At 40.4% G+C, this 260,891-nt stretch overlaps 3 protein-coding genes across 10 annotated transcripts; 1 reads left to right on the plus strand and 2 right to left on the minus strand.

Moving 5' to 3' along the window:
* Positions 1 to 28,348: 28,348 nt before the first annotated feature.
* Positions 28,349 to 88,987, minus strand: SPIC (Spi-C transcription factor). Of its 8 annotated transcripts, none has more exons than XM_031937902.1 (11): positions 87,977 to 88,987; positions 87,283 to 87,432; positions 86,211 to 86,294; positions 81,265 to 82,300; positions 61,869 to 61,962; positions 60,797 to 61,047; positions 35,629 to 35,655; positions 34,646 to 34,739; positions 32,171 to 32,283; positions 31,306 to 31,414; positions 28,349 to 29,171 (listed from the first exon to the last, which is right to left on the minus strand). In XM_031937902.1, exons 6-11 carry the CDS (start codon positions 60,827 to 60,829, stop codon positions 28,744 to 28,746), a joined length of 804 nt encoding a protein of 267 aa, XP_031793762.1. In that variant the 5' UTR covers positions 60,830 to 61,047; positions 61,869 to 61,962; positions 81,265 to 82,300; positions 86,211 to 86,294; positions 87,283 to 87,432; positions 87,977 to 88,987; the 3' UTR covers positions 28,349 to 28,743. The 8 variants fall into 8 exon arrangements, with proteins under 8 accessions (XP_031793762.1, XP_031793764.1, XP_031793765.1 ...); XM_031937904.1 differs by having other exon boundaries at positions 87,973 to 88,987; XM_031937905.1 differs by lacking the exon at positions 61,869 to 61,962.
* A 305-nt stretch (positions 88,988 to 89,292) lies between these two features.
* Positions 89,293 to 102,449, plus strand: ARL1 (ADP ribosylation factor like GTPase 1). Its single transcript, XM_031938973.1, has 6 exons — positions 89,293 to 89,485; positions 98,265 to 98,402; positions 99,991 to 100,072; positions 100,194 to 100,305; positions 101,448 to 101,626; positions 102,060 to 102,449. The coding sequence occupies exons 1-6, from the start codon at positions 89,482 to 89,484 to the stop codon at positions 102,088 to 102,090; spliced, it is 546 nt and encodes a 181-aa protein (XP_031794833.1). The 5' UTR covers positions 89,293 to 89,481; the 3' UTR covers positions 102,091 to 102,449.
* A 2,998-nt stretch (positions 102,450 to 105,447) lies between these two features.
* On the minus strand, positions 105,448 to 197,532 carry UTP20 (UTP20 small subunit processome component). Its single transcript, XM_031938972.1, has 62 exons — positions 197,488 to 197,532; positions 194,069 to 194,149; positions 189,204 to 189,270; positions 188,962 to 189,094; positions 187,376 to 187,564; positions 186,202 to 186,283; positions 184,413 to 184,550; positions 182,934 to 183,089; positions 182,237 to 182,383; positions 182,022 to 182,156; positions 180,920 to 180,997; positions 179,986 to 180,164; positions 177,192 to 177,347; positions 176,747 to 176,838; positions 175,760 to 175,865; positions 171,628 to 171,778; positions 171,019 to 171,081; positions 170,484 to 170,642; positions 168,046 to 168,122; positions 167,201 to 167,280; positions 164,486 to 164,723; positions 161,070 to 161,267; positions 159,573 to 159,663; positions 156,980 to 157,065; positions 155,687 to 155,812; positions 154,343 to 154,509; positions 153,291 to 153,499; positions 146,072 to 146,215; positions 145,660 to 145,739; positions 142,448 to 142,674; positions 140,641 to 140,785; positions 139,657 to 139,744; positions 136,854 to 136,997; positions 136,451 to 136,501; positions 135,845 to 135,997; positions 134,610 to 134,765; positions 133,706 to 133,846; positions 132,643 to 132,780; positions 131,019 to 131,158; positions 130,698 to 130,780; positions 127,816 to 128,105; positions 126,379 to 126,518; positions 125,460 to 125,616; positions 123,970 to 124,068; positions 123,279 to 123,446; positions 121,216 to 121,382; positions 120,013 to 120,154; positions 119,680 to 119,796; positions 117,610 to 117,780; positions 116,985 to 117,116; positions 116,241 to 116,351; positions 115,243 to 115,322; positions 113,233 to 113,302; positions 112,956 to 113,138; positions 112,311 to 112,442; positions 111,364 to 111,496; positions 110,469 to 110,656; positions 109,667 to 109,738; positions 107,639 to 107,947; positions 107,336 to 107,462; positions 106,882 to 107,027; positions 105,448 to 106,718 (listed from the first exon to the last, which is right to left on the minus strand). Exons 1-62 carry the CDS (start codon positions 197,530 to 197,532, stop codon positions 106,563 to 106,565), a joined length of 8,409 nt encoding a protein of 2,802 aa, XP_031794832.1. The 3' UTR covers positions 105,448 to 106,562.
* Positions 197,533 to 260,891: the final 63,359 nt, after the last annotated feature.

The raw sequence follows: 260,891 nt of genomic DNA on the forward strand, positions 1-260,891 counted from the left end.
TAGTTTCATATTACAACAATAATTGAAGCTTTTATTTTAAGCTCTGAAATCACTCCTAGGATTTGGTCTGTCCAAACTTCTCTATCATCAAACACTTTCAAGTGGAACCAATTTATGTTTCCCCCTCCAGAGGAATACAGATCACACTGCCAGAAAAAGGAAGGGCATAGTTAACCAAGTCAAAGGCATCTAGCAATAGTCTAAAGAACAATAAACAGAAATGGAATACAAACAACTAAAAAAGCGCCAGCACTCAACGAAGGACACGAACTTGCCTTGGCTGGAATGTGATTGCAAGTCATTTTGATAATCAGCATTATTTTGCTGGGCCCATGAAGGTAACGATCAAAGGAATGCCAAAGGAACAGGAGCAGCTGCTCTTCCTGCTGATCTCACTGCAATTACATGTAACCTCCCATACCAGTCCTAGAGCTGGAAGCAAAGAATATTGTTTGTCATTGGGGCAGCTCCCAGGATACCTTCCATTATGATATAAGCTAGGAGGAGCGTTGAGTGAACCAATGTGGATGAAAATGGAATTTAGGGTAACTTTCCAGGAAGAAATATGAGTGTGAAAGGTAACTGATTGGAGGTAACTGTTGGTAATACCATCACTCATCATCTTAAGTTACTCCTTTATTCTTTCTTTATTACGTCAGCATTTTTTCTCCCTATTTTCTTCTTCTATCCCTACACAACCATCCTGCCATAAATAGTTTTGCTTTGCTCCATTGGTAATGCTTACAGCTTAACCCATAGCAAAAAGTTAATCTAATTTTTAAGTGTATGAGAATAGAGAGAGAGAACGCTACGGTTGTGGTAGGCAGTCCCTACATTTCTATATACTACCATTGCTATAAATAGGCAGGGCAACTGTGACTTTGATCTAGCTTGCCAAATTAAGAGTTCAATAAATTTAGAGGGCACTGACAACCCTTGCAGTCTTCTAGTAGCTTAGAAAATAGAGATCTCAGGACCTAGTTAGCAAGTTAATTGGTTAAAATGGGTTATTACTAGATGCAGGTTAGAGTGATCTCCTCTCTCATGTTACCCTGATTCCTATTTCCATATGGAAATGCCCCCAGCAGTGGTCTCTGACCAGTATTTCCACTATATATCTGTCTCCTACTCTAGCCAGGTAAGAGTATGATTCCTAATGTTCTCCTTAGGTAGAATTTGTGGTCCATGTCTTAGATACAAAAAGTATTGTTGCATACTACTATAAGAAGCAGGTAAAAACAATGAAAAAAAAAGAGAAAGGAAGAGTATCACAAGGACATATATAGAATACACCTGATATATATCAAATAAATCTCCTGAAAGAAACCCAAAATAAAAATTCCCTGGAATATTATAGCCAAAATCCAGAGCTGCCTAGCCAAAGAAGAAAATTTCAAGAGCCAGAAAAGAAAGAATTCAAGTGCTGAAGAGTCACAGTTAGGATTATGAGAAATTTGGTAACCAAAAGGCAAAAGATATAGGCTTACAACCAAGAATAAGTAACTCAGAAAAACTGAGCATAAGCCTATAGGGAGAAAAAGGAGATCTTTAATGAAATTGAAAATGTCCAGGGGACCACTGACCAAAATAAATAAATAAGAGAAAAGAAAAATGAATTTTTAAAAAGTAAAGCTCAGTAGAAATTTTGAAATACAAATATAGAATTTAAGAAAAGTATAGATAGTTAAACGTGAATGATCATTCATGAGGGACTAAATAAGGATAGCATACTTGTATTAAAATAGGAAAGAATGATTAAATAGTATCATCTATTAGCCTAGAACCCTAATTTCACTCAGGAATAGAGGAAATTCAATTAAAATAGTAGTCATGGGAGTAGTTTTGATATGTTTTTGATTATTTTAAAAATTAGAAAGGAAAGAGAAGAGAAAAGCAATACATTTAGGGAGAATAAAGTCAAAAGTATACAGCAGAGAATAAAAGAAAACCAAGGAAGCAAAGAAAATATGGACAGATATGAATATTATGTCTTCTATTAATATATATGCTTTCATGAAATGGAAACTTATTGTTATATATTTTGTTATTGTTACATATTTTGAATCCTTCCTGATGATCTGCTGATACAAGACATTGTTGTTGCTTTTTTTCTTTTTCTTTCTTTCTTTTTTGTATTTTATTGTGCATTTTAGTTTTAAATAAATATATCTTAAAAATAAGCAAAAATAAGCTAGAAAAATAAATAAATGATAAAACTAAAAGCCTTTTTTTGGCAAAGAAGAATAAAATTGATGAGCCTTACCCAATTTGATTTTTTTAAAAAGGACAGAAAATCAAGTCAAATATGCAAATAGCAAAATAGCAAATAAGCAAAGTGAAATCATAACTAAATAATAAGAAATAAGATTAGAATCTGTTATACACAACTTTATGCTAACAAAATAAAGAACAGAAAAGAAATTTAGGGTTAGTCTTGCTGCTTGCTGAATGTGTGGTGGTGAGGTAATCGTAGGCAAGGATTGGAGGGCTGAGGGAGAGAAATCAGAATCACTCTGCCACAGGACAAGGAGGAGAGAGATTTTATGCTCTGGATTACAGAGTCCAGAATTCATCTTTGGCAAGCTGCAAGGCAAACTGCCTCCTTCACTTCTCCTCCTGAAGACCAAGCACTTTGATTGATCCTGACTCTGACTGATCCTGAGGTCCTCCAAAGAGCTAGCCTGGACATTACAAAGAAACACTCTCAAAAATCAGTTATTTTTCTATATAACAAAATCCAAGAGGCAATAATAGGTGAGGACAGCCCATTTCAAATACATTACAAAACATCTAAATTATTTGGGAATCAGTGTATCAAAGCACTTATATAGACTCAATTACAAAGTCTTCCTTAGAAAAACAAAGAACAGCTTAAACAACATGAGAATACTCAGTATTCATGCCTGGACTGTGACAATGTAATTAAAAAAAAACCTTACACCATATATCACAATATATTCTAAATGGGATATCTTTCCATTAAAGCTCATACTACTAAAAAAAAAAAATTAGTACAGAACTAATCTGGATGGAGCTAACTAAGATGGTTGATTAGAGGGAGCAACTCAACTAAACTTCCTCTAATAGCCTCCCTCCAAACAACTTCAAATAATCCTTCAAGTCAAATTTTGAAGAGTCAGAGCCAACAAGAGACTTCCAGAACTAGCTCTGAAGATAACAGAAGGAGAAAACCAGAAGCTTGGAAAAGTACCTCCCCACCCCCAAGAACAGTAGGACCCAGATTTATTTTCTTTTTCGTTTGTGAGGCAACTAGGGTTAAGAGACTTGTTCAGGGTCACACAGCTAGGAAATATTAAGCATATGAGGCCAGATTTGAACTCGGGTGCTCCTGACACCAAGGCGGTACTCTGTACTCTAGTCACTTTGTCATCTAGCTGCCCAATTTTTAACATAAAGTTCAAAGTCAAGAAAAATGCTGGAAAAATGAATAAACAACAAAAAAAGAACTTGACCACAAAAAGCTACTATGGTGGTAGGGAAGACCAAGATGCAAACTCAGAAAACAACAATGTGAAAACAACTACAACCAAAGCCTCAAAGAAAAATATGCTAATTGGACACAAGATGGATAGGAGTTCCTGACTTAAAGAAAGATTTATAAAGGAATGATTTATAAAGAAAGACTCACAAAGGAAAAATTTGGAAAAGAAGAGTGATGCAAAAAATTATGAAACAAAATTAACAGCTTGGTAAATAAAGAAAGCGCAAAAAATACTGAAGAAAATAACACTTTAAAAAAACAGAATTGTCCTATTAGTAAAAGAGGAACACAAATTCATTCCTTAAAAAGCACATCTGGTCAAATGGAAAAAGAAATACAAAAGTTTCCTGAAGAAAATAATTCCTCAAATAGGCAATCAAAATTTAGAATTTAGAATTAGAAAATTAGAATTAGCAGTAAAGCTAATGATTCTATAAGATATAAAGAAACAATAAAACAAAGCCATAAAAAAAAGAACAAAATAGAACAAAATGTGAAATATCTCATCAGAAAAACAACTAATCTGGAAAACAGATCAAGGAAAGATGATTTAACGATTATTAGGTTATTTGAAAGTCCTGATCAAAAAAGAGGCTAGACATCATATTTCAAGTAATTATAAAGGAAAATTACCCCAATATCTCAGGGGAAGATATAACAAAAAATTAAAGAATCCACTGATGACCTCCTGAAAGAGATTCCAAAATGAAAACTCCCTGAAATCAAATTCTAGAGTCCCAGGTTGGGAAAATATTATAAAGAACCAGGAAGAAACAATTCTAATATTGTGGACCCATAGTCATCCTGAGGAGACTAAAAGCAGATTATCTCCAGATAAACCCCCAAAGGGTGATATAAATTGGTCCCCTTCACACAAGGGGCTTCTAGAAGAAATTATGAAAGATTTTAAAAGAGAGAGCTGGAAGAAAAAATGGGGAAAGGAAATGAGAACTTTACAAGAGGGTTTGGAAAAGAAAACATAGAAATTATTTGAAGAAAATTCACTCAAAATAGACTTAGTGAAATGAAAGCATATAACTTCTTAAAAAAATAGAGTTGACAAAACAGAAAAAAGAAAACAACTCTCTGAAAAACAGAATTTGTGAAATGGAAAAGGAAAATAGCTCCTTAAAAAAACAGAATTTGTGAAATGGAAAAAAAAAATCCATGGAACAAAACAACTCATTTAAAAATTCAATTGGAGAAATACAAAAAGAAGTAAAAAAAAAAAGTAAATGAAAAAATAATTCACTAAAAATCAGAACTGAACAAATGGAAATGAATGACTCAATGAGACATAAAGAATCAGTCAAACAAAACAAAAAAAGAAAAAATGTAAAATACTTACTTGGTAAAACAACTGACCTGGAAAATAGATCTAGGAGAGACAATTTAAGGATTATTGGACTTCCTGAAAACCATGAAAAAAAAAAGAGCCTAGACACTATTTTTCAGGAAATCATCAAAGAGAACTGCCTGGATGTCATAGAATCATAAGGTAAAAATAGCCATTGAAAGAATTCACCAAACACCTCCTGAAAGAGACCCCAAAATTAAAACTCCAAGGAATATCATTACTAAATTTCAGAACTATCAGACCAAGATAAAAACATTACAAGCAGCCAGAAAAAAATTCAAATAACAAGGAGCCACAATAAGGATTACCCAAGACTAGCAGCGTCCACCTTAAAGGATTGAAGGGCCTGGAATCTGATATTCCAAAAGGCAAAGGAACTTGGAATGCAAGTTCCCCCATTAAACTAAGCGTTTTCTTCCAGGGAAGAAGATGGACATTCAATGAAGCAGATGAATTCCATTTATTTCTGATGAAAAGACCAGAACTAAACAAAAAAATTGACCTCCAAATATAGAACTCAAGAGAAGCATAAAAAAGTAATAAGTAAAAATAAGTAAAAAAGTAATAAGAATAAACTCTTGAAAGAATTGTATTTCTGTTATGAGTATACATAGACAGTGCATATATAATTTGATTTTACTGTTATAATATAAAAAAGAAACTAGAAGTGGAAATGGGATTGTACCAGAAAAAGGGGAAAATGGAGGTAAAATGAGGGAAACTATATCTCATGAATAGGCAAAGGAAACCTATTATATTTGAGGGAAAGAAGGGAAGGGGATGAACATTGTGTGAATCTTACTCTCATATTTGGCTCAAAGAGAAAATATTAGACATATTTGGTTTTACAGAGAAACTTCTCTTACCTTAGAGAAAAGTGGGAGGGAAAAGGGGAAAAGGGAAGAGTAGGGTAAATAGAAGGAAAAACAGAAATAGTAGGGGAAAGATATAAAAAAGGGGGAGGGACTCTAAAGGGAGAAGGCTGCTTGAGACAAGTGGTGCTAAAATACTGGGGAGGAGGGAAAGGGGAAAAGGAAAAAGAAAAGTATAATTTTGGATTAATAAGATGGCAGGAAATACAGAATTAGTAGTTTTAACCGTAAATGTGAATGGGGTAAACTTTCCAATAAAGCTGAAGAGGATAGCAGAATGAATTAAAAGCTAGACTTCTACAATATGTTGTTTACAAGAAATACATTTAAAACAGAGTGATAGAGAGTAAAGATAAGGTGAAGTTAAAAAAAAAAAAAAAAAGCAGGGGTAGCCATCCTGATCTCAGGTCAAGCAAAAGCAAAAATTCATCTAATTAAAAGAAATAAGGAAGGAAACTATATCTTGCTAAAGGGTACCATAGATAATGAAGCAATATCAACACTAACCATATATATATATATATATATATATATATATATATATATGCACCAAGTAGTATAGCATAGAAATTCCTAAAGAAGAAGTTAAAGAAAAGAAGAAATAGATAGCAAAACTATAATAGTGGGGGATCTCAACCTTGCTCTCTCAGAACTAGATAAATCAAACCACAAAATAAATAAAAAGTTAAAGAGGTAAATAAAATATTTAAAAAGTTAGATATGATAAATCTTTGGAGAAAATTGAACGGAGACAGGAGTACACTTTCTTCTCAACAGTTCATGGAACCTATACAAAAATTGACCATATATTAGGACATAAAGATCTCAAAATGAAATGCAGAAAGGCATAGTAAATGCATTTTTTTTTCAGATCATGATGCAATAAAAATTACATCCAATAAAAAGCCAGGGGAAAACAGACCAAAAAGTAATTGGAAACTAAACAATCTCATCCTAAAGAACGAATGGGCGAAACAGCAAATCATAGACACAATTAATAATTTCACCCAAGAGAATGACAATAATGAGACAACATACCAAAATCTGTGGTATGCAGCCAAAGCGGTAATAAGGAGAAATTTTATATCTCTAGATGCTTACTTGCATAAAATAGAGAAAGAGAAGATCAATGAATTGGGCTTGCAACTAAAAAAAGCTAGAAAAAGAACAAATTAAAACCCCCCCAATCAAATACCAAACTTGAAATTCTAAAAATAAAAGGAGACATTAATAAAATTGAAGGAAAGTAAATGAATTACAGGGAAAGTAGCTATAATAATAGTAGGAGAACTTAATGTATGCCTTTCAAACATAGAATAATTTAGCCAAATAATAAACACAAAAAGTTAAGGACTTGAACTGAATTTTAGAAAAGTTATAGATGATAAATCTTTGGAAATTATTAATTTCCAAATTAGGAAGATGTATGTGTTTTTCTTAGCAGGCAAACACCTTTATGTTTTAAAATGATCATAAGGGAATAAAAATCTCACAATCTATTGCCAAAAAACCAAGAAATTCAACATACTTTTTGTGGACCACGATGTAATAATAAATAAGTAAATATTTGAGGAGAAGGACTATGTTTCTTGACACTCCATATTTGTATTCCCAGTACTTGGCTTAGTGCATGGCACATAGTAAGCACTTAAATACTTGTTGATTGACTTGAAACATGCTAACTACCTCCTAACAGAGATGATGCACTCAAGTTACAGATAGAGACATATTTTTATTTTGGATATAGCTTATTTTGGAATTTGTTTTAATTGACTATGAATATTTATGTAGACATTTTATTTTTCTTTCTTTTTAATAAGGTAGAAGAGGTAAGAGTATAAGTAGATTTTTATTCACTGGGGAAAATTAATTTAAGTAAAAAATAAAAGTATCAACCTCTGATCAGTTTTTGTAGATAGATATTTTACTATTTGAATAATATTATTTATTATTTTTATTGTTATCAATTCCATTTAATAAATATTAAGGGTCTACTATGCATAAAGGATATGATAGATGAGAATTGTATATCAAGAAAACTTACTTCAGCATTCTTGTTAAATTGCTGACACTTGACCCCAAGAAAGAACCTTCATTGTATGTGATAGGTTAGTCAGACTTTGAAAGGAAAAAAGGCATTTCATATTGGGACATCTCTTACCTGCATACAAAAGTGAAAATGATTCAACCAGAAGATGAGTAATATCAGAATTTCATTAATATGAATTATGAGCATGAGTGTACCTCTAGGTCCTCAGAGTCCTGGTCTTAGAGGCCGGCATCTCTAGTATTTCATTTATGTTTAACCACATTATTATAATCAACTAAATAATGAGTTTACTGAGTAGAGACCATATTAGATTCCTTTCTCTAATTAAAATGAAATGTAATTAAAATGGCATAACTTTATCTGATTAAGATTGGGCATAGGCTAGCTAGGGATTATGTGTATCATTTTCTCAGACAGAGTCTGGTGGAGAAATAAGGAATTCTTTATGCTCTATATGCTAAAGAGAAGTACAATAGCATGGCCTTTGTCAACAAAGAAAAATGATAAATAGAATTAAAGAACAGGTAGTTTCCAAAAACACTACAATGTTTTTTCATTCACTCACAGGTATCCCAGGAAATATTTTATATGACTCATGACATTAAGGGTCCCAAATATATCCTGTGATATTGATATGGATTTTTGACATTCATCTATGGTTCCAAGAAGACTGTTAAGCACAAGCAATGTCAACTGCCTTGAAATAGGTCTTCAGTCTCTTGAGAGATCTAAAAACACAAGCTGAGCAAATTCTGTGTCCTCAGGCCAATTTTACAACCATATAAAAATATGATCCTGCATACTGGAAATGGTGGTGAGGATCTATTTACAAACATAATAATATAGAGAAGTTTGTCAAATTACGGCTAATATGACTTTGCAAATATATAGATCAGGTCCAGATTGCCCTGATGACTTTTGTTATAGGCAAGAATTTTTAAAAGCTTGTAAAGGAAGCAAGAGAATGGGATGAGAGATAAAACAGAGATAGAGCATCAATGGTATTGAACCTCTATCCACCAGTGCAGATTTTAGCCTATCTCTTACCCTGAGCAATTCATGTGCTTTCATAAATTCTCCATAAAACATTGACCCAATATACCAAAGACTCTCCTCTAGTTTTAAAAATATTTCATGGTTACCAAAACAACCTTTTATCTAATTATTATCTCTATATCTCACTACATGACTGGCTTTTTCTCATCATACATTTCCTCATGGATAATTCTTATATTTCACATGAAATATGGAATCTTACGACTTAAAAGCTGGAAATAACCCTAGAGGTCATTTTGTTACTACTACATTTTACTGTTGAGAAAACTGAGGCTAATAAGGAAAGTTAAGTGACTCTTAGTCAATGTAATAATAGTCAGTGTAATAATGAGCAATAAGCAGCAGAGCTGAGATTTAGATCCAAAACTTCTTCCAAATCCAGTAATTTCTCCACTATACCAAGGGGCCTCCTGAAAGAGGAAGTCATATATTTTAACTATAGAAAAACATTTAATATAGTTCCTACTTAGTAAACTCAGAAAAAAACCTATAGAATTATCTAATTGGTTATAAACATTTGATTAATGTTTAATTGCATAATTGATTTAGACAGTCTTCACTATCCAATAGTTATATTTTATTAGGGATAGTAGTTAGTGGAAAAAAACTGAAAACAAAACAAAGCCCAAACTGGACTTTGATTCAGTGGCAGAATAAACAATAGACTAAAATTAGTTGTCATTTCCTGATATAAAGTGGTAAAAGATAGGAAACAGAAAAAAAATTAATTTCCCTTTTTATTATTATGAATTTGATAAACAACAACAAATGTAAACATTTCTATATATAAAGAAGATCTGGAAAAAGTATTCTGAAATCATGAGTCTTCACAATTGCTATATGTAGCTTTTTTACATTCCAAATTTAACATGCATTCCTATACTGCCCTGTCTGTCTGTGTCCCCTCCTGACTTTTCTTGTGCTCTCAATTATTCTTAATGACTCAACTTTTCTTCCTTTTTAGGATCATCTTCACAAACTCAAACTCCACCCTCCCCTCCCAAAAGTCCACCTTTATAACAAATGTACTTATGGAAAATAAATTCATAGATTATCTATTTGAAAAGGTATGTTTAATTCAGTACCTCTAGTCTATAATCTCTGTTGTGAGAAGTAGGAATCTGTATGATTTTTAATCACTCTTTGGAAGTTGTGATTGATCAATTAATTGGTTAATTGACCTATTGCACTAATCATAGTTCTTATGACAGTCACAGATTTTTGTTTCTGTTTTTCTTTTATAATGTTGTGGTCATCATATAAATTATTCTCCTGCCTCTGCTTACTCCAGTCTGCATCAGTTCATTCTAGTCTTCCAAAGTTTCTCTAAAACTGTTCCTTGCATTATTTCTTATGATATAAGAAATTCCATTACACATTTGTTTAGCTACTGATAGACATCCACTTTGCTTCTGGTTTTTTACAAACAGACAAGTTGAAAAAAAAAGAGCTGTTATGAGTATCATTTTACATTTGTTTCTTTTTAATCAGATAGGAAAAAATAAATCTCTCAGAGTTACCCTAATAAATGAATTTATTTAAAAATGTCCTTAATGTCTCTGTTACTAAGTCATGACATCTACAGCATAACTTTGGCAAGTTTTATTTCTGTATGAAGACTGACATTCTTATTTTTTCAAATCTAAATTGTGCCTCTAGTATTAATTAGGCAACAATGAGCGAGAATATATTCCGTTAGATGATTGATTTCTGTCCCTACTAATTGGACACTGCTATTTACTAAGTGTTTTAAATATTGTTACTTCTAAAGTTCAAAAATAATCATGATAAATAGGGAAGCTCTGAAAATTGCATGTTGAATATATTATATATTTAAAAGAAAAGCAATCAGGCAGAGTAAGATACCCATCTGAGTTCTCCTCCAAACTCCTCCAAATAGCTTTAAATAACGACTCTAAACAAATTCTAGAGAAGCAGAACCCACAAAAAGGATGAAAGAAACAATGTTGAAGTCCAAGACAACTTAAAAGGACAGTAGGAAAAGTCTGTTGCACCAGGTAAGAGAGGAGCAAAGTCCAACACAGGTCTAGCCAAAGCAGACCAGACCCCCACAAACTAGGAGCAGGCTTGGGGTGACTAAATCAGTAGCAGCCCTGGCAGTTTCCGGACCTCTCAGCCCAGAGATGAAAAAGGGATCAGGTCAGAGGGAGATTTACAAGGGTCCCTTTGTTGACACCAGGGGCAAGACTATATTGCATTGCCCATCTTTGGATCGAGCTTATAGTCCTGGATCTTAGTCCCAGTGCAAAAAAAGAGCACTAGCAAAGCAGAATTTATGACCACAAGGGAGCAGGGACCCAGGTCATAGTTTCAGGGTTGAACAGAGTACTTGTGAACACTCACAAATGAATGCATAGTAAAAGAGATTAGCAAACACCTCTCCTTAGATAATACTGTCTTGGAAGAACCAAAAATTTACCCGTTCCCAGCATTACCTATGAAAACAGTTGCATAAAAAGCCTGAAATTTGGGAAAGTGCCCCTCCACTTGGGAAGGGGAGCCCCACATTAGCATAGAATTTAAAATTAAAAAATAAGCACACCATAAAACAAAATTCTGACCATAGAAAGTTACTGTGGTGACAAGGAAAATCAAAACATATACAGAAGACAGCAAAGTCATCTTTAGGAGGGGCTAAAAAAGAATTTTAAAAAGTAACTAAAAGAGGTAGAGCAAAAATTGAGAAGCGAAATGAGCATGCTGCAAGAAAATTATTTAAAAACAGTCAAAAGCTTGGTAAAGGAAGCAGAAAAAAATATTGAAGAAAATAACACCTTAAAAAACAGAATAGGTCAAATGGTGAAAAAAGAAGGCACAAAAATCCACTGAAGAGAACTCCTTAAAAAGTAGAATTGACCAAATGGAAAAGGAGGTACAAAAGCTCACTGAAGAAAATAATTCCTTAAAAGTTACAGTTGAACAAGTGGAAGCAAATGATTTTATGAGCCATTAAGAAACAATCAAATAAAATCAAAAGAATGAAAAAATAGAAGAAAATGAGAAATATTTCATTGGATAAACACCTGATTGGAAAATAGATTTAGGAGAATTTAAGAATTGTTGGACCACCTGAAAGTCATGATCAATAAAAGAACTTAGATATCATCTTTCAAGAAATTATCAAGGAAAACTGCTCTGATATTCCAGAAGCAGAAGGTGAAATAGAAATTGAAAGAATATATCAATCACCTCCTGAAAGAGATCCCAAGATGAAAACTCCCAGGAATATTATAACCAAATTCCAGATCTCCCAGATCAAGGAGAAAATACTGCCAGGAGCCAAAAAAATTCAAATATCATAGAACCACAGTCAGGATAAGATAAAATTTAGTAATTTCTATATAAAGAATCAGAAGGCTTGGACTATGATATTCCAGAAAACAAAAAACTAGGATTTTAACCAAGAATCACCTACCTCCTGAACTGAATATAATCCATCAGAGGGGAAAAATGGATATTCAATGAAATAGAGAACTTTCAAGCATTACTGAAAAAAAGATCAGAGCTGAATAGAAAATTTGACTTTCAAATACAAGATGCAAAAGAAGTATTAAAAGGTAAACAAGAAAGAGAAATCAGAAGAAATTCAATAAGACTGAACTGTTTATATTTCTACATGGGAAAATGTTATTTATAACTTCTAAAACATTCTCATTTTTAGGGGAGTTAAAAGGAGTATAAATAGGAAGCAGAGTATGAGTTGAATGTAATGATATGATTATCTAAAAAAATTAAATTAAGGTATGAATGTACTGGGAGAAGGGGAAAGGGAGCAGTAGAATGGGACAAATTATCTGATATAAAAGAGGCCTGAAAGGAAAATGAGGGGAAGCAGGCAGGAGCACATAAACCTTTCTCTCACTGAAATTGGCTCAAAGATTTAATAATACACATTCTATTCGGTGTAGAAATCTATCTCACCAAACAGGAAAGTAGAAAAAGAAGGGGATAAGAAAAGGGGGAGGAGAGCTGACAGATGGAAAGGTAAGTCAGAAACAAAATGCTTTTGAGAATGTAAAGTTTAAAAGGAGAGAGAGTAGGATAAACGTGGGGGAAGATAGGTTGGAGGCAAATACATGACTGGTAATCATTACAATGAAAAAAATATTACAGTGAATTTTTTTAGTAAAAAATCCATTTCTCAAACATAGAAAACTGAGTCAATTTTATACAAATAGGTAGATTTTAGATAAAGTAATCAAAGCTATCTATGGTTATATGAAAAAAATGCTCCAAAATGCTTTTGATGGGAAAAAATGTAAATTAAAATAACTCTGAATTACTTCACACCTGACAGATTGGCTAATATGATCGAAAAGGAAAATGACAAATGTAGGCAGGGATGTGGGAAAATTAAAACACTAATGTACTGTTGGTGAAGTTGTATACTGATTCAGCCATGTTGGAGATCAATTTGGAACAATACCCAAGGACTATAAAACCATATATGCCCTTTGATCAAGCAATACCACTACTAGGTGTGTATCCCAAAGAGATAAAAAGAAAAAGGGGAAGGACTTATGTGAACAAAAATATTTATAATAGCTCTTTTACTGATGGCAAAGAATTAGAAATTGAAGAGCTGTCCATCAATTGGGAAATGCCAAAATAACTTGTAGTATACGATTGTGATGAATACTATTATATTTTAAGAAATGATTTGTAGGATGTTATCAGAAAAACATGGAAAGACTTACATGAACTGATGCAGAGTGAAATGAGCAGAACCAGGAGAACATTTTACACATTCACAGAATTATTGTATGATGATCTACTATGAATAACTTAGCTATCCTCAGCAATACAATGATCCAAGATAGTTCTGTTGTGATGGAGTTATGACGAAAGGTGCTGTCCATCATTAGAAAATGAACTGGCAGAGCCTGAATGCATGAAAGATACCTTTTCTTTATTTCCTTGGGTTTTTTTGTGTGTGCTTCCATAGAATAACTTATATGGAAATCCATTTTGCCTGACTACACATGTATAATTCACATCAAATTGTTTGCTTTTTCAATGAGGGGGAAAAGGAAGAGAGAGAGAGAATTTGAAACTCAAAATTTGAAGAAAAAAAAAGAATGTTAAAATTGTTTTACATGAAATTGGGAAAAATAAGATTAAAAAAAATTTTAAAAAGAAAAACAAGTTGTACATAATAGAAATCCACAGTTTTAGCTTTAGTTATATTCTATTATTCTATTTATATGAAAATTCCCATTTTATTTGGTATTTAAGTTCAAAATCTAAATAAAAATTAAATTAAGTAAAGTATGCAATAGAAATGTCAGAAAGGACCTAAGACTTCAATGGGTTGGAATGAATTAATAAACCTGAATATCCTCTTCCCTACCCTTCCAAATAATTATTCCTTCTAAACAATCTGTTAGAATAAATATCAAATCCTTTTATTTCTGTGCCCAAACTTTAATATTAATAAGCAGCTATACTCACAGCACTTTTTCTGTCACAAAAGAATAGGCAAAGTTTCCTATTTTCCTAAGCAACAGTGATCTCAGAGTCCATTTTCAGGATGTATCTATTATATAGCTTTTAACTTCTTTAATATTTCAAGAAAATATTATCTCATTAGCTAGAGAGTTGCCTCTGCTAAAGCAGACTATGATGCTGCTCTGATTTGGAAGATGGGATTCAGGAGTTGTTAAGGCCCCCAGATTTTATCCTTCTGAAGCCTGGTGATGAGCCGCTCTGATCTTAGCTAGGCTGGTTGTCAGATGACAGATATATGGTGTGTTCCCTTCCCAAGTGTATATTCCTCTGGCGTAGCATTTAAGAACCAAGGTTATCTTCCATATCATGATAAGGATTGAAAAGAAGTTTTAGTGAAGGCTTTACTTTTGTAGACTATCATATTTTAATAGTTTTTTAAAATTACATTTATATGGCATTTCAAATAATACAAAGAATTTCCACTATGACAACCTTTTGAGACAGGTGATATAAATATTATCCTTATTTCCTGGATTGGAAAATTATGCTTATGTAAGTTGTCCACAGTTACATAATTAGTAAGAGGAGGAACTCAAACCTATGTGTTCTGAGTCAGAGACCATTGCTCTATATTTTGTTGCCATTCAGTAGTATCCAAGACTCTCAAAATGGGATCATCAATTATCTAAGACCCCCCTACACAAAAAAATGGTCTATTATTAACACCAAACCTAAGTGAAAAAAATGTTTAGAGTCAGAAAAAATGTTAAGGAGGCACTTACAAGTGATGCTCTGATGAAACCTGAAGATTCAATAAAACCTGAGAAGGTTGTAACCAGAACACCAAGATTTGGTCCTGGAAACCCAATGCCCTAGAGGCTGCATTCTCTGGCTCTGTTCCTGTGATGCTAGAATTTCTGACATATTGCTACTGTCTCATAAATATTTTAACTGGTAACCGATATATAAGCAGAAATCAGCTAACGGAGTCCTGATGATATTATGACTTTGGCTTGGGTAACTGAAGCTGTGCTTTAATTTTTCCTTCTTCTTTCACTTAAGAAAGTCCTACACAATTGGCTCAGGAGATAATTGCAATACTATAGCTCTAGTCCTACTTTACTAAAAATCACACAATTACTGTTTGTGTAGCATTATTATTCCATATAATGGAAAGAAGGATTTCTCTTCTTCTTCCTGTTCCCCCACAAACTAAAGAAGCAAACATGCAGACTAAGAAAAATGTCCTCCAGTATCTTCCAACCCTTTCCCACTTCAGTGTTTTTGTTTGTATAGGGAGGCAGAGAAATTTTTAATTGACCAAAGCACACCACCAAAGCCAAAGCCAATTTATTGCTAACAAATATATTTTTAAAAGCAGGAGTGTATTCCAAGTAAATGAAATATAATGCCCTTGTTTCTTTTTGTTACTTTTTTGTTCTGGGTCAAATTCATTTGTACAACAAATTAGAAAGGATCTTGAGTTTTTAATCTGGGGCAGCTACAAGGTGCAATGGATAGAGTTTTTAATCCTAAATCTGAACATTGTCTGGGACAAAGAATTATAATTTTAGTTCCAAATAAATAAATAAGCTCTAAATAAAACAAAAGAAACTTAGAATTAATTATTAAGAAGCACAGTTGCTGGATTTTGGTAACAGTGATTCAAAAACTCTTTCTATGACTTTAAAAATTCAGCCTGTCCTTAATCAGGGAGAAGCTTTTTTGTCACTACATACAACCTGAAAAACTGGAAGTGGTTCTAAAGTGATTAAGGCAAGAAGCTGATAGTCAGGAGCAATGTCCAAGGATGACCATGAGATTATTAAAGAAGGATGTGCCTGATAAAGACTAAAGATTAGTCCAGGAAAGCAAGGCAGGTAGGAAGAAACAGAAATTCAAAATCCAGGAGTGGGTAGTAGAAACAAAGTCTAATATCTGAGTGCAGGCCCAGGAGGGGACAAGTAATCCCAGAAAAAATAGGGATAACATCACCAGAAGACAGATGGCAGCATCTTTGTACATGTTTACTTTTCCCACTCAAAGTATATGTAACCTTAGTCTGCAAGGAAAATTTTCTATTCCTACTTTCCTTTCTATGTTATTTTATTAAGTGATTTTGCTCTGAACTAGTTCTACCTTCTGGCTGACTAATCAAAGCAAATATCTATCAGAAGACTCTGATGAGCTATGGTTTTGAGTAGATGCAGACCACAAAATATGTTCAACATGAATGAGATAACTTTTCATATGAGCCCCAGTTGGTACATGTACCACTTACGTGATTCCCTGCATTGAGAATACACTCCTCCTTTCCATCTCTCCAACCCCAAATCTCTAATTGTTGAAATTTCTGAGAAAAACCTCTAAGGAACAACCTCCTCTTCAACCTCAAATCTCTAATTTTTGAAATCTCTGAGAAACATCTCTAAGGAACAATTCTCTCTCCCACCCCAAATCTCTAACTGTTGAAATCTCTGAGAAACATCTCTAAGGAACAATTCTCTCTCCAACCCCAAATCTCTAACTGTTGAAATCTCTGAGAAACACTTCTAAGGAACAACTTTCTCTCCAACCCCAAATCTCTAACTGTTGAAATCTCTGAGAAATACTTCTAAGGAACAACTTTCTCTCCAACCTCAAGTCTCTAACTGTTGAAATCTCTGAGAAACACTTCTAAGGAACAACTTTCTCTCCAACCCCAAATCTCTAACTGTTGAAATTTCTGAGAAACACCTCTAAGGAACAACCTTCTCTCCAACCTCAAATCTTTAACTATTGAAATCTCTGAGAAACACCTCGAAGAAACAACCTTCTCCATGAAATCTTCCCAGATTATCCCAGGCTGAAGCAATCTCTCTCTGCTTAGATCTTTTATGAGCCTTTGTTTTTCTTCTTCTACACATTTATCATATTCTACTTTATATTAGAGCCATTTCTGTATCTAACTTCCCAACTAGATGGCTAAGCAATTTGATTTTAAGGAGACTCTGCAGGGGCTATTTCTTATTCATCCTTGTATCCCTCCTCCAAGCACCCAGCACAGTGCCAGGTACACAGGATCAGAAAGGTAAGGATAGGAGGGATTTTAGAGGATTTCTAGTCAAACTTTTAATTTACAGATAAGACAACTGATATATAGGAAGGTTAAGATAATAATCCCAAGTAAGTCTCAGAAGTAGGATTTGAACCCAGGTCCTTTATAGTGTGCTTCCTACTGCAACATGCAGCTCCATCTTTATTGAATTAACCTACTTTTTAAAATTGGGGATATTGAGAATCAAGAGTTTGGCAGCTGAGCATAAGAGAAGGGTAGCAACAGTGTGACATCCCTCGAAATACTATCTGGTTTATTGATTGTATGAGATTTTTCCCAATTAAGTTTATGGAAGTTGTCAAACTAAGAATGCAATATGAATTTGTCATGGTGTGGTTGGAGTTGGGGAGATGTGGTTGGGAATTCTGGCTGGGACTTAAGGCAAGACTCCTCAGAGCTTCATTTCATTTATCTGTAAAATGGGGAAATGATAATACACTATGAATTTCTCAGGGCTGTTTGTGAAGACAGCAGAAAGCACTTCACAAACCTCAAAATCTTATAGAAATGGGAGTTATTATTTTATCTGTCAATTATAAAAGCAGTGTGGGAAAGTGGGAAAAGAATGAGTCTCAGAGGGAGGAAGGGCTCAAGTCCTTTCCCATATTGGTTGTGTGGTCACAGGTAAATCATTTAATCTATCAGTGACCAACGCAGCTTTCTGAGACTGTAAGATGCTAAACGGTTGTGGATCTTCTTTGGGAGATGGGGCCTTCTCATGAGAGCTTCTGACACTAATGAAATCAATCTATCACTCTATTTCTAGGACCATGCTAACCAGAAAAGAAATAGTATAACTCAGGAAGTCCTTTTAATGGAGAATTTTCTAAATAAGAATACTAGTCATTTCTTTAGCAGGGCTAAGAGAGGAGATGTGGTAAAGTAACTTGCCTTATGTCTCTGTGTAAATGTTTAGAAAGCTCTCCTAGCATGGGTGAGGGGCCCTCTTCTTGTGGGTCTTTCCCAAGACAGACCCCACCCATCCTTTCAGCTTAGCAAGAACACTCACACAGTTAACCAGATCTGTCTAATACCACACACACCGCCTCTCCTTGGAGGTTCCGGCTTCTGACCATCTGTCCGTGTTGCTGTACAAGAAATTTAAGCAAGGAGGAGACTGGACTGAGGTTCTCAGGTTCCTGCTATTGATACAATTCTCTAATTGCATGATGAACCCCCCCCCCCCCCCCCCAGCCTAGAGTTTCTAAGTTAGGGCAGAATGTGAGCTGCCTCTACCAGCTTTATGGAACCTCAGTCCTAGAACCCTGTGCACTGACTGCCCTTGCCTCGGGTTGCAGAATACTACTATTGATAGGAATCTGCAGCCAGGGGTGAAGATAGGCTGCTAGCCAGCGCCTGCTTTACAGTCTAGGTTTTAGCCCCAAGCATACAACTGGCTCCATCCTTCCTCTCTCTGTGGTCCTGGTGGCTAAGTCTGGGTCTGGCACAGAGTCAGGGGAGTGCATTCCCCGGCCGACGATTCATCCCTGAAAATTTATACTGAACATTTGAGGGGTATACATATCACAAATGAGACCTCGGCATGCTAAAAAAAAAAAAAAAAAAAAAAAAAAAAAAGTAGGGAGAGTGTTATTTGAAGAATCCATTCATGTAATGTTGCTGTATGGAAAAACTAGGTAATCTCTATTGGGATGTGATTTGATACTAGCTACTTTTCAGGTGCCAAGGCCCCATGTTTCTATTTTTACTGCCATAACTTGCTCTTTGAATTGTAAAAATGCTGTCTGTTGCAAAAGAGGTAAACATTTAGTGTCTAAATGGGAAAGAGTACCTGGAAAATGGGAGCCATAGGAGCCAGTTGACTGAAGTGATAGCCAATTGGAATTATTTCAACAAACAAGGGAGTTTCCGATGGTTATTTGAAATATTTATTCCCAAATCAGGCTCTTGGAATATTTACTCCCAAATCTTTGTTCTATGGGCCATTTCTTTTAGAGGAAAAGTAGAAAGACAGAAAGTCTTTTAATTTTTTGTTTGTTCAGACCTATAATTTCACAAGTGAAGAGAATTCCTTCCACTAGTAGGGATCTGTCATTTGTTAAAAACTTTTAGTTGTAGATAGTTGCCTGGGGCACTGAGAGCTTAAGGATCACATGGTTAGTATGCATCAGAGATAGGCTTTGGGCCCAAATCCTTGTGATTCCAAGGCCAGACATCTAGATAGCACTCTCTGCTGCCTCGGTAGAACAGTGGGGAACCCCAATAACAATAAAATGTAAGTGCCAAATGGCTCACAAGTAAATAGATTAATGTTTAACTTAGGAAACTAGCTAAAAATACAAGATTTCCCACAGTTTGGGCCAGAATAAGTATTACACAGAGGTGACAGGACCATGACTAGGTGAAGGAATGTATTGGGAGGAATAAAGACAAGACAGAAAGAAAGATCGAAACAGAGTTCTAGGCAGCTTGACTGGGAAACTTGGTTGTGACAGTGAATCACAGAAATTGAAAGTTTACCTCATCATATGCCAAGACAAAATTAATAAACATATTCCACTTATTCTCTTTGTATACAGTTTAAAAGAGGATTTTTTTCCCCTTTTATGGTTCTCTCTCATATCGGACATTTCAACTAAAAGTTCAATTATTTAAGATATTACAATTATACTGGGTCATTGAAAAATTTTAAATTGTGCACTCTTTCCTGGTGACTTTAATATTAGAAATATGATAGATATGATTTTTAAAATTATATAACACTGAAATATTAGTCTATTTGGTCCTCCTAAGAGGCATCTGAGGTAAATGAGGGAATTTTCATAATTTATAGGGGAAGCCAGAAAAGCAATAGAGAATAAAGTGGCTTGTGCAAGGTCACTCAAAAGTCAGGGCCAGGACCTTTCCATTATTACAAACAAATCTGAATTTCCCAACCAGTCTGTTGACATATTATTGGCTAAATTCATTATCTTTATCATTATCTATTATAATTATTATTTATCATTATTGTAATTCCATAGTGTTATTCCACAAAAGTCTTCCTCTAATACTTCATTGTAGTATGGAGGTATGGATTCTCCAAACAAATGCTAGTAGACTGACCTCTCTCAGCTGAAAGGCTTCAAGAACAAGTCTGGGTGTGATGTGTATGTTTTTTGCCCAAGGACCAGTTTTGTTAAGTTCAGAGAGATATGGGTTGGCCACAAGGTGATGAATCCTTTAGTCTTGAGAATTCATGAGAACTAATACCCAAATCCTCAGTCTAGCATCAAAGGTCTTCCATCACTTCATAATACTCCAATTTGGTCTTTCAATACAGCTGCTCTGTTCCATCCAGGACAATTTTTTCAGTCCCTCATCAATAATTTATTAGATCCTACCATAATGGACTTTGTCTCCTTTATGAAACGCTTTTTTTCCTTTCTCTACAAAAATCTTCTCTTATGTCATCCAAGACACCATCACATCTTGACTCTAACAGGAAGTCTTTCTCCAATGGACCTTCCCAACCATACTGCCTCTGTCTACCCTTTTTAGTGTCTCTGACACTTTTCAGACAATTAAAATAGGTTCAGTCTTGACTTTCCGGTAGCCCATGGGCAAATTCACATCATTTCTCTGAGCCTTAACATCTTTATTCATAAAACGATGACTTCTTAGATCCCTTCTCAGCTTTGACATGCCACGATTCCATGAACTCTTTCAGCTTGACGCCTGCTCCTCATTCATAAAATAGAAATGAAAGTGATCGCAGCCTCCAATGCAATGTTTTGTATTAATTTCAGACATCTAGTGTGGGTTTTTTTTGCCTTCTAACCTTGACTTCCTCTTAAAATAAACATGAGAAAAATAACTTTACCATCTTGCCAAAATATTTCACAATCCTACTTAGATGATCTTCTTTTCAATTACTTCCCTTTTTACATTTTGCCCTAGAAACAAACTACTCCTAAAGTACTCCCAGTACAAGGAGTTCAAATTCTGATATTAACTGTTTGGGATATCATGGGTTTCCTCCTTTATAAAATGGGTTGGGGTGAGGGTCTTGGACTAAATGACCTTTAAAGTCTCTTTTAGCTCTAGTTCTATGATCCTATTTGCTTCTCTTATTAAATTTGATGACAGTTTTGCCCTAAAATTTGAAAAGTAATTTGCTCCAATTTTATAGATTAAAAAAATGGCCTATCTTTACTCAACCAAAGTCAAGAGTGTGATTAAAAAAAATCTAATGAGACATATGATAAGAGAGCACTGAGTCTGCAGGCATTTCATCTTGGCTTTCCTCTGGTAGCTACACAATTCCAATAGCCAGCTTTAAGTAACAAGATAGCAAAAACATTTTTATGGCTAGGACTGACCTATTCCTTTGAGTACCCTGGGGAAATTCTGTGCTCACAAAAATGGTTTTAACATAACACTATCTACTATGATGGGCTCATACTGCATAAAGAGCTTCTTGAATGACTCACACAAATTTCTACTTGGAAAAAGGACCTTGCAGAGTCACCAGAAAGAGAGCCACTGTCTGAATTCAGATTTCAGATGATTGTATGTATTTTAAAATATGTAGGTATTTTTGATTTCAAAAGAAACAAATAATCACAAATAGATAACTTGTTTTCATTATTCTTTAAAGTTATTTTCTCATTGATATTAAGCTAGGGATAGGGACTCAATCTGTGAATTCATTGACATAGGAAACTCCCTCTCGTGATGTAGATTGGCATCTTCCCTCATTTTATCATGTTAAAGAATAACTTAGAGCATTTGTTCAGGGCACTGATCCAGGGTTCCATAGTCAGTGTGTGTGAGACATGGGCCTTGAACCTAGTTCTTCCTGGCTCTGAGGCTTGCTCTCTATTAATAATGAAAACTCATGTTTATATAGTGAATTGAGGTTTACAAAACCCTTCTTCACAAAAATCCCGATGTTATGATAACTAATATATGCTATAAATGATTAATTATTACTATTACCTAATCTATATTACCAGTAAGTATTGTTAACATCTTGCAGATGAGGAAGCTGAAAGTCAGAGGAGGTGACTTGCCTAAAGTTCCCCAAGAACTAAGTATCAGAGGTAGGATTCACACTTAGGTTCTCTGACTCCAAATCCAGAACAATTTTTAATGCATTTGACACTAACCCTATCTGTGATTGTGTTTATAAAATAATTACACACATCTTCATGTAGACACATAAAATTTGCTGGTACTCAATCAGAGAATGACACACATGCAGTACAACAGAAACATTAATGAAAAAATGTTTTGGATGTGGCCAAGGCAGGAATTTGTTTCGCTTGACTATACTTGTTTTTGTTTTTATTTTTTCATTGGTGGAAGAAGGAGGAAGGAGAGAAAATATTTGTTTATTAATTGAAAAAAATAAAATTTAAACATGCAATTGAAGCATTTTAGTCTTTTTTAAAAGCTGAATACTTTTTGCTTTTTATACAAATTATTTCTCAGTGTATACCGATTATTGACCTTTTCCTAATAACAAAGGAAAAATAGTTATGCAAAACCTATTGATGTAGCAAGTGTTTGACAGTGAAGACAACATTCTGTATCTGGAATGCCCCAACTATCTATATCAAGAGCATGGAGATGGGTTTCATCATCCATTCTCCGTGATTAAAATCTAAACCAGTCACTGAAACCATCTCCGGGAAATAAGCAGATTCATTCTTCTCCAGGCCCCATGTTGCCAACAGGAAGGACTAACCCATAAACATCATGTGTATTTTGTAGCAACACACTAGTTGACTCTTCTCTCTATGGCTACTACCAATATAACATCCCTCCCACAACTACTACCAAGAGCAACTCTTTAATATAGAGTAGACACGTATTTGATGTTTGTTTAATTGAACTGAATTTGCTCCTGGAATCCAGGTTTAAAAGTATCTACCCAAACAGGTCAGGATAACAGTCTCCATTAGGTTCCTGGAAGATGGCTGCTAATGGCTTTGAGTATCATGAATCAGATTATTTTCATACAACATTACTGGAGAAATGACCGCTCATCTTCTGTCCATCTTGCATAGCTGATTATTGTCTACTTATAATTCTAGTCTAGTTCTGTTCTCATCTTTTTTATCTTTAAGTGTCCAACCTGTGAGAGATGTCAGTCAGAACTCTTCCTCAAAGGCTTCTCTTTAGCTCAAAGTTGTTCACTGCATTTAACATGAGGATTCACTGTTCTTTTTTGATAATAATGATGATGATGGCAATATAAAGTGCTTTAAGATTTGTGAAGGACTTTGTGCATGCTATCTCTTGCTTTCATTTCTTTTGCATCATTTCTTTTAGAATAATAATATTCCATTGCATTCATATGCAATTATTCAGCTGTTCCCCAACTGATGGGCATCCACTCAGTGTACATTTCCTTGCTACTACAAAAAGGGCTGCTACAAACATTTTTGCACATGTGGGTCCCTTTCCCTCCTCTAAGATCTCTTTGGGATACAGGCCAAATAGAGACATTGCTAGATCGAAGGCTCTGTACAGTTTGGTAGCCCTTTGGGCATGGTTTCAATTTCTTTTCCATCATGGTTGGATCAGTTCACAACTCTATCAACAATGCATTCGTGTCTCAATTTTCCTACATTGCCTCAACATTTATCATTATCTTTTCCTGTCATCTTGGTCGATCTGAGAGGTGTAAAGTGGTACCTCAGAGTTGGCTTAATTTGCATTTCTCTCATCAATAGTGATTTAGAGCATTTTTCATATGACTAGAAATGGCTTTAATTTCTTCATCAGAAAATTTGACCAATTGGAGAATGGCTTATTGTGTTTGGGATCCCATTCTATCCTCACAACAACCCCATGTGGCAAATTATTTTCTCCATTTTCCAAGCAAATAAACTAAGGCCAAGAGAGGGTTAAATGATTTACACAGATATGGGAATTTAGGTTTTCCTGACTACCATCACTATCCATTACGCATCCAGTTACCCCAGCCCCATTCTATTTTCAGTTCTTTCATCCTTGACTAAACCCAAAAGAAGCTTCAGTGAGCACTGTCCCATCGAGTCTAGTTAAATATAGGATAGTTTTCTTAAAGGGAGTGCAGTACAATGGAAAGAGTGCTGGCTTTGAGTAAGAAGACCGGAATCTCTATGTCATTTTGGGCAGGTCACTTAATCACCCTTAGTTTCAGTTTTCTCATCTAGAAAATGAGAGCATTGGTCTCTTTGGTTCCATCCAGCTGTAGGGCTATGATTCTAGATTCTGAAATTAGTTTAAAATTTTAGAATGCTTGACCCTACAATAAGAATAAAGCTTCAAAGATTTTTAAAATATTGATATACTGTGTTAAAAACTGGTGATCTTGATTACACTGTGTTAAGATCATAGGAATTGCAGCTGGAAGGGTCTTAGAGAACATCATCTCTCTTTACAATTTGGGAAACAGATGGGGGATAGATATGAATAAGTGTTCAAGATTCAACTGTAGGGCTTCTGACTCCAGATTTAATATTCTTTCTATTCTGCCTTATTTATATACAGTATCAGTGAGAAATAACCCTTTATTGTAGAAGCTAAAACATCCTTACTGTATCTGATGTATCTTCATTCTTCATCTATGTGGGTTTTTGCCTCCAGAGGGATGGTGGGGCCAGCATAGCCCAACACATTGAGGGCCTCTTCCATGGAGAATTTGTGAGAGCACGCAGATAAAAGCTGAGCAGGATCAGATGGCACGGTTGGATTGCATTCTGTACCTTCAAAGGAGGTACCCACTTGGCTGAGATTGTGGATCCATCAAAGTTTAAGTATGGAAGTATCTTACACATCATCAATCTGAGGAAAATGAGAATTTTTAAGAGTATATAAAGAATTTCTTCAACATTGCCATCTACCTTATTATTAGTCAATATTGACTGAACTTGAAATAAAAGGACTCATATTCAGATATCAGGTCTATACTCACACATGGGATGAGGGGTTCTGATGAAGACATAGGGGGATCATAGAGTTTGTCACCTCTTAAGGTGACTCTCTTAGGGCCTCCTGACTGCAGGGCTGGTGCTTTATCTACTCCACCATTTTAAAGATCAATACTTATTTAACAATACTTGTTTTTTTTTTTTTTTCCTGAGGCAATTGAGGTGAAGTGACTTGCCCAGGGAAGTGTTAAGTGTCTGAGACCAGATTTGAACTCAAGTTATCCTGCCTTCAGGGCTGGTGCTCTCTCCACTACACCAATTAGCTGCCCCAATAATACCTCTTTAACAAGAGTAAATCATAAATCTTATAGTCATACAAGTGCCTGAGAAGTGTAGTAAGTACAAAATTCGGATGCAGTTGTTATTTATTAATTAGACATAGAGTAAAACCCCAACATTAAAGCCTTAGTCAGACTTCTCTGATATGTTAAAGGCATACAAGATAACTTGAGAGAAGAAACCACAAAGATAACTTTATTCAATGATTCTCAGATTTCCAATGGCAACTCCAATGCTCCATCAGTTCCAAATGAAGTAAGGAACAAAAAGAAGTTTGCATGATAAAGGTGTTAGCCGCCATCTTGCAGGAGATGCTAAGGGAAAAGGATTCCCTATGGACAGTGAGACTTTCCTGGATTATTATTTGCTGATTACAAATCACTACAGACAGTATCCTTCAGAAGGGAATTAAATATCATTACTTGAAGAAGGGCTGGAGAATGGCAATGGAGTATTATTATCCAGAAAATCCTGGGGAAAAGGGGGCTAACTATAGAGAAGCAATCCCAGGGAGTCCGTGGAAGATGTTATTTAATTCTTTAAACATGTACAAATCTGTGTCCATTCATAGATCCCCTCAGGTTGTTTGCCTGAGTGTGCCCTTGGTTTTCAGAGATGACCAACGCCAGCCCAAAGTGGATCTGCAGGCAGAGCTTCAGAGTCATTAGCCCCATTCTCTCTCCCAGACCCATCCAAGTCCCTCAGCCAGACGGCCTTTGGGCCCTGCCCCATACACCTTGGTGCCTTCAGTGTCGGACCGAGCTGTGAGGGCTCTTGCGCTGGTTCTGGCCACTGGCACATCTGCCCATCGTTACCCTTGGGGCAAGGTCCCCCTCGCACTCACCGATGGGCCCGTCCTTTACCCTTAACCTGGTCCTGTCCGTCTGTCGGGGTTCCCCCGGCTGTGGTCACTACCCACGCGACAGCTTCTTGGAGCCCCGGCAGCACGGAGTGCTGGGACTGGGGGGTCCAGCCTTTGGAAGAGATAGTTCTTGTGGCTTTGGCGAAATGTGAATCCCCATGAGCTTGGGAGCCAAATACCATTTTGTTACAACACATTTGTCAAATTCTTCACCAAGAACTGATTTTACTGGAAAAATTATGAACCCTCTGTAAACTTGGTTGGAATGGAGGGAGAGGGAAATAAAGTTACAGTATAAACTCTAAGCCCTGACAATTCATAGCTGGGTGACTGAGAGCAAGTCCTTCAACCTTTCTGGACCTCCGTTTTCTCATCTGCTGAGTGGGGATGATTACTTCACACCCTTGTTTTAAGAGAAGCATCGTGTTCTTTTTATTATTGTTGTTGTGGGATGCTGGAAAAGTTTAGTTAGACCTTGACCCTATTACTTGCTATGTGGACCTGCTAAATTCTCTGTGCCTCAGTTTCCTTATCTGTAAAATGAAGATCATACTAACTGTATTACCTATCTCACACAGTTATTGTGAAGAAAGTACTTTGTAAAACTAAGTCATTACATAATGTCAGCTCCTTGGCAACTAGGGCATACAAAGAAGAGAATATTGGGCCCGGGAAAACTAAGACTCATTTTTTTTAGTTCATATCCCACTGCAGACTCTTATTAGTCATGTGACTCTGAACAAGTCCTTGTTTCACCCTGTATGCCCCAGTTTTCTCATCTATAAAATGAGCTGGAAAAGGAAATGGCAATGGTAAACCCCTCTAGTACTTCTGCCAAGAAAACCCCACGTGGGGTCATGAAGAGTCAGATGGGACTGAAAAATGACTGGACAGCAGTTCTGAATTCTCTATTTACTACCTGTATGAGCTGGTCCCTTACCTTCACCACCAAAAAATGCAGCAGTTGGACTAGATAATCTCCAAATCCCTTCTAGTTCTAATTGCTGTAATTTGACTCAGAGGAGAGCCTGGAGGAAAACTTTGGAGGACTTTACAAAACAGAGAAAGAACATGGAGAAACTTCAGTTTAGGAGTAGTGAAGTGACTTAGTCATTTGTGTTTCCTCCCTATTTGGAGCATTAACATTGAACTTTAAATCTGCATTCACTCTCCTCATGCACTTGGCCCTTATTTGTGAGAAAGTGAACATACCATGACTACTGTTCTTGCTAAAACATTTGAATAAATAAATGCCTTTGCTGAGAGCTGATTAAATCTACTGGAATGGCATTCATGGAAAGTACACTGCTGGGGGTTCGTGAACTGTAGCTCTAGAAGGGAGATAACATAGGGCACATCTTAGAACTGTAAGAGTAGTTGCCCTTCTGGGAACTCATCCCAGAAATATAAATGCAAATTGGGAAAGTATCTCAGATGTGATGTTATAGTAGTTACTAGTTTGTAGGATAGATATTCTTAATTTGGGATCTGTAAGTTTTCCTTTTTAATATATTTTTGATAATTATATTCAAAATAATTGATTTCCTTTGTAATCCAATATACTTTATTTTATACATTCAAAAAATGTTTTTCTAAGGAGTATGTAGATTTCACCAGAATGCCCAGAGAGATCTATGATATAAAAAAAAAAAGTTAATAACCCCTATCCTAAGAGAATTATTTCAGTAGAAAGTATAATTGGAAATGAAATCAGGGGAAATTTGGGTTTCATTTCTCCTTCTGATTCATTAACTGTGGCAAGTGACTTTTCTGCAAGTGACAAGTCCTGATTTCTTGTTTTGAAAATATATAAAATAATGCCTCTCTCATAAGGTTTTTGTGAGAATCACCTGAGATTAGTGTACATAAACATAACATGTTTGTGTTGTTATTAAATATATGATGTTTATTAAACCATAAAACACCCCATATATTACATTATTATTACTAAGGTAAGATTATGACACTTATGTCAAAAATAAAATAAACTTTTGTACTTTTGAATGTATATATTGAAGAGAAAATGGCATTTTAAAGCAGTAATCTTGAAGAAATTTAATTCTGATACATTCAGTTCAGTTTATCATAGAAAATGTGTTCATTTACAGAATTCCATTCAACTTATGAGTTGCATACACCATTTAATTGCAACCTATAACAATAGTGAAACTATATAAATTTTGCCTTGATTTGAGAGGAAAACCCTTATCTTATAGGAATTTCCGATGCCTACAAAACCCAGTAACAAGGAGAGAAGGAAAGTAGACATGTCTCCTAGCAGTCCAAGTAGCCTAGATCATGGTCATTGCTACACATATAATTATAATTGGTATTCCAATTATTTAAATTTAGTTGATCTTGGTCAGATTGAATATATTGTGAATAGATTATTTCTTTTCCCATGAACAAAGGTGGAGAGAGTCTCTGAAGGATGACCTCACTGAATTGATAGGTTAGCTTTCTGCGGATTTTCACAATTTCCCCAGTCCTTCCATAGTTCCTCAAGGCTCTGGCCATTTTCTGGTAAGTCATGGTTTTGCGATTGCCTTTCCTTCTTCCCCAAAGTTCTGCGAGTTTCTCTTTGTTTTTGGAAACAAACTGAAAGACCCCCTTTGATTTATCTACCCATTGGATGCAGGATGCCATCTCAGGATCGCACAAAGACTCATGAAGGTATTCAAACAGTCGAAGCTTCTTTCTCCCTAAATGTAGAATAAAACATGTCATGGATTGAAATTTCATTCAGATATATCAGGTGTGCAGCAATAGCTCTATAAACATTTCCTTCCTGGATTCTGAGTGAGTATATATTGCTGAGAACAATTCCTTGTCATGTCACCTTCTAGGACTCCCCTAAAATTGGGGAGTGACCTGGCACTAAAAGGCCATTGTATTATCCTTCTAAAGCCACTAAGGGATCCAAGAGGTCCATCACCAAGAGAATTATCTCAGATATTAGCTGACTATACCACAATCTAGCATACCAAATTTTAGCTGGATTCTTTGTTAGTAAAGGCATTCAAAGTTTTCCATATCCTATAGTTGTAATCTAGGGACCTCTTATTGCTATATGGAGTTCTTTATCACCCTAATTAAAAAAAAACAAAGCAAAACAAGTCTTCTCCATTGAGCTTAGGGTTCACAGTTAGATACTCAAGTTCCTTTGAGCATAGTAAAATGGACAAAGAAGATGATGTCCTAAATAGAAGGTAATAATAAAATCATTTTCAAGATGAAGACTTATGTAAAAATAAAAGGCTTAGTGTAGGGAGTTGGAAAAAAAAACAACTCTGGGTTCATCATATGTCCTGAAGAAGCTATTATGTAATAATGTATAATGCAATGTAAAATGAGATGTTATAGAATACATCATAAAATCTAACTTGACCATTTACTTATGAATCCAAACTTTCTCAGGAACCTTGGCCACACACAGTTTTTGACCATTTTGACACAAAAGGTCATTTTAGAAATAATGACAATTTTCATTGCTATGAATTATATGAGACTCTTTTCTAATAACTCCTTTGCAATGCAGGAGAAATTAAGATGCTAGCCAAGAAATCTTGCTAGATTTTTATGGCCACTGGAACAGAAAAGGATACAAACCTTCCTGGTGAGTAGGAAAGTAACTACACAATTGTGAATCAGTCTCCACTTTTTATAACCTATGACATATTTAGAGTAAAATGGAATGGTGGATTCCCAGGAAATTGCTTTACTTGTCTGTGCAGAAAAACTCCATGGGGAATAGTACTTCAGCACCATTCATCATTCATTCAAGAACTTCAAAGGTTTTGTAATTAACCTTATCTTTGGAATACTATAATCTACATTTTATGAATTGAAAAACATAAGGGACTTACCAAAGGATACAGAATAAAAGTCAGACACAAAGAAAACAGAACCTTTCTGACCCCTTAGCCACTGCATGACATTTTCTACATGTTAAATCATTTCCTACAGAAACATTTACTCGTACCTAATTTCATATGGCTCCTTGCTAAAAAAAAAAAAAATTACTAAAAATGCACTTTGAGCCTTAGGAGCTCACACTGGATGAGATTATGAAAAGAAATCTTGAGCAGAAGACAGCCATTTCTTCTTCCTTTTGCTTTGAGTTCAAATACAAGAATGACATATAGAGGACCTAAGATGCATTTTGCAAAATGAAAATTCTGTGTAGGGATTATGGAAGAAGAATAAATTTAAAAAACATGTATCAGGGCAGCTAGATGGTGCAATGGATAGAGCATCAGCCCTGAAGTCAGGAGGACCTGAGTTCAAATCTGTCTCAGATACTTAAGACTTCCTAGCTGTGTGACCCTGGGCAAGTTGCTTAAACCTAAATGTCTCAAGAAAAAAACAAAATAAAAAAAACCAAACAAAACTCTTTACCGAGGATTTCTTATGTACCAAGCACTATCCTAAGTACTGGGGATCCAGACAGCAAAGAGAGACAGTCTTTATCCTTAAGGATCTTAGTTTTGACATGGGGAGACAACATGCAGAGAGGAGGGGTGTGGCTAGGGAGGTGAACTTTGGTCCTGAAATTTATAGCAATAGTGAGTGGGACCACTGAAGCAGCCCTTCCATGAATAATGACAGAGTTAACATTTTGAAGCATCATATAGAGTTTACTATGGAGACTAGGACCATGTGGATCCAACTACAACAGATTTTGTTATGGTATAGCTGTTGGATAGAGCTGATTTATTCACTAGCAGTTGATGAAAAGAATATTTAAAAATACCCTTAGAGAAACTATGATATGAAACCTTGAAACAATTTTGAACAAGTATATTAGTACACCGAATTAAAGATTGATTAACACACCTTTTCCTCCTCTTTGTTGGACAGGAGTAGTCTGCATCCCCTGGTTTTCAGTCATATTCTGCAGAGCATGATGGATGCTTCCTTCAAAATAGAAGTCAGTAGTACTATTCTAATGATGAAGTAAAATAAAAATTTAATCAGCAAGGAACTCTTCTGAGGAATGAATGGATGAATTAAGAGACCCTAGACACATTTTCCTTCTCCAGTGGTTGCTAAAATGTGGTTGGAGTGGCCCAGTTTAATCAAAACTTAATTCTTTCCTTTGAATACGGAAAGGATGTCTGAGCTGATTATTAACATATGGTATGGCAGAGTACTCTGGTGAGTCACTGGACAAGTCCCCACTGGCTTGATGGTAGTTTGCAGATTTCTGAGGAAAAGAAGGAGCAACAATAATCTATAGCCCATAAAAATTATAACTTGTGGTTAACAGGATGAGTGTTTGTAGGCCTATTTTGTAGAAGCAGCCTGGCCCCAGCTTATAGGAATAGAATAGAATAATAATGACCAATATTATTATTATTATTGTAAAAGCTAACATTTAAATAATGCATTAAGGCAATATATATATCATCCTATTTGATCTATTGAATAACAGATTCACAACTGATAATATTTTTGACGATTCTCTTACATTTAATCCATGTTAGTTGTTTTCATAGGTTCATGAACAAGTAGTCATTGAGAAGCATAATTGCAGTCAGTAGGTTTCAAATTAAAATTGTGTTATTATCAAATGGAAAGGAACTAGCCAGCTTTCAACACGGGATCAAACTTTCTTAGCATCTGTACTAATCTCAGCACCACAGGGAAATGGGCCCATTCTAATGACTAAGGAATGAAGTCATGCCACAACTTTACTTACAATCACAGTCCTCCAGTTATACACAGTTTCTTCTGTGGGGAGTACTCCATAACAGCTGGAATTTCCTCTGAGATGAGGATAATGATTGACGAAAGTCAAGTAATTTTTGTATTCTAATTGGAAAAAAAGAAAGGAGAACCTTGAAAAGTCATAGTTAATTTTTTTTAAAAATTTGTGTAAAATAAATTTCCTAAAGAAAATGGTATTCCATTCTCATCCAGAGTTGCCTTTTATAAGCTTGGAGTTCACTGAATAGAATAATCATGAGACAAAAACAAAACAAGAGGAAAAACAAACCCCAAACCAGAACAAGAATAAAAATTGTGCATGATGTCAGGAAATAAAAGTTGTTCTCTATGGAAGGAAATGAAAAAGTAAATAACTATAATTTTAAATATTAATACTTCAATTTGAATAGGTTTACAAGGAATGATTTAGAAATATTCCTTAAAGAAAACATTTGCCCTGATAAAAGCAAAAGCCTGACTAACCAAGAAGACATTGCTATCAAAACAAAAATGGCTTTGACTTTCTTTCCTGATATACAAAACTTTAGGGATGAGGTATCCAGGTGGCATGGGAGAGAAAAATGTTATCTAGGCCATTTAGTAATTTTGTGACTCTGGATCCATCACTTATGCTCTGTAACCTCAATTTCTTCATCTGTAAAAAGAAGTACTCACTTCATAGGATTGTTGTGAGGATCCAATGAGAGAACATATGTAAAGCACTTTACAAACCTTCAAGAATTCTATAAAGGTCCCTCAGCATCCAGAGCCATTTCTAGTCACCCTGATCTATACCTGGCCACTGGACCCCAATGGCTCTGGAGGATCATTGTTTCCCAAATTGTATCTAAATGTCCAAGTGTATCCAAATGACAAAGATGACTTGAGGATAATTCTGAAAATGCTTTTCCTACTATTCAAACTGTATGTATATGGACATTTTTACCATGCTAAAATCTCAAGAAGAAATCTATAAATTGTGAGGTGGTAAGCTCTAAATGACAAATGAAAGACGGAACATCTATAAAAATATTTGTGTGAAAGCAACTTAAACACCCAGCCAGAGAAACTCTTCCATCATCACACTGATTGTTAGCATAAGGATTTGACTCTCCCATTAAAGAACACCAAATTTTAGGGTTGGAGAACTACAAAGGCCTTCTAGTCCAAGAGTACTTATTTTTTTCATTTCATGTTCCCATTGGGCATATTTATAAGGGGTCACCCTTTGATCCTTTTTCAAAACAACAGCTTTAATATTCAAATACATAAGATTTTATAAACAACTTACATCCTTCTCCAAAACACTATGATTAACAATATAGTATTATTATTGTTATTATATGTCTTATATAATATGTACAACATAATTATGTTATATTAAATAATATGTACCATGATAACATTATTTAGTATATATGTAAAACAATATAAATAAACATGATTAATAATACAATAATAGTAATTAATGATAGCACACTTTACAGTTTACATGGTACTTTGCACATATTCTCCTTTCCATCTCTAAGAGGGAGCGAACACAATTTTCACAGATGAGGAAACCGAATGAAGCACGGTTAGGTGAAGTGATTGGTCCAAGATCATATGATCTCAGCATGAGAGCTCAATGGGATAGTAAAAGACATTTCTTTTAATTCCCTCCCCCAACTGCTGAATGACAAGCCCAAGAATTAAACCTAAGTCCTTAGTTTTAAATCTTAAATAATTTCTACTATATTATACTACCTCCCAATGTAGTATATTAGTAGTATATTAATATCCTTAATCATTGCACTTAAAAGTAAATTGTAGTAGAACAGTGAATTGTAGCAAATAAGCAAGAGACAACAAGAAGGGGGAAAAACACCCCAAGGCAAAAACAATGACTTTGGCCAAAAATTAATTTGCAAATAGAAGCTCCTTGGGCACAATGGTATGGCACAATACATTAGTATCTATTACTAATTACTAAATTATTAAATATTACTAAATCATTAGTAGATTTGGATTTTTATGGGCATCACAAGAAACTCCAAAAATGGTGTGGGACTCATATGTACTTCTGAGCTTGGAGTGGGGTACAGAAGCAGAATTTGAGGGTAAATTTCTGAAAAGCTAGGGTTTAAGCTTCCATTTTGAGAAGTACTAAACAAGTGTAACATCACCAGCAAGAGGGATTCATAATTTCAAAAACAGAAAAACATTGACTTTCATGGCAAATAGCTCTGTCCTTTGGGTTAGGGTTTTCTGGTCTTTCTATGTAGAAAGCCATATTGCTATAATCTATATCTTCCATCATAATACTTTAGATCCAAGGTTGAATTTCTCTAGGATGATTCTCCTGAGAATAATAATAATAAGGGTCATCGTGTTTTTATCCCCTCTGTTTACCCCTCCCAGATAGCTCCATCTGACCCCTAAAGTACTGGAAGTTCCAGGGAATAACTTCTGGATGGCTTATCTTTACCTGGGGAATACTGATGGTCCCCAGCTGAATGTTGCTGCATTACCTCAAAAGCATCTTGGAATGCCTGACCCAGCATGTCTTGTTCCAACCAGCTCTGAAAGAGCAAGGAGAAGTCATTTGTTTATTAAGCCCACGTTCAATACTCACTGTTGTTTTTTTCTGCTAATTTAAAATGAAGTACAAAATTTTGAATGACATGAACACAAGATCTAGTTTCAGAGAGAAACTCTTGCCATCCTCAATTACCATAGAATCCACAGGAATTTTGTCTTTAACATGTCAAAAATATAGATAAGATTGCAGTGAACAAAAGGTAAAGGAAATAACTACTAAGAAGCTTTTAAAAAAAGAAAGAAAGAAAAACAAAACCAAAAGAAACAAATAAACAAAATAACAAAACAAGAAGAAGTTCCTTGAAGTTTGGGGGACTTTTTTGGTCCTGGCCTAGATTCCATGAATTCAGGGATCTCCCAGTGAGGAAACTCCCTCTATCCACGTCCAGATGCAGATCTGCTATTATTTTGCAATTTATAGGAGTATAGAATATAATTGCCTGGAGCAAGGTGAAATGACTTGCCCAGGTCAACACAGTCAGTATATGTCAGAAGCAGCACTTGAACCCAGGTCTTTCTGACCTGGAGCTAGTTCTCTATTTTCTACCCCAGGGGAAAAAACGAAGAAGAAGAAGATTATCCTTCATTTGCATGAAGGGATTTATTACTAATAACTTTTAAAGCATAAGAATGTTTCAAAAGCAGAATTTGCAAACTTGTTTTAAAATATCCTTACTTTTAAGGGAATAATGAGGAAATAAAATTGCACTGCTTTATAAAACAATTTGCAAAGCACTTCTTTTGTTACTAATTAATCAACTAGAAAAGATATTCTATTACAAAATTTCCTGTGAATAGTTCATCTGCAGAGTAAAAAGGGGAAAAACGATCAAAAGCTGGAAAGGGGTAATCAAAAAGCATTAAACTTACCATGGCTTCATTAACAAAGTTGTAAACCTAAAAAAAAATAATATTTACCTATCTTAAAAAAATGTCAGGCATTTAGATAATTGTTTTTGAATTAAAAGATTTTGAATCACTTCAGATTTGAAAAGGTAAAATTCTTCATTAGAAGAATTGATGAAAATAAAACAAAAGTTTATGAAATAAGAATTCTGGCCAACTGATCCAAAATTTTAAAGTGATTTCCCACTTTAGAATAACTTCTAACTTTTTCCATTGTTGAAACATATTTTTAAAAATGATCATTAGAATAAAAATTGTTATTGACAATCTTATTGCCTCTACTACTTAATTTTTGAAGAAAATAAATACACAAGTGATTTAATATCAAGTTTCAGAGACTATTAAGCTTTTCAGAAGTCCCTAAAACTCCAATAACATCTTAACACAGTGCCTCATAAAAATAACTTCACATGAGCTCTCTACTTCTGCCAACTAGATTTTTTGATAACAAAGATTTTGAAGATACCCTTCATACTGTATGCTTTTAGGAATGTCACTTACACCTTTATTCAGTAAGACTGCTAAGACACACTTGATGATTAATAAAAAAAAGCATGAGTTCATGGTGTATTCAAAACTGCTTGTCTTTTGATTTATATGAAATCAGAAGTAATAACTTGGATAGTAATACATAATTAAAGATACATTTAGTGATCAGCATTTATTGTGCTGTTAGAGAAAATTATAATAAATTTAAAAATTTATTTATATACATTCCTAAAAATTTATTGTTAATATTGTTCCTTAACAATTAATTTATAATATCACATTTCCCTTCTTTTTTTTGTGAAGTCACATCATACTAGATACTCAAAATAGAGTAAAAGAAAAAAGCCCTCATAATTTTTTTTGTTAAATGTTTTTAAAGATTGATAATTCAAAAACATGGAAATAAAGGGATTTATTTTATTAAGCTTTAAATCAGAAAACAGACAATAACATAGGATTGTGGTTTTAATTACAGCCTTAAAACCAGGGTTCGGATTACAAGAACCCAGAAATCTCTTTCATGAAAGAATTGAGGTTCCCAAGAGTATCAATCAACAATCTTTCATTAAGTGCCTTCTATGTGTAAGGCCTTGTAGGAAAAGTGCTGGCAAACCTGAAGAAATAGATGAAATCAGAACTAACTTGGATAGTATTCCATAATTAAAGATACATTTAGTGATTGTTCTGTTAACAGAAAATTAAAAGTTGTAATATACCTTGAAATCATAAGCTGAGCACTTACCAGGAAGACTTTCAGTCCTCTACCAAGATGTTTTCATTAATAACATAAAAAGCTGAATTGTTAAAGAGCAAACTGGCAAGGCTGCATTAAATAGGTGGTTTTAGGGAAGTGCTACAAAAGGGGATTTTTTTTTAAAAGATACAGGGCCTTCATAATTTCTATTTGATAATGTGGATGAGACAAACCAGGGACTGTTATTATGAAAAGGCATCTCTATTCAGTTCTTGAGCCCAGAGCATTATAAACACAGTAAAATGAGAATAAAGTGTTTTACAAAGTATTTCCGGGTACAAGGCATTTTTGTATCTATTGTCTAACTTGTACTTTATCACAGAAATATGGGCTGGTTTCACTGATTTATGGAACTCTCTAGTGAGGAAATTCCCTAGACCAATGAAGATTTGTGACTTTTTCTGCTGGGTATAGTGTTGGAGAGCTGTCTCGAGTGCTGAGAAATTAAGAGATTTGCCCAGGGTCACAGAGCCAGGCCCGGTGCCCAAGTTGAGGAGGTAGTCTTAGATAAGTCTATTTCCGATCTAAACTTATGATCCCATGAGCTTTATAAATGAAAAAACAACTCACAATCCTACAGTTCTTTGTAAACCATAAAATTTTCTACATTTCTATATTTTATGGTTTACAAAGTGTGACTTTATAAACTATAAAATTTCTATATTTCTACATTTTATGGTTTACAAAGTGCTACTTTGTAAACTATAAAATTTCTACATTTCTACATTTTATTGCTTACAAAGTGCTTTTCTTATAACAATCTAGAGGGATGGGAAATGCAAATATTGTTTTCCCATTTTACAGATGAGGAAACAGGCTCAGAAAGACTAACTGCTATGCCAAAGGTCACCCAGTGAACTAGTAAAATGAAAGGAATGCTGAAAATAACTGTTTGGACATGTATACATATATTATATTTCACATATACTTTAACATATTTAACATGTATTCGTCTACCTGCCATCTGGGGGAAGGAATGGGGGAAGGAGGGGAAAAAGTGGAACAAAAGGTTTTGCAATTGTCAATGCAAAAAATTGCCCATGCACATATCTTGTAAATAAAAAGCTATAATAATTAAAAAAAAAAAAAAAAAAAAAAAAAAAAAAGAAGAAGGAAAGAAAAGAATGCTGAACTTGAAGTCATAGGACCTGAGTTCAAATTCTGACTCTATCTACGTGGTCTTCAGTAATCACTTCCTTTGGGACTTAGGTTCTTCTCCAAAAAATATGATGATTGAATTGGGTGACCCCTAAGTCTCATTTCAATTCTAGGTGAATGACTATAATTGTTAGAATCAAATCTAGGTTTTCTGCCTTTCAGAAAACCCTCTGTGCAAGAGGCAGATAAAATGAGGGAAGTGACTTGTTATTTTCAATATAAAAGTTCAAGACTCTTGTGAAAAGAGCACTGACTTGAGATGAGGGAGATAGTTTTATAGAAATAACTTCTGTGCCTCAGTTTCCATAACTGCCCTTATCAGTGCACAAGGCTGTCACGCTGATAAAATGGGAAGAATAAATGCTTGTTGTTTGGCTGATTGACTGAATGAAGGATCAGTTTAGCTCTCAGCAACAATGTACCCCCAGAAGTTCATTTTCCTTTTTGGAGGAGCTGAATTTATCTATTCTTTGAAAATCCAGGATTTTTTTTGTAGTTTGTATGCACTATTTTTCACAACAGAGAGACAGAGAATCAGTTTATATGAAAATGAAAATGATATGAATACTATATGAAAATTTTGGGGCAACTTTCAGCCCTCCAGCCTCCTAGGCCATCTTGTGAACTTTGGGATGGACTTGTTGCTTATTTGTATAAATAAAAACAAACTGACAATGACATGTGATTTTATTAGCACAGTGAATATAGGTTTATTCTGATTTTCCTGCGATTTATTTTCCTGCGATTTTAAACATAACTTTTTTTTTAACTACCCCAGTTGCTATAATGTTTTTACATAAAACACAACACCGCTCCTCTGGGTAAAGTGGGCCTTATGTGAGACAAGAATCTTGTTGGGAATCAATAGTTTCACCCACGGATTGAATTAAAATGTGTCTCTTGTCACAGAGGATGGATCGTTACTTAGGAGACCAATTAATTGGAGCTGAAAAACTGAATTCTAGAACCAAATATTAAGTTCTTAATGGGTTTTCCAACAAACAGAAAAATAAAAATTCATTAAATTGGCCTTGGTTTATTTTTTTTAATTGTGACATGTAAAGGAAACAAATATTTTGCAGGTTCACTTCTATACATAAGTGTTATGGAATGAGGGGATGCAATCATTGTGCAGTAGTCTGTTCCCAGCAGTCTATGGGGACTCCTCATCTCAGGGGTCTGCTGGCAAAGACATTGGCAATGTCACTATCAAAACTGAGCATTTCAAAGGCTTACAGATTTTAAAATAGGAACGAATATTAGAGGATATTGAGTCCAACTCCTTCCTTTTAAAGATGAGAAAACCAAGGTCCTGAGAAGTTAAGGGGACTTGACCAAGGACATACTGGCAGCAATTGGCAAAATTAGCATGTGAAATCACTTCCTTTGACTTCAAAACCCATGCCCTTTCCACTAAGAATTTTAGGTTAGAGTAATTTTTTAATTACTCTATCAAGATATCAAGCTTCTATTTTATTTTTTTTATTAAAGCTTTTTATTTTCAAAACATATGCATGGATAATTTTCAACATTCACCCTTGGAAAACTTTGTATTCCAAATTTTTTCCCTTCCTTCCACCCACCCTCTCCCCTCCATGGCAAGTAATTCAATTTATGTTAAACATGTGTAATTCTTCTATATATATATTTCTACAATTATCATGTTTATATATTTCTACAATTATCATGTTGCACAAGAAAAATCAGATCAAAAAGGAAAAAAATGAGAAAGAAAACAAAATGCAAGCAAACAACAACAAAAGAAGTGAAAATACTATGGGGTGATTCACATTCAGTTCCCATAGTCTCTCTCTGGGGGTAGATGACTCTCTTCATCACAAGGTCATTGGAACTGACCTGAATCACCTCATTGTTGAAAATAGCCATGTCCATCAAAACTGATCATCATATAATCTTCTTGTTGCTGTGTATGATGACCTCCTGGTTCTGCTCGTTTCACTCAGCCTCTGTTCATGTAAGTCTCTCCAGGTCTCTCTGTATTCATCCTGCTGGTCGTTTCTTACAGAACAATAATATTCCATAACCTTCATATACCATAACTTATTCAGCCATTCTCCAGCTGATGGGCATCCACTCAATTTGCAGCTTCTGGCCACTAAAAAGAGGACTTCCATAAACATTTTTGCACATGAGGGTCCCTTTCTCTCCTTTAAGATCCCTTTGGGATAAAGGCCCAGTAGAAACGCTGCTGGGCCAAAGGGTGTGCACAGTTTGATAACTCTTTGGGCATAGTTCCTCATCCTCTCCAGAATGGTTAGATCAGTTCACAATTCCACCAACAATGTATCAGTGCCCCAGTTTTTCCACATCCCCTCCAACATTAGTCATTATCTTTCCCTGTCATCTTAGTCAATCTGAGAGGGGTGTAAGTGGTGTCTCAGAGTTGTCTTAATTTGCATTTCTCTGAGCACTAATGATTTGGAGCATTTTTCATATGACTACAAATAGTTTCAATTTCTTCATCTGAAAATTGTCTGTTCATATCCTTTGACCATTTATCAGTTGAAGAATGGCTTGATTTTAGAGTAATTTTCAATGCTCTATTTGATGACTGGGGAGGACAACATATAACTGAAGCTTCTTTCCAGATTCAGTGAAGAGTTATAGAATGTGGGTCTGAATCCTCCTGCCAGTGGATTATTGAAAACTACTCTTGGTGGTACAGTAGGAAAGGAATGAACCTTGCAATCCAAAGATCTGCGTTCACACTCGAACTCTGACAACTGCTGCCGGTGAGACCTTGGTCTAATTAATTCCTCAACTTCTCAGGGCCTTGATTTCCTCATCTTTAAAAAGAGGAGATTGATGTGATGTCCTCTAAGGTCCTTCCCTTCCTAAATCTATGAGCCTATGAAACTGCCTGAGATTTATTGGATTTTAATCTATTGAGGACAGAATGTACTTAAAATAGTCACAGAAGTCATTAGTAAATTCTTGCGGTCGAAATGTTTGTGGAGCATATGGGGATCATCAGATGGCAGAATTACAGCTGGAAGCAACGTTAAAGGTCACCTAAGCCCAAAGCTTCTTAAACTGTGGATCACAACCCCAGGTGGGGTCTTGTAACTGACTGTAGGGGACACGAAATGATGATTTATTATTAGCAAAAATTTGATTTAGATACTCGTTTTATATAAAATTGCCTACAAATTTCTCAAGAAAGTGTGAATGGTCTAGGCCAACCATCTCATTTTATAAGCGAGGAGACTCAGGGCTCAGAACAGTGAATAGACTTGTTGAAGGTCACAGAGGCAGGAGGGAAAGGTTTTGAATATTTTTATTCCTTTTGACACTTCCTTGGAGAGGTGGCTAACATGCTGACAGGAGTTATCTGTGTTTTTTTTAAAGAGACAACATAGTTATTAAAAAGAAGGAAAAAAAATACCAAATTCCTCTCTTACCAGGGCTAGATCTCCTTCACTGACTGCTAATAAAAAGTAGAGCTGATAAAAATGGCTGACATTTATAGCACTTTAAAATCTGAAAAGCTTTAAAATGTGTTATTAGTAATAATGTAGATGTTATTCCTGGCCTGCTAATAAAAAATACAGTATTATTGTTTGTCTGTTTACAGTTGCCATATGTGAGATCTTACCCAACATAGGCAATATGTCTTTGATTGTTCCAAGGTGATTTAGTGGGTATTTCTGTAGCTAGGAATTATGAGGAGGAATAGAACACAACTTTTATCTGTTCCTGCCTTCCAAGGGGCCACAGTTCCCTATTCTGGGGACATGCACCCATCCACCTGAGGTTGGGTACTCAATAATTTAGAAACTAGCATATATGTTGCTTAAGATTTTCCAGAATAGCTTCAGTTGCATCTAAGGGCAATGAACTTCTGCAAAATAGTATCTACCATCATCAGTAAGCTGCCACCTCCAGAACTGCCATTGGTGGGTCACACCCTCCTCTCATAACCGTTCTTGGCAGAGCTCCCTTTTGGAGTCAGAGAGACTTCAAAATAACATTGGGGTAATGCTGGGGAAGGGGGTTGGGGAACGGGGAGAAAGAAAAAGCAACAGAGGCTTAACCAATTCTTAAAACCTAAATAATAAGTCCTTGAAGGAAACATCCTTTTTGAAAATTAAATATTCTTTTCAATCAGCAAAAATCTGCCTATTCTCCCTTCTACCCATCTCTGTTCCCAACTCAAGAAACAAAAGAACCATTGATAGAAACATACATAATCAAGCAAAACAAAATTCCAAAAGAAATAGGTATATAAATGTATATATATACTTTTGTATTTATATATACACATATATTTCTTTTGGAAATTTACCCAAACAAAATGTATACCTATCTATATATATATATGTATAAGTATATATAAATATGTGCACAAATACAGATATTTACATATATATATATAATGCATTTTTCTTCCAAGGAGCTCAAAGTACACATGAATTATCCCATTTCTATGACATTAGGGGAAAATCTTTACAGCTAAACCAAGTAGGAACAAGGAAATTGTCTGACTTGTCAGGTTCTATGTCAATTAACTATGTCTCTTAAGTCCACCAGACTACTCTGTAAAACTTTTAGGTTATTAAACTCTTTTCTTCCCTTAAATAAAAAGATGAGAGGCATCATAGTGGAGTGGGTAGAAGGGGACCTTAGAGCCAAGACCTGGATTTACACTGTACCAGTAACAACAACAATGTGTTATGATCAACTTTGATAGACTTAGCTCTCCTCAGCAATGCAATGATCCAAGACAATTCCAAAAGACCCAGATTGGAAAATGCTATCAATATTCAGAGAAAGAACTGTGGAGTCTGAAGGCAGATTAAAACAGAATATTCTCATTTTTTTTTCTTTCTCGTGTTTTTTCCCTTTTGTTCTGATTCTTTTTTCACAACATGACTAATATGGTAATATGTATGATCATGTAAACATAATATACAAGTAGAATATACACGTAGAATTTATATCAGATTGTTTGCTGTCCTGGGGAGGGGTTTTAGGGAGGAAGGGAAAAAAATATGGGACTCAAAATCTTATAAAAGTGAATATTGAAAACTATCTTAACATATAATTGGAAAAAATAAAATGCCTTAAAAAAAAAAAAAGATAACCTGAATTCAAGCCCCGCCTCTGACACATCCTGGCTATGTGAGCCTGAGCAAATCACTGAACTCAGAATGTTGTGGGCAACTTTCTAAGACAAAGTAGGGAAAAAATTGCCAATCTGCACTAGTGGAGGGAGTTTCCTCATTCAGGGGTTTCCTACACTAATGAAATCTGCTTCCTATATAAAGGCAGCTAGGTAGCACAGTGGATAGAGCACCAGCCTTGAAGTCAGGAGGATCTGAGCTCAAATCTGGCCTGGGACACTTGACACTTCCTGGCTGTGTGACCCTGGGCAAGTCACTTAACTCCAATTACCTCAGTAAGAAAAAAGAAAGAAAGAAAAGAAAGAGATGTGTGCTCAATGGCTTCAGCATTGATTGATGACAGTCTGTTGAGAATGCAATGAAGTGTTCAGCCCATCACTCCAGGACCATGTCTGTATCACTAATTAATATGGCTCCATTAGCACGGAGTAGTTGAGATGCACATACATCTTTGGCCCATAAACAGCCTTCAGGGCATTATAAAAGCACTTTATATTGTTATTATAAGCATAACACTGAATTTCATCTGCCTTCTTACTAAGCCAAGGATCCTGTATCTCTCCAAAGCTTCACTAGTACTTTGCTTTTAATGAAATTGAATGCTACCTTCTTAGTGATGGAATAACTATCCTACTGGTTAATCTTGCAAAGTTCTCATTTTTCATTTAATGGCTTCTCGATTTCTCTATCATTTTTATCAATCAAACCTTGATGTTCATGAGTGCTCTAACCCAGATGAATAAATGCTATCCACCAAATCTCTGAAAACTGTCCACTCCCTTTCTGCTTCACTATTGCTAATCATACGTTGGCTCAGCTTTCCCTATAAGTTAGCTTTAACAAACTGTTCACATCAAGGGAAAGAATCTGTTGACCTTAAGTCGCCTTTTCTTGGGGCTGCCACTTTTGTTGAATGCAGATATTTAGCTCAGAGTGGATGAGTCTGTGATCAGTCCAGCACTCTGTGCCAGACATAGCCTTCACCATTTTCCCATCCTGTCTTCCCCTTACAATCACAGAGTCTTTGAGGAAACACTGCTGTTTCAGTGAGAAGACAATCCTATGACCTGTGCTGCCTGTGTGACCAGTACATCTATACCTGCTGCTTCATCACTTGCCTGGCACAGGACTTTTAGGTAGATAAAAGTGACAAAATGGTAGGAATGATGTCTTTTGATTTGAGAATAAATTGAGTGTAAGCAAGGCAAAATTGCTCAAAGTCAATGGCTGCTTACTCTGTCTCAGAGTCATCAAAGTCGTTAGACTTTGTCACTGGCAGGACAAAAGTCAAGATGACTGGCGATGATTCAGGATGCTGTGGATGACCTTGGACTCTCCAATGTCTAACCAGACTGAAGGTGCTCCACGGCATCCATGTCAGTGGCCTCCGTGGCTGTTGGAACCAGCTGTTCTCATCCACCCCTTCCACCAGGGGAAGTCTTTACATGCTTGGGGTAGGACCCCCCACCTGCCTTAATTCATTGAAGGATTTGAGACTTCTTGGTTACCTTCAACCTGGTTTAGCCCATCTGTCAAAAAGATTTACTGTAGTGTAACCACTGTGCAAATTACAGGTGAGAGCTGGAGGAATTGGGGGACTCCAGAGGTGAAAAGCAGTCCTAAAAAGGGCTCACCAGTCCTCACACCAAAGGTACAGTCTTTCCTGAGCAGCCTGCGTGCACACACACACACACACAAATACAAATGTAATATATACATATATTATCTACATATATACATAATCATATCTAGGATATAGATGCTTAAGATATCTTAAGGATAGTGTTCACCTATTGATTAAATTATTTATGTCTATCTATAATATATCTCCTAGGTTCCATATTTAAGTAAAGATAATTTATTTTATATGGTATATTACAATTTATATTTTATATTATATGTGATAAAAATGTGCATTTTATCACATATAATATATTATATATATATATATATATATATATATATATATATATATATATATATAATAAAATAGGGCAGCTAGGTGGTACAGTAGCTAGAGCACTGGGCCTGGAGTTAGGAAAACTTCCTGAGTTCAAATCTGGCCTCATTCACTTACTAGCTTGTGTGACTCGGGGCAAGTCACTTAACACTGCTTGCCTCAGTTTCCTTATCCATAAAATGAGTTAGAAAAGAAAATGGCAAAAACCACTGTAGTACTGTTGCTAAGAAAACCTAGAAGGGGAGTCACAAAGAATCAGGAATGACTGAAATGACTGAATAACAACAACATATTAGCATATTATATAGTACATATATATGTATGTATATATATTTGTGTGTATTTATATACACATATCTCTATGAAGATTTATATGAATCATTTGATTTATATTAATCAACTAGTAAACATTTATTAAATAGCTACAAATTTCGAAATATTATGTTAGGCGTGGGAAATATAAAGAAAAAAGTTAAATGGTTTTTGTTCTCAGGGAGCTTACATTATACTGGGAATATGAAATCCAAAATGTTCACAGGATCAGTAAATGTGGGGTTCATAGGAAAGTGCACAGGTATTAGAGAAAGTTTCTTGAAGAAGCTGGCACTTGACATGAGCTTTGAAGGGATTTCTCCAAAATCCCAAGAAATGTAGGGAAGAGAGGAGGGCATTCAAGGTAAGGGAATGAATGACCCTTGCAAAGGAGAGAAATGGAATGTCATGTAAAGTATGGTCAGTTTACCTGCAGTTTAGTATTGTCTGATCAGATTTTGTGTTTTTTTTAAAATAATTGAAGAAATCCTAAATTTCAAATAAAGATGGAATTTGTTTTCTCATACAAATTCATGGACTCCCTGAAAACTATCTGTGGACCTTGGTTTAAGAACCCTAAATTAAGCAAATGGAAACAGAGGTATTAGGAAGAGGGACAGATTTAGGGGAAAAGATAATAAAATTTTATTTTGCACTTGTTAAATTTGAAATGTTTTATTAAATTAAAAAGGGTTTGCATAAACTGAAAATCAGTACAACCAAGATTAGAAATAAAGCAAAAGCTAAGAAAAATTTTTACGGCAAGTGGCTCTGAACAAAGCCCCATTTCTCAAATACATAGAGAACTGAGTCAAATGTATAGGAATGAGTCATTCCTCACTTGATAAATGGTAAAAGGACATGAACAAGCAGTTTTTAGATAAAGAAATCAAAGCTCTCTAAAGTCATATGAAAAATGCTCTAAATCACTATTGATTAGAGGAAGGCAAATTAAAGCAACTCTGAGGCAACACCTCGCACCTATCAGATTGGCTAATATGATGGGAAAGAAAAATGATAAATGTTGGAGGGGATTGGGAAAATTGAAATACTAATGCATTGTCGGTGGAGTTGTGAACTGATCCAACCATTCTGGAGAGTAATTTGAAATTAGGCCCCCAGGGCTATAAAATCATCGATACCCTTTGACCCAGCAATACCACTTCTAGATCTTCATCCCAAAGCGATTTAAAAGGGAGGGGGACCCATTTGTACAAAAATATTTATAGTAGCTCTTTTACTGGTGGAAAAGAATTAGAAATTGAGGGCATGTCTATCAATTGGGGAAGGGTTGGACAAACTGTGCATATTATTGTGATGGAATACTATTGAACAATAAAAAAGAAATGATGAGAAGAAGTTCTCAGAAAAACTTGAAAATGTTTACATGAATTGATTCAAAGTGAAATTAGCAAAACCAGAAGAAAGTTGTACAGAGTAATTGCAGTATTGTAGGATGGTCACCTGTGAATGACTCCACTATTCTCAGTAATATAATGATCCAAGAAAATTCTGAAGGACTTATGATGAAAAATGCTATCCATCTTTTGAAAAAGAACTAATGGGTTCTAACCAAAAAAAAAAAAAAAAAATTGCCACTCATCATTTGAGGTTAGAGTCAAGGAAGTGAAGATGAATCTTGAGCCTGAGATGATTCCAAGTGTAGAACTGGAGAAGAGAGGAAATTTGAAAAAAACTTCTAATGAATCTGAATGAAGATCATAGCACGCTTTTCTTTTACTTTTTTCTTTTTTTTTAATCTGTGTTTTCTTTCACATGGAAAATATGGAAATATGTTTTGCATGCTTGCACACACATACACATATATATATTTATCAGATTGCTTGCCTTCTCAATGAGGAGAAGGGTAGGGAAGGAGAAAGAGAATTTGGAATTCAAAAATTTTAAAAATAAATGTTAAAATTATTTTTACATGGAATTGGGGAAAACAAAATATTAGGGAAAAAATGATAAGCAGGATGATTTTCAAAAATAGCAGGAAGATTTACATGAACTGATGCAAAGTGATGTGAGTAAAACCAGGAGAACATTGTACACAATTTATCAATAATATTAAATGATGATGATGAATTATGAATGACTTCATTTTCTCAGCAATGATCCAAGTCAGTTCCAAAAAGACTCATGATAAAAAAATGCCATCCCACTCCAGAGAAAGAATTGATGTAATTGAAATACTGATCAAAGCATACTTTTTACTTTATTTCTTTGGGGGAAGAGGGAAAGGTTGGCCTATAATTTTTTTCACAACATGATTAATATAAAGATACATTTTGCATGCATGCACATGTATATCCTATATCAAATTGCTTACCATCACAGGAAGAGGGAAGGGAAAGAAGGGAAAGAATTTGGAACTCAAAAATTTTTTTAAATGAATTAATTTTTTTACATGCAACTGTGAAAATTATATTTAAAAAAGAAAAATTTGAAATGCTTATGATGTGAACATTCAGGTAAGAATTACAGCAGGTAGCTTGGAGAAGCAACTCAGAAGAATTACATGTATTTGGGAGTCTATTGCACAGAAATGATTATTGAATCTTAGGTAAGATAATGAAAGAGTACAGGAAAGGGCCTGGGACAAAGCCCCAGGGGATTTACCAAAGATTAATATTCTTGTGAGCAGCTTCAGTTTGTGGTGGGAATTTTGGGAGGTAAGAAATGATGAGGAAATGGGAGGGAGGGAGAAGCAATGAATATGGACAATTTTTTCTAGTTTGGCTATAAAAAGAAAGAGAGATATAGGATTATAGTTTGAAAGGATATAAGAATTCACTGATAGGTTTTTGTTAATTTTTTAAGAATATGAAAAATCTGAATATGATGGCATGTTTGAAAGTAGTAGGGAAGGGACTAGAAGAGGGGGAGAGACTGAAGAAAGAAGAGAGACCAAGAAACAAAGAGAGACAGACAAAAATGGACACAGATAAGATGATGATGATGAAAGAGGTAAAACTGCCAGAGGAGAATAGAAGATGAGCTCAAAGGACATGGTTTGGGTTCTAAGTAAAAAAAAAAAAAAAAAAAAATTTCCACTCATCATTTGAGATTAGAGTCAAGGAAATAAAGATCAATCTTGAACCTAAGATGATTCCAAGTGTGGAACTGGAAAAAAAAGGAAGTTTGAAAAAACAGATTTTTTTTTGCAGGGCAGAAAGGAATGGAGGAGGTAAGTCAGTGGCTTGAGAAGAGTAGAGGAGGTTCCAAATTCTCTGTGGAAATGATTTTGAAATAAAAGGGCTATCTTAATATCTTTGAGAGAAGGAACCAGGGGAAGCAGAAAACAGTTTCTCAACTGGAACAGGCCTCCTAGTCCCTGATTCATTTTATTTATATTGTTTTATTCTTTCGGTTATACAGTATGAATTCCCATAAAGTTCCTGGGGAAGAGTGTACAAGAGAGTACTCTATTCAAATTTCTGGGCCCACAATAATGGAGGCATTTATTCAGTATTTTATACATTGTCAGAAGATATGATAAATTAGTCATTTTTTCCTCCACTATTTAAAATAACCAGATAATTAAAGAATTATTGGAAGTATGACTCAGCACTGAGTCAAAAGTTGGTTTCATGAAGGTTTTCTTTGCATATCTGTTATCCAGTGATTTAAAACCTATTCTTTTGTGTATTCACAGAAGCCTGAAAGAAAACACCTAGAGTTCAAATAATGTTCAAATAACTTGGGAGCTAGCTCAGCTGCTCCCAGACCTGTGAAACATATGTTGTATGTTAATGCTGGAGGTGGTAATAATGCCAGGAAGCAGCTAGGTGATTCCCAGCCTATGGGCTGCAAACTCTAGGGGATCATGAATTTATTATAAGGGATTTTTTTATTATTTTATTTTTACTGCTCATTTAAAAAAATTTAAGATGAGAAGTAAACCTATTTCTGCCAATTAAATAAAATTATTTATATGTAAATTAAATAAATATTTCAGAACAAGTTTTACAATCAGTTCCTCTTGAGAATTAATCAGGGAAATTGAGAGACACAGACAAAGAAATATGAGTAGACCTTTGATATAGGGGACTCTGAATGAGGAAACTTTACCAAGGGGAATAGATAGCTGATCTGTTAACTTACATTCCCAGTGAGTTTCCTGGGGCACTGCAAGTTAAATGACTTAGCAAGGTCACATAGCCAGTGTGTTTCAGAATCAGAGAAGATTTGCAAATAAAATTCAACAAATTCCTGTCCATAGAACAAAGCAATGCAGTCTCTGGACCCATGCACTCAACACATTTTGAATGAATGGAATTGGGTTACTTGGACCTTGGTGGTACAAATTTCCCTGATTAATTCCCAATAGGATCTGATCTATGAGTTTTGTTATATCCTCAGTCATGGTGGTGAATCTGCAATAAATTGGTCATATCTTTCTACCAAGAATCAATGAGTTATCAAGCACCTAGGGGAGGTATATAGCATAATCTGGGACCAAGCATCTCATTAAAGTGGTTGTCTTTTCTGTGAATGTATTTTAATTCCTAAAACAGCATTACACCCATCTGGCACTCCTTATCCTAGAAACAGCTACAAGATATCAAACAATGGATAACACGTTTATTAAATGTTTATTATATGTCAGAATTTGTACTAGATACTAGGGATATAAATACAAAGCATGAAGAAATCCCTACTCCTAAGAAACTGACATTCCAGTAGGTAAGAAAAACGTTCATTTTGGGAAAGGAAGGAGAAGAGAGAAGTTGTTGGTTCTAACATAAGAAAGATATATACTGCTTTAATTAAGAATAGATGGAATGGTACATTTTTGTATGTCTCATGGCATTTTAGTATGATATTAGGCTTCATTTGAATTAGCTACCTGATCTGCTTTAGTTCTAGAGGGGATGGAGTTAGAAAGGGAAGAGTGCTCATTTAACAATTCAACATGGGTCAGACTCTGTAATTATATGATACCTCAATATGCTGACTTACTATACAAAACAGTGGCAGAACATTAGCTCTCCACATAAAGGAGCTTCAGCCCAGGGTTTTCTCTGACATCACCATTATCACTTAATTTTCTTGTTCAAATAGAAGAATTTGTTTAAGGTTTAATGGTAAATGTGCTTTGTGCTAAATACAGCCGTGTAAGAAACAGATTTCTTGGGTTGTACAAACGAGCGATTCCCACACTTGTTAGGGAAGTGCAGAGGAAGCAGCTCGAGGGTTTTCACAAACAGATATAAAGCATTTTCATTCCTGTATCTTCTTTAAAACTTTTCAGTAGGCTGATTCAGCCATCCCTGTCCTCCGGACACTTGGGACAGCATACTTCTAGGAATCTGAGGAGACCCCAGAAGACCCTCCTCCTCTTCCTTCAGAGGCTCAGCTTCCTAAAGCTTTCCCATATCCCCTCCATGTTTGTGCCGTCTTTTCTGATCTTAACACTCAAAGCATCCCACACTTCTCCACATGCATGATGTATCTCCTCCAATTGAATGTAAGTTCCTTGAGGGTTTTGGTTTTTTGGTCTTCACAGGCCAGCATTGAGCACAGAGCTAGACACATGGTAGGAGCTTAATGTTTGTTGAAGTGGGAGGACTAAAAAATAATAAACATTTAAAATACCAACTCAGTCAGGAAAACAATTTCATGCTCAGGAATTATAAGAAATCAGGGGAACTAAATGAGAATCAAACTAAAAAAAATGTATTATAGGAATAGCTAGATGGCTCAGTGTTTAGAACATTGGTCCTGAAGTCAGGAGGACTTGAGTTCAAATTTGACCACAGACTCTTAACACTAGCTGTGTGACTCTGGGCAATTCACTTAACCCCCCCCCCCAAAAAATGTATTATATTTTGTCTCCTCTATTCTGTGTGTGTGTGTGTCTCTCTCTCTGCCTCTGTCTCTGTCTCTGTCTCTCCTTATCTCTCTTTTCCTCTCTCTTTTTTTGTTTTGTTTTGTTTTGAATTCTGAAGAGGAATTCCATGGGTAGTGGCCATATATATATAGCCAGGGATTTTTCACACTGTTTCAGTTTATCAGTCTGGGGGAAAATATTAAGAAAGTAGATTGTCTTGGAAGGGGACGGGGAAAGCTAGATGACACACTGGATAGAGGGTCAGGCATAGGGTTGGAAAGACTCATCTTTCCGAGTTCAAATCTAGCCTTAGACATTTACAAACTAAGTGTCCCTGGGCAAGTCACTTAACCCTCTTCATCTCAGCTTTTTCATCTGTAAAATGAGCTAGAGAAGTAAATAGCAAACTCCTCCAGTGTCTCTGCCAAAAAAACCCAAAAAAACAAATGGGGTCACAAAGAGCTGGATACAATTGAAAAACAACTAAACAATAGGACAGAGATGAAATAGGCTTTTGGTAGTTATATTAGAAACTTATTTATATGGTGCTGATTCAAAAACTGCAAATACAGTGATCTAAAACTCAATCAAATGTAATCTGTTGCATCACAAATCTAAATTGTGTGTGCTTTCTCTCATGCTCTTTATGTCTTGGGAAAATGTGGGTGCAGAGCAAGAGTGTTAGCCTTGGAATCAAAGAACTGGATTCTAGTTCCGGCCCTGCCGTCTCTTTACTTGTGGAGGGCTAGGCAAGTTCTTCCACAACCTGGGCTTAAGTTTTCTCCTGTGTAAAGTGGAGTGGGTTAGAGGACCTTCCAGCTCCAAACAAATGGTCCTCCAGCTCTGTGCTTCTCAGAGAATGAAGGTAATACAAGTTCTGCCTACTGGTCATCCTCCTGCTCTTGTTCAAAAGCCCCTCTTGATTTTTAAACAAAATATGCATAAAATGAAATATATAGGATTACAAAGAAGTTAGAATTTTTTTTAAAAATTATTAAGAAATATTTTATTATATTTATTTATATTGTTTATCATATTTCAAAATTAAAATCAATTTAAAATATTAATATTATACATGTATGTATATATGTGTACATATCTATCTATCTGTGTTAAATTTAGGAATTCCAATTCCAAATGCAATAGGGAATTATGGAAGATTTTTGAGCAATGAAGCAATAGGTTCCTACCTGTGCTACTGAAATATTATTTTAGAAGTTATGTAAGAGGCTGGAAGTAAGGAGATCAGTTAATTAGGACATCATTAACAATAATCAAGGAGAGATGATACCTAAAGTTTCCCCTTATTCAACTACTAAATTTAATACTATCACTATCATCATAATTTAACACATTAAAATCCATTCTGTGGCCCCACCCTGCCACCTGATTTCTAGATATGTGTAATGGACTCCTATTTCTTAATGCAGTATATCCAGAAAAAACACTAGAAGTGAAGGGAAGGGGACATTTCTGAAAACAACAAAAAGCAAAAGCTATCAGTAAAATTTATTTTTTTAAGTAGCACAAAAAAAAAAAAAAAAGTTAAGTAAAGCTGGCAGGGAAAAAGAAAGACCAGACTAGATAACCTCTAAGTTTCCTTCCAAGTTTAAACTTATAATACTATAAATAGTTTAAATGAAATCTGTTCGGCATAACCCTCGTGGTTTTTGTTTGTTTGTTTGTTTGTTAATTGTTTTATGTTTTTATTTCTGGGACATGAGCATTTCTGGAAAAGAAAAATTGAACCTTCTATTTTCCTTTGGCAATAGAATGGAACAAATATATATACCAGTGTTTCAAATAGTTTGTTTGTTTGTTTTACCAAATACAAAAAAGAAAAAAAAAAAAACTTAGCCTTCTTCAACTACCCCTACTGAACTTGGTTTCATCAGTATTCCAATTTCTAACAATTTTCATCACTCAAAAATTTATTTCACTTGGAACAGTAGAAAGAACACTCTAAGGACTCTAAGTCGAAACCTTGGTTCTGATACTTTCTATTTGAGCATCCTAGTAGAATCACTTCACGCATCTACAAGAAACTTCCTAACAATGAGAAGCATACAAAAATGGAATGAGCTGCTCTGATAGTGGTGGGATTTCTATCCTTTGGGATCTTTAAGCACAGGCAAGGTGTCCTATTGTTGGGTATGTCACAGAGATGATCCTTTTTCAGGTAGGATCTCTGTCCTTTGGGATCTTTAAGAACAAGGCAGGGTGTCCTGTTGTTGGGTATGTCACAGAGATGATCCTTTTTCAGATAGGATCTCTGTCCTTTGGGATTTTTAAGCACAAGCAGGGTGTCCTCTTGTTGGGTATGTCACAGAGATGATTCTTTTTCAGGTATGCCTTAGAGCAGATGGACTATGAGGGCCCTCTCTGAGATTCAGTTTCCTCATCCACAAAATGAAAGAGTTGAAATATAGGGTCTCTAAGATCCCTTTGATTTTAGGTTTTCTAGTGTTTTGTATGAAAGTATTAGTCCTTAATTCTGAATGTAGAATCTTGTTTAAAAAAATAAAAGGAGCCTATATCTGAAGCTGGAAGGGACTTAGGAGACCAGATCTAATCCAACTTCCTCATTTTAGAGATGAGGAATTGAAGGCTGGGAAAATCATGTGACTTGCACCCTGGGTCTCTGAATGTAGTCCTGATTGTCCTTGCTGGATTCCATGCCGCTTTTGATATAATAATAAAATAAAAAACAGCAAAAATAATGATTATTGGTATTTAATTGGTACTTAAATTGCACTTATGTGCCAGGCAATGTCCTAACCACTTTTTTTTAAACAAACATTCTCTCATTTGATTTCCCATAACAGTCATGGGAGATCGGTGCTATTATTATTCCCATTTTATAATTGGAAAAACTGAAGCAAACAGGAGTAAAGTGGCTTGCTCGAGGTCACACATCAAGCAAATGACTGAGGCCAAATCTAAACTCAGATCTTCCTGAGCCGAGCACTCTACTGCACCACTTGGAAATATCCGTATTTTGATAGATCACTAGGTCTGTGAACTGGGCAGAATGGTGGGGGAAGACCCTTGAATGTTCTCATGAAAGAGGCTAAGTGATGAGGAAGTAAACCTTTGGTGGGATAACCAAAAAATGTATTAGTGACCTAAGGGCAAAATGGGGTTAGGGTGGGTGGGTGGGAGATAGGAGAAGAGCAGTGGTTTTCTGAATTCCGGATTTCCTAACCACTCAGCAATAGTCACTTTATCTCTCTGTTGAAAAAATATCACTGCTTCAAAAGGGGGATTTCCATTTCCCAAGTTTTGTTTCAATTCGCAAAGAACCCTAGGCCTGGAAAGTCAGAAAACTCTTGGTCTTGCCTACTGACTATTCAGAACAGATGGAGATCGATGTTCCCATTCTTTTTCTTAAAAACCTCTAGGGAAAGGGAAGTCATGACCTTTCTTTAGAAGTCTGGGCCAATGAGCTTTATCTTCAAAAAGGATCTAGCTTTAAAGCTCCCAACCAAGAAGATCAGTAACAGTAGATTATGTTTATAGGGCATTGTGTAGACACTTGCCAAGGTATTTCTGGAATATATTCACAGGATCAGTTTAACAGCAATAAACGGATGACTTGGCTGTTTCTTACTTTCTCTTATTTCTGTTATTCAAAATAAGTTTGCTACATAGTCAAATGCAAATTGTGGGCATATACACATGAAATTAAAAGATCTCCAATGAACTCATGGTTCCCAAGAGTTAGATCACCATATAACTTAGCTCCACTGTCACACACACACACACATCATCTATGGGGAGAAAAACAACTTTGGACTTACATAAATTTCCAAATTTACATTCAATCAGTAAAGCCTTTTTACAATAAGGAAATTTAGAGGAAGTATGGTGGACAGCATGGTCATTATTAACCAGTATGAGTCTCAGTTTCTTCAATTGCAAAATGAGGGAAATAATAGCATAAATGCAAAGTAGTTTAAAAACTTTAATAAGGCAAGACAGACCACCCTGTAGTCAAGAAGACCTGAGTTCACATCTGACCTAAGATATTTGACACTAGCAAGTCACAACTCCAATTGCCTTGCAAACAAAACAAAACAAAACAAAGCAAAAAACCTTGATGTTTATAAATGCTAGCTATTATTAATGTAAGGAAATTGGAAATCATATATATATATATATATATGCCTTTTGAAAAATAAGACTAGAAAGTTGATTAGAAAATTATGTCTACTTGGAATAAAATTATTTTTTATAAATAGGTCAGTAGGCCATTAAGAATAATAGTACAAATAGTAAGGAAATGTGGGTTCTTTTCTTAACTCTAACTCAGAGTTTTGAACACCTTTCCTCATACGTGACAGCTGAAACTCTGAAATTCAATTCAGTTAAATTTAGCAAACATCTATTGAAAGTTGATTATTTGCCAGGAAGCTATAAAGATGACCAAGAAATGGACCAGACTTTAAGACAAACACAATTTAGGTTCCTTTCTTAATGGTCAAAGTGAGCATTCCCATGAGGGAAAGGACATTATTGACTGGGGAAATGAGGGATCATTTCTTTGAAAAGGTGGTATTGGATAGGGGCCTTGAACTAGAATGCTTGTTCATTGTTTTACAATAATTCTGGGATTTGTAATGAGAAGACAATGTAACAAGGGCTTCAGAAACAAAACAAATCTTATGTGTAGGCAGAGCAGAAATGGAATCTGAGAGGTGCCAAAAAAGCCTTAACAAAAATGTCTCCTGAACACAACCTTAAATCCCCTCATTAGTCACTCCTTTGGGTTAATCTACTAAGGGCTCTGTTACAATGCAAATTTGTTATCTGAGAAAGTTAGCAACTTATCAACTTTATCATCCATTAACTGCTCTAAATGAATAACTTTATCACATTAGCCAGTCTACCCAGAAGGACTGGAAAAAAATAAGATACAAGACAGGTACATTCAGCTGGAGGAGGAGAAAGGCTGGGAAAACTCTGGAGCATAAACTGCTGCCCAGGGTGGCCCACCTGCTAAAGAAATAGTAGGGAATGACACTGAGTATGTAAAAGGATGGGGAAAAAAAACTAATATACATCTCACCATAGTTTTTTCAAGGACCATTCTTGATAAAATGTATCAAGAGCATAAAACACCTATAAGATTTTTTCATAAAACAATGTTGATAAAGAACAAATATTTAATTTGATCCATATAATGATTCAATAAAGAAAAGGAGTTTTTGTGTAGAAGAAAAGCACTATTAGCAAAAGGGTGGTATTTTATTTATGCTATGAATGGAGAGTTTTTGATTACTTAGTAAAAGAATCTTGTAACATTCGTGTGCTATAAACAAATTACAAATAAAGAATAAGGAAAATCAGTTCAAAACCAAATTCATGTGACATTAATTCCCATGTGGCGACCAATGAAAAGGCCAACACAAAACTGTAAAATAACTTAGAAAAATTTACATGACTAAGCAAAACTTATATTAACAAACCAGTTCTTCTTTTTCTAAAGGACTTGAAACTTGCTAACCTAATAGTAGCAATTTTCTCATGCCCATAATACCATTTTCACATCCTACATTTTGCCAGTTTGGTACTTCCTTCCTTATTGCTTAAAAGATTGTCAGATATTTTGAAAAGAGGGAAAGTCAATAATTATGAATGCACACAAAAGTTCTTTCAGAAAACTATAATATGATATTAAGAATTAAAATTAATAATTCCCTCTTTCTATAGTATTTAAGATTTACAAAGTACTTTTATTGCCCAACCCTATAAGTAATATAAAGGTTATTATACCCATTTTGCAGATAAGAAAATTGAGGCTCATTGAGGGAAATGACTTCTCCAGAGGCAAACCAGCTAGTAAGTATGAGAGATGGGAGGCCACTCTTGATCTCTCTTTATTCCTTTTAATTTGCATATTACTCAAATGCTTCTTATAGTTCAGGAACTATTTTTTTTAAAAGGAAAGTAAGAGCCTTTGGGTAACATTCTGGGAAAAACTTCTATTTGTATTTAAACTGCATCTTTTTTTTTTTATTCTTTACTTGAATTGATTAGTTTTTGCTTGGTGTCACTTTCTCCCAAATATTAGTGCCACATATTGGTTCCAAAGGATTCAAAGAAAACATGAAGAAACGTATCTTATAAAAATCCATCTCTTTCATTTTGATGGGTAAGAAAGGCAGACCTAATGAGTTTCAATCACTTGCCCAGATGAATTCAGCTTGTCTGTGACAGAATTAAAATCAAAATTCATTTTTGGAGCAATCTCACGAAGTTCTAATTCCATTATACCATGTTGTTTAAAAAAAACATTACTAGTAATAAACTTTCATCTAAAATGTAAAATCAGCATGACTTGTTCTAAGTATTTTGCAAGTTTCAGATGAACTAATAGTATCTGTTCTAATTCTTGGGAAAAACAATTTGGAATTGGATTCAATCCAACAAGTGTTTTTTAGGTCAGCTTTCCATTATGCTATAGTTAGGTACAAAGGAATTATAAGAAATAGTCCTTGATTTTGAACAGTTTAGTTTTGTCAAGAATATAAGGCAATACGTAGGAATATGCCAATTGAGATATGCTCCAAGGCCAATATGTATATTATAAACAACAAATTCTAGCAGTCAAGAAGGGGGAAAAAACAATATTTTCTTCTAATTGTTTTCCAATGTTTTTACAACCAGTATAGTTCATTATTCCCCTCCCCCCCAAAAAAATGCAAATTGGCTCTGCCAAGTCAATAAATTAGTCTATATTTATTAGTTACCTAATGTGTCAGGCCAGGCATTAGGGATACAAGGGCAAAAAACAAACAAACAAAAAAATTCCCGTCCTCAATGAGTTTACATCCTGTAGGGGATATAACATGTAATCAAAGTGTATTACAAAATAATCAGAAAAGCATGTATGAAGCACTTAAAATATGTCAGGCACTATACTAAGTGAGGATAAAACAAGGAAAGGCAAAACCCAGGCCTTGTTTTCCAGGAGCACACAATCTAGCAAACAACTATGTGCAAACATGACTTAAAACAGATTAGATTGTAGATAATCTCAGAGGGAGATTAAGGAGGACCAGGGAAAGCTTCTTCACAGAAGAACTCTCACCTCTTCTTAACTTTCCTATTCCTATCTAGGGCACCACCATCCTTCCAGTCACCCAGGCTTGCAACTTGATCCATTTTATGCTGAATGGAGAATGGAAGTGAAAAGAAATGAAATAGGCCCATTGGAAAGCTATTGCAGTAGTCCAGATATAAAATAAATGATGAAAGCTTGCCCCAGGGTGATGGCAGTGTTAAGAGAAGGGGACATAAAAGAGATGTTACAAAGAACTTGACAATTGATGGAAGGAGGAAAGAAGGGAGGGAAGAAAGAAGGGAAAGAGGGAGGGAGGGAAGGAGAGAAGAAGGGAAAGAGGGAGAGAATGAGAAATCAAGGACAGCACTCAAGTTGCAAGCCTGGGGAACTGGAAGGATGGTGGTACCCTAGGTAGGAATAGGGAAATTAAGAAGAGATGAGGGTTAGGAAGAACATGTTGAGTTTAGGATGTCTCTGGAAGGTTGGCAAGAGAAGGTGAACTGGGCAAGCACTTCAGTTCCAAGGTGTCCAAGAGCATGGGCACCTTGTTTGGGGCAGTCCTTGGTGTCTTTGCTTCCTGCTTTATCCCCCCAAATCCTGTTGGGCCGTTCCATCACCAAACAAGTACTTTGGGCAATTTGTAGCTATCTCCTTTGGTGGATTGCCACTCTGACCCAGCTTAACCCTCCATCTAGATTACAATTAACAGTTGAAACAATTGGTATCTCAACTATCATTGGTTTTAAGATAGAGGATGGTCTGTGCGATTTTTTGGTCTTCTGGGAAAAGAATATAAATCCTCTAGACATGAAAACACCTCAATCCAAAGAATGCTTTAACTCTTCCACTTAAGAAACCAACTGCTTCAAACATTTACACTGTACTTGACTTTTTATTTTAAAACAGTATTTTTGTTACATACTTTAAAAAATTACTCTGTCAAATTATATGCTTACTCTACCTAAAGTATATGAAAACACATTGAAGAATGTGAATTCTTCTGATGCAGACATATATGACTTTAAATGAAATATATTATTCTCTTCCCATATTCAACTCTAAGAGGATTCAACTCTTGAGGATAGTTCCATCTTTTCCCCTTCCATCTTTTGTCACATTTAAAACAAATTATATATTTCAGATTTCTGCAGCAGGATGAATGGTAACTGTTTTCTTAATCATCAGACAACCATAGGAAAAACTTATCCTAAAGGTGTTGTAGCTATAAAAAAAAAACATATTTTCCCAAAAGAATTTTCTCAAAGAATTTAAAGTTAAATTTCTGTCTTCCTTTTGGAAAAAAAATATTTTTCTGCTTTCTATAAAAAAATGAAACAAAAGATGTCTATCACACATACAGCTGAAAATGCCCAACAGACATTTAGAGATGCGAGACTGGAGATTAAGAGAGGGGTTTGGACTAGACAAATAGATCTGAGAATCACCTGCATAGAGATGATAACTGAACACATGGGATCTGAGAAAATCACCAAAAGAAACAATATAGAGAAAAAAGAAAAGAGAGCTTAGAACAAAGTCTTGTTTACCCATAAACCCTATGACCTGGAAGGAGAGCCAGCAAAGGATTCTGAGAAGTGATCTAATAGTTAGAATGAGAATCAATAGAGAGCAATATAATGAAAATCTAGTGGGGAGAGAGAATTAATGAGAATAAAGTGATTATTGATGTCAAAAAGCTGCATAGAGGGGAAAAAAGATGAAATTTGAGAAAAGATCATTAGTTAAAATTAAAAGATCATTGATAACATTGGAGGAAAGTTTCAGTTGAATTATGAGATCAGACAACAGACTAAAAGTTCAGAAGAATAAAAAAAAGTAGAGAATAAATAGAAGCACAATTATACAAGGTAATTTTGTGAAAAGGCATTAGTAGTGGGAAAGATCAAGAATACTTTCAGCAGCAGAATGACCTTCCAAATTTTCTGAACAGATACTACATTTGAATGGATGAGTTGCAACGAATAAACACAGCACTAAGATCTTCAACGAACTCTTCTGCTGGACATTTCTGTGTCTTTGTTGACTTCAAAGGCCTACTACAAGAAGTTGGGAGGTATAAAGCTTTCTTCTTTAACATAACACTGTTGATAGTGGGGAACTGCACAGCCAAAGCCCATCCACCAGAACCTGAAAGGCAAGACTGGCCACAGATTCCCAGGCATAAAGACTTGTGCAGTCTTGGACTCTGTTAATGTCAGCTGAGAACTTTATTGTAATAACTTACAAATTGGGCACCTGTATGTTCCCACGGCCTTCACCGAATAATTTTTTGTCTTTCAGCTTGGTCTCCACAGGATCTAAGGACACCATGTTTATTCCCTTCTTCTCTGGGGGCCAGGGGTAACTATTACAATTTCTATCTAGGCAAAACCTTTCTCACATTCCTTACCTTTACAAGGTGCATCTTCTTCCATGGCATCATATGCCTTACTCGTGGTGGTAACCCATTTTGAAGATGGCTGATTGAGACAGAGCATCCTTTGATGACTTATTTGGTCATGGCTCTTGTAGATCTGAGCCGCTGGATAGACGCTGGCTATTACAAGGAACAAAGAGATCTGCTGGAATCCCAAGAAAGACAGCTGAAGGTCTTTAATATCTGTCGAGACCTAAACATGATGTATACTCTCAGGTGAAAACCTATAATGGAGGCAAAATTTTGATTGACTTTTGGAGTAGTAGTCTTATATTAAACTTTATTAAATATAATTTTGCAACCCACAGGATTCTATAATCATTTAGTCTAGTAAACTTGTCAGAAAAGGAAATGAAATTAGATTAGTATGATTTGTTCTAGAATTATCAGAAATTGAATCAAATCTTCCTTTCTGAAGAATCTATATAAAACCAGAGAATAAGATGCTGGGGCTTGAGTTACACAAAGAATTTATAGACAATTAACAGCTATGGACATCTATCAGTCTCTTGCTCCTTCTCTACACAGTCATTTGCCTTTCCATTTGATGGACCCCAGAGTCTAACAATAGGTGTTACTGAGACCAAACAAATTGCTAGTAATAAAAGCCACAACTGATCCTTATGGGAGGAAACAGGGAACATATCTAAAATGCTGACATGGTTGAAGAGAATTTTTAAAAGATACAAAGACAGAACTGAGACCATGTAAAGACAATCACATAATATGTAATATTTGTTGATCTCTTAATTATATAACTTGACCTCTTAAACCAAAGTGTACAACTGCATATTTATCATTATTAAATTGCAGTTTACTCAAGTTTGGCCCAATGCTATATAGCCTAGCTAATTGCTTATGAATCTTGATTCTGTCAGTTAGCATGTTAGTTATTTATTCCAGTTTTATGTCATCTTCAGATTCGCTAAACAGGCTATTTATGTTTTCTTCAAATATTGATTAAAATGATAAAAGGAAGATTGGAAAGAGTACTGACTTGGATTCAGAAGACCTTGACTTGAAACCCAGTTTGGCCATTTATTACCTGTGTTGTTGTTTGTCCCTGAGGCAACACCCATTCAGTGACTAAGGCGAGGTGGCAATGTGTGATCTTGACTGAAATCCTTTGGCCTCAATTTCTATATATATTAAAAAAAAAAAAAAAAAAAAAAAAGAGGGCTGTACTAAAGGGCTCCCAAAGATGCTCCAGCTCTAAGTCCAAGATGCAGTAAAAAATAATGCCCCAAAGGCTAGCATCAGTGTGAATGGGAGCTTGTGAACAATTCTAAGGATGATAAAATCTGGAAGAAGGGCAGGGTCTCTGGTGGCATGTCCTAGAGCTCTGCCCCTGGCCCTTGATGTTCAACAATTTTATCCCTGTTTTGAATGAAAGTGTAGTTAGCATGCTTGTCAAATCTGTCAGTGATACAAAGCTAGAATGGATAGATAACATATTGTAACTGGTATCCAAAAATATCTTATTAACTTGTATAAAGCAATATAGAGTGAAGTGAGCAGAACCAGGGGAATAATTTATGCAATACCAACAATACTGTAAAGATAATTAACTTATTAGCTCTAATCAACACAATTCCAAATGACTGATGATTAAGCATGCTATTTACCATCAGAGAGTTGATAAATTCAGAGGAGTATTTGAAGTATATTTTCTTTTCTTTTTTTGGACATGACTAATGAAGGAATTTGTTTTGCATGATTATATGTATTTGTAATGGACTTTGTTTTTCTTGTCTTCTCAATGAGTGAATGAGGCAGGAAGAGGATTTAAGACTGAAAATAAAATAAAATTTAATTTTTAAAATTAGGCTGGGATGGTGGACAGAAGTTATTAAGAATAGAGATAAACATAAAGCCCAGCACTTCAGAAAACAGCTACATAAATAAAGGAAGAAGGAAGCATGACCAGAAAACAGAGCACGCAGAAACAATCTAGAATACTGGTTTATGAGATTCCTTTCAACTCCATGATTCTATAAATATGTAGCTACCTTAGCTTGGAGTACAGAGCATTGTACAGAACAGGTACTTAAATAATTGTTAAATGAATAAATAAATAATTGCCATACTACTGTTATATTTAAATTTACATATCATGAGGGAAATTCTATTGTTTAAACTACATTTCACTTTATCTTCAGTGGGCATAATTTGAAGGACTTAGGAAAACACATCCTTAGTGAATATAGAAGAGGAGGGATTTTTGTGTAGGACTTTTAAGCCTTGCTACCAATTGTCTGGGTCTTTTTCTTGGGCTTTTGATTGTTTCAAGCTATTGGATCTATTATCTGTCAAAGAATCTAGTTTCACTATGGGAAAAAGAACATTAGATGAGGAGTCAGGAGATATGAGCCAGAGGGCCCAGGGTGAACAGTGCTGTATCTACTTCCTGACAAAGAGGTAATGGATATTCAGAATTATACACATTTTTATATAGTCAATATGGGAACTTGTTTTGCTTGACCAAAAAAGTTTGTTATAAGAATCTCAATTTTTCCCTAGCCAGTCTTAGGGGTGGGATGGAAGAGAGGAAAAAATGCTTATTAGAAAATAATTTTTTTCAAAAAAAAGTTACGTGGATTCTGCCACTGACTATATGATCTTGGGCAAATCGCTTAACTCTCTGAGGCTCAATTTTATTACTTATTAAAGGAGAGAGCTAAACAAGATTATATTTAAAGTCTCTTCTGATTCTAAAAATATATCATGTCTGATATAGCTTCTGTGGCACCCATCTTTTCTGTTGTCTGTCTTTATTCTATGTTGGACTCTAATGAGTCCAAACTAGAAAATCCAAAAAGTAGAACTGATCTGCATAATTCAATGAAATCTATCTTTATCTTGCAAATAATAACACAGAATAACCAGTTTACATAAATATTTTATCAGTTTGCTCTTATCCCAAAAGATAAATGAAATAAACAAACAAAATCCTTATTATTTCCTAGTCTTTTGAGATATAGACTTTCTTATTTTTCAGGAAATGAGTTTTTTCAGAGCCAAGTTAGCTAAATGAAAAATAAGACCTACCTCCCATCCCCCTGCCTCCCATATCTAAGTTGAATGGGAAGAATTATTTTTAATGACTGACATCTATTTTTAAAAATAGTATTAATTATGCCACAGCAATTCAGTTGGTATTTCTTTAAAGATATAAATATACTTGGAGAGCATTTATTTATCAATAATTCATAGAAATGGCATATCTCACAAGAAAAAAATAGTCATTTAAATGAATGTAAAATATAAATGACTGATAAATAATGGCATAAAATGGCATGTTTCTCATCTTTTTAAATTTAGATTTTATTTATTGATTTAACAAATATTTTCTCTTCCTTTCATATCCTCCCAGTGGGGGAGAAAAGACAAGAAAAAAGATAACCCTCATAACAAGTATGCATAGTCAAGCAAAACAAGTTCTGACACAGTCAAGCTAAACAAATTCTTATGTTGGTCATGTCTAAAAATATATCTCATTTGACATTGCTCTTCTACTCTTAAAAATTTGAAATTGCTTTTACTTTGTCTTGAGGTAACCCTATAAAACAAATCATGTTAGCTGAATAAATCTATTCAATTAATGTAAACCAGCATGGTGAATTCTGAGATGCATCTACATCTTTCCCACAATATTCAATTGGGCAATATTCAAAGAACTTCCTTATTTTAACTTCAAAATCTAAAACAACTTCTCTATACAAATTGTAAAGACTCTTTGTTTTTTTTTTACCAGGCAGGGGATTCACTTAATTTTGTTATATACATACTAAATATTATTTGGCATGCTATTTGAGTTGAAACTAGATTCCTTCTCACTACTTTTTGAAATAATGGCACAAATCCATGCCATTCAGAGCCAATCATGCATAAGTTCTCATAGTCCACATTGGGCAAAATTTGTTAGGTGATTAGTTTTAAAGGAGCATGCAAAAATAGTGGCAGTCAACTTTTTCTTTATTCTCTGACAGAAAAAAAACACAATAGCCATTTAAACTAACAGTGCAAATTTATTTCAGATACTGCTAATACTAATTCTTTAGAAAACTAATAGTAGACCAAGAAAATTGGACTACTTTGAGACAAGTTCTCATAATACTAGGCATCTAACTATTTCTTCTACTCCTCTGGAAAAGTAGAAGGCAAGTCAACAGGCAAATGCCTTATTTATCTATTTGATAGCTTAACTATGGTTGTAGGGTTTTTTTTTTAAATTCATTCCATCATTACCCAGAAAAAGAACTCTGGGAGATGACTAAAAACCATTACATTGAATTCCCAATCCCTATATTTATGCACACCTGCATTTTTGATTTCCTTCACAAGCTAATTGTACAATATTTCAGAGTCTGATTCTTTTTCTACAGCAAAATAACGTTTTGGTCGGGTATACTTATTGTGTATCTAATTTATATTTTAATATATTTAACATCTACTGGTCATCCTGCCACCTAGGGGAGGGGGTGGGGTGGGGGGGGGGTAAGAGGTGAAAAATTGGAACAAGAGGTTTGGCAATTGTTAATGCTGTAAAGTTACCCATGTATATATCCTGTAAATAAAAGGCTATTAAATAAAAAAATAAATAAATAAATAAATTCATTCCATCATTCAATAAAAGCTTACTGAGTACCTACTATGAATGAATGAATGAATGAATGAATGAATGATAAAGCATTTATTAGTGCATGCCAGATAATGTACTAAGTGCTGGAGATACAAATAGAAAAAGCAGATAGTCTTTGCTTTCAAGGAGAAATTTCTGAAAACTTTATGGAGGACATTGTTCCCAAATTAGATCTTTGGATAAATGAAGAATTTCAGAAGGCAGATATGTGGGTGAGTCTATAATATAAGTGAAATACATTGATCAACTTCCATTATCATCTTTAAACATTTAAAACATCAACCAAAGGGTTAAAATGGAATGGAGATTTGGATTTCTTTAAGCAAGAATTCTGTAAGAATAGGGATGAGTGAGTAAGTTAGTGTGTAGTCAGGAAGGGAAAAGAGAACATTAATGTATAAGATAGAAATAGTTAGGGATACAAATAATCAACAAATAATTCAATTAAATAGACATCTATTAAGTATTTGTTATGTACAAACACAGATAAAACATGATACTATCCTTGCCTTCAAGTTCTAATTGGCAAGAGGGAAAGAAGAGTAATATGTGCAGCCATATAAACAGAGCACATTTGCCTATATATTGTATAGGAGATAACAGAAAAAGTAGTTGAGAAGATGCCAAGAGAAAGGAATCACTTTTAGTTGGAGGAATTTCTGAAAACTTCATGGAGGAGATTGTTCCCAAATTAGATCTTTGGATAAATGAAGAATTTCAGAAGGCAGATATGTGGGGGAGTCTATAAAGTGAAATACACTGATCATTCCATTATCATCTCTAAAAATTTCCAATATTTGTCTTTCTAGTCTCTACACAATTTAGTGCCATACTACCAAACCTTCCTCAACAAATGAGAATATGTATGCAAAGAGCTTTGCAAAAGCTTTAAAAAGCTATTATATATAAACATATATTTATATAAAAGTTATTATTATATCAGAGAGGAGAGAAAGGGCATTCTAGCTAGGAAAATCAGGATGAGCAAAAGTTTGGAAGACAAAAGGTGCAAAGTATTTTTAAAGAATAAATGAACAGGCCAGATGGATTAGAATATAGTGTCTGTGGAGGGGAATAGTGGATGATAAGATTACTAAGGTACATTGGGGACAGATTGTAAAGAGTTTAAATATCAGACAAAAGGGTTTGAAATTTATTGGTAATGGGAAACCATTAAAAGTTTTTGAGACATGATAAAAGCAGAAATAATATAGGAAGATTAATCTAGCTGTATTCAGGATGGCTTGGGGGTGAAGGGAATGGGCAGAGAGACTGCAGGGAGATCAGTGAGGAGGTTAATAAATATCCAAGAGTATGATGAGAGCTTAGACTAGCGAAGTGTCACTGGGAATAGAAAGAAATGACAGATGCAAGAGGCCTCATAAAAAAAAATGGACAGGACTTGGTGACTGACTGGATCTTGGGAGCAAGGGAAAGGGAAGAGTCAAATTTCAAGTTTTAGTAAGTAGGAAAATAATTAGTATTGCAGAGCCTCAGAGTTGGCAGGTAGCTCAGAGACAAGATCTCTGATAAGTGATCATCCATCATTCATTACAAATCAGCCCTTGATGAGAAACTTGACTCCTTTTAAGATAGATTATTCTACTTTTGAACAGCTCTAAATGTGAGGAACATTTTCCTTTTATCAAGCCAAAAAATCTTCTCATCTGAACCTTCCTCAAACCCTTTGCACCTCATACTGCCCCAGTTTTAAAATGAGCAAATTAAATCCCTCTTCCAGCCGACAATGGCCTTTCCAAAACTTGAACTACCATGTTGTGTCCTGACCCTGGCCCCACTCACCAGCACCACCGAGCTATACATCCTGAGTACTTTCCCCTGAGCCTTAACACATGAACTTCACAAACTGGCTGTCCTCTTCTGGATGTACTCCAGATTATCATTTTCCTTCTTAATTTGTAGCATCCCTTTGTAGGTCCAAAGGGCCTCTCACCTAATCCTGGAAGTGAGGTCTTAATTTAATTCAAGATTTGCATCTACCTTCTCCACTTCCATATCACACTATTAATTCATGTAGAGCTTGCAGTTCATTAAAATCCTTAGATTATTTTCTTTTGAACTCTTGTCTAGTCAAACATGCCCCATCTTGTCCTTGTCGACCAAGTGTAAAACTTGACATTTATCCCAATTAAGTTTTTTTTAAGTTTAAAGCAATGTAGCTTATCCTAGTCCTTAAGAATCTTGCTTTGCCTTCCAATGTGTTAAGTTACGCATGCCAGTTTTGTGCTATCTACCAATGTGATAAACATGCTATCTGTGACTTGTTCAAGTTATTGCTGAAAATATTAAATACTATAGGGCCAAGAACAGATGCAGGTGTATTCTACTAGAAGTTTTCTCCCAACACCCCTAGGAGCTAGGCAGTAATATAGTCCAGAGTAGTTAAGGAAGACTTCATTTGAGAATAGATACGTAAGCTGAATTTTGGAAGATAAGTAAAAATTGAATTAGCATAGACTAAGGTGTTGGGCATTCCAATTGGGGAAAAAGAAAGGGGTTAGGGGAGTGTAAAAGCAAATGCAATAAAGCTATTGCTTATATACATGTGAGACAATGAAGAGAACTACTAATTTCAGTGCTAGTTTATTTAAACCTAAAAATTCTAATTTCATATCTAAGAAACTGGTACAAGTAGGTCTTGTTTTAATAAAACCTTATATATTAGAATATTAAAAGATTTTTGTTTATAAATGTTATATATATATATATATATCACATGTACATGGAAAAACATATATTTATGTATGCATACATATATGTAGAATTATAAAACTGATAAATTGGGGATATCTATTCATAGTGTGAGAGGATTATTTGCCATGCAAAATAATTCCCTTTAGGATACATTTAAATGATACATTTTCTTAGTACATAGAAAATACAGTTTATTAAAATTTATATTACATAGATTTTTTCACATATATGCCTTTTGATATGTGAGATTTGATAATTTCTGTGAGTAGGTATTGGGAAGCAATGTATTGTGGTGGGGAAAATAATAAAATTACTTTCATAGTTGTAGTACAGCAAGAACCTTCAAAAATGATTTAGTTCAACCTCTTCCTTTAAGGAATGAGGAAACTTGGGCCCCGAAAACCATGCCTATGGTCACATAGGACACTAAGTGTCAGAAGGAAGATTTGAACTAAGGGCCTCTCACTACCATAGGACCACATACCTTGATCACAATCAGTTGTTTCCCTAGCTGTGTGACCCCGGGCAAGTCCGTTCATCTTGCTCAAATCTGTTTCATCAACCATGAGTAAAATGATGGGGTTGAACCAGATCTAGCTTGGACATTAAAAATAGAAAAAGAAAGCAATTTTCTTTGGAGGGTCATGAAGGGAAAGAGCAGGGTCAGAAAGAAGATAAGAAAGCCATATTACTTAAACAACACTCACTGTCATTTATCAATATTAATAATACTTAGCTATTTTATAAACTGTAAACATGATTAGTTTTATGACTTGATCCATCTACCATCTTATCTCCCTATTCTCTACACTTAAAATGGCTAGCTGAAGTTATGGCAGAAAGAGTACTGACTCTAGAAACAGATTAAACAGGGTTTGTTAGTTTTATTTACTTTCTATGTGATCTTTGGCAAGACCCGCTCTTAAATTCTCTCAATCCAGTTTCATCAGAGGAATGAAGGAGTTGGACCCTGATTTCTAATATTCTTTCTAATTCTAAATGCTATTGCCGTAGGAATCATGGGACTAGAAGGATGTTTTTACTTTTTTAGATCTGGATATAGGAAAGGCCTTCTGAACTCTGGAAGACTATGCTAGGTGACGAAGCTTCAGTAAGTTCTCTGTGCTGAAAATGTTTCAAATATAGTCTTAAGCAGCAAAGATTTCTCTCTGAAAGTAGACCACTTAAATATGAACAAGGCTCACTGCTGCTGAGCACTTGGTGACTTTAGTTTGGGTGGCCCCTTTTGCTTCTGCAGTGGCAGAGAAGGGGTAAAATATACAAAGAACCCAAAAGGCAACTGGAAAATGTATAAAATTTATATGGTTGAAGCCAAATGCAGAAAGCAGAGCAAGAAAAATAATGAACACATTAACTACATAAATATGAACAACCACCACAAAATAATCGAAGATGAAGTTTTCAAAATGATAAAGAACAAGGTTGTCTCCCCCCTAAAAAATTTTAAAAGATAATTTCCACATGTTCCTTTGCAAAAATGAGAGGACTATGGAAATGAAACATAATATACTGATTTTTCTCTGCTAATTTTTTCTCTTCCTCTTTTAAAAATTTTTTCATTACAAGGGATTGTTCTCTGGAAGAATGAAGGGATGGAATACATAGGGAAATTTAGTTGACATAAAAACAAAAGATATGAAAAATATCTATTAAAAAAAGAAAAACTCCAAAGGGATATATAATAATATGTAATATATCTCTTTGGAGTTTTTCTTTTTATTATACATATTATACATATACATTTTATTATACATAATAATATATTATGTATAAAACAAATGGAAAAATAGGAAGGAATCAGGTTGTGAAGAGATTTAAATGTTAAACACAGGAATTTATTTAGTGACATGAATGTACAAGATAAGCAAGATGGAGAAATAGAGAACAATACCAAAGGAATGGCTGGACAAATTGTGGTATAAGAAGGTAATGGAATATTATTGTTCTATAAAAATTGACAGGCAAGCTGATTATAGACAGGCCTATAAAGATTGATATGAACTGATGCAGAGCAAAACAAGCAGAAGCAGAAGTACATTGTATACTGTTGGAATCTTTACAAAGTGTTAAGACATTGGAGTTGATAGAGACAATAATTATCTAATTTGGCATGGTTCAATATGATTGATTTGATCTTAGAAAGAGATATTTTGGGCCAGAACTTGAAACAAGGCACTAAGTACAACTGATAGAAAACGATGCTTGTGTTCACACCTTTAGAGAGAGCTCATAAGTATCTAAGTACTCAATGGAGTTCACAGGTATGGGAGAATTCAGGGTTTAGAAAGAGATATCTGAATTCACACCTCCCTTAGGGCCAGAGAGCATGCTGGGAGATATCCCACAATCCCACTCTCGGAGAAGTAGCATCAATACAGCACCAGTAAGCCACTCGAGGGAGTTTTTCTTGGGAGCATTCCCAGGAGTCAGAGAGGAGCACTCTGCAAGAAAGCCTACAAGCCCTATCTTAAAGGCAAGAGAGACTCATAGTATCTTCTACCTTGGTGCTGGCTGGAGTCGGAAGGACAAACCTTTGGATTTGGAGACAATTGGGCGGAGCTCTTAGAACCAAGCTGAGAGATAGGCCTCTGGGCTAACCGGGCTATATTGAAGGACACAATAAAAGATCTGAACTCTTTTTATCACCTGGCTGTGTTTTGGAAAAAGAACACCAACAGTATACAATAACAACAAGATTGTGATAATCAACTATATTATACATATATTAAATCCAATATATGTAAACATATTTGTACAATTATCTTGCTGCACAAAAAAAGATCAGAGTGAGTGAGGATCAACTATTAAATGTTTCTTTTCAGTAGTTCAGTGATCCAAAGCAATCCCAAAACTTTGGATAAAAAATGCCATCTGCATCCAGAAAAAGAATTAAGGAGACTGAATATAAATCAACACATGCTATTTTCACTTCTTTTTTTCTGTTTTTTAAATCTCTCCCATGGTTTTCCCCTTTTGCTCTGATTTTTCTCTCTCGACATGATTCATAAAACAATGTGTGTTAAAAAAATACATTAAAAATTTTTTAAAAATGTGTAAAAGAGAATAGCACCAAAGTGGAAACCTAGATGCCTAGAATGATGATAATTCCTATGATAATAGTAGGAATGGGGTGGGGACCAAAGGAGAAATTAATGAATTCTGTTTTGATTATAAGCCCTGATTCCAGGGCTGATTTTAGGACATCTAGTTAAAATGTCCGAAAGGTAGAATGATATGGGATTCAAGCTCAGGAGAAAGAAAGGCTAGAAATAGAAATCATCTGAAAATCATCTGTAATTAAATCCATAGGAGCTGATATGGTCATCTAGAGATAACATATAGAGAGAATAAGTATAAGAGAGTATAAGATGAAGTTTTGACTTATATCCACAGTGACGGGCAGAGCCTGGAGGACAGGTATGATAAGTAAAAAATAGACCAAGGGAAAGCAGTTGCCACCAGACCCAGAAGGGAGAAGGAATCTAATAAGAGAGAGTGCTCAACAGGATATAAAACTACAGAGTGGTGGAGGGTGTTAAGGGCTAGAAAGAGGCCATTAGACTTGGAGATTAAGAGATCTTGAACAACCCTCCAGAGTATGGTTTCAGTTGAGTGATAAAATCTGAAGCTGGACTGTAAGATATTAAGAAAAGAGTTAAGGAAGGAGTACAGTCCACTCCTCCAAACAGATGTCAAACACATACCCCACACAATCCTGCTAGCAAAATCCAAGGGAAAAAAATCATAGTGATGTATTTTTCCAGAACAGATTGGCAAAAGGAGATAGAAAAAGAATTCTATGGACAGACTGTGCACACACACAGAATCAAGCACCAGACATATTATCAGGGCAGAACAGAGCAAGACAACTGACAACTGTCACCTGCTCCTGAGTCTAGAGTCACAGATCTGGGGTTAGCTGGGAAGAAGACTTGTGACCAGGCTTTTCAGGGAAAAACTATGTTTTTGTTTTATTTTTTTTGAGTGATAATGGGGGTTGTGACTTGCCTAGGGTCACACAGCTAATGTTAAATGTCTGAGGTTGGATTTGAACTCAAGGCCTCCTGATTCCAGGGCCAGTACTCTATCCACTGAGCCATCCAACTGCCCCTAAGGAGAAAGAACTGTGTAGCAGGTCCCAGGCAGTGGACCAGGACAGGGGCAAGTTCAGAGGCAAGCAGCAGCCGCTTAGTTCATCTCCCAAGAGCAGCCTCAGTTCCAGCCTCCAGCCTCCAGTCCCATCTGAGGTCTGCAGAAGAATAACCAAGGAAGAATCCCAAACCAAAGGGAAGCTTACAGCTGTTTCCCAGCTGGCTGACAGAAGCTGTACTCAGTAGCAGGCAGGTCACTGTTAGCAATGTGGGATGGCCTATATTATGTCATCCATCTTTCCAAGTTGCTTTTCAAGTTGCCTTCAAGTTGCTTTTAATTTTAATTCTTCTGATGAGGATATTTCAAATTCATAGCTATATAGATAGCATCATTGGACAAGATTAATTTAAAAGAAATTTGTGTTCAAAGTTTGATGGTCATTAAAACAACTGCATAATTTACCAAATATATTCCAGACTGACCTCTCAATGCTCATTATCCACACATTGAAACAAACATTGCAAAATAACCCAATGAGCTGTCTCTCTCCATCTCTAGGTAATATGTTTTTATTCATCTAATTTTTCAAAGTGGCTCTTTACTCTTAATTTTCAGCAGTAAGGCTTTGTATTATTTCAGGATTTAATATTATTATTGCAGATTGGTGTTAGTGAAAAGGAGCATTTAAAGAATCTTATCATCCATAGGAAACAGGGTTCTAAAAAGTAAAAATAGCCAAAAAAAAAAAAGTAGCTACTTAAAATTGCAACACTCTTAGTTCTTAATTTCCGAATGTCTTTCTCAATAACTACAGGGTACAGAAGCTGCAGGACTCATTAGTGGAGCTGAGGAGTCATTTTCACAGTCTTTCTGCTTGGGCAGCATTATGACCTCCAGGATAATGGAGCAGAGGTCCCTGTAACATTTATGTCCTCTTTCTGAAGTGACCTCTGACAAGAATCAGGGTTTTAGAAAGCCACTTCTCTACAGTTTTTCCTTTTAGGGAATTCCTAGTGCTTTACGTAGGTAAATGAATTTTTACAATACTGACATCGAAAGAAAATAACTAAGTAGTTAACGGAGAAACATAAACTGCTGTGAAACAAAGAAATAGATCAGAAAGGACATTGAATCTGCCATTTCTTCAGATCACTGATTTTTGAGACACATGTAATGTGAAAACAGGAATCCACAAGGGAAAACATAGGACCTGACATTACTAGAAATTCATGATTTTCATTATTACTTAATAATAAATTTATTATTTTCTTTACTAAAATAAAATTTTAGATAAAAATTGTGGAAATATTTATTCAGAATTAACTATGTAAGAGTGGGGAGCCATACCTACTCCAATTAGTATAATCACAACAGGCTCATAGCCTTCAGTTGAATTAATCAATAGATCTGATGACATTCTAAGTGAGAAACATGGTTTAGATCCTATGATTTTTTTTTTGATTGAGTGAAGAAAGAAAGCCACTTAATTGGATAAAAGAATTAATCGTATCCATTCAGACTATGTATGTTTTATTGTTTTTATTCTTTATTTTGAAAAAGGACTAATGGCATAACAGGGTGATGTCTTGATTTGTACATGAATTGGATTTAAGTGAGGCAGAGTTGCACTAAGTCATCACCCTCCCTCTCTTCCATAGTTATCAAATTCCCATGGTAAGAGAAAAATCAGAATGGCTGAATTTGGCCCAAGATGCAGAAGATGACCTTGACATCTTCCATGTCTAAGTGCTTCAGCTGCCTTCAGGACTACTGGAACAAATCGCTCTCTTCCTCCCATTTCACACCAGTCTTCACATGCTTGGGGTAGACATCCCCCTTAGTCACGGATAGGTCTGAGGCTGCGGGTGACCCTCAATCTGACTTATCTGGGTGTGTTACTAGGAGCCACGGGGGAGAGTTAAGTGTCAGACACACACCAACGGCAGAAGAGCAGCCCTGAAAAAGCCTCAGAAAGCCTTCACACAAGAATGTGTCCTCCCTGAACCCCCCACATATGGTTAAAACTAATCAATTCAAGGATGACTTCAGGCTAGCAGTGGAGCAGTCTAGTGGTCACTCCAGAGAATTCCAAATTATCCTAAACAAAATTTTCCTTATGAGGGAAAGGCTGTTGGGGTGGAGGATGGGAGGGAGATAACAAAAATAACAATAGTTTGTACTTACAAAGCTCTTTAAAGTCTGAAAAGCACTTTACATAGATTAATCCACTATATCCTCACAACAACTCCACAAAGTGGGTAACATTTTTATTCCCATTTTCCAAATGAGATAACTGAGATTTAATGACTTACTAGAGTCAAATAGTTATTTAGTATCTGAACTCTGGTTTTCCTAATTCCAAGTACTAGGTTCACTTTGTGAAAAAGTATGCTACAAATTTTGGGGAGGATTGTTTTTGTACTATTTTTATTGTTTTATTACCTTTTTGCAAACAAATAACAGGAAGGACACCAATAAGAGTTCATAAGGAATAGTACTAGAGATTCAATCCCTCAGGGCTATCTCTAGAGCCTTCAGGAATGATTTTCCTCAAAGTAAATCAATGATTTTAACTCTTAGACATAACAAATAAGAAACATAAAGGTAGAGAGATACAGTGGATAATAAATTGATCCCAGAATCAGGAATTTCTTCTCTGGAAGTCCCTATGCCTCTGAAAATATAGGTCACAAGGTTCTTTCCCTATTGCCTATGCATGTGCTACGTCTTCTCATCCTCAAAAAATTCTCACTTGATCCATCCTTATCCACTTTGTTATCATCCCATATGTCTTCACCTTTTTGTGGCTAAATTCTTTAAGAAAGGGTTTCTGTTTTCAATCTTTTTTTTTTTATTAAAACTTTTATTTTCTAAATATATACATGGATAATTTTCAACACTCACCCCTACAAAACCTTTTGTTCTAATTTTTTCCTCCCTTCTCTCCACACCTTCAGTTGGCAAATGATGCAATATATGTTAAACATGTGCAATTCCTCAATACACATTTCCACAAATATCATGCTGCACAAGAAAAATCAGATCAAAAAGGAAAAAAAATAAGAAAGAAAACAAAATGGAAGCAAATGAAAACAAAAAGAGTGAAAATACTATGTTGTGATCCACACTCGGTCCCCACAGAACTCTCTCTGGGCATGGATAGCTCTCATAATCACAAGACCTTTGGAACTGGCCTGAATCACCTCATTATTGAAAAGAGCCATGTCCATCAGAATTGATCATCATTTAATCTTGCCGTTGCCATGTATAATAATCTCCTAGTTCTGCTCACTTCACTCAGCATCAGTTCCTGTAAGTCTCTCTAGGCCTCTTTAAAATCATTCTGCTGATCGTTTCTTATAGAACAATAATATTCCATAACATTCATACACCATAACTTACTCAGCCATTCCCCAACTAATGGGCATCCTCTCAGTTTCCAGTTTCTTGCCACTATAAAAAGAGCTGCCACAAACACTTTTGCACATGTTCTCCTTACAATCTGTCTTTCAACCTCATCATTCAAATATAACTGCTCTCTCCAAAGTTACCAGTGACCCTTAATGATCAAATCTAATGGTCTTATATGAAACAAGGAAGAATGAAGTGAAATCAAAAGAACAATTTATATTATAACATCAATATTATGAAAATGAACAGCTTGGAAGAATTTTAAAAATCATAAAGAATAAAATTAGCAGAACCAGGAAAACAACGTATAGTAAAATGACATTATAACAACAACAAAAAAAACTAAACTTTGAAGCTGTAAGATTATGAATGACAAAATAACCATCCATGATTCCAGAGGAAACATGATGAATTAAGGTATAGAACAAAAGGTATATATTTGTATATAGTCAACAAGAATATTTATTTTGCTTGACTATGTATATGTTACAAGTTTGTTTTTCTTTCTTTTTCTTTTTTTGAAGTGAGGGTAGGAAGGAGAGAAAATGGATTTTTCATTTAAAAAACTTAAAAATAAAAGGGGGTTACATACTAGAATGTTCTATGTACTTTCTGATGAGGGCACTGTATTGTTATTTTTGCTTAATTGTTTTACTTTATTATAATAGATCTTTCATGGGAGTAAAGGTAATTTAGAAATATTTATAATGTAAAAACAAAAGAAGAGAATGGGCAAAATGCAAAAGGAGGTATTGAATGTAGACAACTTTTTCAGAAAATGTAGCCCTGAAGGGGTAGAGACAAAGATAAAAAGGTTAAAAGAAGACTTTTGGAGGATTTAAATGTATTCCTTTGTAAATGAGAAAGAGCCAGTGATAAAACAGAAATTTGCATGAGAGATTATTATAGGAGAAAGTTCTTGGAAGAAGCTAGAAAGAAGATCAAAGGGATAGCTAGAAAGATTAGCTATGTTGAATAGTACGGTTCTTGGCATAATGGATAAAATACTGGAATCAAGAGGACCTGGATTCAAATCCAACCTCAGATAAACTTAATAGCTGTGTCATCCTAGGCAAGTCATTTAATCTCTCTGCAGCTCTGCTCCTCATCTGTAAAATGAGAACGTTGGACAAAATAGCCTTAAAGATCCTTTCCAAATCTAAATCTATGATACTGAAAGATTTTAAAGAATGGAATCAGAAGTCTAAAAAAATTCACATTTGATTATCATTTTTCAATAAGATAAAGAGACTATGTTCTTCACTCTAAGTATGGGTAAAAGTCTTCTACGTGTATTCAAAAATTGATTTCAAAGTACAAGATGGGGAACACATGGTTAGTAGTTTGGAAAACATATGGAGGTTGTGGTGGATTGTCAGCTCAATATGAGTCAACAGCGTGATATGTCATCCAATAAAAGCTAATGCAGCCTTGGCTGTATTAAAAGAGGCATTGCTTCCAGGAAGAGGGAGGTGATAGTCCCACTGTATTCTACCCTGATGAGTCCTCTTTTGATGTGTTCGGTTCTGGGTACCACATTATATCAAAATCACTGTTAGGTTAGAGAATATCAAGAATAAGGCAACTAAAATGGTGAAGGACCTCAGATTCATATCATTTGAGTAGTTAAAAAAAAAAAACTAGGAATGTTTAGTTTGATTATGAGAAGATTCAAGGGTAAATGATAGTAGTTTTCAAATATCTGAAGGGCTGTGAGGAAGACAGGTTAATCTTGTTCTTTTGGCCCCATAGGTCAAGACCAGAAGCAATGGGTAGAAAATGAAGAGGAAAATGAAGATGGTTTTTTTTTTCTGTTTTCAAAATATATGCATAGTTTTCAACATTCACCCTTGCAAAACCTTGTATTCCAAATTTTTTTCTCCCTCCCTTTCCCCCACTCCTTCCCTTACAGAGAAGTAATCCTATATTAAACATGTGCAATTCTACACATATTTCTACAATTATTATGCTTACACAAGAAAAATCAAATCAAGAAGACAAAAAAATGAGAAAGAAAACAAAATGCAAGCAAAAAACAAAAAAGGTAAAAATACCGTGTTGTGATCCACACTCAACCTCTAAGTCCTCCTTCTGGAAGTAGATGGCTCTCTCCATCACAAGTCTATGAATCAACTCATCTTTGAAAAAAGCCATGTGCATCAGAATTGATTCACTTAATCTTGTTATTGCCATGTACAATGTTCTCTTGGTTATACTCACTTTACTTAGCATCAGTTCATGTAAGTCTCTCCAGGCCTTTCTGAAATCATCCTGCTGATCGTTTCTTATAGAACAAAAATAATCCAATACCTGTTGTAAACATTTTTGCATATGTGAATCCTTTTTCCTTTTTTATGATCCCATAAAGCTTATTCTTACTTAAAACTATCCATAATTGGAATGGGCTCCCTCAGAAACAATAGGTAGCAAAAGAAGTAAATATTAGCTGATTAGATTCAATGGGCAGAAGAACCAAAATCATTAGTAATATTTCACTCTTTGGCCATCCCAGAATCAATTTGGAACCCTTCCTCTGGAGTGTAAAAAGGGAAAGGTAGGCTTCCCACTTTCTTTCATCCTTTACCTAAACTATTTGGCTGCTCACAGACTCAAATGAGATGGCAATCTATTATATACTCTATTCCTTCTGATGAGATAGAAGATCACAGGGTCTTATGGTTTGCCCTGCCTCTACAATTCCAGATCCCCAGATCAGTTGGCCTACTAAGGCACCCTACAGACCTACAGATCTTGCCTTCTTTCTTACCACGGGACCCTTTGGACTTCCAAGCCTTTCCATCTATCCTACGGTAAACTTGTTTTTAGGTATTGTCTCCCACAATTAGAGTGTGAGGTCCTTGAGAACAGAACTGTCTCAGAATGCAGTAAATGCTTAATAAATGTTTTCTCAATTCATTTGTCACTTTGATGTGACTTATCAAGCATAGGTTGAATCAATAGGTTCAGGCATAGATTAGTCATTAGTTTTAACTTTTTAATTCTGAAATTCTGCAAACCTGTGATTCTTCCTTTTATCTACCCTTCAATCCACAATGAATTGTTTTTATATTTAGCATTAACTGGTCTACATTTGCTGCAATGATTTGGCTCCTCTATAGAAATCTTACTCTAAGCTTTGTGTCACAGAGATGATCTTGGACTCTCAAAGGCTACAATAGTAAAAAGTATGCTCTGGCAGATTCTAATAAACTGGAAAGGCTTTGACTATAGTCCCAGTGACAGATTGCTACTTTCAGACTGGTTAAATGTGGAAAAGTTCATCATTAATAGATTTAATTATTTGACCATGATATCTCATGACACAGGAGAAAAAGATAGCTCTATTTGCCTCCCTCCATTAAAATGGAATCATGATATCCATTAAAATGGAATCATGATAGTGCCTATGTGATGAAAAAAGTGACAGAGTATGTTGAGAATCACAGAATTTTCTGCAAGCATTATTTGAACTACAGCTGTTAGACTATTAATGCTGGGGTTCTTAGCCTGGGGTTTGTGAACTAGTTTAAAAAAAATTTTAATAACTATATTTCATTGTAATTGGCTTTCTTTTGCATTCTGCATATTTTATTTTATTTCTGAGGCCATAATTGCTGTAAATAAAACCAGAGGCACATTTTTTAAATTCTTAACACTTTTATTTAAAGTTTTGAGTTCCAAATTTTATTGCCCCATTTCTCTTTTTACTTCCTCCCCTTCCTAAGATCAGCTACAAGTTATACATGTGCAATTATGTAAAATATTTCCATATTAGCTGTTTTGTACAAAAAGACTAGAATAAAAGAAAAAAATGAAAGAAGGTGAAAAGTGAAAAATGGCATGCTCCAGTCTGTATTCAAACAATATTAGTTCTTTTTCTGGAGGCAGCTATTATACTTCATCATTAATCCTTTGGAATTGTCTTACTGAGAATAGCTAAAGTCATTCACAACTCTTCATCAAACAATATTCCTAGTACTACTGTGTGGAAAGGTGAAGAACTTATAGACTAAGCACATATTGATCAGAGACTGTTAGCTAAAGTAGATCAACCCTATAGACCCCAATCACGTGATTTTAGATAAGGCCATTGTAATCATATGTCATAGTCATCCTCCCAATTGATGGACATCCCTTTGATTTACAGTTCTTAGCCATCACAAAAAGAGCTGCTATAATATATATGTGTGTGTGTGTGTGTATGTATATATATATATTTGTACAAATAGGTCTCTCTTTTTTTTTTGGAGAAACATTTTTTTTTTTAATTTGAGGCTAAATGAAATAGATGAACTCTGATTCTCCTCAGAGAATTAAATGGCGCTGCTAGTTTTGTTGTGTATTCAAGAGCCTTTTCATAGATTATTTCATAGAATATTCAGACATTTTGCTTCCTTATCATAAATACTTCAATCAAGATGTCAGTGTTTTAGTTATAGTAAAAATAGGACAGCAGTACCGAAAATGAAAGTGATTACTTCTGAACAGATAGGAAATATCTGGTTATTGATACAGAATGAGGAAGTAAAATAGTGAAAAAAGAAATCAGGATCAAATGCAGCCAAGTTATTTTAGAATCATGTGATCTGGTACAATTAGATCATTAGCTGTTTAGAGAAACATCAAATGACTGGAAGTAAACAACCATTAATAACAATAGCTCCAACCCAACCATTTATAAATAAATCCTGCAAAGTGAGCACAAGTGTATAAACTGGCTTTCATTAAAACCATTCTGAATGTCACAACTCTCAGAGATCATCTATAGGGAATTGCTTTCTGCTATCCACAGACAAATAGCCTCTATTTCTTGAAACCAAATCTGAGCACCAGAAAACAATGATAAAGTCAAATATGCCATGGGACACACACACACACACACACACACACACACTGATAAATATAAAATCTTTATCATGGACAAGCTTTAGCTAGCATTTACTAAAAAAAAAAAGTTATCAATTAATGACAGTAATTTGAAAATAAATAAAATATTATACCTCAATGATTAGTAGTAAGGCATTGAAAAGAGCACTAGATAGGTCTGGTTCTTTAAGAACTGATTCTAATCATAGTTAAACTATTAACTTGACAATCCTAAACAAGTCACTTAATTCACACTCAGATGCAAATGGGGGTGCTAGGAGTAGGGGAAGAGTTGACAAGATGAACTCCAAAGTCCATTCCAGGGCTGTAAATCCATATGCTTATACAGTTGGAGCTGGAAGAAGGTCATCTGGTCCATCCTCATTTTATAGATGGGGTAACTGAGGCCTCAGAGATCATATGACTGCCCAGGGCTACACAGCTAATAAGTAGTGGCACAGGCAGAATGAAAACCTGCCAATACAAGTTTAAGGCTCTTTGTACTGAATTAAGCTGCCATCATACCTATATCCCAATTATTGGATTTTGTGTGGATTTATACTTAAAACATATTATATTCCCTCAGTTGCTCTAGGTACTTAAGATAATCATAAATAATTAATGCAAATTTTCCATTTTTCTTGAAAGCAGTTTTTTTTTTTTTAATTGTAAATAAATATTAAGTCCCACTGACCTGATTGAGAATTTAACAAATCAAGGGCACCACCTTCTGGTGTCTCACAAATATAACGTCTTCCTTTGAGATGATAGTTTGGCCTCATCAAATTTTGGTTCAGATCAGCACGTTTCAGGTAATAAATTAAAAATATATTGAAAGAAAGAATAAATCTTCAGTATCAATCATCCAAACCCAACAACCAATGAGTCAACAAATATTTATAAAGAGATTACTATATATATCAGGCACTGTGTTAAGTGCTAGGAATACAAAGGCCATGAGAAATAGTCTCTTTCCAGAGAGAACGTACAAAATATACAAGATCTATACAAAGATAATATAAAAGGCACTAATGGGGGAAACAGGAAGGGCCTCTTGCAAAAGGCGACCTTTGAGCTTTGTCTTGAAGGAAGCTAGATATTCTAGAAGGCAGAGATAGGGAGGAAGAAGTGAGAGCGATGGATCATTGGAAATGATGAAGAAGAAAATTAGTATAACTGAACTGTGTGTTTTGGAGAGTAATGTGTAAGAACATTAAAGATAGGAATGGGACAAGTTGTAAAGGACTTTGAAGGTCAAACAGAAGAGTTTAATAGTAAAGGGAACAGAGAACCACAGATAATAGTTGTGTAGCAGGATGAGATTATCCTAAGCACTTAGGAGCTCTAGGGGTTGTGTAAAGGATAGACTATCATGAATTATGGATAAGAATTAAACTGCTACTTACAGAGTTAGCTTCAAAAACAAACAGCTTATATTCACAAAGGAAACACACATTAATAAACTGCAATCTTTGTTTCAGATTTAATCTTACATGCATGGTAAATGACATCTAAATTGAATAAATGAATGAAAAAAAAAGCATTTATTAAGTGCTTATTATAAACCCAAGTATTATATTATGTGCTGGGGAGACAGAGACTGTCTCTGTGTTCAAGAAGTTCACACCTTTTAAGAGGCAAGGCATTCAAAAATTCAGCTGTAGTATGTCCAGAAATGTCCCAGTGATCCTCAGGGTACATTAGTAGATCAAATGACAGTGTCTTGAAGTCTAAAGGGCATAGGAAAAAGGTAGATAGTAAGTCCCAGAGTACCTTAAGATAGGACAGGCCAAATGATTAGGTCCAGTAATCCTATAGCCTGGAGGACAGAGGGAAGAGCAGGCCTATTTCCTTGGGATTTTCTTTTTTCCTTAGCAGATGGCAAAATTAAATTAAATTAGGAGTAATAGGAATAACTTTATTTCAAAATACAAATATATTAGCTTGCCTATAGAATGGTACTTTGGCAGATCTATGATTTCAGCATTATGAGTTTATACTATCAAGACAAAGGATGATCCCTTCATGTCTTCATCTTGTCCATATTTTCCCATAAATGTATTAAATAATATTAAAGTCTTCCTCTGTTTTTTTGTATCATAGTTTTTATAGCTAGAAGGGACCTGAGGCCATTGATTCCAACCTATTCATTTTAGAAATGAAGAAAAGTGAGAAATAATGAAGTGGAATAACTTGTCCCCACCCTACTGAGTGTCTGACACTGGATTTGACTCCGGGTCTTCCAGACTCCAAGTCTGGTACACACACTGCATGCTATGCTGCCAATCCATACCAAATACCAAAGTATTCTAGTACTTTGGGAGGAACGCAAGGGGAGGTACTGACATATCCATCTCTTGCTTTCTCTTGTTCTCCTTTTTTAATCACACATATCCTTGATAATGTTTTCCAACAGAGGAGTTTATATATTTAATAGTAATGGTGACAGAGAACCACAAATATTGTATAGCAGGATGAGAATATTATCTTAAACATTTTAGAAAAATAACTTGGGGGTAATGTTTTCATGTTAATGATTTCATAGAAGTTATCTTTGATTACATGCTACATCCTACTTATATCTATCAAGTGTCTTTCCATTGATTTTTAATTATTCCCAAAAGAATGATGATATACTTTTATTCCATTATTCAAAACAATACAGCATTGTGCGGAGGATATCCATGTTTAAAAGATGCAGTGTGGAGTAGAAATAAGGGATCACTAAAAGCAGAGTATTGCATCCCAAACATGTTCCAGCTTGAACTCTTTCTGCTTTTGAATTCTACTCTCCATCTGCAAAACCTAAGCAAGATACAGGTTGACAGATTAATTTGACAAGTGGCTGCCCTATTAGTTGTATGTTATAGGCTGGACAATGAACCTATTTTTGATTCACTTTCTTTTTTACAATGAATCATTGACCTATCTCTTTCACATTATGATGGATTCCCTGAACACCTTATAGTGCTCAGGGAAATTCAAATATTTTCAGCAAATAATAGAAATTCAAATATTTTCATCAAATAGGAGTAATTAGAAAATCTTACCATTACTAGAAAATCTTTTTTTTTTTAACTTGAAAGATCTATATTTTGCATGAGGAAATAGGCTTGGATAAGATTTTGATTTCATTTCAAACACTTGAGTTTTAATCTTTTTTTATTTGCATTGAGATGTTTAAATATAAACAATTAATGGGAAATGAATGGTAAAAGGAAACTGATATACAATTATTATAGCCAATGTGATTTATTTGATTTTCATAATACCTTTATTCTGAAGATCTAAAGAACAAAAATTGTTCACAACACCAACAACCCCAAGACAAAAAAATCTAACAGGGTTTAAAAAATAAAACCAAGAAGAAAGGAATTATAGTTATAGGAGTTATTCAGAACAGATTAAGCCCTTGTTTAGCTAGATCACAGGTGGTATTAATGGTGCTTATAAGAGGCTTCATCTTTTAAGTTGTCTTCCACTCCGCACTTTCAACATTTCCTCTGCATATTCTCTCACTTATTAAAACACCTAAAAATCTCCAGCATCACAGGAATGGAGGATGGGACAATTTAATGATTTAATTAAATTATTAAATACTTAATATGTACAAAGCAGATAGGTAGCTTAGTGGATGAAGCACTGGGCATGCAGTCACGAAGGCCTGAGTTCAAATGCAGCTTCAGACCTTTATTACCTGTGTGACCCTGGACAAATCACTTAAACTGTGCCTTAATCCTCTAGAGAAGGAAATGGCAAATCATTTGAGTTTCTTTATTACAAAAAGTCTATTGTTTTTAGAAAGAAATGACCAACAGGATGATTTCAGAAAGGCCTCGAGAGACTTACACGAACTAATGCTGAGTGAAACGAGCAGGGTGAGGAGATCATTATATACTTCAACAACAATACAATATGATGACCAATTCTGATGGACCTGGCTAACCTCAGCAATAAGATAGTATTGGCCTGCTATGGTCCATAGGCTCACAAAGAGTTGGACACAATTGAATGACTACAAATGTGTTAACCCCTGTGTTAGGTGATGTGGAAGACAGAACAAAATTTAAGATATACAAGTCCTTGCTCTCACAGAACTTATAGTCTAGTAAGGTGAGGCTATGACAGGGATAGAAAATTATAAGAGAATAATCAATAAATAAGTTCACTACAAAGAAGCAAAATGCTACATGAGATTCCAGGTAGAACAGGTCATTAATAATGGGGAGAATTAGAGAAGACTTCATGGAGGAAGCTGAATTTGAGTTGGGTTTTAACAAAAGTAATTAAACAAGTACAGAGCTAACCTATTTTGATTTTATTTTTTTAAAAAATCTAAGTTTGGTTTATTAGAGGTAGACACAGTGAACATATAAAACAGGGTTTCATAAAAATAAAAGAATGAGTTATAAATGAAACAATATATAAATATCCACATTTGAGAAAGAAAAACATTGGCTAAGAATGGAAGAAAATGATTTGACATTAACAAACATTTATAAAAAGCAACTTTGATGCTTTATTAAGTAAAATGAATATGCTAATACAAGAAAAAATATTAGTAAAAATGAGGCTAAGGAATCAAAAGGAAAGCTCACACTTTTCCCAAAATAAGGCATTGGTAAATAATCAAAAATGGTCATTAACCAGTATTCCCAGTTCCTCATAAGAAAAAATAACAGCAAAAAAAAAAAATCTGCATAGTATTTTGCTCCTCTTCTCCAGGACTAAACATTCACGATGCTGTGAAAGAGCCATGGTTCATCTTGTCCCATATTCTGTCGACCAACAAAAGCCAAAACAGAAAGAATTATGGAGTCTTACAGCTTAAAAGGTCTTTGGAGATGACTTAGTAAAAGTAATAATTTGCAGATTCAATAAACATTAAATTTCTCCTACATGAGATGTACTGTTAGATACAAAAGCTATAAATATACAAAGACAAAAATAAGCATCTCTGGCTGCAAGGAGTATATATTTAACTAAAAGGATGCAACAGTAAAGATAAGGTCCACTCAAAACAATGTAAAGTAATTTCAAGAAGAGTTGTTAAAAATTGAGATTAGGAAAGCTCATACAAATGACACCTGACCTGAGCTGTGCTTTGAAGTAGATCAGGGGGCCTAGCATGCTTGTAGGAAGCACAAGGATCCTAGTAAAGAAGAAAACTGAAGATGAAAGTGACCAATGAAGAAAGTTGACTGAAGGAAATGGGAAAGGATGGAGTCAAAGGTACCAACTGAAGGACTGTCTTTGGCAAAGAGGATCGCCTCGTCATTAGAGACTATGCCAAAGAAGGAGAAAATGGGAGATGATGCTTCTGAAGTATAGAGGAAAAAAGGGAACTCAAAAATGAGAAAGCAAGTTCGGTAAAATAATCAAGGTCACACAACCAATTCGTGGTTGATAGAATTAGAGCCCAGATACCTTGAGCCTCATGAGATATAAGGCTACTATGACTAGTGTGGGAAGACATAACTATGTCCCCTAAAGTCAACTAGCTGCTTTTTAGGCCACTTACGCTCTACAATTCATAAATTATCTAAATCTTTTTTAATTCCCTTACATTTTCTACCAGTATCACCTCCTGGAATAGCAAAACACAATTTTATTATTTCATTTTATTTCTCCTAAACTTACCTCCTTCAAATTTCAAAGGATGACCACATTCCATCTTCAGACTTTAAATTTCTTAAAAGTAGGGGTGGAACTTTAGTTTATTTTCTGAAAGAAACCATGGGTAGATCTTTATTAAATGCAAAAGATTTTTAAAAAATCTTTTTAGCCAATTCATCAGATAACTTTTAACATAATATAACAACTGGCTTGCTAAGAGAATTCTCTTAATTCTTCAGTTTGATAAGAGATTTCTCTACAAAATGCTCAGAAAAATAATTATGAAATAGTTACCTTTCAGTTCAGTAATTAAAATACAGTCTACCTGTATTTCCCAACCTATGGGCCACACCTAACAGGGTTGGTATTTTTGTAAGGGGATACAAAATTTCTCATATATGCGTTATTTTAAAATGTATTTAGTTGTGATAAACTTTAAAAGCATTATTAAATCCATAGTGACCTTTTTTTTTCCCAATCAAAATTTCAATGCAACTACAATGTAAGGAATTATTAAATTTTTAAATATTGGGACTTAGCCAGTTTTCTTTTGCGTTTTCAGGAAAATGTGTTTGATGTAGGTACTTGTTTTTAAACAGCCCAGCTGATAGGAAAATCAAGAGGTGGTAAAGAGCTTCAGGGAGGGGAGATAATGGGCAAAGAATAATTATCATGGTAATGGAAGAAACTGGGTTAGTGCAGTCATATTATTACTGAGTGATGCTGATATTACAATTGCCACAAAGTTGTATCTCTTTGATATCAGAAACATCCTTCCATTGTTCAAGACTCACTTCTATCCCAGATAGCCTAACTGGAGGTATACTGTGATAACTTTAGGGCATACAAATAAGTGGCACTTAACTAATGAAGGAGTTGTTTAATCAGCTACACAACAGATTTTCTCAACCACATCCTCAGTAAGTGAGCATCTTATCTTGGCTTTAAGGACTCTATCTAGTGAGAGGAAAACATACTACCTACTGAGACAGCCTATTCCAATTCTGGATTACTATGAAGAGCTCATTTCAACTCTGCACTGTATTGTTAAAGATTTTCTTTCATCAAGCCTACATTGGTCTCTCTGTAATCTCACCCCTTGCACCTTCTGTTCTCTGGGCATAAAAACAAAGCGCCAATGTGGCAGATCTTCAAGTACTTGAATACAACTATCCTGTCTTCAGAGAATTGTAGATTTTCAGCTGGAAGTGATCTCAAAAGCCCATCTCCTTCAACTTCCTGATTTCTGAAATGCAAAAACATAAAATGATTTGGTAGTCATTTTATCCCAGAATCGCACAGGTAGTAGGTGACAGAGCTAAGATAACTCTTATCATCTCTCTGGGATAAACACCGCTCTTACACCTTTAAAGCCTTACACCTTTATGTAAATGGAGGCAATGCTTTCATAAATCATTCCAAAAGACTGACATACCAAACGGTGGTTACCTAGTATAAATAATTTTTTTTTTAAAGGATGCTAGATTGGACATGAGGACCTGCATTCAAATCCTTGCTCCATCATTCGCTATCAGTGGGATCCTAGGCAAATGACTTCCCCTTTATGGACCTTAGTTTGTAAAACAAAGGGGTTGTGTTCATGGATCTGTAAGGTTTCTCCTAGGTCTGGATCATTGTTGAGCAGCCATCACTTTCAACCAATGGACCTCCCTGGGAATTAATTGTGGATTTCATGCACATTCATTATCCTAGTGCCAGGTTAATCAGCACTGTGTAGCACAAAGAGGAATAGGAGGACCTGGGTGTGAATTCTCCCATTTAGTACCTACATAGCCATGGAAAACGTGTGTGCAGGGGCTGGACTAGACAGGTTCCATTCCTAGGGCCCCCAGTGTCCTCATCTGTAATGAAAGGGGGGGAAGGGGGAGAAGGAAGAGGGGGACATCCATAGCTTTTGAGGCTCCCTGCAACTTGATTCCAAGATCTTTAAAACCATTCATCTCTGCGCTTCAGATTCCTTATCTGAGACTCATTGGTCTCTAGGACTCCTCAGTCTAGACTAACTCCTGTGCCTCCATTTCTCCATTTATGACAGGGCAGGACTCTGAGGCCTCTTTTCCAGCTCCAAGCCTTTCCCTCCACGTGCCTCAGTTTCCCCATCTGTAATATAACGGGGCAAAGCTCCAAGTCCATGATCTTCCCCGCTTTGTGCCTCAGTTTCCCCATCTGTAATATAACGGGGCAAAGCTCCGAGTCCAGGATCTTCCCCTCCGCGTGCCTCAGTTTCCCCCTCTGTAATATAAAGGGGCAAAGCGCTGAGTCCATGATCTTCCCCGCTTTGTGCCTCAGTTTCCCCATCTGTAATATAACGGGGCAAAGCTCCGAGTCCAGGATCTTCCCCGCTTTGTGCCTCAGTTTCCCCCTCTGTAATATAACGGGGCAAAGCTCCGAGTCCATGATCTTCCCCGCTTTGTGCCTCAGTTTCCCCCTCTGTAATATAACGGGGCAAAGCGCTGAGTCCATGATCTTCCCCTCCCCGTGCCTCGGTTTCCCCCTCTGTAATACAAAGGGGGCGGGGCTCTAAGCGCGCGCCGCGGGGAAGCCCCTCACTCGGGCCCGCAGGCCTCACTCGGGCCCTCAGGCCTCTCTCCAGCCCCGGCCTCGCGTTTACAGCCGCGGGCCGCGGGTCTCGGCTCAGAGTCCCCGCAGCTCCACGGCCTGCGGCCTTGGGGCCTGTGGGGGGTCATTTCCGCTGCACGTAGGTCCGAGGGCAGAACTTAGGCAGCCGAAGCTTCGCCGCCTCCGCCGCTCCGGTCAGGAGCAGCCACCGCCTCTCGGGACTCCGAGCATGCGCGCTGCACCACCCCGTGCTGCTGCCGCAGTCTGCGCCAGAGGCCCCACCCCCGGACTCGCGAAGGCTCCCATTCAGCGTCGGCAGATTAGCCACACAAAAAATAAAACCAAAACTTATACAGAATAATAACTAAATAACACACAAAACAGTCTATAATACATAGGAATTTATACAATTTCTTAATTTTCATCTTTTTCATTTTTCCAAATAATAAGTGACAAGAGACCATGTCGAAAGTGCTATCACCAACGCGGAATTGGCTTGGCCCCACCGCGCAGCCGCAGCTCCCCTTTCTCCCCGCCCCCGCTTCAGCCGGGAGTCTGACGTGGAAGTAGCCGCCGCAGCCAAGGAGTCTCTGCCGAGGCCCGGGCTGGGGTCGGGGAGCCCGAGGAGGCCGATCGGCCGCGGCGGCGCTGAGGCCTGAACAAGCGTGGTGGGCGTCGGGAGCCGCGCGTTGAGCAGCGGAGAGCCAGCGCAGCCATGGGTGAGACTTCCGGCCGGGGGCGGGTCCGAGGCAGGGTCTCCCCCTTGCGTTCTTATTCCCCGCAGCCCCCTCCCCCCCCTCCTGTCGTGCCTCAGTTTCCCCGCCTGTAAAACAAGGCCGCGAGCCCCTCCAGGTCCCCGTCCCCGCGCCGCGGTGCCCCTTCCCACTTCCCCTGACCCTTCCGGGGCCGGTGCCTCCCACGGAGGGGAGAGAGGTGTGCGCCCTTAGCCGCGCCTCTGTGCGGGGAGAAAGAAGGGAGCGCGGGGGTGGGAGTGGGGGCAGGGCAGAGCTTCCGATAAACTGAGAGGATTTTTGTTATCCGCCCGGGGGGGCCGCTCCGGGGGGGGGAGGGGGAGAGAGCCCGGCTGTCATTGATGCGCTAACTGCCCGAAGAAGGGACCCCCGTCTCTGCGGGGTCGGGCCCGGGCGAATTAAGACCAGTGTGAGCCCCCAACGTCTCCAGAGACCTGTTTTCTCGTCTGCAAAATTGTGACGATTGGACATAACGGACTTTAATAAGGGGCCTTTCCCTGTGTCTCCGATCCTGTAGCCCCGGAGCTTTCAGGGGTTCAGACAGCTTCCATGTGCCCTAACTGGGGCGACTCCCCCCAGGAGTGATAGGCGAATGATAGTCTGCTTGGGGCAGAGCTCCCTTCCCTGCTCCTTCCCCTTCGTCACTATTGGCGCCTGTCTTCTCCTGCCTCTGTTGCCTTCTCTCTGATCTCTGGAACATCTCTTGTGGTTGTTGTGGTTGTTGTGGTTGTTGTGGTTGTGGTTGTGGTTGTTCATTTTTTTTTATTTATTTAATAGCCTTTTATTTACAGGCTATATGCATGGGTAACTTTACAGCATTGACAATTGCCAAACCTCTTGTTCCAATTTTTCCCTTCTTACCCCCACTCCCTTCCCCATGTTCTGTTGCTAATAAATTGCCTTTTGCATTAGTTCTGTGCTGTTTCTCCGGATATTATTTACATATATAGGGAGGGAGGAAGGGAAGGGGGAGAGAGAGAGAGAAATGAAAATATTTGGAAATATGTCAGTCCTTAAGGATACGGGTTGTTTGATTTTAGGTTTGAATTCTTAGGATGCAGGACAATACAGGACGCATAAGTGCTTAATAAAATCTTAGGGAGTCAGTTTTCCTTCATTAGAAAAGACTGAATAAAGGAATAGATAACTACTTGTTGAATCTGTTGTCATTTTTTGATTTGGGATTCCTGGTTTGGGGACTGATTTTCCTAATGGTTTGGGTATTCGTTTGAGATTCTTGATTTGGGTACTGATTGCAGTAGGTGGTCTCTGTTTAGGATTCTTGGTTTGGGTACTGATTGCCCTAGATGGTCTCTGGTTTGGCTACCAATAGCCCTAGATGGTAGGGTTTTTTCCCCTAGTAATTAATGGATTCCAAGATTCCCTATTAACAGCCTTAGTCTTATCTACTGCTCTCCTGGATGTTTGGCAGGTGTCTTACACTGAAATACTTCCAAAATAGAGCTCATTGTTATCCTAAACCTGCCCCTGCATTCTCCCGCAGTTCATTATTTTTGTTCAAAGCATCACTTACTCACACAGTTACAGTTTTAGTTCAAGTCTTCATCACCTCACAACTGGAGTACTCTAATAACCTCCTAATTACTTTTTTTTTTCCCATTCAGACTTTTATACTGTTGCCAACCTCATCTCCCGAAAGGATACATTTGATTATATCACTTTTCATCTCAAAAACTTGGTTGCCCATTGCTTATAAGATAAAAAACAAACTCCTTATGTTGACATTTAGGCTCTCCATAATTTAGCTCTTGTCTACCTTGTTTTTTACTTCCTTTATCCAACCCTACTGTCCACCTAAATCCAACCCAACCACTTCATATCCTGCCTCCAAATGTTTACGCAACCTTGTGGAATTCCTTCCTTCCTGGTCTTTGCCTCTCAAAAGCCTTGCCTTCAAGACATTTAGGTTCCTATGAAACTTTTTTTTTAATCTCTGCAGTTCTAAATGTTCTCTTTTTCAACCTTTCTCTCACAATATATAGTTTTTCTTCCTTCTTTTCTCCTGATTATAAGAGCTTTGAGGATAGGGACTTTCATTTTATCTTGTATCAACAGTACCTTGAACTCGTAAGCTCTTAATATTTGTTGAATGGAATTATACTGGGTTAGTGCATAGTGTTCTTAATCTGAAATCTGTGAATTTCTTTTTTTTTTCTTTTTAAATATTTTATATTTCCAATTTCATAAAAAAACAATTTTTAACATTCCTTTTTTTTTAAATAAAATTTTTCATTTCCAAATTTTCTTCCTCTTTTCCTCCTTTTTTTGTTTTTTTCTTGCTGAGGCAGTTGGGGTTAAGTGATTTATTTGCTCAAGGTCACACAGCTAGGAATCATTAAGTGTCTGAGGTCAGATTTAAACTCAGGTCCTCCTGACTTCAGGACTGGTACCCTGTTCATTCTCCCACTTAGCTGCACCACCTTTCCTCCTCCTTGAGATGATAGGTTAAATAGATATGTAGATATAGGTTACATAAATATGTGCATTCACATAAAATATTTCCATATTAGATAGATTGTATAAGAAGATACAGAACAAAAAGGAAAAAAATTACTTAAAAAAAAAATGAAAATAGTATGTTTGGATCTGCGTTCAGACTCCATAGTTCTTTCTTTGAATGTGGATAGAATTTCCCATCGTGAGTCTTGGAATTGTCTTGGATTATTGTATTGCTGAAGACTTAAGTTAGTCATGATTGATTATTGTACATTATTGCTATTACTATGTATTATGTCCTGGTTTTGCTCACCTCACTTTGCTTCAGATCATGTAAATTATTTTTTTCTGCATTCTAGTTATTTGTCATTTCTAATAGGACCATAGTATTCCATTACATTCATAAATCACAATTTGTTCAGCCATCCCCCAACTGATGGGCATCCTTTCAATTTCCAATTCTTTACCACCCCAAAAAGAGCTACTCTAAATATTTTTGTACATGTAGGTTCTTTTCCATTTTTTATGATCTCTTTGGGATACAGGCCTGGTAGTAGTATGACAGGATCAAAGGGTATACAGTTTTATAGCCATTTGGGCATAGTTTCAAATTGCTTTCCAGAAAGATTAGGTCAGTTGTGAACTTTTTTTTTTAATTAATAACTTTCAGTACAATTGGTTTTCTTCATAATCTTGTCTATTTTGTTTTATGCACTTAAAAAGTTTATTCTGAGAAGGGGTCCATAGGCTTTCCTAGATTGGATCCAAGAAAGATCCACAAAAAAAATTAAGAGCCTTAGTCTAATGGAAAGAGAACTGATTTAGAATCAAAGGACCCACGTTCAAATCCTGAACCTACCATGTACTTAGTTGTATGAGTTCAGCTTGCCCAAGCAAGCTAGCATGGCCTCAGTTTCATTTGTAAAAGAGGTTAGACTAAATGGTCTTTAAGACCCCTTTAAGACCTCCTTAGAGTTGTGATAGTTTGTCACTACAATGCTCAGAAATCTTCAGTAGCATCCTATTTACTTTTCAAAGCTGATGCTGTCTGGCTCTTATTCTTTTATAGAAACTTCTCAGTTGCAACCAAACTTAATGTCTACTCCCTGTTCCCACATCATGCTTATTGTCTTTGCTTGTTGTTCACTAAAGCTAAAAACAGCTTTAAAAAATATCCCAATATCCATTTTAGCCCATAGTAATTTCAACCTCTTCAAAACTAATAGTCGTATTGTCCATATCATTCATTTGGTAATTAATATATTACTTTGTGACATCTTCTTTATTACTTATTGGATAGATGGTACCATTAACTCTTGTCTTCTCAATTAAATAATAAATTTCTTGAGGGTGGGGACTCTTTGGATCTGTTAGATTTCACTTGTTGATAATGACATTGTTGATAATGACACAGCCTGTAGTTTTGCTGTCAGAAGCTGACTTTGACATATTTTTTGTTGTTATTAGAAAAAAATTTTCTTAAAATTGGTCCAGCTGTCATTTGTTAAGCACTTATTGTATTCCAGGCACTGTACTAAATTCTGGAGTTACAAAGAAAGGTGAAAACATTGTGGGGCATTGCCTTCCAGGAGCTCACATTCTAATGGGGAAAACAACATGAAAAAATTACACATACACAAAGGGGAAGGTAAGGAGAAACCTCTTGCAGAAGGTGAGATTTGAACTAAGTCTTGCAGAAAGCTAAAGAACTTAGCAGCCAGAGGTAAGTAGGAAGAGCATTCCAGGCATTGAGAGCAGCCAACTAAAAGGCCAGAGTAGTGTGATGAAGTGTCGTATTTGGGAACAGTAAGGATACCAATATCACTAGATCAGAAAGGATTAAAATGTTGGAAAGGCTCATAGTAGTGCAGGGCTTTGACTACCCCACAGAAGATCCTGAAGGTGACAGGATCCTATCAGGTCACGCTTGATCTTTATGAGAAAATCCCTTTGTTGAGCTGAGTGAAAAATGGATGAATCAGGGGAGAGACTTGAGATCATTGGACAATTATCGCAGAAGTCTAGGTATGAGGGTCTGTAGTCTGTACAAGGATAGTGCCGGAGTTCTGGGAGTGGAGAAAAGGAACCATATAAGAGATGTTAGGACATGTAGGGATGATGACAGCCATAGTTTGGCTATGAGAAGTGAGATAAGAGTCCAGGGTGTGAGCCTGGGTGACAGAGATTGGGGATATCTTGATTATAATCAGAGAGAAACTTGTGAATATTCACAGTCTTGAGTTCACTAAACCAACAATTGTTATTACTTATAAAAACCTTTAATAGGAAAATACTCTTTTAGCATTCATTCAACATTCAGCAGGTACTGTGTGCATGCAGTACATTGATTTTACCAGGTCCTTGGGGAAATGAAAAATTTACGCAATGCTGCTATTAGAGAATGTTGGGATATGACAGATGCACATAGCTAACACAAAATCTTACTACATAAGGACCTTAAGGGGAAGAAAAACAAAGTTTTAGGTGAGGGCAAAGGAGAAAAATTATTTCTAGTGGAGGAATAAAGACGCCTTTATTAGATGTGGAATTTTTTGTTGGGTATTAATGGAATGGTAGGAATTCTGCAGGTGAAAGGGAAGGGAAGTGTGAGCAAAGGCATACCTGCAAGCCTGGAGTCAAAGAGTTGGAACTTTACTTTGGCAGTAAGCCAAGGCCTTACTCAACCTGTTAGGGAACCCTTAGGGATTTCTGAGCAGGGGAGTGTTATGACCCTGGTGTGGTAAAGGACAGATTGGAGATGGAACAAAAGTGGGATTGGGATGACAAGGATCTATTTGAAAGTTGGGATACCATTCTGGGGAGCAAACTGGAACTATGCCCAAAGGGCCATCAAACTGTGCTTGCCCTTTGACCCAGTAGTGCCATTACTGAGCCTGTATCCCAAAGAGATCATAAAGGAGGGAAAAGGACCCACCTGTGCAAAAATGTTTGTACCAGCTCTTTTTGTGGTAGCAAGTTGGGAAATGGCTGAACAAATTGTATTTTGAACAAACTGATTATAGAAAAGCCTAGAAAGATTTACATGAACTGATGCTGAGCAAAACAAGCAGAACCAGGAATACATTGTACACAATAATGGAAAGAATGTGCAGTGATCAAGCTTGTTTCTTCTCAGTGGTTCAGTGATTCAAAGCAATCCCAACAGACTTTGGACAGAAAAAGATCTAAGGAGACTGTGTTCACTTCTTTTTTCTGTTTTTTTTTTTTTTTTTTCTCCCATGGTTTTTCCCTTTTGCTTTGATTTTTCTTTCTAAACATGATCCATAAAGTAATGTGTATTAAAAATAAATAAACTTACTACAATTAAAAAAAAAAGGTGATTGGGATACTGAGGAAGACCAAAGTCTGTCAGATTGATGAGAAGGTTGGATAAATGGTTACGATGCTGCTGCCTTACTGTGAATACAGTGGCACATGGAGTTAGTTTTGCTTTCCATTTTGTAGAAAGGAGGATGTCTGTCATAAGCTCCCTCATCTCTGCTGTCCAAAAGGATTTTCTTTTCTTTTCTTTTTCTCTCTCTCTTTTTTTTTCCTGAGACAATTGGGGTTAAGTGACTTGCCCAGGGTTACACAGCCAGGAAGTGTTAAGTGTCTGAGGTCAGATTTGAACTCGGGTCCTTCTGACTAAAGGGCTGGTGCTCTATTTATTGTACCACCTAGCTGCCCCTGTCCAAAAGGATTTTTCAAAGCTTGTGGCCCAACCTTGGAATTCCTCTTTACTGGTAGACGTCTAGAAAGAACAGTCTCTGCTTACTCTCTTCACTTTTCCCAACTCTGTTATTTGATTGTATCCTTGTAATATAATGATCTCCATTTCCAAACTTTTGCTGAAACTGCTCTAGTCACCAGTGCTCTCCCTATTGTGATCATTGCTTACCTTTGAACAACTCCTCCTTGGTGCTCTGCTTTAACTTGGTTGTTTAACACGTTTCACTCCTGCTCCCTCTCAAGGTGTCCCTTTTTGTCCTCTTCCCACTTTCTAATAAGTAAGCATAGGTGTTCCCCCTCCACACTCTCTAAGCCTTTTTCTCTCTATGTGGTCTCATCTCCTCCCTTGACTTCAGTGGCCATCTTGATGCAGGAGACTCCCAGATCTCTGTCTCCAAACCCAGTTTCTCCTATCAGCTTCAGTTCCCTATTTCAGATGCCATCAGGACATTTCCATCTAGACGAGACCTAGTTGGGGTACCCCAAATTAAATTTACCTTTTCCTCTCAAAACACTCATACTTTCTTCTAACTTCCTATTTTCTCCTGGAAGATACCTTCAAAATCTCAGAATTATTTGGGATCCTTTCTTTGCCTTATACCTGTGTTCAGTCAGATGTTGAGTCCTGGTTATTTTTACCTCAGAGAGATCTTTTCCAATTGCTCCCACTTTTCTATTCCTCCCACTGCCACTACCCTAATTCAGGTTGCCTTTACATCTTGGCTGGAGTATGGGAATGGCCTCTACCCCCAGGCTCCTATCCTTTCCATTTCATTCTCAAACTGCCCTCAAGAAGCTTGTGACTTGGTGGGGAGAGCTGAGATTTGTACACTGCTTTCCACAAGGGAGTGCCCTCAGGCACATTCCTGGTTCTCTGCCTGGTGAAATCCTTTTCGTTTACAATTGTGAAGTCTTCCATGTTCCCTCAGAATTGATTCTTCCTTGTGTGGATCACTCGTGCACTCAGTCATATTCTAATTTGGATTATGATTATTGGCCATAAGCCATCCTCACTTTACTGGCTAGTTCATCTAACTCTCATAGGTTTATATTTGCAGTATCAATTTGGATTCTATAAGACAAATAGAGCTTTTCCTTCCTTTGTCTGTAGAGTAAAATCTGAGAATCAGACTCAGTGTTTTATGGCAGTGCTAACTTTTTTCACTTGTAATCCTTTTTACCCAAGAAATTTTTGCATGACTCTGGGTATGTGGGTCATAAAATAGCAAACATTTAGTGATAATAATTCTTTGGTATACATATATATCATTCATGTATACATATAATTTTACAGTTCATTAAAGAAAGCAAATTTCCTTATTAATGAGATGGATGTGTTTATTTTTACCTAAGGAATTCACCGACTCAAAATTCCTTATGTAAAAATAAAAAAGCCCTTTGAAAGAAGCCATTCTTTGCCTCATTTGCCACCTAACCACAATCCTTGAATCGGACTGGCCTCAGTCAAACCTAGACCTGTTAAAGACTTTAGCTTAAAAAGGCCAAGATCTCTCATTGCATCCAGGCCATCTCCAGTCGTCTTGCTTTGGGTCACTGAGCCCCAATGGCTCTGGAGGGGAAAGTGTGGCCCAACGCTCCTCACTTAAATCCAATTCACTTGTATGTCATGGTATATCATGGTCCTCTTCCACAAGAAAGACAAATATCAATATAAGGAATTAAATCTTAGCAGAATATTTGATACTGTAGGAGGTAGAGCATTCAGAAACCTTTTCATTGTTGCCAAATTTTGTGTGACATCCCACCCCCTCCCCACACACACATTCAGTTTATGTGGTCTTCACCCATAGTTTACGAAGTGTTGTTTTATGGCAGTGGAGAATAGTGCTATTAAAATCAAAGTAGAAATGGATCCTTAGTGGCCATCTGTTGATGTAGACCACAAATTAACACTGTGTTTCATTGTATTTTTATTTTGTTAAATGTTTCCTAGTCACATTTTAATTTGATTGGGGAATTGGCTACTTCTGGTAGAGAAGAATTTTACCTATTAGGAACTCCTTGGCTTCATGGAGCATTGGAAATCTCAATTTCCCAGAAAAAGCCAAAGCAGAGGGATCCTAGAGAAAGGGGTGCTGCTGATTGATGCCTGTTCCTGAGGTTTCTTGGCCTTCTGTAGCCTCCTCTCCTAAAGTTATCAAATAATCTTTGGCTGTGGTGCCTCAGCAGGGGCTCAGTTGCAGTACCCAGTGAGATAAATATGGTAACAGATAAGAGTTGGTTGATGAATGAATAGCCTGCAATTCAGTGAATGTAAGTGGGGGTGATGGGTAATGAAACAGTGCCTTTATCCTTCATGAAACAGAACTTTCCCATAAAGCTATTGAGACATTTTAATTTCCTCTCCCCCTCCCCCCGGTGAAACTAAATGAAACTGAATTTAAAAGTTTGAGCTGTTGACAGCAACATTTGTTTTTTGGGGAAAAAAAAAATTTAGTTGATCCTTTGAAAGGAAAAGCAGAATTACAATCTAATCAAATGTAATTTCTTTTGTAAAATCTAGTCCCCCAAATAATATGGAATTTATTTATTTTGGTAGGTGGCTTTTTCTCAACTATTTTTTCCAGTCTGTTTGGAACTCGGGAAATGAGAATTTTAATTTTGGGATTAGATGGAGCTGGAAAAACCACCATTTTGTACAGATTACAAGTTGGAGAAGTTGTTACTACTATTCCCAGTAAGTAAAACTTGACTAATTTCTAAATCATAAATATAATATAAACAAATTAGAGGAGTGTGGAATAAGATACTTGTCACATATATGGAGAAGGGAAGACTTCATAACCAACCAGGAGATAAGAAGATCATATCTTGAAAAAATAGATAATTTTGATTACATAAAATTGAAAAGGTTTTGCACAACAAAACCAATGTCCAATAGACTTGTGATGGAGAGCCATCTGCATCCAGAGAGAAGACTATGGAGATTGAATATGGAGCACAATATAGTATTTTCACCTTGTTTTTATTAATTTGCTACTTATTGTTTTTTTCTCTCATTTCTTTTCCCTTTTTGATCTGATTTTTCTTGTGCAGCATGTTAAATGGGGAAATATGTTTAGAAGAATTGCACTGTATTGGATTACTTGCTGTGTAGGAGAAAGGGGGAAATGGGGAGGGAGAAAGATATGGAACACAACGTTTTTTTTGCAAGGGTGAATGTTGAAAATTATCTTTGCATCTATTTTGAAAAATAAAAAGCTAGTATTTTGAAAAAAAGCAATGTAGGAAAAATTAGAAGGAAAACTGGGGGAAATTTTTATAGTAAATTTCTCTAGATCAAAACCTAATTTCTCAAATATATTAAAAACTGAGCCATTCCTCAGTTGATAAATGAGCAAAGGATATTAACAGGCAGTTTTCAAAAGAAATCAGATCTATCTATAATCATATGAAAAGATGGTATAATCACTATTGATTAGAAAAAGGCAAATTAAAATAACTGAGGAGACATCTCACATCCATTCAGATTGGCTAGCATGAGAACAAAGGAAAATGACAAATGTTAAGAGGGGCTGTGGAAAAATAGGGACACTAATCTAGCTGATGGCAATGCAAGCTGATCCAACCATTTTGGTGAATAGTTTGGAACTATGTCCGAGGGGTAATAAAAATGTACATAATACCTTTTGATCCAATAATACCAGTATTGGTCTGTATTCCAAAGAAATCAAAGGAAAAGGGCCTGTATGTTCAAAAATACTTATAACAGTTCCTTTTATGATTGTGAAGAATTGGAAATTAGGGGGATGTCCATTAACTGAGGATGGGCTGAACGAGTTCTGGTATATGAATAGGATGGAATATCCTCGTGCTATAAGATATGATGAGGGCAATGGTTTCACAAAACCCTAGGAAAACTTTGGTAACAGCATGGTAACATATGGTAACAGCATTATTGTATTGTGATCAACTATGAAAGATTTTAGTTACTCTGATCAGTATAATGTTACTCTGACCCAAGAGTATTCCAAAGAACTCATGATAAAAAATGCTGTCTAATTCCAGAGAGAGAACTGGAGAACTCTGAGTACAGACTGAAACATAAAGTTGTTTTTTTTTCTTGTCATCCCCCTCCACCCCAACATGGCTAATTTTGAAATAAATATGTTTTGCATGATTTCATATTTATAATTGCTATATTTCTTGTCTTCTCAGTGTTTAGAAGGGGGCTGAAAAGAGGGAGAAAATTTGGGACTCAATATTTTTTAAAAATGTTTAAAAAATTTCTTTTTAAAGAATTGCTGGTTTGTTTTTTCTTTTAGCCATCGGTTTCAATGTTGAGACAGTGACATACAAAAACCTTAAATTTCAAGTCTGGGATTTAGGAGGACAGACAAGTATCAGGTAACAAACAAATTTGTTGTATGGTACTAAGACAATTGTTTAGCTTATTAAATTTAATAATTTTGCAAACCATAAAGCTTATTTCAAATCATGAGAGCTTTTACTTTTGCATTTTCGGCAGGCCATACTGGCGATGTTATTATTCAAACACAGATGCAGTCATTTATGTCGTAGACAGCTGTGATCGAGACCGAATTGGAGTTTCCAAATCAGAGTTAGTTGCCATGTTGGAGGTAAGAAAACCGTCATCCATCTGTGAAAAATGTTTCCTTGTGTTGGGTTACTTTGGGAAGGTGTGGTAGGATTCTCTCTCTCTTTTTTTTCTAAAGAAATAGGAAAAAGTTATTTTTCTATAAAATTGTTTATACTTTTAGAATCTTAGCATAGGAAAGAATTTGAAAAGTCCTTGGTTCATCTTCCTCGTTCCACAGACCATACAATAAATTCCCTGAGACAAGCAGCGGCTTAAAGGCCAGTTATAAATGTCAGAGCTGGGAGACAGGGAAAGGGCAGGTTCACTTGCCAATTGGCAGCACAACCAGCAGAAAACCCAGACCATTCTCCTGGGGCCCAAGTAGCAGGCACTCAATACACTGCCCTGTGTGATCCTGAGCTTTTCCTGTGGGTCTGATATCCCCTCCAAAAGTATTTCTAAAAGAAAAGCTAAACTTTTAAAGGGCATGCCTTCATCTAAGCATCATGTAATAGCTTTACAGTTTTATTGGTTTAACGGTTTAAATTTAAATTTAAAGAGGGAACTTTCTAGAGAACAGGATCAGCCACTGGGAGGTACTTAAGGTTTATGGTCTAGACCATCTTATGTAGGAAGGAACAAGTTTTCCAAACAAAAAGACATTTCCAAGAATAGAGTTGGCTTATATAATATTGTCAGACCATTGTTGGCTGCTTCCTGGGTGGAAATTACAGATTTTATGGCTTACGTCACATTTAATTTCTAAAAGAATTTTTTCAGTTGAAAAGTATTCTTCCACCACCACCACCCCCCCCCCCAAAAAAAAAGAAAAACAAAACTTTTCAGTTTTTTATGAGGTAGCTTCACATTTATAAGAACTTTTAAAATTAAATTCTGTTAGAGGTACAAGGAATTACTCAGTTTCACCCTTTGAATTAGGTATTTATGAGATTTAAATAAATTTATTTCCCACAATCTTATTACACAAAAACTTTTGAATAAGGGATATTTGTGGTAATGGAATTTGACTTGTAGAATCTAGACTAGAAGGGGAGATGTTTTAACCTCAAACTTTCCTTACATTAACAGAAACAAGCATTTTTTTAAGAAGAGAGATAAGATTTATCATTCGGGATTACATTTGTGAAACAAAGACAAATTGTATTTATTCCTTATCTGTAGGAAGAAGAGCTAAGGAAAGCGATTTTAGTGGTGTTTGCAAACAAACAAGACATGGAACAGGCCATGACCCCCACAGAGATGGCAAATTCACTTGGACTTCCTGCCTTGAAGGATCGAAAATGGCAGATTTTCAAAACATCAGCAACTAAAGGCACTGGCCTTGATGAGGCAATGGAATGGCAAGTGTCTCTTCTGCAGAATCTTTACTATTGCGATGATAGCAATAGTGATGTGCTCCTCGTTTCTTGTTTGGTCCCAAGCTCTGATTGGAAGTCTGTATCCCAAGAGATGATGGCTTCTAATCGATCATGGAATAGGACCAAGCCACATAGACCAAACCCCAAAGTAACCTGCAAGACTGTGGGATTGTAGAGCTGGGAAGGGGGAGCCAAGCCACCCCTTGTTTTTTAGGCAAGGATGCTGACTTTTGCACTCCCTGACTGCTATGTCTGTGTGTTAGCCCACGAGAACTCTTGTGGCCATAATTATACTGAAGGGGCTGAGAGATTTTAAATGTGCCCTCCTAAGAGCTTGGTTTGCAGGGGTATGTCTACTACTCTGGGGAGCACATTTGAAGTTTATTCTACTAAAATACGTGTTTTTTTCTTACAGGTTGGTAGAAACGTTGAAGAGCCGGCAGTAGTCTGACACAGGGAAGGTGCATCGGGCTTCCCTTCAAAAGTCAAAAAGAGCCACACACTACCACCAAATGTTAATAGTTTCTGGCATATACTGGACTGACTGAAACACGCATAATATCGAAAATAAAAGTCTTTGTTCAAGGGATATCTTATCTTGATTGAACCAACTGAATGTCTATTCTGTATTATATAATCTTTTCTTTCCTGTTTTGTTAAGATAGAGTCTGTTCATTTGTATGGAATTTCTAGCCAGGTATGGTCCTTTTGAAAAATGCATCCTTGTTGGAATTAAAATTTAATTTTGGAGTTAGTGGCTGTAGGTTGTTTGTTGTAAACACTAATAAAATATTGTAACTGTCACTGTGGAATGGACTCTTTTCTGCTGCTGTTATCCCCTGGCAGGTGGGCCAGACCTGCAGCAAAGCGAAGAGCTGCTGATGGGAAGGGGAGGCAAGTGCTAGAACCCACAGATTGCCCCTCGGGATTGTCTCATCCTTCCTGACCCCATACAAGACAGAGAAGGCTTTTGTTTATAGGCCTTAGAATCACCTTTCAAATAATCTGTAATCAGAACTCTGGAGGCCTCTTGGCAAGGAAAGTACCACAAGTCTCTTAGTGGATGACCCAAAGCTCTTGAGGTGGGGTGCGGAGGGGGTGCTTACTCCTTTATTCTTTCTCTCCTTTGTTAATCACCAGGGGTTTCGCTTTCCTCTTCCCCCTCATCAGGCTAAGCAATAAGGTACAACTGTAAGCAGACTGAATACATAGCCTCAGAAGGGACATTAGAGGTCAACCCCCCTCCTTTGACGTTTTTGGGAACTGAAACCAGATGTAAAATGACCTACCTAAACCCATAGGCAGAGCATTTAGATTCTCCCTCCAAACTCGAGTCTTTCTTTGTCTATAGCATTGTGGGTTTTGGGGTTTTTGCCAATTTACGAGATGTGAGGTCTTGATTTGCTTTTTTTGCTTATTAGAAAGCTGTTACGTTCCCTTAGTTAACAGTATACCATTCTTTTGAGAAGTGTTCCAATCTATCTGTAAGAATGCATAGTAACAGGTCGGCCAAATGCATCCAGTGCGACAGAGCCTTGAAGACAGTATGTAGGTAGTCAGGATTTTGGGAGATGACAAATAAGATAGAATCAATTAAATTTATAAATTGCCTATTAATTAACCTTTGAAATGAAACTGAACAACTCTTCTTAAATGAAGTTTCAATTCTTGTAATCACTGTAAATTTAACATAGTTTGTGTAGACTTCTTCGAACCAGTTCTAAAGTTGTTAATTATCCACATCAGAAAAGGAAATAGCAATAATCCAACAACAGAAATGCGTCATCTCCCAAATTCAGGTATATTTCTGGGAATTGATAATACATCAGACATCGTTATCGACCCTGGAGAAGGCCCAGCTTTAACCTTTCCCCATTTCCTCCTGACTGGGGGTGTGGTCACCTCTGGATTGATTGAAAGTTTTGTAGAGTTGTCCTCTCTGAGCTTGCAGTAAATTCTCATTGAGTTCAGCGGCCAGAGTTTGAGGTTTTAGAGTTCCTGATAGCCTGGAGTGCCTGTACTGAATATCCTTGGACTTGTTTCATACCCATAATACATATACTAACAATTTGAATAAAGGATCTATAGAGCCAAGCAATAGAAATGTCCATAATTCAGTATGAATTAAGGGCTCAGGAGGCCTGGATATTTTAATCCCAACTCTAGCTGTATGATCTTCGGTATTCCAGTAGCCTTGAAGCTTACCTATAAATAACAGATGCTAGACTTAGTATCTAATTCGTTAAATTAAATTGTACTCTGCCAGTTAAGTTGTTTGGGGACAGATTATTATATAAAGAATTGGACAAATTGGATGCTAAGATGATTATTACTGTTAACAATATACCTCAGATATGAAGTTCTCAAAAGAATTGCATACAATTAACCATATGAATGTTCCAACTCCCTAACAAGCAATAAAAATGCAAATCAAACCAGCCCTGAATCATCTCATATCCAGCAAATTGGGAGGAAAATAAAACCAGCCAAAGATAAAAATCCTCAAAGTTACAGGGTTGTAGGATGACAGGTACTGATGGAGCTATGAATTTATACAATTCTCTAGAAAGCAGTTCGGTTATGCAGAGAGTGGCGGAAATGGTCACACTGCATAACACAGATTAAACACTAGATGGCATTGATATAAAGAAAGCTTCCATATACACCAAAAAATTCTTACCTTTTTGAGGTAGGAAATAAAAGATCCTGCTCATTCAGAAATGGCTAAACTACTCATGGATACAACTGAAAATGACTGCTCGAAGATGACTGGATTGGGCTAGATAGACAAAGCATGGAAAGTTAGTTATATAATGTGGTGTGGAGTGAGGTAAATGGAGCTGAAAAAACAATATATAATAACTGCCACGAGGCCAAAGTTTAATTGCCACGAAACACAAAAAATAATGTTGTAAAGTTGACCTCAAAGAAGAGCAATGAGAAGATGCCCATATTCTGCCAAAGCAAAAGGGGGCCCCTGGGTGTGGAACTTTGTATGCAATGACTGAGAGATATTCATCAGTCTTACTGAATTATTTTCTCTTCCTCATAGGAAAAAGTTTTCCGGCATAAGAGACAAAAAGACCTCTCTGGAAGGCAGGTATGGAAAACGTGATATCCCCAGAAGCTGGTTAAAAAGGAACATTCCCTTGTTAGGCAAACACTGGTGCTGCTGATCTGCCTGGTGGGGCAAATGCGTGGGGATTTTTCAGGTAGTGAGATAGACGTTTCCGTGACATTTTAATCTGGTTGAAGTAGCACGGGCTGGATTTTGGTACGTAACGGAGCAAAGCTCACAGCTTTGCCAACTAGTGATCTTGACCTCATTAATGAGAGGCACTATTGACTTTGACTTTGACCTCATTAATGAGGTCACTCATCACACAGAGCACTTGATATCTCTCTAATCGCCTCTGAGTTTTGCCGACAACTCCAGGAAAGAGTTGCTGTTTGTACTAGGTTATTTAAAGGAGGGATCAAAGAGTGGGGGAGCTAATGGAGATCAGCAATGCATCCGTAAATTCTGCTGTGAACTAAGGGATGTACTTTCCCTGGGTTGCACAGCTGTCAAGTGTGAGAGGCAGGCTTTGAATCCAGGTCTCCCTGGCTTCCCAGCCCAGCCCTCTCACAACTGCTGCAGGCTCCTCAGTCTGGTGCTGTCCGATAGGAGCAGAAAAGGCCGCTCAGCACTCTCAGGGCAAAGGACAGAAAAGGAGGAGGAAGTGAACAGCCCGCCTCCCCATGCTTGAGGGGTCAGGAGAAAAGAAACTCAGTTTCTGCATAGACGACACACACAGTTCCCATAAAACATAACAATTTTAATGTCGAGACATTTGCAAATATAGATTAAAAACGAGATGACTTGCTAGCGTGTGATGGGCCACACCGCTAGGTGACAGCTGTCAATCATATGGGGTAAAGGGTAATAGAAATACAAGACGACAATTACATCTGTCAGGCAAGCAACAACACTGTACAAAACGGGCAACTACTACTGGCCACGGGGAAAGGGTCACTGAGGTCAGTGGGCAGTGGGGACGGGAATTTTAAACCGGACCACCGGGACACAAGGCCATATCGGGGCTCTAGGAGAAGTCTGAGGTAGAAGCAAAACTGGCAGACTGAAATCTGACTGGGGGGAGAGATGGCCAATGACGGATCTGCCCGAGTTTCATTGGTATTAGGAACTCCCGGAAGAACGAACTCCTACCTAAGTTGGCACCTTCTCTGAAGGAAGGCTGGGGGTGCCGGGCCGGGCCAGGAGAGATGTGGGACCAGGCAAGTCACCGGACCCCCACCAGCCTCAGTTTACTCATCTGTAAAAAGGGGCTGATGGCGGCCCCTACCTCCTGGGGGACCCTTAAGTTAGTGACTGCAGAGTGCTTAGCACCAGGTAGGGATCGGGATCATTCAATGACTGGCCCCAAGTTTGCCTATCTTACAGGAAGGCCCCGCCCTGCGATCTGTCCCCAGCCCCGTGTAGGGGAAGGAGCGAGATCTCCAGGCAGACGGCACCAAAGGGCCTGGACCGGAGGCCCACGGGAGGGGGGGGTGGGGTGTGGGGTGGGGTGGGGCTCGGGAGGTCTGTGACGCTGGACCGGAAAAAAGATAGCCTGTCTCTGGCCCTAGACTCTGCCCGACCCCAGCGTTTTCTTCCACCACCTCGGAGCTTCCACACAAAAGGGCCCCAGCATCGCCAGACTCACCTTTGAGAGGCCCCGCGAGCCTGGGGGACCCCGACCCGCCACAAAAGGAGAGCGTGCGTAATGTTCCCGCTCTCCGAAAAGGGCGGCCGCCCCCTCTGCACATGGACGCAGGCGCACAAACGCAGACCAGGGGCAGCGGGCTTTCAGCGCTTTTAATGTTTGAAACCGCGGGCGCGAGGAGCGGTCCCGTCCCCGGGCACAGCGGGCGGGCTTCACTCCACCATGGCCAGGTCGCGCAGGCCCTGGCTCCGAGGCCTCTTGGCCTTGTAACCCGGCCGCAGGAACTCGATCTTCCTCTTCTTGGCCTCGCTCTTGTTCTTGTGCTTCTTCATCTTCTTCTTGGCCGCCACCTCCGGGTTAGTGACGAACTGCAAGGGCAGAGGGGGTGCGATGGAGGGAGGGGCGGGGAGGGGCCCACCTGGGGAGGCTGGCAAAGGGGAGGGGGGAGGGGGGAAAGTGGGGGCCGGCCTTGGGGAACCCCCAGGGGGGAGGGGCCGCAGACAGGGGGGCAGGGGCGGGGCCAGGCCTCACCTGCATGGCTTTGCGCTGGAGCCGCAGCGCCCTCTTGTCCCTGGCCCGCTTCTGCACCGAGGCGAAGGCCAGCGAGAAGGCCTCCAGGCCCACCATCTTCTTGAGCAGCTCCAGGATCTCCTGGGAGAGGTTCTTCAGGGAAGGGTCTGCTCATGACAAAGGGACACACAGGGCCATGGGGTCATTCCCCGCCGTGTGGCCCAGAAGAGAGGCCGGGTCTCTGACAGGTGCGGGGGCTCCAAGGAGTAAAGGGGATGACTAAGCCCACCCCGACCGGCCCTGGGTGCCCAGGCAGAGGAGGCTGCTGCACAAGGAGGGATGGCTGGGCTAGGAGGCAGGGGGACAGGATGGAGAGGAGGAGGTGGGCAGCCCTTCCCGCCCTCCCCTCCATGGGGCCCTGGGGCTGCAGACCCGCCCTCCCCCAGAAGCCCCCGCCCCCTGCCCCGCTCCTCACCTTGCTCTGCGTAGGTGCTGTTCAGCTCCCGGAAGAGCGGGGCGAGGATCATGGGGAGGAAAGGCCGCACCTTGTCCGGTCCCAGATCAAGGGCCAGAGCCCCAAGGAACTTGAAGACGCAGGTTCTCTGAAAGCGCAGAGTGTGGGTGTGAGCCGGCAGCCGGGGATGGAGGGTGCAGGGGCCACCCCCAGGGCCTGCCGGGCAGGAGCCCACGATCCCTTCTTGGAGCCCGCTTTAGAGGCCCCACGGCCCAGCAGCAAGGGCTGCAGAGGAAGTGAGAGTTCGGGGCCCATCTGTCTCACCTTTAAAGGGTTTTTGGGCGAATAGGCAGCTTCTCGCTTGGCCATGACAGACAGCTTGTGGATCAGCCAGAACAGGTTGGCGGGCCTGCCGAGCTCCTCCTCCGCCCCAGCCTTCTCCGCCGACCCGGCCGCCTCGTTTTCATCGTCGGAGGCTTCTTCAGACGGCCCGGGCCGGTCCTCGCTGCTGGCGGCCTGGGACGTTTCTGGGGCGGCCGCCTCCCCGGTCTCCTCCGGGGCCTTTTCCTTCTCTGCTGCATGGAGCACCAGCAGATAGATGACTTTGGCCACAAACAAGAGATTCTTAACGATCTTTAAGAAAGAGAGAGAAATGCACATCAGCTTCTTTTCTCATAAGGCCCTAATGCCAGGTCTCCTGATCTGCGCAGTGACTCCCAGACCTTCACACCGCCCTTGGGAAGCTCAATCTGGGGGCCAAGCCTGGGCCCCCCACGTGTAGGAGACCCCAGTGATGGGGCAGGAGTAGGGCTCTCCTGCTTGAGAGATCCTCCCCAGAGGGTGAGCTTCACCTGCGCTCCGCTGTTTTCTGAGGGCAGAGAGGGGCTGCTTTTGACTCTGCACCCCAGCATCGAACACTCCCATGTACACTTTTGACATTCATTATATGAAACTTCTCCTGACAAAGCTAAGCTTGCTAATAGTCATTCCCACTGGAACAAATGAAAAAGAAATTTTTTGTCGAGCACTTTCTAAGTGCCGAGGGCTGGACGTGCAAAGGCAAAGTAAAGGGAGACCTGACCACCAATGGGAGGGGGCCCAAGCTTAAGAAGATGCAGCGTCTGGGCCACCAAAACCACAGAAGCAAAAAGGACTCGGAAACAAGAGACGGCCTCCTTTTAGCCAATAGGAATCCGAAGCCCTTGGCCACCAATCTGCCCGTCAGAAGGGGTTCAAAACCTTCTGGGAAAACTCTCTAGGAGAAAAGGGCCTGTGACTCAAGCCCCCTTGGAACTGTCCTTCCTTCCCCTCCCTAATCACTGCATCTCATGGCTCTCCGCTAGGCCCTGGCACGGACTCTAGCAGGTGAAGAGGAAAACAGAAGGCAGCCACGGCCGCTTCTTTGTCCTCCTGAAACAAAAGGTTTGCTAAGCTCAGGGCTGAAATGTGCGGTGACTCCATTTATCCACTGGAGGGGCAGAAGGGAGGGAGACCCTGCTCTTGTTTTTGGGTCACTCTCTTTGCAGCTAGAGCGGCTGAGGATTTCAAGAGCTGCCTCTGACACAGCCTGGCCACGTGACCCTTGGCCTCCGTCTGCCCAAGGCCATAGGCAGTGTCCTTGTCCCCTGCCCTTTCAGCAACTCTGACTGACTGCAGAATGCATCCCTCGCCACACTAACATGGAACTTTTCCATCCCCAAAGATGCCGGGCTGGGCTGAGGAGGGGAGAACACGGCAGGTGAAGGCAGCTAGAAGCCACAGGCCCCAACATGGACTCGGCCGGTAAAGCTTCGGGCTCTTGCTCATCATCCTGGCCTGTGGGTCACCAGAGACGCTCCTCCCCCACCACTTTACAAACAAAACCTGGAGGCCCGGGCTGCTGAGGCTCTCTGGCCAGCCCACTATAACAAAAGTCAAGTGGCTATCTGAATGACTATCTGCTACCCCAAAGGCAGAACGGGGTTTCCTTACCCCCGTTTACTTTACAAAGGGTCAGGCAGAGATGGCTGGGTGGTGCAAAGGAGAGCATGCTGGGCCTGGAGCCAGAGGGCCTGGGCACCAGTTGGGCCGCTAATGCTGCTTAGCTGGCTCTCCTTGATCTGCCTCAGTTTCCTTACCCATCAGAGAGACAACACCTCCACCTCCCAGGGAGTCACAAGACCCAAGGAGATACCCTAGACAAGCCGGCAGGGAGACCTGGCTGCCCAGCCACCCTCTGTGTGACCAGTGTGCCTTGTAGGTAAAGGAGCTTCCCAAACAAAACCCCTCGGAACCAGTCATGTCCCTTGTAGATGTGTGAGTGGGCAGCCAGACATGCCCAAGTGTACCTGTTCAGAGCATTCTCATTCCTACCTGTTCTCCCAGAGACAGATCCAGAAACTTCGACTGCAACTGAGAGCAAAAGGCTAAAGCCAATCTTTTCATCTGAAACGACAAGAAAGGTCGGGGCTGTTTTAGACATGGTGCTCCCCCCCATTGCTGACCCCCAAGGACCAGGCATGGTGCCCCCCACCATTGCAGACTCCTTCAGAGAAGCCCACATAGCAGGTGACAATCATCCACCTCCAGAGGTACGCACACAGAAGTGCTCGCTAAATGCTCCTCCCTTCTCACAGGGTCAGAGAAACCCTTTGCACACGAGAGAGAGAGAGAGAGAGACACTGCGGAGCCTGGAATCAGCAAGCTCTGGGTCTGGCTTCCGGGCCCGTATGGGCTGGAGGGCCCTGTGCAGGTCATTGGGCCTCGGCTGCCTCTTCTTCTACAAAACGAGATCACTAGCCGTAGCTCTCAGGATCCCATGACCATTAACAGTGGTGACAGCTCATTACTGATACAGCTGCCCAGGCAATAACGTGTGCAGAGTGCTCTGCAGACTCGTAAGCAATGCGCGAGTGCCGGTTATTCACTCGCTCACCCGTGTGTCAAACCGACACAGGTTTCTTAGAAAGATAACAAGCACGGGACCACACACACAGACACACACACACACACCCTGGGCCCCTGGACTTCTGTGGTTTCTTCTCCCTCCCCAACAGCACTTTCTGTCCTGCCTCATGCTACAAGAACGACAGTCACACACAAGGGCCTCTGGGGAGACATCAGGGGGACCCCCAGGGGGAGAGAGATTTCCCGTGACCGCCCCTCGACATCTTACCTTGTGATCCAGTTCCTTTGTGAGGAAGTTAAGGGCCACTGGGCCTGACTGCTTCTTCTTAGACTTCTGGGCAGCCCACCTCTTAACCAGGTCCTCTGGTTTGCAGGAGGCAAACAACAATCCAAAAATCTGGGCTGAAGTGAGCCATACCCAGCTGTGGGGGTGTGACAGGTGGGTCTGGATGTGACCTGTGCGGGGAGAGACACTTTTTTATTCTTTATCGCTAGCCCTGTGGGGAGCTGTTGGGTTCCACTGGAAGTTAGTTTGAGCATCCATCCTAAGTGATCCCGGGGAGCTCGGTGCAAAGACAACAAAGATGGCCATTTTATAACTATGGGAGTCATGGCAGGGGTGTCTGTCCACATGCTCGGTAGAAAATAACACGAGGGTCTATAGGCACAGGTACAGCCATGTCCACACGAGCTAGCTTCAGCAGTTCCCTGAGAGTTTGGGGACCTCTGGTATCCATGACTCCTCAGAGACAATTCATCACAAGTGGACCCATCCCTTTGTCTCTGGGGTCCTTCCAGCGCCGGCCCTGTCCCTATTTAACAGTCTCGCCTTGGTGCGTTTGCTCACAGAGGCTCCGGCTTCATCTTCTGACCTGCCATCCTTGTCTCTTCCCGCCCCACTTGCGGGGTCTCAGTCTCTCCAATGAAGGGCTGTGTGCCCTGCAGAATGCCCGCCTGGCAGTGGCTGGCATGCCACACCAGCACTCCCTATACCCTAAGGAGCCTCTGAATGGTGAGGGAGGCCTTGGGCCTACTGAGAAGGGTGTCCCAGGGTCCCCCAGAAACATCGGCCCCCCCGGGGCAGCCACCTTCGGACTGAAGCCTGCGAGGCTTCTCCTGCCAAGGAGCCGAGGATGTGGGGGATCTGAGAACAAGCAACTTACTCCAGATGTTGTTCAGACTCTCCGGATGCTTGGTGAGCTGGAGAAAGTTGGACTCCTTGATGAGTTTAGTGATCAGGGTGAGAAAACCAAAGAGAAGTCTGTCTGACGCTTTTTCATCAGTTTCTTCAATGAGCTAAAAACCAAACCCAAACACGAATGAGGTCATTCCGAGAAGGACAAGACAAGGCAGGGGTGTATGCAGAGTGCGGCGAGGCTGGCCCCGGGCCTGGCAGGGTCACACCGTCCTCCAGGCTCCCAGGCCAGACTCTCTCCACAGGCCACAAGGCCTCTCCTTTAAAAAGTCAAAATAATAATGAAATGGACCTTTAACTTTAAAGCTCCTGACTTCTTTTTATTACTAAGGAATACTGAAGGCCAGTGATAAGCTGGATAATACATACGTACAGACAGTAATGTGTCTCTTACAAAAGGCCTCAGGGGCATGATATTCCCTTCATCCAGCCCCCTCATTTTATTTCAGATCACGGAAGTTTAAATAAAACGCAAAGGCCAGATGGACGGACGGACGGATGGGGGATGGAGGGACTGAAGAATGAGCACTCATGAAGCCCTCAGTTCCGCCACATACTGTGTTTGGAGCTGGCCGTACAAATACAGGTCAGAAGCAGGAGGGCCCTGGCTCACAAGGGGAAGATAATCCCCACAAGGGAGCAGAGACCAGGGAGGGCTGCTGTGGCCTGCAAAGTCCCAGAAGGACAGGGCTAACGTGCACAGAAATGATAACTGAAGCAGAGACTAGATGAACTCCCTAAGGAGAGAGAGTGGGGAGCCGGGGACCGGCCCATAGCGGGGACTAGGATTTTCTGACCCTAATGCACTGGGTATCTGTGCCAGGGGGGATGCTTTTCTTTCCCAAGGGACAGCTTTCACCCACCCCAAAAGAAACACATAGATAGGAAGCTTTTCTTGCACAGCAGACAACTTACATCCCGGAGCTGGGAAGGTTCAAGCTCTCTCTCGATCACAGGGAGGACCGTCCCAAACCTCCTCTCAAAAGCTGGGCCCTCGGTCTCCACGAAGAGGCCACAGGTCTGGGCAGCCAAGCGCTTCTGCAGACTCTGCCGGCGGGAGAGAAGGCCCCAGACGGTCAGTGGCTGCCTCAGGGTCAGGGCATCCCTGAGACCTCCCAACAACTCGGGGCAGGCGGCCTCAGCCACCCAGACAGAGGCACTCCCATTGCTGTTTCTCGGGCTTTTGACAAGTGGGGGCCCAGGTCTGTGATCTCATGGGGTTCTAGTGTCCCCCATGTACCAGGCCCTGGGCTGGCACTGCTGGGTGCTGCAGCCAGAAGAGAGATGCCTTCAAAGAGCTTCCATTTTACGGGGAGAAGGGGAGGACATGTAAGACTCTGTGGGTAGAGCCAAAACCAATCCAAAGGAGGCAGGGTTGGATCCAGGGCAGGGAGGCCAGCCCAGGGTCAGGCAGAGCCGGGAACGCCCGCCTGGGAGCCCGAAGCTCCTTCCACAGAGGGCCCGGCTCAGGGTGTGCTCGCTCACTAGAGGACCCCGCCCCCCACCGTCCCCCCGCCCCCCCAGCGGGCCACAAGCAGAATGCACTGAAACACTCCCTACCTTCTGACTCCCAAACCACTTGACCACGAGCACGTACATCAGGTCTTTGTTCTCCAGGCTGACTTTACTGAGCAACAGCTTGATGGCCATGGAAGCCATCTTCTTACACTTGGCAGAGTTGTCGTTGATCATCATGAGGCACAGGGGAACGAAGAAGAGCCCGCAGTTCTCGTGGAGCAGCCCCTAAGAGAGACGGGAAGAAGCAGGTGTGGGCCGGCGCTTCCTCCCTCACCAGTCTCAGCCCAGGCCCAAGCCCGCTCTAGTTGGCGTTCCTTACCTGCGGGAAGGTTTCAAACAGGTGGGCAATCATCTCCAAAGCAGACTCTCTCCCCGCCTCGTAGTCATAGCTAAGGCAAAGGCAGCAAGCACAGACGTTAATATCTTCAATATTTACTCATTTTAAAAGAAAATCACAGAATCTAGGTTTAAAGGACCCTCTGCGCCCCCTCATCCAAGATACCCCTGAGAAGTGTCCTCCATGCCCCAAATTCTCCCTCTCTTCCCTCCACCGCTGGCTCTTCTGCAAGAACCCTTGTTCAACCTTCCCGACACTCACGGGCTTCCTTCTGAGAATATGCCCAATGTATTTTGTATCCAGCTCATTTGGACATAATCTGCTGTCTTCCCATTAGACTGTCACCTCCTCCAAGGCAGAGAGCGGTTTTTTGGCTTTTCTTTGTAACCTCAGTGCTTAGCAGAGTGGCTGGCACAGGGTAGGTACTGAATAAATGCTTAAGTAAGGTCACGTGATGATCAACTATGGTAGCAACGCCGTGATCCAATAGATTTGAGATAGAAAATGCCATAGCCAGAGAGAGAACTTATGGAGACCGAATGTGGATCGAACATAGCACCTTTATTTAAATCTGTTTGCCTGCCTTTTCTTTCTCATGTTCTCTTTTAGTCTGATTTTTCTTGCACAACATGACTAGTAGGTTTAAAAAGACTGTGTGTGTGTGTATATATATATATATATATATATATATGATCTATATCAGATTGCTTGCTGTCTTGGGGGTGAAGGGGGGAGGATTTGGAACACAAAATCTTATAAAAACGAATGATGAAAACTATTTTTACATGTATTTGTATAAAATGCTACTGAGAATAATAAATATGTAAAGATTAGTGAAGACCAGACCCAACAAAGGGGCTGTCCAGCCTTAGCCTGAGGCAGTGTGGGATTGGAAAAAGAAAACTGGCGCCTGCATCTGAGGCCTGCCTTTGTCAGTTACTTGACAAGGTGATGCCAGGTAAATTACCTGACTTGAGTAACTTGAGAGAGGGTAAGACCCTCTCAAAGGTCTGATGAGTGACCAACACTAGGTGGCAGCTTCTCCTTCCCCTACAGAGCTGGGCATCCCATGATGACTTCCTAATTCCGTTACACTTCCAGGAGCCTCTAAAAAGTAAGTTTTTCCTGACATCAGGCCTAGAGTTGCTTCTCTGGAACCTCGATCCCCTGCCCCTAACACAGTTTCCATTACTCTGTGCCATCCTCACAATCTTTAATTGAAGATACTAAATTTAAGCTACTAAAAACAAATCCCAATCATTTCCTTAAATATTTTTAATACAATTTCTTAATTTTTAATCCCTTAAACTGTCAGCTGCTAAGTGGCCTCACATATATTCACGCCTCAGATTCCTCAGCTGTAAAGACTGAATGGTCCCCAGGTCCTCCAGCTCTCATACCCCAGGGCAGGCCATCCCTCCTACAGCTTAGCCGCCAAGGGCTGGGTTGGGAGGGCCAACGGTTTATATAAACACAGGCCAGGGGGAGGTCAGCCTAGATAATGGGTGGTGGACAATGGAGTTCATGAAACAATCCACACTTACTTAACTACAAAGATTATCCGGGTTACTTTGCCATAATTCAAGCTATGTGGATCCATGGGAAGCGATACTATCCCTCTAGTTTGCCACATCCACTAATTAAGACAAAGCAAGGAAGCCGGCTTTAAAAAGTTTATCAGGCTGCACCTCAGAACAAAGAGAGTAAACAAGAAAGTCAAGTAGACGACAGCCTGCTTGGAGACTTCTGAAACCTCACACTGCCATTTCAAGGATGACCCACTTAGATGGAAGGAAAGCCCACAGACATGGGCTCCAAGGAAAGAGCCTCACTGCGGGGTCAGAGGACCAGGGTTTCAAACCCATTTTGAATACCGATTACTCTGGGGCCTTGAGAAAGTCTTTGTTTTTATATTAAAAGGAGGGAAGCGGATTGGATGGTTCCTGAGACCCCAAGATCTTTCCAGAAGCTGTCGCTTATGCTCTAACTTACTTCAACTGAGCCAGCATGAACTCCAAGTTGGATTTCAGTTTGGGACCAATAGGGTAGTCAAGGATGTATTTCAGATAAACCTGAAAACAAATGGATGAAAACCAGGAATTAGCCTCTCCCACACACATCCCACTCCAGGCTTGGCCCAGAGATGAGCCCAGGCTCTAGAAGGTGATGCCGGCTGACCACAAGTTGGAGGAGGGCCTGGGCCAGGAAATGGGTCGGCCCCCGTGGGCCCTGCCGCCCCAAGCCTGGGCCTTCCGTGGGTGGGGCAGAAAGAACTTGCTCAGGCTAAGGGACGGAGGAGGCAGGGTCTGCTTCAGCAGAAGGCCTGGCCACGTGCCGCCTCTGGCTCCCCGTGCAGTCCCCGGCCGAGTCTCTCCCTCCTCACACACGTCCCTGTCCCTCCTGGCACCTGTCTGAAGAGGAATCTAAGTGCAAGCTCTGCCCCCAGCCCCGGAGCCATAGTGGCCGAGCTTCCGAGGGCTCCGAGCTCTGCCCTCCATGATCTCCTCTGAGGTCTGTTCCTGCAGAGGTGCGTCCCTTCCTCTCTTCCGTAGCCATACATACGAACAATGCATTTAATGAGCTTTCACAAATGTAGGCACTAACAAGCGGCACCGAGAGCAAAAAAGATGCTCAATCTTACAGACTCCTGGCTGCACAAGGTCAGTGTACAAGGTTCTGCTCATTCTCTAAAAGTCAGGGCCCAGCTGCCGGCCGGGGAGCGTGTTGCCGCTGGCCTTCAGGAAACCCTTCAGTTACTCTCTACCAAAACCCAAAGCAAGTGGACAGAGCACCAGCCCTGCAGTCGGGAGGACCCGAGTTCAAATCTGGCCTTGGACACTTAACACTTCCTGGCTGTGTGACCCTGGGCAAGTCACTTACCCCAATTGCCTCAGAGAAAACAAAACAAACAAAAAAACCCCAAAGCAAACAAACAATAAAAAGGTCGTACCCAAACCAAGAACATATAGCAAGGACTCTTTAGAACAAACCTGTCTACACTGGACTCTGACTGGTTCACTTTGTCCAGTAATTGCAAACTGGGACACTTTTTTCATGACTTCATCAATTTCTGGGACCATCAATTTTCTTGACAAAATGGCCTAAAACACAAGAACAGACTCGTTACTACATAGAGAAGGGAAAATGCACTTTTTGTGTAGAAGCCTGTACACTTGGTTTTTAGACTCATTTCAAAAACCCTTAAGAATTTAAGTTCGCAACTACTGCAACACAACAGAAGAAATATGTAACTCAATTTTACTGAACAACGTGTATTATCATTTAGAATTATGTTAATAAAGTGTCTAAAATGTCCGCAACTTTTGCCCTAAAAATCCCACAAGCAGACACATATGCCAAGGGAATCAAAGCTGGAAAAATGACCTGAAGTGAGCCAAATATTTACGGCAACCCCGGTACAGGGAACATGACCGGGCGGTAAGAAACAGTGGCTGTGAGGATGCAGGGGGGCAGGGAAGGCCTTGCCACGGGCCAGGCCAGCAAAGCGAGGCACGTGTTTGGATAAGGCAGACGCCCCCCGTAGAGCCTCCAGCCTAGCAGGGGCGGCCTAAGGCAGCTGGAGGTGAGCCGCTTTGCAAAGCGCTTTAGCTACGGGGACTTACATGGGAATAGTTTATCTCCCAAGCTGAACGATACGTTCTCTAGAGTCTGTGCAAGCATCAGGCCGCGAGGGCCCTGCTACAGCACAGAGTGGGAATGGGGGCCCCACGCACCTTCAGGAGCCCGAAGGCGGTCGCCTGGCGCGACGAGTCGTAGATGTCCTCCTCGGCGTAGGCCAGCAGGACCTGCAGCTGCTTCTCGGTGATTTTGTGGCACTTGACCTTCTTCACGAGGAAGGTCACACACTGAAAAGGAAAATCCAGTGCCACGGATGAGCAGCCCGCCTCCGGCAGCGCGGCGACAGACGGGCCGAGGGCCGGGCACACGGAGGCAAGCTGTCCTCAGAGCTCAGGCGGCACAGAGCGGGTGCGAGACACACACACCGGGATGGCAGGACCTTCCTGGGGACGGCAAGCTTGACACAAGCCGCAGCCACCAGGCCCACCGCAGGGCAACAGAGACTGGAGAACGGAGGCACTGGACGGGAAGGCCTAAAGGCCCAGCACAACCAGCCCCCAAACGGGTGAGTCTAGGGGGGCCCTTTGGGGACAGCCCGGAGCAGGGCAGGCCCTGGCAAGGCTCCCTTTCCTTGCCACGGCACAAAGAGTTCATCTGGCTCCTCTCTGCACCTTCTCTGCTCTCAGGGAGCCCCCGACACAACGGTGCTGCTTCTGAGAGGCAGGTGACCGTGTCCCCCTTCCTCAGAAGCACAGATCCCACTGCCCCCTGCTCCCTCACCTTGAAGCAGTTGACGACCAGGTGGAAGTTCTGGCCTCTGGCAGCCCCGAGCCTGGCGTAGTCCTTGAGCAGAAGGAAGAGCTGCTTCGTGAGCTTCTCCGAGTTCTCCGTGATGGAGGGCAGGGGGAACTTCAGCACCCAGATGAGAGACTGCAAGGCTCCCGTGATGACCTGGAGACAGCAGTCAGGTTGTAGAGAAATCCCATGGCCAGGCCCATGCTCCCCAGGGGGTCACACAGCCCTCAGCCTTCTGGGCAGTCCCGAGGGGGAACTCCCCAAGGATGTGACCACAGGTCCTGGCCCTTCCTCTGCCGCAAATACGCCAGGCGCGTGGGCAGACCCAAAGCCGCGAGCGTGGCGGGGAGCGGAGAGGAGGGCATGATGACTCAGGGCCACCAAAATCTCCTTGTTATCAAGTGCCTTTTGTGTGGTGCATTCAGCCTGGAGAACCCTCCGTCCCAGGCCCACCCTGCAAGGAAGCTGGGCTCTCACTGCGGTGGGTGCACAGCCCTGGCCCTGCGGAGTCCCAAGGAGGCAGGAGGCCTGCCGCTGTCTGGACCAGGGAAGCAAACATGGCCTCCTGCCCGGACTGCCCCATCCATGGGGGTGACAACTGCTGCTCCTCCTGGGGCCCTCAGTTTGCAGCCTGCTGCATCCATGGTGGGCGGGAGCAGCAGCCAGCCTCCCAGCACTAGTGCTACCAAAGGAGCGCCTTCCCCGCCATCCAGATGGTCCTTAGAAAGGGAACTCATCGATGAGGACGTCTGTGCTGGTGAAAACCTACTTCCTTTGCATTTTGTTTTCTTTCTCATTTTTTTCCTTTTTGACCTGATTTTTATTGCGCAGCACAATTGTATGAATATGTATATTGAATCTGATATCTATTTTTAAGATGTTTAATATATACTGGATTGCCTACCATCTAGGGGAGAGAGTGGAGGGAAGGAGGGAAAAATTTGGAACAGAAAGTTTTGCAAGAGTCAATGTTAAAAACTTTTTCGAAACTAAAAAGCGTAAAAAAAAAAAAAAAGAAAAGAAAAAAAAAAAAAAAAGAAAGAAAATCCACTTTCAGAACATGCTCCAAGCTGCCAAGCTCTAACCTCTCCTGAACCTCAATGACAGAGGGAAGACTCAACAAGGCAGCCTCACTGTGTCCTTCCATGTGGGTAACTTATGGCCCCACATAAGCAGCAACACGGGCAGAAGCTGAGAAAAGAGGGACCTGGTCGGCTTCCCCCTTGGGACCTCACAGAGCCCCAGCTCACACTCTCTGTGGCAAAGTGGGCCGGGGCACCCCTGGGGGGCTCAGCAGGGTTGGCAGAACGGCTTGTCCCTCCTGCTGCTGTTTTTCTTATTCTTTGTTTTCAACCATTTGAGGATTCTTTTGTATTTGGCATAATGGAGGCCTCACAGGCAAGAGTTCAGAAACAAGGGCGACAAAAAAGCAAAAAATACTAATTTTTTTAAACATTTAAGTTCCCCTATATGAGATAAATTCAAGGAGTAATAGTGACTGCAGCCACAGAAACCTGGCTCCGATTGTGTGACCGTAGGAAGCATCATTCCCCGCCCCCCATTCTGTAAAGCAGAGGGACGGGTTGGATGAGGCTCAGGGTGTACCCCACAGTTACCCCACAGTCCCCACTGGGTACCCCAAGCCAACCTTCCCACCGCTGGGAATCCCAGGCGCTCTGGTGCCCGAGAGTGCCCCATCTCAGGGCCAGGGTAAGACATCAGGACCGAGGGGGACAGAAGCTTGGCAGCCTCCTTGTGTGAGGAGCTCGGGGCAGTGACGACATGCTGGTCAGCGTGGGCTTGGGGGACTGAGGAGGGAGCTGCTGGCCCCTGCCCCCCAAGGCCAAGCCCTGCACCAGGTGGGTCCCAGGAGGCAAGGCCCAAGGTGGCCCAGCCAGGGAACAAAGGACCGTATCGGAACTGGGGCCGGGCCTCCTGGCCCCCTCTGGGGGGCTCAGCCTATCGGCCCCAAGCCAAAAGGGGCTTTTGGACAGATGGCCTCCAAGGCCCCCTCAGTGCTGGACCCTGGGACCCTGGGGGATTTCAAGTCCTCACCTTGGTATCTCTGGACTTGAGGCAATCGATGAGCAGGGACGTGAAAGGATCCAGCATCTCCAGCACCCGCTCATCTGAGGAGTTCACCTTTGACCGCTTCAGGCTCATGTGCAGCAGCTAAGGGAGAAAGGCCTTACCTTAGGCAGGGCCGCGTGGCCAAAGGGGCGCTGCTGGCAGGGGTCACCACCCCCCGCCCTAGGCCCGGGGCTGCCGGCTCTTGTGGAGGGAGAGACCCCGGGGACACAGCCCTGACGGAAAGCCACTGCACTGTGGAGGGGACGCCTGCCCCAGGTGGGGGAGTCCAGGGGCTGCCCTGAGCCCGTCAGCACTCACCCGCAGCCCAGACTCCACCAAGATGTGCATGTTGGTCCTTCGGCTCACGGCCGCCTTCTGCCCGCCCCGGCTGGGGGTGGGTGGGAGCAGGAGGCAGCTCTGCGGGGGCAGGCGCGGATCCGGAATGGGCTCGGCTTGGCTCCTACGGACACACGGCCAGGGAGAGGAGAAAATGAGCGAGGCTCCGAGAGGAGGGAGGCCCTGGGCGTCGGGCAGGCGGGGCTCCTCACCTCCCTCCATGCACTTTCCTGTGCTTTATAACGGAGGCCCGAGTACCCGGCCCAGCTTTACCACAGGAGGCCCCTGGGCGAGGGGCAGTTGCCAGACACCGGGGGCTGTCCCCAGTCAGGAAAAGGCTCGGATCCGTCCAATTTAAAATAACAGAGCAATACTTTTCACTCTTCCATTTCTGAAAATACCTACTTCCCTAAAACAGCACACCCCAGGGGAAAACGCCCCAGTATTGCCTTGTGTGCCACGTATGCCCACAGAAGGCCACCTGCACAAACGTGGGCACACCCACCCACACACCCACGCTCACCTCAGTGTCCTCCTGCAACATTTTTCCCAAAAGGCTTTTGAAAATTCTTCAGATGACCCCGGGATCACCCTCCCCTCATTCAGACAGGGAATGCCAGGGGTAGCAAGGGGCATCACGGTTTTACCCAGAGCTGCTGTCTGGGTGCCCGGCTGGAAGTGGGGACGTTTAAATTCAAATAAAAGACAGAAAGCCCAGACTTGAAGGAGTCCCCCAGAGCCCTTGGGGAGCACACACGAGGCAGGATCTGAAGCCGGGTCCCCAGCAGGCAGCCCCTCCTTCCTGACCCACTGAGATGAGCGTGTGGTGTTCCACAAACAAAATGGGACAGCGGCATTCCGCTTAGCGGAGCCACCAACAAACCGTGCAGGAACGTGAGCGACCCAATTCTGTGGGGAAACTCCAGAGCAGATGAAAGTGCCAGGGGCTCTTCCTCTCCCTTCCCTTCCCTTTTTTTGTTTAGCAAAAACACTGCTGCAGGGGAAGGATGTCTGAGAGGGGAGGGGAGAAACAGGGGACAGCTGTGGCTCTACGAAAACCCAGAGACACCCCAAAAAAGGTTACTTGTAAGGGGGAGCTCGCTCCTCCAAGCGCAGTCATTCTCACTTAATTAGGGGGGACACCAATGCTGCGGCTTTCCCCAGGGGCTGCGCCCGGGCACTTACTTCTCCTTCTCTGTCAGCAGAGGGAGGTTCTCGCTGATGAGCCCGTGGCTGAGCAGCAGGACGCACTCGGCCGTCATCTCCGCGTTGGCGATCAGGCCCGCCACAATGCGGCGCAGGGCCTCGTGCACTTTGCGCGCCAGCTTCAGGCTGGTCGTGTTCTGTAGAATCTGCGGAGGGCGAAAGGCAGCATTAACAGGGGAATAAGGGAAAGTGCCGACAGCGGGCTGCGGGGGCACCGCCAGGCTCTCTGCCTGCCCGGGGGGGCTCCCGATAGGACCCCCAGCCAGACTGCCCCAGGACCCGTGTATTCACAAGTTTCCTTGGGTTTTGTCATGGACTTTTCTCCCATAGACAAAGCTTCTTGGACCTTCATACTTGTCTTGTGGGCGTGCGGTTCCATGTGCTGGGAGAGCCAGCCCAGCACCAGGAGACCCAGGAGGCCCAGGAGGCCCTGGCCCCGCTGACTCAGAGGCCCTCAGCCCTCTCAGAACTTCAGACAAAAAGGGTCTCCTGGCCATAGTTATGGGCGGGGAGGAACCCATCTAACTCAAAGCTTGGGGCAAAGGGGGGTTCCATTCACTTGGGATCCGCATCAGATCCACAGCAACAGAAGAACTGTCCACATACAAGCCGTCGCCCCCCGACTCCACTACAGGGAACACCTGACAGGGCCCAGGCTGCCTCTCCCTCCTGTGTGCCCCAGCCCTTTTCTGGACTGTCACCCCATCCAGAGCCTTCTCTCCTGGAGCCGGCAGGCTGCAGACCTCCGGATTTCCGGGCTGCTCTCTGCCTGTAACCTCAGGGGTGGGATACCTCTGGGCGAGCCCGCACAGGAGGCTGTTCTTGCCAAACGCCTGCGCTCTCCAGCTTCAGCGGCGAGGAGCCGGCCCAGGAGCAGCAGCCCTCCCCTCCCACCCTGGGATGCAGCCCCTCCTCCTGCCCCGGTCCCACACCAGCGGGCAGCGGCTCTGACCACCCCTACAGATGTTGTCTTTGGCCCCCGGGGGGCCTAACCCCTCTTCCCTTGTTGCCCCTGCCCCTCCTGCCAGGCTCCAGTGGGCATCTCCAGAGGGATGGCTATAAACACGATGCTTGTGGCGCTGCCCGATTCATCTCACTCACCGGCGGAATCGTAGTAAGGGACCCCAATGACATCTCAATTACCTAACAGCACTGTGGGAAACTGGCGTACTGAACGTGAAAGACAAAAATCTGGGATTCACAGCCATGGAGCGGGGAGACTCTCAGGTCACCTCATTTTAGAGATGAGGAAAGCGAGACTCTGGAGCTTAATTGACCGACTCCCCAAGGCCATGTAAGTAATGACTGGTGGGCGGGACAAACTTCAAAGGTAATGAAGTAACACCCACTTATCAGGTGTGGTCCCGCAAAGACTCTCTCAGGGTTCTCCCAGGTATGTGACTGTGACCAAGCGCAGGGACAAGGGCTCCGAGGCAAGCAGGGCCTCCGGGGAGCCGAGGGGGAAGGGGCTCCAGGGGCCCCGGGCGGGCGCCTGTCAGACTGCCGAGGAGCCCCTGGCAAGGGCCGAGTCCAGCGCTGAGGATGGGGGCTGCCCTTCCTTCCTCTCCAAGGGCCTGGCTCATTTCTCTGGCTCCCAGCAGGGACCCTGGTGCTCACTCACTCTCCCCATTGCCTGCAAAACTTGTCCCCGGGGCTTTGGTCCCATACCCACGGTGGGGGACAAGCTCTGGTCTAATGGGGAGGGCCGGGTCCGAGCATCAGAGGCCCAGGCCTGGAGTCTCAGCGGCCTCCATGCTCTTTCCTCTACAAAACCACAAGCGCGGAGCAGCTGCGCCCAGAGGTCCCTTCCCGCTCTGTGCCTGTGATCTTATAACCCCCGTCCTGGGCTGGCAGGATGGGGCAGTTCCCATCTCTCTACAGGCCCCGACTGTCTTCAAGCTGCCTCTCAGTTTCCTCCCTGCACAAGGAGGTTACACTCAGGGCCTCAAGGTGCCCTCAGAGCTGGCGCCGCTGGCAGTCCCCCAAGACTCGGAGCCCGGCAGAAGGGGCAGAGCCCGCCCCAGGGCGTTCGGGGGCCTCACCTCTTTCAGGGGAAGGATGAGCTTGGTGACCTGGTCCTTCCCGACGAACTGGCCGAGGATTTCATAAGAATCGTAGCTCTTGCTTCGCCGGGCCTCCATGACCTTGGAGATGATCCCCTTCACCTCCTTCTCCTCGGCGACGCTGCCAAAGAGCTCGTGGTTGAAGATCTGGTGGAAGAGAAAGCCCAGTGACAATGAGGCCGGGGCCTGCAGAGGAGGAGCGGTCTGGTCGGGGTCACCGGCGAGCCGGGGCAGAGGGAGGGCCTTGGGGCAGAGACCCACCGCCCAGCTCTGGGCTCAGGGACTCGTCCTCTGGGCTGCCTCATCCAGGGCCCAGGGAGGGACCAGAGAACAACAAATCTCGCTCTCCCAGCAGGCTGTTTAATCCTTGTTAAAGGAGGGAGTTGGGGTAAACCACTGCCCTGGTTTCATAGGTCTGGTGCTCTTGTGGCTGTTTACTATTAAATCTATTTTTAAATGGTTTTAAAAATCATTTTCTGACTTGTAACCGTGGTACATTCGTGCAGAGTGGGACCTTAAGCTATGGATCATGACCATCTGGGGCCCATCTTCTGGCTTCTGCCCAACCCCACCCCCTCCAACTGACTTTGGGATTTTGTTTCTTCAACTTTAACCTTGATGATGATCAAGTCTGAATTTTATCTTAAGGAGCAACGTGAAAAGCTCTTACCCCAATCATGATGTCCAAGCAAGGGTCCAACTCTCCAACTTTCAGGCTGTTGGCAAGCCCTTTCAGCAAGATGTAGATAGTGAAGGTGAGCACGTGGACCTGGAGGGATGTGAAGGAGGAGGCAGGGAGGTTAGTTCCTGCTCTGCCGGAAAAGCTCCATGTTGTGGGGGGCAGGCCGGAAGGGCGGTGCATTCAAGGCTAAGCCTCTCAGCCCCTACTCTAAAACATGATGGAGATGAGCTCTGAGCTCTGCAGTCAGCTTCTTCTTGGATACTGGAAAGAACACTCAGAGAATCTGGGCAATGGAGGAAGCCCATGGATCCAGTCCTTTCCTAACTGACCCTCTTCTGAATTGCTGGGTGACTGCTCAAGTGCTCTCTGCCTATGAGTGAAGGTCAGAGCTTCAGACCTCCGGCTCGCCTCTGCTCTTATCTGCTCTCCACGAGGGACATGGGTGGACACCAGGGAGTCTGGCCCCTCTCTCTGACCTTGAGGGAGGACTCAAACAGTGAACATTTCTTGGGCTACTCTGAGTCAGTTAAAAGAAAATGTGTTATCCCTTATATTATCAGCTCCTAAAAAATTCACCTGTTGCTACTGTCGAAGGCCCACAAGCAGACCTGGTGCACTTCCAGGATACACTGCTCCTCCCTGACCGTCCCAGTACAGTTAAGGAGGGGCTTATCGCCCTCCCAGGACCCAGGAGGCTGCTCCTTGGTCTGCCTTCAGTGACCTCAGGGTGCTGATCAGCCCATAAACCAACTGAGCCCTGCTTTAAAACAAAAAGGGGGGTTGCTAGCCCCACGTCACCATTAGCCCACTCTGGTTAATGTAATCAACCGTGTTGTCCTCTCCCCCACGATGCTGCTAACCCATAACCAATTCCATTGTTTTAGTCACCTGCCCAGCTCTGCTCTTAGTCTGTGCTTATAAAAAAGGAGCATTGCCCCTCCTCTGGGATACTGGCCTAACTGAGGAAGCCGTCTGACCCGCTCTGGAAACAAGTGGCACCCTGCTAATGAACTGACAAAGCTTGAACTTCTGTGCCTCCGTTTCCCTTCATTAAATTCTAGAGACAGTGACTATTTTATAAAAATTTCCTGGGTTCCAGTTTCTTTAATCTTGTAGTATTTAATGTAAAAAATTCAAGCACAGACCAAAAAAATGATAGCAATGACAATAATAATAGCTAAGTTACAATAATAATAGTAATAGCTAATAATAGTGCTTACTTTGTGCCAGGGCCTCTGCTAAGCACTTTACAAATATTATCTCTTGTGGTCCTCACAACCACCATAGGAGGAAAGAGCTATTATTATCCCCATTTTACAGATGAGGAAATCGAAGCAAACAAGCTAAGTGCTTGCCCAGGATCACAAATAGTAAGTATCTGAGCCTAGGCTTGAACTCAGGTCTTTCTGACCCCAGGCCCAGTGCGCTTTTCATTGTGGCGCTTCCTAGTTATCCACTAAAAAGTAAAAGTTCATTACCTGATATCCACGGACAAGAGTGCTCTGTAATTCTTTTAAAATGTATTGCAGATAATGCACACCCAAGGTCTCTATTATTTTTGTAAGGGTATTGCGAGCGACATCCCGGATCTCCTGGGCTCTATTCCTTAGGAGGGTACACACTTTCAGCAAAATACTATTAAAAAATAATGACAGAAGAAAAAAAAGAATCAAATAAACAGAACCAAACAATGACCTTCTTTGTGCAAACAAACTTAACCCATTTCTCCCCATTAGGAAGCACAGTAAACACTACATGTGACATTAACGGAGGAGGAAGAAGAGGGAGAAAGAAGACAGAAAAAGACCCACCAGCTACTACACCCAGGCCTGGGACATGGTGGGAATAGTCAGAAATTAAAAGCAGGCCCTGCGCTCGAGGGGCTTACAGTCAGATTGTGGATAACAGGGCAAGGCCAGCGGGTGACCAAACCTCTCGCAGGGAGGCCCCCCACTGGGACCCCATGACAGGCGGGGGCACAAGTTGCTCCCAGAGGGAGGCCAATCTGCACCGACCTCCAAGGCCTCCTCCAGGGCACGTTACCCACGGGTTGCCGATGACATGTAGCCTTTCTGACCATCAGAGTGGGGCACCCCCAAGGAGATCCCTCCCCCCCACCTGAAGCCGATTTCTACCTGCTTGGAGCGAGGAGGCCTGAGCCCAACCTCCCTCCGACACCTACAGGCTGTGGGACCTGTGGGCCTCCGTGTCCTCATCTAGAGAACGGGCATCATTCCCTGCCCCTCAGAAGTTGCCCCCGAGTGCAGTTAGTCCCTGTCAGGAGGCTGAGTGTGAGCCTAGCTCCCCCCAAGCCCAGGCCTCCCTACAGTCTAAAAGGCTGCGCTGGGGGAGAGTCGCTGTCTCTCCGCCACAGGCTGAGGCCGGGGGCCTGCGCACCTTGGCAGGTTGGCTTCCATGACTCCTTGCGGCAGGGACTGCATGAGTTTGACCATGGCGAAGGCCAGGGGGATCCGAACGATCTCCTCATCGTTGACGACCTTGGACTTGATGAGCTTGTGCTCCTCCTCCCTTTTTGTCTGCAAGATGAGTTCAGTTAGAGTGAATGGAAGCTAATCTAGAAGCAGCCACTGGCCCCAGGAAGGGCGGTTTTCCTGCGGTCCCTCAGCTGGCTTCCCTCAAGCCCAGCCTGGGTCCTCTCTGCAGCAGGCAGCGAGAGGTGGAGGCTGGGGCTCCCAGCAGACCCATAACACCGCCCCCAGCTTGCACACCTGGCCAGGACACAAAGGCTGTGGGCTCGCCAGCTCTCCCGCAGGCCCCCCAGCCAGTACAGGAAGAAGACCCCACTGAAAATCAATGAAGAGAACCAAGAAGCAGCGTGGGGTTCTGCTATCCAGCCCAGAAAGGCAGAACAGGGCCGGGCAGAGAGAAAGAACTGATGAGCACAGACAGACGTGGAAAACTGGTCAGCAGCATCCAGATCCCTGGAAAACGGTGACCAAACAAGAAGCTGGGAACTCTGCCGGTCCTCTAAGAACTGGAGGACAAAGGGAACACTCGGAGAATCCATCCATCGCTCCCTAAAAGCCCAAACCCGAGAACACTCGGGAATATCCCACCCCAAAAGATCCACCACTTTCTGGTGTTGCTGGGGACTCTGGGAAGCTGTGTGTTCACCCAGGGCAGCTACGGCAGTCTGAGACAGCCCGGACCCCCCAGGTCTCTGGGATCTATCAGCCCCCGCTGCCCCTACACGGCCATCGGTGTGAATGCCTGGCATGGCCACATTTTGCTCCCTTTGATAAACAGCCAAATGTTCATCTACTTGTCGTGATAATTAAAGATGTGGATCAAAGATGTGGATCATTATTAACCCTGAAAGGGACCTCAGATGCTTTAGCTTGTCCCGCCTTAACATACTGAGGCAGTAGGAAGCTGAGCGAGGAATAAGGGGATTAGAAATGAGAAAAAAAGTTGTACGGAACCACTAGTAAGACCAAGACAGGGCCCCATCCAAGAGGCAGAAAGACCCAGCCACAGAACCCTAGCCTTGGAGAAGGCGAGGATCGGGTGAGAATCCCACCCAAGACTGACGAGCTCTAGGGCGCCTGGATGCCAGCACTGCTCGCCACCCCCTCTGTTTCCCATCGACGTCCTATCCTAAGGGACCCCGATCCCGCTGCCAATGGTGATTCAGCTGCACCCCAATCCCAGTGGGCCAAGACAAAGCCGTGTTTAGGAAAAGAACCGGCCAGGAAGCCGGGAGTTCCAAGAACAGACGCCAAGGGCCAGCCAGCTTGGGGGTGGGCGGCGGGACCACCTTTGGGACGCAGTGCTCGGCCTGTAACCCCTGCCCCTGCGCCACAGAAGCCTTACCGTTGCAGAAAGGCATTTGTGAAGCTTGGGGAGGACGCTGCTGTTGATGGTTTTGTGGATCTGCTTGACTAAACACTCCAGTTCCTGCTTGCTCTTGGGGAGCCCTGGAAGCACCTGGAAGCCCTCCTCAGGCTCTGTGGCCGAGATCTCTGGGGCCGAGCCCGGGAGGCTCTCGCCAGCCTCGCACAGAAGCGGTTCCTTCTCTTCTTCCTCTTCCTTCTTCCCCTCTTCACTGGTGGGATCCACCTCCATGGCCTCCTGCTCTGCGGGCACATCCACCTCCATGGCATCTGCACACAGGGAAGAGAGAAAACAGTCCCCAGGCAAAAAGAAGAACTTTTTGCTTCTTCTGGCTTCTGGCCGCCAGAAGCAGGACTCTCCTCTTAGCATACGATGGCATTCACTGATAAAAACCATCAAGAAGAGGTGGAAGGGCACTCAGAGGCCGCCCGGTCCAGCCTCCCCCAGGCCCAGAGAGCTTATTTACAGGGACTCTAATGGCTTCAAGGATCCTAGCAAACTGGCCAGACATCTCCTCCAGCCCCCCGGTCTCCAGATGAGGACGCAGGCCGGGAAGGCTAGGGACGGCCTCACAGTCCCAGCAAGGAAACACCGAGGGTCCCTCTCACTGAAGTGCCCTCGCCCGAGGCTGCCCAGGCCCTGCCCTCTCCCCCTTGGGCTCAGGACTGCTCTCTGGGATCTCGCAGGAGGCCCCGAGACACGGCCCAACACCAACAAGAAGGCTGCCTGGGCAGCCCGACGCCGGGGACGGCACTCACTGGCCCTGCAGGAAGTGCGTCCCTCTGGGGACTCGACCACTCCAGGGAGCGGTGGCCGGCTGTCTCCCTGCGCCATGTAATAGTGAAAATAGCAAAATATCCCGACAGGAACTTCTTTAGGGGCACGAGGGAGTCAGGCCAAACTCCCAGATATTTGTAAATCCACCCCCAAGAGATGCGGCGACTTCCAAGCAGAAGCAGGAAGGGCAGCCCGGGACAGTGGTGAGGGCCATGGAGAAGGAGCCTGGGCCAGAACGCCGGCGTGCCGAGGGGCCTGCTCTCCTCCCTGGCAGAGGGAGGGTACAGTGAGACCATTCCTGAGGTCCTTTTCAGCTGGAAACTCCCTGACGGTACCCCCCGCCCCCACCTGAGTAACCCTTACAGCAGGCTTTAAGGCTGCCAGAGCATTCACACCCACTATGGCCTCACTTGACCCTCAGGAAGAAGGCGCAGTTGCCATTATCTCCTGGAAGATCAGGATCTAACTGGCCGAGGGCCAACAATCAGTAAAAGTCAGGGTTCCTAGGGTCACAGATCTAAGTGGTCATTTAATGCAACCTACTCACTTTACAGACAAGGAAACAGAAGCGGGAGGGAGAAGGTGACTTGCCCCCAAGATCACAGAGGGATCTGAGCCCTGACTGACTCCCTGCATCAGGACATTAGACAATTCATGAATTAGGGAAGAAAAGATGGCTTCAGATAAGCACATGGTTTCATGAGTAGCACTGATAAGAAAAACAAGAAGAGGAAGTAACACCTTTACGGTGCGGTTTAGACTTCCCAAGCGTTTCAGCCCATTTGAGCCCACTAACCACTCTGGAAGGCAGACACTATGGTGCCCAGCTTACAGGGGAGGGAGCCCGAGAACTTGCCTGGGACCCAGGTTGTCCCGGGCCCCGGTGAGCACAGGACAAGGCGGGCGCTCCGTCCCGCTCCCGCCGGCTGGCTCTCAGTGGCAAAGCAGTCCTGCCAGCTCCTGGCCAGCGCGCTGGCTGCTGCTCAGTCAGAGCGCGCCCGTGGCCGACGGGGCAGGACAGACGGCCACAGCCAGAGGGCACCGGGCCCTAAAGGCTCAGAGACGGGAAGCTCCAGATCACAGCTAGTGGGGCAGACAGCAGGGTCAGACTCCCCCCTCACCTCTCCCCCCCCTTAGAGAAGATAATGAAACAGCACTTCTTACAGTTTCATTAAATAAAACCAACCCTTCCCCATGAGTGAGGGTGACAAAAAAGTCTCATTTTAACCCATGTTTTACCCTCTGTAACCTAATTCCTAACCTCAAGGACCAACAAAAAGGACAGGGATAGGCTAGTTTGGTCTCTCTTAATGTGAAATGTTGCATGGTCATTTCAATTGTGTCCAACTCTGCGACCTCATTTGGGTTTTCCTGACAGAGACACTGGAGAGGTTCGCCACTTCCTTCTCCAGCTCATTTTACAGATGGGGAAATTGAGGTAAACACAGTAAAGTGACTTGCCCAGGGTCAAACAGCTAGGAAGTGTCTGAGGGCAGAGTTCAACTCAGGGAAATGAGTCTTCCTGCCTCAAGAACTAGCCCAGCACTCCACCCATGGCACATGGGTGACTCGCTGGTCACCCAAGGAGTGAATTAATATAAGGTACTAACTTTGCTTTAAAAGATACGGATCTCTATCAGTAGGAAAACCACAATCACTCACATGGACACCCATGTACTCCTCCAACTAAATTTAGAGCCTCTTCCCTAATTCCTGTTTTATGCCATTACAGTAATTGCTTTTGTTATTTTATTATAAACAACAATGATGAAATGAGCTAGAGAAGAAAATGGTAAGCAATGCTATTATTCTCTGCCTGGAAAAGCCCAAATGGAGCATGAAGAATCAGACACAAATGAATGTGACTGAACAATAATATGGAATATAAGCTCTGTGAGGGCAGGCACCAGGTTGTTAATGTCTTTGTATCCAAAGCCTGGCATAGAACAGGCCTTCCATAAATGTCTGTGGAACTGATTAAGTGATCAACATATGGTAGTAAATTACCAATCCCCCCCCACACACACACACACACACAAACCTCTGAAAATTTGGTTAAAAAGTTGTGAAAGGAAAAAACTTACTTTCTTCACTCTGAATTTTTTCCATTTGTTTCTCAAGAGTTTCATGGTCAAAGTGGAAAGCTTCTAGTACTATGACTAACAAGCTATCAAAAAAGAAAAATAAGTAGAGTTATTAGATTAATTAAGGTTACTTGGTTTAAAAATATATTATCAAAAGGGGAAGATAAAATTTATACTTTATTGGCTTTATTTCTATTTCACTTAAATATACATAACGTATAATGATCATTATAATCCCCAAATAACAAATATCAGTTACAAAAATATATCAGTGAGACTTTAAAAAATGGGCTTGGGTAACAAAAACAAGGGCAACCATACCTGACACCCAACTTTTGATTGATCTGTCCTGTGTGTAAGACATGAATGAAAAATTTCAAGTAATACATATATCCTGGCCAGGAAAGGTGCCTGCAAATAGCTCCAATAAGCTCCATGGAAGCTGTTGTTATGTTTTCATGCTGCAACAAAACAAGAACAGTGGGTGAAGTTAACAATTATTCACCGAGCACCTACTGTGTGCAGGGAGCAGCCCCGGAAGACAAAAAATGATAAACATTCTTGGTGGGAAGCCTGCCTTCTCTCTGGGGAGATGCTATGTACACAGATAAGGGAGTAGTAGAGAATGTGAGCTCAGAGGCTCAGGGGGTCAGCTGGGCCTGCAGCAAACTAAAGACTCAGAAATACAGATGTGGGGAGGAGCATATTCCAGGACCCTGGGGACTGCCTGGGCAAAGGCACCCGCGTGGGAGACACGAGGAAGCTAAAGGTTGGGGTGGGAGGCTGGGCCAAGACCTTGGAGCGCCCAGTTCATTTAAGGACCAAGGGGAGAGTGGGAAAGAAGGAACTCCTGACAGGAAAGACCGATCCAAAGTATGGTGCACAATGTGTGGCGGGAAGGACTTCTGGGCGCTGCTCTCCCAGGGGAGCTAACAGGCAGCAGGCCCCAGGCAAAGGGGCCCCGAGGCACCTGCCCTTACAGCCACCCAGAGAAAGGAGGTCTTTGCTGCCTGGGGCCCCCTCAGCAACCACCCATAATCTGCTTAATCCTGCAGATTTGTTTTGGTGTGTCTGAAATAGGAGGGTAAGTCATTGATTATTTTTAAATATCCAGAAAAGAATTACAACACATTTTAATGACACAGCTAAGGAGCTAGGGAATCTCTAGTCCATGAGTTTTTGATCTAAGTATATGAACTTGTTTCTTAAAATACTTTTGATACCTGTATTTTATTACAGCTGGTTTCCCTTTAATTTAATGTACTTTACTTGATGAATTTAAAACCTCATTATAAGAGGTCCATAGGCTTCACCAGATTGTCAAAGGGATCCATGATACAAAAAAGTGAAGAACTCGGATCTGGTTCAGTTCCTAAGACACACCCCCTTTCCCACCCGCTCCTCCGGGGCTAAAGCTTGGGAGGTTAACAATCTGCAAAAATTCTGCTCCTAAGTCAGGGATTTCATCTCCCATTCCCTTGCTTCAGGAATGTATGATATTTTGATCTCTACCCCTACTCCCCACTTCATCTGGCACTTCATGTCTACATAAACTACAAGGTCTTCCCTTCCTTTCACAGTGCCAGGCAGAAGCATCCAAAATAAGAGAAAAAGAGCAGACTAAAACCCTCCATGTGTCTGGTATTCCTTGAGCCCCCCTCCCCTAATAAGCAAAGGACTGAGCCAGGCCCAGCAGAGTTCAGAGAGGCAGTGAGGGGCCACGGGGGACCTCGGTGAGAGGAGCAAAGGAAGCCCTGGTGCTTACAGCTGGGCCTGTCCCCGGACCTGATGCTGCTTCCCACTGTGCAGGTGCGTGTCTGTGCTTACACACGCCCCTACAAACACGAGCTCCTCAGATGGCCTTCCGCTGTCGCCATTTCATCCCCAGCCCAGAGCAGCCTGTGGTGGGCTCAGACAGTGCTCCCTCTCCCTTATAAACTCTTACCTTAAGCATTTTCTCATCAAAAATCGGCGTTGTGGCGTAGGGCATGATGTAGTTCTGGAGGGACTTGGAAGACAGAACAAACCTGCCCTCTGTCAGGCGTTTGCCAAGTTTCTTCAAAGCTCTGGCTCTCCTGTGGATCTAAAAAGGCATCAAAAGCGAGTGAGATGGGTGAGAAACCCACAGGAACACTCGCCCACATCGGGCTCCCTGGCCACCAGCCCGGGGTGGGGGAGACCTCTTCCACTCGGAGACTCCCCTCTCTAAGCATGTGGCTGAGGACCCAGCTGGTCTGTGGGGCTGGCCTGCGATGACCCACCCAAGGGCACGGCCCAGCAAGATCCTCCAGGACTAGATGAGCAGCTGGGGGGAAGCTCCCAGGGTGGAAACAACCCTTCATTTCTGAGATGGGGGAACTTGGGTTCAATCTGCAGCGACTAGGCTCCAGAAGACTAGATGGAGAACTGGGCGGAAGGCCAGAGGCCATCCAGTCTTCACAGAGGAAGAAACTGAGACCCAAGGAGTTTCTCAGCCAACACGTGAGAGAAGGGCAAGATAACTGGTAACACCTGCTTATGACTCTGAATCTGTTCCTTCAGGTATAAAATAGCAGTAAGACTTCTTGTGTCACCAACCTCACAAATGTAGCAAAAACCCCTTAAAAATCTCACTTGATGTAAACGACTTCTATTTTTTGGACCTGGGATGTTTCCAGTATAACAAGTCTCCTTGCAGGTGCAGAGATGCACGTGCTGTGAAAGTTCTCTCTGAGAAGTTCTGGGGCCCCCAAGAGGTCACACTTCTTCCCCAGGGTCACACAGCCTTTGGGGGTCCCAAGTAGGAGTTGAACCCCGTCTTTCTGCGGCCGAGGCAGTCTCCTGCTCCCCAAGCCATGCTGGCTCTGTGACACTGTCCAGAAAGCTTGGCCAGTAGAAGCAGGTGTTTGCTACACACCATAAAGATGAAGCCCAGCAAAATCTAGAGAATCTAGGAAGTACTTAATTATGGTGTTAATAGAGGAAGACTGACCGAAGCAAATTTCCAGGAAAGTGGCGGCAGTGCTTACCTGAATGTGTTTCATGTTCTCAAAAAAGTCCATTTCAGGATCATTGAAGTCACTCAGCTGAACCAAGTCTTTAAATTCTGGGTGGTTTGGAAAGGTTTGAATTAAACTGGAAAGTAAAGTGGTGTATTCCTGCTGGATACTCTGCAAATATCAAATTGAGGGGGAAAAAAATAAATATATTGCTTTTTCTGACAGAAAAAACTCCTTGATGTCCAAAACACAGATGTAACTGCCACCCCAGTCCACAATGGACAAAAGCATATGAATGGATAATTTTGAAAAGAATGCAAGATACTGATAATCACGTGACAAAATGCTCAAGATCTCACTAAAATAACCAGAGACACAAATTAGAACAACTCGACGGCACCAGGTGACATGGGCAAAAACGATGCCATGACATTGAAAGCTGGTGGGGATGAGAACAAACGGGCACACTTAGTCACTGCTGAGGGAATTGCCCACTTAGGGTCTCTCTCTGGAGAGCGGTCTCCAAATAAACTACACAAGGTCTAAGGTATGATTATTCACAATCACTCTATTGCTGGAAAGAGCCCCTACGGGGTTCTCAAATACAGAGAAACAAAGAGCCAGCTGGTCAGACTCTCACAGCCCCCAAGCCTGGGGCTGGTGAAGGAAGGGGCGGCCCCCTGGAAGGGTGCTGGGGCTGACAGGGAGGAGTACAAGGAAATCCGGGAACGGCCTCTGAGATAACTCCCAAAGGAAAAGGTAAACGACAGGTGAATACACCGAGAGGAAAAAGAGTAAGAATGGACGAGAAGACCGCTGACACTGGGAGAATAATGAGCCGAATGACTGGCGTCACCGAGGGCAGCAGATGCCGGCTCTTACACCAGGAGAGCCTGGAGAAAAGCCGGTCCAGAGCCCAGTCACCCGCACCCACCTCGGCTGGGTTCTTGAGGCCTTTCCTCAAGGTCTCCAAGAGCGTGCGCTGAATGACTTCTCGGTACTGGGCCTCCGTGACGTCCGCGGCCGCCAGCCGGTGGATGATGCTCGTCAAGCACAGGCTGGCGCTGTCACTCAGGGCCATGTCCTTCAGCTGAGGAGAGGAGGGAGCATCAAGAGCAATCTCAGAGTGCGCTGAGCCACCGAGGGGGCCGGGAGGCTCTGCTTTCCCACAGGAAGCAACGACCCCCAGGGACTCCCGAGATCAAAGTCCTGTGACTAATTCTAAACCAGGATCCAGCGGGTGCAGGACAGCCCCGTATCACACAGGGACCCCCGCTTACAGAAGCGCCTACGCTCCTCCTCGCCTCGGGGGACTGGTGGTGACAGATTGGGCAGGGCCTGTGAATCTGGGAAAGTGCTGGGGAGGGTACTGGGGGGTACATGGTGGGGATACTCTATACCCTTCTTCAGTCCTAAAACCCTAATTCATGGAAATGAATTGGATTCGAATGATTAGTTAAGAAAAAGAACCTGTGACCTCCTCTGACACATGCTGGCCCCATCTCTGCAGGGAGTGGTCGCTAGGGTGGCCCTCCCACCCAGGGCCCCCACACCTTTTTTGTGTCCTCACATTACTTCCTGTCCCAACACTGCCCCAACCAAACTCTAGCTCCCTCCATACTTTCATTCACAAAACACGCAAAGCAGTCTCCCATGACCAAGACCACCCTCTGTATGAAGTTTTCCCTGCTCACCCCACCAGTCCATAACAATATTCTCCCCCACCCGTCACCCAGAACACGCTGCTTTATAATATCTCCATGTCCTCACAAGGTCATAGGATAACGGACGAGGAGCTGGGGGAGGGACATCAGAGGCAGACTTGCGGCTCACCCCCCTCACTTGGAATTTGAATGTTAAGGAACTTAGCCAAGGTCAAAGGGCCCTAATATCCAAAGGAGGGTTTCCACCTGGAGCTTCCTGTACCGCACTGTCTCAAAACTGTTCAGCAGTTCCCACTATCTATGTCAACCTAACATTGCTTATATATCATATCTGCTGGACACAATCACACAAATATACATCCCACAAGGACCAAGCCTTTCCAAAATGCATGTTTTTTTAATGGCTGTTGGGACATGACTTCTAACGACCAAAAAGGCCACTTAGCACAGATGGCAACATCCAAATTAAAATAAAGCTCTATAGAGCTCTGCCAGAACAACTCACCTGTAACGTGTAGAAACAATTGTGCATTACAGGAATTAAGAAGGCGATGTCTACAGTTTGCATCTCTTTAATGCGAGAAGTAATTTTCTGGAAAGCTGACAAGCGAACGTCAAAGTTGATATCGTCCAGGTGTCTCTGATCAAAAGCATTCAGCTACAGGAAACACATGATGGAAATCATGAATTACTTTTTAATGATAAAGAAATGCGCAGTCAGCACTCTGGCCTCGCCTTGGGCACACTCCTCCGACGCCTCTCCGTGATGTGGAGATGGCATCAAGCTTTGCCAGGCTGAGGCAGGAGAGCAAACACAGGCCTGACCTGAAATATCTGGGAGGAGAGAGCAGATAAACAGAGCCATGAGCTGAACAACAGCCCAGCTGACTTCAGGGCCGGTCAACAGCTTTTCTAGGAAACAGTTATGAAGAAGGGACAGAACCTGTGTCCCCAAAAGAAGAGCCCCACATCAAGGAACCCAGGAACCCACCAAGGAAGAGTGTGCACAATAAATCCTCTCCACATCAAACCTTCCGGGAAATAGTCAGTGCACAAATGAAAGGCTTAAAAATATCTATTTCTGAAAGAAGAGAATAAATTATTTTCATACCTTGACTACTTCTGTAATGTACTCCAATCTACTGTCGTAATCAGAAAGTGTCTAAAACAAAAGAAATAGTTGAGAAATTAGGTTGAGTATCAGAAAATATTTCTCCCAGCACTTAAGATTCTCAAATGTAGGTAGTCCGAGGATGAATTTATGGGAGGACACTGGAGAAAAAGTGTCCCACTAAATGGGCAGGTGTGGATGAGCTGTAATCTATATCATCAAAGGACCCACCCAAATCAATGAGAATTCCAATTCATTTGGGGGTTTGATGGCCATAACTACTTTCTAGCTCCTTATAAAAAGCAGACAGAAGGATGACAAAATTAAAACCAAGTTTGGAACACCCTATTAATTTTCTACAAAACAAAAGGCCAATTGCTGCTAAAATACCAAATATACCTACCTTAAAAACTGTACAGAGCATCTGTCGGGACATTTTGTTTTGAATGACAGAGAAAAGCCTCGACAAGGGCTTCAGGAAGCTCGTTGGGTCCTGACAATTCTTTAACAAGTTCTGTATGGTCACCAGGATATCAATCTCGGTGTCCTGAAAGATCAAAAGAGAGAGCATTTCAGAATTTAGGAGAATGACACTGAGGAAGAGGTGAGGAATGGGAAACGGTCCATGATCTCCCCATGCAGGTAATATGCAATTACCTGCATATGTGTGGTTTTTGCTCTAATTATACTTTTTCTACAAATTGTTTTTAAATGCTTAGAATTCTAGTTACCCACAAAATCCATGGCCACTTTTGAAATTAAGAGCAGCTTTATCTTGAGCAGTTTCTTCCTTCCCTCCCTTTAGGGTGAGGTTTTGTGTTAAGACCAGCCTCTATCAAAACTATCCAACTATATCTCCTAGAGCAGCTCACATCACTGATCTGGCACTCAGTTTACCCGAATGAGGCACTCTCTAAGGAGGTTTCTATCTCAAATTACTTTAATAGTTGGTTGGTTCTTTCTAGTAAAGAAAAAGATGAACACTTTCTATCATTCTCTGGTCAAATAAGAACTATGAATCGGTGAGAAAAAAGGGAAGAGAATGAAATTTTCTTTTTTCAAAAGTTTCATCTGCTTGATCATGAGTTTTACGTTTAACATAAAAACTGAAAATAACTTGAAGAAAGAGAGGTTGATTCTTGGCTCTGCCTTAAATCTAAAACAGCTCCCTTTACTCAAGATAATTGGTATTGTTCTAAAATCAGCCCACCTTCATCTATAAACATCTCCACAGAACCTATTATGAAGAAAAATTCACAGTCAATAAGCAATCATTAAGCATCTAATGGTAGGTACAACACTGAGGATACAAAATCAGAAAAATGGAATGATCTCTGTCCTCAAAGAGCTTCCATTCTAGTTGGCCCACATGGCCAACATTGAGTTTGACAAACTTAAATTTACAGCTGAGAGGGAAAGAAATCACAAGGAAGGCTAAGATAAAATCTGCAGTGGTATTATCTATAAATCCCAATTCTTCACTTAAACCACCACATACAACAATATCCTAACGTGAAAGATAAGGGGACTTAATTGTGAGGAGCACAAAGGTCCCTTCCATTTCCAGATCTACAAGTTGATATGGTGGGATGGGAGAGAATCCCAGATTTGGACAAAGAGAATCTGGGCTCAAATCCCAGCTTCAAATCTTACTAAGTGTGTGACCTTGAAAAAATGCCTCTAACCTCTGGGCCTCGGTTCCCTCATCTGTAAAAGAAGGGGTTCGCCCAGATGACCTCTAAGGTTCCTTTGACTACTAATCTCTGATCCTTTCAATGTAGTTTTTGAGGTTCCTAGGTTGCAAAATGGATAAGACTCCTGGGTCTCTGAGTTCAAATCCAGCCTCAAGACACTCACTAACTGGGTGATCCTGGGCAAGTCAATTAAACTCTCTCAGTTACCTCATCTATAATGGGAAGGTAATGATAGCACCTACCTCTCAGAGTTGCTATGAGGATAAAATGAAAAAATATTTGTGAAGCACTGTGCAAACCTTAAAGAATTTGTATCATTATTACTATTATTAGATGTAATAGCAAGGATGAAAGTCTAAAAATTAAGCTAAAGTTTCTGGGTCTGGTTTTTTCCCAACAAAATTCAATTGCTGAAGGCAGACTATGTTTTAGCAGACTTATTCACAAATCAGAAAGAATGAAATGGTGTCCAGATGACCCGTGAGGGGAAGGCCAGGAAAGAAGCGGCACTAGGTCTGCAGGAGTGAGAGCACAGGCCAACTTCAGAAGCTGCCGATGGCACTTCTCCTTAGGAAGCTTAAGCTATGAGCTTGATGAGTCTCTCTTCAAATCTCCACCTTATGTGACAGCCCAATTAACGCGAGTCATCAGGATTTCCACTGCTGTTCTTCCCACTGTCCTACAGGAGGATTCCCATGCCACCAAAGACATGTCTCCTTAGGAGAGGGGAGACAACTACATTTATCTACGGTGGCCACCTTTCCCCAGATCCTCGGCCTTTCTCGCAGCCCGAGTGAGTGGATGGTGAGGAAAACTGTCCAAATATGGTCCTACCCTATTTCCTCTCTACATCTAAGGCAAAGAAATGCAAAGAACGGAACCAGAAACCTCTAAAAGCATTTTAGTGCCAAAAAATCAGAGGGGCTGGGCAGTGGCTTTAGCCCTGGGTCCAAGTCCAAGCCCGGCACCTTCTGTATGTGACTGTGGGCAATCCCTTAACTTCTCCACCCTGTTTTCTCTTCTGTAAAATGGGGTACTTTCTCACAGGCTTCTTGTGAAGAAATCCTGGGCCAACTTGAAAGACAGAACACAGAATCTAAGCAGGAACACCACGGACAGACTCCAGGCCCACAGGCCACTTGGTCTCCGGCAGCAGTTCTGTCCCCCTCCCTTCCACAAGATCCCCATTACAGATGCCCAGCGTCGGCCTGACGACCCCCACAAAGGGAGGCCTGGCCTCCTGAGGCGGCCTGCTCTCCCTGTCTCCATCTGCCCCACCACTGCCACCTCATCTTGCCTCAAGGCTAAGCATCCCTACTTTTTCCAACCAGCTCTCAGCAGAGGGATGGGAAGCTTTTCTCCACTCTATTGAATCAGGGCCATCTGACCAGAACAGAGGAGATATGCTCTGGCCACAAGTCCGGAGTCAGCGGCATCTGTGGCTGCCCTATGACCCCTGCAGACTCCTAGCCTGGGAGTCCGCTGCTTGGATAACGTCCAACGTGCACTTACCTCGGCCACGTTGCTTCGATGCAAGAAAGGGAGGAGGAGGGTGATGAGGATGGAGCTCTGCTCCTTGTCTTTCATAAACTTGCTGATCCTGTAAGCATAAAAACTCAATCGTTAGGAAAGAAGGAGTGATTGGCTGCCACAAGTACTTGGCTTTTGCTAGTCCTGGCCAGGCTAGTCTTGGTACTCTTGGGTCTCCCATGGGAAGTACTTAAGAAACACCTGCTACCTGGACAATCATGGGAGCCAAGGCTCCCGAGATACCTGTCAAATAGACAATTTTTGAGTCTGATGCTCAATACTGTTTCCCATTGTCCCAGAAGGCCTTGGGACTGCTGGGTCAAAAGATCACAGGCCTAGAACTGCCAGGGCCCTAGAGGCCACCCCTGAGGGTCCAGTCCCTCACCTTAGAGATTAGGAAATGTCAGAACAGAAGCTCAGGTTCCAGCCCCAAGCCAGAGTCCGTAAGTGTCAGAAGCGGCACTTTGCACTGGCCAGGCGGCCTCCCCACATGCTAGCGTTCACAGGTCACAAGTCCAGCCCAATGGACCACGGTCAGGAAGACAAAGCACCCGTGTGAGGTCCGGTCAAGGCAAGGGCACCAGCCAAGCCAACAGAGGCCAGAAAAGCTGGATTAAGCCTGACTCTGGCGCATGGGATTCTGGGCACTTGAAACTTCATTATCGCAGGCATCTTCTCAAGACCCTGAGCAGTGCCTCATTGGGGTAGGGAAGTTATTCACTGGGAGCTTCCAACAAGGATGAAGTCACCAGTCTGGATAAAACAAGGGGCCCTTGCCTCGGGAAAGTTCTTTCTTATGTTACTGGCTCCCAAGACAACGGCAAATAAAACTCTGGGCTGACTTAAAAGCAAAGGTCTTTCGAGAGTCAAAACTTTTTTTTTTTTTTTAAAAACAGAAACATAACTGACAACTGGGATGTGCCATAAATACAATTCAGCGAAAAGTCCAGGCCTCGTGGCTCTCACCTGGAAAGGATGCTGAGCTCCTTGCTGACCTGGGCCCGGTACTTCTTCTTCCTCACCTTCTCTACATTGACCATGGTCCTGCTGAGGTACTTAAGGATGGCAGGCACCTGGGGCAGCATCAGCCTTCCGCCCAGAGTGATGGACTCTGTAACAGACAGGTGAGGTCAGGGTCTCGGCCTTTCCCAAGTTGCTCATGTCAAATCGGACAGAACTGGAATCCTCAAATACGGCCCAACTAGGACAGCAGGACCGAAGGGATCCTGTGGGTGCCCACTTCCCCAACACATGGACCAGTCACAAAACCGCCACAGACTTCCCCAGCTGAATGCAAGGCCCAGGCTTGCAAAGACTTTGTTTGTCTTGAGCCCCCAGCAGAGCTGACATGCTTTTCTGTCAGATGGCCAGCATGGCAAGTATCAGAGGAGAATCTGAGCAGAGGGCCCCATCATTCCCATTTATATCTCAAGTGACAAATAATCAGTTACACATCAAGAGCTGGGGGAAACCTCACAAGTCATCTTTCCCAAGAGAGAAGAAAAGCGATTTGTCAAAGATTACAGGGAGAACTGGGTTCTAGTCTCAGTTCTACAACCAGCTCTCCTTCCATAGAATTACTGTCTCTCCTGAGAGGACAAAAATGAGGTCTCAACCAAAGTCACACAAGTGGCAAGCATCAAAGGTAGGATTTGAACCCAGGTCCTTTGACTGCAGAGTCAATGACCTTTCCACTACCAAAAACATATATTTAGGAGTTTATTATGTTTCTATCCGCTTAAACTAGATGTAATATCTATTCTATAATCGTTATCCAGTCTACAAAAATTTACTAAAATTTAGTCATCTATATAATTAACACTCAGAAGTATTTAAAACCACCACAAATTTATAGCTATTTTGACATATTAGTGTTAAAAGTTTTCAACTAAAATGTTGAGAAGAAAACCTTTTAATTGTGAACAACACACAGCTACAGTTGATATTTCCTAGCAGTTATTTCTATCAAAGCAAAACTGAAACTGCATCTGAATAATTGAAAACAGAAGTGAACCAGAAGCAAGTGAAAGCAAAGGACGCAAAGTGGAAACACCTGGCAGTGTGGAACTGATCACCAAGAGGAAGGTACTGCAGGTCAGAATTCTCTGTGGGGAAAGTAAAGTCAGAGAAGCAACTCCCAGACACTGAAACTGCAATGAAGAGGGTGCCCACCCTGGGAGGTGAGATCAGATCCACTGGAATTAAGATGAAGATTTACAGAAAGGGAAACATAAAATAAAAGCCATAATGGCCACAGCTACTTAGCAAGCTGGGATTGATGCTCACAACTTTGTTCTATTTAAAAATTAGCTCTGCTGCTGAGACAACAAGAGTTGTGAAAGGCTAGCTGGGGATAATGGACAGAGAGCTGACCTGAGCATGAGGGAGACCTGGATTCAAGTTCTCCCTTTGATGCATGCTTCCTACATGAACATGTCACTTAACTTCTCAGGAGTCTAAGACAGGCACTCCTTAGGGTAGACCAAAACAGACCAAAAAGTAATTTGGAAAAATCCCCCCAAAAAACAGATTTTAAACTCAGGGAATATGCAGCCCACAGATAGCCTTATGTATGGCTTAGTGGACTTTAATTTCTCTCTGACTTGGACGCTACTGCTGTAGCCCCTCTGCTGAAAGGAGCTTCGTACATGGTTGACATCACAATTCTGGTTTAAAAGAAAGCAGAAGAAGGAGGAAGGAAGGAAGAGAGAGAAGGAGGGCACAAACAGTGCTCTACACCAAGATCCTAATATTGATCTGTCTCTTATCATACCATCCACATTTTCCGTTATCTCTGTATAAACACATCCAGTCACAGTCAGGTCTGACACTGTGTCTGTGGGTTCAAAATCTGGTATGTTAAGGAGGTTGTCAGCTATATCCATCACGACACTGGCTGTGATTTCAGACATGATCTTGGCCGAGAGAACGGCAAACACATTGCTGAGGATGTCGTACTCTGGCTCCCCGGGTTTCTGCTTAGCCAGCAAAGGGAAGTACCTGTGAGAAAAACATGAAAATAATGACCATTCAGGAAAAAATAACATGAACATTTTCCCCTCCAGTTGACCCCTGATACACTAATATTGTTTATGAAAAAGCACTTGGATTTCACATAATTAAAATTATTTATTTGACTTTATTCTAATGGCAAATATACCTTGTACGATAAATAATCCATATTCCTTGCATATAGTTAGAAAGAAAGTTAGATTATATACTTCCTTTGTAATTTTTTGGGGGAGGTATGATTTTCAGTATTCAGATGACACAGCCATTCAGTATTTGTGTACAATGATACAAAATGTTAATCTAATCTAAGTTCATTTCTCCCACACTGCTTTGCAGTTTTCTATGTCCAACATGCAATTACCTTGTTAGATAGTTCATATTTTAAGGATTAACAATCTACATAATACAATTATTTGAGATTCTTCTTAGTCTAGTCTGTTCCATAGATTTACTTTTTCTATTGTTTAACCTTATCAAGTAGTTTTGATGACTGTTTTCATAATACAGTTTAAGGTCCCAAAGTGCTGTTGCCTCTTCATTCATATCAAACTATATTATAAAGCATCATCATCAAGGAAGGCTTTTTTTTTTTGTTTACTTTTTATTCTAGCTCTGTAAGGTATCCTTTTGGCAATCTATTGGCATAGCATTCGATGTGCAAGTTAATTTTAGTAGTACTGTCATTTTTACTATATTGGCAAGGCCCAGTCCTGAGGACTAAATTGTCTCCTATATATTTAAGTTGTGCCTATTTTTATTTCTTAAAGAATCATCTTCTAATTGTATTCATCTGGGCATTAAGTGTGCTTTGTTAGAATAACTTGCAGATACCCTTTGATCCAGCAGTGTTACTACTGGGATTATATCCCAAAGAGATTATAAAGAAGGGAAAGGGACCTGTATGTGCACGAATGTTTGTGGCAGCCCTTTTTGTAGTGGCCAGAAACTGGAAACTGAATGGATGTCCATCAGTTGGAGAATGGCTGAATAAATTGTGGTATATGAAAATTATGGAATATTACTGTTCTGTAAGAAAGGACCAACAGGATGATTTCAGAAAGGCCTGGAGAGACTTACACGAACTGATGCTAAGTGAAATGAGCAGGACCAGGAGATCATTATATACTTCAACAACAATACTAGATGATGACTAGTCCTGATGGATCAGGCCATCCTCAGCAACGAGATCAACCAAATCATTTCTAATGGAGCAGTAATGAACTGAACTAGCTATACCCAGAAAAAGAACTCTGGGAGATGACTAAAAACCATTACATTGAATTCCCAGTCCCTATATTTATGCACACCTGCATCTTTGAGTTCCTTCACAAGCTAATTGTACAATAATTCAGAGTCTGATTCTTTTTGTACAGCAAAATAATGTTTTGGTCATGTATACTTATTGTGTATCTGTTATATTTTAATTATATTTAACATCTACTGGTCATCCTGCCATTTAGGGGAGGGGGTGGGGGGGGGGGTAAGAGGTGAAAAATTGGAACAAGAGGTTTGGCAATTGTTAATGCTGTAAAGTTACCCATGTATATATCCTGTAAATTAAAGGCTATTTAAAAAAAAAAAAAAATAGAATAACTTGCAGATGGTTTGTACATTTTATAGTTATTTTGAATGAAACTTCATTCCTTTCTATTATTACTTCCTGGGTTGTGATTATCATAGTAGAATGTTATGAGTTTATTTTGGTAGCCTAAATATACACATACATAACAGAGCATTAGTGTGCCTATTTTTCTGCAATTATCTTCCAACACCGTTCTTTTTTCTTCATGTTAGCAAATATGAGATGAAAATTCAGGTTTTTTTCTGATTTGCATTAGCAATCTGGGGCTTTCTTTTATATATTATTAGTAGTTTTTAGTTCTTTGGAGAACCGGTCATATCCTTTGATGTTATCTTCTGAGGAGTAACTTGTGGCCTTTGATTGTTTATACATCCATATATTTCTTCAGTGTAAGAAATATTAGGTCACAAAAAGTTCTGATACATACATGCAGAAAAATAATAGTAGTTGACAGCTGAACTGATCAGTTTTCAAAGTTGTTCAAAGTTACTTATGAGAACACTAATCAGTCAGTTATTTCTGAGAAGTGACAGGCTCAGAAGACAGAATAAGAAATAAATATTTTAAAATACGACAATGAGGAAATTGGTTTTTGCTCCACTATGTATTTTTGTTAAAAACTTTTCCAAAGTGGGGTTTAGGGCAGGTGAAAGGGGGTGAAAATCGATTTGTGTTAGTTTTAAAAGTTGAAAATAATTATGAACAAAGTATCATGAACAAGATAAGTAATAAGAAATGAAAGACCAATAAAAATGTATTTTTAAAATTTTAAAAATAACATAGGACATTTCAGGAAAAGAAAGTTTTGTAGCTCTTTTTGAGAATTTTTTTTTTAAAAAGGCAAAGGATAATACTAAAGTCATTTTATCCCCCTCCCTTCACCATGTTACCATGACAGAAAAGACAATGGAGCCCTCTAGTTCAACCATTTGATTTTAAGAGATGAGGAAACTGAGGCCCAGAGGAGAAGCAAAACAAGAAACAAGGATTCCTGGTTAAGCCCAGTCCTCAGTGTTCTGTCTACTACAGCACACTGCCCAAGCAAAATTAGCAAGAGAATTTATGTCTGCTGCATGAGGCAGGCAATCATTTAGGAAGAGCACCTTCAAATCTATTATAGCTGTGGTAGTTAACGATGAGTCACAAATGACACGGGGCCCCATTCCCACTCAACTTTTATCGCCAAGCCTGTATTCAGAAAACAGCAACATTTAGGTAAATAAAGCCATAGCCCAGGCCCTTTTCCAGACTGTTTCTGCTTTTCAGGCCCCGTTTGGCTGAGGTCGGATGTCGAGCCAACACCAGAAATCTGTTGTCAAGGACAAATTCCATGCTCAACAAACTTTGAAGGCAAGCGACCAGGAAAGAGGAAAGGAGGGAGGAAGCTATACCTGGGGTTTTTACTCCAAGTATGAATAAGTTTCAGCAGAAGAGTTGGTGAATACTGGCTCTCAGATGCAAGTCTGGTGATCTAGAAGATAAAGAATCATCATGGGTAACGCTGTAATTCAGAGTCCACTTTTCTGTGGAGATTGCTGACCCCAAGATAATCCTCATGGCCCATGAGTAATGGTTTTAATAAATGCATCAGAGAGACGTGCCTTGTGGAGGAGAGGCCACGGCTGAGCGAGGCTGCCTACGACCACAGAGGCAGCAAAGGGCGCTCAGCCATGGAGGCAGCCCCGGGCTCCAGGCCCCAGAGCTCACACTGACTGAGGCCCGGCCCTCCCCACCTCATCGTGGGTCTGCAGGGGGTGCTCGTTGTCCGTGCCGGCTGATCTGAAGCCTGAATGGATCCCTTACCTGAGGCCAAACGGCACCTTGGAAAACAGCATCGATTTCTTCCGTGCTGAAGTTGTAAGTTTCCTGCTCGGAAAAAAACTCATCTACCAGCTTGAGTCCGAGACGCCTCAGATTTTTTAGGGGATTAATGACCCTTAGTTGTATCTGAAAAAAACAGAAGCCCTCTCTTAGCACAATGACCATCTGGAAGAAACAGTGCTGTTCACCAGACCATACCAGAAGACAGAAGGACAACCCTGGTGTTACAAGCATGGGCTTTCTCTCCCCCTCCAGTCACCTTCCTTAAGGGGAAAACTGTTTTTTTCCAAGACAATTCCAATATTTTGGATGGAAAAAACCAACCTAAAAATACCCTAAAAACGGACTGAGGCATACTTTTTTCACCTTGTTTTATTGTTTTTTTTCTTTCTCACAGTTTTCCCTTTTTGTTCTGATTTTTCCTTCCTAACATAACTTACGTGGAACTATGTTAAAAGTGACTGTACATGTATAATTATGTCATATTGCTTGTGGTGGAGAGGAAAGGAAGGAGAAAAAAATTTTGCAACTCAAAATTTACAAAAATAAAGGTAGAAATTGTAAAGAGGGGAAACTGTAGACAAAGAAGAGCATTCAAGCCATGTGGTGTGGAGAAAAAAGGCAAGCTAAACACAATGAAGATTCCAGGTTACAGATAAACTGTTCTTTTTTTGTTCTATTTTGTATATGCAATTTTTCTCCCCTTTTAATATTGATTAACTTTAGTCTATAGATAGATAGCACTAAAAAGACATGGTGAACTGTAACCCATTTTCAATATACAGAAAATACATTCCCTGATGACCTGCAGAACAAAGTCCCTATATACCAGATAAGAATTAATGAATGATTGAGGCCAAATTCCTCATTTTGCAGTGAAAGTGATATTTACAACCAAGTCTAGGCCCTATCCAGTCTCTGAATTTTGATATGGTGCTTGTCTCACCACACTACACAGCAAATTTCATTGCCATCACAATTTATTCTTAAATGTTTAACATGGAAAAAAGAAAAAGATTTCAGAAGAGATAAGATAAATCTCTTCACTTACAAGGATTATAATGAGGAAAAGGGATTCAATCTCTTTTTGCTTGGTCCCACATGGAAGAATTAAAAACAATTAAGAGCTTGACATAAGAAAAAGTTTTCAAACAATGAAAGCTTTCTCCAAGTGTAATGAGAGGCCTTGGGAGGTAGCATCACTTTCTAAGGGGATCCTATTGTCTGTAGACTTTCAGAAAGAGCTTACATGGCCAACTCGTTGGGAATGTTGTAGAAAGAATCATTGGTCAAGTACTGGCTGGGCAGATGGCTTCTTATTGATAGACATTCTTAGGTTTAAGGAACTGTCATGAAACTGGAATTTTAGAAAATGTACTTAGATAAAATTCATAATGTAGGGTGCTGCCCCCTGTTAAATGAACATTTTATTTAATAGAGCAAGAAAAGAAGATTTTGTGAGGTATCCATAAGGAAAACCAGAGGTCTGAGCATCAAAAACAACCCTTCAGATAAGACATGAGAGAATCTGAAGAAAAGCAGCTCAGAGATAAGAGTACTGATGGACATTATGCATAATGGAGATTACATGCAATTTCTTTTTCTTGTTCTACTATGTATATGACAATGTCCTCTTTATTTGGTGTTAGCCAAATTCAGAACTGTAATAATAATAATACAAACAGATGCTGAATACTGTTTGCCAATAGCTAATTTGAGTATGACTACTTTCTGGACTTTAGAAATCAGAATCACAAAACTGTTGGGGAACCATAGGAAAAGTGGATGATAATTGTATCCTTTCTAACAGAAATGTGGATTTTGGGATTTCCCCCCAAGGCAGAAGTAAAGAAGATGATCTAAAGCACAAGAGTTAAGAAGCCACTCTGACAGAAATCAACTACAGAAGCCATGGCAGGTTCTGTGCAGATGTAGGGAGGAGGGATGTTCTGATGCTGGGGTTAAACTGGAGGAATCAGCACTCTGCTGTGCAAAGAGTTGGCTGGGGGAAGCCACCTTCAGATGTGAAAAGGAAAGATCATCATGCTACCTTGATTCTGGCCAAGGCAGGTTTGAGTCTATCCACTGTGAAGGTTCTAAGAGCCTCACACCCCACCAGCAGCCCAAGAACTGTGGGGCAATCAATTCATCCAGCTTTAAAAATTTCCAGGAGCTGAACTCAACTGCCCCATGATGAGCGAGTTTATTTAGGGAACCAAAGTTTCTTAGACAACCCAGACGTGTCCTTGACCCTGCCACTTCACCTCCCAGCCTATCCCAACTCTCCACTTTCAGCTCTAGAACAATAATCATCACAAATCTATCACTGCTTCTGGAAAGGATCCTCCATGAGGACATCAGCATCCAGCCCAGTGTATGGGACATAGAAAGCATTTAATAAATGCTTTTTCATTCATTCATCCTATAAAGTCCGCTTACAATTGAGTGGTACTAGCTGGAGAGGTACTTCATGTACAGGACCTAGGAGACTGGGGAGTATTGGGACAGATGAGATCACTGAGTCATAAAATACTATTGGCTAAGTAAGAGCTCTCGCTTATGCAGAAATCTTTCTAATTGCTGGAGGACTTTCTGTTCTAGCCCCCCCTAAGAGGAGATACAGCACTAGCATTATAATTCCCATTATTACCCATGAGAAATTAGGTTTAGATAATGCATCTACAGTCATGCAGTCAGTCAGCATCACAGCAGAGACCTGAATCCCATTTTCAAACACAGTGCTCAAAACTTGGCTTGTGCAGGGTGGTCAGGGGACGTGGTATCAGGCCCTTTACAGCATTAAATTTATTTCCCTTTGCAAATAAACTTTAGAACACAAATCATTTGCCAGGTAAGAAAATGCCTGTCCAGACCTGGCCTGGCCTGGCCTCCTGGCACTTCTCTCCCCCCGATTCTGCCCCCCAGAGCCTGGCAGACCAAGCTCCAAGAAAGCAGCCCTCCCGGAGGACTTTGCTGTGTTTAAGAGAACGAAGTCTGTTTGAAATGACAAGAAGAATGTGGTTTTTGCCTGGCGTATCCAAAGACTAGGGTCAGTGAGACACGGTTCCAGCCCAGTGCTCCCCAGGGTTCCAGGAATAGACTGGGAAGGAACCCAAAAGGGAGAAGGCAGTGAATCACTAATCCATCCCTAGGCATAGGAAAACAAGGCGGAGAGGGGAGAGAAGAACAACAGGAGAGGGGCCGTGGGGCTGGCCACCTCTGCCATGCCAAGGCCCAGTATATTCGAGTGGGGGGCCGAGATGAGCTCAGCCTGTTTTCTGGGGGAACATCCATTTGAAGTGGGAAAGGATCTTATTTAAAATATGAAGAGATAGAGGCTCAGAGAGGGAAGGACATTGCCCAGGATCACCAAGCCAAAGACGTCTTCAGAATTCCAGCTCCAATGCCTCTAGTCAAACAAAGTTCTGATCCATTGAAAGTATCTGTTCTGGCCATCACAAGCAGAAGGAAACCCTTCCCAAGCCTCAGCTCCCTGCTCTAAGAAAGAAGATTAGGAAGAGGGCACCCAAAAAATGGAGGACACAGTCTCAATTTTTAAGAATGATTTGGATGATCAGGACCAAGTGGGGTTTTTTTGCTGAGGTAATTGAAGTTAAGTGATTTGCCCAGGGTCACATAACCAGGAAGTGTTAAGTATCTGAGGCTGGATTTGAACTCGGGCTCTCCTGACTTCAGAGCTGGTGCTCTATCCACTGGGCCACTTAGCTGCCCCAATCAGGACCAATTGTTAAAACAGGCAGCTACTCTATACCAAGATAAGGCTGAAACTGGTTCACAATTGTGAGACAAAGAGTAAAATATTACAAGCAAATTGGAAGAACAAAGGATAGTCTGCCTCTCAGTTCTACGGAGAAGGAAGGAATTTGTGGGCAAAGAACTAGAGTGCATTATGGAATACAAAACAGATAATTTTGATTATATTAAACTTAAAAGTGTTTGTAAAACAAAAGCAACGTACATAAGATTAGAAGGGAAGCAATAAACTGGGAAAAAAAATTTTTCATCAAGGGTTCTAATAAAGGCCTCATTTCTAAGATATAGAGAACCGACACAAATTTACAAGAGCACAAGCCATTCTCCAACTGATAAATGGTCAAAGGGTATGGACAGATAATTTTCAGATGATGAAACTAAAACCATTTCTAATCATATGAAAAAATGCTCCAAATCACTACTGATCAGAAAGAAAAGCAAATTACACCTCTGAGGAACCACTACATACTTCTCAGATTGGCTAAGATGACAGGAAAAGAGAATGATGAATGCTGGAGGGGATGTGGGAAAACTGGGACACTGATACATTGTTGGTAAAACTGTGAATGGATCCAGCCATTCTGGAGAACAATTTGGAACTATGGCCAAAGGGTGCATCCCCTGTATTCCAGCAGTGTCTCTACTGGGCCTGTATCCCAAAGAGATCTTAAAGGAGGGAAAGGGACCCACATGTGCAGAAATGTTTATAACAGCCCATTTGGGGTGACAAGAAATTGGAAACTGGGTGGATGCCCATTAGTTGGAGAAGGTTGAATAAGTTATGGAATATTATTGTTCTATAAGAAATGACCAACAGGATGATTTCAGAGAAGTCTGGAGAGACTTATATAAACTGATGTTAAGTGAAGTGAGTAGAACCAGGAGATCACTGCATACAGTAATAAGAAAATTATACAATGATCAATTTTCATGAACATGGCTCTTTTCAACAGTGAGATGATGCAGGCCAGTTCCAAAGGACTTATGATGATGGAGAGAGCCATCTACAACCAGAGAGAGGGCTGTGGGAACTGAGTGTGGATCATAGCATTGTACTTCCCCTTTTTTTGTTGTCGTTTGCTTGCATTTTGTTTTTTCTCATTTTTTTTCTTTTTGATCTGATTTTTCTTGTGCAGCATAATTGTGGAAATATGTATAGAATTGCACATATTTAACCTATATTGGATTGCCTGCCATCTAGGGGAGGGGATGAGGGGAAGAGAGGGGAAAAATTTTTGGAACACAGGGTTTTTCAGGAGTGAATGTTGAAAACTATGCATATGTTTTGAAAATAAAAAGCTTTAAATTAAAGAGGGAGGCCGTTAGCAAGAATGTTGTCTAAGCTCACAATATGAAAGAACAAGGTAGCTGCAGATCAGACATACAAGAAGAGCCTCAAGACACACACGACAAGGCCTGCAAGGATGCCTTCAGATTTGGGGATGAAGAAAAGATGGGACCCATACATTCCATGTCCTGAGGGATTTCTGTGCTCTACTTCCAAACTAACAACACAAACCGAAACTCGGGAGAGAAAATCAGTCACATCCCAATGAGACTGCTTTCAGTTCAGGATCTGGGTCCATTTTCAGTGTAAACATAAAAGCATAGGCAATAATAAATATTAACATATTATTTACAGATAATAATAAATAAATAAATAAATAAATAAATGAATGAATGAATGAATGAATGAATAAAAGTTCTGACCACCTGAAAACAGAATTTAGAAAGAGGAAGGGGAAATAACTGTCTTCTCACTCAAAACTGAACATCCAAATCCAGACAACTTGATAAATGTCTAAATTTGTTAGAACATATGAGTTGGCACAGTGGCAGAGCAATTAAAGTGCTGGGTCTGAAGCCAAGAAGACTCAAGTTCAAATCCTGCTTCATCTACCTCCTCACTCAGCTCGTTTCCTCATCTGTAAAATGGGGAAAATAGTACCAGCCTCACAGAATTGATAAATTATGAAAACCAAATACAAGAATATCTGTAAAGTACTTTGCAAACTTTGAAATACTATGCAAATGTCAGCTATTATTATTGTTATTATGAATATAATTTTGCAAATTCCTGTAACATCTGAAGAAAAAATAATTCTCAGATTTCTTTAGCCAGCTAAGAAGAATGGACTGGGTGCTATTTCCACCTCTGTCACCTGGGAAGCTCAGGGCTAAGGTCCTCTAAGGCGAAGGGCCTTTGGGTCACTGACCACCACCCTCCTTAACACAATGCCAAGTCACATTGAGGATCTTCGGAGTTTGCCTAAGATTGCCCCCATTACTAAGTAACTCCCAAGTTAAGCAACGGCGCAGAAATGTAGATTAGGAGGCACCACGGCTTTCCATTTAGCAGTCAGATAGTCAACAGTATCAGCAGCCAGGGGAGAAGGGAGGGCCAGAAGAATTCGGCTCCCGGCCTGGGCAAGGCCTCGAAGGCCCGGCTAGAGCTGGAACAGAACCGTACTTGTTCTGCAATAAAGCGTCTGTGAAAGATCGTGAGCAGCTATGACATCCGCTGATCTAACCCAATGAGTACTGAGGAAGCACCTTATACACGAAGGACACTGCCAGGCAAGGAGATCAAAAAATCATGAAAAAGCGCTCTCAGTGGGGCCAAGGACAGGGAGGAGACATGCAAACGTCCAAAATGTCAACTGCCCAGCACTGGCACAATAGCCTGAGAAGGAAGCTGGCTCTGGCAGGTGGGGAAGGGAGGGCTGGAGCAGGGGTTCCTAAATTTTTTGGCGTCATGGCTCCCTTCAGCAATCAATTTACAGATTTTATTTTCTTTTCAGAAAATACATAGGATTACAAAGGAAATGAATTTAATCAAAATATAGTTATTAAAATATATTTTAAAAACAAGTATATAGACCCCGGGTTAAGCGTTCCTTGGGGCTCTACGGAGAACTGTTTAATTTACAACTGAAGCGTTAAATCAGGAGGTCTAGGCTTAGGAGTGAGGGGCATAGAAGTGGTCCTGGCAGCAGGAGAACCCTGGAGAACAGCCATCTTGAGGGACTGGGAAAAGGAAGCAAAGGAGAGCTGGGGAAGGAGAAGGAGAGCCAGGGGAAACCAAGGTAGGGAGAACCATAAGCATCCAGGTTTGCAGAATGAAGAAAGATAAAGACAAGACGGCTGCAAGGAACAGCACTTGAGGATGCTCTGGATCTCTGCAGCAAAAAAGGACTCTTCCTTACTCAGCTCTCCCAAGTGCATATGACCCGCCCATTCCCTGCCTCAGTACACAGCGGTTCCATGGGCGCGTATGTCTGCGGCGGCCCCAGGATCTCAGGGAGGACGTGGGGAATGGCCCCTCTATACCCCAGCCTCGTGCCAGCCATGCGGGGGGGTGAGAGAGTGACTGCCTGCACTAAAAGTGCTGGAGGGGCAACCCCGCGGCCTACCCCAGCCCCCTCACCTTCTCCCTCTGCTGAAGGGCATGGGACACGGTCGCCGTCATGCAGAGCAGGATCTGCAGGATCTCCGACAGGTAGGGGCTGGCCAGGTGACCGATGTTTTTTAAGACCAGCTCCAGGCTGTTGAAGACACCGTGCTGACGGCCCAGGGGGATGACTCTGGACAGATCCAGGTCCTCCACAGCTCGCAGAACCGCAGAGTGGCAGGGCCCTGGCAAAAGCCGAGAAACAGAGGCCTGAGGGAAGGAACGTGCCGCAGCTGCTCCTGAGAACTACGACTACGGTGCGAAGAACGTGACCACCGGCAGGGCTCATCTGGCCCTCCACTCCTGGAAGCCGGAGCCATTTAGAGGCCTGTGAGAGGGGTGAGTCATGGGCAGACCCAGGTCCGGGCCTGCTGCCTGCAAGCCTGGCTCCGGATACTCTTTACCAAGCAGAGCCTTGCACAGAGCAGACAGAGCCGGCCGGGGAGTCACAAGAGCCGAGCTCGGGGCCAGCCACTGCCCGTGTCCAGGCCCTCCAGGCCCGAGGGGAGAGGGAATTCCACACCAGGAAGCTCCCTCTCCCAAAGAAATCACCAGGTCACCCCATGGACCCCCCTCCCATGAAGCTGAAGCCGCTCCCTTTACTGGTCATCTCCCCAGCCACCCCGTCAATCACATGTTTACAATCACGGCTATTTCCTGATCTGTGACCAGATCCCATCAGGAGAGACATGGCTGGGTGGGGAGCACCGAGGAGAAGGGCAGTGCCCCTTGGTGCCATCTCTCAGAGGCTCTGGGAGGGGAGGGACCCCCAAGTCATCTCACCCCCAGAGAATTCCCTAAGCTGCAAACAAGGGGCAGCCCTGCCCCTAGAAAGGAAACTCCCCGCCCCAGTGAATCCCAGACCTCCTGAGCCCGCCCTCCTCACAACAACCCCTGCCAGCATCAGTATGCTCGTCCTACCCACTGTCCCCCAGACCCGGACCCCACAGAGAGCCCGTCACCCAGAATTAGGGGAGGAGCAGGGTCAGGCGGCACTCACACCGGAGGCGGCCACAATGAGTCAGTACCATTTTTGAAGTGCTTCACAGGCTCAAACAGCAGGTCTAAGAACATGTGGACCTCTTCAGACGATGACCCCGCGAGGAACCGCAAGACAATCGACATGCGCGTCCCGGAGGCCGACTTGCCCTGAGTTTTACTCCCAGTCTTGTTTTTCATTCGTCCATAAAGAATTCTACAAAATCAAAAATAAAAGAGGTTAATTCACCATCCTTCCATTTCACAACCTGTTTCAATGAAATTCCTTGCATTGCATTATCGGGGCCTAAGTGACAGTAACCTTGACTGCCATTGTTACACACAAGGGTCAAGAGATTTCCCAAAGACAATTCATCAGTGGCAGAATCCAGAATAAAACCAAGGTTTGCCAGCTTCAGTCCAATACTACCTTGCAAACTAATGAAGCTTTGATAAATTATGCACCGTCCTTGGGCCTATACTTCTCTATTTCCAATAAAGTAATAAAGCTGTAGTGTCTGTATCCCAAAGAGATTATAAAAAAGAAAAAGTTCCTACATGGGCAAAAATGTCTGTTGCAATCCTAGCAAGGAACTGGAGAATGGATGCCCATCAGTTGGAGAATGGCTGAATAAGTTATGGTCTATGAATGTTATGGAATATTGTTCTGTAAGAAACGACCAGAAGGAAGATTTATTTCAGAGAGGCCTGCAGAGACTTAAATGAACTGGTTATTAATGTTAAGTGAAATGAGAACCAGGAGATCACTGTACACGGCAACAAGATTTTGTAATGATCGATTCTGATGGAGGGTGGCTCTTTTTAACAATGAGGTGACTCAAGGCAATTCCAATAGACTTGTGATGGATTCAGGTCTAGTGAGTTAAAAACCTATCTGACAGGGTCTGGGAATACACAGTGGCTGCTTGTTTACTGATTCCTCCAGGAAAAACTGGATGAATCCTTTAGGGGATGGCACTGAGGAGGCGCCGGCAGGCACAAGCCGGACTCTGAAGCCCTCTACGGCTCCAAGATGCTGGGACTGCATACAAAAGACAGGTCAGTCTCTAAGTGACATCCCTAAAACATTACTATTAAAACATCGACCAGTACTGTGGGTTGGGAAGCCAAGGGGAGGAAATGGGATAGAATTAGATCTATGATTTCACAAGGGTGGAGAACATCCAGAGTGGAATCTCCCCCCTAACAAGGCAGGTGGGCATTCTGGCCTTGCACAATTATGGCTGTGGAGAATGTCCCGGGACACCAAGAGGAGAAGGGACTTGCCAGGGATCCCAGGGTCAGTATGTGTCAAAGGTGGGACTTGAACGCAGATCTTCCAGACTCCAAGGCTCGCCTTCTACCCACTCCTTGTATATTTGTAGTCAACATACCTCAGAAGCACTGAAAAAAGATCAGCTCTGTGAGCTGTTTTCACAATTGTATTCTCCTCTGAAATGCTAAAATGGACAATTTCTTCTTTAAAGCTCTTGTCTTCCAACAACCTCTGCAAATTCTCCCTGTAGATAATAAACATGAATCGGAGAGTCAGGGGGATTTATGGTCATAATTATAGTAGCTCATCAGTCTCATCTTCATCTTCCCACAAGGCAAGAACAAAACTAGTATTGTTTAGCAACCAACAAGAGTCTTTCTTTATGCTCCAACAGATGATTTTCCAAGGAAATCTTAGCAAGTATACTTGTTTTGTCTCTGTGCTCCTATGCTTAGCAACACATCCAGTATACTGAAGGTAACACAATCAGTATCTGCTCACTGTGAAGGGGAGGGGACCCGAGATAGACTTCAACTACTATTTAATAAAACAAGTATATAGAGGATTTCTTCTCTTCAAATATTTGATTTCCCCCCATCATCTAGACCTGTGAATTCATCAATGTTGGAATGCAGAACGACTATGCCATTCTCCCAAGCATGGCATGGCCGGGGAAATGGCTCCACAGAAACTACGATGACAAAAATGGGAAGGACAAGAATCCATAAAATGGAACTCTGTGTCATTATAATGAATAAGGCTGGTCTCAAAGAGACGGAAAGAGGCACCGACCTCCCTTTGCAGAAGTGGAGGACAGTCAAGATTTGATGGATATGTTGGCTGGTTTTCCTGAAATTATTCTCCCTAGCCTCTTTTTAGAAATCATTATCACAAAAGAGAGCACATTGGGTAGGGAAGGGTGAGGGGAGAAGGGGAAGGAGAGAGGAAGGAATTTTCAAATGTCTTAAAAACATTTCCTGGGGCACTAAAAGGCCATTGACCCACTGGAAGGGGTGGGGGTAAGGAAGGCATCCACAGATCATTATGTATCAGATATAGAACTTGAATCCAAATCTTCCTAATTCTGACATCAACTCCTTATTGGATTTTTTAAAATTAATTCATTACGTTGTAACATTATGTTAATAGGCATTCATTTTAATATTTGCATAAAAAAAGGTGATGATACAAACTACTCTATACATTTCTAAAACAACCTGCTTCTTTTCATGGAGAATCTAAAAAAATTCTTATTACTGAGGTGTATTTCTAGTTTCCACCCCCACCTTGAAAATCAAATTCCCTTTCTATTTGAAAGGAACAAATGTTTTCCTATTCTGCAATAAAAATGATCTGTACTACATGGAAGATTAACATCAGCCGGCTGCCCGCCTGCATCACTCTCACTTACTTGTAAGGCAGAATGTGGGGGTGCTTGTAGGTCATGATACACTCCAGGGCCATTTTTTGCACATCTTGTTCAGGATGCAACAGTAACTATGTATAAAATTTTACAAAATGATCAAAAAAGGTGAAAGTCATTCATTTAAAATATACATTCCCTCCCACCCTACCTAGACCTGGAATTTCATCCTCAAGAGAAATCAAAAGATAAGAAAGCTCCCTTCATAAAAACACCTCCATAAGTAACTGTCTCAGGGCATCTCCTGGACTGTGAAGCAGTTACATCACTTGCCCATACCAACTGCTAAATACAGACATTTTCCTTTTTTTTTCAAAACTGTTTCCTACCTCACTCCTGCTTGCTAGGAAGGATAGAAGCGGGAAAAAAGTCAGGAGTTATTGAAACAAAACACAAAATTCATATTGTTGTCCCACACCCACAAGACATTTCTGATCCCACCTCCTAACAATGTGTAGAATGTCCCTGAACTTGTAGTACCAGCTCCTGAGGCAAAGCAGGAGCAAGTGAGATGAGGATGGTGAGTGAAGGGAAGGGATAAGAACATACCTTTTCTAAATCTGTGATGATAATTTGGCATTCTGAACTTGGACTCTGCAGATATGGTCCATGTTCACCATTTTAAGTTAAAATGAAGTAAATTTTAATATATTCATAAAATTAAACTTAAGATCTAAATAGAAAAACATTTCCTTTGGAGATTTAGGAAAGCATCCCAACACTTATTACTCTGTTGATATTAAATAAGCCTTCTGATATGTCATTTTTGAAAGAGCTAGGAAACCATAGCTTGAACTACAATTCCTTTTCTAACTCTATTCACCAACTCCTTATAAACAATTCTAGAAATTTCACCTCCTCCAAAAAATCATCTCTAACTAGAAAAAGATGAACTGTCCATATCTTCATCTATGGTCCATTCTTATGATCAGTCATCACATCAAAGTATAAACTCTGCTCTCTGCATATTAATTCATCACTCACTGTTGAAGTCAGCAATGTTTCATCTTTACTTATCCAAATCAATACTTTCAGAACATAATCTTAGGGAGTTTAAAATAGTTAAATGATTCCAGTGGTCAATTATTTGATTAAATGAACCCAGGGGATTATTATACGGGTGGCTTTGAGGGCCCTAAGAAAGGAAAGTATGATCTGATCACTAGGAGCAAGAATAAGCTAAGAACAAGCCATGTCAGATTCACTGTATTTTCTTTTGTGAGAAGTAGACTAAAAAACCCAAACTTATCATATGTGGATTTAAGCAAATCCACAAAGGCTTTAAGCATCCCTAGAAATACAATGTGGCAATGTGAGTCAAATTACAACAGCAGCAGCCTTGTATGGGACTTAACCATTGTCACCTCATTTGATCCTTATGATGATTGAGGGGGAAACTGAGTCTGAGAAAAGCGAAGGGGTTGGCCCAGGGCCCCACAGCGAGGCCGCATGTGAACTCCCCCTTCCTCGAAGCTCCAGTCCAGTGCTCCACTCACTGGGCTGCCTCAGGAAGGCGACAGGGCTTAACTGGCGATAAAAGCGTAACCAAGACACCAAAGAATGGATCGGTATCAGCCAAAGGGGATGGGTCCAACAGAGGGCATGAGCCCAGCTCTGCTCGACCTCTTTAACGACCAGATGGAAATACGTAAAAGGCACTCACAGAGAAGTTACAGAGGGAACAAGGCAGGTGACAGAAAAGGGATCGGAAATATCTAGTCAATGACAAAAAGAAGGGCCCGTGGACACAAAATGGCTATACCCGTATCACTCTGTAGTAGCAGAGCTGGATGAGCCGATGGCCCCGGAGCAATGAATGGCCACATAAACTGCGGGGTCCGTAAATATAAGAGATTATGGTTATGCTTTAAAAAAAGAACTAAATGAATTTCCTGAATACCAAAAAGCTCTTCAATCACCGAAGGGCCTGTCAGGTGACGGAAGGGCCAGTCAGGTTTATTCTCTTTGGACCGCAGTGGGGAAATTATTAGTAACAGGACAGCAGGAAGGAGAGCAGCTCGCTGTGACGAATGGCCCAACATTAGCTACCTCTGGGAATAGACGGGACTGCCTGTCTTGTGAGGGAGAGCCCCTGGCCTCTGAAGGTGCTCACGCTCAAACCTGAAAGTACCGTGTCAATGCCAGCTAATATGGCTGTTTTAATACTCGACTCACATCTCTACCCTGCAGAAGGAAAAGCATTTATCGAAGATTTTCCAGAGAAAATCCATACACTGGACAAGAAACGGAATGAGACGACCTTGGAGGTCTCGTTCGAGTCCCTGGTTTTACGATCCAAATGTCAAGCACAGAGGGCACTATATTCACTATCTTTAAGAACACCCTGCTTCCCAGCTAGGCTTACTTTTAGCTAATAGGAGGAAAGAGCTCACAAAGACCAGGGGAAGGAGCACCGGCAGCCAGTGACAGGGGCCTGGGGCCTGGAGTCAGGAAGGCCCTGTTTCAGATCCGTCCTGTACCCCACAGCTGGGCCTCGGGGCCTCCAGCTTCCTCAGTGAACTCCAGGTTCTCTCTTCCTACTGCAAGTCTAGACCTCTATGAAAGCCCTTGTCTCACTTACCTGCAGATACAGTTCATAGAGCTGTGACTCCAGATATAAGGACCGAGGATTTGAAAATTTAGAGAAAACCTGCAGGTGAGCAATTAATTGCCTAAACAAAACAAGAAGGGAAAAGGTTGGAATAAAACAATGCATACCACTCCCTCAGAATCTCACAGAGATCTTCTGACAGCCCCCCAACCCCCCTGAGCTCACGTATGAGCAAGTCTTCCAATGTAGTTTTGAAATGCCCCCCCCCTGCTGTTGTGTCCCACCCCCCATAGTGAGGCTAGACCCCCCCCCCACCCCAGCTCATGTCCCACCCCTCCGTGTGAAGCCGGAGCCTGCTTTCCTACTCAGCTGCTGGCAAGATTTATTTCTCCTGCTGAGCTATAATTTCTAAGACTTTTAAAAATCCCATTACCCTCCCTCCCTTGCATCAAAATCCTTAATTTGAAATTCTCTAGCACAAATTTCTCTTCCAGTGTGAAAAGACAATTGTTAGTCTTAAAAATTGGTGCGATTTCTTCAACGGGTCATCAGTAAAATGGGTACTTAAAGGTTTTAAAATTACTTTTATTGATGCAGAGTGAAGGGAGCAGAATAAGGAGAATACTGTGCATGGTAACTGCAATACAACATGATGATCAACTGGGAATCACTCAGCTACTCTCAGCAATACAACAATCCAAGATAATTCTGAAGGACTCAGATGAAAAATGCTATCTGCTTCTGGAGAAAGAACTGAGGGAGCCTGACAGCAAATTGAAGATTTTTTTTTTTTTTTTTTACTTTACTACGTTTTTGATCAGCATTTTCTTCTGCCACATGGCTAGCATGGATATGTTTTCCATGACTGTACATGTATATAGTACATGTGTAGATTATACATGTACAGTCATGGAAAACATATATCTATATCAAGAAGCTTGCCTTCTCAGGGAAAAAGGATAGGGAGGGACAAACTTTTGCTTACATGCAACTAAGAAAAAAAGAAGAAAATACATTTATTTAAATAGCCAGTTAATAATTTCCTTTAAACCTTCTACATGAATTACTCTTCGAGGTAACTAGGTGATTCCATGGGCAGTATGAGGCCTAGAGGCAGAAGATCTGAATTCAAATCCTTCCTCAAGACACTTAATAGCTGAGTCACCAGGGACAATTTCCTTCACCTTTCTCAGTCTTGGTTTCCTTCTTTGTAAATGGGTTTTGAAGATCCAAAAAGCTAAACAAAGAAAGGTCTTTGCAAACCTAAAAGTGCTATAGAAATGCAGGCTATCACCATCATTTTGATCTTCAATGGTCCGAATGGCTCAGAAATAAATTTATAAGCAACTGGTCACTATAGAAATTTCATGGGAAGCAATTAAAATGGGCCAGGGAGGCCCCACAAGACCTGGCTGCATCTCTGACCCCCTCTGCAGCAAGGACCTCAAGACAAGGGCCCCCAAAGAGGGGCTGATGAGATGGCCCCTGGGTCCCTGCCCCATGTCGAGGGGCCCCCAAAGCACTTACTTGGCTGCGGCTCTCCTGGTCTTCTTCTTCTGGAATCCTAACACCACAGTCTCATCGGGCAGCTCCTCCCCATATGCAGCTCCCTCGTTACCCTCGGCAGCAGCCCCCTCCTCTTTTTCCTCTTCAGAGGCTGCATCCCCTTTCTTGAGGAGATCCTGAGTTGGAGCCACTTGATGATCTGCTGGATAATACTCATTGCTAGAGAACAAAGGAGAAGGAACAAAAGACAAAAAGTGTATAAAATGGCATTTCTCCAAGCGGGCCCTGGAGAGCTGACCAGGGATGGGAGGCAAGGGCAGCACGAGAAAACCAGTGTCTGAAGGGGGGCCAGGCTAAAAACAGAGTCCTGGGTCTCTTGGGACCCCGACAGGCTGGAAGGTCCCTCCAACATCTCAGCCGCCTGCTTGCTGTGCGTGCCTCAAGGGACTGGCTGAAGCAGCGGGAGATGCTGACGTGCAAGAGGAACATGGCTCTGGGTTTCTCTGGGTGGGGAAGACAAGTCATCTGGAGGAAGGAATGTCCCAAGTCTCCTCAGGCTCAGTGACAACAGAGAAGCAAAGGATGGAAGGACAGGAAAACCGCTAATGAGGAAAGCTACTGGGGAGGGGCTGCCTCGGAAGCAGGCCTCGGGCTCCTTCCATACCCTCTTCTTGCCCAGGGCTGGCCCCAGCAGACCCTCCCAGCTAACCCAGTGGAGCTAATTCATTGTCTGTGGGTGGAGGCCTCCAGCGCACAGGAAGCCTTCGGGAGGAGGGTAACTTGAGGGGGAGCGGGCAGAGGCCTGCCCGGCCTCCGCTTCTTCTCCCTGCCTGGTGTTGGGGCCCGAGCCCAGCGGTCCTCATGGCTGCTTCACCCGGGAATCTCCCCAACAGGCTGTGGGTAACCAAGCGACCCAGGGCTCGTCTCCACTCCACGAGAGCGAGGGAGCTCTACAGTGCCCCAAACCTGGAGGTCCGAGTTCAAATCCAGCCTCAGCCAGCAGCACTACTCCAATTTCCTCATCTACAGAATGGGAGTAACAGCACCTCCCTTCTAGAGCTGTGAAGATCAAAGGCATTTGCAAAGGGGCTTTGGGACCTTTGAAGTGTTTATGTAAGCGCTGGTTGTTATTGTTAATTTACAGGCAGTGTTCCCTGATGCTCTCAACTGTAGATGTGCTTGTCTGTTTTGATCCAGAGCTCTGAACTTGAAACAAAGGCCTCTTACAAGGTGCTAAGTCAGTGAATTGAGAGAGACAATAGTTACCTAATATAGCATGGTTCAGCAGGATTGACTTAATTCCACAAGGAGAGGTTATGGGCCAGAATGTGAAACAAGGTACTAAGTGGAACTGAGGAGGCAATGATTAAATCTAGTTTAGCACTGATTCAATCCTGCAACAAATAATGGTTTCCTAGTGATAGAATGATTGGTTTGTACTCAGCGTGGAGCTTATAAGCGAGAAGTCTCAGCCAGGGAGATTCAGAGACAAGCGGACCGAAGGCTGGAGGCAAAGGCTGGAGCCCAAGCCCTCGGACTCAGACAGATTTATGCCATCTCACACCGCTTTGGTGGCAGCTTCTCCTCCTTCGCTGCTCTACCGAAAGCAAGATTCTGGAAGGCCTCCAGAAAACTAGCCGAGCCCCAAGTGAAGGAGATAAGACTTTGAGGGAGACAATAAAGGATTTGGACTTGTGGCGATTACTGAACTGAAATGGAGGCTGCTCCCATAGACCCCAAGAAAACCTCAACAGAGAACATTACATTTTAGAGAGAACATTACCCTCGTCTTGCTCATTATTCTTTTTGCTTTGCTTATGAGTACATGTGGTCGATTTCTTCAGTAAAATGGAAGCCTGCTGAGGCAGGGCATGCTCCATTTTTATTTTGTATCTCTGCACCCAGCACAGTACCATGCGCATTGCAAGTATTTAATTAATGCTGAATGAGTTAATCCCAGGAGGCAAATCACCCAACTTACAGGCTCCCCAAGACGAGGCAGAATTACACTGACTTTGGTTGGTCTTAGAGCAAAGGCTGCAAGCCCCTGGTGGGAGCTGCCCAGGCAGATTTCACATGACATAAAGCCAGGAGGGCTGTCTAAGACAGCACAGAGCAAAGAGCCCTGGATTTGGGGTCAAAGTCCTGACCCTGCCACCTGCTAGCTCTGCAACATGGAACAAGTCACCGGCCTACTTGGGGCCTCAGTCTAGTCAGCTGCAGAAAGGGAAGACAAAACATGGAGACTGATCCCAATCCAAAGAAAATGGCCTAGGCCGCCTTGCAAAGGCCAGGGAAGTCAGAGAGCCACTGACCGGCCTCGACAGTCTCAGGAGTCCCTGCTAGGCACCAGCTTTCTGTCTCTTGAAGACACTCTCTTTTCCCTACAATGCAGACTACTCTGGGAAGAGCCAGAAAAGTTTTACAGACCCAAAGATAATTAGGTTCCAGATACATTTAGTTTAATCACCAGCTACCTGGACCGTGAAAGGTAATAAAGGACTTTGGAAGCTCTCTGGCAGCCTGAACTCCTCTCCTGAGGGTGACGCTGTAAAGGCCGACCACGGTCTCTACCAACCACTGCTTGGCGCTGGTCTCAGAGACACACTTGAGCAAGCCTGATTTTGTGGGGGCCACAAAGAGAGCAAGGAGGCAGGAGGGCTCCTGCCTGTGGTGGGGAGAAAGGCTGCCCTGGCAGTTAGGTTGGGGCGGGGGCTCATCCTGACGGAGAGACCCCAGGGAGGGCTTCTTCTCAACCTGGACAGACGATGGCTATTAGGGACATGGCAAATGAGGCGACACAAGCGACCGGGCCTTGCCCTAGGCCTCAGTCACCGGCACCACAGCCCCACTTTTGGGTTAAGATGCAGAATTTCGGCCTCATGCTGTTTGGGGGCTGATTCTCAGGCAGCAGGCCCAGGATATAGCAGGACACAAGGACCTACCGGCAAGGCCACGGAATCCAACCTCCTCCATTGTTAGACCCAAGGACACTGAGGCTCAAGGACAAAGCCCGAGCTCAAGATCCCACCGGCACAGGTCCTCTAACAAGAGGATCCTAGAAAGGAGTGGACACCGCTCCCCGAGTGGATTTCCCACTGCAGGAAGGGAGAGGTTATTCCAGTGCTGTCACGCTCAAAGAGAAATGGTGAAAACCGTATCATTTAAAAAAAGGATCCCACAAGGAACCATGCCTGAGGGCTGACTTAGAGAACCCTGTGTTAACCTTATCTTCATTCTGCTGGGTTTGCATTTATTTTGTTCACTACCTCCCCCAATTACATTTCCATCTGCTCTGGGGCCTTTGGGAACATAGCTGGTGCAATACCTGACACTCTGGTTTACAAGAGCTATCCCCAGTGAGTTCGTTAATATTCACAAATTTCATCTCTCCCTTAGAAAACTCCAGAACAGATCCCAGGAGGAGAATTCCTTACCTAATAAATCTCAGGAAAAGAGGGGAGAGTTCCCGGGACCGAGGCTCAACTCTCTCTGGGAATTTCGCCAGGGCCCTCCAGAGCAAAAAGCGAAAGTTGGTGTGGTCCAGTCTTTCCCGACAATCGGTTCTTTGTTCCAGCTGTTCGTGATAAAGGGTACCCACATCTCCCATCTCGGTCTTCTCAACAACTTTACTGCGAAGACGTTTATCTCTGAAGTCATTCTGTAGTTCCTTCTCTGTGGGAGAAAAAGAAAATGCACAGTGGTTCCAAGCAGCAGCACTATGATGTCTCTTTCCCTTTTAAAATAATAGACACTAATAGGACAAATATTTGGACTAACTACAGTATGGCAGCTTAAGCTGCTGGGCCCATTTTTCACCTGAGTAGCGTTTCTTTACCTTCTTGGACCTGGCCTGTAATTTCATTGGTAGAGAGAATTCCATAGGAAGAGCTCCCTTACCAAGGCAGATCAGCAGATTGTTGTTTGGCTTACATGTTTGGCAACGTAAGCATAGCAGAAAGCTGCCTGGGGCACCGACAGATTCATAACCAGGGTCACAGCGTTGGGATGGGCCAGAGACAGAATGTGAATCCAGCTATGGGACCGGGCCCTAGACCACAGAGACCCCTCACAGAACAGGGAGTGCTGTTACACTCAAACCAAGCCAACTTCACACAAAGACCAAAAGCCATTCCCCAGCACCGAGTAGTCAAAGGATATAAACAGGTTTCAGGAAAATTACAAACTTCTAACAATGACATGAAAACATGCCCCAAATCATTAGCAGTAAGAAAAAAATACATCTGAACCACTCTGAGGTCGGATCTCAAGTCCTGCAAATGGGCAGTCGTGGCAGAACATAGGAATACCAAATGCCGGAGAGGTTGTGGAAAGGCAGGCACACCAGTGCCTTGTTGGTGTGAATTCAGGGCATGGTTGGTAGAGCTGTAAACAGGACCACTTTTTGATTCAGAATCCTGCTAAGAGGATAACCAAAAATGGCCACACTCTTTGACCAGGAAATTCCCCTGCTAAGCAACTATCACCAGGAGTTCAACAACAAAATATACAGCAAAGTATTTACAGCAATACTTTTACTAGTTAACAAAATAGTTGTTTACTAGTTAGAGGGCAGCTAAAAAAATTACAGCCCATGAATGGAAAGAATACTTTCTGCACTATAAAGAAATATAAACGATAACTACAGAGAATTGTGGGAAGATGCATAAAAAGAGATGATGAGTGAAGGAAAGAGAATCAGAAAAACAAAATAACCAATGACCAAACAATAGAAATAGATATAACAATCTCAAAACAAAGGAAAACAAGAGTAATGTCATTTTAGAGCCTAAAGAATGAGCACAAAGAATAGATGGAAGAAAGCACATCCTGGTGCTTTGTTGAAGAATTAGGGGACCATGGATGTAGAACACTGACTATAATGTCACACTTTTATGCTAGCTGAATTCTTTCATCTTTTTTAGTCTTTGTTATAAGAGGAACTGGAGTTAGGCTACAAGACAAAATGTAGGTGATGTGAAAACATAAAATACAAATAATTCTGCACTATACAAATGATACCAAGTCTTCTTCCATATTGCTCATTTCTTCTCTCCTCTGTTCCCACTGTCATGATCCTAATCCAAGTTCTCATTACTGTCTACTAAAATATTAGAACTTCCTTCCTGTGATATAGTCCCCCACTTTCCCAAGTTCTTCTCTCCCTCTCTTCACACTTTCTTTCCTAGAGTTGCCAGAAAAGTCTTTTATCATGCATAAATCTGGACTGTTCCTTCCTTTAATCAGAATTTGCATTGGCTCCCTACAAATACTGTCTTTGGAGTAGAATTCAAATTCCTTTACTTGGCACTTTTGTGCTGTAACATATCAGTGTAACTGAACATTACTGTTTAATAATAGTTAACTTAGAAAGACAACTGAGATTTGAACCAGGTGACACAAAACAAAAACGCAAGAGGACAATACACACGATTACTTCAATAACATCAATGGAAAAATAACACTGCAAAGAGGCTGCTGAAATCAGAATAACAGTCAAAACTGATAGCCATTCCAAAGAAAAGATAATGAAAGAACTTTTCCTGCTTTAGATTAGGGGTTGAGAAGAACTTATCCACATATTGCAAACAATTAAAGGCCTTATATAGTCATCTGTACTGGTGGGTTTTGCTTCAATGTTAGCTTTGTTACAAAGAAGGGTTCTAATTAGGAAAGAGTGCAATATAATAGGCTTGTGGTGCAAAAAGAAAATAAAAGACACCAATAAAACTTAAGAAAACACAATTCTGAAAGATTTTAGTAGTACAAGAAGCATATGATATGTAAAATTATAGAGCAGTGGAAAGAGTCTTGCATTTGAGCCCAAGGATCAGAATTCAAATCCAGGCTGATACTCATTACCCCCATATGTCACTTAAGAGAACATCCTTGCAATCTATTTTTTCATTTATAAAATGAGAATCGACTAGGTTATGTCTGAAGTCCCTTTCAGCAGTAAATTGATGACTCCAAAACTCTACTTGGTTTTTTTTTGTGATCATGAATTAACTTCTAAAATATTGAAAGAAACCATTTCAAAAGGTGAGCAAGGACTGCTAAAAAGAATGCAAAATATTACCTAATTTCATGAGTAAATGAACATGAAGACTAAAACCTTTAAGCAACAACCCAAAATAACGTTACATACATACCAGCACGTGTAGCGGCTTTCTCTAAATGTTCATAGTAGACTTTCCAGAACATTTTGTTTTCCATCTCATTGGCATAAGAACTAAAAAACAGAATAATAAGTTTAGACAGCGTTCAAAAGAGGAGTTTAAGAGCCTGTTGCAAGAAATGGAATCCTAGAATTACAAAATAGGATTAAGATTTGGCTAACAATGGGGAGAGGGAAATTGTCCTGCATCCAGAGGAGAAAAGAGTAATTAGATATCTCTTAAAATAGGAACCTAACAGCTTTAATCTTGGTGGAGATTTCTCTCCTATGTTCAAATATACACAATCTATGTTAAAAAAAAAAAAAAAAACTTACATATATAAATATGTCATGCTTCCTGGTCTGTGCAAGAGGCCTAACTGTCTGCCCCTCATTGTCAAGCTATTCCTTAAAAAGGTGTTAAAGCTGGCCCCAAGATTTGATTGATTCTTGGAACTAAAGATCATGCTCTAGAGCAAGGGTCTTCAAACTATGGCCCACGGGCCAGATGCGGCAGCTGAGGACGATTATCCCCCTCCCCCAGGGCTATGAAGTGCTTTCTCCATCCATGCCAGCACTTTCCAGCCCCTGGCGTCAGGAGCAGCCCCCACCATCAGGAGCAGCCCCCACCATGTGTCCAACCAAGACCAGAGCTCCTTCCCCCAGGCCATAACAGGGGGCCCCAGCCCTCAGCGAGAGGCGGCCGCTTCTCCTCTGGAAGGCCCACTGTCTCCGCTCTCACCCCCCCCTCAGCACTGACCATCCCACCAAGGAGTGGCTGGCCCCCACCCGCTCACAGCCACTCCCCTCTCCTCATTCTCCCACGTGTCCCACACTTACGAGATGAGTTCAATAACGGGATCCCAGAGAACGCTGAAGTTAATATACAACATGCTGAGCAGATAACGGAGCGGGACCTGGGGGCAAACAGAAGGGAGGTCTAAGTGGACGTGGAAGTGAACAGAAGTCCAGAAATCACTCAAGAATGAAAATTAAATGTTTAAATTTCCAGTTTCTCTTATTTTCGGATGTTAAGTTTTGATAATGCTGAATTTCATCACCAACAGTTTAAAAAATTAAGTGTTCCAGTTAATGTGCTGCCTCTTCTCTCAGAAGGAAAAAAGCAAAGGAGGAAGAAGAGGGTTTCGACATCCCCTGAGGAAAGAGATGCTCCATCAGTTCACATCATGCTCTCTCACAGTTCCGAATCCCAAAGGTAACTGAGGCCTGTTTGAGGAGGGGACAAGGGAAGGGCAAAAGGTGGGACTGAGCCTTGAGCACCCTCCCAGGAGACCAGCAGCTGCTTGAGAACAGACAGCTGGGCACACCGAGCAAGCTCGGACCTAAGCTCTCTGACCACTACAACAGAGAGAAAGAGAGACAGAAAGACACATGGAAGAACAGGTAGAATGATAGATAAATATAAACAAAGATAAAGAGATGGAGAGCGTAGAGAGTTAGCTAAAGACAGATGAGACACAGACAGCTTATCGAAGGATTTCCAAAAAGAATTAATGGGGGGCTCTGTCTAAAGGGGCAGCTAGGTTCTCAGTAACAAAGATCCAAGACCATTCTGATGGATGAAAAATGCTACTCCACCTCTAGAGGAAAAAAATGATGGTATATGAATACAGATTGAAGCATATTTTTAAACTCCTATTTTTCTTTTCTTTTGGGGAGAGGGGGGAGATAGGGGAGAGAGGGTTACTCTGTTTCCTCTCACAACACATTAACCTGGAATTACATTTTGCACAACAGAATATGCACAATCTTCATCAAACTGCTTGCCTTTTCAATGAGGGGGTAGGGAAGGAAGGGTGGAAAAGAATTTGGACCTCAAAACTGCATGAAATGAAGGATAAAATTGTTTTTAAATGTAACTGGAAAAAAATATTAAAATTTTTTAAAAGGGGAGGGGACAGGACTAGATAGCACAGTAGATAGAACACCAAGTCTGACCCGAGTTCAAATCCAGCCTCAGGCACATGACCTTGGGCAAGTCACTTCACCCTGTTTGCCTCAGTTTGCCCACCTATAAAATGAGCCGGAGAAGGAAATGGCAAACCACTCCAGTATCTCTGCCAAGAAAACCCCAAAGTGGTCACAAAGAGTAAGATGTGACCAAACAACAACAGACATCACTAAAAGGTGCCATCCCCTGCAATCCGATAGGGTTACATTAGGATACAAAGGGTGCAGGGTACTGGAGGAGCAGACTCCCCTATAAAAGTCTAGTCTGTGGGTGACCAGCAAAGGGGGGAGGGGTGGAACCTGAGGAGCCTGGGAAAGTGCCGCCAGCATGTTTGCAGCAAGAGCCCACGACGGCAGCAAAGCCTGGAACGAAGCAGGTGCCTGCTTACGGGGATGGCATGGTGTGTGGATGCAGTGAAACCTGCCCAGGCCACAGGAGGGGGCAAAGGTGCCCAGGAACTCACACGAACCAAGGCAAAGGGATGCAGCAGAACCAGGAAAACTGCACACACCACTAGTGATGCAAACAGAAAGACCAACAAAGCCACCGAAACCGCCTGCCGCCAAGTCGTTGATGGGCCAAGGATGGCGTCACTGGCTCTTGGTGGAGGAGGCGGGCACGAGGGTGCCAAACTTCAGGCAGCGTCAGGCTTCTGGATGGGCTGGTTGGTTTTACTACACTATTTTAAATTCTTGATTAGAAGGGCTAGATCTCTGATAGGCAAAGGAAGGGAAGGGCCGTCACTGTGGCAAATGCAGTTAGTATAAAAAATAAACATCAGTAAAAGGCTTACTTAAAATGAAAATATTTGCTGAACTAGCCAAGGTTCCACAAAGAAAGCAGAGGTGGGACTTTCGGGAGCAGGCCGGCCCTCCAGAGCTGATTCACCTCCCTGGCACGGGTACAGCTCTGCGTGACGGAGCAGAGTTTCTGGGCCCCAGTTCTCACCCCGCAGCCAGACTGCACGTGAGCTCCCCACCCCACCACAGGGAGGGCCCCAGACACCAGGCCGGCCCAGCCGGGAAAGCCTTCTGAGCTGGCGCTCTGCGGGCAGAGGCTGGGCTCGCTCCCCCACAGGGAGGCACCACGGAGGAGGAACGGGCTGAGTGCAAGAAGAGACGGCCCAACCGAGGCCGGCCCGTGTCCCCGGGCCAAGCAGTGGGAAGGGAGAGAGGCAGGGAAGACTTGGGAGGCGGACGGGCTGCAGGGAAGTCACAGCTTATGTCTTCAGATCAGCCGGCCTCCAAACCCCAGGCGGGCAAGTTTACCACAGGACAGAAGGACTCTACACAGACACTGGCTTTACCTCGTGTAAAGGTCCGTCAGGGATGGACGCCTGGATCAAGTCATGTCTCAGTTTTCTCAAATGCAAAAGCTTCTCTCGGTAATCGTTCACAGTTGCTGGGACAAGTTCAGACTGCAGCAATGTAGCAAAGATAGACTGGCGCTCCCCTATCCCATCGTCCTATGCAAAAATAAATGTATTCTAAATGTTACAAAGCAATATTAATAAAAATAAGATGGCAATAAAAAATTTTAAGTTATTTTGGAAAAGTGGTATTATGATCTCCCAGGCATTCTGTAGTTCAAATAATGAGGACAGGACAGTCCTCATCATTCCCATTAGCATTAGGGGAGCTAGAGCTGCCCTACTCTACTCCTTCATCTCAGAGAGAGAAGGAAACACAGGCCGTGCGAACAGGTAAGATTTGGGCCTCACGTGGGCCTCCAACTCCGGGGCTCTGTTACAATTACAGGGCAACCCAAGCGCCCCCTGAGCAAAGGGCAAGTAGAGAAAAGGAAGAGAGCAACTGAAATCCCAGGGGAAGGGGCTGCAATACCTCCATCGCCTCGGGAAGCTGGACCTTAAAGTGGTTCAGGATCCTTATCGTCAGAAGTCGAATCTGATCCAAAGGAAGACAAAGAAAAAACGGTGAGAGGGGCACTGCCCTGAGCTCTGGGCCAGCAGAAGGGCCGTCCCGAGGGGGCGGGGCCTGTCTCCCGGCCTGCGCAGAGGCGGAGAACAAGCCCCCCCTCAGGCTCAGCACCCGAGGCAGAATCCAGTGGGCTAAGAGCAACCCCGCAGCCCGGCCCAGGCCCCTGACCCCAAGCTCCCAGCAGCACCGGCCACTTACCAAGCACTTCCCTCAGGAGTGCCCGAGCTGGGAGCCGGAAAGCTCCCACCTACAAGCCGGGGACCCTGGCCCCATTTTCAGTTCTAGATGCAGACAATGGCAGTCTCCCCCTTGGGGTCCCAGGGCCAAACAAGATCCTGCCGTGGAGTGGGGGCTACAGAAACGCCAGGGAGCAGTCGGCACCAACCTCTCCCAGGAGCCCTGCGCTAAGCCCCCGGGTCTTCGGAGGGACGGACAACGGGAGAGGGGCTCCCTCAGACCTGAGGCTCTCTCCGCACACATCCAGGCCCGGGAAAGGCGACCACAAGCACTCACCTTGGACACCCCGGCCGAGATATTTGCTTGCAGACTGACATACAGGCTCATCAAAGTCTCCTCTGCCAGAGGTTCCGAACAGCCAAAGAGGGACAGGCGCTGGTAATAGAGGTCGGCCAGCAGCAGCACAGAAGGCTCCTCGGGGAAGGTCCTGAAACGAGAGCCCGCCCTCAGCACCCAGTTCTCCAACAAGCACGAAGCCTGGGAGCACCCAGTGGCAGCTGACGATGACCAACGATGGCCGAGACTAGAAACAATTTATAAAGGCTTCCCTTTGATGCTCGAAACCAGAAGCCCTCGAACACTGAGCTGGGGGAAACCTTCAAGCCTACTTTTCATGTCAACAAGCAGACTGTTTACTTATTAAGGGAACTGTTCCCTGCCCTCAAGGAGCTTCCATTCCACTCAGAGGAGCCCTAGAAAGTAAAACCCAGAGAAGCTACAGACTTGTTCCATGTCACACAAGGAAGGAGTGACAAACCCTAGACCTCATCCTTCCCTCCCTGCCCAGTACTGTTTCTGCCGGGTCACACGGCGCCAGTGAACATGTGCCCATAAAAAATAGGGGCACCAATGCACTACTGGTGGGGTTGTGCACTGGCGAGCACATTCTGGAGAGCAGTTTGGATCCATACACAAAGAACTACGGCTCAGACCCAGCAATATCACTGCTGGATTTGTATTCCAAAGAGATCAAAGAAAAGGAAAAAAGGTCCTGTGTACAAAGATATTTATAGAAGTTCTTTTTGTGGCACTAAAGAATTGGAAACTGAGGGAATGTCTATCGACTGAGGAACGGCTGAACAAGTTGTGGTATGCGACTATAACAGAATACTATTGTGAGCTTTAGAAATGATGAGCAGAGAATGTTTGTGGCCGGTCTCTTTGTAGTGGCCAGAAACTGGAAACTGAGCCGATGTCCATCAGTTGGAGAACGGTTGGGTAAATTGTGGTATATGAATGTTATGGAATATAACTGTTCTGTAAGAAATGACCAACAGGATGATTTCAGAAAGGCCTGGAGGGACTTACACGAACTGATGCTGAGTGAAATGAGCAGGACCAGGAGATCATTATATACTTCAACAAGACTACAATGATCAATTCTGATAGATGTGGCTCTCTTCAACAATGAGATGATTCAAACCAGTTCCACTTGTTGAGTGATGAAGAGAGCCATCTCTACACCCAGAGAGAGGACTATGGGAACAGCGTGTGGACCACAACATAGCATTCTCGCTTTCTTTGTGCTATTTGCTTGCATTTTGTTTTCTTTCTCAGTTTTTCTTTTCCTTCCTTCTTGATCTGATTTTTCTTGCGCAGCAAGATAACTGTATAAATATGTGTACATATATTGGATTTAACATATATTTCAACATATTTAACATGTACTGGACTACCTGCCAGCTAGGGGAGGGGGTTGGGGGAAGGAGGGGAAAATTTGGAATAAAATGTCTTGCAAGAGTCAGTGTTGGAAAAGTTACCCATGCATATGCTTTGCAAATAAACAAACAAACAAATAAATAAATGGATGAATGGATTGGTGGGAAAAAAAAATAAACGAATGAATGAGTAAATAAATGAATGGATAAATAAATAAGAAGGAAAGAAATGGTGAGCAGGATACTTTCAGAAAAACTTGAGAAGACTTATATATGAACTGATGCAAAGTGAAGTGAGCAAAACCTAAACACCACACAATCTGCAAAATTATGCAAGAATCAACTGTGAATGACTTAGCTAGTCTCTGCAATACTCAGCAATGCTCCAAACCCACCTCAAAGAAGTCATGATAAAAAATACTGTCCACTTCCAAAAAGAAATGGGGCCAGAATACAGATCAAAGCATATTTCTTTAACTTCATTTTTCTTGCTTTCTGAAAATTGTTGGCAACATGAAAATGTTTTGCATGACTTCACACATATAATGGATATCACATTGCTTGCTTGTTCCATGAGTAGGCGGTTGGAGGAAAAGAATTTGAAATTCAAAAATTTTTTAAATAAATGTTAAAACAAAGTATAATTATTAAAAAAAAAAAAGACATTGGATACTCTCTGAATCTCTTACTATGAAAGGAAGTTGAAAAGTATACTAGAAAAAACCCATCATATTAATTTAAGACCTTTTCTTTAACTCGCTGTATCCTGACAAACATTTTTCTTAGGGACAAATTGTTGCATGAAATAATGGGTTGTATTACAGGGATTTCCTCAAAATTCACATGCCTATAAAAAAAAAAAAATTACATCCATTACCCACAAACAAATGGCAGATTGGATGGCCTCCGAGTCAGGAAAATCCAGGTTCAGCTTCTACCTCCAATAAATACATACTGGCTGTGGGAATTCAGGTGATAAATGTTCCCATGGCCAGTCTCACTTCTGTTTCCCACAAATAAAAATATAGGTTTCAGTGCCTCTCAGAATCCCCTGATGTGTACCAATAACTCTTGTCCTAAGAATAAACTCATGCATAAGAAAAGCAAATTTAGTTCTTGATGAAATAAATCATAGACCCATGCTAACTCTCCAAGGAAAGGAATTCTGGCAAGGATGCTCAAGCAGGCAGAGACACTGAGGCCAAACACAGTGGAGCCCGAGGAAGCCCCTCCTCCCAAAGAAGGCTTCCACTGAATCCAAAGAGCAGTCATGGAGCCCATCCAGGTCACCTGTAACATTGGCCGGCCCTGGGCCCTTTCTCCAAACACACTTCCAACAACCTCGATGACTACCTCCTAACTCATAACAATAATCTGGGTGAGGAAGTGGAATTCACAGCAGAGCGACTGAAAGGGGCTTGCAATGTACAGATGAAGAAACAGGCCCCAATTACAGAGTCACTAAGATGGGATTCACTCACCCCCCCTTCCTACCTGATTCCAGGCCCCCACCACACAATTCAAGGAGCATTTACAAGCCCTACTACAGATATAGTAACAGGATACAAAGATCAAACATAAAATAGTCCCTGGGGAGAAGGGATGCAATGAATGCAATCATCCCCCTTGTTTTGTTTTGTTTTTGTCTGTCTTCTTCCACAGCAGGACTTTGGGAAGGAAATTGCCATTCTCATATATTTGATAAGAGATGTATAATGAATATACTGCTAATTTAGGTTCTTCAGAGCTACCATTTTCCCAGCAGATCCTGACTTTGGGAGTCAGTCTCACTGGCAGTTTGAAATGATTGCTCAAATCGTGACAATGCTTTCCTGTGCATATTAAGTGAAATTAAAGACTGCAGAACCTGTTCCTGTAACAGAAGTCCGGTCTGGTGCCCACCAACTAATGACCCTTTTTTACAAACAATCGCTTAAGAACTCAAGTGCCCACACTGTCCTGCCCTCCTGGGCTGGTGGCAAACCGCTTTGGTCCTGGAGATGCCCACACATAATTCACCCTCCCCCCCTCCCTTCCCACTGTGATTTATGTCCATCACTGCACCTTTCCCCAGCTGAAGGAGTTCTCCTCATGAACCTCAAAGGCCCGCAGACCGACTCCCCCCTCTGAAAGCACCTCAGTAAGCTGCTGCTTGTTTGCTGGCACTCCTGTCTCGGGCCTGCTTTATGTGCCTCTGGCTATTCCCAGGTTAGAGACCGATCCTGTCCAGGCTACATTTTAAATGCTGTTAACATCTTACATGGAAATGTTTTTTGCACAACAAACGGATAACCTATGCCAAACTCCTTACCCTTTCAATGAGGCAGGGAAGAAAGAAAGGGAGAAAATCTGGAGCTCAAAATTTGGAACAATATTAAAATTGTAAAAATTAATTGGGAAAAAAATCTAATATTAAATTAGAACTTAATTTTTTAAAACAGTATCTCTTTTAAAGATTGAAAAGACCAGATAACCTCTACGAGCATCAAAAGAACCTTCCCTTTATCCAACTCCTTCCCTAGAGGCCACTGAGTGGCACTATGGATAAAGAACCTGATGTGGAGCTGGGAAAACCCAAATTCAAGTCCAAAAACTGCCTCAGTTTCCTCATCCAGAAAATGGGGCTAACAGCATTAATGAAGATAAAATAAGATCATATTTGTTCTGCACTTAACAAACAAGTTCTTGTTGCCTCATGAACGTTCTTTATTTTAAACCACTGAAAAGATCCAAGAAACCATTTCACTTACTCCAACAGTTTCTTCACTCGTTCCACAGGAATCAACTGGAGAATTTCAGAAGACTCTTCTAAACTCAGCAGAGCATTTACTGCCTGGCACAGGACGAATAACTCCCCTGGAGGAGTGGAAAACAAAACTTGCTCATGAATTGAACAGACATCGCATTCAGCCTCAAAGCTAACCTCAACTTCTGGGAGAAAAAAACAACCCCCAGCTCTATGCTTTTAAATACGCAGTAAGTGCTTACTAACTGTGTTCTGAAATAAAATAAAAAATAATTATCTAAACGGCAAGAATGAAAGAGAAGGAAGGAGAGCCTAGAAATCTGGCAGACCTCACAGGGACATAGAGGTTCTTTATTTTTTTGTCCTGGGGCGTGGGGGGAGGGTGCTCCAGGCAGAGCTGGAAAAGCGGAGTGTCTTTTTTAGCTTGGGGGGAGAACAGAGCACTGAAAGTGGGATTAAGAGACCTGAATTGGGCTCCTGCCTCAGACACTGTACTACGGGACCTCTGGTGAGCCTCGGCAGCTCTCACAGCAGCAGCGCCTGCCAGGCGGCTGTTGGGAGCAGACATCACAGACGCCAAGTGCTCCATCAAGGCGAGTTATTGTGGCTCCTGTTGTGGGCGCCGAGAGGCTGGGATACTCTGGGAAGCCCATCTCCTGGGAAGGAAGAGGGACTAGGCCCCTTCTGGCCTCACATCGGGGCCCAAGCTTTGGCTTTTCTAAGTTCCTGCGACAGCACAGACCCGGCGAGCCACGCTCCGAGTCAGGCCGGCCCACTCACACATCAAGGACTGGGGGGGTGGGGGGTGGGGAGGGAGTGCCCGCTCGTGCGGGAGGTGTAAGGACTTCCAGAAGGGTGACCCTGGCACACAGACACAGCCAGCCCGGCCGCCCCCCCCGAGCAGCAGGGCCAGGTCCCAGCTCCCTGGGGAGGCCCCAGGTCAGATGCACCAACAGAGGAAGTTCAGAGGCCAAAGGGGAGCAGCACCCACCTTTACCAACGCTCCCCGGGTTGCTGCTGGCCGCAAAGAAGGAGTCTATGAGCCTTGTGACCAGAGGCACCATCTTCTCTCTCTCCATCGGTCTGCTCATAACGGGCGAGGGAGACAAGAAATCACATCAGTTTTAAACAGTCCATTCATCTGGTGGCACTTGATCAATACAGTGTAAGCTTTCTGAAGGCAAGCATTAGTCTATCTCTGTCTCTATGCCCCTCATGCTAAAGATATTTTGGTTCAAATGAAATTTTTCCTGAGAAGGGAAAGATTGAAACTTGTGGTTCCACTGAAGCAGGGACCTCCCCGTGAGAAGCCCTCTCTCCAATGCAGACCAGCACCCGTGCACAACGTCCCCCTCTGGATGCAGACCACACCCCTCCCCACCGCCCCCTCCCCAAGGCCCTGCCCTTCCCTAAGCCACCCAAGGCCCGCCTCTTACCGAAGATGAGGCAGCACCACAAGCGCCGCCCAAAGGTGGGAAAGAGACCCCGTCTCTGTGCTGGGGGGGAGCTGGATTTGGGAGAGGATGTGGCCCAACACCAGCAGCTGTTCCGACTCTGAGCCGGTCCTGGTCCTCTTCTGCCTCGTGCGGGGTCTGTGAGGACATGAACAGAAAGGAGAAGGCGTCTAAGCCCGGCAAGCCCAGCCTTGCCCAGCTCTCAAACGGGGATGAGGCGGCACAGAGGGAGCGCGTTCTCTGCTCGGACGAGTCGGCCTCTGGCTCAGGGCTGCCCAGGCCCGGCCCAGGGGGGACCCCGCCAGCACCGAGTCCCGCCCCATCTCGTTTCACAAGGTGAGGAAGCCGCGGAGCTGATGTCCCCAAAGTCACAGAAAAAGCGCCAGCAGCAGGAGCGAGCCCCAGTGCTCCTGCCCTCGCACCATCAGGCAGGGAAGCATGGCCCCCTCACCCCAGAGCTTCAGCCAGAGAACCCGAGGCAGGCGCGGCTGCTGCCCATTTTAGAAATGGGGAATAAGGGGATGGGGGAGGCATAGCAGGACATCCTTAACTGGGGGTGGCCGGAAGCCTTGGGGGACACACCCTTCCTGGCAGAGGTCACAGCAACACCGACTCGAGCTCAGCAACCACCTCATCCAACTGCTGCTTCTGATGAGGAGCTCGGGTCAGGACTGTAAAGGACTTGCTTAAAAAGTGTAAGGAGAGCTATAAATGTAAAAGGGCAACCCTTCTGCGACAGGAGCCACTGGGGGGAGGGGGGAGCCCCTGTTTGTGCATTGTTTTAGGACTTACTAACTTGTTCTCTTTTCACACAAGCTCATCCCCAGCCAATATCCAAACAACGATGCACTCAACCCCCTCCCCTGTATAATTCCCAAGAAAGCTGATTAATCAATACTGAATAGGGAGGAAAAACAAAGCCTAGAGAAAAGCCGGGGAATATACCCAGGTAAATAGATACAAAGGGAAGTAAGCAGACATAGCAGAAGAAAATATTCACACATCAGTGCGGCAAAGGACAAGAAAATAAACTAAATGCTGTGCACTTATGACAATCTAATTGTCCCTGCAGGAGTCGGGGACACACACTTCTTTGCCTGCTTTGCAGAGGGACAACCGGACTCCTGCCGTGGGGGTCACTTCTGAAGGGATGCTTTTTTCCTTTTTTTATTCTATGTTATGGGGCCAAGGGACAGATACATGGGACCTAAGGGTGATGCAGAAACAACACAAAATGGCCCTTAAAACCAGCAAGGATGATCTATATCCAGAGAGAGGATTATGGGAACTGAATATGGACCACAATGTAGCATTTTCACTCTTGTTGTTGTTTGCTTGCATTTTGTTTTCTCGTTTGTTTTTTTTTTCTTTTTTGGTCAGATTTTTCTTGCGCAGCAAGATAATTGTGGAAATATGTATCGAAAAACTGCACATGTTTAATATGTATTGGGTTACTTGCTGTCTAGGGGAGAGAGTAGGGGGAAGGAAGGGGAAAATTTGGAACACAAGGTTTTGCAAGGGTCAATGTTAAAAAACTATCCATACATGTGGTGCAGAAATAAAAAGCTTAAAGAAAACCTCTGCAAGGAGGGAGGTGTCCTTGAAGTCTGCTGCAGACTGCCCTGACCTGTGGCCTCTGCTCACTCTTGCTCCTTCTGGCTCTGCTTTTTCCCCTTTGATCCCCCCCAAGACCTCAGTGACACTAAATGTATGATTCAGCCCCAGAAAACTTGATAACCATCAGCCCCACCGACGGGACAGTCTGAGAGGGGCTAGCTTGGATGGCGGGAAACTAAAAGCGCCTTCGCCACGGGCCAGCCCTGAGCACCGGGGGCACCAGAGAGGTAAGGGACTATGGGCCCATCATGTCATGTAACGCCGTCCTTGGCTGATTTTGCTAACTGTTTTCTCTGTGAAAATACAGGTTTGTGGGCGTGAGGGCAGACTCAGAAGGGATCCCCACAAACACCTGACAGAAAAGCAGCATCAGCTTTAAAAGAGAACAGGCTGCAGGGGGGAATCCATTGTAGTGAGGAGGGTCCTGGGCCCCACCGGGGACGCAGAAGCTCCCAGAAGTGGCGCTAATGCGCCCAAGGCTTTCAAAGGCTGCAGCAAAGCCCAAGCCCTGTCCCGCCATCCCCTCCTCCTGCTGCCTCCAAGCTGTAGCTTCCTTCCCCACTGGTGAAACAAAAGGGCTGGAGAAGGCCTCGAGGGCCCGTCCCACTGAGCGGCTTCCTACAGGGCCTAACACTGGGAAGAGCTGCTTCCCCTGCAGCTGCCTGGTGCCTGCCCCAAGGGCCGCGGGGAGGGTCCCGCCACGAGCAGCCTTTCTGACAGCCAGCCCCTATAACAGAAGGGTGCCCTCACTGGCCAAGGTTTCACTTGGGTGCCCACTTTCCTGGTGTGGAAACTCCCTCTCTCCATGAAAGACCATCGATCCCTCTGAGGCACAAGGCCCGGACTAAAGAGGGCCCCCTCTTTCCCAGCTGCCTCGGTTACAACTTCCTGCTGAGGGGGGTGCCCCCTAATGACGAAGCAGTGAGCACACAAAGCCCAGAGCAGCGGGGTCCCCTCCCGTCTCCGACGGTGCCCCCGCAGCTTTGGGACGGCTCTAGCTGTGTGGGCCGGCTCCCCGATGGAGCCCGGCCCTGCTCGAGGTCAGGCTAGTCGCGGACCCCCGTGGGCCTGCTCCCGGGGCCCCCTAAGGAAGGCTCCTTCCAAGCTCATCCTTTCCTCTATCTTGTCCAGGGGATCTCGGCCCCAGAGCGCTACTCACCCCAAGGGCCTCGCCTTGAAAGTCAGGGGGTACTTTTCAATGGCCATGGAGCCCATGGTGGGTGGCGGGGCTTTGTTCAGAATGAGCTTCGCCAGGATGGCCAAGGCCTCCTCCTTGGCAGCCGCGTCTTCGGCCAGGAAGCAGTTCTCCACATACTCCAACAAAGTGGGCAGGAAGAGCTGGAAGACATCGAAAGCCCCCAAACAGGGCACTGCTGAGTGACGCTTCCCTGGGCTCCACGCTTTCTCCCCAGGATGGTCTGGGAGGGCCTCTAACCCCTCTGGGGCTCCGTTTCCTCCTCAGTAAAACGAGAGGCTTCTGAGGCTCTCTCAGGGACTGTGCCATGACCCTCGGACCACTACGATGCCCACATGGGGGGCCCGGGAAGGAGCTGTGAATGCTCAGACTGTGCCCCACAGGGGGACCCTCTGGCCCTGCCCAGTAACTGCCCCTGCTGGCCTGGCTCCTCCGCCCCAAAGCTCCTCGAGGGCAGCGCTCTGGTGGGGCACAGTGCCCCGCGTGGGGGACCAGCTGCAGGACCTTGACTGCTCTGCAAGGTGCTCCGAAGCCCAAGCCTAGGTGCCCAGTGTCTGACAAAGAGGACCACGCGCAGGGACTTCAGCCTGGAAAGGCCCCCCCAGCCTTGCCCCTCCTGGGAACCTGCCCACCCTCAGAGGCTGCCGAGGCAAAGGCAAATCCCATTACTGCACAGAAACGCAGCGGGGGCGCGCTGTCTGCGGTGAGCCGGGACCCCTTGGGCCCTCCGACTGGTGACGCCTGAGACCACCTTCTCAGAATGGCATTTAAATGCATATAAAAAACAAGATTTGCAAAGGAAACCCAACATGAGGAAAAAGAAAGGTGTCGTTTTTCCCATCCAAGTTCGTGGGCCCAGGTTTAAGAACATTCACTCTAAACGTTCTACTTGACCTACCTGTTCAAACTGCTTCATGGAAAACATCCCACTGGAGAAATCAAAAATCAAACGTCTTTCAAAGCCGCTTTCAAAAGTCTATGGAACATAAACAGAGTCGGAGGTGAGCAGGCCCCGCGAAGGACCCTGCAGCCAGATGCCCGATGGCCAAACTGCCCAGGACAGGGGAAAGGGTAGTTCGAAGGAGCAGGGGTCAAATCTCAGCCCTGCGGCAGAGCCCCTGAGGGAGCCTGCTCCTCATCTACCGAGGGATGGTCTGCGCGGTGCCCTCTGGCCTGAGGGCAGATGAAGGGGAATGGGGTCACCCACACTCCTGCTCCCCCTGCCCCGGCAGTCAGGCTGGAGAGGCCTGGGAGAGCCCTTCGGAGAATCCCAGTTAATGGGTAAAATATCACGTGGGAAACCCAAGTGGCCTGAAATGGAGTTCTCGGTGGCCGCAGGCCGAGAAGCCGTGTGGTTTGCCCCGGGACATCCGGCTGCAGCAGGGAAGGACCACGCACAGAACCGAGGGCCCAAGAGGTGGACACTAGCGCCCAGGCCTTTGGCAGGACCTCTGTCGCTGCTGCTGCTGCTCCCCGGTGCTTCAGCAAAGGGGCTGCAGCGGATCAAGCCGGGGGCCAGGAAAAGCCGCGTGGGAGAGCCCAGAAAACAAGAGGGGCTGGCCCGTCAATGCCATCGGGACAGCCTGTGGGGGCTCACCCTCTGTGGTCTGAGAGGAGAGGAGACACCCGAGCCCTCGGAGCACACTGTGGCCCTAAGCTAACAGCAGGGGCCACCCCCATCACAGCCCCCTTCCTGCCCACACGAGCAGCTGGGACAGTGTCAGGGGGACCACACACTAAGCGCTCAAGGCTGAACGGGGACAAAAACAGAAGCTACTTGAAGAAGGGAGGGAATCCCTCCTTGTCATACACAATGTCTCCCCTATGAGGCCCCCCCAAATGTGGAAAGGGCCCCAACTACAGAGTCAGGGGACGTGGGTTAAAATCCTCACATCCCTCATCAGCAAGACAAGGGGCATCTCCTGAAGCCAGGCCGTGCCCATGCCCTGGGCAACCTTGGGCTGCACCCAGACTCTGGCCCAGAATCCCAGACCCATTACCTTTTCCACGGCTTTCCGGATGAGGGTCTCTGGCAAGGAAATATTCTCACCCAAGACTAATGCAGAAATCACTTCGAGGAGGACCTTACGGCAAGATGTGGAGAGATCAGGGATGTCCAATGTTTGCAATATTGTCTGTAAGACCAAAGAAGGGATTAGGCCGGCACTCGGGGCCCCAGATGGCTCGTGCACAGCAGGGCTGGATGGACACTCACCGTACAGATTGCTTCGGGCTGCCCAATTTTGGAGCCACTGGCATGTCTCACCAGGATGAGGTAGATCTGCAGCAGCCTCTCCATTTGGTCTGAACCGCCCGAGCAGCAAGACGTGGACATTTTGTCCTGGAGCTCCAGGAGCGATTCCTGTCAAGGAGAGTGAAGGACAAAGATTGACAGGAGCCCCTCCTGGTCACAAGCACTTTGCTTAGGAAAATGTATGCAAAACAGGTTCTCTAGGCGCTTAGCACAGGGCCTGGCACCCAGCACGTGCTTCATAAAGGTTTAGTCATTGGTTACTGAGTGACTGAGACACCCTCAAAACAGCCCTGTTTGCAATGTGTTTGGTTTTAGTTATTATTTAGTTAAATTAAGTTAAATGGAACCTCACTCAGCACAGGCCAGAAAATCCCTGCTATAGCAGGAAAGAACTCTCTCGTTATACAGAACCCTCTTTTCGTTTGGCCCCGTGATTTAATGGGTACGGGAAGTTCCCGATGAGGAATCTCCCTCCACCAATGCAGACTTCAGCCCTGCCCACAATCTCAGAGCCAGCTGCCTGGAGTCATGACTTGTGTTGGGTCGAAGAGCAGCGTGGCGCAGGCGAGGCTCAGAACCAGGGGCAAGGCCAGCTCTCCCTCCTCTGCCGCTCTCCTCAAACAGGATCCATCCCAGTTCCTCCAAACCAAAGCCTTACCTGCAAGCATTCCCAAAACACTCCAAAATGGTCCTTGTAGACATAGGCAGCCGAGGACTTGACCATCTGCCTGAGCGCTTCCGCCACCAGGTGCCAGGGCAGCTGTGCTTTGGTCTCTGTAACTGGGCCCAGCTTCCTTAGAATTACCCCGACTGCCTGGGAAAAGCCAAAGCAAAGGATGCATTAACACTTTAGCTCTTGTTTCCAAAGTTGACATAAAAATAGACAATAACTGGAAGCATCCATCAAAAGCTGGTAAAGCTATCTGCAGATGGTACACATTAAACCTTGCAAAAATCCTGAGAGGGAGAGGCTACTTTGCCCATTTTACAGATGAGGGAACTGAGACAGACAGAACTGTCTGTGCCCAGGGTCACATAGCTAGTAAGAGTCTAAGGCGGAATTTGCGCTCAGCTCTTCCTGACTCCAGGTACCCCCATCCACCTGCCCACAGCATGCTGCCATTGTTCAATTGCTTAGTCCCGTCTGACTCTCTGTGACCCCAGGGATCCCGGCACATCAGGCTCTTCTATTGCACATCATCTCCCAAAGTCTGTCCAAGCTCATGTCCGTGGCTGCCACGATACCATCGGCTCGTCTCATCTGCTGCCCTCTCCTTCTACTTCAATCTTTCCCAACATCGGGGGCTTTTCCAATGCAGCCCCTCTCCTCCTTGTTTCACCAAAGCATTTAAGCCTCAGCTCCAGTCCTGGACCTTCCAGGGAACAGCTGGAAGTGATTCCTAAGAAACTCATCATTTGATCTCCTTGTTGTCTGAGGGACTTTTAAACCAAAAGTCATCTCCAGCACCAGAATGTCAAAGTCTGACTCCATAGGGCTCAGCCTTCCTTGTGGTCTAACTCTCACAGCCATATTGCTACTGTAAAATCCTTAGCTTTGACCCTATGATCTTGCTTGGCAAGATGACATCTCTGCTTTTTAGTCTGCTGTCCAGATTCGCCATAGTTTTCCTCTTCCCATTCTCAAATTTTTTTTTTCAATTAGCCAGCTCATCCTTAGTTCCTTCCCTTTCCAGAAGTGATTTATGGATCAAGAATCATTTCTCAATTCCCTTCCCCTAAATCTGGCAGAGAGCCAAGAATTCTGGAGCAGAAATGTTTTATCAGTGCTTGGGGAAATGACGGGGGAATTCCAGTTGGCACACCCTTTGGGATTTGGGACAACAGCCAAAACAAACATTTCTTTAAAGGAAAGAGGAAAAAGGGATCCGACTGATAAAAGAGTGCAGGGCCAACAGGAAGGCCACAGGTGAGAGCTGGAGAGAAAGGGCTATTCCCAGAGCAAGCAATTGAAGAGATTTGAGCCCTAGACTGGTATCAGAGAACCAGAAGTCGTAATGAACAAGTACAACTCCCTCTCCAGCTTGCCTCTCCTCTCATTGCCCTTCATGCTCACTCCCCAAGTCATTCTTTACTTCTTTTCATCTCCCCATCCAATCCTTTCCCCTCCCTTATTTACCTTGGATGCACAGGAGTGGAACATATTTCTAACTCCTTTGCACATTTCAAAAAGTAACTGTCCAACACCTTCCACTTTTGTGGGATGTTTGCCAAGGTCAAGAAACATTAAATTCAAGAGGGCGTCTTGATCTGAAACCTAGAGAAAAAAATCCCAAACAAATGTCATTCATAGCTTTTAAACATACAACTTATAACAAATCAACTTTTTATTTTATTTGTAAACTGTTTCAGGTATATTTAACACAGGAAAATAAATTTTTAAAGGTTCAAAAAATGATCTCCAATTGTTATAACTAAGTACATATACCCTTATAGAAACCCTGACTAAAAGACCTGCGACCCAAACATTCACACCAATCACAATTAGTTCATCATATAAGGCAACCCTCTTGCCTCTCAAAAGGAATCACAGTGATTCATACTTACATATGGTTTACAAACTATAATGGGGAGAAATATGCTCATGACTTTCATTACAAAGCACAACATATACTAACCGCCAATTGAGTTCATGCCTAAAATCATCTGTCAAAGTGCACCACAACTCTCCTCATCTCATACTCAATAAGCACTGATTAAGCGCTCACTACATGGCACATGCTGTGCCATGGGCTCACTGAAACCATGCTTTCCAGGAGCTCAAGATATGTCCCCTAGAGGCTGCCACCGGACGCCCTTCGTTGGCAGGGCCCTGCCCAGAATGGGACCCCAGATCTTCCCTGCTCTCCCCTTTCCCCCTAGACAGCACCCTTGTGGGTGTTATCTGCCCCCAAGAGACTCTATGGCCAAAGGGAGGGACTCGGTTTGTTTTTGCTTTTGCTTGTACTCTTGGCAGTTAGCACAGAGCCTGGCACACGCATAGGAAATGCTCTATCTATCTAGCCAGCTAACTACCCAAAGGACTAAATATGACTTAAATCAAAAGCCACCTTTCATACGCTAAAAAGTGCTTAATATAAATCTGAAGAAACATGAAAGGAAAACCCAAATGGTGTCACTGATTCTAAGAAATGAATTAAGCCCTAGGAGAAATTCAATCGAATTCCAAGGGACCAATATTTCCTAAGCATCAAAAACCTGCCAGACCCTGGGCGAGGCTGGGGGTACAAAGACAAAATAAAAAGCTCTCCAGCCTGGCTCTCCTTTTCCTAGGGTACTGAGGCCATTCACCTGCCATCCATCACCTTCTTATTTAATATTCTGACAACTGTATTTCTGTCGTTGGTTTCCTTGGTAGTCTTACACATTCTATTTCATACATCCCCAGACTGTTACTAGAGGGGTCCAGGACTCAGAGAAAGGGGAATGAGGTACCCTGCCCCAGGGTACACAAAGCCTGCTCCGGGAGGCAAGGCCACAAGGGGACTGGATGGGGAAAGAGGCACCAGGACCAACGTCAGACTGGGAGATCCAGAAGGGCCCTGGTGCCTGGGGATCTAAGACCTCATTCATGAGGCATCCCCTCCACCAAGGCCTGCCTACGGTGCCCACCTGCATCCACATCCTCCTCTCTCCGTGTCCAGGGTGGGGGGGCTGGGAACTAGCTCCTGTTCCCTTTACATTGCCTCGTGGGTGTCCCATAAACCCCTCCCTCACTCTGGCTTGCCGACCAGTCTCTGTTTTCCCCTGCTGACGGCAGCTGCTTCTGCTGTCAGTCCTGATCTGCCTGTGCCTATGTGGCACTGAATCTAATTTAGAGCAGGAGCAAAAACTGCTTCTAGTCTGTGGAGGCATCTCTTCTTGAATAAGCCATTTCATAAACACTTAAAAGAAATAAGCGAGCTTACCTTTCTCATCAAAAATGTAAAACTTTCTGCTGCAAAATTTCTTATGTGTAATTTGTGGTGAGCCAGGAGGGTACTGTATAAACTGAAAGGGAAGTGAGAGATTCTCGGTAACCAAGAGCCCGACTGTTCAATACATCAGACTTTCTTTCAAGAACAAGTAGAGGCCCCCAAGGAGGGAGCCTTTTATCCATCTTATTGGGGAGAGCAGAAATACACATAATTCAGTCATGAAAGCCAAGTGAGAAATCCAAGGGCACAGAAAAATCAATGTCCCAGAATTGCACAAAGGTTTTATTAAGGGATTTTTTGAATTCCTGCCCAGCTATGTTTCAGTTAGGAGGCAAGGAAGTCGTTGGTGGGGAGAGGCCTCCGGGAGCCTCCACCAGTGCCCTCTGGGCGTGTGGACGTGTGGCCTTGCTGTGGATTCTGTCTCCATATAGTTTTTTGTCCCTGCCTGGGAGTCCTGGGAAGGGCTATGACCTCTGAGAGCTTAGAAAGGTCAGAGTATTGAGCCCTCCAAGTTCTGGGGCTGGCCTCCACAGTGGGATGTGGGGAGGCAGCAGCCACAGCTCCCCACACAGACTCGCCACCAGGCTCAGCCACTGGGGGAGCCGGACTTGGTGTGTCTCACAGCCAATGCTCCAAGAGCCATCCCTTTGCCCGAGGACTGTGACTGACCCCACGCTCCTGTGTGCACTATGTCTCAGTGTGTAACTACACATAACTATAGCTTCCTGCGGTACATCGATGTGCTGTCCTAGTCAATAGGGCTCATTCTTAGTGAGCAGCTAAATAGCCCTGGGGTGCTAATCACGAGCAGTAAACTCTGGGCAGGACACAGTGGAACAGAGGCTCAAGCCAACCCTGAGAAGTGGCCCTCACCCCCAACGTCTCAGGGAACAAAACACGGAGGGGAAGAGAAAGCCTTGCTTAGTGGCTTACTCTGACTGGGAGAGTGAGAGCTGGGATCCTTATCCCAGGGCTTCTAGGGCTACACCAGAACATCAAAGAATCAGCTGTTGTGTTCTTTTTAAAATGACAGCAAAATGTGCTGTTACATGTCAAAAGGGAGAGGAAGAGGGTTTGGAGAGTTCATCATGGGAGATCCGGCTGAAGAGGTAGCCCGGAGGCAAACAAAAACCAGGGAAGCCCAAACAACAAAGGAGAAAATTACCTGTATATATTTGGCATGTCCTTGACCATGAGTCTCCAGAGGTACTTGTAAAGGTAAGAGAGGGAGGTAAAAGCCCATTCTAACAACTCGGTGTCCTGGGTCTCTAGAATCGCTGTGATGGCCAGGAAAAAATCTTTAAAATTTGGATAGAAGTCAGTCTGCAGATCCCGAGCCAACTGAACAACCAGGCTGCATTGGAAATAATAAAAAGGCATAATGATGTCACAAGACTAAGAGTCCAAAATCTCCTAGTATCTGGAGCATAAGCAGTAGGATGAGAGGGGACGTGGGATGACCTCATGCTTAGAAAGATCTGACTTTGTGACTCCTGGCCTGTAAGTAACCTTTGGGGGGATCTAGGAAACTCCCTAGACTACAAATTGCAGAGAAAGGATAAATTTGCCTTGGTAGAGGCAAATTTAACCTCATTTCTGCATTTTCATAAAATTGTAGGTCTGGCCCTCCCTCCCGGCCCAGAAAAATAAAGTTAAAAGGAGTTGCAGAGGGGAAGGAGAAGAAAGAGAATGATGGTTCAAGAATATCAAAGCACTTAAAAATTAGTGCTTAATCAAACATTAAAAAATTCTTCCTATCCTCAGAGTCTGACCAAAAAAACCCAATAAAACATTGGATCAAACAAGTGCTGCTTTTTCTATTTACATCAAGAAAAATATTATTAATCCAGTAATTTTACAGAACTGGGAGGAGTTGGAAGTTTTTTAAGCTCTCTTACTCTTCCCCTCTACCCCCATACATATACATACACACACTCAAAATTTAAAGATAAATGTGTATCTTATGTATTATTATGTACTATATATTGCACGTTATATACACACACCCATATATACATATATATTCACATATCGCTGTTGTAAGGCAATGCTGTCTATGTATTTAAATTAAAAAAAAAAGAAAGAAAAGAAAAAGATTTTCTAATCAAAACCCAAGCACAGTTGTTAATGATATAAAATGGCAATGTTCCTAGTATAAACTGAAAAAGATTTACCCTTTAGGCAAGCTTTTCCAAATTTCTTTTTTGTTAATTTTAAAAACTCAAGTAACTAGCTGCTAAGGAAAATACACACACACACACAGCTATAATACATTATGTATAATTATATATTTTCATCACTGCTGTAAATCAATGTTTTGTATAAATGACAACTATTTTAATATTCAAATAGCACATGTTAAAGAGTAGATTTTTCTGTTTCTGACTCATAAACCATTGATAATTATTAATTGTCATACTTCACGGATCTGTGACTTTTGCAGGTCACAGGATCACAGGGGTCCTTAACAACAAGTCTGTTCCTAGTTGTACTACACCCTCTGGCTTATAACACTTGCTAGTACTAAATGTCCAAAGACATAGCCTTTGGGAACTGAGTTAGATCTAGGACTTGAGGAAGACTTTTAGTAAAAGAACTGTGTCTTAAGTCACTATGTCCCTGTCCATCTCCATTAAAAACACTGAGAGCCTTCCCAAGGGAGATGGGACTGCTCTCATGCTCTGGTGGGATGACCTCTTTCTTAAATCTACAGTTGTGCTTCAGGGCCTTCACCGGAGAGCCTCAACTTACTCCAAAAGTGGCTGATAGGCCAGGCTATGCTTGATCTGCAGGTGGGACTTTAGGCTCAGGACAATCTCCTTCTGATGATAAACCAGCTGATTGAATGACTGACACTTGCCAACAACTTCTTTGTAAAATTTCCCTAAAAGGAGAGAAACAGAAAGGAATTACTCTCAAGTAATTTACTTGTTAACAGAAAACACCGATTGCCATGACTGGTGAATACATTAGTCAACTTTAATAGAACATACCAAAATGCTCGGTGAGGTTCAATTCTCTCCATTTCTGTAGTGCTTCATAAAAATAGGTTTCCACCTCCTAGGAAATCAAAATATTGCATTAGTTAGACAAGCCATGTGAAAACCCTCTGATCAAACTATAAGCACAGTTAGTGATGTAACAAAGGCAATAGTCCAAGTAAGAACTGAAAATGATTTATACCTTACTTAGGCAAGTCTTTCCAAATTGCAAATTTCTTTTTTGTTGATTTTAAAAATACAGAACAGGCTATTCAGGAAAACTTTAGAACAGCTAAAAATCAACAGTTACTACTATCTTTGTACTTAGATTTAATCCATATAATATTTGATCAATATTAACTTAATTTCAATATAAATCCCCTATTCTCTTTCTATCTATTGGTTCTTTCCCTACAGCTTTCAAATGTACTCAAAGTTCCTCCATCCTTCAAATGCTTTTTCTGCATCTATTGAGATGACCATATGGTTTTTGTTAGTTTGGTTATTGATACAGTCAATTATGCTAATAGTTTTCCTAATATTGAACCAGCCCCCCTGCATTCCTGGTATAAATCCTACTTGGTCATAGTGTATTATTCTGGGGATGATTTTCTGTAACCTTTTTGCTAATATTTTATTTAAGATTTTAGCATCAATATTCAATAGGGAGATTGGTCTATAATTTTCTTTCTCTGTTTTCAACCTACCTGGTTTAGGTATCAGTACAATGTCTGTGTCGTAAAGGGAGTTTGGTAGGACTCCTTCAATCCCTATTTTTTCAAATAGTTTATATAGCATTGGAGTTAATTGTTCTTTAAATGTTTGGTAGAATTCACATGTAAATCCATCTGGTCCTGGAGATTTTTTCTTAGGGAGTTGGTTAATAGCTTGTTCTATTTCTTTTTCTAAAATAGGACTGGTTTAGAATATTTACTTCTTCTTACTTACTTCTGTTAATCTGGGCAAGCTATATTTTTGAAGATATTCTTCCATTTCATTTGAGTTGTCGAATTTATTGGCATAAAGTTGGGCAAAGTAACTCCTAATTATTGCTCTAATTTCCTCTTCGTTAGTGGTGAGTTCTCCCTTTTCATTTTTAAGATGAACAATTTGATTTTCCTCTTTCCTTTTTTTAATCAGATTTACTAAGGGTTTGTCTATTTTGTTGGTTTTTTCATAGAACCAACTCTTAGTTTTATTAATTAATTCAATAGTTTTTTTTAACTTTCAATTTTATTGATCTCTCCTTTTATTTTTAGAATTTCAAGTTTAGTGTTTGACTGGGGGGTTTTAATTTGTTCCTTTTCTAGCATTTTTAGTTGCAAGCCCAATTCACTGACCTTCTCTTTCTCTATTTTATGCAAGTAGGCCTCTAGAGATATGAAATTTCCCCTTATTACCGCTTTGGCTGCATCCCACACATTTTGGTATGATGTCTCATTATTGTCGTTTTCTTGGGTGAAGTTATTAATTATGTCTATGATTTGCTATTTCACCCAATCATTCTTTAGTATGAGATTATTTAGTTTCCAATTATTTTTTGGTCTACTTTTCCCTGGCTTTTTGTTGAATGTAATTTTCATTGCATTGTGGTCTGAAAAGGATGCATTTACTATTTCTGCCTTACTGCATTTGAGTTTGAGGTTTTTATGTGCTAATATATGGTAAATTTTTGTATAAGTTCCATGAACTAAAGCTTCTCTATCCTTGAAAAACCCTCACTAGACCCTGTGAGCCCTCAAGTGATCATCCTCTATCTCTTTCTTTCCTTATCCATACAAACTAGTCATTGCTTCTACTTACTCTCATTCATTCCTAACTCATCCCTCCACTGAAACTGCTCTATCTAAAGTTATTAATGATTTCTTAATTGTTAAACCCAATGGTTTATTCTCAGTCCTCATGCATATATCCATCTGTCTGGCTGGCTGTTTCTCTGTGCTTTCCTCTGCTCTCATGAGTTTAACTCTCATACTTATGCAGATGATGCAAAGAATTATGGCATTTTTTTCCTCAACCACCATCTCCAGGAAAAGTCAAGCTCCCACATTATCAATACACCTCAACAAACCCCTAAAATTTGCCTGACAAACTCCCTAAAATCCATGTGTAAAAAGCAAAAAGTTTAAAAACAAAACCAGACACTATATTTTAAGAAATCACAAAAGGATCTATTAGATTTATTAGAACTAGGAGGCAAGAAAAAGATGGAAAGAAATCACCAGTCTGCCTGAAAAGCATCTCCAAAGGTAAAGTCGCAGGAGTATCACAGCCAAAATCCAAACTCCCAAGTCAAAGGAAAATTAACAAATATTCAGAGAGACACTGTTCAGGTACCATGGAATCGTGAGAAATACATGTGACTTAGCAGCTTCTACTAAAAATGAGAGTTCAGAATATTAACCATTCTAAAAAGGAAAAGGTACAAGCTTACAAACAAGAATAAATTATCCTAAAAGACAGGATATATCATCTAAAGGGAGAAACAGACCTTGAATGAACAGAAGACTTGGAAACACAACATAAATTCAAGGAGCAAGAGAAACATACAAGAGTTAATTTAAGTGGGTAGTTAGGAACAATTTGCTGATGATGTGGTGCGAACATTCTAATGGTGTTAGATCCATTACATCTAACAAGTATCCCATCAACTCTGAATGGTCTGCAAAGGGCACTGAGGGAGAAGGGAAGGAAGGAGGGATAGAATTTGGAATATGAAACATAAAAAAAATTAGGGATTGTCTTAATATGTAATTGGGAAAAAATAAGATAGCATTTTAAAAATTTCAGAAGTGCGGACAAACAGAAAAGCAGAATCATTTTGAATTACATTTTTGGAAATGGAGATTTGCCATTTCACACAGAATTCTTTCTGATGTTCTGCTCTGTGTATGGATATGATCTTTTTAGACATTCAGAATACAAAAAAAATTTAAATTAATTTATTTTAAATTAAATTGAATTTTAAATTAAAATTCCTTTAAAAGAAAATCATGTGGTGCTTTTAACAATCCTGCATCAAACACTTCCAACTTTGGCTTTATTTTCCCAATGCTATCTTCTGACTAAGAATTATGTACACCACACAAGTTGTAGAATAAAAATTACAAAAAAAAAAAAAAAAAAAGTCAAAGGAAGATGGATAAAGGCCTATAAAACCTAGCTGGGATCCAATTCTGGATCTGCCCTTTTCTCCAAATGGGATTCTGTGTGAATTACTTCCCTTCCACAACTGTAATCCTAGGCCTCTAGTAAAGGGATTCAGAAAAACTTGGAAAGACCTGCATGAACAGATACTAAGTGATATAATCAAGACCAGGAGGACAATGAATATATTGATCACAGTGATATAAAGGAAAACCACTATGAAAGACCAAGTTGTGTCCAATTAAGACTGCCCAGGGCTTGCCAAAATGTTTGTGGCAGCCCTGTTTGTAGTGGCCAGAATTGCCCATCAATTGGAGAATGGTTGAGTAAATTGTGGTATATGAATGTTATGGAATATTATTGTTCTGTAAGAAATGACCAGCAGGATGAATACAGAGAGGATTAGCGAGACTTACATGAACTGATGCTGAGCGAAATGAGCAGAACCAGGAAATCATTATATACCTCAACAGCGATACTGTATGAGGATGTATTCTGATGGAAGTGGATTTCTTCAACAAAGACAAGATCTAACTCAGTTTCAATTGATCAAGGATGGACAGAAGCAGCTACACCCAAAGAAAGAACACTAGGAAATGAATGTAAACTGCTTGCATTTTTGTTCTTCTTCCCAGGTTATTTATACCTTCTAAATCCAATTCTCCCTGAGCAACAAGAAAACTGTTTGGTTCTGCACACATATATTGTATCCAAGATCTACTGTAACCTATTTAACATGTATAGGACTGCTGGCCATCTTTGGGGAGAGAGTGGAGGGAGGGAGGGGAAAAATCGGAACAGAAGTGAGTGCAAGGGATAATGTTGTAAAAAATTACCCTGGCATAGGTTCTGTCAATAAAAAGTTATTTAATTAAAAAACAACAACAACAACAAAAAAAAAAAAAAAAAAAGACTGCCCAGGGCTGACAGCAATCAATCATACTTCCTGCCTCTTGGCAGAGGATGGACTGGAGAGGAAGAATATGAAACACATCTTTGGACACAGCTGAAGTACTAACTTGTTCCACTTCATTATATTTGTTATAAGGGAGGATATTTCTTTGGAGGAAGGGAAATAGTAAAGGGATGTATTAACAATAGAAAAAAAATTTTTATCACTGAAATATTTAAAACACATTTTTGTGCTGAAAATGTGGCAATGGGTATATAGTTACTAGTATACTGAATCTAATGTGTATTTTTAAAAAGAAATTGAAGATAACAAGTTTGTGGTTTCCTATACAATATCCTTTCTTGTTCTTTGGACATTGAAAAAAGTTATTATTTGTAGATAACTGCTAAATTTGTAATCAAAAAAGGAAAATATTCTTTCAAAAAGACCATTGGTAAGAGAGAACATACTTTCTCCTGTGGCAGTTCATTTGATTTTGGAAAAGAACTCTAGTCCAGTCTTCTGGGGTCAGGTTAGGGAAGGCATTTTTAGAGGTTTGGAATTAAAACTCAGACAGCAAAAGTTTCCCCAAGGAGAAGTACAAGAGGAAGGCAAGAGATCAGAAGCAGAAGAATCAGTTAGATAGGCTCTTGGGGATAATTTATAAGCTCTGAAGTACAGTATAAATCATCAATCATAATGACCACCTTGCATTATATTTGGTCAAAATATAATCAACCTGAAAACTCTTCCATACACACCAGCAGGGATCTTAAAAAAAAAAAAAAAAAAAAAACTCTTCAATAACAAAAACATTTGTCATAGATGGCTTTCTTACCTCATCATAACTGGCAGTCCTGTCAATCCGATGGATGATATCAATATTAACATTCCCAAGTCGCTCAGCAAACGTAAGAAACTGAAAATGGAAAACAGACAGGATGGTCACACATACATTAAACTATTAGGAAGTATACAACATGAGTTTGGGGTATTAGGATTGGGTTTGCTTTCATGAATTTTATTTGTCTAAAAATCCCCTGCCTTAAGGAAGGCATTGTGGTCTGGTAGACAGAGCAAGCAACTTGAACTCAGGAAATCCCAAGGTCAAATCCATCTCCAACAGTTCTTAGACAGGTGACCTTTAACCTCTTTCAATCTCAGTTTCCTCATCTGTAAAATAAGGCTACCAATAGCACCTACCTTCCAAGTTTGTTGATAATAAAATGAGATAATATTCATAAAGAGCTTTGTAAACTTTAAAACACCATATAAATACTAGCTATTCTCACCAATGACACTCATAAAAGCTCCTATGTCTCAAGACAAAGGATAAAGTGAGGGATTTCTAAAGCACTCTAATTCTTAAAGCACTATATAAATTTTCTATCATTATTATCAATAATAATGATGTTGATAAGAGAGCTTAATTCCCAAGATTGTGAAAATAAAATGAGACATTTTGCAAAGCGTTTTGCAAACCTCCTCTATACAAATGCTATTATTATTCATTAAACATAAAAGCTCCTATCTCCAAGATTGGGAGGGGAAGAGGGTGACAAAAGGGTAGGGGAAGAGATAATATTTCTAAAGCACTTTGTAAATCTTCTCTTTATAAATGCTACTATTAATAAATAACTATAAGAGCAGCTAGTTCCAAGATTGTATAATAAAAATGAGATATTTCTAAAGTGCTTTGTAAATCTTCTTTATAAAAAAAAAAAGCTATTATTATTAAATAATCATAAGAGCACCTACTTCCCAGATTGGGGGGGTGGAGGGGAGAGAGAAAAATGAGACATCTGTAAAACATTTTGCAAATCGTCTCCATGTAAAATTCTATTATTATTATTCAATAATCACAAGAGCAATTACTTCCAAACTTGTGCTGGTAAATGAGATGTTTCTAAAGGGCTTTGCAAGCCTTCTCTATATAAAGCTACTATTATTAAATAACCATAAGAGCAGCTACTTTCCAGACTGGGGGAGAAGAGGGAAAAATGAGAGATCTGTAAAGCACTCTGCAAACCTTTTTTACATAAATTCTATTACTCGCTAATGACAAGAGCAGCTACTTCCAAGATTATACAGGGAAATGAGATACTATTTCTAAAGCAGAGCAGCTACTTCCCAGACTGGGGGTGGGGGTAAAAATGAGACATCTGTAAAAAGCACTTTGCAAACTTTCTCTATATAAATGATATTATTATTAAATAATCACAAGAGCAGCTACTTCCAAGATTAAGCAGGGAAATGAGATACTATTTCTTATTTCTAAAGCACTCTGCAAGCCTTGTCCATATAAAGTTATTATTATTAAATAATCACAAGAGCAGCTACTTCCAAGATTAAGCAGGGAAATGAGATATTTCTTATTTCTAAAGCACTTTGCAAGCCTTCTCCATATAAAATTATTATTATTAAATAATCACAAGAGCAGCTACTTCCAAGATTAAGCAGGGAAATGAGATACTATTTCTTATTTCTAAAGCACTCTGCAAGCCTTGTCCATATAAAGTTATTATTATTAAATAATCACAAGAGCAGCTACTTCCAAGATTAAGCAGGGAAATGAGATAATATTTCTTATTTCTAAAGCACTCTGCAAGCCTTCTCCATATAAAATTATTATTATTAAATAATCACAAGAGCAGCTACTTCCAAGATTAAGCAGGGAAATGAGATAATATTTCTTATTTCTAAAGCACTTTCCAAGCCTTCTCCATATAAAGCTATTATTATTAAATAATCACAAGAACAGCTACTTCCAAGATTAAGCAGGGAAATGAGATACTATTTCTTATTTCTAAAGCACTTTGCAAGCCTTCTCCATATGAAGCTATTATTATTAAATAATCATAACAGCTACTTCCAAGATTATGTGGGGAAATGAGGTATTTCTATTATTATTATTAATTAATCCTAACAGCCACTTCCAAGATTGTGTGATGATAAAAGGGTAGGGGAGATAAAGTGCTTTGCAAACCCTCACTATATAAATTCTATTATTATCTAATAATTACAAGAGCAGCTACTTCCAGGCTTGAGCTAGTAAATGAGATGTTCCTAAAGCGCTTTGCAAGCCTTCTTTATATAAAGCTACTATTATTAAATAATCATCAGAGCAGCTACTTTCCAGACTGGGAGGAAGAGGTAAAAATGAGCCATCTGCAAAACCCTTTGCAAATCGTCTCTATATAAATGCTATTATTATTATTCAATATCCACAAGAGCAGCTACGCCCAAGATTGTACACGGAAATAATCAGCTCTTTCTAAAGCGCTTTGCAAACCTCCATTTAAATGCTATTATTATTAGTATTAGGCGGCTACTTCCAAGATTACGCAGGGAAATGGGACATTTCAAATGAGCTTGGTGAGCTTTCTCCGCATAAAGGTATTATTAAATAATTACAGGAGCAGCCACTTCCCAGACTCGGGGTGGGAGAGGGAGGGCTCTGCAAAGCGCTTTGCACAGCTCCCAGCCTAGGTAAACGCCCGCCCGCTGCAAGGATGACAGCGCCAGGTCTGCAGACCGCGAGCACAAAATGAAAGATGCAGGTTTGAGGAGCTGCAGCAGACGTCGGGTGCTGCAGAATCGCTTTTACTTTCAGGCCGAATGACAAGCACTCCAAGCCCGGGGGCGTTGCCCCACTACGGGATGATTTCCCAAACATCCGGCCAGCGGCTTCTCAGGCATCCCCGCTGGGGTCCCGGTTGGATGGAGAGCCGCAGGAGGGCAGGGCCACCAGGGAGGCGTCAATAAGCCGGGATGATCCCAGAGAACGGGAAGATGCTCAGAGGCAGGACCGGGAAGGCCCCTACCGAGGCTCCCGCCCAGCTCCTGGAAGCTCCCTGAGGGCAGGGGCTTAAGGCGCCCAGGCAGGAGCCCGGAGCAGGATTTGTGGAATGGGAATTAAGGAGCGGCCAGGAGGCGACAGGACGCCCCTTTCCCGGCTAGGAGGCCGAGGGTCTCGGTTTACAGAGAGGGGAAACTGAGGCGGCGGGTGGAGGAAGCGCCGCGCGCGGAGGCAGGGACACACCGAACAGGGGCTGGCGGGGGTCGCGGGGCGATCCGCGCCCGACCCGCCCTCATTTCACAGAGAAGGAAGCCGAGGCCGCGCGCCTCTCCCCGCCCCCCGCCCGGGCCCTGCTGCGGCCGCAGCCTTTCCGAGGCCTTGGAGGAGCCCCCAACCCTGCTCCCGCCCGAGATCTCCGCCTCGGCTCCGGCCCAGGCCGGCCAAGGCCCCGTGCTCACCCGGTACGTGTTCTCCGTTTTGTGGGCAAAGGGTTTCGGCTTCATGGCTGCGCCGCCCGGACCGTCCGCGGACCGAGGAGTGGGGCTGGCGGGAAGGGGGCGGGCGAGTCGAGGGCGGAGACAGCAACCGAGACCCTAACGCCGCGGGGGGTCCTCGCTCACGTGCGCACCCGGACTCTGGGCGCCGCCATGACCGCGAGAGCGAGGGGAGGGGCCGCTAGAGGGACGTCACGTGGGCGGGCGGAAGCGCGCGGACGGGGCGGGGCCCCTTTCCCTGGGAGGGACGGGAGAGAGTAGGGGGAAAGGGGCGGGGCGGGGCATGGAGGGAGGGAGAAAGGCAGGGGAAGAGGAGGGAGAGCTAAACTTGTCTGCTGTAGCTTGCCTACGATTTGCAGCTTCTGAAGCTAGAGCTGCAGAGCGTCAATGAAGTCCCCTCATTTTACAAATGGGGAAACTGAGGCAAGGGATTAATTAAATGGCCTAAAATCATGGACCTAGAGCTAACTCTGCAAGGGACCTCAGATCAGCATCTATGTAACCCTCTCATTTTACCCATGGGGAAACTGACGCAGGGAGTGATTCAATGGCCTAAAATCATGGACCTAGAGCTAACTCTGCAAGGGACCTCAGATCAGCATCTATGCAACCCTCTCATTTTACCCATGGGGAAACTGACGCAGGGAGTGATTCAATGGCCTAAAATCATGGACCTAGAGCTAACTCTGCAAGGGACCTCAGATCAGCATCTATGTAACCCTCTCATTTTACCCTTGGGGAAACTGACGCACGGAGTGATTCAATGGCCTAAAACATGGACCTAGAGCTAACTCTGCAAGGGACCTCAGATCAGCATCTATGTAACCCTCTCATTTTACCCTTGGGGAAACTGACGCACGGAGTGATTCAATGGCCCAAAAACATGGACCTAGAGCTAACTCTGCAAGGGACCTCAGATCAGCATCTATGTAACCCTCTCATTTTACCCTTGGGGAAACTGACGCACGGAGTGATTCAATGGCCTAAAATCATGGACCTAGAGCTAACTCTGCAAGGGACCTCAGATCAGCATCTATGTAACCCTCTCATTTTACCCTTGGGGAAACTGACGCACGGAGTGATTCAATGGCCTAAAATCATGGACCTAGAGCTAACTCTGCAAGGGACCTCAGATCAGCATCTATGTAACCCTCTCATTTTACCCATGGGGAAACTGGCATGGAGTGATTCAATGGCCTAAAACATGGACCTAGAGCTAACTCTGCAAGGGACCTCAGATCAGCATCTATGTAACCCTCTCATTTTACTCTTGGGGAAACTGACGCAGGGAGTGATTCAATGGCCTAAAACATGGACCTAGAGCTAACTCTGCAAGGGACCTCAGATCAGCATCTATGTAACCCTCTCATTTTACCCTTGGGGAAACTGACGCACGGAGTGATTCAATGGCCTAAAATCATGGACCTAGAGCTAACTCTGCAAGGGACCTCAGATCAGCATCTATGCAACCCTCTCATTTTACCCATGGGGAAACTGACGCAGGGAGTGATTCAATGGCCTAAAATCATGGACCTAGAGCTAATGCTGCAGGGGACCTTAGAGGGCATGCAGCTAGTGCTGCAGGGGATCGCAGATCAGCATCTATGCAATCTCCTCATTTTACAGATGGGGAAACTAAGGCACAGAACAGTTGAATGACCTAAAATCACAGACCTAGAGCTGAAAGGGACTTCAGTGGCATTTATTCCAACCTCTTCTCTTTAGAGATGAGAAAACTGAGGCACAGAGCGCAGAAGTGATTCCCAATGACTCATTGGTCAATAGCAGAACTGTGGTTTGCTCTTAGTTCCCCTGGCCTCAACCCCATAGCTCTGTACCTCATGCTAGAATGTTCTCTTTTATTTCCTAAGTCAAGCATAAACCTTTTAACTAACCTTCTTCACCTTGTTTTCATGTCTGTCCTTACCCAATATTGCTCTGCCTGCTTCCTCCATTCCAATCAGAGTAACTCATGCCAAGATTTCCTCATTCTGACCCTTTGCTCACATCTCCAGGTTTCCTTTACAAAAGGGAAACTACCAGAATTTAGAAACCTCAAGGGATCATATGATTATCACAAATAAATAAGCCAGGAAATTACCTCCAATAGAGTTCCTTGTTAGGAGGGGTGCAGTGTAAACGCAAGTTTTGTTTATACTAGAATCAGGACAAGTGGTGATCAACTTTTAAGTTGTGGTTCCGGAAGTTGTAACATTCTCTCTCTTCCCATCCTTACCACCAGCATGCATACCCTCAGAACTAGCTCTGAAAACAGCAGCACGAAAAAACCCAAAGCTTGGCACAATGCCTCCCCACCCCAGGTGAACAGAACCTAATTTTAACCTAAAGTTCTAAATCAAGCAATATAAGCAAACAGCAACATCAAACTGGACCCTAAAAATCTATTTTAGTGGCAGAAGAGATTGAGGTACAAACTTGGAAGACAATAATGTAAAGGGGGGAAAAAAACTACAAATAAAACCTCAAAGAAAAATGCTAATTGAACTTATATACAACAAGGATTTCTGGAAGAGTTAAAGAAAAAAAATAATAGCAGTAGTGGAAAATAGGGAAAGAAATGAAAGACATGCAAGAAAATCATGAAAAGATTGGTCAAAGAGGCACAAAAATTCATTGCTGGGAAAATAATAGTAATGACTTGAATTATTTTGGAAATACCATTCTATTTTCACCAAATGAATCTCAGTTTTTTTTTTTCTCTATAAAATATAGGGGTTGGAAATGGTTTCTAACATCCCATGTAGCTGTGATCTTTGCAATTCTTTGAGGTGAGAGAATACATTGTAGGCATGAGGGAGACAGCCCAATTCAAAGGCAAAAAGGCAAGAAATAATATATTGTATAAGAGGCAGAAAATAGGTCAGTTTGTCCAGAATGTATAAAGTGTAAGAAGGTGATAACATAAAACCCAATTTTGAAAGGCTTCAAATGCCAAGTCAATCATTTAGTAAACATTTATAAAGCGCTGATTTTTATCAATGTCTTTGAGTTCTCATCAGTTTGGATGAGCCCTCCAATTTTACAAATCATAATCCCACACTTGCTAACTCATCCTTCCTGCTATTTGTCCATCATTTTTCCACATGCGGAGGGTACCCTATCTTAACACCCTCCCTAGCTTTCTCTTGACTTTACAAGATGCTTCTGGGACAAGATTGCCCACCTGCAGTCCCTGTTATATTTGACCTACACATCTCCCTTTTGTAAATGTTTGTCTTATAGCTTTCTTTACTCCATTTTCTTTTTGATCTTTCTTCTTTGTTCTAACATTTATACATCTGATGTGATACTTATTTTCGAGTCTTCAAAGACCATTGTGTTCTAGCCTCCTAAGCAACAGAACGAGCAGCACACACAGGTTGCTTTATTGTTGCTGCTTGGCTACAGCCCCTATTTTTTAAAAGCTTTTTATTTTCAAAACATATTCATAGATAGTTTTCAACGTTCACCCTTACAAAACCTTATATTCCAAGTTATTTTTCTCCCTCCTTTTCTTTCCCCCTTCCTTACACTGCAAGCAATCCAATTATATAATAAACATATACAATTCTTCTAGACAGGTTTCTGCAATTATCATGCTGTACAAGAAAAATCAGATCATAAAGGGAAAAATGAGAAAGAAAACAACAAAAAAAGGTGAAAAATATTATGTTGTGATCCAGGACTCTCTTTGGGTACAGGTGGTTCTCTTCATCACAAGATTGGAACTTTGGAACTTGCCTGAATCACCTCACTGTTGAAAAGAGCCACGAGCATCACAATAGATCATCTTATAATCTTGCTGTTGCCTTGTACAATGATCTCCTGGTTCTGCTCCTTTCACTTAGCATCAGTTCATATAAGTCTCCCCAGGCCTCTGAAATCATCCTGCTGATCATTTCTTATAGAACAATAATATTTCATAACATTCACATACAATAACTGATTAAGCAATTCCCCAACTGATGGGCCTCCACTCAGTTTCCAGTTCTTAACCACTACAAAAAGAGCTGTCGCAAACATTTTTGCACATGTGGGTCCTTTTCCCTTTTTTATGATCTCTTTGGGATACAGACCCAGTAGAGACACTAAAAGCCCTATTTTTTTTTTAAGATAAATATTTACACTTCTGAGATTTTTCTGTAGATATTGTTAGTTATAGCTTCCCTGCTAATTAAAGGATGACACCATTGCCTCTGGGAGCATCCCCATATGAAATCTGATTTGCTGAAGTCTATAGGCAAATGCATTTATTATACACTTAGATCTCCTTCCCAAGAAATTCAGTACAAAATAAAATCATTTTAATAAGTAATAGCAAATAATAATTTGCTATGGGTAAGACAAGAGGTGGTATATCATAGTAGATGGAGAACATCTGAGTCAGGGTAACTTGAATTCAAATTAAGCTTCTTAAACATGCTGGGTGACTTTAGGTCAATCATTCTAACTTCTAAGAATGTCCTGGCAACGAAACTGCAGATTCCATTATTATTCTGTGTTGGTAGGAGTTTCCTCAACAACAAATGAAATCACAAATCTAGATGCCTCCTGCTCCAACCCAGAAATATATAGGGCAATATAGTAAGGGTTAAGGATATAAAGATTAATAATACATTCCCTGGTCTTGAAGACATTCTACAAGAATCAAAGATGGGAAAGAGAGAATGGAAAAGGGTAGGGGGGTAATCTTGATAGATTGAATCCTTCAATCTGTATTTTCTTTTCAAAGATTTGCTTTCTCCAAAGTAATCTTGATGTTATAAGTTAATTAGTTCAACTCTATATGCCTCTTCCACTCCTTCTGCTAGGTAGAGATGGCTATGGCCACTGCTTTTCTTATTAAATACCTACTAAGTGTGCTAGGTACTGTGCTAAGCACTAGAGATATTAAAAAAAGGTAAAAGACACTTTCAAGAGTTTACAATCTAATGTAAATACTATGTACCAACAAGCTATAGACAGGAAAAACTGGAGGTGATCTCAGAGGTGGTGACAGAAATTCCACGATATGAGGAGCAGTGGAAAGAACTGGACACTTTTAGCCTGGGAAATTGGGTGGTCTTTCCTATAGGAAAGAAGACTGAAGTTGGAATCCAGTAGAACTGCAATCAATCAATCAACATTTATTAAATACCTACTATAAAGGACCAACAACAACCTCTGTAAGTGGAAGTAGGAGCTGCCCCACTGAGAACCTACTAGTTGAACAAGAACTCTTCTTCTCTTTTCCTTTCCTTTCTTCTTTCTCTTCCCTTCCCTCTGTCTACATGGGGTATAATTCCCAAAGGAATATAAATTTTGATTGCTGAAACCTCAGAATAGTTTGGGGTTTATGGGTTAGGATCAGGCTTTAAACTTAAATCCTGTCTCTCACTGATTGATCAACAATAGATTCCAGGCCAAGCCCCACTTGGTTATTGTTTGGACCCTGATTGGCTCAGAATAAATGTAACTAGCAATTCATTCTCTTTTAGCCTGAAACACTCTGGGTTTTCCCTCCTCAGATTGAATTTTTTTTTCTTTTTTTGGCTAGGTAAAAGTGGCTATTTTTTGCCAGTTCTTTCTCACCTCGCCTTAATCACTGAATGGGTGTTGCCTCAGTCAAACTTAGACTTGTTAAAGATCTTAGCTCAAAAAGACCAAGGTCCCCCATTGCATCCAGAGCAATTTCCATTCATCCCAATCTGGATGTTGTCACTGGACCCAGCTGGCTCTGCAGGGAAAAGTGAGGCAGGTAACCTTACATACATAGCCCTCCCCCACTTCAATCCGATTCACTTGTATGTCATGGCATTATTGAGGTTCAGAAGGAACCCCCAAAGGTTGGAGGCGCAGACTGCTGTCACAAGGTGTCAAAAAGAACTTGCATGTATGAACCCATCTCCAAGTCAAGGGACAAAGTTTATTGTAATTGTAACTTCAAATGAAGTCTAAGTTCCAAATGAAGTTAGCAAAGAACTAGGAGCAAGGAGACAAATTTATCTTGTTCTTCGTGTCACTGACATGCTAACTTTATGGCCCAAAGATAGAAGTGAGGTCTCCGGAACTTGGTTATCACTGACCAACAGATTGTGTATCTGATAGTCAGCAATATTGGTAGAACTATCCTAAGGCCAGAAGACTTTAGAGTCATTGACAGGCAGATTGTTAGAATAAAAGCACTCTAAGGTCAGAGGACCTCAGGATTCCTAATATATCTTCCCTAATGTCTAAGAAAAGAAATATTATTATATTCCTAAGTCAGAATATTTTTACAATCATTGATGGACAGACTGTTAAAACAATAGCACTCTAAGGTTGGGGGATCTCAGAATCACTCATTCTACTTTAGAATCATTGACAGATTGTTAGAACAGAAGCGCTCTAAGTCAGGAGACTTTAAAATTATTGCTATATTTTCCCTATCAGCATCATATCCTGATATTATGGTTCTCCTTGAGAACAGAGGACAAGTAACAATAACTATGTGTCAAGCACTGTGCTAAATGCACAGTGAAACACAAAAACAGTCCATCTCCTTGAGGAGCTAACAATTTAAGGAGGGAAAGAACATGCAAATGGCTATGTACAAACAGGTCTCAATTAGATAATTATCCTCTAATTAATTTTTTTTAAACTTTTGTGTGGGATAGTAGTGACACAAAAACAGACTCTGAGAGTAAGAGAAGCAAAAAAGGGGTTTATTACAGTCTGGGAAAAAGGGCAATTCCCATCTGACAGGGAATGTAAAGCACAAATTGCAAACACAGGATTATAGAGACCCTTACCAGAAGCCCCCCCCACCCCTGCCCTCTGACATTTTCTTCCATTGGCTGGAGAGTTCTAATTTACCCAGACAAATAAATATGGAGGGGGAAAGACAGGAGAGAAATGTTTATTTATCTAAAACAATTGAACACCTGCAATTTTTAACTATAGCTCAACTTGTTAATGCAGAGTCTCAAGTCACAATTAGGGGATAGCCTCACCCTTAGGAGAGGTCTTCACTCAATTTAGAAGACATCTCACACCATCCTTTTTTGTTGTTGTTGTTTTTTATTACATTATTTTTATTTTCATTATGTTTCATATAGTTATTATAAGTTGTATATGAGTTGCTTTTTATTTTCTCTCTTTAAAATAATATTTTTTATTATAGCTTTTTATTTACAAGTTATATGCATGGGTAATTTTATAGTATTGACAATTGCCAAACCTTTTGTTCCAATTTTTCCCCTCCTTCCCCCCTCTCCCTCAGATGACAGATTGACCAATACATGTTAAATATGTTAAAAGTATAAATTAAATACAAAATAAGTATACATCTCCAAACCGTTATTTTGCTGTACAAAAAGAATCAGACTTTGAAATAGTGTACAATTAGCCTGTGAAGGAAATAAAAAATGCTGGCTGACAAAAATAGAGGGATTGGGAATTCTATGTAATGGTTCTTAGTCATCTCCCAGAGTTCTTTCACTGGGTCACACCAATTTTGATACATTTCCTCAACCATCTGGTTCTCAGTTTCCAATCCCTCTGATTCATCCTTTTTCCTACTGGAGTAGTGCTTCTCTAATCTGAGTGGCTTGTTCTGCTAACAAATCCAATGCCTTTGTGGTCTGGTTAATAATTATTTCGACCATGGTCTGGAGTCTAATGAGCCTATTCAGCATATAAATTGGGGTTCTGTACCCCCAACTCCGATCTGGGGCTACTGCCCCAACCATTTGTGTCTCTAGCAATTGGAGTAGATAACCTTCCACAAATAAAAACTCTTATTGTGAAAGTCAGCAACAACAAAGATACTAAAAGAAACAGACAGATATATACATCTAGCAACAGAGAGATGACTAAGCCAAATACTCACTTACTTATTTAGGATGTAATGACCACATATTTTCAGATAGGAATCTGCAAGATCTTACACACTTGAATTATGCACATAACTTTTACTGAATATTTGCCCTGATTATAGAAATTTGCTATAAAAGGAAAAAGCAGGGCATGATTATAAAGTATTAAAAAAAAAACTGCTCCTTCAGTACTCAGCCTGAGAGCACATACATGACAGGATAAAGCACCCTTAGCTAATTGTATGCAATAATAATTCCACCTAATAGTCAGACTCAAGAATGATCAGGTAGGAGATAAATAAGACTCATGTGATTTATAATGTGGGATTTGGCACCAATTGATGGCAGGTACCAAAAGCTGGGGTACGGTCATATGAAGAACTCACAATGGCCATTCTCTTTGGCAAAAGGTAGATTTATTTAGGAGAGAGGTTACAGACAAAATGAAGGGATACAATAGACACCAAAAATGATCAATTATATGAAATAGAGTGGGAGGGCCTATAACAGACAAGTTCCTCAGTGAAACTCATAATTATCCAGTAGAAAGGGAGCACCCCATGAGGTTGGGATATACCCTTAGCTGGCAGGCTGAATCTTGAAAGGGACTTAGCCCCCTAAAAGAGTTAGCTTGAAGTAGAAGAAGTGGAGTTAGGGGAGATACCAGGCAGTGTGGGGGGAGGAGAAAGATACTATAATGACAACTGAAATGAGCTAAAATTCCAAAAGGATTTAGCAAAGAACCAGGAGCAAGGAAATAAATTTACAGGGGGCAGCTCGGTGGCTCAGTGGATAGAGCACCAGCCCTGAAGCCAAGAGGACCTGAGTTCAAATGTGATCTCAGACACGAAACACTTCCTAGCTGTGTGATCCTGGGCAAGTCACTTAACCCCAATTGCCTCAGCAAAAAATAAATAAGTAAATTTATAGGAAAAGTTAGAAAGACCCAGAACTTCATGTTATTTATTTGCTAATTTTATGACAAGAGTGAATAGGTAAGTATGAGGGATGATCTATTCACTCTTGTCTCAGGAACTTGGTTGTCACTGACAGCAATGTTTGTAGGACTATACTATAGTATTCCTAAGGCCAGGAGACTTTAACATTGTCAGACACTGACAGACAGATTGTTAGAACAATAGTGCTCTAAATTCAGGGGACCTCAGGATTACTGCTATATTTCCTCTGGAAGGTGCACCTTATCAAAACCCAGGGGAAAGTGAGCCTGTACAGGAGCTACAAATAGGAAAGTGTTAGATCACATCCTCTTGTCTCTCCCACTCATTCATTTAAATGTGATTAGAAACTAGGTTAGTTAGGCTGAAACTCACTGAGATGGCCAATAAACTTTTATTAAGTGTGTGGCAGATACTGTGATAAGTACTGGGAGTACATAAAAAGGTCAAAGATGTATGGAATGGGAGAGACAACAAGCAAAGAAACATGTATAAGCAAGCTATGTACAGAATAAATAGGAAATAATCAAGAGGAATGGCACTGGAATGAAAAGGGGCTAGAGAATGCTTCCTGTAGAAAATGGGATTTTAGATGAGACTCTAAGGGAAATCAAGGAGATCGGTAGTCAGAGGTGAGGAGAAAGAGCACCCTGGACATGGAGGATAGCCAGAGAAAATGTCCAGATGGAGTGTCTTGTTTATGGAGACAAGTAGGATACCAAGTATCGCTGGATTGAAGACTATGTGTCTGGGAGTAAGATGTAAAAAGACTGGAAAGGCAAGAAAGGATTAGGCTATAAGGAGCTTGGAATGCCAAACAGAGGATTTTGTATTTGATACTGGAGGTGACAGAAAGTCACTGGAGTTTATTGAGTAGGGACAGGGAGGTGATGACACAGTAAGATCTTTTCTTTGGAAAATCACTTTGGCAACTGAGTGGAAAATGAAATGGAACAGGGAGAGATTTGAGTCTGGAAAGTCCACAAACAGCTCCTTCAATAGTCCAAATATGAGGAAATAAGCATTTTTACTAGAGTGGTGGCCGTGTCCAAAAAGAGAAGAGGTCTTTTCAAGAGATGTTCCAAAGATAAATTCAACAGACTTGGATATGGGAAATGAGAGACGGATAATGAGGAGCCCAAGAGGGACTTTGCAAGCCTGAGGGACCAGGAGGATAGGGTTGCTTTTTACAATAAAAAAGAAGAGGGGGTGGATGCTGGGAAAGGCTTAGGGGGGAAGATAATGTGTTCCATTTTGAACATGGTGAGTTAAAGATATCTACTAGATATCGAGTTTAAAATGTCTGAAAGGCAATCAGAAGTTTGAGACTGGACCTCAATAAAAAGATGAAGGCTGAAAAAATAGATTTCAGAATCATCAACATAGACATGATAATTAAATCCATAGGAACTGATGGAGTATAGAAGAAATGTGGTAGGAAATCTCTGGTAGCTGTGACCTTGGTGAGGATCCAGAAAATAAGATGGATTGACAGGGAGGAGGAGAACTCACAGAGAATGCCCTAAAGTCTAGAAAGAAGGTATCAAGGGAGAGAGTGATGAAGTATCACAGGCTGCAGAGGAGTTGAAGAGGAGTACTGAGGAAAAAAAAAAAAACTTTTGGATTTGGCAGTTAAGAGGTCATTGCTAATTTAAGAAACAGAGGTTTTGATGAAATGATGAAGTAGGAAGCCAGATTGTAGGGGGCTAAGAGAGTGAGTTTAGCCATAAAGGGCATGGGGTGATAGTTAAGGGGGATGGAAGGATCAAGTGAGGGTTTTTGGAAGATGTTGGAGACATGGTCACATTTGCAGCCAATAGGAAATGAGCCAGTAGGCAGGGAGAAATTGAAGATCAGTGATAGATCAGGGATGACAAGAGGGAGCAATCTGTTGGAGGAGGTGGAATGGAATGGGATTTTTTGATTGGGTAGAAGGGTTAGCCTTGGCAAGGAATAAAACCACTGTATCAGGTGAAACAGGATGAAGGAGGAGAAAGTGTCAGAATACACTGGAGGGAGATGAGGAAGAGGAAAGAAAAGGAAGTTCACATAAATATCCTCAATTTTTTTTTTTCTGCAAGATTCTTAGCTGAAAGAGGGTGGATACAAGGAGTTATGGAAAATTTGAGAAGGGTTGAGAAATGGAAGAGTAAGAAATTAGGTTGATAAGGGAGGAATGTCTAGCAACAATGAGGGTTAAGTTGACTTTGTAGTGGAAACAGTTGCATGATTTTTTCCACTTTCCCTCAGTAGCCTATGTGGAGGAGTGAAGGCAGTAGATAGTGAATGCAAGGCTGAGGCTTGGCCAACCGGAAATATGATAATGTGACCCATACTTATCTAGTACTTTGGGGCAATTATCTAAGACTTTGTGTCCTTGAGATTCTCTATCTGGATTGATATGGGGAGTTTGTTTCCTTTATCAAAGTTTCTTAGACTGTAGGGGTGATGACCCCATCCAGAGTAACGTTGGGGGTCTCAAAAAATTTGGATCAGTATCAAATATTGCCCCAAGATTTAATTATTTATGTAAAAATAAAGCACATCCATCTATTAGGATGCAGATTTACTTCCATCTTTAATAAATGGTAAAATTATATACATATATGCCAAAGAATTATTTTAAAATAAATCTCTTATTTATATGAACTGATGCTAAGTGAAATGAGCAGAACCAGGATATCCTTACACACGACAACAAGATTATACGATGATCAATTCTGATGGACATGACTCTTTTCAACAATGAAATGATTCAGACTATTCCAATGACCTTGTGATGAAGAGAGCCATCTACACCCAGAGAAAAGACCATGAGAACTGAGTTTGGTTCACAACATGGCAACTTCACTCTTTTTGTTGTTGTTTGCATTTTATTTTTTTTCTGGTTTGATTTGATTTTTCTTGTGAAGCACGATAATTGTATAAATATGTATGCATATATTTGATTTAACATATATTTCTACCATGTTTAACATATACTGGACTACTTGCCATCTAGGAGAAGGGATGGGAAAAGGGGGGAAAATTGGAACACAAGGTTTTCTAAGGGCTAATGTTGAATGATTGTCCATGCATGTTTTGAAAATAAAAAGCTTTAATAAAGGAAAATAAAATAAAATAAATCTCTTTATGCTTTATTATCAATAAAAGTTTGATTTGCCAGAAGGCTTTGTTTTTCTTTGTTGCCTTTATGGCTTACATCTCTCTGTATACAAAGGCAAGTGAAAAAAAGCTGCCCTCTGGGAGCTTACTTTCCATTTCTATTCTTGCATATAATAGAAAATGTTTATTGAATTAAGTGATTGAGAAGAGCTTCCGTGCAAGTGGATGTAAAGCCCTGCAAATTGGTAACCACTCTTAACTTTATTTGCCCCCATGTCTGAACGAACAGCTTCCAGCACCAGGGCTTTCATATTTAAATATGAAATATTTCTTTGAATGAATTTTTTAGTGAACTATATAATGGAATCGTAGTGTTTGTCAAGGGGCAGCTAGAACACAATATCCAAGAGGCAGCCTCAGATGCTCAATTAGGTTTATGAATTTCAAGGTAAAAATTGTAACACTACAAGAAGTGGCTGGCAATTCAATACAGGAGATAAACAGCGACAGAGAGAGAGAATAAAGGGAGATACAGAGAGAATAGAGACAGAATAGAAGGAGAGAGAGAATAGAGAGAGAAACACAGAGCGAGAATAGAGGGAGAAATAGAAACAGAGACACGCAGAGAGAGAATAGAGGGAGAAACAGACACAGAGAGAAAGATAATTGAGGAACAAACAGAGAGAGAAAATAGAGGGAGAGAGACACAGAGGGAGAAATAGACACACAGAGTGAGCGAGAATAGAGAGAGAGACATAGAGGGAGAAAGAGAGAAAGAGAGAGAGAGAGAATAGAGGGAGAAACAGACACACACAGAGCGGGAATAGAGGGAGAAAGACAGAGACAGAGAGAGAGAGAGAGAGAGAGAGAGAGAGAGATAATAGAGAAAGAAACACAGAGAGAGACAGAGAGACACAGAGGGAGAAACAGACCGAGACAGATAAACACACACAAAGAATAGAGGGAGAAACAGAAAGACAGACACAGAAAGAGAATAGAGGGAGAAACAGACATACAGAGAGAGCGAGAATAGAGGGAGAGATAGACACACACACACAGAATGGGGGAGAGAGAGACAAAGAAAGAGAGAATAGGAGGGGGAGAAAAGAGAGAGAAGACAGAGACAGAGAGACTGTGCTGGAATGAAGCACATTTGAACCTTAGCCCAACTTGGTTTTGTAAAACCAAATCCAAACAAAAGCACATTTATTTTGACTTTGATTCAATCACAAAATGAATTCTTGACCTTGTGACTGGACTTGTGGCCTTTTTTTTCTTTTTTTCTGTCTTGAGTTTTATTATATGTGCGTATATATGTTTGACTTTCAAGATAAGGATTCTACTTCTTAAAACTTGTGAAAGGTATGTTCTGTTTGTTGATTCTCTTCTGAGACTGGGGAATCTATAAACTGGAGGGAGCTGGATTGGGAGACATGGAAAGCTGTTTGAAGGAAAGGAAAAGTGTAAGAGGGGAGAGTTCCAAATAACCAGAGACTCTGGGCTTTAAACAAAGAAGCTTTGTCAAATCCAACTAACCCAGGAAAAGCTCCCAGGTCCTTGGCCTTGGTGAGAGAGGCACAAGGCAGCCTGACAACCTGGGAGTGTTGACCGGTGAAGGCCAACAAAGCCTTCTGTCTGTCAAAGCCCAATTTCCTAGTCCTTTGTTGATCTAATTGGCTTTTGTTGATTCTGGAACCTTAAATACCCAGATTTCAACCAGGTATTTTGGTTGTTAAAATGGAGAAAAGACAAATCCAGAAAAGATAGTCCAGGGAAAGGGAGGATTGCATGATTTGCTCCTGGTTTTAAATATTTACTCTGTTAATCCTTTAAGAAACTTTTCTTACCCCCCAAAAAAATAATTCTGAGTACAATGTGTTCTTTAGTTACATATTTTGATGTTCTGTGCACATTATGGTTTTTTCTTTTCCTGTTTTCTGTGTATTTTGTATATAATTTTTAAATACACAAATATATTTTTAAAAAAGAAAAAAGAAACTTCTTCCTTTATCCTTTCTCTTTCCTTTTTTCTTTCACTCTCTTCCTCTTCTTCCTTTCTTCTCTTCCTCCTCCTCTTCCTCCTTTTTTCTTCTTTTTCTTCTTCTCTCTGATTAAATTAAGAATAGAGGTTGAATTACATTGAAGTCTTCTTGATAGGGAAGCAGCTAAGTGGTATAGTGGATGGAGCACTAGGCCTGGAGTCGGGAAAACCTGAGTTCAAATGTGAACCAGGTACTTACCAGCTGTATGACCCTGGGCAAGTTGCTAAACTGTTTGCCTCAATTTCCTTTTCTAAAATAGAAATAATAATAGCACCTACCTTCACAGGATTGTTGTGAGGATCCGATTTTATTTGAGGTAAATTGCTTACACAATGTCTGGCATATTAGACACTATATAAATGTTAGCTATTATTAGCAGGTAAAAACTCTTTCAGTTTGAATCAGGAAGGCCTAAGTTCAAATCCAATCTTAGATACCTCCTAGTTGTATGATTGAATGTTTCCTCATCTATAAAAATGGGTATAATAAAGTTAATAAATTACTAAAAATGAATTTTAAAATTAATAAAATGAAATTATACACATAAAATTGATATAACAGTATTTACCTCACTGACTTGTTATAAGGATCAAACAAAATAGATTAGGAATAGCAAATTTCAAACCTCAAAGTGTTGTATAAATGCTAGCCTTTATTATTGATATATTTTGAAAGAACCAAAAAAGGGTTTCTTAAACTTTTTCCACTCATGACTGAAAAATTTGTGTGCAGCTGCAGATATATTAGTATATAAAATAGGTATACAAATCAAGCATTTACTGATAATAAATTATAATTTTGTGACACACACACACACACACACACACACACACACATTGTTATATGATCCCATATGGGGTTATGACCCACAGTTTAAAAAGCTTTGTTGTATAGCAATATGTGACATCCTTGGAAGGATGATGAAACCTAGGGCCCTCTTCTCAGAATCATTTTCTTAAATACATAAAATAAAATGTGGTCTTACAAAAGAAACCAATTGGATTGAAATACAGTTATTAGAATACTAAAAACAACAAGTTTATTAAATCCAGGCTATGAATCCCTAATTAGGGAGATAGTGCTGTTCGGTTGTTTAAAAATGCTAAATTTGAAACCAGAAAAAATGCTAAAATTGAAACTGGTTTCAAATTTTGTCTCTTCTTCTTATTTTTTAATTTTAAATAAATCTCTCTTCTGATCTTTAAATCTAAGAGGTTGGATTCTTTTGGCTTCAAAGTCAGTCCCTTGTAGCTACTCCATCCACTAATTCCCTTGATTGATCCATACAACAACTTTTGGGGCTTGACTAAGATCCCTATCTCAGGTTTTGTAGGTGAGGAAACTAAGGTTTAGGGAAATTAAGTGAGTTCAAATAGATCTTTAGTAAGTGAGTCAGGACTTTAGCTAGGGGACTATTTGGTTTGTAGACCTAAATCCAGCTTGCTATAGGAAATGGATGCTTTTATGTGTTAGCATATTGTCTGAATATTTCTGATAGGATTTTGCATCTCTATTTTTGAGGAAAACTAACTTAACTACATTTTTCTTTCTTGGTGTTGATTTTTTCAAAATCTGATATTAAAATTGTATTTACCACTTGAGTTATATCATCCTTTTCTACAAGACTTCATCTAAAATAGAAAGTATTTATTTTTCAAAAATTTGGAAAAATGCTGTAGTGCTCAACTTTTTAAACTGTGGTTCATGACCCCATATGGGGTCTCATAACTGAATGTGGGTATTGCAAAATTATGATTTGTTATCAGAAAATGTTTGAAGCTCTGATCTAATGAATACATCAAGTTCAGGTGACTTTTAAATAGTGGATAATTATTAAGTTTTTTCTACTTCTGCTTCATTTTCTATTTTTTCTTGGGTTAATCTTGGTTTGTTTTGCCTGAGGGATTTTTTTGGAAGTAGTTATTCAATAATATTTGCTTACTGAAACTGTTAGTTTACAAATATTATATATAATTAGATATCTGTATATTATGTACTTGAAAACAATCTCATTTTTAAAAATCTATATTAAAGGTTATAGCTCCACTTTCATTCTTAAGTTCATTGATTTAAATACATTTTTAAAATAATCAATTATTGTTTTAGTTGATTCTATTTTTTTGTGCCTTTGCTTCATTTTGCCTCCCCTCCTACTTGGTATTAGTATTTCCCTTTCTCACTTTCACTTGTCATTTTCTTTTTTTGGAGTATTTTTAACAATGTTTTGAGGGAATTTGAATTCCTTTTGCTTATTATTTATTCCTAATTTTATTGACCTGAGACATTAAGAATGTGATAAATTCTGTCTGCATTTACAAAGTTCATCTTTGTAATTGACAATATCATAGTTTGTGTACTTTGGAAAGAAAGTATCTTCTCTTTTCCTGTGATTATATTATTAACATGTTGTATTTAATAAATTAAACAATCATGTAAACAAAATAAAATTAAACACCAATTATATATCAGACAGTAAGCTAAGTGCTGGGGATAAAAAGAAACAGTCCCTTGAACTCAGAGAGTTCATAATGTAACTTAAAGTCTCATAGTCTAATTTCAATCTTAAACAGGTTATTAGAAAGTATTTGTCCAGCTAGGTTCACTTCCAAAATGCAGCCTTGAGGACGGATAGAGTCACTCCTTTATTTGCAGGGCACTTCAGAGTTGAATGCCTAACTAGGGCTTATCATTGTTCCATCATTTTTGAGTTGTACTTGACCCTTCACAACCCCATTTTAGGTTTTCCTAGCAAAGATACTAGAATGGCTTGCCATTTCCTTCCAGAAAATTAAGTAACTTGCCCAAAGTCACATGGCTACATAATTTGAATTCACCAAGATGAGAGCTGCATTTTATCCACTCCATCACTTGGCTGTCCCTTTACTAAATCCAACTGCCAACAAACTCCAGTAGGGTTCTAGTTCTTGGTCCTTTCAAGTCTCTAAAGACCCTTTTTGCACTAGAGAGGAAGGAAGATAAAAACAGGAAAGAAAAGGCAGTCCAATCCCAGAAACAGATGTCCCTAATACATGTACTCATTGGCTGATCCTGTAGTGAGAAGCCCTAAGGATGACCTGCTGGACTCAGCCCAGAGTGGATTCTGCAAACATGGAGCCTGAGATTCCATCCACTGGCATAGGAGTGAACTTGATGGAACAATTTGATAGTTGTTTAAGTTTGAGCCACCTGCCCCCAGGGATAGAGGTGAAAGAAGGGAACATCCCTTGGGAGGATGTTTTTGTACTTTGGGTCTTATCCTATCTTTTCAGTACATGTCCCTTTGTAAAAGCTGATTCAAGATAAATGGTAAAATGCTATCAAGGCAGTAATCACTAACTGATATTGGAAGGGAGCACACTGGAATGGGAGCTTGAGCCAAAAAGCAGTGGTTCTCAAAGTCTGGTCCAGAGCATCCTGGAATCTCTGAAATCCTTTCCGAGAGTCTACAAATTCATAATTAGTTTTTATTTTTAATGTGATCAATATCTATAACTATAAACCACATAAACAAAAACTCTTTGGACAGATCCTCGATCATTTTTAATAAGATAAAGATATTGAGAACAAAAGTTTGAGGACCACTGCAATAGAGTTAGAAAGATACCACCAATTCCTCGGAGGTTATCCCTTAAATGCTGGAAGGGAGATGTTGCCAGCCTTGCTCTAGGGGCCTGACTGCTAGTACCTGTGCCAATTGGAAGAATAAATCTAGAATTTATAAGAACTGCGTGTTCATCGGCCAAAAAATAGAGTGATGAAATTGGAGATTTGTGTGGTAGAGAGCTGCCTCAAAGTCTGAAAGACCTGTGTTCCTGTCCTTCTTCTGATCCAAATTGTCTGTGTGACAAGTCACAACCTCTTAATGTAACTCCAAATGTCTAAGAATTCCTTTTTGGTAGAGGTAGCTCCTTAGACCAGTGAAAAGATGGGACTGGACCCTTCAAATGGAGTGTCCATCAATTACATCATTCTTGACTTTTATACTAATTTTCCTCCCCGTCTGTTTGATGTGAGAATATAATTATGAAATAATATTGCTATTATTTGGGTGCTAACTAATCCTTTTATTTCCTAGCTCTCTTTAATCATCCTATCAACAGCATCCACCCTGGACATCCTGCTATTTGCCCTCCATTATCTCCCTTCCTAGAGGCCATGTTCTTTCTTGCCCTGGTAAAGTTAATCCACCAGGTTGCTCAAGGAAGAAAGAACTGAGCCAGGTAAGAAATACAATTCCCAGTAGTGGCTTCAGACTCTTGAGTGGACATTGAGCTTCCATCCAAGGAAGATTCAGTCTTAGAAAAAGAAAAAAAAATCATTGCCCTTTAATTCCACTGATCTTTCCCCCTGATGCCCTGCCAAAAAACCTCCCTCACTATCTATCACTCCCCTATATGTTTCTTATCATCCCTTCTTAGAAAATAAGTTCCCTGAGAACAAAAATTTTTGCCCTTTTGTATTTATGTTTATCCCAAGTGCTTAGAACTTAGTAAGTTCTTAATAAATTTGTATTGACTAACTACTTGGCAACTAGTAGTCACTTAAATGGTTTTTCATTCATTCAGTGTAGTATCTTCTCAGGTTGCATGAGTCCTCCAGGCTGGTTTTAAGTTTCATCAGTTGAGCCCATAAATCTGGTTTATGTTATTACATTCTACTTTGCTTACCTGTTGCCAAAGTACGAACAGAGTCTGACAAGAGAAGGCCTGTTCTTCTGGATTTCAGAATGTCTCCGGCTCTCTGCCCTCCTCCCAGCTCCATGTATCTGTGGGACTCAGAAGAATCAAAATGGCCAAAAGGGCAAGGGAAAGAATTGAGATGAGGATTGACAGTGGATTGTGAAAAAGGCCTTCTTAAGTACCTGGGAAAGGAGGAGAACTAATCTTAAATTTAATTTTTGTGTGAAAGGCTCAGGTTCACTTTGTCAGTCTCAATTGGGAAAACTTGAGGAAAGCACTTTGAAAAGACAAATCCTGGCAATGTGGGAGGCTGATACCAACTCCCTTTGCAAGCACACCGTTTACAAAATTAGCAGGTTGTTTTATTGAGGTCTGAGAAAAGCAAAACAGAATTCACCATTGGGAAGGATTAGGGTTGTTTCCTTTGGCCTTAGGGCAGCAGGGGAATAATCGATGGCAGTTACAGAGGGATAGATTTAGGATTCATGGGAGGGGGGTGTTTCCTAATAATTAAAGCTCTGGAAGGGGTGGGTTTCACCTCACTGGAGGTCTTCAGAACCTGGATGACCATTTGTTGGGTATATTAGAGTAGGGGACTCCTTTTGTGTATGGTATGAGGTCCCTTCCTATGGTGATATTGACAGCATCCACAACCCTCGATTTGTGCCTTAGCTACCCACAGTTAGAACTAAGCAGAACTCCAGTAAACATTGCTCCTCATGATTCCTTCCAATTCCTTACTACCTGAGCTTCTCCATCAGCCAATCAATCAACAAGTGATTTTTTTTCTATTTAGACACTGTGCTGTCATTGGGGTCAAAATAAAGGTCCTGTCCTCAAGGAACAGATTTGGGGGAAAAACATAAAACAGAATGAGATTAGCTCTGATTTATCCTGCATATATCTTACTTGTACATAGTTTTTTGCATGTTGTCTCTCCCATAAGCACATGAACTCCCTAAAAACAGTCTTTTGCTTTTCTTTGTATCCCCATAAGTGCTGGCACTTAATACAATACCTGGCTTAGTAAATGTTGGTTGATCCTTTGGGCCTTTTTATCTCCAGCATTCAGCACAGTGCTTGGAACATACAAGACATTCAGTAAATGCTAGTTGACCTTCCTGTGTATCGCTAGCATTTAACACAGTGCCTGGTAATATAATAGACATTTAATAAGTGCTATTTTATTATTACTTTTGCTTTTTTTTTTTTGTATCCCCATTGCTTATTAGCACTGTGTCTAGCACATAGAAGGTGCTTAATAAATGCTTATTGATTTAGTTTTTTGGGAGGACCTTTCTTTATATCTCCAGTGCTTGCACATAGTTGGTGCCCAATAAATGTTAGTCGAGGGGTATGTTTGTGTGTGTGTTTTGCTAGATTGGAATTCAGGAATACTCATCTTTCTGATTCTAAGCCCAAAGACTTATAGAAGTCAGACTGCCTGTCTGTATAGACATCAGAGTATAGAAATCAGAGGAAAAAGTCCAGAAAGTAGAATTTTAGCTAAATTTTTAAAGAAAAAACAAAACAAAACAAAAAAACCCCAGGGACTCTGCAAGGTAAAACGATAAGGAAGGAATGAAAGTTCTATAGCTTATAGTGTCAGATATCATTCCCTAATATTTAAAGGAGGAATCTGGGTGACCATAAATAGCCACTTCCTGGAGATAGCTATTTTTATTGTCATTCATTATCGCCCAGGACTATAAAGCTGCAGATGGTTTCAGTTATTTAGATGTTCTAGATCCCTTTAGGGTAAAGAGCAGAGACTGAGGAGGAGGTCTTAGTAGGAAAAGTGAAAAAGAGCTGGAATGGAGGAGTTTGGGATGGGGGAGGGGGACAAGTGGTTAAGGTAAAAAGGTAAGGAAGAAATGAAAGTTCTATAGTTTATAGTCTCAGACAATTATTCCCTAAAATTAAGGGAGGAATCTGGGTGACCATAAATAGCCACATCCTGGAGATAGCTATTTTTATTGTCATTCATTATCACCCGGGACTATAAAGCATCAGACCATTTCAGTCATTTTTTTTGTTCTATATCCCTTTAGGGTATAGATCAGAGACTGAGGAGGAGGTGGTGGGAGGAAAAGTAAGAAAAGTTGTAGAATGGAGGGGTTTGGGATGGGGGGGTAGGGACAAGTGGAGCTCAGCTCCTGTCCCTCTGGTTACTGAGCTGTGAACCTGAGTTTTGTTACTGTCAGTGAACTGGGTGAGGAGAGATTAGAGAGACCTTGTCATCCTGAATGCTGATAATTTTGGGAGTTCTGGTCCCTCATTTAGGGATCTTTGAAATTCTGTGTAACTCCTGAGCATAAGAATAATGGATTGTGAGGGCAATATCAAAATTATCCCATGGTCAATTCTGATGAACATAACTGTTTCCAATAATGAGATGATTGATATCAGTTCCAATGATCTTGTGATGGAGAGAGCCATCTATAGCCAGAGAGGACTGTGGGAACCGAATGTGGATCACAACATAGCGTTCTCACTCTTTTTGTTGCTGTTCATTTGCATTTTGTTTTCTTATTTACTTAATTTCCTTTATCTGATTTGTGTGTGTGTGTGCAGCAAGAGAATTGTATAAATATGTTTATAAATATTGAATTTAACATATATTTTAACATGTATAACATCTATTAGATTAGTTGCCATCTAGGGGAGGAGGTGGGGGGGAGGAGGTGGGGGGAAGGAGGGAAAATCTGAAACACAAGGCTATGCAAGGGGCAATGTTGAAAAATTATCCATGCATATGTTTTGAAAATAAAAAACTTTAAAAATTAAAAAAAATACATCACACACAAAAAAGAATGGATGTGAGTTACAGATAGTGGGTTTTAGGACTGACTCCCAAATGAGTAACTCAGTGTTTATGAACTGATATGATGAGAAAGAAAAATGATGGATATTTGAAAAAGGCAGCTGGGTTAAGTGATTTGTTACACAGGTCACACAGGTAGCAAGTGTCTGAGAACTCAGATCTTTCTGACTTTAGGGCTGATATTCACTATACCACCTAGTTGTCCCACTAATATATTATCAGAGAGGGAGGGGGAGAAGAAGGGAGGAAGGAAGGAAGGAAGGAAGAGAAGGAAGGAAGGAAGGAAGGAAGGAAGGAAGGAAGGAAGGAAGGAAGGAAGGAAGGAAGGAAGGAAGGAAGGAAGGAAGGAAGGAAGGAAGGAAGGAAGGAAGGAAGGAAGGAAGGAAGGAAGGAAGGAAGGAAGGAAGGAAGGAAGGAAGGAAAGGAAGGAAAGGAAGGAAAGAAGGAAAGGAAGGAAAGAAGGAAAGGAAGGAAAGGAAGGAAAGGAAGGAAAGAAGGAAGGGAAGGAAGGAAAGGAAGGAAGGAAGGAAGGAAGGAAGGACCTACAAAAATATAGCAGCTATATTCCTATAGCTAGGAATTAAAAATCAAAGAGATATCTATCAATCAGGGAATCAGTAAACACATTGATTATAATGACATATTATTGTGCTATAAGAAATGACAAGCAGAATAATTTCAGAAAAATCTGAAAAATCATATATGAACTGATGCAAACTGAACAGAACCAGAATAATGTTATAAACAGTAACAATATTGTTTAATGAAGAATTATGAATGACTTAGCTATTCTCTGCAAAACAATGATCCAAAACAATCCTAAAGAACTAATAATGAATCATACTATACACCTCCAGAGAAAAAACTGATATTGTTTGAATCTAGACAGAAGTATGATATTTTTCACTTTCACTCTTTTTCTTTAATCAAGTCTTTCTTGTACAAAATGATTAATATGGAAATATTTTATATGATGTCATTTGTAAATAATCATGAACATAAACATGACCTGGGAGACCTTGGTTTTTTTTTTTTTTAAACTTGTTGATATTTAATAGGTAATTGAGAGATGCCAAGAGGATTAGTAAAATATCTGTGGAAAAACATTGAGTGAAACTAGAGTTCACATAATAGAAGCAATGCTAAGTTCATCTAATGTCCATATCCAAAGCCACTGGCAACATGCTACTTTTTTGTTTAGCAAAAAACAGTGGGACTTAGTGAGTTCCAAAAAAAGCATTCTGCATGAGGGAGCAAGCCCCCTACTACACAAATAAGCTATTGTTCCATTAGAGGACGAGAAATAGCTTCTTAGTACCCAGGAGGAAAGACAACATTTAGATCATTGCTACTTGCCTGATCACAGGGAACTTGTCTGGATGGAAAAAAAAAATGATACAGAGGACTTGCCCTAGACTGTGACATAGACTCTGGACTTCAGAGTCACAGAATCAATCAACAACCATTTATTAAGTAGTGCCAAGAAAACCCCATGGACTGTTGGTCCACAGAGTCCTGAAGTTGGATAAAACTGAATATAAAATGTACCAGGAAATGTGCTAAGGGCTAGCAGTATTAAAAAAAAGTAAAAAAAAAATTAAACCAGAAAAATGCTTGATCACAGGAGAGAAAACAAACAACTATGATCGTATAATATATATATATATATATATATATATATGTGTGTGTGTGCGTGTGTGTGTGTGTATAGTCATATAATAAATATATATATATAATATATATAGTAATTGGGAGGTAATTTAAGAAAGAATACACTGATACCCTTTGATCCAGCAGTGTTACTACTGGGCTTAAATCCCAAAGAGATCTTAAAGGAGGGAAAGGGACCTGTATGTGCACAAATGTTTGTGGCAGCCCTCTTTGTAGTGGCTAGAAACTGAAAATGAATGGATGCCCTAATTGAAATGGTGAAATTTGGGAATATGAAAAGGAATATTAGTTTATAAGAAATGACCAACAGGATGATTTCAGAAAGGCCTGAAGAGATTGACATGAAGTGATGCTGAGTGAAATGAGCAGAAATGAGCAGAGATCACTGTATACAACAACAGCAATATTATAGGATGATCAGTTCTGATGGACGTGGTTTTCTTCAACAATGAAATGATTCAAACCAGTTCCAATTGTTTAGTGATGGAGAGAGCCATCTACACCCAGAGAGAGGACTGTGGGAACTGAGTGTGGATCACAACATAGCATTTTCACTCTTTCTGTTGTTTGCTTGCATTTTGTTATCCTTCTCAGTTTTTTTTTCTAGATTCGATTTTTCTTGTGCAGCAAGATAACTATATAAATATGTATACATATATGGGACTTAACATATATTTTAACATTTAACATGATTAGACTACCTGCCATCAAGAGATGGGGGGGGAGGGGAAAATTTGGAACAGAAGATTTTGCAAGGGTCAATGTTGAAAAAATTACCCATGCATATGTTTTGTAAATAAAAAGCTATAATAAAAAAGGGGGGAAATAGAGTTATGTAAAAGTTTAAAAAAAAAAAAAAAGAAGAAGAAGAAGAAATGTACTGACCACTTCTGGGATTGGAAAAGACATCTTGCAAAAAGTAGAACTTCAGGTAAGTCTTTAAGAAAGGCAGAAGATGGAGAAGAAGGAGAATGTTCCATTGAAAAAATAAGGATTTGTGTGCTAGGAACAGCAAGACGTATTTGATCTTTCAGACTCCCAACTGCCTGGCTTATTAAACTATGGGTCACCACCCTATCTGGATTCCCCTAACTGAATCAAACTATGATTTATTATCAGTAAATGTTTGAGTTGTGTACCTATTTTATATACCTATATACCCAAGATCATGTAAAAAAATTCTGCACTGAAAAGGGGTTGCAAATGGAATAAGTTTAAGAAGCCCTGCCCTATTCACTGTCCCACCTATCAGTCTCAGTGTCATAGTTTTATTCCAGGTAAAACCTGTGTCACGGGGTGGTTCTAAGCGACACATTCATGGCTAAGAATCTGTTTGCTCATCTTTGAGTCTCTAGTTCAAAACAAGTCTCATGTACATTGAGACACTCATGATTTAGTTGTAGCTGGGTCTCTACATAGGGAAAGAGGGGACCCTAACAGAAAATGGAAAGAAAAAAAGTCAAACCCTACAATGACATCTTGAGGTTAAGTTGGTCATTCATTGCTCTAGTGATGATCTGCTAGTTCTCTCTCATCCATTAACCGGAGGCCAATGAAATGGTTGATCTATAAATCGGTTTATGTGAAATTCAAACCTTAAGTAAACATCATATCTTGAAAACAACAAGATCCAGCTCAGAGTTCACATGTGTCATTTTCTTAATTCCACTGGTTAAAAGTACAGGAGGAAAAAAAATGACCTAGAATAGTGCTACCCTCTTTTCTGGGTACCTCCTATGACTCTTTAACTTTCCGTAGTGGGTACAAAACCTGGATCCTGGGGTACAAAACTACATCTGGGGGACCACATTCAGTTCCAAGGACCATATTTTCAAAGGATGCTGAAAACCTGGAGCTGGCCAAGAGAAGGCTACCAGAGGGTCCTGAAGACCATGCCATATGAGAATAAACAAAAAGAATTAGGAGCTGATTTTTTTTTGTTTCTGCTCAGAGAAGAAAACGTCTTACTTAAGTCCCTTTATTTGCTCTTTCATAGAGGTTCCAAATGCCTGTCTTTAGTTAGCTCTCACCATTTTCCAACTCTCTTTCTCTTTCTGGGTCCCTTAAATGCATGTGATCTTCTGTGTTGTTCCAGATCTATGTGTAGCTTGGGTTCTCTCCATGTATGTATCTGGGCTCTCCTAAAGCCCATAAACAAGCCCAAAAACCCATCCAAGAATGGGAACATCAACATTTCTAGGATGTTAATTTGACAATGACAGCCATAGTGAAATTTCAGGGGTCCTCAAACTATGGCCTGTGGGCCAGATGCGGCAGCTGAGGACGATTACTCCCCTCACCCAGGGCTATAAAGTTTCTTTATTTAAAGGCCCACAAAACAAAGTTTTTGTTTTTACTATAGTCCGGCCCTCCAACAGTCTGAGGGACAGTGAACTGGCCCCCTATTTAAAAAATTTGAGGACCCTTGTAGATGATCCTAGACAGCACCAGAACAAAAATGTGTCATCCTGGGTGAGACAAAAACCTCAGACAAGAGATTCTCTTCCTTTTATTTTAATTTTTTCATTGATTAAAATTCATTTCATATAAAACTACCATTAAAATTATTAAACTTTTATTTTAAAAATTAATTTTTTCCCTTCCTCTTACCTCCTAGTGGCAGAGCCAACATGGTTCAGGGAATCCATAATTCTTGGAACTTGCTATTCCAGGAAGGTGATGTGACTTGCAAGTGAATTAGATTTGAGTGAGGCAGACCATGCAAAGTCACCAGCCTCACTTTCTCCCCCAGAGCTATATGGGTCAAGTGGCAAGATATAAATCAGGGCAACTGGAGATGCCCTGGATAAAATGGGAGGCCTTAGTCTTTTTAAGCGAAGATCTTTCCCAAGTCTCAATTTGTCTGATGCAACACTCATTCAGTGATTAAGGTTAGGTGAGAAAAGATTTATTATTTAAAATTATTTAACCTTAGCTTCAGTTTCCTCTTCTGTAAAATGGAGATGATAATAGTACCTATCTCCCAGGGTTATTGTGAAGATTAAAGGAGATAATAACTATAAAATGCTTAGCATAGTGCATATATATATTTAAATATACATATTTATGTGATATATATTTATATTACATATAAATGTTAGCTATTATTATGTTGCTATTGAAAACAAAAAATTGTAATTTTTTTTCACTTTAAATAAAAAATGATTGAGTTGCAGTTGTTAAAAAAAAGAAAGAAAGAAAGAAGGCAAAAAAAATGCCCTCTTTTACAGTTTAAAAAAAAAAAAAAACACAACAATCTGGAAGGGAACTCTCTGGGTTTCTGGCCAAAACAGACACAACGGCTGTTTACATTTACTCTGAGCCATCAGAAATCAAAAAATGATCAGATGAGGTTTGGGCTGGGGCCTATTGTTGATCAATCAGAAAGTCACGATAATTTACATTTGAGACACTATCCTTAAAAAAAGAAATCTAGCCTATATACAAAATATTGTTTCAACAATCAAAATTTATATTTTTTTAGGCAGAGCACCCACAGATAAGGGTTTCATTCCCTATGTAGAAAGAAGGATAGATGGGAGGGAGGGATGGTGGAAAGGAAGGAAGGAAAGAAACTCATTGCCCAACTGGAATTGGCTACTTGGGTCCCCATTGGAGCAACTACTACTACTCACAGGATGTTGTTTCTCCTTGGTTCTTGAAGAAGTTCTTAACACTGAGAAGCTGGAACTTGCCCTAGGACAAGGACAACAGAGTCAGCAGTTATACAAAGGTATCCTGTGATCTTCTTAACCTTATAAATCACCTGCACTGTGGCCAGTGTGAGGATGGAAATTATTTACTCTGAAAAATCAATATGCCATTTCAGTTCAATCATTTGTATACACTGTTAAATGATTTGCATACTAAAGGGGACAATACATTCCAAAAATTCTGTAATACCAATGAAGTTGTGGATTCAGATCAAAACAAAACAAAACAAAAACAAATTCCCAAAACATTTTCCTTGTTAATAAAAGTGAATTAAAATTTTGAGTGAATTAGGTGAATAATTTGAATGAGTGAATTAAAATTCTTCTTTTTCTCCTCCTCCTCCTCTCTCTCTTCTTTCTTTCTCTCTCTCTGTCTCTCTGTCTCTCTCTCTCTTTTTCTCTTTCTCTCTCTCGTACCCAATCCTGATATTGATGGGCACAAGAGCTTTAATTGCTTCATTTTTCCAACTGACGTCTGTTTTCATCTCCTTAGGGAGCCTGGTGCCCCCCACTCACTCCCAGGAGACTCACCATAATAATGTCAGGCTTATTACAGACAATCCATTATGGTGGTCCTATTGCAGTACGTACCATCTATTCACTGCACCCTCTAGATGCCCCAGGACTTAATTTACTCTCCTGTAAAATGAGGGCTCAAACTAGGTGATTTCTCAGCAAATTTTGGGCTTTAAATCTTTGATGAAAGTTAGTATTTAAAACATGAAGGGATTAGCACCAAGTGGTAGCAGATGTGAGAGTTTTATTGCTGCCTTACAACTGTCTTCAAACTGTTATTAAATGTGTACGCTGACCAAATTTGTTTACCTCTAAGTTTTGGACTGTCCCTTGGCTCCCGTCCACTCTATGTAAGGCTCACAACACCTTTTATTGGGCTACTTCCTGGGTCTCGGGGCTTGTGAATGCCGAAGGTGATAAGTACATGGAGATGGTGAGCATGGTGGCTTGTCTCCAGGTGTACTTGTTGAGTTCATACCTTATCTAACCCATCAGATATTATAATTGCCTCTGCTTTTGCCAGAAGTTAAGCTTTACTTTCTTCATAAATAATGCTGTAGTGTATCAAAATCTTAACCCTTTAAATAACCACATCAGTTTTATTTCATGGTCTACTTTTAAACCATGTGTCCTATTATTATAATCCTGCTCAATCTTTCATAAACCACAGCACTGGATTATCCCCACCCTCAGTCTTCTTTGACCCAATTGAATTCCACTGAGTGATGCTGAAGCAAGTTAACTCTCACTTCTATACATATGATTTTGAAACTGACCTATCCAACCCTCTTCTCCTCTCCTCCCTCTCCCTTGCTTCCTTCATCCACTTCAATACTCTCTTTTCTTCTCCTTCATTTTCATTTTCTTCTTTGTCTTCTCCTTCTTTCTGTCATCTTAAGGAAAAAGAGCTTAAGGGTCATCTCAGCCATGCTAGTTACACCTAAAGAGGAATGGTATAACCTAATTATTTTCCTCCATCATCCCCCCAGACTCTCCATTTGTGCAACTTGAATTAGCTCTCTGTAACTGAATAATTGGTGAATTTATATTAAAAAGTCCCTAATCTTTCTTTCATTTAGAAATCAGGTTACCTAATCTTGTGCCCTGGTTTATATCCTGTTAATTGTTTGCTTTTAATGCATAACTCTTCCTGTCTCAGAATCATGAGCCTTATTTGCTCTTCTCTTTCTTACCCTTTTAGCTTTGTTACTTGAGCTCTTACCTTATTACTTGTGACTGTACTATCAATGTGGAGAATTTCCAGTAACTATTTCCTACAATCATTGCTCAATATCTTATTCCCTAAAACTTGAGACACTTATCATCTTGGTGTCCAATCCTATTCCTTGGTTCCTTTGGAATTTAAGCCTAGAATTTTGTTGCCTCATATTTTCTCAATCATTAAATACTAGTAGCTTAAATAATGATATAAAGGAGTATGGAATACTTAAAAGAACACAGAGCTAATACTTAGTACATCTAGGTTCATATTGTGGTTTATAGATGCTTAATGGATGGAGGGCTAGACTTAAAGGCAAAGGACCTTTCTAGCTAGCAAATTGTGGGTATTGTGTGAACCAAAGTGATTCCATCTTGTAAAACTGGCTCCATTTTGAAACCAAAGTTTCATTTTTTCCTATAAATTCTACCTGCTTTTAATTATGGGAATTGAGTAACATCCTGTTTCATATTTGGAAAAGTCTATTTTCTCTTTCTTCCCCCTACTAGCTCTTAAAACTCACTCAACCCTCTCCCAACTTGGAAAACGCCCTTCATTTTTCTTCCAGTTAGAAATCAGATTATCTAATCTTGTATCCTTGTTTGTAGCCTATTACTTATTTGCTTTTAACGATCCTTCTACCCATGTATTTGGGATCTAGTTCCAAGTTGAGGCTTCCTTTTCCCAATTTGTTATGTAATTGGTATGTATTGCATAATAAAGCAAGGATGATTTCAGAAAGGCCTGGAGAGACTTACACGAACTGATGCTGAGTGAAATGAGCAGGACCAGGAGATCATTATATACTTCAACAACAATACTAGATGATGACCAGTTCTGATGGATCAGGCCATCCTCAGCAACGAGATCAACCAAATCATTTCTAATGGAGCAGTAATGAACTGAGCTAGCTATGCCCAGAAAAATAACTCTGGGAGAGGACTAAAAACCATTACATTAAATTCCCAATGCATAATAAAGCAATAAGTTAGAAGCTTGAATCTCTATTTACTCTCAGTTATTTAATTCAGCCCTTATGCTACACCTGGGAAGATCATATTCCAACTCGAGACTTCAGCTTCTTCACCTGTAAAATCAGAGGGTTCTACCTGTGAGCAACCTATAGAGTTATTTTTCCATATAGGAATAAAGACTTAGAGAAAGGTCATGTCAGCTGACAGTTTGTTGTACAAAGAAGACACTGACCCCCTGAACTGATGAACAGATAAAAATCACCCCAAAACGAAAAGTGGGTTAAAGGTAACTGCAAGCACTAGTGTGTTTGCTTAATGACTTAGAGTTTTCTGCCATTTTTGAACATGGGTTGTATGTTGAAGGAGGGGAAACATGTCAAAGAGGAAAATGCAATGGAAGGACCAAGAAGTCTGTTAATTTTGTCATCCCCAGTCATTGGGGATGATGAGGGAGGATAGAAAATAAAAGGCACATTCTTTCCTTCCTTCCCTCCTCCCCACTATCTATAAGCATGAATCCTTCAGGGAGTGTCCCTGGGTAGATCACCATTTTATACCAATTTACTTCATATAATCCTGATCCCTTTTTATCTTTGCAGCATATTTCTAACACAGCTCTAAATCTATAAGCCTGTGATATTTTTAGACCTTATCTAAAAGGGCCCTTAAATTCACTAAGTTTAGAAGATGTTAAACTGTTTATTCTTTTTAAAAATTAAACTTTTAGTGAACAAAAGTTATTTTTCATTCTCTTTCCTCCATTAAAAAAAATAGTGAAACAAAACTCTTGTCAAAAACATGCACCGTCAAACAGAGCATATTCCTCCTGCATTGGCTGTGTCCAAAAATATATAGCTCAGTCTGTACCTTAAAATCTTTATCCTTTTATCAGGAGCTAAGTAGCCTCCTTCATCACAGATCCTCTGCAATCTTAATTGATCATCTCATTGATATAAGTTCTTATAGCTTTCAATGTACAAATTGTCCTGGTTTCCTTTTTCACTTCACTCTGCATCAGTTCAAACAAGTCTTTCCAGGTTTCTCTGAAACAATCTAAGTCTTTCCGGGTTTCTCTGAAACCATTCCCTTCATCTTTTCCTCTGGAACAATAATATTCCATCACATCCACATGCTGGAATTTGTCCAACTGTTCTCCAGTTGATGTATACCCATAAATTAACAGTTTAGCCTCTTAAGTAGAAATCAAGATGTATCATGTCAAAAGGAATCTGTGATCTTATCAATTCTTGGATCAGTTCCTCAAGTTAGCAAATAAATAAGCTGTTATCCTTGAGGGAAAAGAACCAGTTTGTTTTTATTTGTTTGTTTTCACAAGCATGGATCTCCAAATGCAAAGCTTGGCTATTTCTCACATTAACATCAATGGTCACAGTAAAACAGTCCATTGAAAAAAGAGCTAGCCATTTCTGCACCCATCACAGATGCTACAATAGTACTCAGGATTGTCCAAGTAGGGCATGCAGCTGAATGTCCCCAGTGTTCCCAATACTTCCCTGGGCCCCATAGCCCCCTGTTTATGGTTCCATGGAGTCACTCTAAATACTATAGCAAGGACCAGAGTGAACAGAAGCCAGGAGAACCTCAAGAGGAGCTGAAAGGCCAGTACACAGACAAATATCCCTCCCATATCTTCCACTCAGTCCCCAACCTCATTTCCTCACCAACTCAGCAGCGTCTGCACAGGACTTAGCCCACTTCCTATTCTTATGTTTTTTCCCAGAAATGTTAATCCCTCTCAGAGTGATATTACAGTACAATCTGTCTATCTGTCCTCCCCTACTTCATGGCCAATCAACTGACACAACACACCAGGAACAGACTGGAATGAAGCTAGGAAACCAGGGGGAAGAGGCAAGGACTCAAATCTGTGTGCACCAATGGGGAGACATAAAATGTCCTGGGATAGCTGAGATCATCTGACAAATGCTAAGAGATTCAGTGGCTCAAAGATGTTCAGGTGTTAAAAGGAGTGCAAGACTGCTGAGAATGGCTCTCACACAGACCTCTCTGCCTTTTGCACCATCATAGGTATTCCTCAGCTTCCTAATGGCCCAAGATGCCTCCCTCTTCCTCAACAACTCCGTGAATTGCTTCAAACTTTGATTGGCAAAAAGAACTATGATCTGAGAATCCTGGAGCTGTCCAGCTCCCAAAAGGCAGAAGAGGAGAAAAGTCCAGCCCTATGGCTTGGGGCAGGATGGAATAGGAAAAAGATGCAGGAAAAGTGGAGACAGAGATACTGATCTAGATAGATCCAGACAGAAAGCTAGGGAGCCCAAGACATAGAAATGAAGACCGAGGCCATAGGGACAGTGAGACAGGCAAATCATGTTTCCCCTATCCCCCAAACATGCACACATTCCCTGGACTCAATGTGGAGTTTCTTTGCTACTTTCCCCCTCTCTTTCTGAAAGGATCCTTCCTCCTCCCATTTATTCCAATCATATCCCTCATTTTTTGGACATTCCTTTCCCCCCATTCTGACCTTTAATGCATTTCTTTCATTTGGGGATAGAGGTTTGAAGGCGTCCTAAATCTCCATTCTTCTACTGCTCCTACCATCCCATCTCTGCTTCGTCTTTTTGGTCTTTTTATTTGTATGGACAAAATTAAGAAGAAAAAAATATGATTTCTCTCCTCCTTATCCCATAAGTTATATTGTCCTACCTGTACCTACCTCATTTATCCACCCTGACCTCTAGATAACTTATATATTATTTATTTGAAGTTCATGCTGTAGTAACAGACTAGTATTTAATTGTATATACAGATGGTTGCTGGGTATGTTCATTGTCAATTTTATCTAATCTGGGTTTATTGTTCATTTTGGGGGGTTGTTTGGAGTCTATTTTATTTTTGCTTTTTAAATATAACCAAAAAAAACATCTTAAAAAAGAACTAGCTGACAATAATCAGAAATGAGAGGGGACTCCAGTTTAAAATTCTCCTGATGCTGGTGGGAGTGGAGGAGGGATGAGGGAGGATGTCCAACAAGGCTCAGGTCCTGAAGTAACTTGGTTACCTTTATGTCTGAAAGAGCTCCATGCAAGAATCTGACTTCCCCAAGCTGGCTTAAGGGAGTGTCCTAATGCCTCTATAGTTCTCCATGATTCTCTTATAATGACAGCTTCACATTACATAATATATGCTGTAAAATTCCAGGAAGACAAAGAAGACATACAAAAATGAGAGGGCAGAGGCCTGTGATGTGCTCAAAAAGGCATTTTATACTTTTAAAAATATTTTAACAGCAGTTATTACACTGTCTCCTATTTCATCTTTGACCTGTTCAAATTTAGTCGCAGCTACTTTTATGGGTCTATTCTTTCCATTGCATTCTTCCTCCCTTTATTTATTTGGGCGAGTCATTAGACCCTTCTAGACCTCAGTTTCCTCATCTGTAAAATGAATAATTTGGCCTAGATAACCTTTGAGTCCTTTCCATATTTAAATCCAAATTTGAATTTCTCATCTTGTATTTTTGGCATTTGACAGCTTTATTTGAAAAGGCAAGGAGAGCCTTCCTTTTGGCAGGGAAAAAAATGCAAGGAGGAATGTGTTTTTCATAAATCAATAAAGAGAACTTTAATCCTTATGTTTGGACTCATTGAGTGAGGTTATTTCCTTGTGGGTATGTAGATCAAAGCCCAATGCATGAGATTCTTATCCAAAACCTCCCTTAAAGAAGCTCACTTCATAATCTGGGAGAGGACCTTCCTTATTTTTTTTTGATTTTGAGAGTTTGCCAGTGGAACAAATGGATGAGTTTTCCCTTGCTCTTGCCACATCACCAGCCCATACCTTTTTTTCAATCATACATTTCTTTCAGGATATCCCTCCTCCTCCTTCTTCTTTACAGTTCCTTTTCTGTTAAATGCTTTAAATTCTCATATCCACCATGTGCTTTTATATGATTTTTTTACACTGTAGTAAAAATGTACAGCAGTTTAAATAAGAGAAATGATGCCTAAAAGGACTTAAAAATTGATTTCTGGGATACAATAGAAAGACTGTTGAATTTAGAATCAATAGATTTGACTTTACTCATGTTTGACCTTGGGGAAGCTAATTAACTCATTAAGCTTCATGTTTCTTCCTTGGCTCTCAAACCCTTCTAGCTTCTTCAGGGGATTGTCTCCACAATATTCCAAATTCTATTCCTAATCTTCAGTCTCTCTCTACCTCCATTAGTTACCTGCTACCTAGACATGCCCATGTCTCCCTCATCCTGAAAAAAATTCTATAAGAAATGACCAGCAGAATGATTTCAGAAAGGCCTGGAGAGACTTAGATGAACTGATGCTAAGTGAAATAAGCAGAACCAGGAGATCATTGTATACAGCAACAGCAATTTAATTTATTGCCAGCTTTAAAAGAAAAAAAAAAGGATAGTTATTTAGCTCTCTCTCTCTTCAGACCAAAGATAATCATGGTGGGCTCATGACTTATATGCCCTTTGAAAGAGGGCACCCACCCTCTGTCATCCCCAGGATGACAATTAACTCTGAGTAGTTAACAATTAATTAAAAAATGAATATTACAATGAAGGAATGAACTTATTAAAATGAATTTTGATCATATTATTTGCTTCTGAGTTACCCCCAGCCTTGGGCAATCTTATTCAAAGGACTGATCCCCACCCAAACATGAGTGGAACACAGTGGCTTCCCCAGCTGAGCACAATGGCTTCCCCACCTGGGCAAGGTCCGGATAGTAGAAAAACTTAACTCAGTCTTCAGAAACTAAGGTCTTGAATTGAAGATAAAAGAAAAGGGAGAAACCATTGGTTATTAATTATGATTTTTCTCAAGCCCTAGACAGTTTCCACTCATAAACTCTAGTCTCCCACTACCAACTGTCTTTTGGACATCTCAAATTGAATGTCCACAAGGCATGTCAAACTCAATAGATTCAAAATAAAACTTATCTTTCTTCCAAAACCCTCCTTTCTTCCTAGCTTCCCTATTCCTAGTGAGGGCACCAACAGTCCTCCAGTTACCTAGACTCTCAATCTCCATGGACTCCTTAACTCCTTACTCTCATTCACTCTACTGTTTCTGTTTCCAAATGGTAGCTCTTAAACCCATGGGAATGAATGGGCAGGATGAGTTGACCCTGCTATGGAGCATGCACTGAATTGCCTTGACCACTAGAGAGAAAGCTCTTATTTCTTTGAGATAACCTAACTAACCCTGGATAATTCCTTGTTTTTCCCATATATAGGGACTAAAAAGTGTTTGTAGCTTTAAAAAGGAGGGAAACTACACCAAAGTTGTCAGAGTGTCAGCTAATAATCCAGGGCAAGTAGAATTTAAAGAGGTTTTTGCCTTCCTGTCCACTTACCCTTTCTTTCTATTTCTCTCTGTCTCTATATTTATTCCTTGACATTTTCCATATGGCAAATAGATGCTTCTCTCTAGACTACTTATAAATGGGTAGTTTGGTAGCTGCATGGATAGAACTTAGAGGAACATCTAAAACTGGGGCTCAGCCATGTGATACAGTGGATAGAACAGGAAAACCTAAGTTCAAATCCAGCCTCAGACACTTCTACTTCCTGGCTGTGTAATCCTGAGCAAGTAACTTAATTGCTGTCTGCCTCAGTCTCCTCATCTGTAAAATAAAGATAATAAGTCACTTATCTGTCATGAGGATTACATGAGGTAGTATTTTAAACACTTTGCAAGCCTTAAAATGCTGTATAAATGATACTGATTATGATGATCGCTGTTAAGTTTGATATGCCTTTCCAATGTTCAGGAAGAGATATTTAACACAGTCAATCATGTTTGCTTAGAATTTGGAAGAGAGAGGAAAAGTGGATGTGGAAGTCATTTACATAGAGGTGTTTGAATTTAATGGGAGGTGATGAGTTCTGCAAGAGATAAAATGCAGAGAAAGAAGAGGAGAAGAGGTACCAGTGTAGACCCCTGTGAACATCCACACAAAAAGGAGCAGGAGATGGATGATAATTCAAAAAATGAATAATCAGACAGATAGGCAGAAGAAAAACCAGAAAACAGTTTCATGAAAGCAAAGGAAGATAGGAAAAAAGCATTTATTAAGCACCTACTTTGAGCCATGTATTGCATTAAGTGCTTTACAAATATCTCATTTGATTTCATAGTAACTGTGGGAAGGAAATGCTATTATTATCTCCATTTTACATATGAGGAAAGTGAGTTAAACAGTTTTAAGGGACTGATGTGGGGTTACTTAGCTAGGAAGTATCTTCCTGACTTTAGACTTAGCACTCTATTCACTTTGCCATGTAATTGTGCCTGTAAAAGGAAAAGAGAGTGTTTAGGAAAGAGCAATATTAAAAGGCACAGAAAGCCTGGGAGGGTGAGCACAGGGCTTAGCAGCTGAGGCCATTGTTATTCTTAGAGAGAAGAAGGGATAGGTTAGGAAGACAAATTTCAAAGGTATTCATTCACACAGGAAAAACAAAGTGGATGAAAAGTGCTCATTGTCCAGATTATAAAAAGTGATTGGATGGATAACCTATAAAGTTGCTCCATAAGTGTGTGTGTGTGTCTTGAATGGACAGTGAAGAGGGATGGTAGAATGCATGCAAGACTAAATGAGAGTTGAACAGCCAACTGGATAACATTTGAGAAATAGTGCAACTATTTCTGTCCCCTCAAAGCTTCTCTCAGAAACAAAAATCCGTCTTTTTAACCCCAATATTATTTTGGTGGTGTGAGATGACTATGAATTATGGAAATAAAATATTGGGATACCCAGAGGACAAGAGAGAAGCACAAGGCTGGTGAAAGCAAATGGCCAGTGAGTAAAAGTGGCCCATAGGACTGGACTAAAATAACAATAAAACAAATAATAATACAATTAAATATAGATAATGTTACATTTTAAAACTATGCCACTGCAAGAATATTTAATTGGCCCTGTTTCTATTTAAATTCGATATCCCATTGCCAGTGACATATTGTACACTCATACACATACACAGAGAATATAAGAATATAAGACTAGATCAGTCAATTAGCAAGCATTTATTAAACACCCAAAGTTGTTGTTAATAGGATCAAATAAGATGAAATTTATAAAGCTTGGCAAAGTGCCTGACATATAGTAGAGGCTTAATAAATGCTTTTTTCTTTCCTGTATAAAATATGCATTTTAAAATATAAAATAGGTATTTAAAAATGTTTTTAAAATATTTTAAAATAAAAATAATAAATAATAAATGTGTATTTTATGTATTAATATTTATACATTGACATTTAACAAAATAAATAGATACATAAAGATAATTTTGGAGGGGAAGGGTACTAGCAGCTGAAAAGATCAGGAAAGCTTTTGTAGAGATATCTTTTAAGTGAAATTTTGAAGAAAACAAAAGATTTTAAGAGATAGCAGTGAAACTGGTTTAGACACAGGAGAGTGTACACTCACACATGGGTGCTCTGTCTAAAGGAATATAAATTTTGATCACTTGAGGTTTGAGGAGCTAATTTTTTTCTCTATTAATTCTTTCGTTGTTGTTGTTTTAAACTGGGACAATTAACTCTTTTGTCTCATGTAGTTTTTATAAATGATTTCTTGAAACAAAGCTTTGAAAAATCAGACTTTGATAAAAACCCATTGGCTTTCAGACAGTGTGACTTGACTATGCTTTTAAACCCTAATCACTCTGGCTTTCACTGATTGGCCAATAATCAGTCCTCAGTCTAAGCCTCACTTGCTCAGTGTTTGAATGTTGATGGCTCAGATTGAGTGAGTGTAATTTATTTCTGTTCTGGCCAGAAATTCATAGGGTTTTTTTCCTTCCAGTTTGATTTCTTTTTTGAGTTAGTAAAAGAGACCATTTTCTAACTCATTTCTTACCTAGGCTTAATCACTGAAGGAGTGCTGCTTCAGATAGATGGACCTGAGCAAGACATTTGGTTTAAAATACTATAGTCTCCAATGCATCAGACTATGTGGAGGAAAGAGAGACTGATGTGGGGTTTTTTTTGCTTTACTAACTTCTTGCTCAATTTTGATTTTTCTTCCTTAAGATTTTGTATCTCCTTTTTTAGTTAGTTGACTTTATTTTCATAATCTTGTTTTTTTTTTATTTATTCCTCAATTTTTCTCATCTGATTTTTAAAATCTTTTTTGAGTTCTTCTATTAGTTCCTTTTGGACAGGTAACCATTTGACTGGCACATAGTAGGTGCTAACAAATGCTTATTAAATAAATGAATGCCAGTATAATCAGGGAGGGGGGATACTGCAAAGGAAGGCAGTATCTTTGTAAATAGTACTTACACTGTAAATAAGCCTAAGAAAAGCACCATACTTGCTCTGCCTTTTGAGAATGCCAGAAACCAGCTTATAAGAGCAGAGTCAGAGCTGGACATGATGGCACACTTTTAGTCTCAGCTGATGGAGAGGCTGAAATTAGTGGATTGCTGGAGTTCAGGAGTTCTGAGCTGTATAAAGCCAATCTGGTGTCTAGTCAAAAGCAATCAGAATTTTTTAGTCTGGTTCACCAGTGTGGGGAGCCCCCAGAAGTGGGGAGGAAGGAGGAAGCAGAAAGGGTGTGTACTTATGGTATGGGTGGCTATTTATAGTAAGGTGAACTAACCCAGATCAGTAGAATGGAGCAGTTTAAGCTTCTGTGCTCATCAGTTATGGGAGCAAACCCCTGAGTGCACAATAATTTCCACCCTGTATGAAATCAGAGGGAGACCTAGTCTTTGAGGAAGAAACAGTTAACCAAAGATATCTTCTTGTATGGATAAGAAAGAAGGCAAACATTTCAAGTTCTGGGTGTTTCTGAATTCAAATCCAGATACAAGATCCTATTATATTAGTTCTTCAACATGATTTCCCTCCAAAGTACAAGAAATATATGCTGAATACTTCTTTTCTTTTCTACAAGTAGTATTATATAGAAGAGAACCTTGAATTTGGAATTAGAAGACTAAGGTTTAAACTTGCCTCTGCTCTGTATTCTTGGGAAAGTCACTTTTATGGACCTCAGTTTTCTCATTTGTAAAATGAGGATTTGGAACTGGGTGATGACTTCTACAATCTCTCACTTAAAGATATGGTGGTAATGTTTAACAACTGGCTTACTGGGTGGGGGGGGATGAAATTATATATGACACATTTTAAAATTTTCTCTCATTACTAACATTTTCTTCACCACTTTCTTAAGTCTAGACAGATCAACCAAACAGAAGATGAGGTATTTGTACCATATGCCAATTTCTGCGGAATAAACATTCCCACTCAAAATTTAACAATTGGCTCTCATGAGTTTGTTTGAACTGGTTACAGCATGTCTTTATTTTTAGCTAAAATCAACTAGATGTTGATATGCTCAAGTTGCAGAAAGGAAGATATGAGTTCGAATTTAGCTTCAAAAAGTTACTAGCTTCATGACCGGGCAGATTATTTAACCAATGCTACAATTTCCTTAAATGTAAAAATGGGGATAATAATATCTTATGGTTCCTATGTGACATCTAGGTGGTACCATAGTAGATAGAGCACTGAAGCAGGACTCGGGAAAACTTCCTAAATTCAAATCTGGCCTCAGTTACTTACTAGCTGTGTGACCCTAGGCAAATCACTTAACCCTGTTTGCCTCAGTTTCCTCATCTGTGAAATAAGATACAGAAGGAAATGGCAAAGCACTCCAGTATCTTTGTCAAGAAAATTGCAAATGGGGTTACAGAGAGTTGGACTGAAACAACTGAAGAATGTTTGAATACTAGAAGCCTGTTAGTTCAAAGTTGAATTATTTTCACTTTTAAGACAAGCTTTCCAAGTCCAGTGTTTGGAAATCAGAGATATGACTAGGTGGATGTGGGGGGAGGATGGAATCAGTAAGAGTAAATGGCATTTTAATCTTCTGTTAGATCCATTTCAATCTCTATCTCCTTGAGTCATCCTCAATCCTCTCCATCTGTCCACAACCCCAGCATCCCATTGACAGTCAATATGTCCTGAACATCCTGGGACTTACTAGCCCAATTATGTTAATTCCCCATATACTAACTCCCTCCTGCTCCTTTCCTACCCCTTACTCATAACTGGTTTTCCCAGATTTGATCTATTTCGAGGGAAGCACTGAGACCCAATCCCAAAAGGGATGGAGAAAGGTCATTCTCAGGACCTATCTTGGAGACAGGGCAGTGATGAAGAGTTGGTACCCATCACCAATATGCACACAGATGTATACATCCCAGATCAGAGCAGGGATGAAGAATAGTAAACATCAATAATATGAGGACAGGAAGTGGAAGTCAGTATCATCCCTATCCCATTTGGAGTGGGGCAACAAGGAGAATAAGGTATTTTTCTCATTAATCCACCTAAGAAACAGGAAATTAAATTTTATAAAATTTATAAAATTATATTTTAAAAATAAATTTACAAAATTTCAAAGAGAGAGTTTAGAGTTTATTTAAATGGAGCTAAATTATCTTCTTACTACCAAATTTCCATTTGATTTTAATAATCCCTTCATTCCTGGGACTCCTGTGATAGTTATTATTTGTTTGCTTAATTTCTAATTTATGGAATTAAATAAGCATTTCCATTGCATAATATAATTTAAAAAGATAATAAAACATGAAACTACAGACCTATTATGTACAACTGGCTATTTCTTTAAAAGATATAATAAAGTTAAATGTACATGTACTTTGTGAAGGCAGCTGGGTGATGAAGTAGAAGGGATACCAGTCTTGGAATTATGAGGATCTAGCTATGTGAGTCTGGTGGCAAGTCACTCCACCATGTTTGCCTCAGTTTCCTCATCTGTAAATGAGCTGGAAAAGGAAATGGCAAACCATTTCAGGATCTTTGCCAAGAAAATCCCAAACAGGGATGTGAAAAGTCAGACATAATTGTTAGCCAAGTCTCTTCTTTCATACTGTGTGGATATTCAGAGTTTTTCCAACTTCAAAGTCCAGCAAGCCACCTATAATATCACACTGCCTTGCATAAGTAATTGAGAAGGGAAAAAGTTTCATTTGTACAAAGATATGTATAGTTATGAAATATTTGTAATAGCAAAATTTAATAATAATATGTCCATCAATTGGGGAATGGCTGAACAAGTTGTGGCATATGAAAATAATGAAATATTATTGTTCTATAAAAAATGATAAGCAAGCTGATCTTAAAAAGGCTTGTAAAGATTTACGTGAACTGGTGCTGAGTGAAACAAGCTGAATCAGGAATACATTGTCCACAATAATAGCAAAAATGTGCGATGATCAATCATGAAAGCCTTGGTTCTTCTCAGTGGTTCAGTGATCCAAAGCAATCCCAGTAGACTTTGGACAGTAAATGTCATTTGCATCCAGAAAAAGAACTAAGGAGATGTAAATCAATACATGTTATGTTCACTTATATTTTCTTTCTTTTTTCTCTCCTATGGTTTTTTCCTTTTGCTCTGATTTTTCTCTCCCAACATGATTCACAAAGCAATCCTAGCAAATCCCCTATCCTAGAATTGGCTACCATTAGACACAAAGAGGTGTATATGTATATGTGTGTGTAGGCATAAATTTATACACATACTTCTATTTATTAGTTCTTTATGCAAATAGCATCTTTCTTTATATGTCCTTTATTTTTCATTTTTTATTTATAATAGGCAAAAGGACTTAGATGTTCAAAATCATTCCTAAAACAATATTGCTAGCATGATAAATATGGAAATATGTTTGGAAAAATTGCATACATTTAAGCTATATTGAATTATTTGCTGTCTAAGGGATGGGGGAAATAGGGAGGAAGGGAGAAAAATATGGATCACAAGAATTTGCAAGGGTGAATGAATTGCATGTATTTTGAAAAATAAAAGACTATTATAAAAAATCAATTAAATTTTAAAAACATTGCTAGAAATGTAACCCCAGTTGCCTAAAAAATAGAGAGAGAAAGAAAAGAAAAGAAAAGAATATTGCTGTTACTGTATGTAACATTCTCTTGGTTCTGCTCACTTTGCTCAACCATTTCATGGAAGTCTTCTCTATGCCTTTCTAAGATCATTAAGCTCATCATTTCTTATAGTCATCACAACATACACCACAACTTGCCCAGCCATTTTTAATCGATGGAGAATCCCTGCAATTTCCAGTTCTTTGCCACCACAAAAGGAATTGCTATAAACATCCCATTCACATTCAGAGTTGTAATTACTATTTGTGAATTTTTTCCCAGCTTATTTTTAGTCACCACTTTCTTTCTCAGCTTCTCTTTTTACCCTATATCTGTTATTTTCTCCCTTTCCCCACTCCCATCCCACTCACTCCTCCAAGTTTTTTTAAAATGTTTTTTAAGTGAGATTTGAGTGCCAGCATTTGAATTATAGAAGACAAATTGTAGTATCCTCAAATGAATTCCTGAGACTTCTTTTTGCTTCTCCTCCAGCATTAGGAATCCTCTGGTCTTTTCTACCTAGTTCTTAATATCTTGCTAAAGGGCTGTAGTTATTCCAGAAGTTCAGCTCTTCTGACCAAGTTAGCTTCAGGGTATTCTATCCAAGAAATCCTTACCATTTTCCTTGCTGATGTTATTAACAGTATTAGCAAATTAGAAATATACTAAAGGATTTAGAATATAATTTCCATGTTTCTTAGAAGTAGGAATAAATATGCTTACTTCTCTAAACAACCTTTCCAAGTATGGGTTTGTTTGCAGAAGGCATCAAAAGTACTTATGTTGAAATATTCTCCCTGAGTTCCTCTCCTGTTTTTCAGGTTTGGTTGGGATGGCAAATTATAGTCTGGCAGCCTCCAAGTTCCTCTCTTGGTTTTCATTCTCATCTTCTCTGTCCGAATTGAAAAGAAATTAAAACCATTAGCACCAAATGCTGACCAAGCACCACTGCTGGGGCAGGTGAATTAGCCTTGTTGGAGTATCAAGGGTGTTGGAAGGAGAAACTGAAGGTGGTTCAAACCATCACCACCCACTTCACCCAATTTTCCTTCTCACCCTGGTGGTTGCTGACCAAGGATCCTGAACCCAAAAGTCTTGGGAACAGCAATGTGCTCCTGGTCCTACTTCCAGCCTCATCCCCCACCCCCATTCTCCTCATCCAAGATCCCAATGCATGTTCTGTAGACAATACCCCTATCCAAGATCCAGGGAGGAAAATTCCCATCATTACAGCCCATGTCTTAGTCAAATAGTTCAACCTAGAAATAGATTTGGGGTTTAAAATAGAGAGTGAGACATTCATTTTTGGACATTCCCATTCTGAGACTTTGTTTTGCTTGAATATGAAATTTGTTGGGATGGTTTTCATTTTCCTTCTTTTTTAATTGTACTGTTGAGGACGGGGTGGGGAAGGAGAGAAAATAATTGCTTACTCACTGGAAAGCAATAAAATTAAATTTTGGGAAAAAAGAAACAGATATGTTCTTTTCAGTGGAAATGGCTTTAAAAATTGGAAAATGAGTGAATGCCCTTTGGTTGGCGAGAGGCTGAGTAAGTTATGACACACGAATTTAATGGAATATTATTGTTCTATAAGAAATGATGTGCTGATTGATTTCAGAAAAATCTGCAAAGATTTACATGAACTGATGCTAACTGAAGTGAGCAGAACCAAAAGAACATTGTACATAGTAACAACAAGATTATCTGATGATTTATTGTGATGGATTTGGCTCTTTTCAGTAATGAGATGATTCAAGACAATTCCAATAGACTTGAGATAGAAAATGCCATCCACATCCAGAGAGAGAACTATGAAGACTGAAAGTGGATCAAAGCATAGTATTTTTTTTTACCTTTGTGGTTGCTGTTTGTTTGCTTGTTTTTTTAATTTCTCATGGGTTTTTCATTTTTGTTCTGATTTTTCTTGCACAATATGACAAATATGGAAATATGTTTAAAAGTTTTATGCATGTATAGCCTATATCAGATTGCTTGCTGTCTTGGGAAGTGGAGAGGTAAAGGAAGAAAGGAGAAGAAAATTTGGAGTTCAAAAATCTTACAAAAATGAATTTTGAAAAACTATCTTTACATGTAATTGTAATATAATTGGAAAAATAAAATACTACTAAAATAACTAAAAAATTTTTTTTAATGTTTCAAAAAATCGACTGCGTATGTATCATATAGATTGTTTTTGGAGAAGGATATTTTCTTTCAATATATTTCAATTTATCTTTCAATAACGGCACTCTATCAACAAATGATTATTTATTAAGTTCATACTTCTATAGGGACCAGATAGTGTGTGAGGAATGGAAGATGCGAAGAAAAATTAAGATGAAGCAATTTCTACCCTCAGAGAGCTTATATTCTCTAAGGAGAGACCATATGTACGTATAGAAATATATATATGCAAAGTGTGTGTGTGTGTGTGTGTGTGTGTGTGTGTGTGTGTATGTGTGTGTGTGTGTCTGTGGTGCATATGTAAGGGCAGCTGGGTGGTGCCATAATGCATAGAAAGCAAGATCTAGAATCAGAAAGACCTGAATTTAAATTCAGCCCCAAACACTTCCTAGCTGTGTGACCTAGGCAAAGTTCCTCTTTCTTCCTCAGTGTTTTCATCTGTAAAATAGTGATAATAAAACTACCTTTTGGGGACTCCTGTAAAGCATTGTGCAAATCTTAAAGAATGCTAGCTGATATTATTATTATTGGGTAGCTACATAGCATAATGAATGGAGCATTGAACCTGGACGTAGACATTTATTAGCTGTGTAACCCTGGGCAAGTCACTTAACTCTGTCTCAGTTTCTTCATCTGTAAAATGAGCTGGAGAAGGAAAAGGCAAAGCACTCCAGTGTCTCTACCAAGAAAACCCAAATGGAGTCAGAGAAAGTTGGACATGACTGAATAACAACAACATTTATTATTTCTACAAGATAATTTGGTAGAATCAGGAAAGGCTTCAAGTAAGAACCAGCATTTGCTATTGTTCATCCTTCATTCTTGAAAAGGACCAATCAGCGTGGTGATGTCTTGATTTGCAATTGAATTTGATTTAAATGAGGCAAAGCTGATCAAAGTCTCATTCTCCTCTCCAGAATCATGGGAGTCCAATGGCAAGACACAGATCAAAACAATTGATGATGATCCCTAATGCAGGAGAATACACTGGTCTCAGCTTGGCTAAAGCAACACTCATTCAATGATTAAAAGGTAGGTAAGAATCAAGGCAAAAGATGGCTTAATTTGCCTTCACAAATAACCAATCTGGAAAGGGAATACTCTCAAGTTTCTGACCACTGGTTATTTACACTCACTCTGAGCCACCAAAACACAAACTAAGAGCAAGTGAGGCTTGAGCCAATCAGTGTATATATAAGATATGTAAATGTAGTGTTATTCTTTGTACATCACTTTGAAGAGGACCAGTGATATCACAGGTCTTGATTTTCCTGGGAATTCGATTTAAGTGAGGCAGAATTACCCAAAGTTGTCAGGCTCACTTTCTCTCTCAGGGTTATCAGTCCCAAGACAAAAAGTTAGGATAATTAGGAATTAGGATTAATTATTAATTAATAATGCAGACGTAGGTGTGTGATGTCTGACCAAGCTTTAAGCAATCTTCCTTCATTTAAATCCAATTCACTTGCATGGTATCAGTTCTCTGGTGTCATGTGAGATCCTCTTCAAGAATAAAAAACAAAAAATAATAAGTGCTCCACAGCCCCTGCTTCAGCCCCCTTTTTAGCCTTTAGAACAAATAGTTCTCATCACCCATCCCAAGAAGAAGCCCTCACGTGCTTGGGATAGACTTCCCCCTAACTCATCAATGGGTTTGAAGCCTATCAATTACACGCTACTTATGCTCCCTCAGTTTTATTGGGGTGTGGCCATGTGTATGCTACAGCTTGTTGGAGCCACAAGTGAGAGTTAGGAAAAAGGTAACTACCAAAGGTGGATGTTCCACCCTGAAAGGGGTTTGACAAGCCCTTCTACCAGAGGTGCTATTCCTTCTTGAACACCTAACAAACAAACAAACAAATAAACAACAAATGAATAAATAAATAAATAAATAAATAAAAGAATGGGATGGGTCTCATCCAAATATTCATCCAATATCATATATATGTATATAATAAATTAGGATGATCAATAGAGGGAAGACACATGGAGCTGTTTCCCTATCATTTTGGGTCCGGTATTTAATTTAATGATTTAATTTCATTTATTTTTTAATTTAATTTTTAATTAAATTTAATAATTTAACCTATACTAGAATGCTTGAAGAAGTATAAAGTGTAATAGGAATTGAAAAGTATGTTAAAGTATATTTTATAATTACCCTTCCCAACAGTCTCATTCTGAAGTTACAAGAAAGCCAGCAATAACCAAACAGTAATAGAGCAATTGAGTTTGCTTCCTGCTAAAAGTAAGTGAGTGACGAATGAGGAAAATGACTCAGATTTCCCTCTTCAAAATATGAAGGAGAATAGAGGGAGGGTTTCTTCTGATAATGATAAATCTGAGTTTCACGTATTGTCTATGATGTAAACCACACCTTTACCAGCTGCTTCCTTTAAATCTTACAAATTAATACATTATTGCTAGAGTGTTAAGATGGCTTGATTCATACTGTGTTTATTTTAATCTCCTAGCAAGGAACCAGGAAACAAACTAACTCTCAACCACAGACCTTTTGTTGCAAGACTTAGCTCCAAGAATTGTCTCTAGAAGAAATATTTTGTCATTCTTGGGATCAAGGTACATTTATTTATTCAATACTTCCTCCTTTGGGGGAAAAGAATATTGGCCAAAGTTCTTATTAGATTGTGACCTTTGACTGTGGTTATTGTTATAGATATTATAACTCAACATGATCATCCTTTAGGGAACTCTTCTCCTCTATATTTGGAATCAAATTTATGGGAAATGTGTATCTTCCTGGCCAAGTGCCAAGCCATCCACCTGTGATATCAGTGATAGAAACCAATTATAGCAGTGTCAGACTTTGCTTCTTCCTATAAAACACCTGACTCTCTTCGATATGCCCAAGTAACCTTGATGGATGCTCTCACTGAACCACGAGGAGGTATGAAAGCTAGAATGACCTGGGTATAAGGGCCATTTGCTTTAAACCGTATTACAAAGTAGAAGTCACCAAAACAATCTGGTACAGGCTAAGAAATAGAGTGGTTTGATTGCCCAAGATGGACACTAAACATCGATTTCTTAGTGAGCAATTATCAGCAGAATTATCTCTTAATACAAGTGTAGTTAGAAATATACTCTTCATACAAGTATTCTTAGAAGAATTGCACACGTTGAACCTATAATCTAATATATATCCAATCTATAAGTCCAATAAACATGGGCAATTTAACCTTTGTTAGATTATTTGCTCTCTAAGAGAGGGAGAGGAGGGAGGAAGAAAAACTTGAAACACAAGGTTTTGCAAGGGTGAATTCCAAGGGAATCCCAATAAACTTTGGATAGAAAACTTTAGAGACAGAACTATGGTGATTTAATGTAAATCTACACATTTTATGTAAACTTCTTTTTTCTGTTTTTTTTCCTTTGTTCCTTTGTTCTGATTTCTCTCTCTCAACATGATTCATAAAGAAATGTATATTAACATTGTTGGTGGAGTTGTGAACTGATCCAACCATTCTGGAAAGCAATTTAGAACTATATCCAAAGGGCTATCAAACTGTGCATACCTTTTGATCCAGCAGTTTCTACTGAGCCTGTATCCCAAAGAGATCTTAAAGGAGGGGAAAGGGACCCACATGTGCACAAATGTTTGTGGCAGCTCTTTTTGTATTGGCAAGAGACTGGAAACTGAATGGATGCTCAAAAGTTGGAGAATGGTGAATAATTTATGGTATATGAATGTGATGGAATATAATTATTCTATAAGAAACCATCAGCAGGATGATTTCAGAGCGGCTTAGAGAGACTGACATGAAGTGATGCTAAATGAAGTGAGAAGAACCAGGAAATCATTATACATGGTAATAGCAAGATTATATGATGATCAATTCTGAAGAATGTGGCTCTCTTCAACAATGAGGTGATTGATGCCAGTTCCAATGGTCTTGTGATGAAGAAAGCCATTTACACCCAGAGAGAGGATTGTGGGAACTGAGTGTGGATCACAACATAGTAGTTTCACCCTTTTTGTTGTTTTTTTTGCATTTTGTTTTCTTTCTCATTTTTTTCCCTTTTTGATCTGATTTTTTCTTGTGCAGCATGATATTTGTGGAAATATGTATAGAAGAATGTACATGTTTAATATATATTGGATTACTTGCCATATAGGGAAAGGATGAGGGTAAGGGAGGGAAAAATTTAGAACGCAAGATTTTGTAAGGGTGAATGCTGAAAATTATCCATGTATATATTTTGAAAATAAAAAGCTTTAATTAAAAAAAAGAAATGTGTATTAAAAAGTTAATATATGTATAACCAGAAAAAAACAATAAAAAAGAAAAATTGTTAAAAGAAAACTATCCTTGCATGTATTTCGAAAATTAAAAAAATATATATATTATTTTAAAAAAGAATACCTTAGTTAAAAAAAAAATACAAGTATACTTCACACTACAAGCATGGTTGCTGTTTTTTAAAGACTGCTAATTGAATTTTTATCATTTCAATATTGTAAGTACACTGGGAGGAAAGGAGTTTGCAGTGAGAGGAATCTTTAGGCATGTATTTTTTTAAGTCTTTTTTTTTTTTTTTTTTGAGGCAATTGAGGTTAAATGACTTGTCCGGGGTCACACAGCTAGGAAGTGCTAAGTATCTGTGTCTAGATTTGAACTCAGATCCTCCTGACTTCAGGGTTGATGCTCTATCCACTGCACTACCTAGCTGCCCCATGTATGTGTTTTTTTTTAAATGGGCAGAATTATTCCACAGGATGAGCAATCATCCCCAATTGATTTTGTAATTGTGAATTTTCATATTTCAGAATTGCTTTGAGTGAGATAAACCTGTATCTCTTCTGGGATATGGATAAGTCTGTGGGAGATTTCTAGTTAATGTGACAACATAATGACTGTTCTTAACCAAGAAACACCTTTCCAGTGGTAATGAAAACAATGAGTCAACCAGCAACTGTTTATTAAGCATTTCCTTTGTGCAGGCACTATACTAGTCACTGAAGATACAGAGATAAAAGTGAACCAATCGCTGTCCTCAATGGGCTTATATTCTATCAGGAGAAACAATAAGTACACTTACAAGTACAGACAAAATGATTTTGGTGCGGAGGAACTGATAATTGGATGTATCAGGAGGTTTTCTTTATTTCATTCATCATACATACACTCCTTCCTTCCTTCCTTTCTTTCATTCATCAGGAGGCTTCATTTAGGAGATAATGAGAGGTAAAATACTATTCAATTTTCCTTTGGGTGAGAAAATATAGCAGAAATGATTGTATCCTAATATTAATGAGGATTTTCCTGGAACTCCTGCATTTCATAAAAACATAAAACTAAAAGACAGACCCACAGAACAAAGCTAGTCCAGGTCCTAGGAAACCTTTAAATCACTTCTAAAACTGACTAAGTGATCCTGGGCCTCTCACTTTACTTCCCAAGGCACCAGGCAGTTCTCTAAGACAGGTTTTTTAAAAAAAGAATAGCTTTTTATTTTCAAAATACATACAAATTTTCAACATTCTCCCTTCCAAAACCTTGTGTTTCAAATTGTTCTCCCTCTTTTCCCCCCACGTTTAATATATTAAAGATGTGCAATTCTTCTAAACATATTTCTACATTTATCATGCTGCACAAGAGAAATCAAATCAAAAAGGGGAAAAAACTGAGAAAGAAAACAAAAGTAAGCAAACAACAATAAAAAAAAAAAATGAAAATACTATGTTGTGATCCACAATCATTCCCCATAGTTCTCTTTCTGGATGCAAGTGGCTCTCTTCATCACAAATGACAGGCTTTCTTAACATTTGCTGGTGTTCTGCATTTTTGATTTCCTTCACAAGCTAATTGTACAATAATTCAGAGTCTGATTCTTTTTGTACAGCAAAATAATGTTTTGGTCATGTATACTTATTGTGTATCTAAGTTATATTTTAATATATTTAACATCTACTGGTCATGCTGCCATCTAGGGGAGGGGGTGGGGGGGTAAGAGGTGAAAAATTGGAACAAGAGGTTTGGCAATTGTTAATGCTGTAAAGTTACCCATGTATATATCCTGTAAATAAAAGGCTATTAAATAAAAAAAAGAAAAAGAAAATTCAAAAGAAAAAAAAAAAAAACAAAAAAACATTTGCTGGTGTTATGGATCCCTTAAGCACTCCAGTACAGTCTATAGCCTTCTACTTGGAATCATGGTTTTAACTGAGTAAAATAAAATGCAAAGGATTGCAAAGGAAACCAATTATAGAGAAAGGAAGTTCTTAAAATATTTTTTTTTAAGTTCCAGACTCCAGGTTAATAACTCTTGCTATAAAACTATTAAGTTATAAAATCATTGCCACATTGATAAAGAGAGTTATTCACTTAAGAGTTCCACATATCAATTCAATTCAATCACAGAAATAGATTTTTTAAAAAAAGGTAAAGCTCCAATTTTGAGGGTACCAGGATTCTGTTCCCCTTCCCTCTAAAACTCACTCCATCCTACTCCATCCTTCCTTAGGATACTTTGTGTTGGTGTTGGACAGAATTTCATCTTGTTGTTTACTTCTGTCCAACTCTTTGTGACCCCATTTGAAGTTTTCTTGGCAGAGATTCTAGAGTGGTTTGCCATTTCCTTCTCCAGATCATTTTACAGATGAGGAAACTGAGGCAAAAAGGGATAAGTGACTTGCCCAGGGTCACACAGCTAGTAAGTGTCTGAGACTAGATTTGAACTTATGAAGATGAATCTTATTGACTCCAAGCCCCACCCTCTGCACAAGATGGCATCTCCTAGAAGCATATTTTAGCTTATATTAATGCAAAAACATCAGCTATGACTTGGCTATTCTTTCCCTAGAAGCTATCTGTTTGTTATTTGTAGCCTAATATAATGGGATGATGATGATGATGATGATGATGATGATGAAGATGATAGTTAACATTTATATAGCATCTATTACGTGCCAGGAACCGTGCTAAGTGCCTTACTCATTTGATTCTCAAAACAACTCTGGGAGGCAAGTGCTATAATTGCCATTTTATAAATAAGGAAACTGAGGCAAACAAGGAGTAAGTGGTCTGCTCAGGTTCACAGAGCTATGGAAGCTATGAATACATCAGATATTTCTCCCAAAATCTCTTTTGTCAAGAATCTCTATCTAGGATTTCCCAGGAATATAAGAAGGTATAACTCTTATCTTGGTGTAGAAAAAGAGGCCTTTGTTTCTATGTAAATACTCAAAACATCAATATAATCTCTTTCTATAATGCTGGACTCTTAATCTGGGACACGTGAATTTAATGGGGTTTTTAAAATTTTAAAAAAATTAGGTTATACATGTATATTCATTTTTTACATTTTCCATATGAGTCATGTTGGGAGAGAAAAATCAGAAATGGGAACAACTGTGAGAAAGGAAAAAAAGAAGAAGAAAGGTGAAAATAATATACATTGGTCCACATTCAATCTCTATTGGGTCTCACTTTGGGCACAGATGCATTTTCCATCCAAAATTTATTGAGATTTCCTTGAATAACTGAATTGAGAAGAAATATGTCTATCATAGTTGATCATCAGACAATCTTATTGTTGCTGTATACATATTTTAAAAAATATATTTTTAATAACTAATTTCCCTTGTAATCTGATATATTTTATTTTTTGCATTTAAAAACTGAATTAAGCCTTCACCCCTAGTGCCTTGTCTTCTTAATCATTTCCAGTTTTTCTTGTGTCTGACTTGTTTTCTATGTATTTATTTACATGTTTTCTTCTGCCCTTAGATTGTAAGTTTCTTTGTATCCACAGCATCATGATGTTTGCTGCATCATAGATGCTTAGCAAATATTTATTGATTGTTTGAAAAGGATCCAGTTACTTGCCATCTAAAAAAGGGGATGGGAGGAAAGGAGGGAGAAAAAAATTTGGAACACAAGGTTTTGCAAGGGTGAATGCTGAAAACAATGCATATGTTTTGAAAATAAAAAGCCTTATTAGAAAAAGATTTTTAAAAAGGGATCCAGGACACACAAAAAAGTTAAGAATTACTGATTTAAGAGAAGCTGATTTACCTAGCTTGCTGGATGGATCCCCTGTGGGGGGATTTATGGAAGGACATGAATGGGGAGTCACTCTGGATAGGCCTGGCTGCATGAACCCTTGGAGACTGTACCCACCTGGTTGAGAACAGAGTTCCATAATACATTGGAATATCCAGAAATCTGCTCCTGTGAGGGGATCCTGGAGGTAATCATCTTCTTTCCAGAGGAAGGGCCTTATAAAAAGTAACTGACAGCTCACAGAGAACTTGGATATTCCACCAATAAATACAGTCATAATTACATTATCCTGGTCTCCACCCCAGGATCTTCCTTCTTTAATCTTGGCTCCACATTGCTCAGCATATATCTGACGTCTTCTTCAAATCCCATTTATATCCTTTCTGTTGCAACACTATAATTTTCTGTATGAAAAACCACATCCTGGTTTCAGTATTAATGGCAAATAAATTTTGACCAGAAGAAATGAAGGCAGGCAGAGGAGCCCAGAAGAAATGAGTTTTTATCCCTTTGAGTCACCATTTACTTTTGTATTTTCCTACCAAAAATACCTTCCTTTCCTTTCAGCTTTGAAAAGAATAAATTTTTATATTTTAACATATTTAACATGTACTGGTGAACCTACCATCTGGGGGAGGAGATGAGGGGAAGGAAGGGAAAAATTGGAACAAAAGGTTTGGCAATTGTCAATGCTGTAAAATTACCCATGCATATACCTTGTAAATAAAAAGCTATAATTAAAAAAAAAAGAAAAGAATAAATTTTCTTTCATAGCACAAAGAATGTTAGACTTGGAGTCAGGAATCCTGTCTTAGAAACTTACTAGTTGTGTGACTTAATCACTTGGTGCCTTAATTTCCTCATTTGTAAAATGGGGAGAAAAATAGCTACCTTCCAAGGTAGTGTGAATAAATGAGATATGTGAAGTGCCTTGCAGATCTTAAATTGGCTTATTATTGTTGTTATTTTTTGCATGATTTTCTCAAACTCCAATTTCACAGACACACAGAAACTCAGTTTGGGAAGAACCCTTGCCTGACCAAGAACTGTCTTCTGTACTGTCATTTAACATTCTAATCTCTTCCAGTCCTAGTGATTGTATTTTCGAATGCATATGTATATTTTACACAATTGTTGTCATTGTCTATATAATACTCTTAGTTATGTTTATTTTATTTAGAATTATTTCATGAGTGGCTAGCCAGTGTCACACCCAGAATCAGAAAAAGCTGAATTCAAATCTAACCTCAAACACATAAAAGCTGTAAGACCCTGGGCAAGTTACTTAACCCTGTTTGCCTCAATTTCTTCATCTATAAAATGAATTGGAGGAGGAAATGGCAAACTTCTCAAGTATCTTTGCTTAAAAAAAAAAAATCCAAATAGGGCCACAAAGTGCCGAAAATGATTGAAAATGCCTAAAACATTATTTTGTGTAGACTTTTCAAGATTTCTGCATATTTTTCTTTGGTGTTTATCCCATTAATATAGGCTAATTAATAATATAATATTAATAATATATTAACATTATATTGTTATATTATGCTATAATATTAGTTTTTCTAGTAAATTTATTTTTAATACACATTGCTTTATGAATCATATTGGGAGAGAAAAATCAGAGCAAAAGGAAAAAGCCATGGGAGAGAAAAAAAAAAAGAAAATATAAGTGAACATAGTATGTGTTGATTTACATTCAGTCTCCTTAGTTCTTTTTCTGGATGCAGATGGCATTTTCTGTCCAAAGTCTATTGGGATTGCTTTGGATCACTGAACCACTGAGAAGAACCAAGGCTTTCATGATTGATCATCGCACATTTTTGCTATTATTGTGGACAATGTATTCCTGATTCTGCTTGTTTCACTCAGCACCAGTTCACGTAAATCTTTACAGGCCTTTTTAAAAACAGCTTGCTTATCATTTTTTATAGAACAATAATATTTCATTATTTTCATATGCCACAACTTGTTCAGCCATTCCCCAATTGATGGACATATTATTATTAAATTTTGCTATTACAAATATTTCATAACTATACATATCTTTGTACAAATGAAACTTTTTTCCTTCTCAATTACTTATGCAAGGCAGTGTGATATTATGGGTGGCTTGCTGGACTCTGAAGTTGGAAAAACTCTGAATATTAATATAGTATGGAAGAAGAGCCTTGGCTAACTGACACAGGCAGACACAGGGACTTGAAGCTGGCACTCACTAAGCTCTCTTTGGGAATGTTTGTCTTATTACATGCTGTATCACGCTTGCATCAGTTGTACTTAGTACCTTGTTTTAAGTTTTGGCCCAAAATATCTCCTTCTAAGATCAAATCAATCATATTGAACCATGCCAAATTATTATTATTGTTTCTATCAACTCTAATAGCTTAACAGTTTGTAAAGATTCCAACAGCTAATAGTTATGTCTGACTTTTCATGTCCCTATTTGGAATTTTCTTGGCAAAGATCCTGGAGTGGTTTGCCATTTCCAGCTCATTTACATATGAGGAAACTGAGGCAAACATGGTGGAGTGACTTGCCACCAGGCTCACACAGCTAGGTCCTCCTAAGTCCAGGGCTGATACTCCTTCTACTCCATCACCCAGCTGCCTTCACAAAGTACGATATGAAGGCATTATTATTCCTTGGAGACATGTTCTCCATCATGGGGCCAAGTGCTTATCTTGAAAGATCAAGCTTTTCAGAAAGCATACCCCAATCTACATTATCAGGAACTCTGAATGAGCAGACATATTTCCCCAGAGCCCCGCCAGAGCTGGGATTATTCTTTGAATTCTTTGGGCTTTCCCCTCTTTCCCATTTCCTCCCTTGGTTTCTTTTTTGAAGTGATACCTCATCATTATTTGCAGTTGCATTGCTGGGATAGTTAACGTGGAACACCTATTTCAGCATAAGACAGTCTCTTTCTTTACCTTGTACAAAGCTTTCTGGTAAAACTCCCTCCACCCTTGCCTCTCCCAAGTATAACTGACACAGATATTATTACTAACAACCTTTCTCTGTAAAACAGAAAGAGGTCTATGGTCTGGCAAAAGACTTTGACTTAACACAATACTCAGAACCAGCAAAAATAAAAACTGGGATAAAAAGTCATGGGATCATAGGTCTAGAGGTGGAAGAGACTTCAGAGACTAATTTTTTCATTTTACAAGATCAGGAAACTGGGTCCCAGAGATGGGAAGTGATTAATCCAAGGTCTCAAAGGTAGTAAGTGCCAGAAGGAGGATTTCAACCCACATGCATCTAACTTCAAGACCTGTCCTTTCTATAGATTTCATCAACAAGAAGTTGATCATCTACATCAACTGTGATAGACTTGGCTCTTTTCAACAATGAGGTGATTCAGGGCAATTCCAATAGACTTGTAATGAAGAGAGCCATCTGCACCCAGAGAGAAAACTGTGGGGATTGACTGTGGATCACAACATAGCATTTTCACTTTTTTGCTGTTGTTGTTTGTTTGTTTGTTTGTTTTTTTCTTTTTGATCTGATTTTTCTTATGCAGCATGATAAATGTGAAAATATGTTTAGAAGAAATGCACATGTTAAACTTGTATTGGATTGTTGTCTACGGGAAGGGGGTGAAGAAAGAGAAGAAAAAAAAATGGGACACAAGGTTTTGCAGGGGTGAATGCTGAAAATTATTTTTACATGTATTTTTAAAAATAAAAAGCTATGCATTTTTGTTTTCCTTCTCAGGTTTTTTTCTTTCTTTTTAGATCCGATTTTTCTTGTGCAGCAAGATCACTGTATAAATGTGGATACATATATTGGATTTAACATATACTTTACGTATTTAACATGTATTGAGCTACCCACCATCTAGGGAAGGGGGTGGGGGGAAGGAGGGGAAAATTTGGAACGGAAGATTTTGCAAGGGTCAATGTTAAAAAAATATGCATATATTTTGCAAATAAAAAATTATAATAATTAAAAAAACAAAAAAGAAAAAGAAAAATTATTATAAAAAAGTTGATCATCTTAAATGTTGGAAAGGATGTGGGAAAACTGGGACATTAATGCATTATTGGTGGAATTGTGAAATGATCCAACCATTCTGGAGAGCAATTTGCAACTTCACCCAAAGGGCTATCAAACTTTGATCCATTAGTGTCTCTACTGGGTGTATAACCTAAAGAGATCTTAAAAGAGGGAAAAGGAGCCACAGGTGCAAAAATGTTTGCAGCAGCTCTTTTCATAGTGGCAAAGAACTGGAAAGACAGTGAATGCCCATCACTTGGGGAATGGCAAAATAAGTTATGGCATATGAATGTAATGGAATATCATTGTTCTATAAGAAATGAACAATAGGATGATTTCAGAGAGTCCTGGAGAGACTTACATGAACTGATGCTAATTGAAGTGAGCAGAACCAGGAGATCATTGTACACGGCAACAGCAAAATTATAGCATGGTCAGTTCTGATGGACGTGGCTCTTTTCAACAGTGAGATGATTCAAGACAGTTCCAATAGACTTATGATGGAAAGTGCCATCTGCATTGAGAGAGAGAATTATAGATATTGAATGTGAATTGAAGCATAGTACTTTCACCTTTTATTTTTATTTGTTTGCTTGCTTTTTTCCTTTCTCCTGTTTTTTTCCCTTTTGATCTGATTTTTTTGCACAGCATTATGAATATAGAAATATGCTTAGAAGAATTGCATGAGTTTAATCTATATTGGATTGTTTGCTATCTTGGGGAGGAAGGAAGAAAATGAGAAAAATTTGGAGTATAAGGTTATGCAAGAGTGAATGTTGAAGACTATCTTTGTATGCATTGGCGGGGGGGGAATAAAACGCTATTAAAATTTTAAAAAAAGAAATTGATCATTAAATCAGAAGTTCAGATTTATATCAGAAAAGGACCTAAACTATGTCCAAAGAGCTTTCAAACTATGCATCCCTTTGATCTAGCAGTGGCTATACTGGGCTTGTATCTCAAAGAGGTCATAATGTGTAAAAATGTTTGTGGCAGCCCCTTCTGTAGTGACAAGAAACAGGAAGCGGTGTAGATGCCCATCAGTTGGAAAATGGCTGAGTAAGTTATGGTATAAGAATGTTATGGAATATTATTGTTCTGTAAGAAACAATCAGCAGGATGATTTCAGAGAGGCCTGGAGAAACTTACATGAATTGATGCTGAGTGAAATGAGCAGGACCAGGAGATCATTCTATACTTCAACAACAATACTATATGATGATCAATTCTGATAGATGTGGCCCTCTTTAACAATGAGATGATTCAAGCCCATTCCAATGATCTTGTGATAGTGAGAGACATCTATACCCAGAGAGAAAACTGTGGGAACTGAATGTGGACCACAACAGAGTATTTCCACTCTTTATTGTGATTTGCTTGAATTTTGTTTTCTTTCTCATTTTTCCCTTTTAATATGATTTTTCTTGTCCAGCAAGATAATTGTATAAATATGTTTGCATGTATTGGATTTAACATATATTTTATCATGTTTAAAAATTTTTTAAAAATTAAACTTTTTTTTTAAAGATCAGAAATTGAAGAGAAGGTTCCATCTTGCACTGGTAGAGTTTTCTCATCTAGAATTTCCTTATGCCAAATGAAATCACAAGTTCAGTCCCTATTCATTTATATAGCATTTTAAAGTCTACAAAGAGCTTTCCATACATTTTAGCATTGGATCTTTTTTTTATTAAAGCTTTTAATTTTCAAAATATATGCATGGATAATTTTCAACATTCACCCTTGCAAAACCTTGTGCTCCAAGTTTTTTCCCTTCCTCCCCCCCACTCCCAACCCTAGATATCAAGTAACCCAAAGTATGTTAAATGTGTAATTCTTCTACATATATTTCCACAGTTATCTTGCTGCATGAGAAAAATCAGATCAACAAGGAAAAAGAATGAGAAAGAAAACAAAATGCAAACAAACAATGATAAAAAGTGAAAATACTATGTTGTGATCCATACTCACTTCCTACAGTTCTCTCTGGGTGCAGGTGGCTCTCTTCTTCTTTTTGTTAATTTTTCATTATACTTTTTAATTTACAAGACATATGCATGGGTAATTTCTCAACATCGACTCTTGCAAAAACTTCTGTTTCAACTTTTCCCCTCCTTCTCGCCACTCCCTCCCCTAGATGGCAGGCAGTCTAATATATGTTAAATATGTTAAAGTATATGTTAAATCCAATATATGTATACATATTTATATAGTTATCTTGCTGCAAAGGAAAAATAGGATTTAGAAAGAATGCAAAAATAACCTGAGAAGGAAAATAAAAATGTAAGCAAACAATAACAGAAAGAGTGTAAATACTATGTTGTGATCCACACTTATTTCCCATAGTTCTTTCACTGGGTGTAACTGGTTCTGTTCATTACAGATTAATTGGAACTGATTTGGATCCTCTCATTATTGAAGAGAACCACGTCCATCAGAATTGATCATCATATAGTCTTGTTGCCATGTATAATGATCTCCTGGTTCTGCTCATTTCACTCAGCATCAATTCATGTAAGTCTCTCCAAGCCTCTCTGTATTTATCCTGCTGGTCATTTCTTACAGAACAATAATATTCCATAACATTCATAACCCAGAACTTATTCAGCCATTCTCCAAATGATGGGCATCCACTCAGTTTCCAGTTTCTGGCCACTACAAACAGGGCTGCCACAAACATTCGTGCACATACAGGTCCCTTTCTCTTCTTTAAGATCTCTTTGGGATATAAGCCCAGTAGTAACATTGTTGGGTCAGAGGGTATGCACAGTTTGATAACTCTTTGAGCATAGTTCCATATTGCTCTCCAGAATGGCTTGATCTGTTCACAGTTCCACCAACATCAGGGACCTACTTTTCCCTCATACCCTCCAACATCCGTCATTATCTTTTCCTGTCATCTTAGCCAATCTGAGAGGTGTGTTGCGGTACAGATGGCTCTCTTCATTACAAGACATTGGAACTGTCCTCAATCATCTCATTGTTGAAGAGAGCCATCAGAATTGATCATCAATTAATCTTGCTGTTGCCATGTATAATGATCTCCTGATTCCTCATTTCACTTAACATCAGTTCATGTAAGTCTCTTTAGGCCTCTCTGAAATCATCCTGTTGATCATTTCTTATAGAACAATAATATTCCATAACATTCACATACCATAACTTATTCAGCCATTCTCCCACTGATGGGCATCCACTCAATTTCCAGTTTCTGGCCACTACAAACAGGACTGCCACAAACATTTTTTGCACATGTGGATCCCTTTCCTTCCTTTAAGATCTCTTTGGGATACAGGCCCAAGAGAGACACTGCTGGATCAAAGAGTATGCAGAGTTTAATAGCCTTTTAGGCATAGTTCCAAATTAGCATTGGATCTGTTGAGGCTACTGGATGCAATCACTCTTCCTGTACTACATCACTAGAGGGATGGGGTATAGGGTGAAACCCCAAAAGTATGCTGGGATTCTGGGCTGTTGTTAACAAGACATCCCAAAAGAATTTGTAGGCATAAACCTCCAAATCAAGGGGCAAAGATTTTTTTTTAAATAATAACTTTTTATTTTCAAAATACATGCAAAGATAATTGTCAACATTCATCCTTGCAAAATCACGTGTTCCAAATTTTTCCTCCCTCTCTTCTCCCATCCTCTCCCTCAGAGAGCAAGTAATCCAATATATGTTAAACATGTGCAATTCTTCTATACCTATATCCACAATTAACATACTGCACAAAAAAAAAAGACAAAGATTTTCTTGCACTGCTAAAAATAAGCCACATTCGAAGAGGGATTACCTAGGAAAGGGATTTTAGCAATTAGCAAGAGTAAAGTGGAACTCACAATTAACCAGGACCCATGAGATGGGAATACACTATGGTAAGCTAACCCTAAAGAAGATTTAGCATCCTAAAAAGAGATAGCAAAGATCTACAGTATGAGCAGACTTTTTTATAGGGGAAATATAATTCTGGGGTATGAGATGGCTTTGAACTTGGCTTTCTGAGGATTATAGTAAAGGTGGGATTTGTAGTGACTTCCACCTGGGGTGGGACTGTAATCATATGAGTATTTGAGCAAAAGGCTTACTTAAGAAGGAAAGGAATAAATAAAATTAAAACGGTCCATTTATTATCCTATCAATGCTCCTTCCTGCTTGCCTCATAAAGTAATCAGTTTCCAGATTGTTTATAGATTGGCTTTCTCTTCCAATACCCATCTGGCTACCCAGGAAGTCATCAGATCCTCACAATATCCCTAGAGAGGTAAATGCTACAGGAAAAGTAGAAGACAACAAGTGTTTATTAAACACCTGTGTGTCAAGCATAAGCTATAATTATTATCTCATTTGATCAACCCTGTGAGGGATATGTTCTTATCATCCCCATTTTACTGTTGAGGAAACTGAGGCACACATAGTTAAGCCCCTAGCCCTGAATCACAAAAGTTAGTAAGTGTCTGAGTCAAGATTTGAACTCAGACTTCCTGACTTCAGACCTGTAGTCCATCCATTGCTTCACGTTATTATCCTTATTACACAAATGAGGAAACTGAGTTAAGTGATTCACTTGAATTATACAACTATTATGTGTCAGGGATCACTCTAGAACTTTGATTTTATGGCTCTCTTCCAACAAGGAGATGATTCAAAGCAGTGTTGTTCAGTGATGAAGAGAGCCATCTACACCCAGAGAGAGAACCATGGGAACTGAATGTGGAACACAACATAGCTTTTTTACTCTTTTTGTTGTTGCTTGCTTGCATTTTATTTTGCTTCTCTTTTTTTTTTTCTTATACAGCATGATAATTGTATAAATATGTATGCATATATTGGATTTAATATATATTTCTACCATTTTTAATATCTATTAGACTACTTGCCATTTATGGGAGGGTGTGGGGGAAAAAGGGGGGAAAATGGAACACAGGGTTTTTGCAAGGGCTGATGTTGAAGAATTGACCTTGCAGCACATGTTTTGAAAAATAAAAAGCTTTAATTAAAAATAAAAAACAAAAAACTTTGGTCTTCTTGACTCGGACTCCAGAACTTTTTCACTTCTTCTTATTGCTAAATATTATGTATTATGTAAATATTATAAATGGATTCTGACAAGAAGGAGTGGGAAGTAAAACCGGATAAAATGAGAAACTTTCAAGGAGTGATACTCTTAAGGCTTCACTAACACCCAGAGATTTCTCATTACTAGAAACAGGTTAAGCAATTCTATAGGGTGGAAAGTAGCTGAAGAAACACCTACAGTGTTCTCTGGTACTTTCATGACCCATGGTTCTCTTTACAGTGTATGAACCAATGGAAAGGTATTCATTTCTTCTACCACCATTTCCCTATTTCTTTAAACCCTAGAGTATCAACTTCAAAAAGGCATCCTGAGAAGGTGATTTGATTCTTATGGTAAGCACCAAAACTCACCAGACTAGTTCTTACAAATGAACCAAGTGTGAGACATAATTACAAATCATGCATTTGTTTAAATGATTGAATTACCCGGATTAAGTTTTCCTCCAGGAGATTATTATTCCTTCATAAAAAATGCAGAGAGAATTCTTAGTTACAAATGTATGTTCTATGTATTCTCTCAATTAACTGTGTATTACATATAACGACATGTGTAATATATATCCATATATTTGTATATCCTGAATGAAGCATATGTGTGATAACAATGTTGTATTTTTTTCCTTTTAAGAAGAGATGATAAACTTTATTTTACTTAGTAATCTTTGTCTAATAAACATTTTCCTTTTTTTCTTTTAACATTTGTATTTAAAGTTTTGAGTTCCAAATTCTATTCTTCCCCTTTCCCCCTTTATGAAATGGTAAGCAATTAGATATACATTATACATGCACAATTAAATAAAACATTTCCATATTAGTCATTTTGTACAAGAAGACTTGAATAAAATAAAAAAATCAGAGAAAGCTTCAGTTTGTAGTCAATCGATATCACGTTTCCCTCTGGAGTTGGGTAGTCTTAGGTCATTGCATTGTTGAGAATAGCTAAGTCATTCACAATTCTTCATGAAATATTGTTGCTGTTACTGTGTACAATGTTCCCCTGGTTCTGTTCACTTCACTCTGTATCAGTTCCTATAGGTTTTTCTAGGTTTTTCCTAAATCATCATGCTTGTCATTTCTTATATCACAATAATATAAGAAACAACTAAGTTTAATACCTTCAGAAATAAATAGTTAAAATAGGAAGCTGTGTATTGTATATGCCAAATAAAGAAGGAAAAAGGCAGTCTTAGACTGAAAAAGGATCTGAGAAATAATAATAATAACTTGAATTTATATAGTTTTTTAAAAGTTTGCAGCATATTTAACAATTTTTTCCTTATTGTATTCTTAAAACAACTCCCTCTTATAGATGAGAAATTTGAGGCAGATAGAGATAAATTGAACTGCTCGAAATCATCAGCTAGTCATCAGCTATCTAAGGTGAGATCTAAACTCAGATCTTCTTCCATCTTGGTACAGTGATCTATCTTCTGAACTGTCTGGCTACTGGTACCTGATCTACCTTAATCCCCTTATTTTCCAGAATAGGAAACTGAGGCTCACAGAAATTATGAATAATACTAATGGCAAAGAAATACCTACTTCAGAAGGTGAAAGCAAGTCTCTTAGAAGAAAACTGTGGCATTGGAGAGACATCATTTTTGTGTAATTAGTTATTTTATTTATAATGCCAGCGTTTTAAATTTTATTTATTTATTCAATTTTTTGCAGGTACATTCAAAACAATTTTTACAATTTTTTTAAACTTTTGAGTTCCAGATTCTTTCCCTTATTCCCAGCCCTAGCCCCCATTAAGAAAGCACATGTGAAGTTATGCAAAACATTTTCATAAAAAGTCATGTTGTGAAAAAAAAAAACCATAAATATCCTATCCTAAAACCCCCCCAAAACTCTTCAAGAAAAATAAAGGGGAGATACACACCCAGAGAGAGAGAGAGAGAGAGAGAGAGAGAGAATTCTTCAATCTGTATTCAGACACAATAAGTTCCTTCTCTGGGTATGGACAACATTATTCATCATAAGTCCTTCAGGGCAATTGTGAATAATGGTACAGCTGAGAATAGCCAAATCATTTGCAGCTGATCATCCCAGAATATTGCTATTATTTGGTATACAGCACATTCCACTTTGCTTGTGTTCATGGAGGACTTTTTTATGTGTTTTCTGAGAGCATCCTGCTTAGCATTGCCCATAGAACACTCCATCATAGTCACATACTATAACTTATTCAGCCATTCCCCAGTTGATAGACATCCCTTCAATTTCCATTTTTTGCCCTGAGAAGAGAGCTACTAGAAATATTTTTGCATCTATAAATCTTTTTTTCCTTTTTGTAAAATCTCTTTTGGTACTAATGTCTAATAGTGGTATCATTAGATCAAAGGATATATGTGAATTTATAGTCCTTTGGACATAGATCATATCTTTTGATCATCTATCAATTGGGACATGGCTCTTACAATCCCAGCATTTAATAAAAAGAGGTCAGTGACACTCTGGAATGCCAAAGACAATCATGGCAGTAGGCTCCCAGTTTATCTGCTGGATTAGGAAGAGAAGTATTCCTGAGGGTAGCAATTAACTCTGATTAGGTAACGATTGATGAGAGGCGATCTTTAGAGAAGGAGCTCATTCCAATGAGAGTGACTTT

Source organism: Sarcophilus harrisii, chromosome 5 (genome assembly GCF_902635505.1).
Source record: "Sarcophilus harrisii chromosome 5, mSarHar1.11, whole genome shotgun sequence".
In the NCBI taxonomy this organism is placed as follows: domain Eukaryota; kingdom Metazoa; phylum Chordata; class Mammalia; order Dasyuromorphia; family Dasyuridae; genus Sarcophilus; species Sarcophilus harrisii.

What these genes read in the sequence shown, in the direction of transcription:
- SPIC (XM_031937905.1), bottom strand. Translation starts at nt 60,829, where the DNA reads ATGATGCCATGGAAGAAGATGCACCTTGTAAAG. An exon ending in ACTTTGTTAATGAAGCCATG is followed by an intron (nt 34,740 to 35,628) that starts GTAAGTTTAATG and finishes TTGCTCTTTCAG; the next exon opens with AGCTGGTTGGAACAAGACAT. An exon ending in GGACCATCAGTATTCCCCAG is followed by an intron (nt 32,284 to 34,645) that starts GTAAAGATAAGC and finishes TTTTCCAATTAG; the next exon opens with AATACAAAAATTACTTGACT.
- UTP20 (XM_031938972.1), bottom strand. Translation starts at nt 197,532, where the DNA reads ATGAAGCCGAAACCCTTTGCCCACAAAACGGAGAACACGTACCGG. An exon ending in CTGACGGACCTTTACACGAG is followed by an intron (nt 168,123 to 170,483) that starts GTAAAGCCAGTG and finishes GTTTGCCCCCAG; the next exon opens with GTCCCGCTCCGTTATCTGCT. An exon ending in TCAAGTCCAGAGATACCAAG is followed by an intron (nt 117,781 to 119,679) that starts GTGAGGACTTGA and finishes TGCTGTCTCCAG; the next exon opens with GTCATCACGGGAGCCTTGCA.
- ARL1 (XM_031938973.1), top strand. An exon ending in AGTTAGTTGCCATGTTGGAG is followed by an intron (nt 100,306 to 101,447) that starts GTAAGAAAACCG and finishes CCTTATCTGTAG; the next exon opens with GAAGAAGAGCTAAGGAAAGC. An exon ending in CTTGATGAGGCAATGGAATG is followed by an intron (nt 101,627 to 102,059) that starts GCAAGTGTCTCT and finishes TTTTTCTTACAG; the next exon opens with GTTGGTAGAAACGTTGAAGA.